Genomic DNA, 251707 nt, shown 5'->3' with positions numbered 1-251707 from the left:
AACATTTTTCAGACTTTCTTAGATATAAAATTATGAATGTAACATCAGTTCTATTAATTAGATGCATTCACAAAATACTTGGAAAATGGAAATGAGACAGAGATAATCTATTTACTGTTTTGGCTGCTTTCTAGCCTTGAAGTTCTGTGTTTCTTGATCATTGGATTATAGTTTGTTTACAGTAATTGCATCAATTCTAATGGCAACATTCTCAAATCTCCACTTTCCTCATTTTAGCACAGTCTGCTAAAGCCTGTTCCTTTGGAAAGCCTGTTTAACTATGTCATTCTGAGAATCATTTATGAAGGTGCTACCTGGAATCCACTACGTCATCCCTTTCATGATTTTATAGGCATCTAATTCCATCTAAAATGCTTTTCTGTTTAAAATAGCTAACAGAGTACAAAGGGCAGAAAAGAGAACACCAGACTTTTCATGCATGAAACTACTGTAATAGAAACCTTTGGCTGTTGCATATATATATAACTGACAGTAAACATAGACCAGATGCCTAAGTTTTGAGGAAATTATATTGGCAAAGCAGTCCCAAGTCTGTTCTATTATACAAAAGTCTATGATTATTTGACTGCAAAAGCAACCTGAAGGCCTATAAACTTGCATCGAGAAGATAGCTGCAAAAGATGTGATGAACTCCCTGCCTCCACATAAAATAAATTCTCTCCAATGCCTATCTCAAATGTGTCATGGAGCAAAATAGGCAAGGAGAAACATGCTCCAAACAGGCCAGGGAGAATAATGAACAAAGGTATTCCTCTCAGAGAAAAGAAATATATAATGTCAAATGAGCTAAACAAAACATTTATTGTCAAAACAGAGAGTTTTTATTATTCCTATCCAGCAGGAGCTTATAATTTCCAGAAATCACCAACTGTTTCCCATTCTTTCCTTTTTTGAATATGAGTTTTTATTGTACTTATCCTGTTCCTGATCCACCATCATCTAATAGGTATGTGCGAGTGAGGAGGTGTATCTAATTTGTTTATAGCTGTATAGAATGCCAGAGCACAAGAAGCCATATCTGGAAATGATGCAGAGAACTGCATATCTCCCAGAAATACTGGGCTTTGAGCTCTAAAGAATTACTAAGGAGATTTATAGTTTTGCCCTTGAGAAGGAAGAAACATGTTCTGTGTATTATAAAGAGTGGGCACACAGATTTTTGGTTACCAAAAGGAAGGACAACTATTAGCTGTCTCCCAAAATCCATTTCCTGCTTCTTACACAGTAACAAAATTTTTAGTTAGGCAAATGGGCACTGAGATAGGTTGAAGTCTAAGATTACCCACAAGACTCAACACTGCTGCATATACCCTGTATATTCTCTCCCCTTGAGTGTGGCAGGACTTGTGAATGTGATGAGATTTTACTTCTGTGATTAGATTATGTTACATGGCAAAGGTGCAGAGATTTGGTAACAACCTGAATAAGTTTGGAAATAAATTCTTCCAGTCAAGCTTCCAGATGAGAACACAGCCTGTCCAACACCTTGATTTCAGCCTGGTGAGATCCTGAGCAGAGGATCCAGTAAAATCTTGCCAAGACTCCTGATCCATAGCAATTATGAGATAATAAATGTGTGTCATGTTAGGCTGCTAAGGTTGTGATAATTTGTTATATAACTATAGAAAACAAATACAGAAACTGACCTAAACATTGTATTTTCAAGCTTCTCTTGCAGTAGGTATGGTCTATGACAAAGTTTTGATCAATCGGAGAGGAACTGAACATAGGTGGGCAAAGTCTGGATCGTTGTTACAGAGGGAAGAGATGGCCATGCTTTTAATTCTCTCTTTTTTTTTTTTTCTTTTTGAGATGGAGTCTCGCTCTGTCACCCAGGCTGGAGTGCAGCAGCAAGATCTTGGCTCACTGCAAGCTTCTTCCTAGGTTCATGCCATTCTCCTGCCTCAGCCTCCTGAATAGCTGGGACTACAGGCACCTGCCACCATACCTGGCTAATTTTTTGTATTTTTAATAGTGACGGGGTTTCACCATGTTAGCCAGGATGATCTCAATCTCCTGACCTCGTGATCCATCTGCCTTGGCCTCCCAAAGTGCTGGGATTACAGGTGTGAGCCACCATGCCCGTCCTGGCCATGCTTTTAATTCTTTTGGATATATTCCCGGAAGTAAGATAGCTGGATCATATGGCAGGTTCTATTTTTACTTTTTTGTATTAAAAAAAATAAAATAAAATTTACCATCTTAACCATTTTAAAGTGTACAGTACAGTAGTGTTAACTGTATACCTGTGAAAGCTGTCAGAATCAAAATGGAGTCACCCTGAAAAATAGAGCCGAGCAAGGCCATGAAAAGAAAGGTTCTCATGCTTGTATGCCTGATAACAAAATTATCACAAAAGACTGCAAAAACTGGCTGAGTGCAGTGGCTCGCGCCTGTAATCCCAGCACTTTGGGAGGCCAAGGCAGGCAGATCACAAGGTCAGGCGATCGAGAGCATCCTGGCTAACGTGGTGAAACCCTGTCCCTACTAAAAATACAAAAAATTAGCCGGGTGTGGTGGCCGGCGCCTGTAGTCCCGGCTACTCAGGAAGCTGAGGCAGGAGAATGGCTCGAACCCAGGAGGTGGAGCTTGCTGTGAGCCCAGATCGCACCATTGCACTCCAGCCTGGGCGACAGAGTGAGACTCTGTCTCAAAAAAAAAAAAAAAAAAAAAAAAAAAAAAAAGACGGCAAAAACTACAAACTTGCACAAAGGCCATCCCAATCTTGCACAAAAAATACTTCTGTGAAAACATCTGCCCAGCAACTGCCTGTCCAGCCTCAGAATGATGTTATTGTTACTGATGTTTGTAGCCAAAGATATTATCTCAAAACAATTATGTAATCCTCATCTTTACTTTTCTTTTCTTTTTTTTTTTTTTTTTTTTCTGAGACAGAGTCTTTCTGTGTCACCCAGGCTGGAGTGCAGTGGTGAAATCTTAGCTCACTACAGCCTCCGCCTCCCAGGTTCAAGCAATTCTTGTGTCTCGGCCATCCCAGTAGCTGGTATTCTAGGCGTGTGACACCATGCCCAGCTAAATTTTGCATTTTTAGTAGAGACAGGGTTTTGCCATGTTGGCCAGGCTGGTCTCAAACTCCTGGCCTCAAGTGATCCACCTGCCTCGGTCTCCCAAAGTGCTGAGATTACAGGTATGAGTCACTGTACCAGGCCCCTCCTCATTTTTTCTTCAAAAACCTCTGTCTTCCTTTACCTCCTTGAATATACACATAGTTTACTGTGGCATGTCTATTCTCATTGCACTGCCCTATTCCCAAATAAATATCATTTCCTTTTAGAATGTTTCTCTTTGTTATTTAGGCTGACACACCTTGTGCAACATCTCTAGAACTTTTTCATCTGCAGAACTAAAACTCTATATCCATTGAACAACTCCCCTTTTCCCCTTCTCCCAGTCCCTGGTAACCACCATTCTATTTTCTGTTTCCTTTTTTTTTTTTTTTGAGATGGAGTCTCATTTTGTCACCCAGGTTGAAGTGCAGTGGTGTGATCTTGGCTCACTGCAACCTCCACCTCCCAGGTTCAAGCGATTCTCCTACCTCAGCCTCCCGATTAGCTGGGACTACAGGTGCACACCACCACACCCAGCTAATATTTTTTCTATTCTTAGTAGAGGCAGGGTTTCACCATGTTGGCCAGGCTTGTCTTGAACTCCTGACCTTGTGATCTGCCTATCTCGGCCTCCCAGAGTGCTAGGACTACAGGCGTGAGCCACTGTGCCTGGCCTACATTGATTTTCATATGTTTAATCAGCCTTGCATTCAAGGAATAAACTCCCCTTGATTTTGAAGTGCAATCCTTTGAATGTGTTGTTAAATGTGGTTTGCTGGTATTTTGTTAAGATTTTTGCAACCATGTTCATCAGAAAATGTAGTTCACCAGGTCTGTAGTTTTCATATAGTGTCTCTGTCTGGCTTTGGTTTCAGGATAACAATGCTGGCCTCACAGAATGAGCTTGGAGGTAATCCTCTCTTCAACTATTTTGGAAGCATTTCGGAATTAGGCTAATTTTTCTTGAAATGTCCAATAGAATTTACCAGTGAAGCCATCTGATTTTGTGCTTTTCTTTCTTGGAAGGTCTTTAACAAATTATTCAGTCTCTTTACTCATTATCTACATTTTCTATTTCTTCATGATTCACTCTTGGTAGGTGCTGGGTCCAACCTGCAGACCCTTGCTGAATGATGGATAAACAAACGCACTCAGACACAGATACCCAGTGAAAGAGCAGGTTAGGGGACCAGGCCACCCACAGACACCAAGAAGGGTGCTGTAAAGAGTCAGCAACTGCAGCCCTGACAAGCCAGCACTGCAGGCATTTATTTAGTATAGATTTAATGACAAAGGCCTTGAGTCAACACACTTGTGGGCAATTCACATGGTCACCCAGCCCCCCCACCCTTACCCATGGAGAGAGTAGTCCTGTGCACGGATGACTAAAGGCCAGGTTCCGAGGCCTAAGTAAACTAACTTATCCAGTTCAGTTTCTTTACATCCCCTTGTTATCTAACCTAAGATTTCAGGCACCGGATAAGAGAATATGCCTGCCTTCAGCTAAATCCTTTTCTGAAGCTTTTGTAAAATCTTCTGGCCTTCCAAGAAGGTTTACATCTTTCTACAATTTTTCCCACCACCCTGACTGATCTCCTACATCTCCCACTTTTCTGTTTTTAGTATCAGGTTTTGTTGATTGAAGAGTACAAATGTGTGCAGCAGCAGGTTTGTCAGGCATGGTGGTCGCTGCTCGTATTCCGGCTTTGCTTCCTAGAATTGGTAAATAACATAAGACAAACATGAGTATAATCAGCAACATTCTTTTCTAATCAAGGAGTGATGCCCCCAGGAGTGGGGGTCTATCCAGGAGAGATGATCTCACACACCCTTCTATATGACTGTTTGTTGGGCATGTAGATCTATGGCGTTTAGGGATTCTGGAATTTTGGTTTTAAGTTGCTTTGTGTCTGCTGTTAAATTGTCATGAAAGGTTCCCCACAGGTGTTGTTTCACCTTATGCCAACTATGTATTGATTGATTCCATGATAGAGAAGTGACACAGATATATTTATGCTCCCAGTCGCAGTTTAATTGCTGTCAGAATGCCAGTGCATCCTGTCGCTCCTCCACATATTTCAAGGCAGTCTCAAGGGCTTTCAGATGTGCAAGAATCTTTTCATTTATACCTTGCTGTAAGAGAAGTTCATTAGACACATTTCTGGCCAAATTATCTATAAAAGTAGCTGTTTGTACTGATTCAGTAATAGATGCTACAGCCACACTAGCAGTTGCTAGGATGATTATGGCTGAGACTACAAAGGCTATAAGTGTTAACTATGAATCTTTTGTGTCTGACCTGGGTCAGGGCACATTCTAAGGTGGCAAGGGCAGAGGAACCTTGCCAATTGTGTGTTAAATTGACTGGTAGGAATGCCTTGGGTTGTCTCCTCAATACCATGACACTAGTAATATTTAAATTAGATATGTTATAATTAGAGATACAAGAGGCAAACCAAGCCTGTCCCTGCACTCGGGTCACAAATGTGGAGTTTTGGGGTGTAATAGAAACATTGGTTCCCATAAGGAAAACATATGATGACTAGTGCAAATCAAGCACTGATTAATGTGATTATGAAAAAAGGTCATAGTATAATTGTAACTGGAATTATGATATGTCCCATGCCAGGTGTTAAGGGGGGGTGCTAAGATATCCCAGGTGCCATAAAGTGTCTTGCGGTGGCAGGGACTCTACTTGGTGTCTGGGATATTCCAACTTCCTATCAGCCCAAATTATAGGCTTATGTTGTCAGAGGAAGCCACATCATCTGGGGCCGCAGTTCCTGCTGGGTCATTTCCTTCATTTCTGGTACCAGGTTGGGTCCTAGCCACACCATGGTATGGTTTGATGCATCGTGCTGGAATCTAAAGAGGACCTGAGGGGATGTGAACACAAGCATATTCTCTCCCCTACGTTAACAATTCATTTGGACCACACCATACATTACTGTTTTCATCTTTCCATAAAACTGTGGGTTTTATGTCTTGAGAGGTTTTAGCAAAGTGCTTTTCTACAGCTAATTGAAATTTATTATCTAAATTTTAAAAATTAAGGGTAAATAAGGCTTGTGCCAATAGTGTTGCAGGGTCCTTACTCATACTCCCCCTTTATTGTTTTCTGAGCGTATTTTTAAGAGTGGAATGGGTACATTCTACTATGGCCTGTCCTTGGAGGTTATATGGGATGCCTGTGGAATGTTAGATTTCCACATGTGACAAAATTGTTGAAATTGTGAGCTGGCATAAGCTGAATCATTACCATTTGTAATTTTTGTGGGCCACCCCTTAAATGCAAAAGTTAAAAGAAGATGTTTAATGACATATTGGGTGGACTCTCCAGGAAGAGTATGAGCACTAATTAAATGAAAATTGATATCAACTGATACATGTACATATCTAAGTTTCCCAAATTCAGAGATGTGTGTAACATCTGTTTGCCATAACTGATTAGGTTCTGGTCCTCTACAGTTAACACCTGTAGAAGGAGGGGATGTGCCTGTGAGCTGACAATCTGGGCATTGTAGGATAATTTGTTTAGCTAGTCTCTGGGTAAGTTGAAATTGTTTAGATAAGTTTCTCTAGTTTTGGTGTAAAAATTGATGCTATTGGGTAGCTTGGTCAAGCAGATGTCATAACCTGTAGGTCTGCTTGATCATTGCCATAAGCCAATGGGCCAGTAGTGAGCTGTGGGCCTGAATGTGTGTAATAAAAATAGGACGTGTATGTTGATCTAGCAATTGCTGAAGTCAGAGAAAAAGCGCACACAGGGTGGGCTCTAGAGTGGACTTAATGAGGGCTGTCTCAAGGTTCTGCAATAAATAGAGTAAGCAGAGTCACTAACAATATTGATGGACTAAGCAGAAAAAGTTTCAAGGCCAATATTAAGGCTCCAACCTCAGCTCTTTGAGTGCTAGTAAATTGAGAATGAGTGAGAGAATTACGTGGTCTCCACCAGACAGCCACTTTTCCAAGTTTACCAGAGCCATCAGTAAACAATGTCAAAGTGTTACGTATGGAGGATTGAACTGTTTTAGTAGGCAAAACCACAGAAGTACGAGATAAGAACTGAAGTAGTTTATCAGCAGGAAGGATATGCTCTATATGGCCTGTATAATCAGAGAGTGCTATTTGCAGGTCCACAGATGAGGGCAATTCTGCTTCAAATTCCTTTTTACTTAAAGGAATTCTGATGATATCAGGGTCATAACCTAGTAATAGATTGCATCATCTGCAGCCTGAATAGATGACTTTATTAACTAGCTGAATATAGGGAGAGAGTGTTTTAGTCTCGGTATGTGAGCAAAAAACCCATTCTAGAAAGCGTAGCTCTGGAGCCGTCTGTCCTATTAACACTGCAGGGGAGTGTTTGGTAGGAAAAACAAACAATTGAACTTAATACCATGGATTTATGGGATCTAGTTGCCTTTAAGAAATGCTGTGTGTATGCAGCACAATTTCCCTTTGTGCTGCAGGAGTTAAATACCTAGGAGAGTCTAGGGTAGCATTGCCTTTTAAGAAGAAAACAGGTTCTGTAACTTATCAGTAGATATGCCTAAGGCGGGGCAAAGCCAGTTAATATCGTCTAGTAATTTCTGATAATCATGTAAGGTGTGTAAGTTGCTAGTATTTAATTTAACCTTTTGAGGTCTTACTGACCAGGAAGGTAGTATGTACCCAAGATATTTCCAAGGAGAGGACATTTGTACTTTTTCAGACACTATGATTAAACCTCTTAACTGTGTATTCTTTACGAGAAAGGCATGTAACTTTAAAAGTGCTGGCTCCATTGGGGCTACTAGTAAAATATCATCCATAAAAATGAATAATCTTGCAATTAGAAAATTCTTTTCTACTGGGGAGCAAAGCCTGATTTATATGATACTGACACATTGTAGGACTGTTCAGCATTCCTTGAGGAAGCAATTTCCAATGAAATTGGCAAGCTGGCCTTTCATTATTGATTGCTGGTATCGTAAACGCAATTTTTTCTCTGTCCTGTTTTGCAAGGGGAATAGTATAAAAACAGTCTTTTAAGTCAATAACGATAATAGGCCAATATCAAGGAATCGCTATGGGGGAGGGGAGCCCCTGATGAAGGAGCCCCATAGGTTGCAAATTAGCATTGATAGCACATAAGTCATGCAATAGTCTCCATTTACCAGACTTTTTGAGAATAACGAAAATGGATGAATTCCAAGGGCTGTTTGACGGTTTTATATGGCCGGCTTTTAATTACTCCTCAACTAATTCATGGGGTTATTGTAATTTCTCTCCCTTTAAAGGCCACTGTTCTACCCAAAGTGGATCTTGAGAGAGCCATGTCAGGGGTAGGGGAGGGATAATAACAGTGGCCATTATTAGAAAGGGGTCTGCAGAGTGACCTGCTCCCCACCTTTGGGCTAATAGGTCCTGTCCCCAAAGATTAACAGAGATGGGCATGATTAGAGTTATATAACTGCTTCTGAATCACAACAGGTTAGGGGGTGTGTGCCCTGCTTGGCTGTGCACACTTGCCCAATGCTGACAAGTTTTTGTTTCTGAGTGACCCAAGGCCAAGTTTTTGGCCAGTTTTGGTAACTAATGATCAGAATATCTGCCTCTGTGTCCAATAAGTCAGTGACATTCTTATTTCCAATTTTTAAGGTGATCATGGGTCTCTGATCAGTGATTAATTGATTCCAATACACTCCTGTGGCTCCTATGCTTCCAAAACTTCCCTTTCCCCTTTCCTTTCCATGAGCACTGGGGACCCAATATAGTAAAAGCAGTAACTGAGTGATCTTTGATCCGGGGGAAGAATATACAGACCTTTACATTACATCATAACTAATATCTCACCTTGATAATCACTATCAGTTATGCTGGTGGGCACATTAATTCCTTTACTAGATAGGCTTGATCTCGCTAGTACTAATCCCACTGTTCCCAGAGGCAGTGGTGCCTAGATCCCAGTTGCAACCTTTTAGGGTCTTCTCCTTCTTTTAGCCCTAATTTGTTGGGTCAGAGTAAATCCAGTCCTGCACTCCCAATGGTGGCTCCTCTGAGAGAGAGAACTGTGGGCCTTCCATCTGAGTGAGGAAAGCTGCTAACATTGCCCCAGTTGGAAGCGGGCCCTGGGGTCAGCCCCTCATGAAGTTTCCTACCTGGTTACTTGTGGGGTTGCCGTTTTTATCAAATTTGGACCTGAATTAATTTGCCCAATATTTTCCCTTTTTACATCAGGGGCATATAGAAGGGGGTTCTTTTCCTGAGTTACCTTGGTCTCTATTATTGGGGCATTCCCTCTTCATATGACCCGGCTCTCTGCATAGAAAACAATTTGGGTCTCTCTCTCTTTTCTCTTTAGGAGACCTTAATGCTATAGCTAATATTCTGGCTTTGTGTGTTTCAGTCCTCACCAGTTGACATACTCATATAAGTTCCCCGACTGTGGCTGCCTTTCCTCTGATTGCATGCAATGCTTGTTGGCAATCCACATTAGCGTTTTCATATACCAATTGCAACAATAAGATATCAGCGGCCTGGGCGTGACTAAATTGTCTCTTAATTCCCTGGGTTAACTGATTGATAAACTCAACAAACGGCTCCCGAGGCCCTTGTTGAACATTTATAAAAGATCCCTGTTGAACTCCGCTTTCAGGAATTCAGTCCCAAGCCCTGAGAGCGCACAAAGACACTTGTGGATAGGCCCGAGGATCAAAATTTGTTGTACATTGGCATGGGGACCCCTCCCCTGGAGCATAGCAGCTGTTATGTCTTGCCTGGCCGCCTTATTCTGGTTGGCTTGTTTACACAACTGCTCATATTCTGCCTTCCAGAGGAGGTAATGGCTGGGCTCCAAAGTTGTTTTAGCTAGCACTGACCAGTCACATGGGGTCATACAGAAGTTGTCTGCTAAGGCTTCAATCATTCCTTTCATAAATGGGTGGAGGCTCCATTTTCTTTAATGCTTTTTCTTAGCTATCTATAAGCATTAAAAGAAATGGGTTCATGCACTTAATTGGCCTGTCAATCTTGCATTACCGGGCAGGCTAAGAGCTCCCCTTCTAATGCTGCTTGCCTAAGACAGGGTCCCATAGCTGTAGCATATCCCTTGTCTTTTTTATAATTTATTGGAGGAGGGGGCTCAGGCGAAACCTCTGTTTCCTCTTTGTTACTTTGGCCCAGTCATAGTGGGGCTGAGGGATAAGGAGGAGGTAAGGTAGGTGATGGTTCCTCTTCCCTTCCCTTCTGAGGTTCTTCTGTGTATAATAGGGCCAGAGCTGCCCTATCTAAGGCCCATAATGTTAGAGATGTTACTGGGACCTGTTGCCCTTGCACATGATGTTGTTTAAGACTTCTTCCTACTTGTTCCTAGAGCTCTACTTCTAGCATACCTTCTGAGAACCATGGGTTATGGAAAACCACTGTTTGCATTAGGTCCCTTAATTGAGCCTGTGAAACCGAGGCTCTGCTAGCTTTAAGCAGCTGTTTCAATACTTTGATATACTACTTCTATTGTGCTGATAACTGTTTTCCCATGATGAAACCCGAGCCTGAATAATTCCCTCGAACTTGGAAATCCCAAGCAGGCACCAATGACTTACCGACTGTGCAGTGTTTTCACCTTCATTTTTGAGGGTTCTATTGCGATCTGTTGCAGTGTTCCTCATACAGAGAACCACCTGCCGGTCTGACTCACAGACCCTGGCTGAACGACAGATGAACAAATGCACTGAGACACAGGTATCCAGTGAAAAAGTGGGCTGGGGACCAGGCCGCCCACAGACACCGAGAAGGGTGCTGTAAAGAGTCAGCAGCTGTGGCCCTGACAAGCTGGCTCTGCAGGCATTTATTCAGTATATATTTAATGACAAAGGCCTTGCGTCAACACACTTGTGGGCAATTCACATGGTCGCCCTCCATCCCCCCGCCCAAGAGTAGTCCTGCATGTGGATGATTAAAGACCAGGTTCCGAGGCCTAAGTAAACTAACTTATCTAGATCAGTTTCTTTACATCCCCTTGTTATCTAACCTAAGCTTTCAGGCACTGGATAAGAGAATCTGGCTGTCTTCAGCCAAATCCTTTTCCGAAGGTTTTTTAAAACCTTCCAGCTTTCCAAGAAGGTTTGCATCTTTCTACAATTTTTCCCACTACCCTAACTGATCTCCTATAGGCAGGTTGGTGTTTCTAGGAACTTATTAATTTCTTCTAGGTTACCCAATTTTTTTTTTTTTTGGGTTGGTTCACAAGTGTTCATGGTATTCTCTTATTATCCTTATTTCTTTGGCGTCACTTGTGATGTCTCTTCTTTCATCTCTGATTTTGGTTTTTGAGTCTTCTATTTTCTTAATTAATCCCTGTGCTATTGGTCTCTGGTTTTATTCCATTGTTATTGGAAAAGATACCATGTATGATGTCTATATTCTTTATTATTTTTAAGACTTGTACTGTGATCTAACATATGGTCTATCTTGGAGAACATTCCACGTGCACTTGAGAAGAACACATTCTGCTGTCATTTAGTGGAGGGTTCTATGTCTGTCTGTCAGGTCCAGTTGGTCTATACCGTTGTTCAAGTCCTCTATTTCCTTATTGACCTTCTCTCTTGCTCTATCCATTATTGAAAGTGAATTATTAAAGTGCCCTACTATTATTATGTTTCTGTCTATTTCTCCCTTCAATTCTGTCCAAGTCTGCTTCAAATATTTAGAATCTCTGAGGTTTAGTACATAAATCTTTATGATTGTTATATTTCTTGCTGAATTGACCATCTATCTTATGCAACATGCTTCTTCATCTCTTGTGACAGTTTTTGATATAAAGTCTATTTCACCTGGTACTAGTATAGGCACCCCTGTTCTCTTTTGGTTACCACTTACATTAAAAATCTTTTTGCATCTTTTCACTTTCAGACTGTGAGTGTAGACTTAAAGTGAGTCTCTTCTAGACAATATATACTTGTATCTTGTTCTTTTCATCAATTCACCCAATCAATCTATGTCTTTGATTGGTGAGTTTATTTACATATAAAATAATTACTGATAGGGAAGGACTTACCATTGCTAGTTTGTTGTTTTCTGGGTTTTGTAGCCTTTTTTTCCCCTCTTTTCCTTTTTTATTGCCTACCTTTATGTTTCATTGATATTTTTGTGGTTATATGCTTTGATGTCTTCATTTCCTTTTGTATATATATATATTTTTTTGAGACACAGTCTCCCTCTGTTGCCCAGGCTGGAGTGCAGTGGCGTGATCTCAGTTCACTGCAAGCTCTGCTTCCTGGGTTCACGTCATTCTCCTGCCTCAGTCTCCTGAGTAGCTGGGACTACAGGCACCTGCTGCCACACCCAGCTAATTTTTTGTATTTTTAGTAGAGATGGGGTTTCACCGTGTTAGCCAGGATGGTCTCGATCTCCTGACCTTGTGATCTGACCACCTCAGCCTCCCAAAGTGCTGGGTTTACAGGTGTGAGTCACCACGCCCAGCCTTGTGTATGTTTTATAGATATTTTCTTTGTGAATACCATTGCAATTACGTACAACATATTTAAATGATAGCATTCTATTTTAAATGATAATAATCTCTATCATATACAAAAATGCTACTTCTTTATATGTCCACTCCACCCCCACTTTATGTTACTGATATCACAAGTTACATCTTTATATATTGTAAACCCATTAAAATAGATTTCTAGTTCTTAACATATCTTTGTTATTTAAATTCTATGCATCAAAAATACAATAGGACAGGTTACTATATTTGTCCATATACATACCTTTATGGAGAATCTTATGTTTTCATATAGCTTTGTGTTGCTGTCTACAATCTTTTCATTTCAACTGGAAGGACTCTTGTTAGCACTTCTTGTAGAGAAGGTCTAGAGGTAATGAACTCTCTCAGTGTTTGTTTATCTGAGAAAGTCTAAATTTCTCTTTAATCTTTGAAGAACAGTGTGGCCAAATACAGTATTTCTGTTTGACAATATTTTTCCTCAACACTTTGAACATATCATCTTATACTCTTATGACTTGTAAAGTTTCTACTGGAAAATCTGATAATCTTATAGAAGCTTCTTTATGTGACAAATTGCTTTTCCTGCCTGTTTTCAAGATTCTCTCTTTGTCTTTGATTTTAGGAAGTTTGGGTATACCGTGTCTTGGGGTGATTCTCATTTAATTTATCCTAGTTGAAGTTCTTTTAGTTACTTGAATCTTAATGTTCATTGTTTCTTTTGATGTGGGAATTTTTCAGCCAATATTTCTTCAAATAATCTCCCTGCCTCTTTCTCTCTCTCTTCTCCTTCTGTAATTTCTACAATGCATATATTGGTTCACTTGATAGTGTCCCATAATTCCCTTAGGCTCTTGATATTGTTTGGATATGTGTCCCCTCTAAATCTCCTGGTGAAATTTAATTCACAGTGTCAGAGGTGGGCCTGGTGGGAGGTGTTTTGGTCATGGGGGCAGATGCCTCATGACTTGGTGCTGTCCTTGTGACAGTGAATAAGTTCTCATGAAATCTGATTGTTTGAAAGTGTAGGCACCTCCCCACTACTCTCCCTCTTGCTCTCATTTTTGTCATATGAGACACCTGCTCCCCCTTCACTTCCTGCCACAAGTAAAAGCTCCCTAAGGTCTCCCTAGAAGTGAAGAAGATGTGGACAACACGATTCCTGTACAGCCTGCAGAACTGTGAACCAATTAAACCTTTTTTACTTTATAAATTACCCAGTCTCAAATATTTCTTTATAGCAATGCAGTAACAGCCTAACACAGCTTTCTTTACTTTTCTTCCTTTTTTTCTTTTAGTTTTTCTGACTCAATGGTTTCACATGACTTGTCTTTGAGTTCACTAATTTTTTCTTCTGCCTGATCAAGCTTGCTGTTGAATTCCTTTAATGAATTTTTCAGTTCATTTGTGTTTTTCAGTTCCAGAAATTTTGTCCTTTTTAAAAATAGCTTCTATCACTTTGTTGATATTCACATTTTGTTAATGCATTCTTTTGTGATTCATCTATTGGTATTCTCTTTAAGCTCATTGGACATCTTTATTTTTAACATTTTATTTATTCATTTTTTTCGAGATGGAGTTTTGTTCTTGTTGCCCAGACTGAAGTGCAATGGTGCAATCTTGGCTCATTGCAACCTCTGCCTCTCAGGTTCAAGCAGTTCTCCTGCCTCAGCCGCCCAAGTAGCTGGGATTACAGGCATGTGCCACTACACCTGGCTAATTTTTTGTATTTAGTAGAGATGGGGTCTTACCATATTGGTCAGGCTGGTCTCGAACTCCTGACCTCAGGTGATCTGCCCATCTCAGCTTCCTAGGGTGCTCAGATTACCGGCATGAGCCAATGTGCCTGGACTCATTGAGCATCTTTGTAACAGTTATTTTAAATTCTTTTTTGGGCAGCTCATAAATCTGAATTTCTTTAGGGCTTGTTTTTGGAGTTTTATTTATTTCTTTGGTTGGGACATGTTTTACCCTTACTTTGTATGACCTATATCTTTTTTCATAGGATTTGAAAAAAACAACCACCTCTCCCAGTCTTTGTGTACTAGTTTTGTGCAAGAGAAGACGTTTACTACTCAGCTGTGCTGGAAGTTCTCTGACCTCCAAGATCTTTTCTGATCTTCTGCTTCTTTTGGTGTCTGCCTGTAGAAATGGAGCTATAATATGCTGCTCTCCTCTATTATAGGCTCCAAGCTCTGGTATCAATACCATCAGTGCTCAGAGTCTGGCAAAACCAAAACCAGTCCCTTAGGCAGCCCCAGAAAAGCCAAAACATTTTATTAAAAGTCCCCTTTTTTGCTTTCATCCACAGGAAGAAGTCCTAATAAGAAGTGAGTGTTCACCCCACCCATTCCTTCATGATATGCCATCTAGGGAAAGGACGATAAACAGGTATGCCAAATGCCATAAGTTTTTCTACCTCTTTCTCTAGAATCCTCTCTTGGTTTAACATGCTTTAACTTCTCACACAGATTTTCTTGTACTTTTTTTTTTTTTCTCTTAGACAGGGTCTCATTCTGTCACCCAGGATGGAGTGCAGTGGCTTAATCATGGCTCACTGCAGTGTTGACCTCCTGGGCTCAAGCGATCCTGCTATCACAGCCTCCCAAGTAGCTGGGACTACAGGCACACGCCAGCACACCCAGCTAATTTTTTGTATATTTTGTAGAGATGGGGTTTCACCATGTTGCCCAGGCTGGACTCAAACTCTTGGGCTTAAGTGATCCACCCATCTTAGCCTCCCAAATTCTGGGATTACAGGGGTGAGCCATTGTGCCCAGCTTGTACATTATTTTTAAGTCAACATCTGTGTGGGAAAAGAAGAGCCTGCATCTTCCTAGTCTGGCCTCTTGTTGACATCACCCTATTTTAAGTAATATTCCATTTAGGATTTCACTTGTGTTTATAGATGTTAACAAAGGAAAGGTCTATGGGAAATAGACTTCATAAAATGGATTCAGCAGCTTTCTTTTTCTGTTCCTTAATTTCGTCAAAATCTGTTAGACTTGATCCATAAAAATATTTGAGGGAGAGGTTTTTGATTATTGTTTTAACTTCTATTTTTTTTCTATTTCTTACTTAGCAAATTTTGGCATGTTTCTGTTTCAAAATATTTATTTATTTAAGATTATAAGCGTTTAGTATAAAGATGTCCATAAAATTATTCTATGATGTTCAATCTTTTAATTATATCTTCTTGGTCATTCAATGTGTTTATCATTTTCATTTTCTCTCATCTTTTCATTTTGATACATAATATTTGTACATATCTATGGGCACATGTGATATTTTGTTGCATGCATAGAATATGTAATGACCAAGTCAGAGTATTTAGGGAATCTATCACCTTATTTATTATTTCTACGTGTTGAGAACATTTCAAGTCCTCTGCTATAGCTATTTTGAAATATACTGTACATTCTTATTAACTATAGACATCATATTCATATTCTGTTATTGAATGTTAGAACTCTTTTTTTTTTTTTTTTTGAGATGAAGTCTCCTTCTATCATCCAGGCTGGAGTGCAGTGGTGCAATCTTGGCTCACTGCAACTGCCTTCCGGGTTGAAGCGATTCTCCTGCCTCAGTCTCCTGAGTAGCTGGGATTACAGGTGCCTGCCACCACATCTGACTAATCTTCGTATTTTTAGTGGAGATGGGGTTTCACCATTCTCGCCAGGCTGGTCTTGAACTCCTGATCTCAAGTGATCCACCCACCTTGTCCTCCCAAAGTGCTGAAAATTACATGACCCACTGCACCCAGTCTATAACTTATTTCTTCTATCTAACTGTATGTTTGTACTCAATAACCAACCTCTCCTCATCCTCTACACACTCTTCCTAGCCTCTGGTGTCCATCATTCTACTCTCTACTTCCATGAGATTGACTTTTTGAGCTCCCATATATGAGAGATAACACGTGATTTTGTCTTTCTGTGCCTAGCTTACTTAACATAATGACCTGTAATTCTATTTATGTTGCTGCAAATGACATGATTTCATTCTTTTTATGACAGAATAGTATTTCATTGCATATATATTTTTTCTTTATTCATTTGACCATTGATGGACATGTAGGTTGGTTCCGCATCTTTGTTACTGTGAATAGTGCTGCAAAATAAACATGGGGTGCAGGTATCTTTTTGATAACTAATTTCTTTTCCTTTGAATAAACACCCAGTAATGGGTAGTTCTATTTTTAGTTTTTTCCAGAATATTTTCCATACTGGCTGTACTAATTTACATTCCCACCAACAGAGTATAAGAGTTCCCTTTTCTCCACATCCTCACCAGCATCTGTTATTTTTTTGTCTCTTTGATAACAGTCATTCTGACTGGGATAAGGTGATATCTCATTGTGGTTTTGACTTACATTGTCCTGATAATTAGTTATGTTGAGTATTTTTTCATATACCTTTTGGCTATTCTTGTGTCTTCCTTTGAGAAACATCTGTTATGTCCTTTGCCCTTTTTTTCTTTGGGATGAAGTCTCACTCTGTCTCCCAGGCTGAAGTGCAGTGGCGTGATCTAGGCTCACTGCAAACTTGGCCTCCTGGGTTCAAGCAATTCTCCTGCCTCAGCCTCCTGAAGCTGGGATTACAGGCACCCATCACCATGCCAGCTATTTTTTTCTTTTTTCTTTTTTTTTGTATTTTTGGTAGAGACGGGTTTTTGCCATGTTGGCCAGTCTGGTCTCGAACTCCTGACCTTAGGTGGTCTGCCCACCACAGCTTCCCAAAGTGCTGGGATTACAAGCATGAGCCACCGCGCCTGGCCCTTTGCCTTTTTTTTTTTTTTTTTTTTTTTTTTTTTTTTTTTTTTGACATAGAGTCTCACTCTGTCATCCAGGCTGGAGTGCAGTGGCACTATCTTGGCTCACTGCAACCTCTGCCTCCTGGGTGCAAGCAATTCTCCTGCCTCAGCCTCCCGAGTAGCTGGAATTACAGTCACACGCAACCACACCCACCTACTTTTTGTATTTTTTAGTAGAGACGGGGTTTCACCATTTTGGCCAGGCTGGTCTCGAACTCCTGACCTCAAGTGATCTGCCCACCTCAGCCTCCCAAAGTGCTAGGATTACAGGCATGAGCCACATGCTTAGCCTGCCTATTTTTTAATGGGATTTTTTTAACTGTTCACATATTTTAGTTCATTATATATTCTAAATATTACTCCCTTGTCAGATAGTTTGCAAATATTCTCTGCCATTCAACAAGTTGTCTCTTCATTTTGTAGATTGTTTCCTTTACCGTGCAGAAGCTTTTTACTTTAATATAGTCCCATTTGTCTATTTGTATTTTTGTTACTTGTGCTTTTGAGGTTTTAACTGTAAAATCATTGCCTAAAGTCCTGAAATAGTTCCCTTATATTTTACTGTAGTTATTTTACAGCTTTGGGTGTTACATTTTAGTCTTTAATCCATCTTAAGTTAATTTGTGTATGTGGTAAGATGCGGGGGTCCAGTTTTATTCTTCTGAATATGGATATGCAATATATCTAGCACCATTTATTGAAGAAATTGCCCTTTCCCCAGTATATTTTCTTGATGTCTGTTAAATCAGTTGGCTGTAAATGCATGTATTTATTTCTGGATTCTCTCTTATGTTCCTTTGGTATGTGTGTTTGTTTTTATACCAATATGCTGCTGTTGCTATAGCTTTTAATTTATTTATATTTTGATGTCAGATAGTCTGATGCCTCCAGCTTTGTTCTTTTTGCTCGGGATTGCTTTGGCTTTTCAGGCTCTTTTTTAGTTTCATGTAAATTTTAGAATTTTTCTTCTTATTTTGTGAAAATGACACTGATATTTTGACAGACATTGAATTTGTAGATTGCTTTGGGTAGTATGGTCATTTTAACAATGTTAATTGTTCTGTTCCATGAGCATGAAATGTCTTTCCATTTGTTTGCATCTTCTTCAATTTCCTTCATCAGAGTTTTATAGTTTTTCTTGTAGAGGTCTTTCATTTCGTTGGTTAAATTTATTCCTGTTTTTCTTTTTTTTTCAGTTTTTGTAAATGGCATTGCCTTCTTGATTTCTTTTTTGGTCATTATTGATGCATAGGAATGCAAACTAATTTTGGATGTTGATTTTGTATTCTGCAACTTTATTAATTTATGAGATCTCAATTTTTTTTGGTGTAGCACCCATACATGAACTGTTGTCAGTCTGATGAGATCAACGCAATATTGAGAGTAAGTGTTTAGGAACTTTTATGAAACTTTCAAGGAGTAACATCTGTTAAATCTAATAAACAATTTGGCCTTGTATTTTGCATACTTTTTCTTCAATTTTCCTAGTGCAGTTATCCCTTAGTATCTGCAGATTATTGGTTTCAGGACTCTCAAGGATAGTAAAATCTAAGGATGCTCAAGTCCCTTATATAAAATGGCATTAATATCTACATATAACCTATGCATATTCTCCTGTATACTTTAAATCAACTCTAGATTACTTATAATATCTAATATAATGTAAACGTTATATAAATAGTTGTTACATTGTATTGTTTTCTATTTGTCTTGTTTTTTACAATTTAAAAAAAATTTTCAATCTGTGGTTGGTTGAATCTGAGGACATGAAACTCATGGGTATAGAGGGCCAACTGTGATTAATTTTTCTTATATTTTTAAAAAAGTATTGGTTGGTGATGGTTTGAAAATTAAAAACAAAACACAGTTCCTTCTTGCAGATAGTCTGAGAAAAAACAGTCCAGATTATACATTGAAAAATTAATAACTTTTAGTGAGGTCTCGAGTCAACCGTTTTTTTTTTTTTTCATTTTTCTTTTTCACTTAGAGTTCATGAATTAGAGCTCACTAATTAATTTTCAGCTGATATTCTTTGCTTGTGTTTTCACTCTGAGAAGTTACCGTTTTACCAGTCAGGTTAGAAGTAATGCAGTAAGTTCAGTGGAAAAACAAGTAATAATAGATCTAATTAGTGAGACTGTACTGTGCAACCGACTCTGTATAGAGAAAAACAACCGATTACATAGATATTTTTATTCCCATTTTAGAGATGAGAAACAACTTAACCACAGCACAGAGCAACTGTAGTGACAGAACCGGGATTCCGACGCAGGTTTGTCTGGTTCCAAAGTCTCTAAACCTTTACTACACTGTTCTTTATTAATCACTAGATAGAACCATACAAATATTGTTATATCAGGCAGAAGATTTCGAGGGTTCTATTAATACAGTGCTAGGAATGAACTGGGTGGAAGAAAGTATATGGGTCTTCCATTCAAGGGTTCATCTGTGTTCACCATACTTAGGAAGTTTAAGTCAAAGTAGCTGACAATGAGTTAGCATTTTGGAAGACAGGTAGAGATGGTGAAGAAATAAGGAAATTCTTCTATGAGTCATTATAGATATTTAAGCTTGTTAAAAAATGTTTTTGACTACCTACTCCTTTTGCCTACAGAGTACAGTTAAGATCTCTTAAAAATTATGGAAATAAAAACAATCGGTCGCTGCCTGTCCTTGCCAAACTGAAAAAAGGAACAGAACAGCTAAGCCTTTTGTGCTTAAACACATACTCATCAGTAACTACTTTAGCTCCTACAACTAAGCTAGGTTGTTCTTCTGGGGAATGTACTTGCAAGTTAATATTGCACTGCAAGTATAAGGTTTTTTTAAAGACATCAGTTGTACGTTATAAATTAAATCCAGTTTAAATCAATATGATTCTATTTATCCTAGCAAGGAAGTTTTTTTCTTTTTAAGGATCGTCTGATTTTTTTTTTTACAGTAATAATCTTTGCATAATTTTACACCCCATACATGAGATGATTGGGATTCAATCTCAATCAGAAAAATCCCTTTATGGTGTCCTTCTTACGTCCTCTGTAACAGAAAAATCCTAGCAGAAGCATTTCCTCTTTACCCAGTTCCTGTTCTCTTATCACAGTTCTATTCCTACACATTCCCTTCCTGCTAGGCACGGGAATTTGAAAGGGCATGGAAACACTGGTAAAAGTTTGTCTTCTACTTGGGTAATCCAATACCACCGCATCCAGTAGTATATAATTCTTTTTGCATGTATATCAGTTTCCTCCCCAATCCCTCTTCCATACCTCTTTCTCACTTTTCTCTCATTATCCTGTCCTCTTGTTTTCCTTGACCTCCACATTCGTGTCTCAATCATCCTCCTGGCCTCAGGTCCTTATCTCTTTCCTGATACCCTCCTGCTTAGTGTTCCCTCATTTCTCTTACACCTAGGATTATCTCCTCCTTCCCTAAGGGTCTGGTCCTTCATCCCTCCCGCTTCACCAGACCCTCTCACTCTGGGAGCCGCCACCTCCCTTTCCCCAAGACCAGAGGTCGCCCGGCCGGACACAGCTAGCACTGCGCGTCGGTGGCGACATCTGAGCGGGCGCAGTGGGGTCTTCCCGCGGCCCAGCAGCCTACGGGCGCGGTGCACTCTGGGGGAACATGGCCGCTTCCGGTCTCCCTCCCGGGCCGGCGCTGGCCTGACTGCGGCCCCTGCCCGCAGCACTCCGCCCTCTGCTTCTCCCGCCCTGTGGCCGCGAAGACCGCTTCAGCCTTTCCCTCTGCTGCCCCTGCCGCGCCATGGAGAAGAGCTCGAGCTGCGAGAGTCTTGGCTCCCAGCCGGCGGCGGCTCGGCCGCCCAGCGTGGACTCCTTGTCCAGGTAACCAGGACGCCCAGGGCCCCGCCCAGCGTCCGAAGGGGATGGAGAGGGGCCGGGGACCCACTGGATTGTTGTCCCGATTCGCTGTTTCTGGTTTCTGAAGGCTGCACCGAAATTCCTTCCCCGGGACTTGGGAACCACTTCTGCCTCCCTCTCTGGGGCGTGGAGGCTGAGGAAAAGGAGGTTAAAACTCGCTGCTTCTTTATCGATTCCTCCACCTTTCATATTCCGATCTCTTTTTCTCCCCAAAGGAGGTGGCCCCAGTTAATTACTTTCTCCTGTCTCTCATTCCCTCTCAAACCTTTTTTAAGACAGTTCCCCCCGCCCCCATTCTTTTCCCCACATTTCCTGTCTTTCTCTATCACTTTTTCCAAAACCATCCTTCAGTCAATCTTTCTTCCTCCACCCTTTCTTATGTCTTTGGGTTTTGGATTCTTGCCCAAGCCTTTTCTCTCTTTTCATGGCTTCACTTTCTTAATTTCTTTCATGCTTTTCTCTACACTCTGATTTTCTTCTCGCCTCTCCTTTTGCTTAAATATGTAAATAAAAATGTCTCCTGTGCTTCTCTTTTCTAAATCTTCCAGCTGAAAGTCAGTATCAAGGAATCTGAGTGATTTTTATCCCCAGTGATAGGTGTAAGAAAACAAAATGAGTGGTAGTTTTCTTCCTTCTTGGGCTACTGGTTCTCCAGGTTGTCATTTATCTTGTAACAGATGGGAATTTTATCCTGGAATTTTGAGGAGGACTTTATGCAGCTTTGCGGAGAGCTTTTATGAATATTAACTAGACGCGTTTTGGATGCGGTCTTTTTCTTTGATTTTTAAAATAATGATTTAAAATTTTATTAAAAAATAAGACCTGTATTTGCTTTTTATGCAGCCATGATGAAATCTGGTTCTTTTCCACTGAATAATAGTCTAATTGTTATTAGAGAGTTATTCGATAACTGCTGTGTGAAGACACAATTTTCATTTTCTCCTCGAATCAAGTGAAGTGGCTCTATTATAATTCATTTTGGATTCTGCTAAATATGGGTAGTTATTGCCTTTTTTCCTATTGGTGTTCAGTACCTCATTGGGGAACCACTGTCTGATCCCATCATTCTAAATCTCTATATGCATTCATAGCTCCCTGCCCAGTCGTTTTTCAGAGTCCTTAATAAGTACACTATAATTGTTGGCTTAAAGTGCCTTTTCTACCAGGCTATAAGCTATTGTACTTGAGGGCAATCTTAATCATCTTCGTATCTCCAGCACTTAACATAGTCTCAGCCTGTGATAGGTGCTCACTACGTTCATTTTTTTGAATTTGTAGCCTGAATTATCCACGAGAGGAGTTTTCTTTGCAGTTTGATTATATATATTGCACGTTTAAATCAAGTATTTTTTGAATTTTGTATTGCTTTGAAATGTAGAAAGCTGAGGATTAACATGTTTAGTTGTAAAATTCATTCAGAAAACAGGTTGGAAAATTCTAATTTTATGGGAAAGTTACAAATGACAACTATGCCTCAGAATAGAATAAGAGGCAACCAGTACTCTCATCCGAGGCAGAGGAGTCAGAACCACATGAAGCAGCATAGTATGTTAGAAAGAAGGAAGTACTGGAAGTTAGGAAGCTCCCATGCTGAAGTCTCTGGCTGAGCTAGCTCTTTGGTCTTTATCGTTTAACCTTTTTAGTCTACGGTTTTCTCATCTTTTAAAATAAGAAGCTTAATCTAGAAAATCTGTAAGGTCCCTTGGAACTCTAAAATTGTCATTTTTTAAATGTTAATGACAATACTAAGATAAATGCATTGGTATTAATTTTAAAGATAATTCCTTTGCAAATAACCTGTTTTGGATATTCGCAATTACGCTAAATAAGTGTCTTTTATTATCACAAACTAATATTTCTAACGGTGCCACTTTAACATATTTATTTCCTAAAAAAGAAAGCCCAGCAAATTTAAAGTTTATGAACTTCTTTATAAAAAAGTATTTACTGACATGAATTTTAGAAAATTAAGTACTCCTCGAGAGAATTGTGATTATAGATTAGTCTCATCCTCTCTGGACAAAAATATAAGTATGATTCCTGTTTTCCATGAGAGAATGCCAGCTTTCATTATTCCCCTCTGGAAGACAGAAAAGTAGTATTTACTTAATGTCTACCGTATGGAAGTTTCCCTGCTAAATTCTACGTATCTTTTATTTCATTAATCATCATACCTGTTTGTGGCACTCTCTTTAATCAACAGTATGTAACAGATACATTATAGACACTAGTTAGAAAGCTTAATTTTAAACAATCTAGGCTAACACTTCTTCGCAGTTGATTCTAATACATTGCCAGTGTGGAAAACTTAATCTAGGCTAACACTTCATCTCAGGTGATTCTAATACATTGCTAATGTGGAAAACTTAATCTAGGCTAACATTTCATCGCAGGTGATTCTAATACATTGCCAGTGTGGAAAACTTAATCTAGGCTCACACTTTATTGCAGGTGATTCTAATACATTGCCAGTGTGGAAAACTTAATCTAGGCTAACACTTTATTGCAGGTGATTCTAATACATTGCCAGTGTGGAAAACTTAATCTAGGCTAACACTTCATCGCAGGTGATTCTAATACATTGCCAGTGTGGACTGCTGTGGTCTCATAGCTGTGTTAAGTGTCTATCTAGATTGTTTTTTTGTTACATTAGCCTTCGACAAAGCAAAATTATTGCTGTTTGGCCTATATTATCTCAGGTTTTGCAGAAATGATGCCCTTAAATTGTAGTTTATTTTTATGCTTTCTGTTTTTACACAGAGGCCTAATTGGGAAACTGTCTTGGGAATTTGTTTTGATATCTCTGGCAAAATAGTAGTTAATATTGTTAAATGTGTCACAGAATGTCTTTCACCCATAGATTGACATAAATTTCTGCTGAATTTAGCTACAAGGAAAATTATTTATAGAAAAAATTATGTACGCTCCTTGTTTGTTAGTAAATGCTAACTACGTAACCGCATCTTTCTCTTTAGCTTAGTAAAACACTTTAGTCAAATTTATATCTGAAGGTGGAAATATACTCATCTCTAATTTCTTTAAGTACTTTTATTATTACATGAACTCAAGTTAAATATTATGTGTTGCATTTAAATGTATTGATTAGATGTTTTAAGCCCTTTTGGGAAGTAGGAAGAATAATACACTAATCCATGTGGTTGCCCATTGTTTTTTGAAAATGACATACTTGGCCGGGTGCCGTGGCTCATGCCTGTAATCCCAGCACTTTGGGAGGCCAAGGTGGGAGGATCACTTGAGCCCAGGGGTTTGAGACCAGCCTGGGCAACATAGTGAGACCCCGTCTCTAAAAAAGAAAAACTTGTTAAAATAAGTAAAAATATTTAAAATGAAAATGGCGTACTCCATTGAAGTTGGATGAAAGGCCATTGTGCTATATGTAGTTCACAATAAACATATAATGGGTCATACTAAGTATCTGTAGTCATTTCAGAGTTGCTCTTGTCTCCAGTTATGCCTTCTAGGTCATCATAGGCCTGATACCTTTGCCCACAAGCGGGCAATTTCATTCTTCATATGATATCCAGATAGTAGTTTCCTAACCAGCTATAGTTATGTCATCCTGCATCTTTAAAAAAAAAAAAAAAGTAATTGTCAGCTGGGTGTGGTGGCACATGCCTGTAATCCTAGCTACTTGGGAGGCTGAGGTACCAGAATTGCTTGAACCTGGAAGCCAAGGTTGCAGTGAGCCAAGAATGCGCCACTGCACTCCAGAGTGAGCAACAGAGTGAGACTCCATCTCAAAAGAAAAAAAATAAAAAATAAACAAAAAACAGTAGTTGTCTTTGGTGAGTCCTGCTTAATATTGCCATACTTCAGTAAACTGTTCAGCAACTCTTGTATATCTTGCTGTTGGCCATTCTTCATGTATGTCTAGCCTCACAGAAAGAGAGCGGGGGTTGTGGAAAAATTCACTAGCATCCTGATAATCTAGTTATGTTCTGTAATTTTATTCTTGTTGGGTGTGGTCTGATTCTTGATATAAGTATGACTTTATAGGTAAAACATATAGGTAAAATAATATACTATATAGGTAAAATAATACTGTAGGTCAGATGTGATAATAAGAGTAGTCCTGAGTCTCAGAACTGTAATGAGTTACACAGCAGAATTTGACATTATATTGGTAATAATCTGCCATCTTAGTCTGGTTTTCCATTTTTCAGTTTATACACTAGTATAAAATGCACTGCTTTAGTGGGTTTCTTTGATTAGTTTGTATTATGCATAATCAAATGGTAAGCTATCCAGTGCCAAATAGGTGCTCAGTGAACATCTAAATGAAAGAATGTTGACAGAATGTTCACCACTGGTCTTGTTTGTTGTTCCCATTCAAAGGATTAAAAAGGATTCCTTCTGTTGAATTTGGCCTGAACACTTGCAATTTCAGGTCTAAGTTGTAGTTATTTTTATGGGAGACTCTGGACATCTTGAGCTGATTTTACTGGCTGTATTATCTGTTCTGTGCCCAGTCCCATACATAATGAGGTTATTATGTCCTCTTCAACTACCTATTTATCCATCTGCTACTCTTGTTTACTTTTGCCCCTTTTGCTCTAACTTGTGTTGTTAGTCATTTTATTTAATGTGTATTCTTGTCATCCTTCATATACCCTCAGGCTTTAGTTATTCTGGGTACCATACTTGTTTATCCCAGATTATTTTGGTTTTATCAATTTCTAGTATATAATTTCATTAGCATTGATGAGCATCTTATGTTTACATTTAACTTCCATTAAAAAAATCAAAGGGGAGGTACACATACTCAAAGTAGTTCTCAACTGATTGCATTTCTAAATTGCATGCCTGCCTTCAAATTATCATTTGAAAACAGCAATTCCTGGATTTCTGTTTCCATGGATTTTTATTATACTTACAGCCTGAAGAAGTAGAAGAGTTTCCTAGATTTCTAAAACACATTTTGTTGCAAGCTCTCATCTTTAGGTTTAGCCTCAAGGTCACTTAAGAGTGATGTGTTGGAGGCCAGGTGCAGTAGCTAATGCCTATAATCCTAGCAGTTAGGGAGGCTGAGCAGTTTGGGATGGCTTGAGCCCAGGAATTCCAGACCAGCCTGGGTCACATGGCAGAAAACTGTCTCCGCAAAAAAATAAAAAGTTAGCTGGGCATGGTAGTGCATGCCTGTAGTCCCAGATACTTGGGAGGCTGGTGTGAGAGGATCACCTGCGCCTGGGAATGTTGAGGCTGCAGTGGGTTGTGATGGTGCCACTGTATTCTGACCTGGGCAAGACAGTGAGACCCTGTCTCAAGAAAAAAAGGGATGGTAGGAAAGATGCTTTTATGTTGTTTTTCTAGTAGTGGTGATAGATTTGTGTACAATCACACATTTTTACCCATTCCCTTTGTCACTCTTGGCATGTCTTCTGAGACAGCTGGCAAGATTAGAGGTAGAAATTATAGCTGTAAAACAGAATAAAGCTACCAGATTGAACCTACAACCTTGGCATTATTAGTAGCACCTTGCATCAAACATTGAGCATATCAGACTAAAAATGACTTATTTTGGATTTCATTAATTAAAAACCCTCAAAGAACTAAGTTCTCTTAGATAAGAACCAATATGGGTCTGAAATATGTAATTATGTAGCTTTTCAGAAAGGACATATTTAAAGAATGCAAGTTGATAGTGAACCTGAGGCTGGGTCCCGTATATATCTGTATTTTTCCTTTTTATGCTATTATCAATAATTTCCTATTAGTGTAGATCAGTAGTTCCCAAAGTTTGATCTCCAGGCCAGTAGCATCAGTATCTCTTTGGGATTTGTTAAAAATGCAAATTCTTGGGGCCTACCTTGGACCTAACTGAATTAAAATTTTAGGGGTGGAGCCCAGCTGTTGGTGTTTTAGCAAGGTTTCCAGGTGATCCTGATGGACGCTACAGTTTGAGAACCACTGCCTTGGATCTTTTGCCAGTTGGTGCCTTTTGTAATGCAATCAACGTTATTTAAAACTAAGTTAGGGTCTATGGTAGAGGTACTGTGAAACTATTACTTGAAAGCATTTTTGTAATAAATGTTGACTAAAGTAGTAAAAGGTAAAAGTCATCTCTGGTCGATTTATTAGATTTGATTTCTAGTAAACTTCCTAAGGCATTTTTCTTTCTCAGTCATGAGTAACACGAAACAAGAATATGTGTTTTAGGCTTTTTCTTAAAAATAGATTCTTAGTGAGAAAGATTAGTGGAAACAAGCGTTTAAAAAAGGTACAGTTGACCCTCAAACCACATGGGTGTGAACCGTTCAGATCCACTTTTATGTGGATTTTCTCCTGCCTCTGCCACTCCTGACACAGCAAGACCAACCCTTCCTCTTCCTCCTCAGCATGTGCAATGTGATGAGGATAACAAACTTTATGATGACTCACTTCCACTTAATGGGTAGTAAATATATTTTATTTTTCTTGTGATTGTCTTAATAACATTTTTTTTTTCATTGTTAGAGTTCGGTTTATTGGCGTGCAGCCTGAAATATGTTTTGATGGGCTGTTTATGTTATCAGTAAATCTTCCAGTCAACAGTAGTCTATTGGTAGTTAAGTCTAGGGAGTAGTTTGGGGAGTCAGAATTATATGCAGATTTTCAACTGCATTGAAGGTCAGCACCCCAACTCCTATGTTGTTCAAGGGTCAACTGTATTATGAAGAAATAATTCCAGGAGGCCATCACTTGAACCCATAAAGTTTGGATTATGCCCAAGGGAAGGAGACAACCTGGATACAGATGACCAGAAAGCAGTAAGTTTATTTTGGAAAGCTTCCAAGTTAATGCTATTGTATTCAAAATCACCAGAGCCAAAGATTGCATGTGATTCAGGATTTGAGTAATGGAAATTCTCCAGATTTTAGTGTGGAATATTTTTCCTTTGTAAGGAGGATGGTTTTGCATATGTAAAGTACTTGCTATCTTTGTGTCTACTGTATGATTTAGTTAAATTGGTAGATAATAATTAAACACTATTAGAGGTGATAGTCAAGGATAGGCAGTGATTTTAAAAACCGCTTTCCACAGGAAGTCAAGTTAAAAACGGAACTGTTTAAAAAGATAAGGTTGGTACTAGATTATAAAAATAAAAAGGACTAGGAAAGATGCCTTCTTGAAAATAATAACTTCAGTTCCCTTTCCTGTAGCTTTATTATGCAAAACTAGTTATACCTGTCCCTCCTAATATGTTTCTATATAGGTACCAATGTTGTCTTTAATATAAACTGTTAATAAGCAAGCTTCATAATTCTTCCCTTCCCCAAGTACATAGGACCTGTGGCCTTAATCACTGGTGAATATTCATTCTTTCAAAGATTCTTACTTTGTATGAATAACTCTTGGTCTCTTTAAATATTTTTAGTCTAGAGTAAATAAGAGCAGATGCTGTGTATTAAATATATTAAAAATTAGCTGTAAAATATATTTTAATTAAAAATTTAAACACATTTGGAAAATTCTTTTTTCTTTTTTTAAAGTTATGCTTTAGGCTTAGCAGCACATAACAGAAAATCCAAACTGACAGTAGCTTAATATAAGAGATGTTAAATTTTTTGTTTCCACATGAAAGCCTGGAGATAGTCAATACAGATCTAATATGGTGGATCTGAAGTATCAAGGACCCAGATTGTCTTACATTCCAGGGTTACCTCATGAACCAAAATTATTGTTGGAACTCTAGCTATTATATCTTCAGGAGGAAGGGAAGAAGACGACCATACTCTCTCTCTTTAAAGGATACTTTTTTGGCAGTCACATGTCTTGTTTTTAACCTTACATCCAGTTGGCTAGAACATGGTCCCATGGCCATACATAGGTAAACGAGAGGCTAGGATAGGCAGTCTCTTCTGTGAGGCCTTTGTGCTGAGCTAAATTTGGAGGTTCTGTCACTGAGGAATAGGAGAGAATGGGTATTGGAGTCATAGCAGCTTTTCCCCTTGTGTACAAATGAATCATTTAAAAGAAAGAAAGACATTTTCCACCTAAATTCTGCAATATTTCACTTATGCCAGAGACACCCTTAGAGTTGCAAATGCAGTTACCAAAATAGGAAACACACTGAAAGAGAGGAGGTAATATATTGTTGCAGACCAAAGAAGAGAACTGTGGCTTGGAGCACTCTGAACTCTTGAGTTTAGGTTTCTGTTTTTTTGTGTCTTGTCTTGGGTTAGATTTTTATAATCTTAGTCTGGAACCATAAAATGAAAGTGATGCATTTAATAATGCAAGATCATTAAGTGATGGGGAAATAGAAATCAAATGAAGAATGGGTTGATGTGCTGTTTTATATTTCACTTGAAGAGCTCAAGGAATTGCATGGTAAAGTAGTAGTGGTAATGACGTTGATAGTCTACTCTGCTTACTTCCAGTTTGACGTCCATTTCCAAGCCATGTATCCATGTATTTTATCCTATTCCTGAATGTTGCATCAGGTTCTACTTAGGTATTTTCTATCATTTTAGTTGTAAGGATGTGGTTTCCATAAGGGAAGGAAATCTGACCATTTTAGTTTATGAATGCTTTTGCCAATATTCAGTTTGTTTTTATATCCTTGACCTAAACATTTTATTAAAAATCCAGAGACATCTGTGTCTTATATATTCTTTTGTCACCTAACTTAAATATTAATATTTTAAGCATATAATTTCAAACCTAAGGAGTTTAATAATTTGGAAGTGAATAGAAGAGCATATGTATGTAAGTCTCCTAAACATTTATTCATCAGGCTCCGAGGATTTAATAGGCATTAAGTCAGAAATATATCCATTTCTCTTCTTGGCGGAATTGCTTTTACTGATAGCAGCAAATGAGCAGTTGCTGAGGTAGGGAGGAGGCCTTGTCTGGAGGTTATGCATTAGCAAAAGGGAAAATAACTGGCTGATGATGGGCTGGTGATTACAAGCCTTAATATTCTTGAGCTGAGCCAAGAAGCCCAGCAAAGCTCAACAATAAAATTTTGTATAATACAGATGTTCTCTGTTAACAATATTAGATAAAATTCTTCTATTATAAGCAAAGGCATTGCCTCAAAATAGAAATACCCAAGACAAGCCTTGCTTTCCTAGTGGTAGACAGTTATAGCAATAAATTAGTAGTATTAATATTAAACACAACAATAATAATATAAATAGCACAACATTTATTGCATGCTTACTATGCTGGGCATGGTGCTACATTTCTTCTATGCATTTTCTCATATAATCCTCATAACTGTATAAAGTAGAGAGTGTTAATGTTTCCATTTTACAGAGAAGAAAACAGAAGATTAGAGAGGGCACCTTGACATGTGAATTCAAGTCCATTTGACTTCAGGGTCTGTGCTCTAAAGAACACACATGCCTGAAGATCCAGTGCCCCAGGTGCAGACCAAAGCTTTGTAGTTAGAGGGCAGTCCCAGGGCAGGTTGATTGGGTGGTAGTGATGAGGACACAAGTTTCCTTGACCTGCTATTTTGCTGGAGAAGGATAAAGATACACTATACATTGACCAAGTGAGAGTGTTCATATTTGGAGAGAATTTTCTTTACCTTTGAATGTTTTTTTTTCCTTCTGATAGAAAATAGAATGATTTTTTTTCTTTGCCTGATGATTAAGAGGATAGTATCATTTCATTCATTACCTGATGATTAAGAGGGTAGTATCGGTAGTATCATTTCATTCAAAATAACAGTTTTACATTTTGAAGACCATATAAAGTATGAAGCAGGTAATTGCTAAAGCCTCCTCCCCACCAATCCCTGCCCTGCAGGCTTTGCACAATGATTTAGAATTCTTTAGGGTTCCTTAAATTTCTGAATTCCCCTAAGTTCCTTTGTGTTTGTTTACAGTTAATGTGTTAAGAGCCATTGACATTTGAAGATCATCAGAAGTGAAGATAAAACATCTCAAAAATTATAATGTAAGTGAATGGTAAAATGCAGATATAAAAATAGACAAAAGTTAATATTGCCAGCAATATTTCTGGATTATTTATTGTCCGAAATGAAATTTGCACATATGAGTAACCAGTAACTTTAAACTTTCCATTTCCAAGTCCCTGTCCTTAAAATTCTGTGTTCTCTTCTACTTGGGGAAAACAGTCACTAAGTTTTAGTCATCCAGTAATTTTCCATTAGAATTCTTTTGGCATCCATGTTCTGTTTTCTTCCTTTTCTTCCTTAGCACTTTGCAGTTTGACTTGAGAAGCGGATGACAAGAATTCATGTTATATGCAAAATGTTACAGATACTAAGGTCTTTGCTTTCCAGCTATTGATGAGTGTTGTGTATGTTATTCAAGTGTAATTTTACTACTGTTTTGTATGTTTCTTAGCCAAAAATATGACCAGTTAGCTAGCCGCCTGCCTTCCTCCCCTTTCCCTCTTCTTTCTTTCTTTTTTTCCCTGCCTCTTTCCCTTCCTTTCTTTCTGTAAATAATTGTTTAACATCTACTGTACCCTACACACTGTGCTAGATTCTGAATTCCAAAAAGCTTGGTGCTGAAATGAATTATATCTTTTTATACTCTTAGAGGGATTAGAGATCATCCAATTAGTGTTTTTCAGCTGTGGCTGAGGACCACCTGTATATTTCAGTCAACTGTGAACTTGGTGAACATTTAACTTCCTAGGTTTCAGTGTGGACATTCTGAATCACTGAGGTGACGTTAGGAATCGGCATTTAACTGTTGGAGAACCACCGATCCAGATGCATTTGGATGCTAGTCTAGTTTCAAAAGTTTTCAGATGTGGAAATAGATCTAGAGAACTCTAATAATTTACTCCAAAGCACAATAAATGTTAAGAGGGCCAGGAAAGGTGGTGGTTTTCCTCTGAGGTTACAGAACTATTGAGTGTCAGAGATGATCTCCTAATTCCCAGTTCTAGACTTTACCATGTAGCATCATGATTTTTTTTGCAGGGCCGTATAGCTTCACTGTGTTTCATGTCTGTAGAACCCTCTGCTTATACCATGTATAAGATTATAACCAATCCATCACTGTTCCTGAAAAAATAAGAGGACATATGGGTTATGTAAATGAAAAACGTACTGTTTCTTCATTTTTAGTCAGATTTGTGACTCATTCTGGTTTTGAAATCATTGGATGATAGACTTGAAGGAAAGAAAAACCATTTTTTTTCTATCCATGATATTATTCCTACCTGGATTTAAGTTTTATGCTTACGAAAATGAGGATCTGATTTCATTTTTTGAATGAAATAGTAGGTACAAATTTTATAGTGTTTTGCAAACAGTAGGTGCTTGATAAGCTATACTATGAGCAGTTTACTGTTAAAACTTTTCTTCCTTTGGATTCTGTGAAGTATGCTAGTTAGGAGTGATTTTATTTGCTTTGTACAGAATCTGATGCTTTATATACCAACCCAGAAACTTTAAATAATTGAAATAATTTTACTGTATTTATAATACTATATTTTATAGTTGGTATTCATAAGATCTCTGAGGGACTGAAATTTATAAAGTATTTTTGAACTATAAGAGTTTTAATTTTAGTATCGAGTATATTTTATATTGTATTGTGTATAATATATTGATAGTTACTGATTTGTCACTTTATATTAGTAAATCTCGTTTATCTTAATTTTGGAAATACTCTGTAATTCTCAAATTACTGGGAAGTTTAATGATGCAGTGCCTTTTTTTATATTTCAAGGCACATTTTAATTATATGATTTTTTAAAAAAATCATTTTAAAATAGCCTATTGATTTCTAAAAAAATTTATTATATTTTTCAATTATAAATTTTCTTTTCATTAAAAATTTTTTTGTTCTTTTCATAACCATGGAATCAAAATTGTACATATAATAGCTCTAGAAAGGAACTTTATCTGTTATGTGGTTTTCTAGTTTATGATTTCTAACAACTAATCTGGTAAATAGGGAAGAGTATTCAAAATTAGGGAGAGATGTCCTTGGCGGGCATGGATCACTGAGTAATGTCAATATTTTGATTTTTAGCTTAACCTTTCTGGACTACAAAGAGAAAGACGTTGAATGCTCTACCTTTCCTACTGAGAGTTTTAGCTTAGTAACTGGGAAAAAAAGAAAAAAACCCCACCTGTGTTAACTTCATTTATATGACTTAAAAGTTTGTGGAGAAAAGTTGTATCTCATTACATTGAAAGGATAGTGAAAGATTAATTGTATAATAATCAGTTTTGCTTGTCTTGGAAAAACAAAATATATCTATCTAGATAGCAAAAATAATGGATATGACTTAATTTAATGAATTCAGGTTTGCAAGGTGGGATGAGAAAATTACATGACAGATCATTTTTCAAGACAAATTTCCATGTTTTCTATGCTTGTCCAAGTAAAATTGTTGAGCGAGTGTTTAGGGAATACATCACCTTCTCTCTCTTAGTGTTTCTGCCTATATACTTGAGTTTGGGATGGAAGGGTTAATTTCAGAGTTCTAATAATCTGACCAGTTTTCAGTTTAGTTTGAGTCTTCTCTCAGTTAAGTGATATTTAAATAACTTTTTCCCTCTAGGCTACTTATAAATCTGTGTGTTTTCATTTGAGCTATCATCTGAATTTGAATTGGAGGTTTTTGAAGAGATTCTGAGAAGCTCCTTAAACGGGATGCTGTGGCTGTGGGATTGGTGCTGGAATTCAAGGTCCTTCCTGCCCTCCAGTCCTCACCCCTGTCTCCCAGGGACGCATTCATTTTGAGCAGAACACTTTGGCTTTCACCTCTTTATTTATTTAAATTTCCCGATAAGTTCTTTGAAGAAACAATACTCTGGAGAAAAAACAGACCTATGTAAACCGTTTTCTATAAAAACTGGTTGTTCGGACTCTGCTGCATTATGAAATCATATACCTGTGTTTTATTTTGGGAAATGTAATTGATAGACCTGGAAATAAATTGTTAACTGTGTCCAGGGTCACATGTACCTCAAAACCTTGGGATTTTCCAAACTAAGTGCCAACATGCACCAGTTGGAAGGCTGTCCCAGAGCTCAAATCCCCTTTGTTTCTCCGAAGAATACAAGTTGTCTCTCATGCCATGATGATCATTTATATAATCTTTTTTATCTTATGAATTGGTTAAGTTTAATGCAGGGTTCTGGCTTAGCATTTTTAAACATAATTAAAAATTGTAAATTAATGTGTTTTGCGGGGATTGTTTTTCTGTTTTGAGAATCCTGCAAATATTCTGACAATAAGTCTTTTGTGTCTCAAATGTTTTATACACACTGCAGGCCTTTTATTATTTTTTTTTAATAAAATCTTCAACAGAATGACTAATAGAGCATGAACAGTGCTTATGACACTATAGTGCATTGTGTAAGTATTGAGAGCAAAATTTGCATTCCTAGAAAAGCTTGTTCACGATCAGAATATAGAAGGCATTCTTTAATGTTCTTGGGCAAACATGCTGTGTATGTGCTCAGGACATTACTTACAAGAAAATAACTTTTTAAAAAGAACCTTTTCTTTCTACGGAATATTGAAGAAAAATTGAACTGGCAGCAAGAGTGAAACAGTTTAAGGCAAGTGGTTTAGATCTTATTGTAATGACTATGGTCAGTAGAAATACAGGTTCTCCTAAATCCTCTAGAGGCATTTGTTTACTAGGATATATGAAAAGATAGATGACTTGAAGTTTCCAGGTTGTTTTCACTTAAAGTATATACTGCTGTTATGTTTATCTGCATCCTTAATTTTCAGAAATGCTTTTTTAATTTTTCAAGAAATACTTTTGTTGAATTATATTAGATTCTGTTCATTACTGTGAAGTACTTTCAGGTGTTGCTGTGATTGACAATAAAGTAATGATAATTCCATTAACAGTCTGGCAAATCAGGGTGCCAGAAAGGGTCAATACTTTTCTAACAGTTACACTGAAAAATACTGGTGGTGAAATTGGTTTTGTGATTGAAGTTTTGGGTCTGTCTTCTGATTGAATATATTTAAAAAATCACATAGGTTGTGTGTGTGTGTGTGTGTTCCTATATATATATTTAAAAAAATTTCTCCCCAGTATTTATGCTTTGTATTATGTGATTCATCAGTTAACTAAAACTTGTAAGTTTAAAAGTATGTATATTTAATTTTCCTAGTGCACATGAAGACATTTTACATTACAGAGCTGAATGAAAAGTACTTTTAGGGCCTAGTGCTTTGCTTAATTTTAATTTAATTAGTGGATACCTTTTTAAAAATGGACTTCCTATTCTGTTCTTGTATTTCCACAATGCTATTTGTTGAACAGTTTCTACCAGTTCAGTATTTAACACTAAGTACTTTCTACAGATCTTGCTTTTTGATCCTTCTTTAAAGATTTTGATCCTTATTGCAATATTTTGTAACGTATCATTATCATTTTGTAAATAGAGAACTCTATCCCCAGTATTTAGTACATTGATGATATCAGTAAATGTTTGTGGAATGGAGGGGAGGTTAAAAAAAAAAAAAAAAAAAAAAAGGAGACTTAGGAAGTTCCTGCTCTGGAGAGGACAGGAGGGAAGATGGCTGAGGCCTTTAGTTGGAGGTAGAAGACCTTAGTCTCCATCCTTGCGAGGAAGCTAAGGTGGTGGTTTGAGGTGTGGCATATTTGGATGGGATAAGTGAACCCCTGCTATCTGGAGAAAGCTTTTTCTGCCTTTGCAGCATTAAAAGGGATTCTTATTATAAGTCCAGAGTTTGAGTCAAAATATACTTCTGTAGTAGGTACCAAACTTCATTTGTTTAGACATAATTTTAATTTGAAAGTTTCTTAGGAATATTTGTAACTAAAAACAAAATCTAAATGAAACAACAGCAAAAAAATAAGTGACGAGAGCTTTGTCTTATTTATTGATTTTATTTTGAAAAGCATATAGAGAGTAATTTTACCCCCTACCAATAATTAGTTTGTATAACTTTGTTCACCTAAATGCTACACTTTGAAATGGTGGAACTTTCGAGACCAAAAGGGTAGAGCATTGCTTTTAAGAATAGTGTAACAAAGGAAAAAAAAATCCTTTGTTATAATAACAGCAGAGAAAAAAATGTGTGGGAATGACTAAGAATCAGCTGATGGGATTACTGTTTTGATCTTGTGGTGGAAAGAAAACTCTCTCTGGCTGAGTTGGTGGCAGGCCTGTTAGAAAACCAAGGCAGACTAGTGCTGTATTGTATTATTCTGTTGCTATAAACCTAAGTCCTATTATTTCATAGGCATGTGTATATGTGCATATTCCAGAGTTTTGGTTATACTCTGATAAGTTTTGTTGTTTTTGAGAAAATATTTTCTTTATCACCACTTCATTAATTTCTAAGGGTTTCAGTTTCAATCTGCATATAGGTAGCCCCTTCACAGCACCATTAATTGAATAGAGTCCTTACCCCGATGCTTGCATTTGTCAACTTTGTCAAAGATCAGATGGTTGTAGGAAGGCAGCGTTATTTCAGGGCTCTCTATTCTGTTCCATTGGTCTGTGTGTCTGTTGTTTTTGTACCAGTACCATGCTGTTTTCGTTACTGTAGCCTTGTAGTATAGTTTGAAGTTGGGCAATGTGATGCCTCCAAATTTGTTCTTTTTACTTAGAATTGCTGTGGCCATTTGGACTTCTTTTTGATTCCGGATGGATTTTAGAGTAGTTTTTTTTCTAATTTTGTGAAGAATATCATTGGTAATTTGGTACGAATAGCATTGAATCTGTAAATTGCTTAGGGTAGTATAGTCATTTTAACAATATTGATTCTTCGTATCCATGAGCATGGAATGTGTTTCAATTTGATGCATCATCTTTGATTTCTTTCAGTAGTGTTTTGTAATTCTCATTGTACAGATCTTTCACTTTTCTGGTTACCTGTATTCCTAGGTATTTCATTTTTTTGTAGGTATGAATGAGATTGCATCCTTGATTTAGCACTCAGCTTGGATTTTGTGTATAGAAATATTACTGACGTTCGTACATTGATTTTGTATCCTGAAACTTTGCTGAAGCTGTTTATCAGATCTAGTAGCTTTTGGGCAGAGACTGTTGGGTTTACTAGGTATAAAATATATTATCTGCAAACAGATAGTTTGACTTTCTCACTTTTTATCTGGATGCTTTTTATTTCTTTCTCTTGCCTAATTTCTCTTGCTAGGACTTACAGTGTTATGTTGAATATGAGTGGTGAGAGGGGGCATTCTTGTCTTTTTCTTTTTCTTAAGGGGAGTGCTTCCAGCTTTTACCCATTCAGTGTGATGTTGGCTGTAGCTGTTATTATTTTGAGGTATGTTCCTTCAATGCCTAATTTGTGGAGGATTTTTAACATGAAGCGTTACTGAATTTTATCGAAAGCCTTTTCTGCATCTGTTGAGATGATCATATGGTTTTTATTTTCAGTCTATTTATTCATTGGTTTGTGCACATTGAACCAGCCTTGCATCCCAGGAAGAAAGCCTACTTGATCATTGTAGATGAGCTTTTTGATGCACTGCTTGATTCAGTTTACTAGTATTTTGTTGAGGATTTTTGCAGCTATGTTCATCAGGAATATTCGTCTGAAGTTTTCTTTTTTCATTGTCTCTCTGCCAGGCTTTTGTATCAGAGTGATACTGGCCTCAGAATGAGTTAGGGAGTCCTTCCTCCTCATTTTTTGGGGGGAAATAGTTTCCATAGGAATGGTACCAGGTCTTTATGCATCTAGTAGAGTTTGTCTGTGAATCCATCTGGTCCTGGGCTTTTTCTGGTTGATAGGCTTTTTATTACAGATTCAATTTTGGAACTTGGAATTAGATCTTCAGGTTTTCAGTTTCTTCCTGGTTCAGTCTTGGAAGGTTGTATGTTTCCAGGAATTTTCTGTTTCTTGTAGGTTTTCTAGTTTGTGTCTGTAGAGGTATTCATAGTAGTCACTGAGGGTTTTTTGTATTTCTTTGGGGTTGGTGGTAATGCCCCCTTTGTCATTTCTGATTGTGTTTATTTGAAGCTTCTCTGTTTTTCTTTATTAGTCTAGCTAATGGTCTATCTTAATTATTCTTTCGAAGACCAGCTTCCGCTTTCATTGATCTTTTGTATGTTTTTTGTGTGTCTCAATTTCATTCAGTTCAGCTCTGATTTTGGTTATTTCTTCTGCTAGCTTTGGGGTTGTTCTTGGTTCCCTAGTTCCCCTGGGTGTGATGTTAGGTTGTCAGTTTGAGTTCTTTCTCATTTTTCGATGTGAGGGTTTAGTGCTGTAAACTTAACTCTTAGCACTGCTTTAGCGATGTCCAAGAGATTCTAGTATGTTGTATCTTTGTTCTCATTAGTTTTAAATAATTTCTGGATTTCTGTCTTAATTTCATTGTTTATTCAGGAGCAAGTTGTTAAATTACCATGTAATTGTATGGTTTCAAGTGATCTTCTTAGTATTGATTTCTATTTTTGTTGCACTGTGATCCAGGAGTATGGTTGGTATGAATTTGGTTTCTTTGAATTTGTTGAGTATTGTTTTGTGGCTGATTCTGTTGTAGATGGTAGAGTATGTGCCATGTGCATATGAGAAGAATGTTGTTTTTGGGTGGAGAGTTCTGTAGATGTATGTTAGGTCTGTTTGATCAAGTGTTGAGTTTAGTTCTTGAATATCTTTGTTAGTTTCTTGCCTTAGTGATCTAATATTGTCAGTGGGGTGTTGAAGTCTCTCACTATTATTGTGTGGTTATCTAAGTCTCTTTGTAGGTCTCTAAGACCTTGTTTTATGAACCTAGGTGAGCTACTGTGTTGGATGCATATATATTTAGGGTAGCTGAGTTTTCTTGTTGAATCCTTTACCCATTTTATAATGGGTATAATAATATAATGCCCTTCTTTGTCTCATTTGATCATTGTTGGTTTTAAAGTCTGGTTTTTTTTTTGTTTTTGAGACAGATTCTCGCTCTGTTGCCTAGGCTGGAGTGCAGTGGCACTATCTCGACTCACTGCAAACTCTGCCTCCTGGGTTCAAGGGATTCTCATGCCTCAGCCTCCTGAGTAGCTAAGATTACAGGCGTGCACCACCACACCTGGCTAACTTTTGTATTTTTAGTGGAGACAGGGTTTTGCCATGTTGGCCAGGCTGGTCTCACACTCCTGGCTTCAAGTGATCCACTTGCCTCAGCCTCCTGAAGTGCTGGGATTACAGGTGGAACCACCATGCCTGGCCAAGTCTGTTTTGTCTGAAATTAGAATAGCAACCCATAGTTTTGTTTTGTTTTCCATTTGCTTGGTGGGTTTTTCTTTATCCCTTTACTTTGAGCCTATATATTATCCCCTTATTTTAGTGCAAATATATCTGGCCAACTATTTTTATTACTGTTGTTTTTAATGTAATGGATGTGTTGTAAATGCTAATCTCTAAAAGAGTTCTGATTTTAGTTTAGAAAGATTTCTTGGTAAACAAGTATTTATTGAGTCTGTGTATTTTACCAAACTAGAAAACATGAATTTGCTTGAAAACATTAGCAAAGGACCAGTTTTAAATAGCTATGAATTAAAGATGAATGTGCTGAGGGAGGCATATATCCAGGAAGAGTGGGAATAATCTAAAAAGTCTTCCTAAGAAAATCACTTTTGTTTCTTAGCCCCATACATATTTGTTTTTTGCTCTAAATTTACATCTTATGCATTTTAACAGTAACTTCATTCTCTGCATTTTAGCACTATTGTCAATTACAGGATGCTGGTCCCCTTTCCCCAACCTGCATTTTTGTTTTTAAGCAGTGGTGTGTGTGTGTGTGTGTGTGTGTGTGTGTGTGTGTGTGTGTGCAGGTGTGTGCGTGTGTAAGAATATCACACTTTAGACAGTATTTTCGCATCAGAGAACTGTGAGGACAAATGAGATCATTAAGGAGAGGAGGAGTACATAGAGAAGGTAAGTTCAAGGACTGAGTGAGTTTAGGGGCACTCCAGTATTATGAGGTTAAGGAGGTGAGAAGGAACCATTACAGGAGACCTGAGAGGACTGGCTAGGGAATAGGAGAAAAACCGTGAAGAGTATAGAGGTCTAGAAGTCAAGTGTCGAAAGTGTTTCAAGGAGGAAGGTGTGATCAACTACGTTAAATGCTGCTGATAGACGAGGAGGAAGTATTAATAGGTTTAGCAAAGTGGAGGTTATTGATGACCTTGATAAAAGCATTTTTGTTGGTGTGGTGGAGGCAAAGGCCTGACTGAAGTAGATTTAGGAGAGAATGAGAAGTGAGGAATTGGAAGCACTGCATATATATTACCGGAAAGGGGTCCTGATCCAGACCTCAAGAGAGGGTTCTTAGATCTTGCTCAAGAAAGAATTTGGGGCAAGTCCATAAAGTGAAAGCGAGTTTATTAAGAAAGTAAAGGAATAAAGAATAGCTAGCTACTCCATGGGCAGAGCAGCCCCAAGGGCTGCTGCTTGCCCATTTTTGTAGTTATTTCTTGATTATATGCTAAACAAAGGGTGGATTTTTCATGATTGCCATGGCATTTGTAAACTGTCATGGTGCTTGAGGGAGTGTAGCAGTAAGGACAACCAAAGGTCACCCCGGTCACTATCTTGGTTTTGGTGAGATTTGTCTGGCTTCTTTATTGCATGCTGTTTTATCAGCAAGGTCTTCAAGACCTGTGTCTTGTGCTGACCTCCTGTCTCATCTTGTGACCTAGAATGCCTTAACCTCCTGGGAATGCAGCCCAGCAGGTTTCAGCCTTATTTTACCCAGCCCCTATTCAAGATGGAGTTGCTCTGGTTCAAACACCTCTGACATATAGACATCTCTTTCAGTGAGTTTTGCTATAAAGAAGCTCAGAGAAATGAAGCACTATTTGGAGGGATGAAGATGAGAGAAATAATACTTTGTTTCTATGCTAATTAGTGAGATTGAGTAGAAGATTTTATGATGCAGTAACTGGAGGGAAAGAATTTGCTGGAGAGATTTTCTTGTGTAAACAAGAGAGGATAGAGTTTAATGAGGGTTTCTGTTTGTTTGTTTTTTTTGTTTTTTTTAGATGGACTCTTGCTCTGTTGCCCAGCCTGGAGTGCAGTGGTCTCAGCAAGATCAAGTGCAGTGATCTTGGCTCACTTCTACCTCTGCCTTCCAGGTTCAAGTGATTCTCCTGCCTCAGCCTCCTGAGCAGCTGGGATTACAGATGTGTGCCACCATGCCCGGCTAATTTTTTTGTATTTTTAGTAGAGACGGAGTTTCACCATGTTAGCCAGGATGGTCTCAATCTCCTGACCTTGTGATCCGCCCTCCTCGGCCTTTTAAGGTGCTGGGATTACAGGCGTGAGCCACCATGCCCGGCCTAATGAAAGGTCTTTAGATGGCAATATGGATGATTTATCCATAGTAAGAGAAGGCAAGGCAGAATATACGTGCACAGATGCACACAGGTTATAGTTGAAGAGCTTGTGGAAAATCTGTGTTTGCTTCTCTATTTTTGCGTGAAACAGGAAGTTAGAACATCTAGGAAATTCAGGGTGGAGAAGATGATAGAGGGTGAAGAAAGCAAAGAACATATGAAATAGTAATCTAGCAGAATGAGAGAGTGTATGAACTAGAGAAATGTTGTGTAATATCTAGGCAGTATTAAGGGTCTAGTTGAGGTAAGTGGCCATGAATTCAACGTGAGTCTCTGTGGTGGTGGTTTTTTTCTGTAGACTCATTCAACTGTGTGGGTACAGGACTGGAATAGTCAGAAAGTTGGCTTTAAGCAGCTTTCCGTTTGACAAGGAAGTACTATGAAGTAAGCAAGTGCAAGGGAATGATTGTAATAAGAGGCATGGAATTTTAAAAGCTGGGAAAAGGGAGATGTGAGAACATGAAATAGATACTCTGGAGTGTAGTAGGAACAGTGGAGGTTTTGGTGAAATTGAACAATTCAAGGTGTTGGTTGGGGGTACTAGAGAAAAAGAGCTGGTGGTCAGACAGTAGAGTGTTTGAAATTTAAATCAGGGAGTGATTACAGTTAATTGGTAATGCCATTCCAGAGGATATGATCATTGAGGTGAATGACAGAGGTAGAATGGAAGACAAGATCATTGCAGAAGAGGAATTCAATTAACTGAATGGCCAAGGTGTTTAAATGCTCATTTATGTGAAATTGGAATCAGTAAGAATGAGAGCAGTTGGTAGTACTGGAAAGAATAATGGTAAGCCTGAAGCTAAAGCCTTAAGGAGTGAGAGAGTGACTTAGAGACAGGCAAATGTTGTCAACAAAGAGGGTGGTACATGCTGTAGTCTGATGGCATGAGGTTGAATACTTGGGGTTTTTAGAGACAGAGAGGTAGAAGAATCTGAAAATGGCAGTGAGGGACAAGGCCCAGTTTCCAGGCCTAGTTGTGGGAGAGGAATATTGGAGAGAAAATAAAAGGGCTTATTTTTCTGTCTGAGAAGGCTGTTGGGGAACAGTGTCCTCAGGTAAAAACTAGGCTTCAGTAAGCATAAAAGGTAAAAAGACCATTTAAGAAGAGCTAGAGATAAAGGTCATTTTGGTGATGATTAACCTTAAAATTCAGAAACACAGGAATAGGGAGTGAATGGTAGGTAGAATCAGAAGGGGGATTAGAATCAGGTAGTTCTGACTATTTGTGAGAACTGTTAAAAATAGAGATAAAAGGTATAATGATGTTAACTCTTACAGTCTTTAATGTGGACAGTGGTAAGACTGTCCATGTTAAAATGCAAATGATGTTGAAGGAAGGAAAGGGTAAGGTCGTGCAAGGGACAGTTACAATCTGGGGCCTCCACTTTACTTTTGCTAATGGTATTGCAGAGGCTGACAGAGAGATGAAAGGACAGTCTTACTTCATCAGAGCACAAGCACATGGATTTCCAATGCCCTTTTTTATTATTTTTTTTTTATTAATATACTTTAAGTTCTAGGGTACATGTGCATAACGTGCAGGTTTGTTACATATGTATACTTGTGCCATGTTGGTGTGCTGCACCCATCAACTCATCAGCACCCATCAACTCGTCCTTTACATCAGGTATAACTCCCAATGCAATACCTCCCCCCCACCCATAATAGGCCCCGGTGTGTGATGTTCCCCTTCCCGAGTCCAAGTGATCTCATTGTTCAGTTCCCACCTATGAATAAGAACATGTGGTGTTTGGTTTTCTGTTCTTGCGATAGTTTGCTGAGAATGATGGTTTCCAGCTGCATCCATGTCCCTACAAAGGACACAAACTCATCCTTTTTTATGGCTGCATAGTATTCCATGGTGTATATGTGCCACATTTTCTTAATCCAGTCTGTCACTGATGGACATTTGAGTTGATTCCAAGTCTTTGCTATTGTGAATAGTGCCACAATCAACATACGTGTGCATGTGTCTTTATAACAGCATGATTTATAATCCTTTGGGTATATACCCAGTAATGGGATGGCTGGGTCATATGGTACTTCTAGTTCTAGATCCTTGAGGAATTGCCATACTGTTTTCCATAATGGTTGAACTAGTTTACAATCCCACCAACAGTGTAAAAGTGTTCCTATTTCTCCACATCCTCTCCAGCACCTGTTGTTTCCTGACTTTTTAATGATTGCCATTCTAACTGGTGTGAGATGGTATCTCATTGTGGTTTTGATTTGCATTTCTCTGATGGCCAGTGATGATGAGCATTTTTTCATGTGTCTGTTGGCTGTATGTATGTCTTCTTTTGAGAAATGTCTGTTCATATCCCTTGCCCACTTTTTGATGGGGTTGTTTGTTTTTTTCTTGTAAATTTGTTTGAGTTCTTTGTAGGTTCTGGATATTAGCCCTTTGTCAGATGAGTAGATTGCAAAAATTTTCTCCCATTCTGTAGGTTGCCTATTCACTCTGGTGGTAGTTTCTTTTGCTGTACAGAAGCTCTTCAGTTTAATTAGATCCCATTTGTCAATTTTGGCTTTTGTTGCCGTTGCTTTTGGTGTTTTAGACATGAAGTCCTTGCCCATGCCTGTGTCCTGAATGGTATTACCTAGGTTTTCTTCTGGGGTTTTTATGGTATTAGGTCTAACATTTAAATCTCTAATCCATCTTGAATTAATTTTCGTATAGGGAGTAAGGAAAGGATCCAGTTTCAGCTTTCTACTTATGGCTAGCCAATTTTCCCAGCACCATTTATTAAATAGGGAATGCTTTCCCCATTTTTTGTTTTTCTCAGGTTTGTCAAAGATCAGATGGCTGTAGATCTGTGGTATTATTTCTGAGGACTCTGTTCTGTTCCATTGGTCTATATCTCTGTTTTGGTACCAGTACCATGCTGTTTTGGTTACTGTAGCCTTGTAGTACAGTTTGAAGTCAGGTAGCGTGATGCCTCCAGCTTTGTTCTTTTGACTTAGGATTGTCTTGGCAATGCGGGCTCTTTTTTGGTTCCATATGAACTTTAAAGCAGTTTTTTCCAATTCTGTGAAGAAACTCATTGGTAGCTTGATGGGGATGGCATTGAATCTATAAATTACCTTGGGCAGTATGGCCATTTTCATGATATTGATTCTTCCTATCCATGAGCATGGTATATTCTTCCATTTGTTTGTGTCCTCTTTTATTTCACTGAGCAGTGGTTTGTAGTTCTCCTTGAAGAGGTCATTTACATCCCTTTAAGTTGGATTCCTAGGTATTTTATTCTCTTTGAAGCGATTGTGAATGGAAGTTCATTCATGATTTGGCTCTCTGTCTGTTACTGGTGTATAAGAATGCTTGTGATTTTTGCACATTAATTTTGTATCCTGAGACTTTGCTGAAGTTGCTTATCAGCTTAAGAAGATTTTGGGCTGAGATGACGGAGTTTTCTAAATATACAATGAAGCCCACAAGAGAAAGCTGGAAAGATCTAAAATTGACACTCTAACATCACAATTAAAAGAACTAGAGAAGCAAGAGCAAACACATTCAAAATCTTCCAATGCCCTTTTTAAACTCTTGCTGATGGAAGCTGGGGGATAAGGAAATGGGTTGGCCTGTCTGGAGCACGAGATGCTGAATAAATAACCAATTATATGATCATCGCCATTTTACATATAAAGAAACTGAGATTCAGAGAGGTAGAACACCCTGCCCATAGTCACGTGGCTACTAAGTAGTGGGGTAAAAGAAAATGAAGCAGTCTTAAACAGTGGATGAGGAGTCAAGGAACAGTAAGATTCTATGAGATAATATCGTATTGCCATGAACCATTATCTTTATTTACTATCTATCAGATCTTATTACATGGATTCATACTGAATTCTAAATGCGGGATTAAATTACCAATCCAGCCTTCTTATGTGCAATGAATTCCTTGTTTTTCGTTGTCCAAAAACTTTAAAAATATTTATGGGAAATAGGCTTAAAGATAGTTAGTCTCTGGTAGTTCCTTCTTAACCTGTTTCCAAATCCAGTTAAGCTTTATCTGCTCCAAGGAGCGTTCCCTTATTGGTCTCAACTGAACTTCATCCTCATGCATTGAGCTTATATAATAATAAATATTGGGTATATGTTTGTGTTATATCTCCCCAGTTAGATAATAAGCACTTTGAGGGCATTTCTCCTTTTAGTTCTGTACTCCATATCAGAAGCAATATGAGATACAGAATTGGATCTGTATAATTCTGTATCTGCTTCTCTCTCTCTCTCTCTCTCTCTCTCTGGTTGTGCCACTAATTTGAACTATATTCCAAACCATTTACTTCACTTCTCTGGGCTATACTTTATCTGTAAATAAGGGGAGGGATGGGGTTTCACTAGAATGATCTCAGAAATCCTTCACATTTTTAATATTCTGTAAGTTCCTGGTTGGCTGTGAGAATAGTTGGCTACTAATGCAATACTTGCATGTGAAAGGGACAGTTTTAAAAAATATTTGGTATAATTCTAGGTACTGTATAGCTTAGTGTCCTTGAAAGGTGTGGGCAGTAGCCAAGTGGGATCAGAGTGAGAAATAAGACTGGAGAGAGTGTGGGGCCAGATAGTCTTTGACTCGTAGTGGGTATTTGTGAATGTGGGACTGAGAAGATTAAAGATAGAAATTTGAAAATCATTTGCACAGAGGTGATAATTGAATTCCCACAGAGGTGGGAATTCATGATATTTCAGAGAGAAGAAGAGAGAACCAGAGGCAAGGTCAGAGATTTCAAGAGAATCTACATTTAGGGGACAACTGGAAGAAATAACCTAGAAAAGGAGGGAGTTAAAGCTTGTAAATTTTAATGACAAGGGAAGCTTAGAGAGCAAAGAATTCCAGGAGGGAGGTAGTGATGATAGCATCAAATAATGCACAGAGGTTAAGGAAGTTGGGAACTCAGAGAAACAAGGCCCCTGGATTTGTTCCTGAGGTCATTAATGACATCTAGAAAACAGCGTCAATAGAGTACCTCTCCCAAAGTAGACTGGATGGGGCAGAAAGATGCACATGAGAGGAAGGACTGGCTTTGAACCTGAAAAGAGAAATGTTATCTTCAATAGGAAGGAAGGGTGTGTTTGGATATAGATAAGTTTATTGAAGGAAGGGCAAGAAGTTGAGGCAGTCCATGCCTCCATACCTTAACTTTTTCATTCATGTCAAATAAGTATTTCTAAAACATTATAGAGACTGTGTTGACATTGTAATTAATTTAACATTTTATTAATCAGTCCAATGGACTTTTCTCTTATTTCCCTTGACTGCTCTGTAGTATTAGGTAGTGTTAACTACTTATTTTGAATAGTTTCATTTGCTAAGTATTAAATCTTGTTTTATATCTTGTCCCTCTGCTACATAATTCAATTTTATGGATTTGATTTAGCTGTCACCTAGCTGTAACCTCTCGATAGAATGTTAAAGCTGTATTTCTGCTTGCTTAATGAATATATCCACTTTGATATTTTGCAAGAACCTCAAGTTTGATGTTCAGTGATATCAAAATCTTTTGAATTATTTCCACATGCCGCATACTAGCCAAACCTGCTCACTCTTCTGTATTTTCTCTCTTTGTCATTATGTGGCATAGTTCCATTGTCTATTAAGTGATCTTACTGCTCTAATACAGTAACTTACTAACTGACGTAAGTTCCTCTAGAATTTTTTTCCACAGCGCATGCTCCATAACCTGAGCAGAATGTCTCTGCACATAGAACTATTTGACACTTCTACTGAGAAATGTTTGATGGCTTCCCTTTGTCCTCAGAATATAATCTGAATTTTTAGCATGGTATCGAGGTTTATTCACAGAACACAGCTTGAACCTTTCTTGCCTCCACAAAGCCCAGTCACATAGGTTTCCCCAAATGATCTATTTATTTAAGCTATTCTCTCTCAGGAATGTTTTTACTCTTCTGCTTTACCATCAAATCCTACTAACAGGTCACTGTCCAGCAAATATGACATTTTTCAAGCTTGCCTCAGCTTTCCCAGTCATATTTAGTCCTTTCCTCCTCTGTGCTCCTGTAGTTTTCTTTTTTTTTTTTAACCATTCTTGTAGCATTCATCAAAATCAGATTCATAGACAGTTAAAAAGGAGTCTGTCTCTCCCATGAGTCTATAATTTGGGAGCACATATAACATTGTATTACATATATGTCTTCATAGAACACTCATATAACCGATAAGCAGTGAATCAACATTGCCTGAATGAATGAATGAATGAACAAATATATGATCATGTAAAATCTAAAATCCTTTGGCCTTGCTACCACCTCAATCTTAAAAAATTTCAAGACAGAAATCAGCAGCTCCTCAAATGACCTGTTTCTTCTTTACTGTCTAATTTGGCACACTGACTTTTCAGTCAGCAAGACTGGGGATCATATTTTGAGTCTTCCTTCTTCCTTGTTTTTCATGTCAAGTCAGCTACTAAATTCTATTCTGTTTCCAAAATGTCCCATATGTCCACTCCTATTTTATTTTTACTGCTAGTTTAGGCTCGCGATACCTTTGACTTGAGAAGATTTCCTAATAGTCTTGTAACAGATTTTCCCTCTCTTGTAATCCATTTTTTGATTTGTTGTTAAAAGTCTTCCTAAAGTACAGAAACTTTCAGAGGTCTCTCATTGCTTACAGAAATACCAACTTCTTATTCAGCAATTTTTTACTCTGTAATCCAAACCTACCTTTTCGGGCTTATCTCTAATTGTGCCTTATAAGTACCCTGTACTCCAATAAAAGTGATGTGCCTCCTCCAGTTGCTTTAACATGTCTTGAATTTCCTACTATGTCCTTTTTCATGCTGTTCCTTTGCTTAGTGAAACTGAGAGTATTGAACCTCATTTATCTTCTGGCTAACATAAAATGCCACCTCTTTCATAAAAGCCTTTCTTGAGCCTCTAAATTAAAACTTTATATGAACTTTTCATATACAGCATTGTTAGGTGGTCTCTATCCCCAATATTGTGGATATATTTTGAAATGTAAGACATTTGAAATAGAATCAGTACTTAGCTAAATAGGTATAATTTCTGGTAAAATCACATAATATAAACAACACCCAAGGGCTTTGTTTCTCCAAACCCCCAGGGATTTGTTTCTCTTTCTCACACCCATTTATCATGTTCTGTTTGTGTTGTGTGTGTGTTTGTAGAAACAACATCTCACTGTGTTGCTGTGCTTGTGTTAAGTACACTAGTGAAAGTTCACCAAAAGCAGCAAGGGTCATATTTATCTCTGTATCTCTAGGGGTTCCTAGATGAGTATTTTCTTTCTTATTGTAGGCACTAAAAAAGGCATTGGTTAAACTGAGAAATGGGATAACCAAAATAATATGCTGCTGAAGGGAGATGATCATTTATAGAATCAGAACTAAGAAAAAAACATTTTTTTTACAAAACCAACCAGGCCATTAGTAATTATAGAAAGAACAATTTCAGGGCATCATTTGATAGTGGCAGAAGCTAGATTCCAAGAGATTAAGCAGTGAATGGGCATTGAGAAATGGAGGCAATGATGATAGACACCTAAGAATGGAATATGATCTGCAGATTTGGGAAGAGACTTGTGAACAAAAACCATATGTAGTATTTGAAAGAAAAAGGAGTTTGCTGTCAGAAATGCAAGTACCAAGTGCATTACTCCAAAGTGTTTCCATTTTTTTAGATTGGCAGAAAAGTACTCCATGTGAGTCAGGCAGGCCACTGAAGCGAGTAAGCAGCTCCAGTGTGCTGAGGTCACAAGGTTAGAGTAAGTGTGTGAATCACAGAATAAGAAGACTTGTAAACATAACCTTGTTGAACACTGGCAAGGGTGATGTCCTGGAGTCAATTGAGTTTACATTAGTCTGGTCCAGTTTAGTCTGATTAAATTATTTATTTAGAGAGAAGAGTTACTGAACCAACTGTGTATGTATTCTTAGGGGGTCTCTCTCCCCAAAATTATTGTGGATATATTTTGAAATGTAAGTCATTTGAAATAGAATCACTACTTAGCTAAATAGGTGTAGTTTCTGATAAAATCACATGATATAAACAATGAAAATATTTAAAGGAATTGTGGCTAATGTTTGATAGATGTCATTTCTATTTGTAAGTAAGGGTGTTGAATTTGCACAGTGATAGTCCAGAGCTCCTGAAATTTATGCAGTTGTTGGGTTTAGTTTCCCTTTGACTCCATTATACATAAATATTCTCTTAAAGACTTTATTGTAAGAAACACAATATTGGATTAATTCTATTTAGTCTTTGTGTCTTTATATTTAAGACTGTGATTACATAATTAAAATACTAAAAAATTTCAAATATGAAGCTGTTTTTAGCACATGTATGTGTGCATCATGTGTGTATAAAAAGTTTAATTTTTTAGTATTTATCTGCATAATGTATGGATGTTACGAAAGGTAGAATACTCATTTCAGAAGCCCTGGACCACTTTAGAACTAAAAGGGATCATCTGGGCCAAGATTCTTAACCTTTAAGTCCCTAACATTGTAAGCACTTCAGGAAATAGCTTTCATGGGATTTTCAAAGAGGTCTGTGACCACCAAAAAAGTTAAGAACCACTAACAGTCTAATTGGTACTTTTCACAGAATGACAGTACAATGGGGAGTGGGAATTAAGTGACTTGGCCAATGATACTGCTGTTAGCTAGATAGGACTAATCCTGGTTTCTCAATTCCCAGCTACTTCTTTAACCATCCCAGTGGAAATAACATAGTCAAAAACCAGCTCCCACCAGTTTTTTTTTTTTTTTTTAGATTATCATTCTTTTAATACAACCTCTTAAAATAAATGTTTGTCTCAGTATCCTAGGAAGTCTTTTGATGGGAATGGGACATGATATATGGTATACAGAATAATATGTGCACAATAACAACTCCAGAAGGAAAACTAGACTTTCATCTTCCCTACCCATGTTTTATCCCTCTCCCTCCTTTCACAGATTTCTTTTTTGTTTTATCTTCCATATTCTAGTGAGATAATTCAGTCTTCTGATCATTCTCATTCAGTCTTTCACTCCTTAACAAATATTTCCTGAGTGTCTTCTTTATACCAAGTGCTATGCTAGGTCCTAGGAATAGAATGTTGAGCAAAACCAACAGGATCCCTTCTCCTTGAAGTATGACATCTTAGGAAGCATAGTCATTAATCAAGACAGGCATGGTGTCTTGCATCTGTGATTCTAACTTCTTGGGAGCCTGAGTGGGGAGGATCACTTGAGTCCAAGAGTCTGAGGTTGCACTGAGCTATGACTGCACCATTGCACTCCAGCCTGGGTGACAGAGCAGACCCTGTCTCAAAAAAAAAAAAAAAAGACATTAAACATTTGCAAAGATACGTAAGAAGAGACTGGTGGTAAGTGAAAAGAATGAAAAGCACAAAGTGCTATGAGAGTGGCCATGGGAGCACTGGTTTTGTCTGGGGCATCTGATTGGATTTTCCCAAGGAGATGATATTTCAGTTGAGAAGAGTTTGGCAGAACCATGCTTCCTGCAGAGGGCTAGCTAATTTCAGAATCTCAAAGAAGGCTAGTGTGGTTGAACTGGGGAGAGCAAGGGGAGAGAGAGATACACAAAAGGAACTGGAGAAGGAGGCAAGGATTAGATTATGTAGCAACTTGAGGCGGTGGTAAGGTATTGATCTTTATCTTGAGAGCAGTAGGGAGCCATTGAAGGATTTTAAGCAGGGGAATGACATGGGTTGTTTCCACTTTTTGGCTATTGTGAATAATGCTGCTATGAACATTCATGTACATATTCATGTACATTCATGTGTTTTTAATATACATTTTGTTTTTCTCTGGTAAACTTTTTTCTGTGTGTGGAAAAAATTTTCATTTCTCTTGGGTTTATTTTTAAAAGTGGAATTGCTGGATCATAGGGTAATTCTGTGTTTCACCTTTTAAGGAACTACCAGAGTGTTTTCCAAAGTGGCTATACCATTTTACATTCCCACAAGCAGTGCATGAGTGTTCCGATTATTCCACATCTTTGCCAACACCTGCTATTGTGTTTTTTAAAACATTTTATAGACAGTATAGTGTGTGTGAAGTGATAACTCATTGTATTCCCCTTGCTTTTTATTAGCTAGGCTTTTAAGCCTGGTATTTAGATTTCAGCAAATTACAGCCTTTTATCTGTTTAGTTTGAAAAAACTACTTATTTATAAAATATGCCTTGTAGTTTCTCAAGCCCTTTATTTTTACTTTTTTTCCCTTTGTATGTGATTTCCAAAGCCTCGCTCTGATTCATTCACTCATTAAAGGCCCAACCTCAGTTTCTTCTGTTTCCTTCATTAGCACTTGGAGCCACCTGAAATAGTTGATATTTGGCCATCTGACCTATAAAAATAGCAATTTCAAATGGTCCAACTTAATACATTTCTTGGCTTCCTCTAGTCATAATTATTACTATTTCCTTTGGGTTTTTTTTCCTCCTGGCCCTTGTTTGTACCTCTCATGGTATTATTGATATGCTTGTGTGGTATAATGTCTTTTATTGGGCAGAAATCTGAAGTGCAGAGGCTGTTTCATAACCCAATGTTTTGTATATAGAAAGGGCATGGTAATTGTTAAAATTTTTTTCAAGGGAGAAAAGAACATGAAAATGGTTTCTTCATGAAATTATCTTGTGTAATTGGAGTGTGTGTCAGTGGGAGTAAACAGTTTTGGGAAATGTAGAAAACAGTAACAGGCAAAAGGAACATTCGATTTTTACTCATATTTTCTCAGTGAAAAGTTATTATTGGTGATGTAATTGTGTACCCTCTTCCATTGGTACTGTCTTCTTCTTTTTAGTCCTTTTTAGAACTTAAGAGCTTTCTTTATATAGAAGAAAAGTAATTTTAAGCAGTCAATTTCAAATTGGAGTTACTTTTCTTCAAATTTTCAAGAAACTCTTTTGGTAACTTTAATCTTCTATGATAGTTTCACTTTTAAACTGCATTTGCAATGCCAAGACACGTGCTTCCATAGTGGGAATAATATTTATTTTTCTAATACTTTGAACATAATGCCATTCAAGAGACGTAAGTTCTTATTTCGTAAACATTAGGCCACTAATTATAGTTCTTGCCTTAGAACTTTTGCCATTATAATTTTATTCATGTAGCTAATCTGACTTGAGGGATAATATGTGTGCAGTAATACTCAGTTGTCATAAATAATAATAGCTACATGTGCCACGTATTCTGTTTTCAATGTTTTACATATTTTATTTTGAGAAGGTTGTTTGCTCAGATTGTAGTAAAGAAAGAATCTTGAAATAGTAAATAATAATAATATGTGGTGAGAGGAGCTTTTAGGTGAGTAAATGCAATATAATGTTACAGGTATTATGATAGAAATATGTACAGTGTACAGTAAAAGAAGCAGTAGTTACGTCTACAAAATAGATGGGACACAAAGGGCATGGAAGATTATAAAGGACATTAGAGACAGAGACAATAAGATTATCAAAGGCACAGAGGCATGAAATGGCTAGAGAACTTAAGAAATCTGCAAGCCATTCCCATTGGTTCCAGATAAGTAAAAACTACAGCTGGATATGTAGAACAAGGGCCAGATTGTCGAAAACTGAGTGTTATGCTGAGGAGTTTTGGCTTGATTTGGTAGGTAGTGAGGAATCAATGAAGATTTAAGCAAGGGATTGATATGATCAGATTTGGGTTTTGGAAAGATCACTTTGGTTTTGGTTTGGGATGATATATTGGATGAGTTGGAGAAAAGAGACAAGTAATTTGCAGTAGTCCAGAAAAGTGGTGTTAGGATGATAAAAAGTAGGATAGAAGATAGACCCAAGGGATGGTACAGAAATAGACTGTACAGGACTTTGGATTGATTGGATGTGATAGCTGTGTGGGAGAAAAAGATAGTTATGGTTTAAAAAAGTCACTTGGGGAATGGGAGAATCATTGAGCACTGTGTTGGGCCTAGCTGATGTTTCTAATTATAAGTCTTAAGTGGCCCCAGTTTGAAGATTTCCTTTACTAGTAGCCAAGAAAGATGGTTATGTTGGTCCACATTTAGGGATTAGCAGGACAGTCATGGCTAATGGATATGGATATAGGGACACTGATGGTTAGGAAGGGAAGTGAAGTGGGCAAGGGAGGGCAATGAATCATGAAGGATAATAAAAAATAGAGATGTTGAGGGTCTGGGTAGCTCTACTAGGTTGAAGATGAGATGAAGGGAAAGTTAAAAAAGTTAAATATTTAGAAAGGGTCAGCATCAGGTCAAAGATTAATTTCCTCAAGTTTAAGATTATGGTGGCAGGGTAATTCCCAGAAATGATAAAGTCCAAGGTGTAATAACAAGATGTACATTACTGAAGTGGGAATGTGTATGAGGGATATAGGAATTGAGGAATTTTGAGCTAGATGGTTGATAGTTTATGGATAATAAAATTCCCATAATGATGGCAGCTTTGGAGTAGAAAGAAATGCTGGAGAAGAAAGTGAGCCAGATGAGAAAACCCTTAGTGAGTGAGGAGGATGGGTGGGTGGATGATAGTAACAAGGAGGTTGTATACTGAAAAGCCATGAACCTTAGAGGAAGAAGGCTTTTATATATGAAGATGCAAAAATAATACTAATGCAGAAGCCTGAAAGTTCAGCTGGGAAAATGCTTGTTTCATCTTTGGGCATTGTTAGATGTGGGAAAAGAAAAAAGTCTCTTATTAAAGTCTGCAGGGAAGTGGATTCCTGTGAGGGAAGGTCAGTTGAGGCAGAGGTGAAGGGGAGAATCCTGTTAAAGATGTAGGGGAGTTTATTCACTGTGGACAAAAACATTCAGATGAAGATTAGGAAGAGAGTTAGTAGTTGAAGAAGGCTTGGACAGAGAAAAGTGAGGTATAGGAAACACACAGTAATATGGTAATGAACATATGCGACAGAGTGTTGAGTAGAAGTTTTAGCACGTGGAAGAGAGGCCCAGGTTGACAAGGAAAACAGGAATGTTTGGATGGACTGAGGTGAAGTGTGTAGGCCTAGGAAATCTGAGGACCAAAATGGTATCGGTTACTTAATGAAGTTAGAGACTGCAGTTTCTGCTCCAAGTTCAAATGCCTTGCTAATTACAAGATTCTTATTCTTTGGAGTTTGTAATTTAAAAAAGAGGTGGCCATGTAACTGAAGTTCTCTAGTCTAATGTGGGAAGTGTTAAGTGCAGTTATAGATAAAGTCTATGAAAGTGTAGAAGACTGAGAGTTTAGTTCCAACTGGAAGACCTTCTTGGAAGACTCCAAGACTTCTTGGAGAAGCTAGGTTTTTAAACCAGGTCTTAGAGGGTAGGTAGGATGTTATTAAATAGATTAGGGTAAAGGAACATTCTATTTTGGAAAGCCCTGAAGCAAAGGCATGAATTTTGGGAAATACAGAGCTTGTTTGTGGAACAGTTCATAAAAAATAAACATAGAGAGCTTGACTTCAAGATGAGCAAGGGAGAAGTGGAAAAAAAGCAGTGGAAATTAGCGTGTGTTATACCGGTAGCTATGGTGACTACAAGCATGTACAGAGCCAGTATGACAGAAGAAAACAAACAACTACAGAAAAGAGAACTATGCATCCTAGTGTGCCCATGGCCACCTTCAGTCTGAGTAGCTGCTAAAGGCAGCACTTCACGTTTATACCAGAAGTTTTAACAGTTCTGCTGCGCTTGTGTGCGCCTGTGTGATTACTCGCTCTCTCACATGCTGTCTCCCTCTCGTTCTCTCTCTCCCTCTCTCCTGTGTGCTCTCTCTCCTCCCTCTCTCCCCCACTCTCTGCCTCTCTCTCTCTCTGCGCGCGCGCGTTTCTGCCATAATCACGAGAACAGTACTATGATGTATTCCCACACCGTACCCCTCCAGCCCCTCAGTATTTGCCTGGAGAGTGAAACCCTTTGTAGACTGGTTACACAGAAATATACATTAGTGCTTATTCAACTATAACACTATGGATCATAATATCTGCCTGTGTTTATGTGTCTGAAAAGAGAAGGTAATAATTAAAGGCTGTTTACCACACTTTGGCTTGAAAGACTGATTCTTTGAATCTGAGACTGCAAAGTACAAGTTCCAGTACCTGGATTTGTTATTTTCTCTCTCTTAAATTTATTTACTTTATGCTTTGGCTCTAAAGAGCCATTTGGTTGTTTTTTTTTTTTCTTTTTTTTTTTTTTTTTGGTGACAGAGTCTTGCTCTGTTGTCCAGGCTGGAGGGAAGTGGTATGATCTCAGCTCATTGCAACCTCTACCTGCCAGGTTCAAATGATTCTCATGCTTCAGCCTCCTGAGTAGCTGGAACTACAGGCATGTGCCACCACTCCTGGCTAATTTTTTATTTTTAGTAGAGAGGGGGTTTCACCATGTTGCCCAGGCTGGTCTTGAACTCCTGGGCTCAAGCGATCCATCCTCCTCGGCCTCCCAAAGTGCTGGGATTACAGGCGTGAGCCACCACACCCAACCAGAGAGCCATTTGGTTTCTTGGCGCTACATGCTACAATAGTCTTTCTGTCAGTATTATTCTTCTAGGTAATACACTTTCTATAATTTCAAGTTATATTCAATTGCCTTTAAGAGGTTTTCTGTTCTCCCAGAAGGGCATATGCATATAAAATAGCATTATACATTTGAACTTGCCATAACTAGACTTTTTGAGATGTTGATTGCTATATTGTGTTTGACTGTATAGAACAGACTCTATTGCAGAGATTTTAAACATTTTAGTTCATTTATTTTATTAAAAAGTTTTTATTTTATTTAATTTTTTGAGATGGATTCTTGGCATGTTACCCAGGCTGGTCTCAAATTCCTGGGCTCAAGTGATCCTTCTGCCTCAGTCTCTCAAGCATCTTGGACTACAGGCACACACAGCCATGCTCACCCATTTATGTTACATAACAAGAATTCCAGAGGTAGAGAGTTGTTGGCCTAGTGATGCTACAAAAACCTATGCTCATCCTATTCTTTGGCTCCCTGTCCTCAGCAGGCCAGCATCTTGCTAATGTTTATAAGATGGCTCTTGTGTTTCCAAACTTTACATTCTTATTTCAGGCAAGAGAAATGGGAAAGGATAAAGACTGCCCTGCTGTTTCTGCTCCTCTTTATTAAGAAAATAAAAGGTTTCTATAATCATTAGCAGATTTCCCGCTAAATCCCACTGACTGGAATTGACTCACATGGCTCTCCTAGCCACAAGGAAGAGAATAGCAAGCCTCTTATCTTCAGCAGGGCACAATCTACCCTGATCAAAGAGAGAAAGGGGAATTTATTTGAAGTAGGAAGCTAACAATGTCTGTCAAAGTACTGTGCTTAAAATTTGGTTATTTTACCTGTTATTTTAAGGAAAATGACATTTAATCAGAATTTATATACAAAGAAAAAGGAAAACATTCACAGCCTATCACTTTTTCTTTCCTTACATTATAAAACTATGTAATATAATTTCTTATGACTACTTTTTTGTATAATAGTATAGGTTGTTGGAAATACTATGTTGTGTTTGCACCAGAATACCACTTTTCATTCATTTAAATGAAGTGACAATTTCTTTTTGGGGGAGGTGATTTGAACATTGTATAAGTATTTTAGATATTCTTGTTATAGACAGGTTTGTAATGAATAAATGGAATTTGTTTTAAAGCTAAATGGTTCTTAATACTATCACAACTCAAAGGTGAAGTATTTCCTCAAAATCTAGTGAAAAAAATTTTGACTTCTGGTATAAGGAAGACTTTTAATATGTTTTAGAAAAATACATTTTTGAAAATCTGAACTTAAAGACTCAATTCAAGGTATTTGAGGTTTTTCTACCATTGATCTTACCTTAAATAATTTTAACTTTGTTTTACTGATAAGAGGAAATGAATCAGTTACTCAGTTTGTGGCATATTGTCACAGATTTTAAAATTTAACAAGCATAATACATATTAACAGTGTACACAGGTCCTAAAGTAGATTTTGTGGAAAATAAAAAAGAAGTATAGGCTTGAGCATGGTAGTCCATGCGTGAAATCCCGATACTTCTGGAGGCTGAGTGAGAGGATCGTTTGAGGCCAGGAGTTTGAGGAGAATAGCCTGGATAACATAGTGAGACCTCATTTCTCCCCCGTGCTCCCCCCTCCCCCCAAAAAGACATAATTTTTGTTCTTGGGGCACTAGTTGGTGAGATAAAATAAACAATGAAAGTGTGATCAGGTATCAGAAGTTTGGCCAGGCACGGTGGCTCACACCTGTAATCTCAGCACTTTGGGAGACCGAAGCAGGTGTATCACTTGAGGTCAGGACTTCAAGACCAGCCTGGCCAACATGGTGAAACCTCGTCTCTACAAAAATACAAAAATTCAAAAATTAGTCGGGTATGGGGGCAGGTGCCTGTAATCCCAGCTACTCAGGAGGCTGAGACAGGAGCATCGCTTGAACCTGTGAGGCAGAGGTTGCAGTGACCCGAGATCGCACCATTGCACTCCAGTCTGGGTGACAAGAGTGAAACTCTGTCTCAAAAAAAAAAAAAAAAGCTCTATAGGAATTTAAGAAAGTAAAAGTAACTGTCGAGTGATTACTTATAATGGAAGAAGTAGATACTTAAGGCAGGGCTGTTTGATGTGGTGGGAAGGTACAAGGTACAAAGAGCTTCTCTTTCCATCTTTATCTGTTCTTTTATCCATTCAGCCTTATTCAACTATTTGTAGTGTCTAAGATGTTCTGTAGACTTTGATACTTCTATACCTTTGCATTGCCTTTTGTTAGTTTTTGAAATTTCCTTGTTTGTCTGATGATCTCCTATCTTTCGAGACTCAGTTTGAATATCATCTCCTCTGAGACATCTTCCCTGAACTTTCTGGCCAGAATTGGCTGCTTCCTTTTCTTTTCTCCCGTAGATACTTGTATGTATGTGGGGTGTTTGTGTGTGTGTGTGTGTGTGTGTGTGTGTGTGTATGTGTTTCTATTTATAGTCATCACATTGCACCACTTATTTACTTGTCTGTGTCACAAGCTTGTGAGCTTCATGAACATGAGGATGATGTCGTATTTATTTTCAAATCACAGTGCCTGGTGTAGTGGTTTTGTACATTGGACCACTTAATGAATGTTCTTTGGATGAATGAATGGATGGGTGAATGGATAAAAAGAAGGAATTATCCTGGAGTGTCTTCATGAGTATTGGGAGTCTGTCCAGAGGGAACTTAGATCGTAAGAATACTTGACCCAGCAGGAATAGTTTGTAATTTGTTAAGATTTAGAAATAAGATTGAATAGGCAAAGCAGAACTTAGTTGGCTGTGGGAATTTTAATAAGTATTGGAGTTATATAAAATACAATGTCTGAAACTGGTCTTTGAAGCCGCCACTTTTCCAACATACTGTACTTTTGTATTTTGTAGTGCCTCCACTTCTCATTCAGAGAATTCAGTGCATACAAAATCAGCTTCTGTTGTGTCATCAGATTCCATTTCAACTTCTGCTGACAACTTTTCTCCTGATTTGAGGGTATGTATACTATTTTAAAATTAAGTACTTTCTGTTAGATATTTGTGGCTAACACTATCAGTATAACTAATTTAGCAGGAGATACTGATGGAGTATTCTCATAGACCCTGGTTTACAAAATATCACAGAATAGGCCAGCAAATTTGGAATGCTTACTTATTTGTAAAAGAAAAATGTGTAATTCATATCTGAGGTTGATCACCTCTAAGTTCTTTGCCAAAAGATGATTAATGAATTTTTTGTGGTATAAAAGATTTTTATGATTATTCTCATAATAGTAACCAATAATAGCTAACATTTATTGAATACATACTGTGTGCCAAGCATTGTTCTAAGTGCTATACATGAATTATCTCTTGTAAAACATTCACCAATTCTATCACCAGTCTATGGATGATAATAACTTGTAGAGATTAAGTAATGTGTCCAAGATCTCATAGCTAATAAATTCTGTTGCCGGTGTTCCAGCCCATGCAGTCCAGTTCGGGAGCTAAGTCACTTAAACACTGTGTGATAGTTCCTACACATCTCATTATAGTTTGTAAGTATTCCTCTATTTATTAAAGGTCTTGTTTCTATGAAATTAACCACATTAGCGATATCCTGTAGCACTCTGTACATTTCTGGATTCATCTACTTTTCTATAACTGCTTGTCTATGAATGATTGAAAAAATGAATTATATGTGTAGTGCTAACCCTTTAACCTTACTTCATAACTTTTTTTTTTCCCTAAAAAACACAAAACAATAAACATTTATTTCTCATGGTTCTGGAAGCTGGGAAGTCCAAGATCAAGGTGCTGGTAAACCCATTATCTGATGAGGGTATGTCGTCTTGTATCCTCATATGATGGATAGCATGTCAGAATCTTTTTTTTTTTTTAATTTTTATTATTATACTTTATGTTCTAGGGTACATGTGCACAATGTGCAGGTTATTCCAAACAAGTGGCTGCTTTCTTACTGGTTACACTTACACAATTTTAGCTACAACATTGTTTTCCTTAAGGAAGTCATTTGCTGTTGAGCATATGTTGAGGATACTTATATCATTTTCATCCATTTCCCAGAATTCAACAAGAAGACAACATCTGTAAAAATCTTCTGCATATTTGTCATTACCTTTTGTGAAATTTCATAAAATATTAGATTGGGAGTAGCATGATTTTAAACATCACTAAAAATTAGAAAGGCTTATCTTCGTAATCTGGATATATCTTGTGCTAATTATGAAAACGTCATGCTATCATTAGCTGTTATCTTCATACAAAGGGCAGGGTTCATTGTTAATAAGAATGGTTATAAATCCGTTGTTGCTTCTCAAGTTGTTACTATTTTAAAATATATGTATCTAACGTTTGTTTATTCATTACATTAATAAAAATCCACTAAGGGCTGATAGACTTCTTAATAATTTTGAAATGTCTTGGCCTACTTCTGGTCACATTTCATTAGTTAGAAGCATCTTTGAATAACAACTAACCTCATATTGTCACTGATAAAGAACTCATACGAGGAATGAAGGAATGTCACTTTGGCTACTTGCTTATGCCTATGTTCTACCTGCTGTTTCTTGTCTGAGACGTTTTAAACCATTTGTGTGTACTTGTGAGTATTAGTTTAAACTACTTGACATACATGTGAAGTGCAGTACACTGCAGGATGCTGAAAATGGATAGATGAAGGAGGATTCTCCACTGTCAACTTCTCTCTGCATGTAGACCTCCATCATTTCCTCAGGACAACATGAATATCATAAATAGTGAATGACTGGCTTATATTTGGACAGAATGAGGGCCATAGTGCATAATGTTAATCTCTATATAAAATATTTTAAGGTTTTCTAATTTTTCTTAAACTTTTAATTTTAGAACAGTTTTAGAGTCATAGAAAAATTGCAAAGATAATACAGAGTTCCCATCTACTTTGCATCCAGTTCCACCCATTATAACATATTAGTAAGCTACATTTGTTCCACATAATGAACCAATATTGATATGTTATTATTAAAGTCCACACTTTATTCAAATATCCTTAGTTTTTACCTAATGTTCTTTTTGTTCTAGGATCCTACCCATGCAGGATGCCACATTACATTTAGTAGTTATGTCGTCTTAGGTTTCTCTTGGCTGGGACAGTTTCTTAGACTTTTCTTGTTTTTGATGACTGTATCAGACTGTATCTTGTTTTTGATGACTTGATGGTATTTTATAGACCATATGACATTTTACTCATTATTCAACTGGGGTTATGTGTCTTGAGGAGGAAGGTCACAGAGGTAAAGTGCCATTTCATCACATTTTATTAAGGGTATGTACTATCAACATGACATCACTGCTGATGTTAACCTTGATCACTTGGTTGAGGCAGTGTTAGGTTTTTTCACTGTAATTATTCCCTGAGCCCCTCCCCTACCCACATACTGTACTTTTCGGAAAGAAGTTGTTATGCACAGCCCACACTTAAGGAGTAGGGGGTTATACTCTACCTCCTAGAGGGTGGAACATCTAACAGCATTTTTTTGAATTCTGCATGGGAGAATTGTTTCTACCATTTATTGATTTGTTTAATCTTTTATTTATCTTATGGATTCATGGATATTTATTTTATACTTTTTGTTACAATCCAGAACAACTTTATTGATTCCAGCTTCAAATCGAGAGTTCTTTCAGTCAGATCTTTTGTTCCTTTGCCATACTCTCATCATTGTGTTTTTGAACCCTTGCTTATTTTCTGGCCTGACAAGATGCTCCAGACTCATAATATATATTTCCTCTCTCAGTTCTAGAATCATCATCCAGTTTTCATAGGAGCCCTGGTTCCTTTTTTTGGAAAACAATATCTAGCCATTAGGTGTGTTTAGTTGTGATTTTTTTTACAAAAGAAAAAGTAACAAAGCCTTTTTCTTCTGAGGCAAAAGGTCATTTTGCACATGTACAATTTTGAGATAATACAATGGGTAGGGTGATTATAAATGCACATTTGTCTGGAATAGACCTCTTTATGCCTGTTGTCACTTCAGGTTTAACGTTGGACGTAAGTGTCCTGAATTACATGACTACCTTAGCACTAGGTTACAAAGGGAGTCTGTCAAATTTATACATCAGCTGTGTTTGCAGAGTTCAAATGTATCCCCGTTAGTGCCTTATAATTTAGGATCTTTCACAATTTAGGAAGACCCTCACATTATTTTTATTTGCTGAATAAGCAGATAGCTGTTAGATTAAGGAGAATATGGTTTTAGGCAACAAAGGTTAACTGTTCTTTCCCTAGGAGAGTGCCTAAAGGGGCAGAGAAAAAAGGAAAAGTACTATGTTGTTAAGCTACATGTTACCCATTTTTCTCATTTTTAAAGGTATCTTTAGTTGTTAAATATATCTTTACTTGAATTATAGTCTTCACTTGCTGGAGGGAGATGAATGAGTAACATTAAATTAAATGTTAGTATCGTTTAAAAAATCCAGCCTGATTTCAAATGTATATGTGGATTTCTCTTGCGGGGAAGGTTGGGGTGGGAGAAGGGATGTGCTTCTGATAATTAAAAAAATGTCTAGCCTGCTACTGTGGTAGATATTCATACATGACTCATCTCTTTTAACTTTCTCAACAATCCTGTGATCCAGTTGTTATTATTCCCATTTGACAAATGAAGAACCTGACAGTCAGAAAGGGTGAATGAAATCATGTGCTTAGCGGCACAGTTGGCTGTTGCCCTTATTTTGTCTCACGTCATTCATACTCTTGTAGGATACATTACTGGGAGAGACTCCTCCCACAATTTTGCTGCTAAGCTTTTTTAAATGCTAAATGAAATTTTCTTGATTAAAAAGGAATATCTTTTATACATTTTGGGGGATGAAAATAGTGGTTTCAATATTACTTTCTTAATAAATATTTGAGAAATGCTTTTCTAAGTAACCAGAAAAGGAGAGTTTTATAACAAAATTTGATTTCCTTTTTCAATTTTTTAAATTGACGATGATTGCTTTTCATGTGTATACCTTTAGCAACCATAAAGTGGTAGTGTTTTAATTACAGGCAAAACTAACTGCAGACAGTGATGTGTTGCATTTTGACTGACTATGGTTTGGCTCTTTATATGTATGATGAAGGGTTTGGTGTAGCGTTATTGAAAATTATCATTCACAGATGATTTGAAGTTGGTTAACCTCTAGGCTTCCAGTTCTTCACACAGCCTCATTGCTTATTTGTGTCCTGAGCCTTCACATTTTATAAGCTCCTTTAGTAACAGCTTTTAAATAGAAAGTGTAGAGAACATAATACATTGAAAAGCTAATCCAGTTTCATTAAAAAGATTAAATTGTGTAGGTTTTTTGCTATAGGTACTGTATGATGGCACTTTCCTGAAAGGATAGTGCCTTAGTAGATTAACAGCTAAATATGAAAGCTTTTTCTATTAAGAATTTTGTATTCAAACAAGATTTGTTGCCTCTGCATTAGTAAAGCAGAATGGAAAATGGGCTGGGGATGGAACTAGTGTAGATATATGTTGAACTTTGATTTTTCAAGTGGAATTCTATTTGTATTACTTTTTTGCCTTGTTATCCTTGTTTTTATGGAAAAAGTCTTATAGAGATGTAATCCGGTAGATGTATTTCGGAAAAATTGGGCACAAATCCAGGCTTTGTAAATGGAATTATGCTTTTCTGGTGACATAATTGTAGTGTTTTCTCTTTGCTTCAGTTGTTCTCCCTCTGGAAGTAAAACTTATTTAATTTCAGTTTTAAAACTTAAAAATGTAGTATTCTTTTATGTAGAATTTTAAGTAATGCATTTTAAAGAAATAACTCATTTGCAATTTTTAAAATTAGGCTTGTTTTTACTAGAACGTATTTCTGAAGCTGGCCACTTAGTAGAATTAAGAACCCAGGGAACTTATGTCGGGTTGTTTATTTGCTCACTGGAGAATAAATCCCATAAAATATAGGATTTTAAAATTCAAATGCATAGCTTCACTTATTTGTAAGTTATAATTTTTATAGCGCTGGGTTTTAATTAAAGTATGTGCCTCAAATGGTGGTTATTGAAAGATAAAAGTCAAGCTATGTAATAGTTCCTTTCCTTTGTGAAGCCTGTGGTTTTATACCAATGTTTGTCAACAATTCAGAATTAAATATTAAATAGAATTATGTCTTTTATGTCTTTGTTTTAGATATCTTATGTACATGTATATGATAAAGGATATATTTTGTTCATAACCATCTGTCTTGTCTTGAAGTATGTAATAGCTTAAATCAGGCAAATGTGTCTATATCTTCAAAATTTATGTTATGCATATTTCCTTTACAAACTAAAGGCCAGAAATAATTGGATTTTTTTTTTTTTTCAAGAGGGAGTCTCACTCTGTCCCCTAGGCTGGAGTGCACTGGTGCTGTCTCAGCTCACTTGCAACCTCTGCCTCCCAGGTTCAAGTGATTCTCCTGCCCTAGCCTCCCCAGTAGTTGGGATTACAGGTGCTTGCCACCATGCCTGGCTAATTTTTTGTATTTTTAGTAGAGATGGGGTTTCACCGTGTTAGCCAGGATGTCGATCTTCTGATCTCGTGATCCACCCACCTCGGCCTCCCAAAGTGCTGGGATTACAGGCGTGAGCCACTGCACCCGGCCAATTGAATTATTTTTCAGTTAGACTATGTCCGTGAATGTGATATTAACATGTACTGAAAATATGCAGATCTATTTAGAATGAGTTAAGGTGTCTCATAGAGCATATGTTAGATAGTAAATAGTGTCTATCACATAATGATTATTTTAATAGAGAAGAAATGATTGTTAGCATTTATTTATGATTAACATCACGACCTCCCTTACCAACAATATCAACTCTTAAGAATCTAGGAATTGAAAAAATCAACCTTAGCCAGATAAAGGATATCCATCAGAACTCTACAATAAGCCTCATACTTAATAATGAAATACTAGAAATATGTTCATTAAGCTTAGAAACAAGATGATTACTATCGCCACTTTTATTCAGCATTATGCTGGAAATCCTAGCCAGTAAAATAAGAAAAGAAAAATAATAAATGATACAAGAAATGAAAGGAATAAACAAAACTTTCATTATTTGTAGAGGATTGTCTGTATGGGAAATCTGAGAAAATCTATATACAAACTACCAGAACTAATTATATAGCTTACCACTGTTGCCGGATATAAAATAACATAAAAAGATCATGCTTCTGTACATTAGCAAAAATGTTTAGAAAATGTGATTTAAAGAAGATCCCAGTTACAACAGCAACAAAAGTATTTAGGAATAAGTTAAAATGAGATATGGAAGAACTAGATGAAGAAAGTTATAAAACTTTATTAAGGAAGCTAAAAGAATATTCAAATAATAGGATGAGTAAATTCAGTAGTCTGGAGATGCAAAATATTTTCAAATATATCTGTTAATTGAATATAATTTCAAAAAAATTCAAAAGTTTGTTTTGCAGAACTTGGCAAAGTTTTAGCTGACTCTAAAATTTATGCCAGGGTAAAAGGTCACGATTAACCCAGAGGAAAAATAAAGTGGGGAGATTCACCCAATCAGGCATAAAGCTAAAGTAAATCAGAATAGGAATAAAGCAGTCAAGTTTAGGAACAGACTGATGTCTGTAGGAACTCTGTATATGACAGATGTAGTATAACAAATCAGTGGGAGAAAGAATGAACTATTTGGTAATCAATGCTAGGTTGGCCATGTTTAAAAACAGAAGAGGCTGAATTTCTAACTCATGCACACCAACTGGATTCACTAGATTGAAAACCTAAAACTGAAAATAAAAACTTTAAAATTCTAGAAGAAAATATATGACAGTATCGTTATGATTTATGATATCAGGAAGAATATTTAAAGTAAGACTCTAAAGTATTAACTTTTAAAGAAAAGCTTGTTATTTTTATTGTGCTAAAATTTACTAACTTTAGTGACAAATTCCGTATGTGAAGATTATGAAAAGACAAATCACATTTTGGGATAGTAGACTTGCAAAGAGTATGTGTAACTGATAAAAGATTAGTACCCAAATATGCAAAGAGCATCTACAAATTAATAAGAGAAAATGCAATCCAACAGAAAGTTGAGAAAGTCTATGAACAAGAAATTCAAGGAAAAATATGTACATAATGTTTAACCAATATATTTTAAAATGTTAAACCTCACTATAATCAGGGAATCAGGGATATGTCATTTTTAAAGCAACTGAAAAAACCTGTTTCACATTCATCATATCAAAACAATTAACAAGTCTGATAATACCAAGGATTGTTTGAAAAGTGGGGCAGTGGGAATTCTCATACAGTGCTGAAACAGCCACAGTAGAGAGAAATATAGCAATATCTACAAATGCTCATTCTTCTTAGCAGTTCCAGTTTTACTAATGTAAAAAGTCCCACATTTATTCCAGGAGACTGGAATAAAGATCTTACTTATACATTATTTGTGTGCATGATAAATGTACATTATTTGATAATAAATTGTGGTATATTCTATGATAGAAGGTATCTAGCTGAGTAAATTTTAATACACAAAACATACTGTATATTGATTATAGACATATATGCAGTTGAGAAAATACAAGCTCCTCCTAAAACACACGAGTAATGGGTATCAAGTATCTTACAGTTTCCCTCTTGCTTCACCACATCACCAAAGGCCTGTTTACCTCAGTTCTTTTTACCTAGTACCTTGTACATGTCTGACTTACAAAAAAATTACAAGGTACACTAAAAGGCAAAATTTATATATAAGAATTATAGCTTTCTATTATAAAGTAATATAAGAGAAAGAAAAATTCTATAATAACAATTAAAAATGTAAAATATCTAGGAATAAACAAATATGCACAAACTATGTGAAGAAACTTTAAAACTGCTGAGTGGTAAAGATGAATACTTAAATAGAAAGACATACCTTGATTCGAACAGAAAAGCTCAGTATTTTTAAATTTTAATTTTTGCTTATTCTATAAATAATATAGTTAAAATTTGACAAGATAATCCTCAAGTTTGTAATGACAAGTCTAGAAACAATATAAATGCCTTTCAGTGGGGAGGATGATTTTAAGATTATTTATATGTTTACTATTGAGTATGTGCAGTCTGAAATGAATGGTGGATCTCCATTTGTTTTTCAAGATAGATTAAAAATCCAAGGACAGAAGAACATTGTGAATAATAATCTCCCATTTGTTGGCGATAGTAGGTGGAGTGATAGAAGAGGCTGTGGGTACATAAAGAGGTGATACTAGTTAAGCACAGGTAGAATGGAAAGAATGAAGACATGTTTGGAGGCTATGTGAATAATTCCAAGTAAAAGTTGCTAAAGGACATGTACTAGGATAATGACATAATGCTTGGTATAAAACAAATCTGAAAAAATTATAAGTGAGTGTAATGTACACAAAGCTACCTGAACATTGCAGATTATGGGGAGAGAGGAGTCAAAGATAATGATTCCAGGTTTCAGATCTGGTGACAATATGTGGTTCCTTTCTCATCTGCCCTCCCCTCCTCTGTGTACTTTGCTGTTCCTTCTTTTATAAGTGGGGTAATGCTAAAGTTTTCTTTATCCGTTGTTTTCCCCACTCTCTTTCTTCCACATTCTCTTTCTTCTTTGTGGTTTCAGCTGTCATCTCTTTTTGGATGACTTCCACATTTTTACCTCTTGTTCTGATCTCTTTCTCAGCCTGTGGTCCTTCATATCCCTTGCTTGCTTGGGATGTTATGTTATGATCATGGTCTTAGTGTAATCAGACATCTGTTCAATTCCGGCCGCTGTTGGGAGATATATGTCATCTTGGAAAAGTTCCTTAACTTCTATAAGGGTCAATTACCCCATTTATAAATGAGCATTATAACCTTTCAAGAGTGTTAATGGCACTGAATGAATAATGATCTTCTAAAAACAGTACATAAACTGGGCTCATTCTCCTTGGTATGAAGTGAAATGAAAGAAATTTAGATAATATATCTATCTACCTATCTTCTGTTTTTCTTGTTTTGGGCAGATAATCTATTATAAGCCATCATTTATTGGAAAGGACTGTCTGAAGTATAGCTCAGAAGGACATCAGAAGGTGTGGGGCTAGTCCTTATGGATGGAAAAGTGGGGCTACATTAGTGGTGTGGGAAATGAAAGGAAGAGACATGACAAAATGTAGAAATAGATTAAATACGAGAGTCAAGGAAGCATTAAATTATGACTTAGCTGATGTATAGAATAATGTGTTACCCTTTAGAGATACAGGAAGTTTTTACAGAAAAGTTAAGGAATTGACATTCCGTTGAATGTACCTTGTGTGGTGCATTTGTTACAACTGATGAAACGATACTGATACATTTTTATATTAATACTAAAATACATAGTTTGCATTAGGGTTCATACTTTGTGGTGTGTATTCTATGGGTTTTGACAAAAGTATGATGGCATATATTCATTGTTACTGTATCATGTAGAATAGTTTCAGTGCCCTAAAAATCCCATTTGCATCACCTCTTTCATTTTCCCCTCTCCCTGAACATCAGGCAATCACTAATCTTTTTCTTTGTCCACATTTTTGCCTTTTCCAGAATGTCATGTAGTTGGAATCATCTAGTGTGCAGTCTTTTCAGAGTGGCTTCTTTCACTTAGTAATATCCTTTTAAGATTCCTCAAGTCTTTCCATGGCTTGATAGCTAATTTCTTTTTATTACTGAATGATACTCCTATGCATGATGTACCACATTTTGTTTATCCATTCACCTACTGAAGGTCAGATTGCTTCTAAGTTTTCACAGTTATGAAAACTTTTATTTTAAGATTAAAATCTGAAAGTTTTTATTGATATTAGGCATTCGTTTCTTAGGGCTGCTATAATAACAGAGTACCACAAACTAGGTGGCTTAAAACAACAGAAATTTATTCTTTCATGGTTCTGGAGCCTAGGTATCAGAAATGAAGATGTTAGCAGGGTTGGCTCCTGCCAACCAAGAGAGCTTTGAGGGAGATTCTATTCCAAACCTTTCTCATAGCTGCTCATGAGGGTTAGCCATCTTTGATGTTCCTTGGATTGTAAATGCATCAGTCCAGTCTCTGCTTCCCTCTTCACAGGGCATTCTCCCTGTTTCTTCACATTGCTGTCTTCTTGTGAGGATACCAGTCATATTGAATTAGGGGCCCACCCTACACCAGTTTGACCTCATCTTAACTAATTATATCTGCAACAACCCTGTTTCCAAATTAGGTCACATTCTAAGGCACTGGTGGTTAGACTTCAACAACATTATTTATTGGAGGGCACAGTTCAACCCGTAGCATGAAGTGATGCTTTCTAGGCCATTCTTCTTTAGATAGTCATCGTTTTGGTTGTTGAATTATGGATGGTGATGTAACGTTTTCCAGCTTTGACTAGTTGTGGTTTCAGCTGAAAAACCAAAGTGTCCTTGACTGTGTTATTAAAAAAAAAGGGGGGGGGGTTCCCTATGCTTGATCTTGGATGTACTTTCAAATGTGTAACCAGTAAGATCTATCCCAGATGCCAGTCTGTGGCTTTACCTTGTTAGAATTTTTGTTTGCATGGTTCATTTGCCTACTTTTGTGGTTTGTCAGTCAAGTTGTAGAAAACATAGAATAAAGTATAATTGATATAAACAGTTTTCTTTAGAAGGATTATCCAACAAAAAATAAGTTACTAAGAAAATCCTTTTCCTCTCTTCTGGGTTTTAGTACAGTATGTAAAAAAGACTGTGGAGGATAGTTTATAACTGTATAGACTCATTTTTCCCTTTCAGGTGGTGATTATTTAGTGTTTTGCAGATTTCAGACAAATTCTTTCCTGTTTTTCTACCATCTAACCACTCTTAAACTTGCCAACTTCTAGATCCAGTTTATAGTAATTTCCTAATTGTGTGTGTGTAAGAGAGTGTATTTTTGTGTTTGTGTGCCTCTGTGTGTGAGAAAGAGAGGGAGAGAAGAGAAAGGGAGGGAGTGAAAAAAGAAGTTAAAGTTACATGGAAAATTACTGGACAATTTGAAAATAATTTGATAAAGTGGGCATGGAAGAAAATCAGAGCTGGGAAGGGAGGGATACCAAACTGATTATGTAGTAGGAATAAAAAAAGAATTATAAATTTTAGTCTTGTGTCTTTTGTTTTCAAGTAAGAGTTTTAATAAGATTATCAGACTTTTCTTCTTGATAATAAAATGATTGAATATTGTATTAAATGCTATCAAATAGCACATTTTATGGAATCTTACCTATTGATGTGGCCAGAGCTCCAGACACAGGCAGGGTTCTGATGCATCTGATAGAAAGCAGGTTGGCTAGCCAGTTAGTAACATTATTTTGACCCAATAAGAGAAAGTGCTTAAAGTATTCTAGAGGATTTCTCCAGTAGCGAATTTTCTTCCCTCATATCTGAGGGTTATGTAACTTATTCTCCACTAAAGATATTTACATGTGAAGGCAGAAAAACCTAATGTATTCTCCACTAAAGATATTTACATGTGAAGGCAGAAAAACCTAATGGACCAGACTGGCTTTGCTCTCTTCGTTCCTAACCCCCATTTTAACAAGATACGTTCCTGGTGTTTTTGAGTTGCCTCTCTTGTTTTGACCTCACTTCATTTATTCATTGAATCTGCTTTCTCTCTTCTTCCATTGCTGACATATCTGAGTTGCAGTTCCTGTCAAGTAAAAATCATCAAGTATTATTCATATAATTATTTCTATTTTTTTATAAGCCTAGGGTCAGATTTGATCAGTTTTCCAATGTATCATATTTCTCTTTATTTCTGTTACCATAGACTAATCCAGGATTCTGTTTCCTTTCGTAGATTATCATCATTTCATCTTCATCCTTTTCGGTTCCGTTCCTTCCTTGACCATGCCATCTGCCCCTATCAAAGGCCTACAGTGATTTTTTTTTTTTTTTTTTTTTACATGACTGGTCAAGTTTAAAGTCCTTGACTTCTCCCCAGTATTTTATTATAAAAATTTCTGAACACAAAATAAAGTTTACAAAGGACCCAGCTGTATCCACCATCAGAATTCTGCTATTAACATTTTACCCTATTTCCTTGTTTTTATCTGACATCCATCATCTGTGTATCCCTCCATCCATCTATTCATCTAACTTACTTTTTGATGCATTTCAAAGTAAATTGCAGACATCAGTACTTTTCCAACTAAACATGTCAGCATGCAAATAAATATATGTGGTTTTTCTTTTGATATAAAATTTATACCTATTGAAATACAGAAATCTTAAGTGTACATTCTGTGAGTTTAGAAAAATGCATACACCTGTACAACCCAAATCCCTGTCAAGATGTAGAACTTGTCACCCCAAATACTTTCATCATGCCCCTTTTCAGTCCACACTCTCATTCTCATCCCCATAGCAACAACTGTTTTGAATTTTTTCATACTGGAGTCTGTTGCAGAATTTCATGTAAATGGACCCATATGATATGGACTCTCTTGCTGAAGGCATCTTTGAAACCCTTTACTAGGATACCCTAAACTTTTACTCCATTTTTATTTCTCAAGCCATCTCCTTTATTCTCTCAGGTAGACATTATTCTGTTAATTTTCCTAAGTTGTGTCAGACTCTTTGGAATATTGCAGCTATCTTCAGTCCTCATAAGAAATGAAAGGGAAAAGATTTGCTGCTTTCCTTAGAACCGTTAGATGCTTACTGTTCTGTAGCTAAATCTAGAATGTAGTAGTTAGGAGTCAGGGAGAGATTGACTTATGGTTCCCTATATGACATGCTTTCTCAAATATTAATCCCTTTGATGAGTATTAGAGAAAGTGTGTCATACAGGGAATCTCTAGAGCAGAGAAAAAAGCATCATGTGAATAGGCCATTTTGGTAAAAGACAGTGAAAACTTCTGTTGATGCTTCTATTATGTGAATAATAAGTACAGATTTTCCTCGACCTGTGATGGAGTGACATCCAGATAAACCCGTTGTAAGTTGAAAATACCATAACTTGAACCATTGTAAGCCAGGGACTGTCTCTATTTTTTGTTGTTGTTGTTTTTTTCATTTTCACGGTGTTTTGCAAATCTCTTTATGGTGCAGTTATCTTGATTTCATAGTTGCTAACTTTTAAGGTGGGTATTAATATCATGTTAATAATAAGAATGGTGAAACTAAGACTAAGAGGTCAGTACGGTGGTAGTGAATGTGGAGTTTTTTTAGGAGTTCTTAGGATATGAAACGTAAGGTTTTGCGGTACACCACAAATCCCTTGTATATTTTAATTCTGATTTTCCCTTTTTAGCTGAATTATAGTTTAAGGTATTTTTTTCTTTTTTTTTTCTCTAAAAGGTATTTCTGGGTTGTATTTTCTGAGACCTGGCTATCTGAGAATGACATCCTGCTGCCATTAAACACTTTATGGGAGCATATTCCTTCACAGCTTTGATGACATTTTGTTATTGTCTTGTAGAATATGGTATTATAGATAACCTTGAAGCTAACTTGATTTTGCTTTCTTCAAAGGTAATTTTTTTTTGCCTATATTCTTATAGTTTATATTTTAATTCTTTTAGTTCAAAAAAATTTGCCAGGGTGCAACTAGATGTGTCTCTGTTCATTGATTTTGGGTGGAACATGGTAAATTCTTCTGATCAACATCAATTATGTATTGGACTTTTTGCTCCTATTGATTTTTTTTTTCATTTAGAAAATGCGATTATTTTCTTGATTATTTTCCATGATGATGTTATCTTTGTTTTTTTCCTTCAAATTCTTACAGCACTTTTCAAGTTTGCCCTCAACATTAACTCTGTTTTCTGAATAACCAATGCAATTTGTTACTAACTCCATACAGATTTTATTTCTGCTATTACATTTTTAAATGTCCTTGCAGTCATTTTCACTCATTTCTCTTGTTTCCTTGTGTCTCTCTCCTTATGGCTTTCTGTTTCTACTCTATTTCTTTTTTTCTTTTTTCTTTTTTGTTTTTTTAGAGCAGGGTCTCACTCCCATTGCCCAGGCTGGAATGCAGTGGAGTGCATCATGGCTCACTGGAGCCTTGACTTTCGGGGCTCAGGGTAATCCTCTCACCACAGCCTCCCGAGTAGCTGAGACTATAGACCCGTGATGCCATGCCTGCCCAGCTAATTTTTTTGCATTTTTAGTAGAGACAGGGTTTTGCCATGTTGTCCAGGCTGGTCTTGAATTCCTGGTTTCAAGCAGTCCACCCACCTCGGCCTCCTCGAGTGCTGGGAGCATAGGCACGAGCCACTGTGCCTGGCCTTCTCTTTCTGTTTATTAGAAAATACGACTTATTTCCTTTTGAGTGTGCAAAGTACCTTATACTTGTTTTTACAAATGCCTATAGAAAATTGTTTTCAGAAGACTGCTTTTTTTTCTTTTTTAAAGTTTCGGGTTGATACTCTCTTTTCTTTGTCTTTTTTTTTTTTTTTTCTAGGCCTTTTTTTCCCCTAGTCTCTTTTCTCTTGCTTGCTTAAGTATAGATTTGTCTAGAATCAGTGTTTGTCAACAAACACAGGATCTAGATTGCCCCATCCCTGTTCTGTTCACTTGAGTGCTAGTTGGAGTTCCTTTTCCTATCTCCAGTGTAGAATTAGTTGTTTATATACAACCTTTACATATGCCTATTGTTAAAAGTCTGTCATCTAGAGCAGCTCTGCTGGACAAAGATAGGATCTTGTATTGCTTCTTTTCATTGCCTCGCTCTTTGACATTCTGGTCAGAGAGAATATAAGAAAGCCTATGTGTGGTTCTCAAAGTGTGCTACTTGCAGGAGTTTTCCTGTCTCTTTTCTCACTTTATAAAATTTTATGAGGATTGTATCTCCCATGTTTCTGTGTGCCTTTGCCAGAACTACCCTCCTCTCTTCTATACGTAACATAAATATTTTCCGGGGTTGCTGGTCCTTTCTGAATGTAGAAATGTAGAGAAAGAGGAAGTGATGTGGAACAGTGCTGTCGCAGCCACAAGAAGGTATACATGTGCAATATGGGAACTACTGCCCAGCATTATAAGTGACATAAACGTTGTATTTCTGAGTGAGGTGGTAGACCAGGAGAAGAATAAAGCATTTTCCTTTCTATAATCTTTCAAATGGTTGATTTTTTTCAGTATACTCTGATATTTGTTTTGTATCTTTGGGTCTAATTTTGTTGCTTTCATAATTAGTAGAATTATTAGCAGATTCTGACAATCAGTTGTTTGAACTTCTATTATTATTAATGATGGACAACACTTATTACATACATCTTATGTGTTAACACTGATATAAGTGCTTTAAATGTATTAACTCAGTTAATTTTCATAACAACCTGTGTGTGGTACTATTGTTATCACTTTATAGATGGGGAAAATGAGGCATAGAGAAATTGAAAATGTTGTCTAAGAGTACCAAGTTAGTATGTGGTGCAGTCAGGATGTGAACCAAAGTCTATATTTTTGTATATGGCCAGTTTTTGCCTTTTTAACCGCATCATCATAGGCCAGTCCTCCTTTCCTCTCTTCTTTCCTTCTTCTTTTCTTTTATGACTACATAAGATTATTTAGGGACTGGCAACTAGATAGCATTTTTAAAAGATAACCTTTAAAGATGACTTTTCTGAAGTTTAGATGTGGCACATAAAAATATATATGTATGTATATACTATTTCTTTAGGTATTGCATTAAAGTTACTTTATGAAACAAATTGTTGAACTTTCAAAGAATGAATTTGTTTAGATTGCAAATTTATTGAAAATAGGTTAATTTGTTCTTTGTAGTTCTTAGTTATTGGCCGCAGGTGAGCCAGATTGCTGAAGATGAAGGAATTAATGGGACTGGAGACAAAAATTTACTGTTTGACGGTGAAAGAGGTGGGAGGAGGTGAGGAAGGCTTTTGGTAGTTAAGGGTGGATATATTTAGCATATGACAATTTGGGTGTGTCTCTGTGTTCTCTGGGTTGTAACTCTTTAGAGAACTGTTTCTGTATCCACATTCTTGGAATATAGGGCAGCATCCTTCACAAGCTAACTACCTGGTAATATTTGTTGATTATGATTTTATTTAAACTCTTTTTCAACAAGATTATTTATCAACATCATTTCTAAATTCTCTAAACATTAAATCTACATAAGAACTTAATTTTGTCTGAGTTTAAATGTACTACGGCCCTTCAGCATTGCTTTGGAATTCATTCAACTATAGTTCAAATCTATACACTGGCATTTTAACTATGTGATCTTGAACTAATTACTACTTTCGGCTGCTTTTTCCTCATCTGTGAAATGAGCATATAATACCTCTTTTATTGTTAGGCTGTCTTAGGATGCAGTGCAAAAACATGTAAAATTTTTTGTATAACAAATGTAGAGTGCTTTTGATATGATTTAAGCACTCAGTAAATGCTTTCTAGAAAAACATTAACTTCATATATTATACATGCCAACACTACAGTTTTAACAAATTTGATTTAAAATAGTGTATGTGATATGATGTTATAACTTCAAGAACAAGCATACTCAGTTGAAATATGAGTGAAAAAGTAGCCTTTGAATAAAAAAATGTTTCTTTTTTTTGTCTTTCCCACCCCAGGTCCTGAGGGAGTCTAACAAGTTAGCAGAAATGGAAGAACCACCCTTGCTTCCAGGAGAAAATATTAAAGATATGGGTCCGTAATGGTATTTTTTGCTTAATGTCCTCCGTTCTGACTGTGCAGAATGTTCAGTACTCTCAGCATACAGAGAATAAACTGGCTGTCAGAGACACCTCCTGTCTGGCAGAACTCTTTACCTGCAGCCTTCCCAGCATCTTAGTGTGTTCTACAAACGTAGGCCTAGACCCGCTGCTAGTGTTTGTGTTTGAACTCTGGGAAACATGCAAATTGAATTATACTTTGCCTCTTCTCTGGTTTTACTTTCTTTAAAAGTAGGTGGCTTTTTGCTAAAACTGTTGCTAAAGCCTGTGAAGGAAAATTTTATTATTTTGAATTACTACATTCAGATATTGAGTTGCCTAGATAAAAACATTGAATTGTCACCTTATACAAGTAATTTTTCTTAAAATACCTTCTCTTCTGTTTGCTTCCTTCATGTCTTTCTTCTCTGAATAAACTCAGGTTAATTTTTGGCTGAAATACGTCATCTCCATTGCATCTGTTTGTATGTAGATGCCCTTCTCTGCCCAGCCTAATACTTATAATATGGACTGGAAACTATGAGCTTATAAGCTGTGTTTTTTTTTTCCGTCATGCTTCTGTTTTGTTTCATCTGTGTGATAATCTACAGATATCTACTCATAAACTCTGAGAAATAAAGTAATATGTTAGAAGAATGAAGTAAATGATTTCTTAGTTAATATAACTACTTTCATTTTATTACCAATCATAATTTTTAAAAAGGATTTTAAAAATGCTTAATTTTACTTGGCTAGGTGTCATTTCTATGTGTAAAAACAAACCAAAGGGAGGACCTGAAGTCTAAATGGATTATTATTTACTAAATTTAGCTTCCTAGTCCTTAGCATGGTATTTGTCTTTTCTTGCTCTTGACTCTTGATTGAATAACCTCTCAGTCTTTTTCTTTTCACCACTCAGCCTTATGTATACACCAGGCTCTCAATCTGAACTACCTACTTACATTTTTTCAGAATTGGCTATTTTATAATAATAGTAGTTATTATTATTGAGTGCTTACTATCTCAGTCATTCTCAGAGAGTATATTCTTGAGAATAACATCAACCCCATTTTATAGATGAGGAAGGAAACTAAAGCATAGGGAGATAACCTAGCTAATAAGGTTATATCTAGCATTATGACAATTTCTTTTTTCTTATTCTGAACTTAATGCCGTAATTGCAGCTCCCATTATGAAATATGGCTTTATTAAAGACCTTCAAGTTACCAATCAGTCTCCTTTGTTGGCTCCTCTTCCTTTAATAGCAACACGCCCTAGGACTTCATCCTTGATCCATTTCCCTTTTCCCTCCTGTATACTGTTTTCGGTTGACCGTATCTAAATTTGTAACATCACTTGCCATATATTGGCTGATGACTCTAAAATTTGTACCTCCAGTGTGAAACCCCTGTCCTAATGTAAGTAAACAAATGCCTCTATCTTAAACACACATCCTTGAATATCCCATAGGAACCTTATACCCAACATCTCCAAAATGGAAATCATCACGTTTAACCCCAAACGTACTCTTTTTCTTGCATTCTCTCTCTCATTTGACATCAATACCAGTTGTCCATTTATTCAAGTCAGAAATCTGGTTGTCGTACTAGACTGCTCTTTTTTTCTTTTCTGGACTCTTAACATCCAGTCAGTTACCTGACCTGGAGGAGTCAGTGTCTAAGAATTTCTTGTATTTATCTTCTTTTCTCCATTGTCATGATCTCTTGAGGAATGATAGAGGGTACAGAACAAAGCAAAGACTAATGATGATAATAGTAACATAGGTATAAACCCTTGAATTTTTGTATTGTACTTACAACTTTAGAAGCACTTTTATGTGTATATTATCTCATGATTTTAGAATAAAGGGTAAGGTGTAACAGAAAAGCACTGGCCCGAGAATGACATTCCTGTGATGGGATATAGGATAGTAAGGCTGAGTTTTCTTACAGGAGTAAGAAAACTGACTCTGGAAGGAATCCAGAAATGTTTTTAGTAACCTTGAATAAAGCTTTCCTAGTCGAGGTAAAACTTCATAAGGGAAAAATATTATTTGTGCAAAGCAAGTTTGTGTATTTTTATATAATGATAGGTTCATTTAATTTTAAAAGCTTCCCTCTAAATGAAATGTACATTGGAAACAGTGATTTAAAAAAAGTAGTTTATACTTAAAATCTTCCTAAGGGAACTATTTTGAAGGTTAGAAATGATTGTGAAAAGATCAGTCTCATTTCAAATTCCATACAAAGCAGCCAGTCCTTCGAAGTGTTGAATGAGAAGCAAAGTCAGGAGGTTATTAAATATATTTAATGGCCCCAAGTTTTCTCAGAAGCCCATTGAAAGGGTCTTAGAAAGTTGTTGCTCCACAGAATTGTTCCTTACTTCCTTGGAATGATGAAGATACTCCTTTATCTGCTGATTTGGTGTAGTAATGACATACTAGGAATTTATGAATATTTTAAGACATTATGAACTGTGGCATTTTAAATAATATTTTGAGATACTGATTCCTAAGTTATCCTGCATAATCAGTTAATGCATATTTTACAAAACATAATGCCATGTAGATCCATCGTTTATTTAATAAAACATTATTTGTGATTATTTCTTTACAAAGTCTGGCATCAGTTGGTCAGCAGTACAATATCCTCTTCTTATACTGTTATTTTTCTAAGAAATTATATTTTAAATGTGTGCCATTTCACCTGTAAAATTTTACCCATAAGTATTAATCAGATTAGGAGTTTGTGGAATAACATATGTTTTGGACATTGCATTTTTGGAAGAATGTTGACAAACTGGACTGTGGGCAGAGGAAGATCAGGAGATTGGGGAGGTTACATAGAAACTGCAATGAGATGATGGCGACTGTACCTTGCCATGCTTATTTTTAATACCACCATTACTAGTACTCTTTCACCCGTCTCTGCTGCAGCTACCCACAACTGTTTCATCTAGCCAGGATAGTAGCCCCTTTGTTTACTTATGTTCTGTCTCATGGGATGAGAAGTCCCTCCCCCTCTTCAGTCTATCCCATTTAATTCTATGTTTCTTCCCCAGATTAGTGGAGGGATGGAAGCTTGGGTTGTAGGATTCTGAGGTCTCTGGAAATTACTGGTTCTGTTATTTTTCAGCATAAATTAGTCTAGGAATCATAACAATTTTATAAGATGAGATACCAGGTTTTAATAGCACATAATATATAGTAAACTGTGGACTTCTTGCCTTTTCAGCCAAAGATGTAACTTATATATGTCCATTCACTGGTGCTGTACGAGGAACTCTGACTGTCACGAATTATAGGTTATATTTCAAAAGCATGGAACGGGTAAGAGTCAGATTAGATTTTTGTATGTACATGAGTGTGTTGTTTGTAGCTAGTTTTGTTCATTTCTGATCATCTCTAATGAAAGCATTTCTGATTAAGATTTTGATCAGCTATATAATTGGACAGTATTAATTGCTCAGTTTTAATTATTTTTTCTTTCCTTCTTTAGGATCCCCCATTTGTTTTAGATGCTTCCCTTGGTGTGATAAGTAGAGTAGAAAAAATTGGTGGTGCTTCTAGTCGAGGTGAAAATTCTTATGGACTAGAAACTGTGTGTAAGGTAAATGTTATAATGTGTATGTGATTTTCTTTGGTTTGAAAAGCTTTGTATTAAATAGAAACCTCTGTTTTGAAATTGGTTTCCAAAATATCAAATGGATTTCCAATTAGAAATGTTATTTTAGTATGACATTGATAGAAGAAAACAAAATTTAGCAGTAATAGAAAAGGTGATTCATGAATTAGACTTAATTCTTTTGGGTCCAGTTCAGTCTACATACTTTGATATATTTAGAAATTCATAACTTATTTTTTAATAATGATCATCTTGGCTGGACACGGTGGCTCACGCCTGTAATCCCAGTACTTTCAGAGACTGAGGCAGACGGATCACTTCAGGTCAAAAGTTCGAGACCAGTCTGGCCAACATGATGAAAACCCATCTCTACTAAAAATACAAAAATTAACCGGGCGTGGTGGTGGGCACCTGTAATCTCAGCTATTGGGGAGGCTGAGGCAGCAGAATTGCTTGAATCTGGGAGGCGGAGGTTGCAGTGAGCCAAGATAGTGCCACTGTACTCCAGCCTGGGCAACAGAGCAAGACTCTGAAAAAAAAAAATTAGTAATAATGACCATCTTTAATGCACATAGTACTGATAGGATACCACATACTTCCACATTCATTATTTCACTTTGAGCCTTATAAAAATCCTGTGAGGTAGGTACAATAGACATTATTACCTTTAATTTACAAATTAGCAACATAAGGCTCTGAGCAGTTCCACTACTTTGTAGTGGAAGAACTAAATAACTAAATATGATATATTCATCATCACCTATCTTTTCTATTTCTAGTTCTCATAATTTTTCTTTTTTTTTGAGATGGAGTCTCGCTCTGTCGCCCAGGCTGGAGTGCAGTGGCGTGATCTTTGCTCACTGCAAGCTCTGCCTCCTGGGTTCACGCGATTCTCCTGCCTCAGTCTCCCGAGTAGCTGGGACCACAAGCACCCACCACCATGCCTGGCTAATTTTTTTGTGTGTATTTTTAGTAGAGATGGGGTTTCACCATGTTAGCCAGGATGGTCTCAATCTCCTGACCTTGTGATCTGCCCATCTTGGCCTCCCAGAGTGCTGGGATTACAGGTGTGAGCCACTATGCCCAGCCAATTTTTCTACTTCTGAAACAATAGTGTGGAAAAATTGATATTGTAGACTTTTCTTATGTTCTAATCTACTGGCATTCTTTAAATGCATTGATATTTGAATGAAACATAGATTGTTACATTTTTACCATTAAGTCATAGATATTTAATACTATGTACCACTTCTCCAGGTCACTGTTATTAAGGCCTAATTCACTAACAGGCATGCACATTGAGATTCTACATCACATTGTTCCTTTCTTTTGCTCTTCTGCCAGTGCCAAAAGAAACAGCATGTGTATAATTCAAGATACTTTGTTATGCTAATCTTAGAAGTTTTGTGACTCTGGTATTAAAGCTAATGACTTAGTAATTATTTTTGTAGTTTTCTTTTTTTTTCGAGACAAGAGTCTGGCTCTGTCACCCAGGCTGGAGTGCAGTGGCATGATCTCGGCTCACTGCAGCCTCTGCTTCCCAGGTTCAACTGATTCTCCTACCTCAGCCTCCTGAGTAGCTGGGATTACAGGCATATGCCACCATGCCTGGCTAATTTTTGTATTTTTGGTAGAGACAGGTTTCACCACGCTGGTCAGGCTGGTATCAAACTCCTGGCCTCAAGTGATCTGCTCACCTTGGCCTCCCAAGGTGTTGAGATTACAGGCGTGAGCCACTGTGCCTGGCCTGTGGTTTTCCATTATAGTCAGAAGGGCTCTGTAAGTGTAATTGCTGTCAACCACGTGTCAAGCACACTGTTTCCTGATCACTTTTCTGTAGTTTAATAGTAAGTAGCACATATAATATAAGAGGATGTGAAAGAAGATAATTTTGAATCTTAATCATTTTAAATATAATTTTTTTTTTCCATGGAACAGGATCGTTATCAATTAACACAAATATTTGTAGGGCCCCTGACATGGTACTTTCAGAGAACTCTGTGGTTAACAGAATGATTCTGAGTATCTCTCCTAGTTATAAAGATATTTACTAAGGGAAAACAAGATATCAGCTTAGGTTCCTGCACATGTTTATTTTAAAAGATAGTAAAGCCAGCATTCTAGTTTTGGATCAGATTTATAATATACTGTCTTACTCACATATTGTGGGTACATTGTAGTGGAGTGGCTTTGTGTGTGATTCTACAAAATGAGGCATAATAAAGCTATTTTGAATTCTGCCTAGGTAAAAACATTTAAATAAAATGATTAGTCTTAAAATTATTCTTTTCTTATAATTTTTTTTTTTTAAATTTTTCGTAGAGACAAGGTCTTGCTGTGTTGCCCAGGCTGGTCTTGAACTTGTAACAATTTATGTTTCATTCAAGTATCAATCAATGCATTTAAAGAATGATAGTAGATAAGAACATAGGAAAAGTCTACAATAACAATTTTTCCCCACCACTGTTTTAGAAGTAGAACACCTCAAGTGTCCCTCTTGCTTTGTCCACCCAAAGTGTCAGAATTAGAGGCATGAGCCACTGTGTCTGGCCCTTGAAATTATCTTAATCCCCAGTTTTTTTCTAAGTGCTATTAAGATAACAGTAAACCAGAACATGAATAACTGCATTCAGCCTGAGCATAGAAAACTGCTTAGGGACAAATGGAAGGGAACCTTGGTCTTTAGACCTTACTGTAGAACCTGGATAATATAAACTAAACTATTCAGAGGTTATGTGTCAGTAGATGGTGGAAGAATGTGGTTACAGAGTGAGGGAAGGAAGACTTTCAGGCAGGGTTTAGTTCTATCAAGTCTAGTAGCAGGGGACTTAGGAAGAGAAGGTCCAATGCAAATGAACCCTGGGAAGGGAGAGTTAGTAGGAAAATAATCACCAGATATAATGAAATGAAGGCACATATGAAATGTAATACTAATCAGGTTTTATTAATAAGGAAATTTATGAGAGAAAATGGGCTTTCACAGGGAAAGCACATATAGTTTTCAGTCATGATATTAATAGTTTGTGTCAGTCATGATATTAATCTTCAGATGTAATATCGTTAATCCTCAGTGGTTACATCAAATACTGTCGCTTTCACTGGCCTATTTTGAGTCCATAAGCATAGGTAAATTTCCTGCCCTATGAATTCTGCTTTGTAGTAGAGTACTTGTGTTTCTTTCAATTTTTCCCAGTAAACCATAATTTCCCTGTCTCCAGGAGCTGATGCCTGATTTATTTTTGTATCCTACATTCACAAATCTTAACATTTTACAAGATAGTTCCAAGTAACCTTATTGATTCATTTAAGTAAGTAGTGAACAATCATTAACTTGGTTCCTAAATCTTTTCTAGGATATTAGGAGTTTACGATTTGCTCATAAACCAGAGGGGCGGACAAGAAGATCCATATTTGAGAATCTAATGAAATATGCATTTCCTGTCTCTAATAACCTGGTAAAATGTTTCCTGTCTTTGGAAAATTTGTGCTATAATTATTGATGTAGTATAAAGAAACTTGTTTAGGCTGTCTAGAATCTCTACATTTACATCCCTGCTTTGACATTTAACCAGAGGTATAGTGTAAATATAACCTAGTATCTTGCATCAATTTCTTTAGGTATGAAATAAAGGAAGCTGGACTAGCTGATTTCTGAGGTCCAATCCAGCACTAACATTTTATGATTATATGATCTTGCTATTCAGGGTGTTTCCATGATGAAAAGTTGCCTGTTGTCTTCATTAGGATTTGAAATCTCCTTTTTAATTGGGAGCCAGTTAAGACTAGCAATTTGGGAGGTAAGGATAGGCAAACCCTGAGTTCCCACTATGTGCTATAGACAGTGTTAGACTCCCACGTTTATATCACGTCACTTCTCTGTAGCCTATGGTGGTAGATATTCTTTATCCCTGTTTAGCGATGAAAGCCACATCAGGTAAGCAGTTAACTCAAGGGCACAGTTAGTAGGAGTACTATTTGGAATCAACGTTGGTCTTATGACTCAGTTCAATTTTTTTTTTTGTTTTTGGCATCATAGTTGTTTTTAAATGTAATGTCTTTATTTGAAAGTAAACCTACAAAGGCTACCAAAGATAATCTGAAGGAAATAAAATGATATGTTAGTATTTGATAAGTTTTGTTGTCAAGTGTCTTTGCTTTTTTGTATGCTTAAAAAATATGTAAAAAAAATAGATTTTCAAAATTATAAAACAAAAACTATAATACAAAAAAGGATGCTAATACATAAACTGTTCTTGCAGATAAATAAATGAAAACTTTGGATATATGGATACATTTCTGATTCATTACCTTTGTGAATATCTTTTTTTAGCTCTTATCATTGTTTACTTTTTTGTAGCCTCTTTTTGCTTTTGAATACAAAGAAGTATTCCCTGAAAATGGATGGAAACTATATGACCCTCTTTTAGAGTATAGAAGGCAGGTATGTACTTTCTTTTCTTTCAATTTTAGTATTTTGTATTCTTTTCATTACAAAGAAAACTGGGTGAACCATGTATGAAAACCAGCATATCTCATACCACAGTAATTCACTACAGTAACAGATTAAAGCAGAATTCAATCTTGAAATCTGTTTTAGTATATCATTCTTCCTATTCTTCCTTCAGTATACCACTTTCCAAAAAGTCTCTATATTGCATTACTTAAGCCCCACCTAAAATAGTCTTTTCTTTATTTTTAACTTTCCTCCTGTCCACTATGCTTTCTTGAGAATTTAAGACATACTGATTATTTCTTGGTAATCGTTCGATTTGTTATCTAGAATATTCTAGAATTCAAATATGAAAATTCTTGAGCTTTTACTTTTGTATTTAAATTTCAAACATAGCATTTTAATTATAACATTTCTAATTAATTGTGGTTTTAGAAAACCACAATAAGTAGAGGTAAAGAACCACCACCAGAGAGCTAAAGATATCTAAATGACTTGAAGTGTGGGGCTTGTTACCACACTTACATGTGGAAAGTGAAGTTGAAATTTCCTCATTTAGTTATAAAGTTAATTGGCAAAATATGAAATAGAATACAAAATAAATGGGAATCAACCGAAAGCCAAGAGTATACAAGAAACATGTTAGGAGATTTGTGCTAACTCAAAAATCCAGTGTCAGAAGAAGATGACTAAGCAACGAAAAAGTATAGCAAGTGTCTTTAGAAATTATAAAAATGAGGACTACTCTTTGGGAGTCTGGGAACAAATTGCTGTCCCAGGAGCATTCAGTGTAGAACTTTGGAAAGCAGATGAGGTAACTGTGTTTAAATAAAAGAAATAAATTATTACTGAAAAGAAAAAATAAGTTAAAGTGTAAATGAACAACTATACCCATACAGAAAGAGAATTATGAGATTAGGAATTGTGACAGTAAGAATAGAGCATTGGCTTCTACATAAAATGGTATGGATGCTTTATGGTCTTTGACTTACTTCTCTGAATCAACTAAAAGGTCTAATGGAGTCAGGACACTAGTTAGAAGCTGTAGTTTTAAGATTTTTTTTCTTGGATATATTTTAAGTTTATTACAGAAGAAAATGAAGATGATCTCTTAAAATTAAGGACTAATGATAAAGCATCAGATTATTCATTTTCACCCCTTTAAATTTAAAAGAGGAAGTGGTAATACTTGCATTCTGTACAAAATTCAAAAGGTCCAGCAGGGTATACTGAAAGGTAGGTTTTCCTTCCAGGACAACCCTGTGTCCCCCCAGCCATTCGAGTTCCCCTCCCTTTAGGAAATGACATTATTGGTTTCCTGAGTATTTTTTTCAAAGTTTCATGTCTACAAAGCTTGTGTATGTATGTTTGGGTATTGTTTTTTTAAGCATATGGTAGCATGCCATGCACACTCTTCTCTGCTTTTCTTTTTTCATTAATATATTTTGGAGATGGTACCATCTTCAAACATACAGACCTTTCTGTTTTTTTAAATTGAGATATAACTCACATACCATAAAATTTACTATTTTAAAGTATACAGTCCACTGCTTTTTAACATATTCACGAAATTGTGCAGTTACCACCACACTGTAATTCTAGCACATTTAGAAGACTTAGTTTTGAATTTTAGCTCTAGTTCTTACTCTCACACTTAGATGTAGGCTCTTGAATGAGTCATTTATGGCACACTGCCTTCATTTTTTACTTGGTGATAGATACCACATTATGGGATGTTTGAAGGATTGGTAACATATAGAAAGGCACTTTGTAAACTGTAAAAATCTATCCAAATGATGATTATTATATTTATTGCGTTGTGAGGCTCTGAAAAACAGGTATTATGACTGGCTTTATCATGTGCTGCCACTAAAAAAATGATAGCCACATTCATTCAATAGATCTACACTTAATAGTGTTAAAAGAAATCAGACTATATCTCTTCAAAAATGAGCAAAGGCTGGGCACAGTGGCTCAAACCTGTAATCCCAGCATTTTGGGAGGCTGAGACAGGCAGATCACTTGAGCCCAGGAGTTTGAGATCAGCGTGGGCAACATAGTGAAACCCCATCTATACAAAAAAATAAAAATTAGCCAGGTGTGGCGTGCACCTGTAGTCCCAGCTACTTGGGAGGCTGAGATGGGAGGACCACCTGAGCCCAGGAGATCAAGGCTGTGGTGAGCTGTGAATATGCCACTGCACTCAAGCTTGGGCAACAGTGAGATGCCCCATGTCTCAAAAAATAAGTAAATAAAAATGGGCAAAGCTATTAATAACTGTTTAGGTTTGTCATATAGGAGAATGTTTCTTTAATTTACTCTTGAAGGACATATACAATATGTAGTGATTATACACAGGACTATGGAATTTGTGGATAAGGCCAAGAAAAATCAAGTCATCAGTCTGGGCACAGTGGCTCACAACTGTAATCCCAGCACTTTGGGAGGCCAAGGCAGGAGGACTGCTCAAGCCCAGGAGTTCGAGACAAGCCTGGGAAACATGGTGAAACCCTGTCTCTACCAAAAATACAAAAATTAGCCAGGTGTGGTGACACATGCTTGTAGTCACAGCTATCCAGGGGGATTGAGGCAGGAGGATTGATTGAGCCCTGGAGCTCGAGGCTGCAGTGAGCCATGAATGTGCCACTATACTCCAGCCTGGGTGACAGAGTGAGACCCTGTCTCAAAAAAAAAAAAAAAAAAAGGAAAAATATCAAGTCATGGGTAAAAATCTATATAAAGATAATGAGCAGCCCAGTGCGGTGGTTCACACCTGTAATCCCAGCACTTTGAGAAGCCAAGGTGGGAGGATTGCTTGAGCTCAGGAGTTCGACACCAGCCTGGGCAACATGGTGTAACCCTATCTCTACAAAAAATACAAAAATTAGCCAGGTGTGGTGGTGCATGCCAGAAGTCCTAGCTACTCTGGAGGCTGACGTGGGAGGATTGCTTGAGCCCTGGAGGTTGAGGCTACAGTGAGCTGTGATTGCACCACTGCAGTCCAGCCTGGTGAAGAGTGCAGAGACCTTATCTCAAGAAACAAACAAAAAAGGTAACGAGCATGGTCTCCTGCAGAAATACCCAACAAAAGTTACATGCATTACTTAACAAACTTGGAAAACAGTCACTTCAGTCAAGGGAAACAGAATTTATCCTTAGAACTGGAATATAAGTAACTAAGAAAGCCATAATCCTTTCAGTTTGTTTGTGTAATAACTTGACCCTGACAAGTGGATACTGAAGGGCAGTGATTTTGTTTGGAGAGTAGATATATACCAAAGATCAATAGTTGTCAGTATATTTTTAGTACTGTCTACAAAGAAAGTGTCTGAGGGCTAGCCAATTCCAGTTTTCTGCTTGAAAGGCAGTTTTTAGTGAAGATAGGCGTGTCAGCATATCTAAGAATGAGGTAGCCATGAAGGTAATTTAAGTCAGTGGTTCTCATTCCTACCCCACCCTGCTACTTACCTGAATAATGTGACATTCCCCATGAGAACAGTGGTCCTCCTGGTAGTGATTTTACAAGGATATGGGAAGTGGAGTGGGAGACGAGAGTACCTTTCTAAGTTGGGGGATGGTGCATTAGGCTCTCCGATGTATGCTTCTCAAGTGATCTGACCTTCTTAGCTCTGACTGCATGTTTTCTAAGAAAACTTTGGAAACTGATTTTGCTTCTTATGGAAACTTCCTATGGTTCACTGATTTATTCATTTATACATTTATCAAATTCATATAATACGTTCTAAATACTAGTGGCTAAAATATGAAACAAAATGATAAAGTCCAGGTTCCCAAAGAGTTTGTGTTCAATGGAGCATTCAAACAAATAGATTAACAATTACAATATAATGTAATGAATAGTCTGATAGAGCAAGTACTGTAGGGAGAGAACATGAAGCCATCTGGGAGCTGAAAGACGTTTGATATAGACTAGACCAGAGCATATGGTGGCAAGGGAGAGATCTGGAGAAAGGACTGTAGAGGGCTTTGCTAAGTCTGGTAAAGGACTTCATACTTTATATGAAAAGCAATAGGTAGCCATTGATTTTAAGCAAAGGAATGACATAATCCCTTTTGCATCTTAAAAGATTACTGTGGAGGCAGTGTAGAGAATGGATTATAGAGGGACAAGAGAGAAGTGATAATGGCCTGAATTAGGGAAGTGGTGGTAAGAATTGAAAAAAGTGAGCAAACTTCTGGTATTTCCAGAGGCAAAATCATAGAAATTGGTCATTGACTGGATGTAAGGGATAAGGGAGAGGGAGGAGTTAAAGACGATAACCAAGTTTCTTGGATGAATACCATCTCTTTAAACTTGCCAATTCACTGTACTTTTTAGTATAGCATGTGAAAATATACGTATATATAAAAAATATATACGTATATATAAAATATGAAATATATAAGTATATATTCACATGCTATACTAAAAAGTACAGTGAATTGTGTGTATATATATATTATATATAAGTTTTAAGATGGAATCTCGCTGTGTCATCCAGGCTGGAGTGCAGTGGCGTGATCTTACCTCACTGCAACCCTCACCTCCTGGGTTCAAGCAATTCTCCTGCCTCAGCTTCCCAAGTAGCTGGGATTACAGGCATGAGTCACCATTCCCGGTTAAGTTTTGTATAATAGAAATGGGGTTTCATCCATGTTGGCCAGGCTGGTCTTGAACTCCTGACCTCTAGTGATCTGCCCACCTCAGCCTCCCAAAGTGCTGGGATTACAGGCATGAGCCACCATGCCCGGCCAGCACGTGAATATTTTGTTAAAAACCTCTAATTAAGCCTTTTACTTGTGGAAATAAGTCACGGGTAAAAATCTGTATGAAGATAATGAGCAGCCTGGTGCAGGGTTTAACTTTCATCTTAAAGTTGTCCAGAATATCTGAAGTCAAGGAAATCAGGAGGGAGGGAAAGATGTAGACCATAGGGAGCAAGATGGGACCAGGCTAATTATATGGGGTAAACAGGATGTAAGGTACTAATGAAAGAACGGTTAGGGATAAATAGAAGCGCTATTGAGAGTGTTTGCTGGAAGGGAATTTTCTTTCTTAATTTTAACATCCTTCTGGGTGTTTGGCAACAGCTTGAGAAATACTTCTTTAAAGGAGAGTACATTCTGCTCTATGAGATTTTTACAACAATTTAGTGAACTAGGATAGTAAATTTTTCTTGAGGAATAATGTACTTTTATATAAAAAGGACAGATTTGGAATGGTCATGGAATTCTCTGCTACTTCCTAATGTATAGCTTTGGCCAAATTACAAACTGTGCCATAGTTTCTTTATGAAATGAAGTTAATGAAACCTGAGTACAGTAAAATACATCTGTGTTTGGGTGTAAAGAGGCTGGCAAAGTGCCTACACATAATAGATGCTCAGTAAATGTATTTTTCACTTTCAATTCTGTCTTTTTGTTTGATAAGAATTTTCAGAGATCATAAAATTTAAAAGATTTTCTTAAGTCCAATCATTTAATAGCTGAATTTTGTATACAGTGAAGGATGGAAAATTTCAGTTGTCTTATTAAGTAATCCTATAATGTGAAGTACTACACTATAAAATAGCAGATGTTGAAGAAGCACGAGAGCTCAATAGTTGATATATTTTTAAAAAATTGTTTTAAACATTTTTCTTGCTTGTTGCCTTTTATTTTGCCTTGCATGCCTCCCTTACTTTTCTAATATATTTTAGATTAGCAAAATCCATTAGTACCTGAGTGAAAAATGTACTTCACATATATAAGTGATAGCTTTGTATGTAGTACTCTGGTGGACACTTGGTGCCTGACTTCTGATGTTTCTTTGTATAGATGAATGGCAACAAAGTCAATCATCCAGTCAAACTGAATGAGACCCTGCACTTTGGGAGGCCAAGGCAGGCGGATCACCTGAGGTCAGGAGTTCACGACCAGCCTGACCAACATGGTGAAACCCTGTCTCTACTAAAAATACAAAATTAGCCAGGCGTGGTGGTGCATGCCTGTAATCCCAGCTACTGGGGAGGCTGAGGCAGGAGAATCCCTTGAACCTGGGAGGCAGAGGTTGCAGTAAGCCGAGATCACATCATTGCACTCCAGCCTAGGCAACAAGAGTGAAACTCTGTCTCCAAAAAAAAAAAAATAGGAACATTTGGCCAGGTGTGGTGGCTCACGCCTATAATCCCAGCACTTTGGGAGGCCAAGACAGGTGGATCACGAGGTTAGGAGATTGAGACCATCCTGGCCAACCCTGTCTCTACTAAAAATACAAAAATTAGCCCAGCACGGTGACGTACGCCTGTAGTCCCAGCTACTCAGGAGGCTGAGGCAGGAGAGTCACTTGAACCCGGGAGGCAGACGTTGCAATGAGCTGAGATCGCACCATTGCACTCCAGCCTGGGCAACAGAGCGATACTCTGTCTCAAAAAAAGAATAGGAACATTTGAAGTATTAATGTTTCCTCCCTCCTCCTGAATATGCTTAGCACAAGCCCACACTCAGTATTTAGTGAATTAATGTCTGTTATATTAACATCAAATTGGGAATTGGGTTCCACAAATGAATACATATCCCTATATCAGAATATCTAATCCTAAAAGCCTGGTACCACAGGCTGACAACAGCTATCCCAGCACTTTAGGAGATGGACAGTAGAGGTCAGAGAGATTGAACAGGATGACTTCTGTCCTGGTGTCGCTTAATATTTTAGTTAGATAGTAATTTGTCTTATGTTTCATTTCACATGTAGGGAATTCCAAATGAAAGCTGGAGAATAACAAAGATAAATGAACGATATGAACTTTGTGATACATACCCTGCCCTCCTGGTCGTGCCAGCAAATATTCCTGACGAAGAATTAAAGAGAGTGGGATCCTTCAGATCAAGAGGCCGTATCCCAGTAAGTAGGAAGTTTGGAGTTTGGATGAGCCTTTGCAAGTGCTTTTTTACTCAACGTAATGCTGAGATTAATGAGTAGGAGAATGGATTCAGGATATAAATAGCTACAGCAGCAGGTCTTTCGTGGGGATATTGGAGATTGATTTATTTAGTAAAGTTAAAACTAGAGGAAAGACTTAGATTAAAGAGGCTTCCGGAGAGTGTGATATGGGTATTAGATAAACTGCACAGAATTGCATGATTCTTCACTGAAAAGCAAAGTTTGCTCTGTGTATTAGTCACTATTTATCTTATTGTATATTCTTTAGTCATGGTGATAAATGTTCTTTTTTTTTTTTAAGTCCTAGAAAGAACACCTTACAAATTTATAACTGGATCTTAGAAAGATGAGCTTAAATAATTTTAGGTACAAAATTCATAGATTCTAAAGGCTTTTAGAACTGAGCAGTTTTGCTAATATATTAAGTGGGGTTTACTTAGCCCTGTTTCAAAGTATTTTTTCCAGGAGGTAACATTTCCCAGTAATCAACGACTTTCCTAAATCAGTATCTGACTAAAGAATTAGACCAAGTTTTCCACATGCCAGAATTGGCTTGAAAGAAAGGCGATAATTTTTCCTAGCAGCCCCAGATGTCCTTTCATGGCCAGGCTTTGGATCCAATTAGAAAGCAGAGATTTATTGAGTACTGTTTTTGAGAATTATAAACAGAGAAGTATGTAAAAGGTGTGTTACCTTTTTTTTCCTCATTAAGGTTTTATCATGGATTCATCCTGAAAGTCAAGCCACAGTCACTCGGTGTAGCCAGCCCATGGTTGGAGTGAGTGGAAAGCGAAGCAAAGAAGATGAAAAATACCTTCAAGCTATCATGGATTCCAATGCCCAATCTCACAAAATCTTTATATTTGATGCCCGGCCAAGTGTTAATGCTGTTGCCAACAAGGTCAGATGGTCTCTTAGTAATTATAATTATGGTTTCATGGATCAGCTGAGTTTGGCAGGGCCACAGTGTAGTAAAAAGGGCTCAAGCTCTACACTGGTAAAGATATAGGTTCTAGTCTTGGCTCTTCAACTTGATGGTGTGATTTTGAGTTATTTAACCTCTTTAGACCTCAATTTGTTTATTGGTAAAAATGAGAATAATAGTTAACAGTGTTGTTTTGGGAGCAAACATCATTTAATAAAAAATAATGCATAACCTTGTGCTTACTTACATAATAACTAGGTGTTCAGTTATTCTGAGTTTCCCACTTCTCCAAATTTGACAACTGAGTTTATGACTCACTGAAGTCCCTGTATAGTCCTGCTCTAGGAATAGCAAACTAGTGTTCTCAGTGACTAGTGGTGCCCTCTTCTGACCGTCCTCCACCTGAACAAGTTATTCAGACTGACTGACAGTCAGCTGTAGCTGATTGTTCCAGCAGAATAAATATTAGCATTATGGAAATTGAAATTTTGGTTCAGTTGACCAAATCTATAGGAGGAGGGAAGGAGAGAGAAGACATAACAACTTGACTACAGCAGCAGGTACCATTACTGAAAAGTGCTCATCTTTTCAAGTGTACATTTCAGTGCTTTTAGTATATTCACAAAGTTGTACAACCATCACCACTACCTGATTCCAGGACATTTTCATTCTATGTGTTTCTGTGACAGGTTCTGTATAGTTGTTACCGCTGCTGTCTTTCTAGAATGTTGCAACAAATTTGAATTGAAAGTTCCTCTCTTATTCCCACTCTTCAGAAGTAATCCTTGTTAACAGGTATCCATTGAAACACTGTTAATTCTATAATTGTGCCAAATGATTTCCCACTCTCAGTGTCAGAAAGGAAGCTGAACTTCTGTTCTTTCAGTAATTTGTTGCTGTTTATGAGTTCGTGGGTTCTGTTGTTTTCAAAGATGTGGGTCATATGATCACTTAATTTTATATAATTATATTTGCTGCTCCAGTATTTTCCTCATTTGTTTCTATTAGGGCTCTAAGAAGTATGATTTTACACATGAGTTAGGTAGAAGATAGAATATTTTATTCATGAAATATAAAAAGATTAAGTCCAGAAAAATTAGGTTCTTCTTTCCAGCCATAGCTTATTTTGAACACCAAATATTTTCTCATTCTATTCTGTAGATGTAGATTTCAGTCTTTGAGAACATTCATGATGATAGCATTCTGTGCTTTTATACTTGTTCTTTTTATTTAAAAAGAATTATGTGGTTAAAAAAGAAGCAGGTCATTTTGATTGCAAAGAGTTTATTTCTTAGATATGAAGATTAAAATGAGGTGAAGAGGCAGGGAGGTGAAGCAGCATAGGTAAACCAGATATGCGGTCGCAGCACCTGAAACTTACAGTCTGGTAATTTCAGTATATATGAAAGGAAGTCTTCTATAAGAACTTATGCTTGGGTAGAAGTTGAAGTATGGGCTGGGAAAATTTAGTGCTTTACAATGTTTAAATACCCTCATATGTGTTTCACATTTAATTTTAATAACGGGCCACATGAGCAAGTCAGAGTACGTATATATTCATTTGGTAAAGAAGAACATGAGGAAGCGAGTGGTTGTGCTAAATAAGTTGTCCTGAGCCATCCATTTTCCCGTGGAGTTTTCCTGGTCTCCAGTAATATGTATCATCTTTTATGCTATTGGATATTTTATGTCACTTGTCCACAGATGTGCATTCATTTATGATTTTCCATGATGTGTGCTTTTTTCCAGGCAAAGGGTGGAGGTTATGAAAGTGAAGATGCCTATCAAAATGCTGAACTAGTTTTTCTGGATATCCACAATATTCATGTTATGAGAGAATCTTTACGAAAACTTAAGGAGATTGTGTACCCCAACATTGAGGAAACTCACTGGTTGTCTAACTTAGAATCTACTCATTGGCTAGAACATATTAAGGTGGGTGTGTGTTACTGTATCCCAAACAAAGACTTTCTCTACTCCTTTGTTTATATTAGCTTTTAACAATGAAAAATGGGTAAATGCTTTGATACTTGGAATTACTACTGAATTTTAATGTTTGAATGAATTGGTTTTTTATACTGTGCATTTGGTTCTGTTGTACTTCTTTCGTTCCCCCTCGCCATCCTATCTGAATTCGAACCATCCTTCAGATTCTAGTTCATATTTCATTTCTTCGTAAAGTCTTCCCAGATTGCATCCTTTTCCATTTTCTCTGAACTCTTTACCCTGTCTTTCTATCTAGTCAGGAACTAGCCTGTACTTTGTTTGCTTTTGTGTGTCAACCAATGTATATTGCTAATTTATGAAGACCAAGACTGGATAAATCCTATATATATATTTTTGTCTTCTCAGGAGCTAGGGCAGCACTATCTGTGAATAGGTACCCAATAAATATTAGTTGCATGATATGTGAAAACCATTCTGATCAGGAAAATGAGGTGGAATGGTTGCATGAGCCACACTGAGTGCTAAGTCATTTGCAGAGCACATGTCAGTGCTAATTTACCTAACATGCTAATATAGTTATCATATTTTCAGATATGGTCTGTCAGTAACATAACTCACCAAAATATAGACTTATGTAACCACATATATAAATATTATGAGGTAATGGGAAATGCATTCTTTCATGATAAGAACGATACTTCTACTCACATTAAAATCTCTGAAGTTCAGACAATTGAAGAGAAAACCAAACTGAGTTAAGAATTTTAAATAGACCACTTTTACTATTGTTTCCGCTTTGAGAAGCTTAGAAGCTTGAAAATCACAAAGTATAAACACTACTCAGCATGTTCATGTGGCCTATTTATTAAATTATGTGATGTGTAAATATACAGTCTTACGCTTGATTTGGAACTAACATAAATCTCTGTGTTTGATTCTGAAAACTCCAAGTATTTAATTTCCAGCTACAACATGGTCTCTAAAAGGCTGGCTATAACAGAATCAAATTTCCCTGGAGGTATAAGACATATAGTTGGGCAAAACTACTTTATTCTCCCCCAATCCTTATCACACCAAGAAAATTTATTCACTCAATCACTCTCTTCTGGTCTCTGTTCAAATATCACCTGAGAGAGGCTTTTCCCCGCCTCTTTACAAAATAAGAGTTCTACCAGCACTCCCTATAACTTCTATGGAGGGTTTTCACTTATTGCCATCTGGTATACTGTATATTTCCTTGTTTATTTGTGACTGGTGGGCCTTGCCCAAATAGAATGTAAACTTCAGTAAGCAGGAACTTTGTTCTCTGCTGTATGGCCTGTGCCTAGAGCAGTATCTGCCTTCTAGTAAGGGACTCCATAAATGTTTAACGAATGAATGAACGATTACTACTTTGTATAACTCTTCCTGACCAATCGTAACTAAACCTTTGGGTTAGTGATTCTTAACTTTGTATATGCACTAGAATTATAGGTGGAATTTATTTAAAATATGGAATTAGGATCATTGGAGAATGGGGTCTAGGCACTTCAGGCTTACAAATGCCTCTGATATCCTGATGTCAAGATCGTCATAGTACCCCATTTCCAGAATATGCTAATAGCTGTGATCGAGGGAAGGTTACGATATTTCCAAGCTTAATAATCTGTTTTCTTTCATTCTCATCTGTGTAGGTAGAACTATACTGTTTTTCAGGTATAATACGATATGGCCATTGCAGGGAAGAATAGGCTGTACTGTCCTTTTTTTTTTTTTAAGATACCATACTTTTGTGTTTCTTTCTTGGTTATATCTAATTATTTTTAATAATTTAGTTTTAACTCAAGATCGATTTCAGAAAAGGTAAGTTATTTTGTAAAGGATTTCTGCATATTTAAAAAAATAAGAGCTTAAGTTATTTTAAATAACAGATTGACATATTAATCTGTGAATTTTCATGCATAGTGTTACAGAAAAGTAGCTCACTCTAAAGTTTATACTATGCTTGCTATATGCTTTGTGACATAAAAATCTTTAGTCAAAACAATACAATAAATGCTATAGAATATTTCAAAAGAGATCCAGTATTATTGCTTTCACGTACTTGTCCCAATTTGGTTTCAGTAAGCGTTGTTTCAAATCATAAAAAAACTTCAATTTCCATATCAATTATTTTTATTTAAATAGATGATGGAATATTTGATGATTCTTAGAAACAGATCTCTTTAGAACTTTTCTAAGAAGAATCTTACACCATGATTTATTTAGCACCCAAAGGTACTTTTTATTTGGCTATTTCATTGGGCAAATTAATAGGAGTCAACAATTATGAGGTTTTTCTAGTTTTAAAAGCAAAATTTATGTATCTTCTACCATTTAAAAAAATTATTCTTAGGAAGGGACAAATGTTTTTCCTCATGTTATTGAAATAGTGATCCCTCATAAGCTTTATTAGTAAATTTTGAAGAAGGAAGTATTTATTAAAAAAATTTGTTTTCCAGCTTATTCTTGCAGGGGCTCTTAGGATTGCTGACAAGGTAGAATCAGGGAAGACGTCTGTGGTAGTGCATTGCAGTGATGGCTGGGATCGCACAGCTCAGCTCACTTCCCTTGCCATGCTCATGCTGGATGGATACTATCGAACTATCCGAGGATTTGAAGTCCTTGTGGAGAAAGAATGGCTAAGTTTTGGACATCGATTTCAACTAGTAAGTAAGGAACCTTGACTTTTGATACCAAGGCATGTGAAAAAAATACGTTTTTTAAAATAAGATATTCTTCGAAATTATCATTTATCTAGTGGGGCAAACGTTTTTGCTTGCTTTGGAAAGCATTAGGATATCCCTAACATGACTAGTCTGGAGCCAGAGCTATTTGTCAAGCATCTGACCCGGTCTTTTCTGTGATCTCCACTGGGAAACATCATATATCATTCAGTGATTGTCTATGGGTGTTTCTGGGCAGGCGTTTTCCTAAATAATTGAAAAACTTTTAGAAGGGTCTTTACCCAGATGCTGTCTGTAATGTTAACCTTTAGTATCCAGTAGTTACCAGAGTATACTAGCAGTGTTTATACAGTGTCCCTTGGTATATGTGGGGGCTTGGTTCCCAGACCCCATGAATAGACCAAAATCCACACACACTGAACTTCTGAAGCTGGCCCTGCAGGGACCACGTAAAGTCGGCCCTCTGTGTATGTGGGTTCCACATCCTGCATTTGGCTGAAACAAATCTGCATATAAGTGGACCTGTGCAGTTCTAACTGTGTTGTTCAAGGGTCAACTGTAACTTGAAAGAGACATTTAAAGTTAGTCTGTTCTTTTGAACTTGAACTGTTAAATAAAATTGGGCACCTGGGTGTTTATTCAGATGGCTCACATTTTGCCGCCCTCTACACAATGTACTTATCATGAAATGGCCATTTAAAACAAACTTTTACTTCAAAGAATAAAGTTTTAGTCAGCCAAAGCTGCACATGTTCATATAAATGTGATCAAAATCAAACATTTTGGGGTGTTTGAAGTTGCTATGGATTCCTAAATTGCTAACTCTGGTTACCTACTCCCCCTCTTTTTTTTTCCTAGTTATATTCTGAAAATAGAATTTTGACAATTAAAGGGCACCCAGGCAAGAGGATTTGCTCACAAGGTTAATGTAATGATTCTCAAACTTTTTGGTTTTAGGACCCCCTTTACATTGTTAACAATTATGGATAGCTTTTTTTCCTAATTCCCCAAACTTGTCACCCAGAGAACTTTATGTGAGTTATATCTATCAATATTTGCCATATTGAAAATTAAATTTAAAAAAATTTAAAAATATTTCTTAATTTAGGAAGTAAGCCTATTATATATTAACAGAAATAATATTTAAATGGAAAAATAGTTTCCAAAACAAAAAGTTTAATGAAAAGACTGGCATCGTTTTACTTTTACAAATTTAATGAGTTTGGCTTAATAGAAGATAGCTGAATTTTATATTTATTTTTACCTTCAATCTGTTTTGTGAGTTTTAAGTATATGAAGAAAATCTAACCACATACAGATATGTAAGTGGAAAAGCAGAAAGTATTTTAATAGCTTTTTCAGGGAATTGTAGATATTCTTCTTTGATACTATGCCAGAACTTGATAAACAGTAGTTTCTTAGAGGTTAGTTGTTATATGGAATCCAAAATCAAATTAATGAATTTTTTTAATCATTAAATTCCATTGGTCTCGCTTCCATTTTGAATAGATCTTTTACCCATGTGTGGTTTTGTAACATCACATATTGGTTATTTGGAAAGTACTGGCTTATTGAGTTACACAAATCTTCCAAATGTAAATGCATTTCGTCATATAATACCATAAAATCACACTTGTTAATCACCACCATTGATTTTGTCAGAAAAGCCTTCAAGTATTTTTAAGCTCATTACGGTGGGCAAAAGTTCTCCAAAAATTGAGTTTTCACTCAAAAGCTTGAATATTTTCATTGACAACAAATACTGTCAGTTGTTTTCCTTTCAGTGATAATTCACATTGTACATTTTCAAAAAAAACTCTTTTTAAGTCTAAGCACAGTGCATATATTGATTTCTCTTTCAAGTAAAAATGATGAGAAAGTGCTGTCTCCTACCATACTACGTGCAGCAGCAAAGAGTTACACATATTTCCCGTTTTGTCACACAGGCCATTAAAAAAAAGTGTACTTAAGGGATGAGATTTAATAAAATTAGTGATTTTTACTGCCTTGTTAAGCACACTGGCATAAGAAAAATCGATTTTTTTCCTTTCTTTAACTGCGAGTGTCTGGTGGTAGAATACAGTGGGTACGAATACAGTTTTAATTACAAGCATTGCCCTGCTTGATGCCTGCAGAGGCACCAGAATTTTTATCCTTCATAACTTATGCATCATTAGTGCAAATGCCAACACACTGAAAAAGGTAAATAATGTCTTAATAAATTATGAAAATAGTTTTGACCTCACAGCCCTTGGATGTTTGTGGACCACACATTTAGAATTTCTGCTTTGGGTAAGGAGCAGGATTCTGTTTTCAGTTATCTGAGTCAAAGGTCCTCAGAGGAAATAACTGAGAAACTAGGTAGATGACTGCATGCTTGAAGGGTGGATGTCAAGCATTTTTGGCAGGTTTTCTAAGATGTGTGCTAATAGGGTTCCTCCTAATAAAGACACATCAGCGCTAAGATAGCGGGTACCCTTCACTTACTGGTCAAGGCATTAACAGAGAGTGGTGCTTTCTGAGGCCAGTGTCCATGTAACTTACTTCTCAAAGAGAGAAATTAAAATCTCTAGGACAAAAATCTGGCCTCTGAGTTCTGACTGCTTCCATCTTTTATTAGCAACCTTTTTAGCATCTGGGTTTATTAAACAGAGTAGTAATTCGTATTACAAGCACTTGTGTCAGAAAATATCTCAGCAGTTTGCACATCAAAATGTTAATAGATTTCTGCTTGGCAGGCTAGTGGGTGATTTTTTACTTACTTTGCAATGCTCTTTAAAAGACTCTGAAAAATTTTATGTATTTGAGACAGGGCCTCGCTTTGTCATCTAGGCTGGAGTGCAGTGGTGCAATCATAGTTCACTGTAGCCTTGTACTTTTGGGCTCAAGCCAGCCTCCCACCTTAGCCTCCTGAACAGCTAGGACTACAGGTGCATGCCACCATGCCTGGCTTTTAAAAATTTTTTGTAGAGATGGAGTCTTGCTATGTTGCCCAGACCCATCTCAAATTCCTGGCTTCAAGTGATCCTTCCACCACAGCCTCCCAAAGTGTTGAGATTACAGGTGTGAACCACAGAACCTGACTTTGAAAATTTTTAGACTATTGACCAATTATTATTTTTTTAAAAAATTATTTCCACCAAAACATGAAAACTCCCCCAAAGTTCATATATTTCACTTTTTGCTTCAGAGAGTTGGCCATGGAGATAAGAACCATGCAGATGCAGACAGATCGCCTGTTTTTCTTCAATTTATTGACTGTGTCTGGCAGATGACAAGACAGGTAATTTATCTGGCCTATCTATTCTTATATATCTCCTTTCAGTTTTCCTGTCAGAGTGGGGAGATTTGGTCACTGATTATCCTCTAGATCATTAAATGGAAATTCTTGTAACATCTCCATGTCCATGTGAGAGCTATTATTTATTGTCACATTATGAATCAGGTTAAAGATTAACACTTGACAATTTGATTCTATTAGCATTTCAATGAGTAGCATTGATAATAACTCCCAAGAGGTTTTATCCTTTGTTTTGAACAAATAGTGTTAAATAGGCTCACCTAGAAGCTCATATTGCTAAGAGTGGAGATAAAATAAGCTAGGTATCACAAGCAAAATCAAATCTTTTAAGTAACTTTAACTGTTAATTTTTTTAAAATTTTCCATCTGCTCGTTCTGAAAATTTGTATTTTAAGGGAAAAATGTTTATATAGGAAGCATAACAAGGGAGGCACATATTACATTCAGTTCTTTTTATTTTTTGGCATGGAGCGAGCTATTACGGCTTTTAGAACTTCTAACAAATTTGAAATATTAATATAAATGAATTTAATCTTTTGGAAAGAGCAGAGGGGACTGAGAAAACACCTGGTTTACTGTGAGATGACTTTATTAATGAGGCAAGGGGTCACTGTCTTAAAAAGATGATTTAATTCTGACTCAAGAAAAACCATCTGGAAACCCTGTTGAATGCAGCTCATTGGGAGGTAATTATTTACCTAAGGCTTTATTAGACCCCAAAACAACTGGAAGTCTGAATTGTTTGCACTTAGATTGCCATATGAATTTAAAGTAGGGCAAGTGCTGGCTCTGCTTGGCTTTGGATCATATTTATTTAGGAGCATATTTTTAGCTTCAATAAAATACTATTTCAATAAAAGAAAATGAATGGTAATCAGGTGAAATAATCAATTATATATTTAATAGTCCCTTGCCTCCATAAGCATTTCTGCATGGGTGAATTATTTAGAAACATGTTGGGTTAAATGAAGCATTTTTGTAGCTATGACTACAATATGATGAGACTAGTGTTTTAGCATATATACTGAAAAGGTGTATGCAATTCAGTTTTGGTTTATAAATCAGACCTTCAGTGTGTTGGGAGCTGGGAGGGAGAGGTGCTATATACCTAATTTAACAATGTTGAGTTCTTTCTTGGATTAGGTTTGACTTTTTCCTTTGGAATTGGCTTTGAGGCAGTGTATCAACTACCTAAGTCCCTACAATCCTTTTTTGGATATGTGACCCAAAACACTAGGACCCCACTTTTGACTATTACCATATTCAGTTTTAAATAACCTTTGACTGTTGGCAAAAATCAAATTGCCATGAAAGGAGTAGGAAAGCTCTTTGAAACCGTGGTATTGTTGATGGTTGTGTGTACTGCTTTCCAAAGTGAATACCTTGAAGGAAACGATGTGTTTGAATATCAGTTCTGATATGTTTGTTAGAAAAAAAGCACATTTACCAATTTCTTGCAAAGAAGAGTACATGATAATCTTTAGCCAACCACCCTGAATGCACCCATCTCATCTGATTTTGGAAGCTAAGCAGGGTCAGGCCTTGTGAGCACTTGGATGGGAGAAGAGTACATCATAATACATTTCTTCCTTAGTAATTTTAATTTTGTTAACTTTTTATATGCTCTATCTAAAAGTAGTTTAACTCTAATTTTGAGCATGGCACTAAATAAAAGAAAATCAGTTTAAATCTGTATTTTTGATAGAACCTAAAATACTTTATAGCTGTCTTTATTTTATACACCTAGTGTTTTTCTGTATATTTTCTTCCTGAATATAAAGCATATTAGCTAGTCGTAACGTTTGTTAGCAATTGTCAGTTTTATAAATACTTGAATACTAGTACAGAGACCTGAATAGCACATTTGTCAAAACAGAACCAACTATATTATGATAGCCAGATTCTATACCTCTCCTCCTATTTCCGTCCTCATCTCTGTCACCTCAGTCCTGAGATCAGGAAGCAGTTGTTGAAGGGCCTTTTAGATTTTAAACATGTAAATAAAACAAAATAGTTCTCTTCTGCTTAGGATTTTAAAAGCAATAGCTGCATTTAATGCCCTGCTATTTTAGTTTCTTTGTGAGGAAATGCCTACTGATTAAGCTGTCTTCTCATAACTGAGCTAATAGTTTTGCCAAGAAGATGAAAAACTAATCACAGGCTTAGATCCTTGGGATTGCTATTTAGTGATTCAGGATGCATTCATATTTGGCTATATAAAAAGGCTGTTAAGAGTGTGAACAAATACAGGAGATGGGATTTATTTTTTAAAGGAATAAATGGAATTTGAGTTTTTTACAATTAGCTTTTTGTTGTGGAAATGCTTGGTCATCTTCTGCTTGATCATCTGCTTCATTCAGCTTCACAGCCACAAAAATTATTCAAGGCCTACTAAGGGCCCTTTATTGTTAGGAAATCTGTCATGTTATCCCGTCTATACTTGCTAAAATGTAGGAAACTTCAAGGCAAAGTTGTTTTCATCCCTGTTCCATTTACATGCCGTTTATACTATTTTCCTCCACTATAAAGGAAGGGATCTAAGAAGTAAAAACTTGGAAGCAATGTGTATTTTCACAGTCTGCAATCTAAATATTTATATAATTTCTTACATACAGCCCTATAATTGGTAGAACCTTACATATAAGCTTTCAAATAATTCTGAAATATTAGATAGGATGGATTAAACGAAACCTTCTAACTTACGGGGGTTTGTAATTTTTTATTTCATTAGTCCCCTAAAATTGTGTTGTGTAAAACTAAGACATCCAGTCAAGCCCCCTGGCTTGGGTTAGAGAGTGAATTTTCTTTTTGTCAGATTCTGCTAAAATAGTGGCTTACAAGGGACTCTGGTTTGATGGGATGGATGTTCCCTGAAAAGTTTAGGTCGGTGCAAAAGTAACTGCCATTTCAGTGGCAAAAGCTGCAATTACTTTTTCAGCAACCTAAGTATTTAATAGGTTAATTAACTTGTAAATTATCTGCCTTAGATGTTTACTTTTGTGTATTGCTAACATGTTCTGGAGACATTATTGGCATTTTTTTGTGTAATCCTTAGAAAAACAACTATGTTGTTGAAAATTTAAAGAATCTTAATGTTGTTTGTGGTCATTTTTGGCAGAGAATGCCTAGAGTTGCCAGAATTGCATAAGTCAAAATTCAGCCTGCAAGTTTAGGGTTAGCAGATACAGCGGATACAGAAACATCATGGTCGTTAAAGTGATAACACGATGTTTGAAAAGAAAATCATACAAATAATGCCATAATGGTTTGGAATAATGTAGATTTGAATGTTTAACTTATTTTTAAATACTACCTCAAAGGATCTACCCATGACAGGGATGAGTATGCTTGAAGAATGTCTTAATTTATGTGTTTGTGATGTTCGATTTGCAGTTTCCTACCGCATTTGAATTCAATGAGTATTTTCTCATTACCATTTTGGACCACCTATACAGCTGCTTATTTGGAACATTCCTCTGTAATAGTGAACAACAGAGAGGAAAAGAGGTAAAATATGAAACATGACCTTACCCATACTATCTCTACTGTATACTTTTCCCTAAAAGAATGTACTCTGTGATAGATTTCAACTGAAGTCATTCTTTTGGGTCATACTTTATCTTACATGTTATAATATTGATTGCTTCCTTCCATAGATCTGGAACTGATATATTCTGAAGTATCTTTGTCACAAGGCTGAAGGTGCTAGCTATCTGTCTGCTATGAGTTCATGGGTGGGAAGTAGTTTCTGCTAAAGAGAACTGAAGTATGTGAAATCTAGGGAGCACCAGTGTACCATTTTTTTCTATGTAGAATGGAAATCCTTTACAGTAGGTGCAGACAAATTTAATTAGCAGAAAATGTATATTCAAGTGAATAGGCAGCTCAAATTCCCAAGTATATCCTATTTATGGAGACATTTTAGGTTAAGTTTTTGAGGTTTTTAAGTTGTAGAGTAATACTGTAAAAAAATTCAAACACATAAAAGATAATATGTGGAAAGTTAAAGTTTTTCGTTATCCCACTTTTCCCCAGAGGTATCACTGTTAAGTGGGGTTGGTATTAAGAAGAAATGGTGTAAGGATTACATTTCAAGTTTTACGTCTTTCTCAAAACTTGTCTATCCTATGTATCAACATCTTAGTCATCTTGATTAGTATCTCCCTCTGCATCAACTTTCATTCTAAAAAATGTGGTTATAAAGTAGTTTATGTTTTATTTAATAAAGCACAGTAGGAATAAGTACTTGCACTGAAGCTCAGTTGCTGGGTTCAAATCTTGGATCTATCACTTACTGTAACAGTTTGCTTGGGGAAGTTAATGTCTCCTTTTGTAAAATTTGAAGATTATTAAATAAGCGATACAAAATGCCACAGAACTGCTATGTAGTATTTCCTAGACTTCCTTAAAGGCAGGTATTAAATTTTTAAATTCACCTTATGTTTCAGTGTCTAGCATGCAATAAATATTTCTATGCATAGCAGGCACTCAATAACTTAAGGAATGTTCATTAGAAATAGCATAACTAAGTTTCAAAGATAGTTTTATTTTTTGAGAGCCTTGGGTAGGAATCATTGATAAAAAAAAAAACTTTTGAAATTAATACTTTTTTAAATTAATATGCATACCATGAAATTCACTTTGATAGTGTATAGTTGACTGGTTTTTAGTATATCTGAGTTGTACAGCCATCACCACATTTTCATTTCAGAACATTTCATCACCTCAGAAAACCTGTTAATAGTCACTCCCCATTCAGCCCTGCCAAACACCAATGTTTTTGTCTCTGGATTTGCCTTTTCTGGACATTTCATATAAATGGAGTCATTTAATATGTAAACCTTGTGTCTGGCTCCTTTCCTTTAATATGCTTTCAAGGTTCATACATTGTGTATCATTTCTTTTTATGGCTGAATAATATTCCATTGTGTGGATATATTTTACTTATCATCAGTTGATGGACTTTTGGGTTGTTCCCACTTCTTGACTATTAATGAATAATGCTGGTTTGAACATCTATAAAAAAGTTTTTGTACAGACATGTCTTCCGTTTATTGGATAGGTACAAGAGTGGAATTGTTGGATCATATGGTATCTGAGGAAATGCAGACTGTTTTCCAGTACCCTCTGATTTTAATATAAGTTGGTTTATCACTGAAGTCTCCAAGTCCACATCCTCTAAAGAGATTTTAATGACGACAAAGTACTTTTTTACAAATTTCATCTCAAGTGTAAATGGCTTAGGTGGTGGATAATCTTTACCTATTTTTCCTGCCTACAGAATCTTCCTAAAAGGACTGTGTCACTGTGGTCTTACATAAATAGCCAGGCGGAAGACTTCACTAATCCTCTCTATGGGAGCTATTCCAATCACGTCCTTTATCCAGTAGCCAGCATGCGCCACCTAGAGCTCTGGGTAGGATATTACATAAGGTGGAATCCACGGATGAAACCACAGGTATGTGCTGTACAATATACAATGGGAATTTTCATTCATACAATGCAACTTTGTCCCTTAAAAGCAGCTGGAAAGATTATCTGTGCATATTTGAAACTTTACTCTTTACCCATCGATAGTTACAACTGTATAGTAGAAAAAGTACTATACTGGGGCAGGGTAATCAGTATACCTGGTTCTTAGGACTGCTTGTATGACATCAGACATATCACTGCTCTCTTTTCTCGCATCTTCCCTCCTCTGTCTGGATAACCTCTAGGGGGTCTTGTTTTAATAAGCTGAAGAAAGTAGCTTTAGGAAAGTTAAAAGCTGAACAAAATTCTGGTCTACTGTGAATATGTTTATGGAATATTAACTACTTAGAACTGTTTAAGACTAAAAACCTGTAAATAATAGGGACTCTTCTGACTACTGACTTTTAATTGTGTTAATTATTTGTTGTATTTGGAAAAGTACCAGTTTCAGGAGCACCTACACAGCAGGTTATTCTCTGGAAATACTCAGGGGCACTGGGAAAGCCAGTGGAAAGATGAGCGGTGTCCATAGTCCCTATATTTAACTTCACTGATGGGTTGGAAAGGTGCCACTGGTTCCAACAGCTGAAAGAACATACACTGCAACATTTAGGGAATGATTTGACTCTTTGGTCAGGATTTCCTAGTTGAATATTTTATGTTTTGCTGTTGCAGGAACCTATTCACAACAGATACAAAGAACTTCTTGCTAAACGAGCAGAGCTTCAGAAAAAAGTAGAGGAACTACAGAGAGAGATTTCTAACCGATCAACCTCATCCTCAGAAAGAGCCAGCTCTCCTGCACAGTGTGTCACTCCTGTCCAAACTGTTGTATAAAGGACTGTAAGATCAGGGGCATCATTGCTATACACTCTTGATTACACTGGCAGCTCTATGAGTAGAAAGTCTTCCGAATTTAGAACCCATCTATGAGAGAAAGTTCAGTCACTTTATTTATTTTAAATCTCTCTAGGATGAGTTTAGAACTGTAGCAGTGCAGGTGGCTTAAGTGAAATAACTCCATATGTAATTACATGATTATGATACTAATCTTTTAAGTATCCAAGGATATTAAAATACTTCAATCCTGGATCCACAATGGGAACAAGTTTCTATTAAAAGGCAAATGCTGTTACAAATTTTTGGCATCTGGTAATATTAAAACCATTTTAGAAATATGCTCTGTGCTCACTGTGCAGAGGAATATCAGTTTTCCAACCAAAACTGAAATTCTGTGGCATCACATATATTGGGGCCTTGATGTCATGACAGATCAAAATCATTTGATATCCCTTTCTCCATTCTAGGTTTTTCTTTTTTTCAGTAATTGATTTACCTTGATCACTTTTCAACTTCCATATTCTTCGTATAGTAAAAGGCAAAGTGTTGAAGATATTATGGCATAGTAGTAGTTGAAAATTATTGCTGTCATTGTTTACATACTTAAGACATATTAGCAAGTTGAGCCAAAATGGGAGGCCTTATAGATGTGCTTGGGGAAGATGAAGGGCAGAAAGTATCCATACAGGAGTTCAAAGAATTCCATGCCCTTCAGATTAGCCCAATTACCAGAAACATCATGGGAGATATTTTAAAAACTAATTATTCACTTGTTTTGTGTGTCTGAACACACAGAAGCTAATTGGCAAGTTTTTAAGAAGTATTTAAAAATCTTACTAGGATTGACATTTTTCTGAAGTCTGTATAAATAGCTTATAGTGAGAAGTACTATGCTCAAATTTTACATTTTTCCCTTTTCAAATTCTATAATTTCCACTACCAAAGAACACACTGCATGTAAAAGATGTATTACAATCTCAAAGCCAGTAAAAGAAATCTTGCTTCACTGCTCACCTGCTACAAGTAAGAGTCTGGTGCTGGTAGAAACATTTGACTTTTATTCTATATAAGAGCCATATGTAATGTACTGTAATAAAGGAGCTTCTTGTCCCTTGGTCTTTTAATTAAAAGAAATTCCAACTGACTTTTAAACTTTGTTCTTGTCCAAAGTTGCCTTTTCTTTTTTTTTCCCAGAAATATTTGGAAATTATTGAAGGAATATGCACCCCACATGAAAATGTTCAATTTGTACCCATTTTCCCTTAACCAACACCCAAATCAAACAAAATATACAGTGTTTTTCCACTCACTAATTCACTATACAGGGAGTCTGAACCTTAGCCTCCCTCTTGGTCTTGCAATGAGGAACTATAGTTTCTATTAGTATATCCAATTTAGCAAAATTAGTACCAAAATGATTTCTTTGGTAATTGTGTGAAATACAAGCTTTTTAACAGGGCATTTAAGTGGCTAGCAAATTGGTGTTAAACATTAAGCTTTCTACTCCAAGTATTTCACAAATGCATCTGCCATTTTCCTCATTTAAACTTTGATTATCTTGGCCTGATACCACATAAAAGAATGTAGAATGGCTGAAGAGATCAAGAATTTAAAGCTTCTAGTCTTAATATACTTGCATCCACTTCAAATTCCAATCAAAAGCCAGGGGAATCTAAGTGCAACCCTACCACTTCTCTGCTGAGAACCTTCCAGTGGTTCCCCTCACCTTCTGCAGAAGTCTCCAATATGGAGTACATGCACTTGAGCATTTAAGATATACCACTGGTGTGTGTGGAAGGGAGGGAGGAGGAATACTAGCACTTTTTATATATTTACACAAGCAAAACTTTTAAATATTTGAATTGACAGTTATATGTTTCATAACTTTATATGTCTGTTGGTTGTACAGGTGTAATTTTTTCCCTTTTTGATTAGGGTTACAAAATTTAGAGACCAGTATGATTAAGTTGAAGCTCCTTAGCCTCCTTCGACCTAGTCTCTGCATACCTCAACTGTTATGTACCAGTGCTACTCTTCTGTTCAAAACTGCCTCGTAATCTGCAGATTCCTGCTTCCCCACTTTTGTTCAGTCTATCTTGTGCACCTGGAACAACTGTTCTCCCTTGTGACTAATTCCTCTTTTCTAGCGTTTAGGCATCACCTCTTCCTCTGGGAAGTTATCTGATTCACGACTGCCTTCTCTGACATCCCCACCTTCCTCTGTGCCCCCATAGCCCTGTGTATATGGCTACTACCACTGCAATTCACCACATTATATTGGAATGAACAATTCACCTGTCTACCACAAGTCTGTAAGCATACCTTATTTGAAATGAACTGCAATAAAGCTGTGTTACAACATAAGTGGATGGATGACACATTCCTCTACTGTAAACTTGCAGATAAGAAAACTGAAACAGTATTTTTTCACTTCTCACCTGAGAGTACAAAAAGCTGGAGTAGTTCAGTTTGAATCCTAGTTGAGAAATGGGGTGGGATTTAGCATCATTCAATCACCCTTCTCCTAATTAGGACTCAGAGCCACTACAATTCAAATGATGGTTATACAATTTAATGACCTGAAATTCAAACAAGGAGATAACAGCAGTTTTTAATAGCTGAAATGGTGGTTGACACATATATTTATCATGTCACCAGTGCACTGTTTCTCACTTCTCTTGTGTCTATGGGCTCACAGTTATTAATTCGATCAAGCTACAAACCTACTCATTAGAAAACTGGACACACAAGCACAAGTTTACAAGCCACAAATACCCCAAAATCTACTTCAGGATCCTAAATTAAAGGCTGTTACTGTAGTATCTTGTATCATGAGGAAATCTAATATTCTTGGGCTCTCTTTCTATGTAAGCATGAATATAGCAACTAAGTACTAGTTTTTTCTCTTCATCAATACATTGATGTCCTATTTAGAAATGCATTTTTTGAGAGTTTATCACAAAGCCTTTTACAGGCTGTTAAGGAAAGTTTCAGTGTTTCTTTTAAAAAGGTGCTTTATTGACTTTACATTTATAAAAGGTTAACATGTCTTGATCTAGTTGAAATTATGATTTATAGCAACATAACAATTATGTGTACAGTTCATATTCCACTCATACTGTACACCAGTAAAAGCAAATATTCAAAGGGTTCTCTAAGTTTCAAGATTAAAAACCATAATGCCTTGACTGAATATCATGATTACAAAACAGGTGTTAAGAACTGTGAAGGTATATGCTCACAACATATCCCTTCTCCCATTCTCACTTTATTCCAAAATCTCATTCCACTGACAATTTGTTTATACTTTCAAAAATCCTTTTATAATTTTTACAGATATAACTCAAAATGACTGCTTGAGTCTTTAAAAAAATTAACAGATTAAAAAGCAATACAAGTGCACTTAATACTGATCAAAGTCTGAAATGCCAAAAAGCAAAATAAAAATCCTCTGAAATATATATATATATTTAAATATAGGAAAACTCCACCAATAGTAGAAACAAAGTATGTTTAATGGTTGCTTTGGAAAGGGGAAGTGGGCACTTCATGCCAGGGAGATTTAAAAATGAGACTTTTCAAGCAAGCACTGCCTATGGCATAGTCTCATATTTTGAAAATGTAAACCTAGTTTTAAATATAAAGAACTATTTTTAAAAAATCACACCCACAAGTAAAAAACTGGTAATCTGTTTACAAAGTGCAATATATCAGTACAGCAAACTCATCTCAACAAAACAAGATTATGTGTGGTTTCTCAGGCTTTAAAACCCCCCTGGTTTCCATTTAAATGTTTTAACACTGAGTCATCCTGCATACATGAAAAGCCTGTGTAATGAAGCCTGGGTCCCTTAACACCTGCTATTAATTAATTCCAACATAAGTGAGTATGAGATCTGGGAAGTAAATTGTCATCATCTGATTGATGAGGTACAGATTATCTGAATAAAATTTCTGACCTGGTTATGAGTCAGTAATCCCAACACAAACTACTGCTTTGTAGTGAATTCTGTATGGTTTGCATGTCCTTCAATAACTGAAGATTTTTTCTGCCTTTTTCTCCAGGTCTGAGTTTGGTAAAATCTTTCTTATTTGTGGTCCCTGTGATTCCAGAACGGCTGCTGCTGTTTCCTTCTTCATCAAGAGTCTTTTTGGTAGCTTTTAATTCCTTCTTCTGCTTCTCTAACTTCTGTTTCTCCAGCTATACCAAATAACCAAGGCAGGAAGGAAAAGGAGAATTTAATGAAAATATTTTGTTCTGACAACAAAAAGTACAAAAGAGTACCTTTTTTTGGTTAACTCTCATGCTAACTGAAACTCAAATAATACATTCTAGGCTTTTTTAAAAAGACTTCAAAACCTACTGCACTAGTCATTTAACACTTAAATATTAATATAAATGAATATATGCTTAAATATATATAACAATATACAAACAAGTAAACCTGAGTAAACAAATTCTGGTTGTCCTAAATTAAGGCAATATTGCCAAAGTACAGAACAGGGCGAGTGAGAAACAAGGGGAGTTGAAGGAAACTCATGGAGGCGGCAAAATCAGACACACAGAAAAGAACGGGAAGGATTTTCACAAATGGGAGAAGAGGAGAAAGGCATTCTAGAAACTAGTCTGAGGAGGCAAAGAAGCAATTTCCAGATGGATGAACAGATGTAATTGGTAATGTATTAATACTATGAAAAGAATTTCATTTTTGTTCCATTATTTTAGAATAATTTAAACCAGGGGAGCTTTATTTTTACTTTAGCCAAACTGATGCTGGCTTGTTGGTGTTCCATTAGAATAAGTTTAATTAGTATAAGCAACAAATTAAACCATTACTCCTTACTCCTACAGGAATAATTTGCTTATATTTTTCATACATGAACTTTGAAAAAACATCCCAAGTTTTAGAGTTGAAAAGGCTAGTTTCATCCCAGCTCTGCCATTTCCCAGTGAGCTGATACTTGGGCAAGTTATTTAATTTCGCTGAGGATATATGCATACTTCCCAGAAAATGTGGCCTAGCATCCTCATCTATGAGAATATACCCACTTCATAAGCCATTTGTGAAAATTAGATGATATACTCAAAGCACTTGGCACTGGGTCTATCATATGGCTACCAATCAACAGCCAACAAACCTGTTCTACTCTCTGAACTTCTCAGCCTTCTCCATTTCAGTCAGTGGAATCACCATCCTGCCTAACTCCCTCTCCTTCTACATGATACCCAGCAGCAAATAACCCCAATATTTTTTTTTACTTCCAAAATACACCTCAAATCTGTTTACCTCTGCCCAAACCCAACTACTGTCTTGCTGACCACCACTGATATGTCTATAGCTGATCTCTCAGCCTCTCTGCCTTGATCCCATCACCCTACCCCTAGTCACTATAGTAATCTCTTAAATACCTGAATCATGTTTCTCTCTGGATGAAAACCCTTGAATGTGACGTCACCACTGCATCTAGTAGATACTACATTGTTGGCTGATATAAAATGATTAGTAACATAAATATATTTCACATATTTAATGTTTGACTTATTCCTTTGGAAACAGAATTTTCCAGGTGCTTTTTAAAAAAAACTTACTTGGATAAACTCAGAACTATTTAAATTCATCAAAGAAGTTAAAGCTTATTCATAAAGAATATTAAATACATTCAGTATTTGAAAGATTATCTTAGATGAATATGCTAAGTGTCTAAAATAGTGTCTTCTTTCCTAATCTACTTACCAATTCTTAATGAACAAATGTCTTCAGTAAAGAAGTATCTCCTGTAGATATTTATCTATGATACACTTAGTGTCATAATTTAATATTTGAATTAAAGTGTATTTTTTTTCTTAATCATTAGAAACTTGAGTGAAGGAAAACTGAGTTACCTGGGCTTGGTATTTTCGAACTTTAGTTATTTGGTTGGCTTTTGCTTCCATCCTTCCCACTAATGCCTCCAATTCACACTCTAACTTGTCTTTCAGTTCAACAGTTGGTGACTCCTGGATAAGTTTTGCAAGCTGCTGGTGATCACTATATACAAAGCAGAAGTAGAACGTGGTTAAGTTTTCTATGTTTCATGGCTAGGTCTATTATACCTTGCTCATTATGGGGTTACTGCCCCATGTATTTAAAAAATGACTCCATTTTTTGAATAGAGCAAGAAATTTTTTTTTGAGATGGAGTCTCACTCTGTCGCCCAGGCTGGAGTGCAGTGGCATAATCTCGGCTCACAGCAAGCTCCGCTTCCCAGGTTCATGCCATTCTCCTGCCTCAGCCTCCTGAGTAGCTGGGACTACAGGTGCCCACCACTATGCCCGGCCAATTTTTTTGTATTTTTAGTACAGATGGGGTTTCACCATGTTAGCCAGGATGGTCTCAATCTCCTGACCTCATGATCACCCGCCTCGGCCTCCCAAAGTGCTGGGATTATAGGCGTGAGCCACCGTGCCCAGACTAGATCAAGAAATTTTTAATTGAAAATATGAATTTAAAAGTTCAAGAAAGGCACTGGAGGGAAATGGAAGAGTTCTTAATTTCAAGGTTAAATCTTTATATTCATATTTTCCCCAAAAGAATACTGTATATGTAAAGGAAAGTCTAGAGATGAATTTTGTTCTTCAGACACTCATGTCCTAACTTATCAATTAAGTTTAGCTAAAATGAATATAATGTCAGGCACCAGATAATGATGCAGTACACAACAGACCACATATACAACAGTGATCCCATAAGACTTTAATATCATATTTTTACTGTATCTAGGTATGTTTATATACACAAATACTTACCATTGTGTTACAACTGCTTATAGTATTTAGTAGTAGAGTAACATGCTGTATAGGTTTGTAGCCTAGGAGCAATAGGCTATAAGATTAGCACACTCCTACGGGCATAAGGAAAAAAAAATCGCCTAATGATATATTTCTCAGAGCACATCTCTGTCATTCAGTGATGCATGACTGTATATCATAAGTTCTCAAAGAAATAAAACTTAAATATAAACCTTGGTCTTCAAAACATTTAACAGTAAGAGAGAGATTTTACCCTTATTAGTTGTATTTGTTAAAGTCCCAGTAACTTGGTTGGTGTTAAGGATTGTGCTCAGCCATACTTGCTCAACAAAGAAAGTAAGAATAATAAAGTCAACAAGTTTTTAAAAACTGAGGTTTTAAAACTAAATTGAATTAAAAAACAAACAACAAAAAACTCACAAGCTCATTTGCCCAAATTCATCCTGTAAAGTCTGTAAGACTTCTGCCAGCTCCTCATTAATACCGTTGGAGGGAGATGTTACTGACAACTTCTTACTTTTACCACCTCGTGAAGATACTTGCTTTGCCAAAGGAATACTGTTGATGACTCGATCATTGCACAAAGCTTTACTGTGTTGCTTCATCAGATGCAAGACAAGCTGAACATTGGCTACCACGGCATGGCTAGGACTTGTGGACTAAAGGAAGAAAAATGATGAAAGAAGTAACTGAAGTTATATTCTCTACACCACTTTCTATTCCCTAAGCCTAGGTAAAAAGAACTCTTCACCCTTCAAAGTACAGTATATACATCCTAAAATTATTCTGATCATGATGTTCTTCTATTTGAAATCCTCTGATATAAATCCACTAACTATAATGTTTCAGAATGGAAAATAAGGCCCTACATCATTGAGCTGCAACCTACATTTCCTAGCCTCATGTCCTATCATCCTCCACTTTTCTCCATTTTGTGAACAAACCATATTTGCAGATGACATTTTTTGGTGTGTTAGCAACATTTTTATCATTCTTTAAAACCCAGTTCAAATATATTATTTTTAAAGGCTTCCTTAAAACTGCCAGGTAATCAGTCCATTCTCAGATCACCTATAACACTTTTTACATATCTCTCATATCATTTATCATAATATATTTTAATTGCTTTTACATATCGATTTCACCTATTAAACAGTGTACATCCAGGTGGTAGAGACTTGTTCATTTCTCTATCCTGGAATAATAGGAAGCACTAAATACATGTCTATCACATGTGTAAGAAAAACCTGATAGACTTCTCAAAAATATTTTGTTTTTGTTTTAAACACTAAACCAACAATCTCAATGTACTATTCCATTTTATAAATAGATGGCTGGGCTTACTTGGCTCCATAAATATCATTAGATAGCATATTTCAAATGCAGGTTCCTAGGCAGCACTCCAAACTCACTGCAGAGTTAGAGTTTGGAAATTTGTTTTCAAGTCCTCCAGTTGATTTTGATTAGCCAGATTCGGAACCACCATGCTAAGGTAAACATATGCTTTCCTTCTTATCTTAGTTCCCATTGTTAGCTAGCAAATTGAATACAGCAGTATTATATATCACATCCAAGTGGGAGTTTATTACATCAATGCAAGGCTGGTCCACTATTCAAAAATCAATCGATGTAACCACTATTTTGCTCGTAACTTGTAATATATATTTATTATACTAATTACCTATAAGTACACTTTCAGTATGCAATAATTTAAAAAATTCTCTTGTTCCTGTTATTTTTCTGATTATATTAATATGCACTTGACCCTTGAACAATGGAGGGGTTAGGGGCACCGACCACCCATGCAGTCAAAACTCTGCCATAATGAAACTTTATTTTCCTTCAACTTTTAAGTTCTGGGGTACACGCACAGATCTGTTACACAGGTAAATGTGTGCCATGGTGGTGTGCTGCACAGATCAACCCATCACCTAGGTATGAACCCCAGCATCCATTGGGTACTCTTCCTGATACTCTCCCTCCCCGTTGACCAACTCCCCCACCAAACAGGCTCCAGGGCATGTTGTTCCCCACTATGTGTCCATGTGTTCTGATCATTCAGCTTCCACTTATGCAGCTGAGAACTATAATAAAACTTTGCCCTAAAATGTAACCAATAGCCCGCTATTGACTGGAAGCATTTATATTATGTTTTATGTATAAACTATATTCTAAAAGTAAAGTTAGAAGAAAATATTAAGAAAATCCTAAGGAAGAGAAAGTATATCTACTATTCATTAACTGGCTCACCATACAGGCCTTCATCCCCATTATTCACTGTTGAGTAGGCAGAAGAATGGGGTTGGTCTTGCTGTCTCAGCAGTGGCAGAGGCAGAAGGGGTGGAGAGGGTGGAGGGGGAGGCAGGAGAGGCTAACACATTCTGTGTAACTTTACAGAAATATACTATAATTTGTCTTGGCTTTTCTGCTTTTTCATTTCTCTAAAAATGTTTCTATATGATACCAATTATTCTTCCACCATTTGCTTTAGTTTCAGTGATGTATCATAGAAGGGTCTATGTCATAAAAGTCAAAAGCAGGTTGGGCACAGTGCTCATGCCTATAATCCCAGCACTTTGGGAGGCTGAGACGGGTGGATCACCTGAGGTCTGATTTTGAGACCAGCCTGGCCAACATGGAGAAACCCTGTCTCTACTAAAAAAATACAAAAATTAGCCAGGCATGGTGGCGCATGCCTGTTGTCCCAGGTATTTGAGAGGCTGAGGTGGGAGAATTGCTTGAACCCAGGAGACAGAGGCTGCAGTGAGCCGAGATGGAACCATTGCACTCCAGCCTGGGTGACAGAGCGAGACTCCATCTCAAAAAAAAAAAAAAAAAAAAAAAAAAAAAAGTGAAAGGCAGTCTTGAATAATTAGAACCCTTCTGCCAGACTGTCTAGTGTCAATGTGTTTTCTGACATTACTTCCACGTTGTCTTCCTCATCTTGCGGCACTGGTTTGAAAGCACTTGTATCCATCCCAGTTGTTAATTCCTCTGTCATGGTGTCTACTGACTCTTGAATTTCTCCAAGATTTGTATCCTGAAATCCTTCACCTCCAGCCTTCTTTTTTTTTTTTGCCATATCTACAATCTCTTTCATGATTGGCTCTGTCACAAATCCTGTGAAATCATGCATATCATCTGGAGAGTTTTCTCCAACAGGAATTTATTACTTCAGGCTTGATGGCTTTCATGACTTTTTCTATAAAAATGATGACATCATCTTCAACTGTGTAATCCTTCCAGACTTTCATAATGTTCTCTCTGAAGTTCTCTTCCACAGCATTACGAACTCTTTTTACAGTGTATGTAATGTGCCTTAGAGGTCCTTATGCTCCCTGATCTAAAGGCTGAATTAGACACCTTGTGTTTAGGGGCAAGTAGACTACTTCCATGCCTTTGGTGTTGAACTTTCATGTTCCTGGGTAACTAGGGGCAATGCCTAGTATTAAAAAGACTTTAAAAGGCAGTCTCTTACTGGCAAATTACTTCCTGACTTCAGGGACAAAGCATTGATGGATCAATTCTTTTTCTAAATCCAGTTTAGAAAAAGGGTTCTCAACGGGGCATTCTTGTCGTAAACCCAAAGACTGGCAGTTGGGTATATTTCCCCTTGAAGGCTCAGTAAGGAATTAGCAGCTTTATAGACAAGGGCAATCCTGATTGTAAATCTGATTGTGTTTTCACGAAACAGTAGATTTAGCCTGTCTCCTCTTTCCTTAAATCCTGGTGCTGACTTCTCTTCCTTACTTATAAATATCCTTCATGGCATCATGTTTTTCCAGAATAGGGTACTTTTGTCTGCATTAAAAGCCTGGTTCTCCTCAATGATTTTCTTAATGGCATCTTAGGACTCATCTGCTGCCTCTTGGTCAGCAGAAGCATGACTTTTGTCTGCGTCTTGGGAGCACTTCCACCATCATTAGTAGCACTTGACATGGGTCCTATGGTATTATTCAAAGTATTTACTGTATTGTGCTAAACATGATGGTAAATACGAAACTGCTAGAGAACACTTTCTACTGTGACACACAATTTGCTGGAGAGATGAACTGCTCATTTGAAGATGATTAGCATCACACAGCATTTCAAGTGAATACTCCCAACCCTTGAGCTCATCACAATGACAACAGAGGTGGCTACAAAATTATCAGTTGCATAGTATATACTACAGTTAATTTTATACAGTTATGATTTAATACTGCATCTTTATCTATTTACATTTATCTGTACTGTGAATGGTGCCATGTAGTCTGTGTGCAAATCGTTTTTGATAAATTAAAAAAACAGACGTGTACATTTTAAGGTAGTAATAAAACGCACTCGTATTGACATAGTCAATTTTATGCATCCATGACATACCAACTTTTTCTTAGCTTCTGATATTTCTAAGATACAGTTTGCAAGTTTTTTCAAATTGCCAGAAATCTCCAAAAAATTTTCCGAGATACTTACTGAAAAAAAAATCTGCCTGTAAAGTAGACCCACACAGAGTTCAGACTCATGTTGTTCAAGGGTCAACTGTACCTTTTTCAAATGCTTGTCACCACTAACGTATTATATTCCCCATGATTTCACTCCACATTTACTGGGGGTTTAAAATAAATAAATATAAACAAATATAAAATTCAAAAGAACATTTACTTCCCAAGATGCTAGAATGACAATCTAGTTGGAATCGAAACATAAAACCACCAGCAACACAGCTTATAAAGTAGTGTCAACTAGCACAGTTTTAGGCACTTCACTCAGTACTTGTTGATATATGACGATACAGCTTTACATTCAAGTGCTAAAGAAACTTAAGATTCAAGTGTACGTATGACTGCTTCTTGGAGAATTAGTCCTAGATCTGGATGTGAGGGCAAGTAGTGCTATATGCTTATTCAAATATCTACCTGTATCTAAATATAACTCAACAGGATTGATACTAAAAATCCAATGCTACAAACATATTATTTCTTATTTCCTTGACCCCTATCTGAAACGACACCTTCTTCAATTTAGGGTCTCTGCTTTTACCACTTCCTTTCCACATATACTTTATCTACTTTAAGGTATCCTCCCCATCTCTTCCTTGCTTCCCCAATCCCAAAAAACCTCCCCCCATCTCATTTTCACATCACTGTGATCCACACTGGTACAGGGACAGAAAAATGTTCATTCCATTTACAGACATACTTGCAGATGCAGGGACTTAATTCAAGGATCAACACTGTACAAAAAGAATCCAGAGTTTGACCAACTCACCTTCCCAGCTACAAATGGCATATCTCCCAAGCATAATCTATAATGTGGTTGTGCACCAAAATAGTTCCTAGAACTTTTCTGAATGAAAAGAAGAGGAAAACAATTTTATTTTATTCACATGATAATAAAAACTGACTATACATGACTAACTTGAAACTTCAGTTAACTATTGGGCTACTACTTGCCTTATCTATAGCTGGCATTATGATCACGAGCCAGCTCCTAATAGTACTTGTTAGCACGTATCCTAGCCTTGTAAAGGCTGGGGGAAAAAAAGCACTTGATAAAACAACAGTTACATTCTAAGTAGAAAATCAGTATACATATACACAAAACATTGTAAGAGCACAAGATAATGCAGTACTAATAATAATGCTAATTTTGTATGGTGTTCTGCAGTTCCAAAATCCTTATATATTTTCTCACTATCAGGATAAAAATTTAGAAGTATTACTTATCTCCACCTTCTGAATGAAGAAATAGAGAATGAAAGATTTACTCTCTCAAGGTTGTAGTACACCATACAGTTTATGGGTGTTTTGACATAAACTATACCAAGTAATCAGCATTTTGCCTGATTTGGTTCTGTCTTCACACCTTTTCTGGTGGTTTTGACTTCTTTTTTTTAATTCTTCTTGCACTGGGAACACGTGGAGTTGCCTTATCTTCAAAAGTAAGTCTATTTGTTTCTAGACCAGTCTGCAACTAGGAAAAATGAGAGCCTAAAGTTAATGCTGTAGGAATAAAACCGATGAAAGCCTGTAAAAGCCAATAGTAGTATCTAACTGAAAAACATATTATAGCTGTGTAAAGTATGTCTTGAACCAATCTATCAATGATTGTCAAATATTTTAAATAAATACCAGTCTCTCATTTTATCTTGACCTTCTTTGTTATAATCTGTCCTTTCTTCAGTGTGGAACACATTACCTTCAGTATTTGTAGCTACTCCATAAATTCTATCTAATGAGTTAAAGGCAATGTATCTAACCCCAAACCATTGCTTCAATACATTCTCTTTTCAAAAATGGCATCTACTACATTACCAGACACAAAACAGCCAAAGAGCAGAATACATTTCTTCCCCTTCTAAAAAGCCATGCACTTACTATACAAGAAAAAGGAATTGAAAACTTATGTCCAAAAAAATACCAAAAAACAAAAAACACTGGAAGCTATCAGGCAAATGTTACCAAGTCCTTTTCTCTAGAAGCTTAGTAAGTATACTAATTTAAAAATATCCTGTCTTCATGGTAGAAATTCCACAAGCACTTACTAAGAATTTCAAAAAAGGACTGCTCTTTTCACTAAGCCAACTTTCAACTTTCCTTTAAACAAACAAACAAACAAACAAAAACAAAAACAAAAAAAACCTGTCCAGAATAGTGGTTGTTTCAAATCTGCCTATATGTACCAAAACTGTCTGCAGTTTATGAGGACAATTTGGATTGCCAGGTGGCTGTCTAGACCTCATGATTTTGGCTCTTCCAGATTGGGGAAATTCATATTTTAAAGTATTTTAAAAGTTCCCCAGGAAATTATAATGGAGCTAAAACATATATTCAGGACCAGTGGATTCCATAAAAACAGATATTGAGATTATCACTATTACTTCCCACATGAGTGCAGCTTTGGGGTAAAAAAATCTATTCTGTGACAAAGGAATACAGGAAGCATCTATACACTCCCAACACATCTAACATTGCTTTATACACAGTAAATTGACTAGATATAATTCAATGAACAGGAAATTACTACTCTAGAAGACTTATGATGCCTATGAGTGTAAACAGTATACAAGAACATTATTTTGAGTATTTTAACTTCCAGTTTATTTATTCTTCCCAGCAGCTATCTTATTTCTGTGCTAGTTTTCAAACATTTTAAAGCACTTTCATTATTTTTTATTCTCATTTGATCACCCCAACACCAAGAAGATGCAAAATGCAGAACATTTTTTTTTTTTTTGAGACAGTTTGCTCTTGTTGCCCAGGATGGAGTGCAATGGTGTGATCTCAACTCACTGCAACTTCCACCTCCCAGGTTCAAGCGATCCTCCTGCCTCAGCCTCCCAAGTTGCTAGGATTACAGGCATGCACCACCACGCCCGGCCAATTTTGTATTTTTAGTAGACAGGGTTTCACCATGTTGGTCAGGCTGGTCTCAAACTCCTGACCTCAGCAGACCACTATTTAACAATGGAAAAAATCCAGGCTCTGAATAGTTACATAACTTGCCCAACACTAGACTTGGAACCATGTATCTATCCCTCATTGTTCTTTCAGTACAATAATGTTCACCAACAACTCAAAATATTTACTGGTAACATATTACCAGCAACAACTAATTTGGTCCCTATGTGTTGCCTGCTAAATTAAGGAGAAAACAGAAGTACCATAAATTATTTTAAAAATTCATTAACTAAGGAACTTACTAAATTTTGTATTTCATATATAATGTACTCAACACCACAATGCATATAAAGCACAACCCACAAGTTTGTTACAAATATGGGAATGGAAACACAGTGAAGTGGCCAACCCTAAAGAGAAAATGGGCAAAGAAAATTTGTTGGTCAAAAATTAAGCCATGTGGCTATGTAACTCAGAAAGCACACTGAGGAAAAACAACAACAGTCTACAAATTGATCAGAAGGTAAATGTTTGAGAAAGAACTGTATCTGATTTAATAGAAAATAAATTAAGTCAATAAATTTAGAGACGCACTAGAATAAACAAGGTAACAAAGATAACTTTTATATTCCTGTAATCATATATATGATGTGAGCCCAAGACACTGTAGGCATTCGGTCACAGATTGAACTGCAGAGGCTCTACCCTTTGGAATCAAGACCTGATTCTTGCGTTCATCCAAAAAAAGATACATGCATATGTCATAAAAATAAAAGACCCTGGAAGGGGCAGGGGAGTATCTGGGAGGAATTTGAGCAAATAAGCTCATAAGGAGAGTGTCTTCAGTTAAAAACATGAACATTTTATTTTACTGAGTCTATAAGTCAGACTTACTTCAGTAGTCTTGCTATGTATCTCCTGGAAACGCATTTCTGGTTGGTACATATAAACTCAATGCTTTTGTGAATCCACACTGCCTCACCTATTCTATCTGGTGGCCACTGCATGGGATAAAATCCAAAACTAGGAGAGAGGAGAGCTCATTTTCCTCATGTGGTGGCTTCTGTTAACTGCTCTGGGTCATTAGCTACTGGGGCAGCCCACTACCTCAACTTCTGTCCTGGCATCTTGAGGTCACCAAAGAAGAGAAGTACCTATAAGTAGGACACTGAAAGAGGTTTTAAGGACACTGAAAGAGCTTTTAAATATTTCTGATAGTGGCCATAAGAAGTTTTACATGGTTACATACCTTCTTATGTGTATAGTCTCTGATATTATCTAGTCTGTCATTTTTTAAAATGCTGACTGAAACTCCACAATTACAAACATGCTAAAAAACTGTACAAATTTTGCTGTCTATAAAAATACTTGTTCATAATTTTCCACATTAACCTGTATCTGAAAATTTATATGCTGCACTATTCTAAAATATAAATAATGTAAGATAACCAAATATAATTGTTTACTTGTATATAAAAAGCGGTAAGAAATATGAAGAGCCCACTTTCTCACATTTTAACTTACCTCAGCTGCCTTAGCTTGCATGCGTTTCCTTTCCTGTTCTTCTTCATGGAGTTTTGCTTCCAACTCTTGCATTTTTTTCTAGTGATAAAAATATCCAAAGGGATAAGGGTGAAAAATCTTAAGTGTCTGTAAAATTTTAATATAGCAGCATTGGAACATGTAAATTTTATCCTACTCAATATAAGGTGGTTAGATCACTGTAGTAATGGAGGCTGTGAGCTGGATGGCACCCATGATGCTCTTCTATTGTGTTCAATTATTTATCATCTGTGAGGTAGGTGGATAAAATTACAGGTAAAATCTATGGCCAAAGAACATAGCACTGCATGAATGTAAATAGGGATATGGAGGCTAAATTTGGAACTTTATTTTCAGCGGTATTAAATATCTCCCAAATGAAATAATTAAAACTAAAATTAGCTCAGAGAGCAACTTAAACCAAGTGATGCAAGCTTTAAGGATACTCAAAAACATTTACTTTTTTAACAAATATTTTAATTTAAAAAAATGCCCACCGCCGGGGGCGGTGGCTCAAGCCTGTAATCCCAGCACTTTGGGAGGCCGAGACGGGCGGATCACGAGGTCAGGAGATCGAGACCATCCTGGCTAACACGGTGAAACCCCGTCTCTATTAAAAAAATACAAAAAAACTAGCCGGGCGAGGTGGCGGCGCCTGTAGTCCCAGCTACTCGGGAGGCTGAGGCAGGAGAATGGCGGGAACCCGGGAGGCGGAGCTTGCAGTGAGCTGAGATCCGGCCACTGCACTCCAGCCTGGGCGGCAGAGCGAGACTCCGTCTCAAAAAAAAAAAAAAAAAAAAAAAAAAAATGCCCACCAAGATTGTAAAATGTGAACACTCTCTCCAAAATTATTTTTTCTTTTTAAAACTCCAATATATTTCTTCATTATAAGATCATTTTTAATGCTATAAATATCCAGTGATACAAAATAATTAACCTTAAAAAAAAAAAAAACCCTGATATATGTTAACAATAAAAAGACACATGCACTGACTTCTGCAAGGGCCTGCATTGTGGTAAGTTTGTTATACTCCTGTTCAAGTAGATCCAATTTTTCAAGTTGGCTCTGAACATGTGTTAGATCATGTTGTCGTTCTCTTTCTAGAGAAACCTGAAAAACAATATTCAATACAGCTTGATAATTTGACAATCAAAAAAGAGAAAAACACTTAACAGTGGATACTATTCTTACCTCAGTTGCCTTGGCTTATAGCTATTTATCTAATATGTAGTTTTATACAGTGACAATATCTTTATGCTCTGGGATAGCAGGGATTTATTGGACATACAGGCTTCACACACAGACAAATACTTTTAGTTTGGTCCTGTTAAGTAGTTAATCTCTTAATTAGGATAAAAATTACGGTTTTGGCATCTATCTTTTTATATTTCCTTTGAATTCTATGTATAATATCCTTTTAAACTTTTTTTTTTTTTTTGAGACGGAGTCTCGCTCTGCAGCCCAGGCTGGAGTGCAGTGGCATGATCTCGGCTCACTGCAAGCTCCGCATCCCGGGTTCACGCCATTCTCCTGCCTCAGTCTCCCGAGTAGCTGGGACTACAGGCACCCACCACCACACCCAGCTATTTTTTGTATTTTAGTAGAGGCAGGGTTTCACCGTGTTAGCCAGGATGGTCTCGCTCTCCTGACCTTGTGATCAGCTTGCCTCCGCCTCCCAAAGTGCTGAAATTACAGGTGTGAGCCACCTTACCCGGCCCTAAACTTTTTTTTTTTTTTTTTGAAGTTTAGAGTCAAAGATTTATAAAGACTGCCTCCTATATAGACTTTTTTTTTTTTTTGAGACGGGGTATTGCTCTGTCACCAAGGTTGGAGCGCAGTGGCATGATGTCAGCTCACTGCAACCTCTGCCTCCGGGTTTCAAGTAATTCTCCTGCCTCAGCCTCCTGAGTAGCTGGGACTATAGGTGCCTGCCACCACACCCGGCTAATTTATGTATTTTTAGTAGAGACAGGGTTTCACCATGTTGGCCAGGCTGCTCTCAAACCCCTGACCTCAAGTAATCCACCTATAAACCACTACACTAGGATAATTTCAAATATACTAACTCAAGGTCTATTATTGGTGAAAAGTGCCTGAACTTGTAAACTGTGTCTTCAAAATAGGGCTATAACAATAGGTACCATATTAATAGAAATTTGAATGTGACAAATTAATATAAAGCAATAATTTAGGAATTTGTGTGAACTAATTCCCTTCTAGCCACATCTTAGTGGATATTAACAGCTCCTGACATCTATTACATATGCCTAATAGTTGTCTCTGAGATATATATTAGTCAAAACATCTTAAAGTTGTCTTACTAAACTGACCCTTCTCCAGCCCATCCACAGAAATGTTAGACAAACACAGCAGACATAATAATAATATATGATTATTGATGTGGTCTAGCTCTGTGTCTTCAACCAAATCTCATCTTGAATTGTAATCCAAATTGTAATCCCCACATTTTGGGGGAGAGATCTCATGGGAGGTGATTAGATCATTGTGGTGGTTCCCCATGCTGTTCCAGTGATAGTGAATTCTCACGAGATCTGATGGTTTCATACGGGATCTCCCCTGCTTTGCTCTGCACTTCCTTCTCTTGCCACCAATGTGAAGAAGGACATGTATGCTTCCCCTTCCACCATAATTGTTAAGTTTCCCGAAGCCCCCACCAGACATACAGAACTATGAGTCAATTAAATCTCTTTCTTTTATAAATTACCCAGTCTTGGTTGCTCTTTATAGCAGCGTGAGAATGAACTAATACAATTACACAGCAATTTTGAAAGCAAGAAAGGAAAATCTTCAGATACAAAAAAAAAGAGAAAGGAACTCAAAAGCAATGAAAGGATACTGAAGTCAATATCACACAAGGCAATATTGGAGCCAGGATACATAGAATGTGCAGGAATATAAAACTTTAGGCAATGTATAATTCACAATGATCAACAATATCAAGCCAATATAGTAACATAAATCTGAATCAGAACCAGTGATTTTATTTATTGTTTGTAGAGACTTGGTCTCACTCTGTTGGCCTGGCTGGTCTTGAACTCGTGCACTCATGTGATCTGTCTGCCTTGGCCTCCTAAGTGCTGGGATTACAGGTGCGAGCCACCCTGCCCAGCCAGAACCAGTGAAAACCATCAAGCCTAACCAAAGGCAAATTCACAATGGGCCCATAAGGCTGCCCACACAACTGAGGATTTTATTGTGGAATTACCACAATAAATGAAAAAATGAGACCACCATTTAACTTTTCTTTATTAAGTTCCCATTAAAAAAAACAAGATACCATAAGGGAAAATCAATAGATAAAACCAAACAAGATTAACACTTTGAAAACATCAAATAATTTTTAAAAATTGAGATTCATAGTGTTCAAAGAGATGAAGGTATAAAAACCACAGAGTTACAATACATTAAAAGAACAAAACTAAGTGGATGGAAAAAGATCCAAATGAAAATGAAAACATATAACCACTGAAATAAACGCAATAACATAGTGAAGAGACCTACTGCACACAAGAATTAATTACTGAGACATTTTCTCAAATATTGTTGTATGATTGCTCAAATATTTAAGTCTAATTCTCTCCAACGAGAACTGAAAGCTGATTGAGGGTAGAAAGCATATATGGTAAGCCCTCTGTATCTGTGTTTTGCATCCATGGATTCGATCAACTGTGGATTGAAAATATACAAGAAAAAACAAAAAAGGATGGTTGAGTCTGTACTAAACATATACAGATTCTTATTCTTATTCTTGATATTATTCTCCAAATATAGTATAGCAACTATTTACATAACATTTACATTGTATTAGGTATTATAAGTAATCTAGAGATAATTTATAGTATATGAGATTGGGTGTAGGTTATATGCAAATACCACACCATTTTATAGGACACTTGAGCATCCATGGATTTTACTATCCACAGGGGTCTCAGAACCAATTCACTCATGGATACTGAGGGACAACTGCCTAGTATTTCTTTTTTTACACTGCAGAGCATCTAGCATAATGTTAAGCATATAAACATTCAAATTTTGCATAATAGAGTTAAGATCTCCACAAACTGTAGCACTGATAATGAATGTAAACTCCAGATTCATAACAGAAAAAGGAATAAGTTCTAAAAAATATACACAAGGCCAGGGACAGTGGCTCATCCCCGTAACCCCGGAACTTTGGGAGGCCGAGGCGGCCTGATCACTTGAGGCCAGGAGTTTGAGACCAGCCTGGCCAACATAGCGAAACCCCATCTACACATAAATACACACACCAAAAAGTTAGCTGGGCATCGTGGCACGTGCCGGTAATCCCAGCTACTCGGGAGGATGAGGCATGAGAATCACCTGAGCCTAGGAGATAGAGGTTGCAGTGAACCGAGATCATGCCACTACACTCCAGCCTGGGTGACAGAGTGAGACCCTATTTCCGATCAATTGATCAATCAATATATTTGAGACTGATGTTGCGATATCTTGTCACAAATGTGCGGGTTACCTAAATATGAAGAGCTCTGGTGTAAGAAAGCACAAAAATGTTATGCTAAATAACAATTCTGAAGAGTTTTACAAAGTAATCTACTATCTCACTTGAGTGATTAAACAAATTTCAGAGATATAGAGTTATATGGTTATTTACACTTTTTATAATGTAGACTCAAAGAAGCTAACATAACTTTAAAACATCTCACAACTGTATTTTTACTATTTAAGTTAAACTCTACCAAATACAATAATAACAACAAAAAAAGCCAATCACATTTTTCGATTTCATAACTGATGCCAAGAAATTTCAGTCCTGGGCTATAACAGCACCATTAGTCCTCACCAAAAGAAAAAAAAATCTTTATTTAATTAGATTTCCCCGTAACTAACTGTTCCTGAGTATCAATCTGTGAGGTGCTTTACTTACTTGTTTCTCTAACACAGATGTCCTCTCCATTTCTGCATGCTTTATCATATTTCGCATGTATTCCAATTGTTTTTCTAATAGATTGCATTTATTTTCTGCAGCTAACAACTGAGATGTCAGTTCTAAAAAGAATACATAAGAAAAACAGATATCAACTCACCCATAAAATAGTTTTAACAAGCTGTTAACAGGACTTGAATCTACCGTGTATACAATAAAAACACCTTCCACAGACCTAGAAACCTTTTCAGATTACCAAAATCATTCTCTTTCTACATGCTAGTAAAACTGGCCTTGCATTCACTAAATAAATACCATGTATGATAACAGCTCCTGATAATGCATTTTGATAATTTGCTCCTCAAAATGCACCTGAATACAATGCAGTTTTGTAGTACTTGAAGATACCACTACAAAACACTAATGTAGTATTTCTTTTAGAATACTTAATACTGCACAACACTTATTTTGATAGAATTTAATTTTCTTCATAAACAAACCTTGATTGTGCTTTGATTCCTCATTCTTTGAATTCTCCCTTTCTTGTATCTGTTCATCCAGTACTTTCTTATATTCAATTGTTTCTCTAGACAAGGTTTTCACACTTTCTTCTGCCTGAATCCTCTCAAGTTCCAAGCGTCGAATCTTATCTTGAAGATTCTTAAGAGCAGAAAATATGGCTGCCAAATACAAACACAAACGTGGATGCTATAACAGCATATGTGGAGAAAGTATATTAAGAAAGAATAAACTCATCTAAATAAAAGATAAAATTGATGGGTGAGTCCAGTGGAGGATCATTCTTTGGGAACAATAAAATGTTAATTATCTCATGTTTGTTTTTTAAGAAATCAATTTAAAGACACTGAGTGGGCCAGGTGCGGTGGCTCACACCTGTAATCCTAGCACTCTGGGAGGCTGAGGTGGGTGGATCAACTGAGGTCAGGATTTTGAGAGCAGTCTAACATGGTGAAACCCTGTCTCTACTAAAAACACAAAGATTAGGCGGGCGTAATGGCGGGCACCTGTAATGCCAGCTACTTGAGAGGCTGAGGCAGGAGAATCGCTTGAACCCAGGGGAGGGGTGGAGGTTGCAGTAAGCTGAGATTGCACCACTGCACTCCAGTCTGGGCAACAGCGTGAGATTGTGTCTCAGAAAAAAAAAAAAAGACAATGAGTGTTTGAAATGAGTTCAAGTAAAAGCCCCATTACTATGGTAAAAAAATTGCAAAGACTTTTAAATAAAAGTGGTAAAAAATTTAGCCATCATACAAAGTTCACATAACAGTCCTAAAGTACATTACTGTCTTATTAATATATTACTTATTAATTAAAATTATTAGTAAATATATTAGTAACTAGTAACTAATACTTAATACATTTTATTAATAGAAGCACATATAAAATCCAACTGTAGAGTTACAGTCGAGTGCAAATAAATACTATTTTTAAAATCTGCATTTTAAGTACTTTCTAAACTCCCCTTCAAGTTTCTGATTATAAATTATGTTGACTGCAGTAAATGTAGATTGAGAAAAAACACGCTGAAAAATAACCAATAATCCTATTACACAGAGATAATGACTGTCATTTGGTTCTTTAAATTTTTTTCTGTATGTGTAAAATAAATTGAGACAAAATGTATGTAGGTTTTTTCACATTAGCATTATTAAATCGTGAAAATTTCCTCATGCAATCTGTCTTAAAAGATTTTCTAATGATCAATAATTAAAAACTAAAAAGTTCAACTACTGGCTCAAAGAACATTCATAGCCATTCTAATGAGAAAAATATGCTACTTCTAGCTATTTTCCATTTCCATTATAGTATCTTTTCGTATACGTTATTGGCCCATTTTCTCCCTTTCATGAATTTCCTTTGCCTGTTTTTGTACGGGAAAAAGTTTTCTTCATTTTATTATCTGCCTTTAATTCTAGTTCTGATGTACAAATGTTTGGATTTTTCACAGAGGTATACCTAACATTCTTTCCCATCATGGCTTTTTTTTTTTTTTAATACTTTAAGTACTAAGGTACATGTGCACCACGTGCAGGTTTGTTACATATGCATACATGTGCCATGCTGGTGTGCTGCATCCATTAACTCATCATTTACATTAGGTGTATCTCCTAATGCCATCCCTCCCCCCAACCCCCACCCCACGACAGGCCCTGGTGTGTAATGTTCCCCACCCTGTGTCCACGTGTTCTCATTGTTCAATTCCCACCTATGAGTGAGAATGTGCAGTGTCTGGTTTTCTGTCCTTGTGATAGTTTGTTTAGAATCATGGTTTCCAGCTTCATCCATGTCCCTACAAAGGACATGAACTCATCCTTTTTTATGGCTGCATAGTATTCCATGGTATATATGTGCCACATTTTCTTAATCCAGTCTATCATTGATGGACATTTGGGTTGGTTCCAAGTCTTTGCTATTGTGAATAGTGCTGCAATAAACATACGTGTGCATGTGTCTTTATAGCAGCATGATTTATAATCCTTTGGGAATATACCCAGTAATGGGATGGCTGGGTCAAATGGTATTCCTAGTTCTAGATCCTTGAGGAATCGCCACACTGTCTTCCACAATGGTTGAACTAGTTTACGGTCCCACCAACAGTGTAAAAGTATTCCTATTTCTCCACATCCTCTCCAGGACCTGTTGTTTCCTGACTTTTTAATGATCACTTTAATGGCTTAGAATTGTCTTGGCAATGCGGGCTCTTTTTTGGTTCTGTATGAACTTTAAAGTAGTTTTTTCCAATTCTGTGAAGAAAGTCATCAGTAGCTTAACAGGGATGCCACTGAATCTATAAATTACCTTGGGCACTATGGCCATTTTCACAATACTGATTCTTCCTATCCATGAGCATGGAATGTTCTTCCATTTGTTTGTGTCCTCTTTTATTTCATTGAGCAGTGGCTTGTAGTTCTCTTTGAAGGGGTCCTTCACATCCGTTTTAAGTTGGATTCCTAGGTATTTCATTCTCTTTGAAGCAATTGTGAATGCCAGTTCATTCATGATTTGGCTGTTATTGGTGTAGAGGAATGCTTCTGATTTTTGCACACTGATTTTGTATCCTGAGAGTTTGCTGAAGTTGCTCATCAGCTTAAGGAAATTTTGGGCTGAGATGGGGTTTTCTAAATACACAATCATTTCATCTGCAAACAGGGACAATTTGACTTCCTCTTTTCCTAACTGAATACCCTTTATTTCTTTCTCCTGCCTGACTGCCCTGGCCAGAACTTCCAACACTATGCTGAATAGGAATGGTGAGAGAGGACAACCCTGCCTTGTGCCAGTTTTCAAAGGCAATGCTTCCAGTTTCTGCCCATTCAGTATGATATTGGCCGTCGGTCTGTCATAAATAGCTCTTATTATTTCGAGATACACCCCATCAATACCTAGTTTATTGAGAGTTTTTAGCATGAAGGGCTGTTGAATTTTGTCGAAGGCCTTTTCTGCATCTATTGAGATAATCATGTGGTTTTTGTCTTCGGTTCTGTTTATATGATGCATTACGTTTATTGATTTGCCTATGTTGAACCAGCCTTGCATCCCATGGATAAAGTCAACTTGATCATGGTGGATAAGCTTTTTGATGTGCTACTGGATTTGGTTTGCCAGTATTTTACTGAGGATTTTTGCGTTGATGTTCATCAGGGATATTGGTCTAAAATTATCTTTTTCTGTTGTCTCTGCCAGGCTTTGGTATCATGATGATGTGGGTCTCATAAAATGAGTTAGGGAGGATTCTCTCTTTTTCTATTCATTGGAATTGTTTCAGAAGGAATGGTACCAGCTCCTCTTTGTGCCTCTGGTAGAATTCAGCTGTGAATCCATCTGGTCCTGGACTTTTTTTGGTTGGTTGACTATTAATTATTGCCTCGATTTCAGAGCCTGTTATTGGTCTATTCAGGGATTCAACTTCTTCCTGGTTTAGTCTTAGGAGGGTGCATGTGTCTATGAATTTACCCATTTCTTCTAGATTTTCTAGTTTATTTGGGTAGAGGTGTTTATAGTGTTCTCTGATGGTAGTTTGCATCTCTGTGGGATTGGTGGTGATATCCCCTTTGTCATTTTTTTATTGTGTCTATTTGATTCTTCTCTCTTTTCTTCTTTATTAGTCTTGCTAGCAGTCTTATCAATTTTGTTGATCTTTTCAAAAAACCAGCTCCTGGATTCACTGATTTTTTGAAGGGTTTTTTGTGTTTCTATCTCCTTCAGTTCTGCTCTGATCTTAGTGATTTCTTGCCTTCTGCTAGCTTTTGCATGTGTTTGTTCTTGTTTCTCTAGTTCTTTTAATTGAGATGTTAGGGTGTCAATTTTAGATCTTTCCTGCTTTCTCTTGTGGGCATTTATTTAGTGCTATAAATTTCCCTCTACACACTGCTTTAAATGTGTCCCAGAGATTCTGGTATGTTGTATCTTTGTCCTCACTGGTTTCAAAGAACATCTTTATTTCTGCCTTCATTTCGTTATTTACCCAGTATTCATTCAGGAGCAGGTTTTTCAATTTCCATGTAGTTGAGTGGTTTTGAGTGAGTTTCTTAATCCTGAGTTCTAGTTTGATGGCACTGTGATCTGAGAGACAGTTTGTTTTAATTTCTGTTCTTTTACATTTGCTGAGGAGTGCTTTACTTCCAACTATGTGGTCAATTTTGGAATAAGTGTGATGTGGTGCTAAGAATGTATATTCTGTTGATTTGGGGTCGACAGTTCTGTAGATGTCTATTGGGTCCACTTCGAGCAGAGCTTAGGTAAAGTCCTGGATATCCTTGTTAACTTTGTCTCGATGTGTCTAATGTTGATAGTAGGGTGTTAAAGGCTCCCATTACTATTGTGTGGGAGTCTACGTCTCTTTATAGGTCTCTAAGGGCTTGCTTTATGAATCTGGGTGCTCCTGTATTTGGCACATATATATTTTGGATAGTTAACTCTTCTTGTTGAATTGATCCCTTTACCATTGTGTAATCGTCTTGTCTCTTTTGATCTTTGCTGGTTTAAAGTCTGCTTTATCAGAGACTAGGGTTGCAACCCCTCTTTTTTTTGTTTTCCATTTTCTTGGTAGATCTTCCTCCATCCCTTTATTTTGAGCCTATGTGTGTCTCTGCACATGAGATGGGTCTCCTGAATACAGCACACTGATGGGTCTTGACTCTTTATCCAATTTGCCAGTCTGTATCTTTTAATTGGAGCATTTAGCCCACTTGCATTTAAGGTTAATATTGTTATGTGTAAGTCTGATCCTGTCATTATGGTGTTAGCTGGTTATTTTGCTCATTAGTTGCTGCAGTTTCTTCCTAGCACCAATGGTCTTTACAATTTGGCATGTTTTTGCAGTGGCTGGTACTGGTTGTTCCTTTCCATGTTTAGGGCTTCCTTCAGGAGCTCTTTTAAGGCAGGCCTGGTGGTGACAAAATCTCTCAGCATTCCCTTGTCTGTAAAGGATTTTATTTCTCCTTCCTTAACTTATGACACTTAGTTTGGCTGGACATGAAATTCTGGATTGAAAATTCTTCTCTTTAACAATGTTGAATATTGGTCCCCACTGTCTTCTGGCTTATAGAATTTCTGCAGAGAGATCCGCTGTTAGGCTGATGGGCTTCCCTTTGTGGGTAACCTCATCTTTCTCTCTGGCTGCCCTTAATATTTTTTCCTTCATTTGAACTTTGGTGAATCTGACAATTATGTGTCTTGGAGTTGCTCTTCTCGAGAAGTATCTCTGTGGCGTTCTCTGTATTTCCTGAATTAGAATGTTGGCCTGCCTTGCTAGATTGGGGAAGTCCTCCTGGATAACATCCTGAAGAGTGTTTTCCAACTTGGTTCCATTCTCCCCGTCACTTTCAGGTACACCAATCAAGAGGTAGCTTTGGTTTTTTCACATAGTCCCATGTTTCTTGGAGGTTTTGTTCATTTCTTTTTACTCTTTTTTCTCTAAACTTCTCTTCTCGCTTCATTTCATTCATTTGATCCTCAATCACTGATACCCTTTCTTCCACTTGATCGAATCAGCTACTGAAGCTTGTGCATGCGCCACATAGTTCTCATGCCATGGTTTTCAGCTCCATCGGGTCATTTATGGTCTTCTCTATGCTGTTTATTCTAGTCAGCCATTCATCTAATCTTTTTTTAAGGTTTTTAGCTTATTTGCGAAGGGTTCAAACATCCTCCTTTAGCTTGGAGAGGCTTGTTATTACCGATTGTCTGAAGCTTTCTTCTCTTAACTCATCAAAGTCATTCTCTGTCCAGCTTTCTTCCATTGCTGGCAAGGAGTTGCTTTCCTTTGGAGGAGAAAAGGAACTCTGATTTTAGAATTTTCAGCTTTTCTGTTTTGGTTTCTCCCCATCTTTGTGGATCTACCTTTGGTCTTTGATGACGGTGACGAGCAGATGGGGTTTTGGTGTAGATGTTCTTTCTGTTTTAGTTTTCCTTCTAACAGTCAGACCCTCAGCTGCAGGTCTGTTGGAGTTTGCTGGAGGTTCACTCCAGACCGTTTGCCTGGGTATCACCAACGGAGGCTGCAGAACAGCAAATATTGCAGAACGGTAGATGTTGCTGCCTGATCCTTCTTCTGGAAGCTTCGTGTCAGAAGGGCACCCAGCCATATGAGGTGTCCGTTGGCCCCTACTGGGAGGTGTCTCCCAGTTAGGCTACTCGGGGATCAGGGACCCACTTGAGGAGGCAGTCTGTCCATTCTCAGTCTCAAACTCCATGCTGGGAGAACCACTACTCTCTTCAAAGCTGACAGGGACGTTTAAGTCTGCAGAAGTTTCTGCTGCCTTTTGTTCATCTATGGCCTACCCATAGATGAACTCCATAGAGGTGGAGTCTACAGAGGCAAGCAGGCCTCTTTGAGCTGCGTTGGGCTCCATTCAGTTCAAGTTTCCCGGCCGCTTTGTTTACCTACTCAAGCCTCAGCAATGGTGGGAGCCCCTCCCCCAGCCTCAATGCCGCCTTGCAGTTCCATGTCAGACTGCTGTGCTAGCAGTGAGTGAGGCTCCGTGGGCGTGGGACCCCCCGAGCCAGGCGCAGGATGTAATCTCTTGGTGTGCCATTTGCTAAGACCGTTGGAAAAGTGCAGTATTAGGGTGGGAGTGTCCCGATTTTCCAGGTACCAGCTGTCACGGCTTCCTTTGGCTAGGAAAGGGAATTCCCCAACCCCTTGTGCTTCCTGGGTGAGACAACGCCCCGCCCTGCTTCGGCTCACACTCCATGGACTGCACCCACTGTCCGACAAGCCCCAGTGAGATGAACCCGGTACCTCAGTTAGAAATGCAGAAATCACCCGTCTTCTGTGTCACTCACGCTGGGAGCTGGAGACTGGAGCTGTTCCTATTCGGCCATTTTGGAACCAGACTGAGTTGTTCTTTATTTCTCTATTAGTTATACCCAGCTTACTTCCAAAAAGAACTTGAAGAAAATGAACTTAAGACTAGGACTTTTTCTCAAATATCTTACAGATTACAGGATGGTTCTTTTGAACTCTGAAAAGTAAGCTGGTTTTGCTGTCACCTTTATGATTGGGTCAGAAGTCATCAGTGCTTTAACAACAGAGTCTTGGGCGTGGTGTTTCCTCCCATCATGTTTTCTTTCTTTATATACTTAGAAAGTTCTTCCCAACCACCGGATCAGATAAACTTTGTATTTTTAAAATTGTATTTACAGTTTCATATGTTTACATTTGTTAAGTCATAGAAAAAGTGTTTTTTTTTTTTTTTTTTGAGACGGAGTCTCGCTCTGTCACCCAGGCTGGAGTGCAGTGGTCGAATCTCAGCTCACTGCAAGCTCCGCCTCCCGGGTTTATGCCATTCTCCTGCCTCAGCCTCCCGAGTAGCTGGGACAACAGGCGCCCGGAAAAAGTGTTTTTGCATTTAAAGAGAAACTTGAAATGTCAAATTGATCATACACTAAATTCACACACATATATATTAGATACTGTAATTCTGTTACATACACACCCTAAGACAGTTTCAGATCTTTCTTCTATTCCGGATTCTTTAATAATATTAGGGAATTAGTGCCAGTATGTCAATTACTAAAATTTCATAAACACTGATTCTGCCAATCACCTATATTATATAAATCTTAAAATGTTTCCAGTAATCATTCAGGATCATTTTGCCAAACACTAATTTAAACTATACAATATGTAGGGAGAGCTGCCATCTTTGAAGCATTGAGTCCTCTTACTCAACCCAAAGCACTCTTGTCCATTTATTAACATAATTTATTCCTTTGCCAAATTTTTCAGTGCCTAGGATATGACAAGCCTCAAACAGGAGACTAATACATTTTATTGCAGTCAGCTTATTCTTGCTGGTATGCAATGAGACTACAATCTAACTGGAAAAAATGCAGACATGAAACAGACACATACACAGGTAGAAACTGAAAAATCAACTGAAAACACACTTAGAAATAAAAGAGAAGCAGCCTAGGTATAAGATTAATACTAAAGGGAACAATTCTTTTATATACCTGCAATAATCAGATAAATACAATAGCACAATAAAATTTTAAATGTCCTTTAATATCCATTGAGTTTTCTTAACCTCTTCTGAACCACAGGCAAATTTACTAAAGACTTTGCAATATCAAACATTTTTTGCACTCCTTCATTAAATTATACCCAACAGTACACAATTTTGCTATCATTTTATTTCTGCATTTATATTTATTATTGAAACTGGCTGGACATTTCATTTTTGTTCTTTATGTCAGCAACTGTAATATCACAGGGTTATGCTGGGGTGTGTGCTTTCCTTTTATGTATTCCTGAATGGCTTTATATCCCTGTTTAAAAGTGTAATGTTTTATTGTTTTCTTTTTTAAAAAATTACTGAATAAATGCAGAGGATAATCCAGAAAACACATGACTGAAAAGGAAAAAAAACACACCCATAATCTTACCATCTAGGTGTAGTAATTATAAACATTTTATTGAAATCCTATACATTTTTAAAATGCTTTCATATGTGAGATTGCCCTTTACTATGTCATATGTATTTATATATGAGCACACTTTAAATGCAATTTATAATATTAAGTATTTTCATTAACATTGTATAGCTCTCATTACGTATTCAAGTCTTCACATATGCACCTCAGTGAGCAGATAAAATTGGCTTGGGTTTACTTAACAGAGGTGACTTTTTTAATCCAGTCTCCTCCTGAGACCACGGGCTGCAGTGTTCCAGTTCTGCTTTGACAACTCTCATCACATTCAGCTTTTCAAAGTATTCCAGAAGTTGCCTCATGGGCGCCTAGAGCTTTGTTCTCCAGTCCCTACCCACATTTAAAATTCCATCATCTCTGCTACTGTACCCCAACACTTAAGGCTTATACCTAATGCCAAGACTCCTAATACTGTCCCTAAGGGTTTTGGCTTTAGTTCCACCCTTACTGTCCTGGCTTGAAACTCATTTTATTTCTGTACTTGGGTATTTCTCCTTCTCACTTTTAAACTAGGTATTATTTATTTTTATTATTACATGAAGCTGCTCTCTGTCTATACTATTCTGTTTGGCAATAGTACTGTCATCAATCGTTTTTATTTGTATGATAGTAAACACCTTTGTCAGCTATTTATTTTTTATGTTTCATTTTATTTCAGGTTTTACTTAAAAAGCATATATTGGCTTTTGAGTTATAGTATTTGTCATACCTAATAAATTTCAAATTTTTCATTATATTTTATATTTCCTAATTCTGTTTCCGTGAATTTTTCTTATATTTTGCTGTATGAAGTATAGCACACATCTTTGGAACTGTTTGCCTGACTTATATACCTGTTTTTCTGGGAGTTTCCCCTTACCTCAACATGGCTATACCTACAACTTTATTATCCTTTGACAAATCTAACTGATCCACAAGTGACACACACTGAAACCCAGACAATGCTTTGTCTTCTTGGGACTTTTGTCTGAAACGTCAAAGCCAGAACTGGTTCAACTTAAAACTCAGTAATTGTTAGTAATGTTTCCTGCTAGGCAAAAAAAAAAAGCTCCTTTGTAGCTAGAAAAAATGAAGCTAGTTACAAGCTGGGAAAAAAAAAAAAAAAAGATGGAAAGTGCTAGCCATGTTTGAATCCCTAATGTTCTTCAAGTCCAGCTGGGTCTATTTATTGCTTGGGACATTTCTGTCATTAACATAAAGACAGGTTTATGTTGTTGTAGATTAAGGGGGGGGGTACCCAGATCTGTAATATGCATCTTTGATTTCTCCAATATTGCTGTCTTGGTAGTTCTCCACCTTTCTAACTTTTCCTACTTTTTAGTTTACTGTTTACACACGGTGGTAGTTTCCAAAGTCCTTTTCTCCCTCTACTTTCTTTTTCTGGAGAAACCCCTCTATACTCATAGGCTTCATCCACTACTGTATCTTTGATGATGTCTGAGTTCATTAGTGTAGCGTTCTCTATTACACTTCAGACTTTATTTTCATTTGCTTAGTATTCATCTCCATCTAATTCACAGGCATCTCAAATTTGATACAGCCAAAATTATATCAATTCCTCTAAGTATGCTTTTTTCTGTCATCTGTCCTAATCATACCACTAATCATCTACACTAGAAATTTTAGACTGAAACATTTCTCCATCTTCCTCATTCCCCACAACAAAATATGCATAAATCCTTCCTTAATCAGTCTCCTGTCTCGTTGTTTCAGTTTAGACTTACTTCTGATGTAAACCTGAATCCATCAAGCATATAGACCACTATGATGTGTGAAGAACTCTGCAAGGTGTGAAGACAGTCTTTGGCCTCAAGGAGCTATCATCTAGATTGTGGAACAAATGCTGCTATCTACATTCTTCTCATATCTGATTAAAAAAAGTATTTACATGAATAAAATACTACTCTGGATGTACTCATATCCTTGATTACAGTGGTTCTCAAAATGTGGGGCATAGGCACATTGAGGGCAGGGCTCATGAGGCCTTTCTCAGGGCCTGTGAGGTCAATACTATTTTCATTATACTATTAACAGTAAGACTTCGCTTTTTTCACTGTGTTGAAGTTTGCCAACAATGATGCAAAAGCAATGTTGGGTAAAATTCCTAATTTTAGCTCAAATCAAGGTAGTAACACTCAACTATTATTTTAGGAATGTATTCTTTACTGTCATAAATTCCCAGTAAGAAAAAACTAAGCCACAACGTCCTTGATGAAGCAATAAAAATCATGTCAGGTTTGCCGGGCACAGTGGCTCACACCTGTAATCCCAGCACTTTGGGAGGCTGAGGCGGGCGGATCACAAGGTCAAGAAATCGAGACCATCCTGGCCAACATGGTGAAACCCTGTCTCCACTAAAAATACAAAAATTAGCCAGGCATGGTGGTATGTGTCTGTAATCCCAGCTACTCGGGAGGCTGAGGCAGGAGAACTGCTCGAACCTGGAAGGCGGAGGTTGTAGTGAGCCAAGATCACGCCACTGCACTCCAGCCTGGGCGAGAGAGCGAGACTGTCTCAAAAAAAAAAAAAAAAAAAAAAAATCATGTCAAGTATACAAACCTTTCACATGCTGTACTCTTACTGAACTTTTCTTCTTATAGAACCGTACTCATTCTCTAAAGCTCAGATTATCTACTATTTCGTTTTTCCTCTGAGAGGTCTTCCTCTCCTCTAACTTCCCCAACACACACTTATCCCTGTTCCCCCCAAATATCTTTTCTGAACTCTCTTGGTCTTTGTTCGTATCTCACAGCCTTTACTTTTTTCTGGGTGAGAAGGAGATGGTGATTTGTGTGTCTTTCCTTCCCATTTGGAAAGTAAGTATCACTGGATTAACACACACTATAAAAGGATAATGGATTTTAATGATTATTCTGGGACACTGCTTAAACAGTTCACACCATCATGCTCTAAAGGCATAAAAGCTTATTTACTGTCTTGAAGGTTACTTTTCATCTTGTTTAGTTCTCCTCTCCATCTCCTCCCTGCTTCTCCCACTTCTCTTTTATTCCTTAAAACCACTGATGTTGCACTCAAGCAGAATTTAGCTCTATTAGTAACACGCTGTGCTAAAATTTTTCTGATTCTCTGTGAATAAATCTGCCTTCTTTATTTTTTTATTCTTTGTTAGTAATTTGTCATTTTTTGAACTTTTTAAGTTTCTTTTCATGGGTGTAAAGATCAGAACTAGGTACAATATTGTAGTTGAAGGATTAATATCTAAATTCTTAGATTTTGTGTTCCTGTTAGAACTTTGTAAACGGATATTTTGTTTTGTGCTTATTTTTGAATAAGAAACTTCCTGAAACTGATTTTTTTTGCTCTATTGTGGGCTTCAGTTACTTTTTTTGCTTTTTAAATCTACGATGTTTGAATGTCATGCAACTTAATTTTCTTAAATTGCCAACCTGCTATACTCTGATGTATAGAACTTTATCAACTGCTTTAACCATTAATTAAAAATTTTCATTATCATCGAGACACGGTATCTTACAACAAAAAGGCTTCTAGGTTAGCGATTATAGAGTACTAAAATTCTTAAAAGACTTCACACTATTTAGTCACATTTATTTCCGCAAACACTTTTCAGTACCTATTATAGGTTAGGATTTAAACTGGTATTTGGATATCATTACCTACTTGGTATTTTACTGTACAATCAGTCCAGTTTACAGAAGAGGTTCATTCTAAGATTTTTAGGATACTTACAATACATACCCCAACTGAAACAGAAAAAGTTCCTCAACTAATTTACAAATGCCTGTTTAGCCTACGATGCCAAAAATATAACATTTCTTTTACCTAGAGAATCATCAACACATATAATTGTTGCACTATTAGTGATTAAACACAACTTTTAAAAAAAGGAAATGCCGTAGCATCCCAAATAAAGCAAAGACATTTCATTTAAACTTCACACATACACAAAGTATAATGTGGGTGTATTTTAAAAGATATAGATGAAGAAACATTGATGATTAACAAATTTAATATTAAAACCATCTTTTCATTATCTGAGTGGGTCCAATCTAATAACATGACCAGAAAATTTTCTCCAGCTGTTAGAGAAATGTAACAGCAGAACTCAGAGATTTGAAACATAAGGGACTTGGCTGGGCGCGGTGGCTCACGCCTGTAATCCCGGCACTCTGGGAGGTCGAGGCAGATGGATCACGAGGTCAAGAGATTGAGACCATCTTGGCCAACATAGTGAAACCTCGTCCCTACTAAAAATACAAAAACTAGCTGGGCGTGGTGACGCGCGCCTGTAGTCCCAGCTACTCAGGAGGCTGAGGTAGGAGAACAGACTGAACCCAGGAGGCGGAGGTTGTAGCGAGCCCAGATTGCGCCACTGCCCTCTAGCCTGGCGACAGAATGAGACTCTGTCTCAAACAAAAAAAAAAAAGAGAAACATAAGAGACCTTACCTACTGTTACTGTAGGAGACAATAAGGAAAACATAAAGGAACAAGGACAGTTTCTAGGAGCAAAGACTGTCCCCAAGTAAGAGTCTACAAGGCAACAGAATCTCAGTACTGCAATGACAAGGAACTGAATTTAGCTAGGAATCTTAAATGAGCTTGGAAGCAGATCTTCCCCAGAGCCTCTAGTAAAGAACAGAGCCCCAAGCAACACCTTGATTTCAGCCTTGTAAAGCTCTAAACAGAAGACCCAGATGAGCCTACACAGATTTCCAACCGACAGAAAACTGAGATGACAAATATTCAAAGCTAAGTTCATGGCAATTTGTTAAGGCAACAAGAAAACTAATACAGATGGCAGGTTCCAGGAACAAATGTATTTCAAAGTAGCCAGAGCAAAGGATGGGAAAGGAAAAAACGGAAGACAAGTTAGGGATGAAGTTGGTGAGGCAGATAGGGTCTAGGTTATGAAAAATTAAGATTTTATTATGTAAGCTACGAAGAGATGCTAAAACTTTAATTTTGTGGGAGAGATGATGGATAATGACAAATGACAGAAATGTTGTTAACTAGGGATGAGGAGGAGAAAACAGGCAGGGAGATTAATGAGGAATGTATTATGAACATCTGGGCTACAGATGATGAAAGCCTGAACCAAAGCAATGGGAACACAAAAAGGCAGAAAAACCAGTATGCTTTTGGTATATTTCAGAAGCAAAAAAGGTCTTCATTCTGGACTAATAGTGGGGATTACAGAGCAGTCACTGATGACTCAAAGTGTTTTAGCATCAGTAATGTGGTGGATGATGATGTTCAACAATCAACATAAGGAATACAAGGAAGCATAATATTTTGTGGTGGCTAACAACTGGAAACAAAGGGGAAATATATTTTCCTCTAATTGCAAAATAATGGAGACAAAGTTAAGAATTTTAAAGCAGCAAGAAAACATAAATAACATCTATTTCGTTAGGCTCGATTACCTCTGCTGTTGCTTTCTGGATAGGCAAGTGTAGGCTTACTTGGGGAGCGTCGTAGATCACTATTAAGGAAAGGCTTATCCGAAGGATATACTACATATGGAGATGAAGAATGCCGAACCATGCTTCCATTAGACCTTGATGGCTCAGCTAAGATGTTCTAAAAAATAAAGACACAAATTACCTTTCAAAAGTGTGAACCACAAATAGCCGATTTAAACCACAAATATTTATGACTGAGAACTAGACTGTCCATACAGACAAGAGAAAAAAATCCACTGACTAGAAACGACAGAATTCAATCAATAAAGAAATACAACTTTTAAAGTGTTTCATATTAGTCTAAATATAGCCATAAGCCAGACACTACAAAAGAAAATAATGTTCATACAACTTGAATACAAATGCTGTGCAGAAATACTTACACGATACAATGAATGTAAATACTGTAGTTAAAAATATATACTGTGAAATATACATTCAGAAAAATAAATACATTATTTTTACAGGACCAGAAATTGCTACAAATGACTGAATTACTCTATTCCCCATCAATAAACTACTACTTGAATATTTAGAGTATTCAAAACCCCAGAAAGAAAATAAGGCACTGTCCCTGCCTCAAATAATATACATTTAATTAACAAAAAAGAAAATAATTAGAAAACATTAAGGCCCATCAAACACTCAAATATAAAACTTTATTTCCACAGTACACCATTGTCATGAATGAGATTCTGTTAAATTTAGGATTCCACATAATAATTTCAACCCAGAGGATGCTAACTGTGGAGTTTTATTTGTTGTAGGCAACTTCCTATTGACAGATGGTCCCAGACTGGTGGAAGTAACTAAGAAGCTGAGGGCTAAGGTGGAAAATATGACTGCTAGCTGTTCAAAATGTTCAGACATCCACTTACCTTCCTCAAACCGCCACAGCAAACTATGTTTTTCAATTCTTACCTTTGAAAACTTAAATTTACCAGAATAATCCGTGTTCGTAAAAGTACAAGAGCACAATGAATATTTAAAACAGTAAACAATCTCCTGAAACAAAGGTTATCGAAATATCTGCACTGTATTTAAATCTTACTTAAAAATTAAAGATTTTACTTCCATGTTAAAAATCATGAAAATTTCCAGTTGATTTAAGAAAGCAAATATAAAAGATTTTCTATTTATATAAATATAAAACACACTATGGCTATGAAAATCAAAAGTGGGGACAAAGAGCTTAGGAGGGTAGGGCCAAGTCTTAAAAGTGGTACTCAAATAAGTGCTAAGTCTACTATAGTATGTTCATATATAACAAAGACTACTATTTGTCATTTTCCAAACTTAATGGCAAATTGGCATCTGGTTTTAGAGGTAAGTGGAAAACAGGATGAGTTTTCAATTCTTTATAATACGGTCAAAGGTCTTGCAAAGCATCCTGAATTACTGCATAGCTTAAAAGTCACAGAGAACCTCAGGTTTTCATTGGTTATTTACAACCCACCAGAATCCTATCATTTAATATTCAAAAATATTAAGTGACTTGCCGACCACCCTCTGCCCAGTCAGGAGAATCCCATTAATTATATGATTAACTAATAAACTAGTTCCCAAAATGGAACTACCTCTGTTCTACATTTTATATGTTACTGGGTTTGCCCTTTACTATTTTATATCACTCCTCATGACCTATACATTTTTATTATCTGTATGCCCTGTGGTATAATAAAAAATATATTTAGTCTTTTGTCCTTGGTTTCAGACAGAGATTCAAAAACTCCTAGAATTTCTTAAGTCATAGGGTGTCCTTGTTAGGCTGATGAGGGGACTCAAGGTAGGGCACCTAGATAGCTTCAGGTTTGAAGGTATCTTCTGGGAGCTGGTTACCAGTAAAACCAACCACTAGATTATAAAGAGTTACAAATTTCAGCCAGGCACACGGTGGCTCATGCCTGTAATCTCAGCACTTTAGGAGGCTGAGCTGGGTGGATCACTTGAGGTCAGGAGTTCAAGACTAACCTGGCCAACATGGTGAAACTCTGGCTCTATCTAAAATACAAAACAATGAGTCGAGTGTGGTGGCGTGCCCTGTAATCCCAATTACTCGGGAAGCCGAGGCAGGAGAATCGCTTGAACCCAGGAGGTGGATGTTGCAGTGAGCCAAGATTGGGCCACTGCACTACAGCCTGGGCAACAGAGTGAGACTCCATCTGTGTGTGTGTGTGCGTTGGGGGGAGGGAGGTGCAGTGGGTAAGAGTTACAAATTTCAGCCCTAGGCCCCGACCTCAGGGGAGGTAAGGGGCTGAGATTGAGCCCAGTGACCAGTGGATAAATTACTCAATTATGTACCTATGTAATGAAAGCTCAATGAAACCTCTTGAATAATGAGGTTTGGGGACCTTCTAGATTGTTGAACATACTGATATGCTGGGAAGGTGCTGTACCACAGAGAATACAGAAGCCCTTTCACACCTTGCCCTATGTCTCCCTCCATTTGGCTGTTCCTGAGTTGTGTCCTTTATATAACTGAAATTGCTTAAGTACAGTCCTTCCTGAATACTGTGAGCCGTTCTTGGAAAGTTGCAGGAATCCCTTAATTTGTAGTCAGCTGAGCAGAAATGCAGATGCTCTGCGAACTCTGACTTGACTTGGGGGCGGGCAGTCTTGTGAAATGGAGCCCCTTAATGTATGGGGGTCTGAGCTACATCTGGGCAGTGACAGAATTAAAATAATTTTAGGACACCCAGTTGGTGTAGCATTTTTGCTGGAGAAATTAAGTTCTAATAAAGGAGTTTTATTCTGTTCAATAAATCTGTTGAATATTAACTACACATTTCCTCCACAAACAGGAAACTGCACATCACTTATAAAAGATTAGCCTTTTCAACAAAGTTACTATAACCCTTTAAGAGATCATCAAAAGCTTTTGAGCTTCTTTATATTTAACAAATAGCACAAACATCATAGGAAGGCTGTGTAAAAAGGAGCCCAAGTCTAACTCCCAATCCACTAATCTTTCCATGACCCTAAGCACTCAGGAAAAATTATTTCAAACAAAACATGATTGTAGGAGAAACTTTCAGGATTAAAGGCAAAATGTTTAATGTGATCACTATCTTTTCCTGCAGCCTTTAGTTGTTAGGGCAAATATCTCATTTAGGAACACACAATTCAACAAATATTTACTGAACATCTTTTTATGACACTGTGTGAAGTATGAAGCATAATTTAAAAATGCATATTACTTGCTTTATAAGTGGAACAGGCAACACAGCTGCAAGACATTAGCTAGATAAAACTCAAATACAAAAGAGTAGGTGGGAACTGCTAAACTGGATGTGATAGAGACTAAGTGCAAATTAAATTCAGATGCATTCAATAGACCATTGCTTCAGATCAGTATGGTAAAGGAAGGTCTTTATTAGTGCTGAAATCGATACTGGGTCTTGTAGATTGACATGTATTCTAATAGGCAAGCTAGAAATGGGTATGAAAGGCAATTATTTCTAGGTTAATGAATACATTAGTTTAGCTGAAAAAAGAGTTTGTGTATACATGTTGAGGAAATAAAATTGGAGAAGTCAAGGTCCAATGGTGGAGAAACATGAGGTAGAGCTCTGAGCAGCGCAATCAATGCAATAGCTTCAAAGTAAAAATCAATACAATCATCAACAAATGTAAAAAAGCATTCAATAAAATTCAACATCCAGCTATTATTTTTTTAAAAACTTATTTCCTTATGATAATACAAAGTTTTACAAGAAAACATGGCAAACATACTTAATGATGGAAAACTTGAAATATTCCTTTTAAAATCAGTAATAAGACAAAGATATCTACATCAATTCTAGTCAAGATTGTATTTCATTTCCTAGTCTGCACACTAAGATTAAAAAAAAAAAGAATAACAGCTGTTAAGATTGAAAAGGAAGAATCCCAGTTTTGGATTATGACCATCTAAATAGAAAAAAACAAAAAATCTTCAATTATGAGAATTAAGTCTGGAAGGTTGCTGGGTAAAATAGATATGCAAGAGTCAGTAATTTTATATATTAGAAAATGGAACTTATGAAAATATATATCACGCAACTAAAAACTAGAAATAAATTGAAGAATATACAAGACATGAAATTATACAAGTACTGAAAAATGTAAAAGTTCTAAATAAATGGAGTAACATAACATTCAGACAGAAGGGTCAATATCCTAAACATATCAGTTACACCCAAACTAAGCTAGAAATTCAACAAAATCTCAATCAAAATTCCAATAGCAGGTTCTAGAATTTCTACTGAAGAAAAGCAAAGGACCAACAATAGCTAATGTTTCTCTTGAGTAACAAGGAGGTAAATGCCTCCCCCCACCACAGCGGGTATCTAAGTAAGAGAGACAAATAAAACAAAGGGATAAAGAGCCAGGTAACACACCCATACGCATATGGAAATGAACATATTGCAAACCATTGAAGAAAGGATGAATTTTCAACAAGTAGTGTGGGGACAATTGTGTATTTTAAGTAAAACCATTAAATTGGATCCCTATCTCACAGCATACAAATTAATTTCAAGTAAATTAAGGACATAAAAGTCTCCAACTTTAAAATATGTAGGAAAAAAATACAGAAGAATACAACCAAGGCCTTGGAGAAAGGAAGAATTTCCTAAACAGAAATCACTAATTATAAAAAGACTAACAAATTTTACACTAAAAGTAACAACTATTAATCAAAAGGTATCAAAGACAAGCCAACATGTCCTTGGAACAGTCTTAACAAACTGATAATTAACATCCACAATATGTGAAAGAATGCCTATAAATCAGTAATAACAGGCAACCCAATTGAAAAACAGGCAAAAGACACGAACAGGTATTTCACAGAAGAAAACACACACACAAGAAAGTAAAGGTACAAAAAAAATAGGGTGCATATTCACCAATGATAAGAGGCGCACAAATCAGAAAAAGAATAGGACATCATTTCACACACACAGCAAAAATTTACAAGTGGGACAATACCATCCATTTAAGAGGACACAGAATAAAGAGGGCTGTTGGTATAATCACTTGGTAAAACAATTTAGTATGACCGAGTAAAGCTGAAGACGCATGTGCTCTGTGAACCAGATAATTCGTTCAGTTATATTAGCTGAACGATTTTCTCTCCTTTCTTGAAAATGATATGAGTTGAGTCACAGTACATATTCCATGACCCACTACTGAGTTGTAATCCAGAGCCCAGCCTGAGGTCTGAAAAAAAAAAACAATCACTGCTCTAGAGTTGCCCCTTGGAAACATTTTCTCTCAGGACCCCTTTACACTCTAAAAAATTTAGTGAAAAGAATAGCACTATTTTACATTTCTGCAGATCTCTTTAATGTTTGCCTTAAAAAAAGAATGCTGGATTATCTTATCTAGTTCCACATTCACTCTGTTGGATATGTTATTTTGTTTGACATATTAAAGAAGATCTAGTCTACCACAAACGTGGTCATTACAGAAGGATCTTGTAGACTCGGAGAGGGTCTTGGAGATCTCCAAGGGTTGTGAGACCATACTTCGAGAACTGCACTCTAGAGAAACATTTGCCATGTACAGCATATAAGAATGAATACAACAGTGTTGTTTATAATATCTGGCAAACAAATGAACAACACAACTTATTAAATCCAAAGCCCATTAAGATACTGTTATTTACTAGCTAGAATTTTGACTCAACCTCTCTGTGACTCATTTTGCTCACCTGAAAAAGGAAATATTAATGCCAGTCTCAGAAGGTTAATTGTGAGGATTAAATGAGTTAACATACGAAAAGTGCTTAAAGTGCCTTTAAGGACTATGCATGCCAGATAGTCCTATATAAATACCTTACATTATAATCTTAAAATATGAGGTACTGGGTGGGCGTGGGAAGGAGAAGGAAGACACAAAGAGGTACATGAATACATGAAGGTATTCATTTTATTATTCTCAAAAAGTAAATCTTATATTTAATATTATAAAATGTATGATAGACATAAAACATTTTTAAGGGAAATTAATACGGGGCTACTGTGCAGCTTGGTCGAAGGAACTATCTAAAAAGTCAGAGAGACAAATTAAGAGATTAGTTCATTAATCACCAAGGTTACTGTGAAAACATTACAAGGCTGACATGAAAGACACTCTTGTGTGTTTCAACGCAATGCTGTCCATACTTCTATATGGAATTAATTTCATTATGCCCAATCATAGTTGCTTTCCTGCCTTTTCCACCAGTCGAGTTTATCAATTCAAGAGCACTCACTCAATAAATGTTACCTAGACCTAACTGAAACTTATCGCCCTATCCATGTTGTTCACATTTGAGATTTACAGGGTTGAGACTTCCTAAAGATGGTTATTCATTAATCTACTTGTTAAAAATCCTGGCCTGTAAAGCATCTCAATGTACTTATAAGTAGCTCCATATGGGTTTATCAATGTTGAAAACAGCTGAATATAACAGTTGTTAATCTTCACAATGGGGAAATCTGAATACGAGTTGTGTTTTCAGTTCATGGTACAGTTTTAACAAGTTTTTTTTTTTTTTTTTTTTAATGTTGCCTACTGTTAAGATCAGCTGTTTGTTAAGCTAAGTGCTTTTCCAGTGCTTTTGGAAATGGCAGCCTTATTTCTGATGGGACATCTAAGCAGGACCTTTTCTTACGCAGCAAGAAACCAACTAAATTTAGTCATTTTTGTTTTGAGAAACAGTAGCTTCCAAATTAGACATTTTGATGTAGCAGATTGAGTTATGCTTGTTATACTTTGATTTGTGGAGGATCCTAGACACTCTTAGTGTACCCTTGATATTTAGAATCCAATTAAAGCCGAGCTTAGCACAAAAAAATGTATATGCTTTCCTAATGAACGGTCTTAGAGGTTTCTGTCAAGGCTACCATATTAAGTACTAAGAGCTGACTATATCCCAGTGCCAATGCTCAGCTAGGTGTCCTTGGCATAACGCAGCTCAATTAAACGTTTATTTAATATTTTATTTTATAGAAACAGAGTCGCTCTGTCGCCCAGGCTGAAGAGCAGTGGCACTATCATAGCTCACTTCAGCCTCGAACTCATTGGGCTCAAGTGATCTTCCTGCCTCAGCCTCCCTAGTAGCTGGTATTACAGGCATGAGCCACTCACCGACTCAACTCAACATTTGTATGAGTATTCCTTTTCCTTGTTCAGTCTTCAAGTGCTTAACTTTTGAGAGCAGTGAAAAGTCCTCTTCTCCCAAGTTTAATCACTTCTCCTATAAAATCTCATCCATATGCTGACACTTCTAATAGTTTCTTTTACTTTTTTGTTTTACTGACCTAATCCTGAATAACCTTAAATTGCTGCTTTCATTACTTCTCCTTAACTTCCCCAAACCTCTCTGCAAACTTCTAATTCCCATTCTGCTGAATGCGTAGGTTGTTGAAAACCGCGGCGTTGGAAAGCTTTGATAGAAATGTTGGAGCTCTTATTTCTCCAATGTTAATACTTTTGGTCCCATTATTACAAATTCTAACAAGTCTGCGAAAGCTGAAACTGACTTCGCCAAGGTGACCAAGCTTTCCTTTTTTTTTTTTTTTTTTTTTGAGACAGAGTCTCGCTCTGTCGCCCGGGCTGGAGTGTAGTGGCGCGATCTCGGCTCACTGCAAGCTCCGCCTCCCGGGTTCACACCATTCTCCTGCCTCAGCCTCCCGAGTAGCTGGGACTACAGGCGCCCGCCACCACGCCCGGCTAGTTTTTTGTATTTTTTAGTAGAGATGGGGTTTCACCGTGTTAGCCAGGATGGTCTCGATCTCCTGACCTCGTGATCCGCCCGTCTCGGCCTCCCAAAGTGCTGAGATTACAGGCGTGAGCCACCCCGCCCGGCCCAAGATGACCAGACTTTCTTAGCGTTCTCCACTCCTTCCCCGCTTAGATTCTAGAAAATAACTTTACCCTGATACTCTTCTAGTTTCTTCCCTCACCATCCTTTTTCCACGTTTTTACCTACGTTTCCAATTCACGTCATCCAACTCTACCTCCGTATTACTACTTCTCATTCCGAACTAAAGTTTCCTGAAAGCACCACCGTCCTAGCACATACTCCAAAATTCCTGCATTGCCTTTTTCTCCCTCCTCTACTCTTGGGACAAGCAATTACAATTCCTTCGACACGCAACTAGCTCCATCTTCCCTTCTAGGAAACCTTCTCTGGCCTACCGAACCACTGTTAATCACGCCCCTCTAGATTATTCTACTAAGGTAGCACTTGCTAAACTGTATTGCGTAGTAATCACTAATTACGTGTAGTTTCTCTTCACTGCTTTGCTCCTTCAAAGCAGGGTTTCTATTCTATTCATTTGAACCCTAACAGTATGCCAGGCATCGAACATTTGCTAATGTGGAGAAATAAGAGCTCCAAAATTTACTTCCTATCAAAGCTTTCCAACGCCGCGGTTTTCAACAACGTAAGCATCCGACACTCCAATTTGACAAATACCAGTGAATATCAGTTAATAAACTGGCTGGTGACCTTTGATGAGGCAAAAACAATATTTAAAATCAATTCCCCCTATCGCCTCTCCAAAATGGCATTTCCACAGTGAAGTTCCAGTAATTCTAGGTGGCGGGAAGCGCGCGCTCCGGCTACGAGGATCACACAACGAAGTTCATGCGGACGGCAGTGGGAGACACTGCAGGGATAGTTAACAGCATAAGCAACGACTAGTAAGCGCTCGAGAGACGGCGGACTACTACTCTGCAGCTGTCTCTTAAAATCACCGGCGCGCCTACCTGCTCTGGCGAGTTTCCTAGAGGGGCCGCTGAACTCACGTGACCAAACGAGCTACGTTTTCGCAGGCCAGGGAGTGGGCAGTTATCCCAGTTGGGCCTTGAGAATGTTAGGCAACCGGGGTTGCTACGCCGAAAGGTGAATGAAGGATGGGGAACAGAGACGGCCAGTCTCCGTTCCAGTTTCACTGGAAGCCAGAGGGTGCAGTCTCGACAGAGGAACAGTGAATGGAAGCTTGGGGAGCGCGGGGCAATCTAGGCACTCCCGCCGTCCTCCGGAATTGACTCAGAAGCTGGACTGACAGAGCCCTGAAAGTGAGGAAACTCAAAGAGGCGCTTGGGACCGACGTGGGGACCACTCGCGCCAACTGCTGCTTACCGACAACTGGGAACCAGAAGCCGCAGAGACAGACGCCGCCGCCATCTTTCAGCCTGCCCAGGGGGGGTCTCCGCACCTTGGGGGCGGTCTGGGTTCTCGTGCTCTTCTCCAAGACTCGGGAGCCGCCCACCAGGGGCGACCCTGGGCTGAACCCCTGATGGAAAAGGGCAACGGTGCTGGTGCTCGCCTTGGAAACCCCTGCCACACACCCCCTCAGAGCAGCCTACGCTCACACCGTACACAGAAAAGGCAACACGTCCTAACGGACGTCTTCCCTAGCCAATCAAAACAGCAGGCGTCTTTTAGTAGCAGGAGAGAATCCGCCTCTTCCCTGGTGACGTCACAAGGTAGCGCGTAACTGGGCCTGCTGGGGGCCTACAACGCCGCGGGCTACTGGCCGGCTCTGCGGGGATTCTACGGTGGGGCGGGCCTCCTCCAGTAAGAAGCGTGGGCGAGTAGTGTTGTCGCCAGTGGCAACCGAACGGAGTAATGGAGATAAAACAAAAGCGAAGGCGAAGTTAAAGCACTCCACGAGTTCCCTCGGATTAAACGCAGGAGAGAGCGTGAGTTTGCCTCGGGGACGCCTCTCCAGGTGAAGTACTTACCTTTTGGCCAATAACAAATAGGATTAGGAGGGACTTAACGACTTAGTCCAATAGAAAGCAAGGATAAAAAAGTTGCGGCAGAGAACGAGCCTTTCGCGAACACTTGCCCAATTGGATTGGGGCGCTCTCACCCAAACCTGGGACTGGCTGTTAGAAATAGCCGCGACCGCAGACCTTTGGGCGGGGCAGGTTCAAAGCGGATTTCGCGCGCTGAGAGCTCCGGGCTCTCATTGGCCGGCGACATCCTCCCTTTGTGGGCGCTCCAGGCGTCGCGGAAGTTGGAGGTTGGGAGGAGCCACCGAGTGACGCGTGGCCTCCGCAGCCAATCAGGGATGGGGAAGGGAGGCCGAGAAGGAAGCGGATCCGCGGTCGCGCAGCTAAACAGCAACCCCTACCCGCTTCGTCTCCCTCCGCCGCTATCGGGGCCTAAGCGGGAGCGGCTGGCACGGCGTCACTGGGTGGGCTGGGGCGGAAGTGGAGGCGGAGGGAGACGGTGGCGTCGTCCGCGGGGCCCTGGGCTCTGGCGGCGAGGCCCTGGTGGGCGCGAGGCAGGGGGAGGGGGAGGAGGAGGAGCCCGCGGCCCGGGCGGCGGCGGCGGGTCTCGAGTTCTCCGTAGGGCCCCGCCTCGGAGCGGGCGGCGGCGGAGGAGGAGACTGAGGAGCAGGATGGCGGCCTCGGCCCTGTACGCCTGCACCAAGTGTACCCAACGCTATCCCTTCGAGGAGCTCTCCCAGGGCCAGCAGCTCTGCAAGGTCCGTGGCCTCCGGGAGGAGGGCGGGATGGATGTCCTCGGTCGTAGCCGGAGGGGGCCGGGTAGCCGCTGCACTGCAGCCCCTCTCTCTTTGCCGGCGCCTCGGGGGTTTGGGAGTCTGGTGTCCCCGCCTCCCCACTCGGGGACCCCTTTTTCTGGGGGCTTGAACATCAGCTGGGAACGGCCCCTGAGAGGGAGGCAGAATCGTGCCCTCTTCCAGGAGGCCCGGGCGGGTGCCGAACCCCGTCAGCGTCTGAGGGGTCTCAGAGGTGGGGTTGAGTGAGGCAGCCACCTGTCTATACCGCAGAGACCCAGGGGTGGAGATGTTTTCATCTCGGTTTTCTGCCTGGTCTGTCCTCTTCTTCCACCAGGAGGCAGGGGACGATTTTTGCACTTTCTTGCTAGGAACCCGAAGCCGCAAAGCTGATGGCATCCTCCTTCCCTGTCCAGGAAAGCGAAGCGACTGGTTTGGGAACAGAATGCTCTGATTTGGAGCTCCTCCCATCCCATTAAAGCCAGGATGCTGTCTGTGAGCAACGGTGCAAAATAATAAGTAGTTTCACATTTAACCAATCCTTGAAATCGGCCCTGACAGCTTTCTTAATTTGTCTGTAATATACCCCACGTCTACTAAAGACAAAGACACCTATGCCTTCCCTGAGGAATTATATTGTGATTGGCCACTTATATGATAAAGCATCCAGTTCCTTACGTTGGGGCCAGGTTTTATCAATATTTTAGACATTTCACTAGGTTGGGTAAACAATTTTCTACCAGAAAAGTGACATTTGGGACTTTCAGATAGATACCGACTAATGTATTGTCTTATTACAGGAATGTCGGATTGCACATCCTATTGTAAAATGTACTTACTGCAGATCAGAATTTCAACAAGAGAGGTTTGTATACTGAACAGTTTTTGACTGTTAAAGACAAGTGTTGTCTGTATGGAATATTTGGGGGTTGTAATCCCATATTTTTGTGAAAGTATTTTTAAAAAATGGTTTAGCCCCAGAAATTTTAAGTTGTAAACCTTTTATACATGGTGGGAGAGAATGTTGCCAAAAAAACCAGGGGTTGTTAATTTACCGTTACACTTTATATGAGACAGAATAAATTACTACGTGGAAAATGTACAGCCTTGCTAATGAAAATGCAAATGTAAACAGTTACTGTTACGCTAAAAAAAAAAGGTAAAGCTTTAATGGACCTGAGGAAAAGTCTGTAGTGTTACCAACTGCCGTCCAAGGGTGAAATGTAGTAATTTGTTACATGGAAGAGGAGTAGTACGTAACATTTTTAACAGTTACTTCTGCTCTGAGAGTATATACAGAAAGTAGCCTCAGAAAAGAACAAATAATTTCTTCTTAAATAGGTGTGGGCATTATAATGTTGGACAATAGCCAAGTGGAAGGTTAGGTAGGCACTGGTATTGTAATGCTGTGCATTAATAGTGGCAAGTGTGAAGATTTTGGAGCTATATAGGAAACATTATGATGTTTTGTATACAAAAAGAAATACACAATAAAAATGTATAAAAATATTTGTCTTAAGTTAATTTGGGTAAAACAACTCTGAAAAGATCCTTGTGTTTTTGAGAAAAATCTGTGGTCCATATTAGAGTAAGTTTTAAGTACTACAAATCTTTGACTCATTTTATTTTGGCATTGTGCTAATTGCTTTAGAAAGCTACATAAACATGATATATATACAATTTCTTTTTCAGCAAAACTAACACAATTTGTAAGAAGTGTGCTCAAAATGTGAAGCAATTTGGGACGGTAAGTATGTCATGTTTTCATGTCATTGTTACCAGTTAATATTTTTCACAAAGCTGGACCTTTTAAAAAGTACATACTGCTGGCCGGGCGCAGTGGCTCACGCCTGTAATCTATCACTTTGGGAGGCCAAGGCAGGCGGATCACGAGGTCAGGAGATCGAGACCATCCTGGCTAACACAGTGAAACCCCGTCTCTACTGAAAAAAAAAAAAAAAAAAAAAATTAGCCGGGCATGGTCGTGGGCGCCTGTAGTCCCAGCTACTCCAGAGGTTGAGGCAGGAGAATGGCGTGAACTCGAGAGGCGGAGTTTGCAATGAGCCGAGATCCTGCCACTGCATTCCAGCCTGGGCAACAGAGCAAGACCCCGTCTCAAAAAAAAAAAAAAAAAAAAAAGATGTACTGCTGTGCTCTTATGTATTTCAACATACCATATTTTATGAAAGAAATCTTCCATAGATATTTTGATGGAAAGGTGACAACATTTAAAAACAGTCAAATTATATGCCTGTTTTACATGTATTGAATATCAGTGTGAAATTTGTGAAGCTATTCTTTAAAGATTCAAATATAGCAAATTCTTGGTTATGGAGAGCTTATCCATGAAGTTTGCGTGATCAGACTTTAGCCCACTTCAGAACGACCTCTTCAGAACTATTTTTATAAAACAGCACAATTCATACATTTTTTCACAGAAATCATGACCCAATCCTAGTACAAATTGTCTTATATGTATACTACAGTCATTATAGGTATATTATACCAATATTATTTATTATTGTTTAAAAATGCTAACTTTAATGCTTTAAACTGTCCTGAATCATCTTTTGAATATCAAAGAAAATCAAGGTATGTTTTTATAGTTTATGTTGAATATGCTTGTCCCTATTTTTTTAAAGTTGAAAACTCACAGTATATATTCCTTACATGATTTGTACCTATATGTGATGAAAAGTTAACATTTTTTAAATAAATGATATGGTCACTAAGCTAACTAGGATATTAAATTAGTAGAAGTACATTTCCTCAAATTCTTGATTCATGAGACTTCTATACATGTGTACCTTTATTTTCATTCTTGGTAACCTTTTTGTGTGTAGTTTTTGTGTTATCTAACACTATGCAAATCACAAATCTATTTCTCATGATCTTAGAGTAATAGTTTCATGACTAGAAATAAATATTAGTTGAATGCATAGAAACACCGTAAAAGTTATTGCGTATGAAAGGGTAACAAACTTGACACAAAACAAATTTTTTACCTGAGTTTTCTTAATTCCAGAAATATGTCTAGAATACTGGATATGTGCTATGCAGCAAATATTTAATGTTTTTAAAAGTCTCAAAATATGTATGTTTTTCAGCCCAAGCCTTGTCAGTACTGTAACATAATTGCAGCATTTATTGGTACCAAGTGTCAGCGTTGCACAAATTCAGAAAAAAAGTATGGACCACCTCAGACCTGTGAACAGTGCAAACAACAATGTGCTTTTGATCGGAAGGAGGAAGGAAGAAGAAAGGTATGCTTTGTTTATGTTGTGACATCTTCTGGAAATTAAATGCCAAACAAGTTAGAAATTATGATTAATACACTGCCGAGACAGGATTTATTTTTTAGGTCCATGAAAGCAAGTAGTTAGATGAAAGTGCAGGAATAGTGAGTTTTCTCCTTGTTTGCATGATACATAGATTCATGTACTATACTTTAAAAAATATTTTATGATGGCTATTCTGTACTAGTTGGCTATCCCACATTTGGTTCAGGAGATTTAACTAATTTTTATTAAATAACTCACTTTACCCTTTTGCTGGTTACTTGACATTGCTTGTGTGAAAAAGATACCTAATGGCACATTGGCACATGAAATTCTGTTACTCTTGTGCCTTTTGATACAGGCTCATATTTGAAACTGTTGTTTGTTTTTGTCTACCTGCAGTGACTTAATGTAATAAGTGTATGTGTTCATGTGATAATTCCTTTGCCGATCAGCATTCACACAGGCCTCCTGTTGCCTATCAATTTTAGTTGATTTAGAGAATGACTACCGCTTTGAGGGGCTTCTTCAGGTCTCCCCACAGCAATGTATGTACCGCGTTGTAAGACATGTCCCACCAGCATGACTGATACATGTACATCATGAAATACTGTGAATGGAATACATGTGAACAAATAGAAGATAAAAACTTGATACTATTTTTAGAGGGTTAGTCAGTACTTTCGGAAAGTCTCCTCTTTTCTTTGACACAGGTACGATTGATCCTAATTATTTGTGGTAGGTCTTTAAAGTTCCCACAATGAATACAGTAGTACTCACCTTATCCATGGGAGATACCTTCTAAGACCAGTGGATGCCTGAAACTGGGGATAGTAGAGAACCTTACTATGTTTTCTTCTGTACGTACATGCCTACAATAAAGTCTAGTTTTTTAATTAGGTATAAGGAGATTAATAAAAATAATAAAATAGAACAATTGTATTAGCATACTCTAGTTACAGTTACATAAATGTGGTCTTTATCCCTTAGAATACTGTATCATATGTAATATTTTTAGACTAAGGTTGACCATGGGTAACTGAAACTGTAGATTGGGGGAGTACTGTATTGAAGCATTGCCCAGGAGAAATATAGGATTAAGTTCATGTCTCCAGTAATAATATGTTGGTCAGTTGATCCAATACATAACCTTATTTTGTTTGTGTTCCTGTTTTGAAGATATGTCATTTAATATATACTGTTGATTGGCTGGGCATGGTGGCTCATGCCTGTAATCCCAGCACTTTGGGAGGCCGAGGTGGGTGGATCACGAGGTTAGGAGATTGAGACCATATTGGCTAACACGGTGAAACCCCGTTTCTACTAAAAATACAAAAAATTAGCCAGGCGTGGTGGCAGGCGCCTATAGTCCCAGCTACTCAGGAGGCTGAGGCAGAGAATGGCGTGAACCCGGGAGGCAGAGCTTGCATTGAGCCGAGATCATGCCGCTGCACTCCAGTCTGGGTGACAGAGCGAGACTCCGTCTCAAAAAATAGATATATTATATACATATTTATAATGTGTATGATATATATGTTTATGTAATATATGATATATAGCACATATGTAAGATATATATCACATATGTTGCGTATATGTTTTATATATATGTACACACACAGTCGATTAATTGCATTCATGGCCAACAGCGCTAAGAGTGCCTGAATATAACTTATGTAACACATGTATTTTCTCTGTAAGACACATCACAGCCTTCGTAGCTTTCTTTTTCTATTTTTAAGTTTGGTGGTACATGTGCACTTTTATTATATAGGTAAACTTGTGTCATGGAGGTTTGTTGTACAGATTATTTTATCATCCAGGTATTAAGCCTAATATCCATTAGTTATTTTTCCTGATCCTTTCCCTCTTCTACCCTCCACCATCTGATAGGCCGTAATGTGTGTTGTTCCCCTCTGCGCGTCCACGTGTTTTCATCATTTAGCTCCTACTTGTAAGTAAGAACATGCAGGATTTGGTTTTCTGTTCTTTTGTCAGTTTGCTAAGGTTAATGACTTCCAGCTCTATCCATATTTCTGGAAAGGGCATGATCTTGTTCTTTTCCATAGCTGCATAGTATTCCATGGTGTATACGTACCACGTTTTCTTTATCCAGTCTACTAACGATGGGCATTTAGGTTGATTCTATGTCTTTGCTATTTCACATTACAACTTTCTTGAGCCTAGGAACACTATACAGCACTTTGGCATTACTCTTTGGGACGGCAAAAACTCGAAAAACATAGCACTAAATAGACTGAAAAGGATACTTGTCTGAGAGGTGAAATAAGGCAGAGCGTCACCTTGTTCCACCTCAGCTATGAATGTATGCTATTGGGTGGCACAGATTTTTGACCACTCTGTGTATGTGTGCAGTGGCCACAAAAGTGCTGCAAGTCTTGATTTTTGGGTTACAGATACATTTACTAAGTAGGCAAATACATGAATAGGAAATGCAAGAATAATGAGAGGCAACTGTGTATGTCATTTAGGTGCTTCTGTTTTTCTGTAAATTTACAATACTTACTGTAGTGAAAAATACTTTATTAGTAATTACACAGTGATTTAAGAATTCAGCCTATATGTCTTGGAAGTATATCAATTTATGCTTATTCTTCTGGAATAAGAAAAAATGTAACTTTTTCTTCAAATTAAAAATGCCTCAAAACTAATGGAAATCCGTATGTCATCCTCATCAGTTTTATAAGTATTTTCCCAAGTTTCAGAAAAGTCCAATTTTATTTCTATTTTGCAAAAAGTCCGTGAATATGTGCATACATGCATTTGCACATATTGCATGTGAAATATAGGTGGAAGTTGGGTGGTTTATCTTACCTGGTTTCATTTACAGCCAGTTTATATGGGTACATTTAATTTACCACGTGTTTTCTTAAAAGGTTGATGGAAAGTTATTATGCTGGCTCTGTACTTTATCGTACAAAAGAGTTTTACAGAAGACGAAAGAACAGAGGAAGAGCCTGGGATCTTCACATTCAAATTCATCATCTTCATCTCTAACTGAGAAAGACCAGCATCATCCAAAACATCATCACCACCATCATCACCATCACCATCGTCACAGCAGTAGCCATCACAAGTAAGTACTTCGAAATCATATTTTAAAAACTCATCCTGGCATTTTAATGCCATTTATTGGTGTTTACTTCTTGCAAATGTTCACTATGTGCTAGTCTAGTTTCTATTTTACACAGTAAGCATCTTGAGTGTCTAAGGCTGTGTCTCCATTTTATTCAGTGTATAATGTTACCTACATGGAATATGTTTAGCTGTTTACCTTAATAGAGATAAGACATTTAGGAAATTAATATATAAAACTAGAACCATATAAAGTCAAAATACAAGTACATCAGTTTTAAATAATTTATCAAAAGCCTCAGTATTCTTTTTTTGTTTAAATAATTAAGGTTTTATTTGAAAAATTATAATTTATCTTAGTCGTCAATTTGTTTTAATAAAAACAAACCAAAACAAACCAATGACTGGGTTTGGAGAACATATTTTAATACTATAGTTTGTTACTATGATAGAAGCATTTCTAATCTTTGTGGTCCCCAAAATATGAGAAATGTTTTTAACTAGTGATACTTTGTGTTTTTTCAAACATATATTTAGGAACTCTACTTAAATACAGACAACTGTAGTTTTCCCTCAATATGTTTGAGGGATTGGTTCTGGAACCCCCTCATAGACCAAAATTTGCATATACTCCAGTTCTGCAGTTGGCCCTGTGGAGTCTGCCTATAGGAAAAGTTGGTCTTCTATGTATGCAGGTTTCACATCCTCCAAATACTATATTTTTGATCTGTATTTGGTTGGAAAAAAAAAATTCCCATATAGGTGGTCCCATACAGTTCAAACCTGGGATATTCAAGGGACAACTGTACTTGATTTTTAAAGTGACCTGTGCGGGGAGTTATGTAGTAGTAGTACCTTAACCCTTGATGTGTGTGGTATAAAGGTTTTTTAAAATGCAGTTTTAGTCTTCATGGAAAAATCAAGAACATAAAAATTAAACTGATAAGCACAAATTAAAATAGAAAAAACAGGGACATATGGCATGCCCATTTTCAGAAGAATTTATTGTTTGTTCCTAAATTTTTCTGAGTCTTTAAAGTTTCAGATAGTTATTTAAAACAGAATTTACAAAAAACGGATGCCCACCTCATTTTGGAACACATGCAGTATTTTAGGGATGTAATGTAGTTCTAGCTAAATAGTAAGATTTGTTCTAAACTGTATTCAATCACCTATTAGATTATGAGGTTATGTTGAGGTTAGTGATGTTTAATTCTACCATGTTGTTGTAGTGCTGTCTAAATGTAGTGGTAGAATAAAATGCCGTGCCTTCTCTTCTGGCTGTTTTGAAGAAATCTTGTGATCTTTACGTCAGAGTATCTCAAGAAGCAAAGGAATATAAGTCTACATTGTTTTTGCTGCTTTCTTTAAGAAAAAATATGACAAAATGACTATATACCATAATAGCATACGTCAGACCTACTCCTGAGACTCCCAAAATGTCTCCTTTTCCTATTTACAGATAAATTTGTCTTAGCATTATATAAAAGGACACAATCAGATTATGTTTGTGAAGATTGAAGTATGTGACAGCAACTTAATTTTTTGAAAGAATGACAGATTTCAAAAAGAAAGGGAAAGAGAACGGTATTGAAAATGAAAGTCTTCAATTTTTTACTTTTTGTTACTTACGAAATACAAACACTTTTCTATTTGATGATTGTTGACCATTTGATGAACAGTTAGTTTGTAGGGTCCTATCTTAAGTTCAGTAGATCAGAATGAAAATAAGGAGCATTCATATTGTGATAGATGGTGATCGGCAGGGGTAGGGGATGTGATTCTAAGGTGGCACTAAGGTGGGTCTGAATCTAGGAATGGACAACCTTCAGAAAGCTAAGATGGGAATTCCGAGTGTTTCTGTCAGTCATATTAATGTGATTATTATTAACTTGAGATATGGTTAGTGCTGTTAGTTCATGTATGGCTTGTTGTGCTTATAATGAAATTTGTGAGGGGAAAAAAAAGACAACTGCCTTCCTCAGTAGGATTTCCATTCATTCACAAGTAAGAATAACTCAGTTGATGGAATTGTTGCTATTAATATTTTTTTCCCGACTTGGTACTTGTTTACAGCTGAGTCTTTAGGTCTGTTTTTTTCTTTTGCTTAAAAAACTTCTACAGCTGAACCAATAGTAAATTTTAGACACAGGTGAACATGTGTGTATATATATGTGTGTATATATATACACACACAGGTGAACATGTATATATATATGTATATGTCTATTTTGTATATGCTAGCACTGTACTAAGTGCTTTTACGTATATAACTCATTTAATGCTCATATCAGTATAAGGTATGTATTACATATGAGGGAACCAAGGCTGGGGATTTTAAGTAATTTGCATAAGGTCACAGCTCAGATCTTCTAACATCTTCTACATTGTATAAAAACACGGCATGTGGTTCATAGAAGATGCTCTCTACATGCTGAGTGAATAAGCTAGGGGTTAGTGAAGCATTGACTGATATGCAAGTTTAGGAGGAAAAAAGTGTAAGATTTATGGTGAATTATAAAGTGATTATTAGTATTATGACAAAATAGAAAAGGAGTATTACAGTATTATGAGTAAAAGTAAAATCATTTGTTACTATGAAATTTCTCAATAGTTTCAGCGTTAACTTCTCCAGATTACTAAGTAAAGAGAGATCTACGGACTTTGGAGAGGATTCTTAAGAAAACTGGGAAAGAACCAAAGAAATCAATATATTTCCCCTTTTAAATTGATACACTATTCTAAGCAACTTGAGTTACTCCAAAAGAAGAATCTTTACTTTGGATTATTAGGAAAGCCTTAACTTTAAAGATACAAATTTTGTGTCTGAAATAGTAAGGACGGGCAAAGTACAGTGATACCTAAACTTTATAATCTTAGAATCTTGTTGTGGTAGTTTTCGTGCTTGTGTAACCCACCCTTTGTATGATATTAAATTGAACTGTGGAGATCCTGATTAAAAAGAATTCTTGAAGAACTTAAGATGGTTAGTAGTCATTTGATTAAAATTTGTCTCATCAGAATGTGATTTATTCAATATATATTAGCTTAGTCTGAAAACTTAAATACCCCTTTCTCTGAACAAAATATTATAAACATAAAATGTGTATCCATCAAGAATGAATGTTAAATTTAGATGTACTAAATAAATGTCGTTATTAGATGTCATTTGTGTATTTTTCAGAATCAGCAATCTAAGTCCAGAACAAGAGCAGGGACTGTGGAAACAGAGGTAAATACATTGCTGTATTTTCTGAAGTATTTTGAAATGTATGTTTATAAATGTGATATCCCTTCAACTTTGTTACTTAAGACTTACCAAAATCAATATTTTCAGTAATATTTTAGGGGAAGATGAATAACTTATCATTTGCTTTCTCTGTCCTTTTTACTCTAACTATTCTTATTAATGTTTGGTTTCAGCCATAAATCCTCTGCAGCAATTCAGAATGAAACTCCAAAGAAAAAGCCCAAATTGGAATCTAAGCCATCTAATGGAGATAGGTAAAAATGAATTCTTTTAGTGTTGTGAAAATTCAACTTAGTTGAATAGTTATGGTTGAATGCCAGTTATTACTAGATAAAAAAAAAAAATAGAAACATGTATTTTCTACATTGACTTGAGTCACCTAGAAGAATAAACATAAATTAGTTTAAAATTTTTAGCTTAATTTTGGCAATAAGAAAGTGGCACTGAACTATGTTGTTCTATTTGGGAAATAAATTTGGGTTTTGAAGAAACAAATTTGGAGAACATTATTTTTATCTTTATTCTTCAGTGAAACACAAATCTAATTGTGATATTTTAAATTGACCTGCCTAGAAAATGTTTTTAGATTAAAAATATTATGAGCGTTACTTTGTTTTAGTTCATTAGCCAAAAGTTTGCTGATGTTACTGTACAAATTGGCTGCCTATTGCTTTACACTAGAAGTATTGACCCCCTAAAAGCTAATACTGAATTATATTTCTGCAGGTGTATGTAATGTGTGCCATTAGTAAGGTAATTTGCCAGTTGCATCCATTTCTGTCAGGTACATATTTTTTTGCATTAGCCTTAAGGATGTTTGTGGAATTGTCTAATTTATGCAATTTGAACACCTGCTAATTTTCCTTCTACTTCATTTAACTGTGTTTTACTTTTTTCTTTTTAGTAGCTCTATAAATCAGTCAGCAGATAGTGGGGGAACAGACAATTTTGTCCTTATAAGTCAACTGAAAGAAGAAGTGATGTCACTTAAGCGTCTCTTACAGCAGAGAGACCAGACCATTTTAGAAAAAGATAAAAAGGTAAGATCATGGTTCATTGAAGCCTGGTAAGAATTATGTGTTGACTGTTGCTTGATAATCACAAATTTTATTAGACTTTCTTTAATAATTTGGTAATGTTTGTTGGTTTGTTGTGCATGATTTTTATAAGACAAATTACAACACCCCCGCCGCTGAAGCCGTCTGATGAAGATAGGTAAAAGTGGTCTTTCAGAATTTTAGTTCTAAGAATTAACTGAGCTTAATTAGGATAGTAATTTCTAAACTTTAATTTTCAGTAAGCATGTAATTTAAAAATAGGTCTAATACCTAATAATTTAAAGATGAGATGTAAATGGAATATTTTTAAAACTTTTTTAAGAATGTAGTTTGAATAGTCTTTGATATTCCATTAATATATATCAATCCAAATCAAATAACTGCTGAAAAGTAATGGTATGGGAATTTCCTGTAATAGTAATCAGCAATAGATGTCTAAAAGGTCATTGTGTAGGAAATAAGTGTACTTATTGGGACTTTATCAGTTAAATCAAGAAGAATATTAAAATATGTTCATTTAGTGAAAAGAGGGATATTAACAGAATTATAGAAGGATTTAAGGTCTTGTGCTGTGAAATTAGGTTGGCATAATAGTGGGCAGGCATGGAACAGGAAACAATTTTGAAGTAATTTAGCCATGCTTAGATTCAAATCCCAGTTCTAATATTTTCTGTGTGACTTAAAGCAGAATGTGTAATTCTTTGGGCTTCAGTTTTCTCATTTAAATGAGAGCATTAATACTATCTCAAGTGATGGTTGTGATGATTAATGAAAATGCAAACTATTTATTATAGCTCCTGGTATGTATAAGTGCCCATAGGGGCTATTACTGTTTGATCATCTTTTGTACTTGTTTTATGGTGCCAGACAATGTAGTTTGACCTGTATCAAATTTATTATGCAGTGGAACACTAAAATCATTTCTTTTAAAAGAATAAGACCTTATTACGAATACATATATGAATTATATCCATCTCTGAGTCTGTGCTTGAGTCTGTGCTGAGTTGGCTTTTACTTCTGGCATTCAATAATTTTTGATACATTTTCCCACACCTTGATGGTTAGTGGGCTTAATTTGTTCTAATACATTTGTATCTTACTTTAAGCAAATTCAGTACATGAAAATTAGGAGTGCCGTATAAGATAAAAATAGAATAGTTACGGGTGTCTTTGTCTTACAGTTCTTTTTGATTGACAGCATTTTTTAAATTAATGAGCCTTTATGGAAATTTGTCCTGTGTACAAAGTTTTAGAGACAAGCCAGGTATATCTGCATTAGCCTTGAGAAAAGTTGAATAAAATGCCGAGTTTACTGCAAAATAGCAATGATTTCAAAACCAAGTAGTAATCAGTTATAGAATATTGACTGTTAGATTTTTCTTTCCTCTCTAGCATAAGAGGTACTAACTTTGTATTGTGCAGTTAATTGAAGTTTTCTGCTTTTGTTAGTGTTCCTCTTTAAAAAAACCAAAGCACTAATGGGGATTGAAATCAGCATTGTTGTAAGGAAAATCCTAATTGTAGACCTAAAATAACTATACATTTGCAGCTTTTTCTTATTAATCTAAGACGACCAAGTTATTTTCCTGAATTGATTTCACAAAGTTATTCAATGACTTCTAGAGCCAGACACTGAACTAGATCATGACGATACAAAGATGAATAAGACATAATTCTTACTTTCCAGAAAAGTTCATAGTCAGGAGGCAACTCACAGTGTGGTGAATAGAGTAATTGTCTTAGCTGATCTGGTGTAAATTGGCATTTCAGAACAGGAAATCTTTTGTGATTAGAGAAAGTTGAGAGAGAGAGAGAACTTAGTTATACTTTGAATTGGACAAAAGCAAGAGTTTTTTTTTTTTTTTTTAATAAGAATATAAGACTCCATGATTTTCTCTATTTTTGCTGTTGTATGTCTTTCAGTTTACTAGATACTGGGTAATTACAAAGGAGAATGTGTAAACCTTTAAAGCTGGCATAAAGAAAAACCTTAAAAAATAAACTGGAGTTGCTTCTGCATGGTTCTAATATGAAATTACATAATAACTTATTTAGTTGGAAGTCATGAGATATTATACTTTTACGTATGTCATTTATGAAAAAATTATCATGTAGCTTTCTTCCTCAAAGCACTGATTTTTTTCTTGTATTTGTCTAATTTAGCCCATATTTTATAGTAACCTTCTTTCTTTTCTCATTCTGTGTTGTATTTCTGTGCTGTGTTCTCTATTTTTGCCTCAGGTGTTAGGTGGTATTGTGTACATAATCCTGGACATAAATTAAAAAATAAAAACAGTGTAGCTTTTGGCTGAAAAGACTATTCCTTTTTGTATTACCCAGTGTGAAATTTCTTTCTTTAAGCATTGAAAGATTATTTTACCCTTAAGCTAGTTTAAATGTTTATTTTGTTTTTACTATTATTGAAGTACATTTTTAAATGAGGCATTTTCCCAGTTATTAGCTGTTAAGCTTTTTTTGTTGGCATACCAGTTGCCAAACTATTTCCAGTCAAGCCATGTTTAGGAAAAAAAGAAAATTCAGAAGTTTTACTGATGGTCAGGTATTAACATTAAAATTATACTATTGTAAAGCAGATAGACTTCATCATTTCATAAAACAAATTTTAGATAGCTTGTACAATTCAGGAAACAGGAGTTAACATCTTCCACTTTTGTAATGAAATGTGAGTTTATTGTGAAAGTTACTTAAATTGTGTGTATGTGTGCAAATATATACATATATGTCTTTTTTCTTTAATCTCTCAGTTAACTGAACTAAAAGCAGACTTTCAGTACCAAGAGTCAAATTTGAGAACAAAAATGAACAGTATGGAGAAAGCTCACAAAGAAACTGTGGAACAACTTCAGGTAACTACCATCATTTACGTAAAATGTTAGGCAAGGAGGGCCACACTTGAGTAATAGCATTCGTTGACTTAGATTGTTATTGGTAGCCCTATTTTGTGCATAGTTGGTGCATTTCAGTTTTGATTTTGACTTTATAATCATTTTTGATCTTGATCCCATTAGAAATTGTTGTTTGAAATTACTTAAAGTGTGATTCAGTACTTTAATCTTGAAAACTTTTGCCTCAACTTCAAGTGGAGTTTTTGGAGGAGGGTATCATTGGAGTATGTTCAATTGATTATTGGGCTTAGAGCAAAAAATTAAATATCAGATTCATGAAACTAAGGTGAAAAGCAGGTCTTCAGTAGCAATCATTCTTCGTATTAATATTTCCTTCCAGATAATGGGAAGGTAGATGGGTGTATAAAACCAATTCTTAAGGACCTCGAGTGGCAAAAATGTATGCAAAGCAAGAGAGTTTACTTAACCTGCGTACAGTGGTTTGCAAAGTGCCAAATAGGGTTCTGCTAAATGCTAACAGGTAGTGATCCACCTGAACCTCAGAGTGCTGCAAAGTAGCATTTTAAGTATACAGAACAACTCAATGGTGAAGTCAGGAGTCACCACAGTAACAATCTGATGTCTGGCATGCAGAGATGGTGAACATCCAACATGGGTATGGAATGCTAACTATATTAAGCTTGTTCTCATCTAGGTTTCATAAATTTAGAAATTGGACCACACTAAATTAATTACATGTTCTCTGTGATTTATATAGTGTCACATTTGTAGAATTAATCTTTAGTAACAAAATTTTTAAGGTGTAAGAAATTTTAAATGTTAAAAGAATAGAAGATGGCAGCACACAGATTTCAGACTTGGGAGAGTACAGCTTCAGAAGGAAGGAGTTACTACTGCCCTGTTTCATTTTGTTTTTTCACATTGTAACACCAAGAGATATTTGCTGTTCCTTTCTTTTGGTTTTGTATTGTTCATACTTCTTTGCAAGTAGCTTAAATTAGTAGGGCTTAGGAACTTGCTGAAATTCGAGGTACACATTGTCTGGTTTTAATCCCTATCATACTATTATAAGATTGTTGAAAGGGAACCTCATGTAGAACCTGGGACATAGTAGGCATTCAGATAATTTGTTGACTAAGTGGTGATTTATGGAAATGCCCATATCATATATCAGATTCTTATATATTAATGTTTTTATCCACCAGCAAGTATTATTTTTAGTTTTATGTTATTCCTATTTTTCTTATTCAGTTATAAATGCTGAATGGTTACCTGGAACAAAATCTTCCACCTGATGATCCTTGATTTAATGTAATGTAACCAAAGCTCTGAAGTAAATCCAGAATGAGATAACAGAATAACTGCAAGAGGTTCTTAGATATGTTTTAACTTAGTGCTCCCCACTGTTCAAAAGAGCAGTTTGTGTTTTGGTTTTTCTTTTTTAAAATCATAGTTGCAAATACATGGGGTCTTCTTTGACTTAGCCTAATTGATATCTTAAGCCTACCTCCTCTTGGTAACTGAAGTTTCATATAATGTAAAAGTAACTAATATTTAAATTTTGACATGATTTTACATATGCTGTCTTACTTGTTACAAAAACTGAGTTATGTGATATGCCCATTTTACAGAGGAAACTGTGATCACATAGTAAACAGTGACATAGAAATCTCCATCTTCTGACTCCAGTTTATCTTTACTTTTCCCTGTTCTACACTAGTTCCCAACACTTCAGGTTCCTCAGGTTTTCTATTTCATCCTTCCTATCAGGCCACTTCCCTGATTTTTTTGTGTTATAACTAGAGACAGTCTGTCATAGCCGAGTACCATCTTTTTACCTCACTTCCTTTGGCAACCAATGGTACTAGTAGGATTCTTTACTGAGGTGAGGAAACAGGTAATTTTTTTTTAATCTTTATGTAATAAGGAATTGAATCCTGTGACACAAGATGGATCTTGCTCTAATAGCTAGTAAAATACTTTTAACTACCAAACCTACGACAAAACACGGAACATCACATGAAAATATTATTCAAAATGTCACCCCAAAATACCCCAAATATTGAAAATACTAAGATATCAAGTAAAAACTCTTATTCACTTAATTAGGTAAGTCGTTAAGAGGAAAAGGGACCTAACATCTGAGTGCCTTCTGTGTACCAGGAACTGTGTTAGGTTAAGTGTTTTATATATTTGATAAGTTCCTTTAACTCATTTTGAGTTTGGATGGTGGAGTTACTGTGTTACAAATGAGAAAATACGCTCCAGGTTATGTAGCTGGTTAGTAAGCCAGGATTTAAAGCAGGATCTGTGTAATTCTTAATTCTGATGTTCTTTCCTTTAGACCAACATGTCTAAACTTTAAAACTTAGCTTTCTTAAGAGTCTGTAAAGAATTTCATTGATTTTCTTTTTTTTTGGCTGGCTGCAAAATGAAGTAATTTTAGGATAAAAAAATTTAAGTGTATATATATTGAAATATTGCATTATAAAATTCATTTTTAAGGTATTCAAATTAGAATAAATTTGGACTTGTACTTAACAATTGTGTTAATTTACCTTGAAGACTTCTTTTCTTATGTAATTTATTAAGAAATATCTTTATTAGTGATATAAATATATTAAAAGCAAATTGGAAATTAGCTACTAAAGCATTAAATGGAAAAATTGCTTTGAAGACTTAATGTTCAAATTACTTTATTTTGTACTTAAAATATGAAAGTTATAAACACTTTATTTCTTGATTGAGATAACTTGGAGATCACAATTTTAACTGTTTTGTATCAGTATAAACATTTTCACATAAATATAACTTACAGATCTAGTGGAGATCTTTTTGAGTCAAATTTGCAGACTCAAAATTTGAAATTGATACTGAATTTGAAATTGAAGTTTTTCATTACCACCTTAGTTATTAATAACCACTGAATAGGAAAGTCCTATTAATTATGCATCTGAACATAAAAAATGATTTAACTTGCACACATAAGATAGTACTGAGAATATTTGCATTTTGGAGGTCATGGGTGTTAATTAGCAAGAGTGATTGGAGAAGGGTGGGGAAATGGAAGAATAAAGTTTGAAAAAGGTTATTTCATGAAACCACTTTAAGATGGCATACAGAGAAGGCAGAGTGTTATCTGGCCATAAAAAGCTAAAATTAGAATAAAATATGAAGTACTGAGGTTAAAAAAGTCTTGTCTAGATAATAAAAATTCCTGAAACCTGTGAAGGAAAATGGTGTTAAAACATAAGTCAGAGGATATCTTTTTAAAATGTGTTAATTTTAGGGGAGTACTCTATTTTCATCACTTTCCCCATTTTGGTTCAAACTACAAAAATGCTTGATCATTAATGTATTTGTATATATAGGGATCCTTACTTATCTAAGTTTCCACATTTAAGAGACTGAATAAGGTGACAGAGGCAGTCAAAATGTGAAAATATTGACTGTACTTAGACATTCCTCCTCACTAAACTAGTGATGGATGGACATTTAGTAATGAAATTCAAGTCAGATGATGAAATGAAATTTTGAATCTTTGCAAAAATTCAAGCTTTCATGAAATAGGAAACAATGATGTGGAACTGTATGTCAGATGACTGTATAGTAATTAAAGTAAAAAGAATGAGTGGTTCTGATAGGTGCTTTAAAAAAAAATTGAGTATCATTGGGTGCATTTGGCAAAGTAACAAATTCAGAGTATTTTTTGCAAAAATGACCTCTTATGCTTGTTCTACAAGAGAGTAAACATAGAAGAAAGATCTTATACAGCTTGCCAGGAAATATTCCTCCCAAATCTTGATTCATTGTTTGATTTTATTAATTGTAAATTACAACTTATTTTCATAGTTTTCATGTTTTTAAGATGAAGGGCCAACACCTTTTCCCTTTTAAAATTTAGACCTTCTTTTAAGTGGATTCACTTCGTTTCCTTTTTTGTAACCAATTGTGCATCTTTGGACAACAATTATATTAATAATGACATTTACAAAGCGGGATGAACCAATCTAGAATTTTCCTTCTGCATGTTCATCCTTAAAGAGATGATTGTAAATGTATCAACTCTTTCATTTAATGTTAGTGCTTTAGTGAAACATTTATATAAATGAAAACAGTATTAAATAAGTAATATTCTTCATCATGACTTAATAATAATTCAAACATTTTTAATCTTGAATGTTTTTGTCTCCCACAGGCCAAAAACAGAGAACTACTCAAACAGGTCGCAGCATTATCAAAGGGTAAAAAATTTGACAAAAGTGGAAGCATACTAACATCTCCTTGAGAAAGTAATTTGTTTAGCATTTCTTCTTACAATGTAAATTTGGGGGAAAAAATTCTGTGAAGCCCTTAAATTCTGTGTAGTAGAAAAATATTTTTGCACACCAAATGAATTGGTGTGTTTCCTATTCACTTTTGTAATTGATATACAGCATTTTTTAAGTTGTAAAACATTGAAATAAAACTTCAACTGGTTTGAAGTAACTTTTTAATTATTTGATATCCAGGAACTTTTTTGCCAGCAATAGTATTAAACAGTTGTAAAGGAGTGCATGAGTAGTGCTCTTTATAAAACGCAACATGCAATAATAGAGTAGGTATGGTTTAAGAAGTCAGAGCAGCAGGGTTTTTTTGTTTTGTTTTTTGTTTTACACTATGCTAATTTCAGACAAACAGTTTTCAATTTAGAAATACAAAACTTTTAAACGCGAAAAATGGCGAACACTGGTTTTTTGGGAATTGTGTTTTTACTTTGCATCACATGAATTTAGGAGAAAATCATGGTGCTTTTATTAAATGAACTTTAGATATATGTAAATTTGTTTTTTAAAGTTACATCGTTAACATTAGTAACCTAGCATTTTCATTATTGGTATAGGAATTACTGTTTATTGTACAGTATCTAAGGTAAAATGTGTTTCTGTTTTGTAAAAACTACTGTAGATTTTTACTTACAAGTGCCTTTTGCCACCTAATGTTTTTATTTATAGGAATGCTGATCTTTTGTACATACAGTTTGTTTTAAAATCATGTTTAATAAATGTTTGTATATAAATGCATATGTACAGAAGCCTATTTCAAAAGGAAATCAAAGTTGCTAGTAAAATGTTTGAGATTACATTAAGAACTAACTGATAATGCATATAGATTTTAGAAAATTTTGTGATTTGTTTCTGTGTGATAAGGGAAGCTGTTGGTCTTTGAATTCATTTAATTATGTCAAAATAGTTCCCCAAAGAGTTAATTTTAAGTTGCTTCTTAAAGAGTAATTTTATTTTTTTTGTCATACGGCTTCATATTAATATTTTGTGAGTTATGTGTTTTGCTTTTTTATAAAATTTCTTTAAAATTGTAATGTTTCTACAATGATCCATATATCTGCTTTCCCTGTGTGTGGTTATCTAAGTTAATATTTATGTACACCATACTTAATTTGCAAATTTAAAGCAATCTGAAAATTAATCTTTTTAATCCAGTCTGTGATAATCTTTGAATAAATTGGAATCTACTGTAAGATTCAGGCACTATAAGTAAATTGTCCCAAAGTCTTTAAAATTGTCTATAAAAGGTTAAGGTAGGGTGGGATAGGTTATGTGAAGTTATTGACTAATTATATTCTGATCCAGCGGTTTTCAGCCTGAAATGGAATTTATCTCCTAGTTATTATCAGTTCAGAGTTTTAGTTTGATTTTAAAGTATTGCTAGATACACTGTATAGAGTGAGTTGCTTCTCTTAATAATTTATGGGCAAAGATAAATTTGCTTCATGTAAACCTGTTACTGAATTTATCAGTTTTAAAGGTTTTTATACAAGCATTGATTATGAATGTCATATCAAGATTGGCTTTCTTAAGAACGTATGATTGAAACAATTTTTTTAACATGACGTGTTTCAGTAGACTGTTCTTATAGTTGCTCATTATAAAGTGATACCAAATAATTCTTTGTCCATTTTGAAAGCATAATATAGAGTAATTTTCAAGTGATAGAAAAAGATTCAGTTAGAATCTTGTAAACTAAACCAGTTTATTTTTATGGGATCTTCATGTAATAATTTTCTTAAATTTAGTACTCTCAACCATGATAGATAATGCCTTAACATGGATTTTAACGTTTGCAGGATTTGCTAAATTGATAAGATAGTTACTACCTTTCTTTGAAATTTGTAATGTTTTATATTCTTATTTCATAGCCATTTGTCAGTCCACAGTGGTCATTATGGTTTTACTTTGTGATAATTCTTATACCTTGTTGGAGAAACTACAAAAGAAAGCTGTCCTCGTCCTTCCCCTTAGCTAACATCAAAATTAAAAATAATATTAATGTTAGCCAACATTAAAATGAAGTTTGGAAGTTTAATGTTAGCTAACATTAACAGTCTAATAATTTAGCTTTGTAAATTCCAAGGCTAAAACCCTTTCATGGGCTTCACAGTATTTAATCCTAATTAAATACCCTTCTTTATTCCATGACCTTATTTTTATAACTTAAATTTTTTGCAATTGTATAAACTAGTTATTCAGTCCCAGTCCTGGATCTCTGTAGTGTTTTGACATAATAAACTGATATTCTTTAAATGTGGACCTGTAAGGAGATACTATGGTGTGGTGTATTGTGCTTTTAGCCTGTTTTCCACTATTAATTAGCATTTACCAGTGAGAGTCATTTTGGCTTAAGTTATTTATGTATTAATAGCCTGTGAATATTGCAGTCCTTTTTAGATTATATTGGTCTAAATATGCATTCTGCAGTGAACCTGTTAAGCTGTTCACATGTATAGACTATTGAAATACTGTACTTGTACACATCTGACTGTTGACATTTTGTACTTTTTTCTAGATCCAATATTTCACAATAAAAAACTTGTCAAAGGCTTTGCATTAGTTTTCAATGGCTGCTGTAACAAATTCCCACAAACTTAGTGTCTTAATACAACAAAAATTAATTATTTTATGGTTCTGGAGGCTAGAAGTCCAAAATCAGGTTTACGGGTCTAAAGTCAAGGTATTGGCAGGATTGGTTCTTTCTGGAAGCTGTAGGGGAAAATCTGTTTTCTTGTCTTTTCCAGCTTCTATAGCTGCATTCTTTGCATTCTGTGAGCTCATTGACCTTTATCTTCAAAGCCCAAATTGTAGCATCTCAAATCTCTCTTTGCTGTTGCCATCATACCTTCTCTCTCAGAGTGTCTCCCTCTGTTCCCTCTTATAAGAACCTTATGAGAACATTATTGGCTCCACCTGCATGAACAATGTAGTTTTTCCATCTCAAGTCCTTAACCTATCACATCTACAAAGTCCCTATTTTCATATAAGGTAGTGTATTCACTGGTTCCACGGGTTAGGGCGTGGACATATTGGGGGACCATTATTGAGCCTACATAGCTTCATCTACATTTTGCCCCCTTTTCCAGTGTGAAACCCTGAAATAACAAATACATGAGAGAAGGGGTTTAGGCCAAACATTAGAAACTATTTTCCTGTCTGTCCATTCAGACCACTTCAGTGCGATAGTTATTTTTCCTGGAAGAAATAAATTTGCATCTAATTGAGCAAGCATTTCAAGCTATAGTTAAAGTTTTTGAAAACTTTGGATGACTAGTACCATGCTAGGTTGTTTGATACATTAAAAGTCGAAGGTGTGATTCTTTCATTTATAGACTAGTTGAGCAGATAAAGTACTTGGGGAAAAAATCTGGAACCTAACTTTGGTATTATAAAGTGTAGTAAAAGCTAACAGCTTTTAGCAAGGGCATTCCGAGACTTGTGGGAAAGATGTAGTCACTTGTTTCTCAAATGTTAGTATACATCAGAGTTACCTGGAGGGCATGATAAACACATGTTGCTGGACCCAGTTTTTGATTCAGTGGGTCTGGGATGAAGCCTAAGAATTTTCATTTCTAAGTCCTCAGGTAATGCTGCTTCTGGTCCAGAGCTCACATTTTGAGAACTACCATTTTAATATTTTCTGCATTTCCTATACAAACTATACCCTTGGGTAGGTAAGTAGTAGATGGGGGGTAGTTTCTCTTTAAAACATTCTAATGAAAAAGGAAGGATGGAATTGCAACATCACTATTTTGCAACCTCTCACGGAGATAAGGATTGGCCAGCAGCTGCTGACAATACACAAACACATTCTTAAGTGCTTTCTGATGGAGGAATACACTGCTACCTATAAAGTTTTACCAAAAAGAATAAAACCTAAATCTGACCAAGCATCTACCAATTAACCAAAAATAGAAAGGATGGAAGATCATATTGAGTGACACCAAAAGGATACAGTTGGCACAATTGTTCAGTAAGTTGCAAGCAGGGGAAATCAGTGGAGGGAGAACCGATAGCATAAGAGGTACTTACTATCAACCAATCACAACATGTGACCCTGATATGGATCTGGAATCAAGGAATTAAAAATTTTTAACGTGTATGAGAACCGAAAATTTGAACACTGGTTATGTAATGATTTTAAGGAATTACTACTCAACTTTTCAGATGTGATGGTGTTGCAGCTGTTTTTCTTTTAGAGTCCTGGAGACACCTACTAAAATATTTACAATGAAATGGTATGATGATTGGTATTTGCTTCAAAATAATATAGGGAGGGAGATACGAGAATATAAATGAAATAGGATTGGGTGTGAGTTGTTGCTTTTTGAAACTGGGTGATATTTATTATACTATATTTAACTTTTGTATAAGTTTTTTCATAACAAGAAGTAACACTGCCACCATCACTCCTGCCTGCCAAGTTATGCTCAATTTAAACAACACATGCTGATTGGAAAAAAAATATGCACAGTACAAAACTCAGGAGAAAAAAGAAAAGACCACTCACAGTTCTCCTAGGCGACATACTTCTTTCTGTTTTGTATGTTTTCTTGCAGTATTGTAATGGCTGTGATCATGCCACAGTGTAATTCTGGTTCCTGTTTCCATCCTTCCTTTCTCCCCCTACTTAACAAAAGCAATTTCCACACTAAAACAACAGCAATTATTTGTTGTCATTTCATAGCTGTACATGTAAGGCATTTAAGATGACTTTTTAGTGTAATGTCTGGTTTCAAATCCCACTTTGCCATTTGCTACAAGCTAGGTGTCTTGGAGGCATACTTCTTAATATCTCTGAGTTTCAGTTTCCTCATCTGTGTAATTACAGAGTTGTTAATGAACATTAAGGTAAAGTATTAATACACAAAGCACTTTACATAATATAATAGATTTATAATATATAATTGTTTTATTTATTTTAATTAAAAATAATACATAAAGGTAATGTAAAGGCTAACTGCCTTTTCAACTTTCGAGCGTGTCCCTTGATGCAGTTGATGAAAATTCTATTAGGATTGATTAATGGCTTCATAGTTTTCAGCTATGGAAACCTTTTTTTATTTTTTAATAAAATCTTATCAAGAGTCCCGATATATAAAACAAAAACTGATATACTGGTTGAAGTCGAGGCAAGGATTGGTATCCCTTTCATAGTAGGATCAAACATGGCAGATGCTGGTACTGTGTCCTTGATGGTGCTACATAATTTAAATGTCACAGTTACTTGAATTATATCTGAGTTTTTGCTAATTTTTAATTGAGAATGTCAATGAGTGGTATCTTACTGTATAGACATTTTCATTTCAGGGAGTGAATTTCCTGTTTAATTATCAGTTGAACATGTATTATGTGCTATGCATCAGTCACTATGCTAATTGCTACAAAGATACAAAGAAAAATCTTATTCCCAGGAGCTCATAATCTAAAAGAGACAACTGGGTAAATTATTGCAGAAAGTATAATAAAGTACAGATATTCACAAATGTTTACATTAGGGAGGGACTTACTAAGATGAAACCATTTTGTGTAAAGAGAAAAAATGTCCAAAGGTTCATGACTTCTAGAACATCACATTTGCCTGTTTTGTTTTTTTGTTTGTTTGTTTGTTTCCTCTTATGGAATGGTTGGAGTTGCTCAGGGCTCTTTTTTTGCTTTCTAGGTAAACTCATTAATATTACCTATAAGCCTAATGACTCCCAAACTTACAGTAACAGCCTAGCCCTCTACCCCTAATTTCCAGACTTTATATTCAGTGAAACTTGGTATCTCCATCTGGGTGTCTTACAAAGGCTCTCAAGTTTAACACATCCAAAATGATGTGCTCCTTATCTGCACTCCCCAGTTCAAACAACTACCAAGCCAGCCACTCTGCTATCTTCCCATCTCTGATAATGGCAACTCAATTTTAGTTGTTCAGGCCAAAATCCTTGATGTTATCATTGACTCTTTTCTACCACTTCATGGCTGTTCCTTGAAAAGTTCTGCCACCTCTAACTTGAAGACTTGACTTCTTTTTTTTTTTTTTTTTTTTTGGCATCTCCACTCCTGACTGGTATCTCTGTTGTCTACAGTCTGTTTCTCAACAAAGAAGTGTGATCCTATTAAAAGATGTCATATCATGTTATCCCTGTATTCCAGTGTTCTCAACTGAGGGTTATTTTTGCTCCCCTGGGGACATTTGGCAATGTCTGGAGACATTTTTGATTATCACACTGGTGGGGTTGGGGAGGGATCAAGTGAGTGGATGCCAGGGATGCTGCTAAGTATTCTACAATGCACAAAACAGCCCTGTGCAATAAAGAATTGGTTAACTGAAAATGTCAGTAGTCTCAGCCCAGGGTTGAGAACCCCTGCTTAGTTTATTGGACTGGTATAACATAACACCTTAGATTGGGTAGCTTATGAACATTAGAAATGTGTATCTCACGGTTGCAGAGCCTGGGAAGTCCAAGATCAAGGAATTGGCAGATTCTGTGTGTGATGAGAGCCCATTGCTCATAAACAGAATCTTCTTGCTGTGTCTTTACATGGTGGAAAGGGCAAGGCAGCTCTCTGGGGCCTCTTTTTTAAGGGCACTAATCCCATTCATCGGAGCAGATTTCTCATGACATAATCATCTCCAAAAGGCCTCACTTTCTAATACCATCACCTTGGTGATTAAAATAAAACATATAAATTTTGGAGGGAACACAAACATTCAGACCATACCAGCTGCTCTACTCAAAACTCTAAAATTATTCTCCACCTGTTTTCTTTAATTCTGCAAATATTAAGAGGAAATAAAATGTATTTAAAAGTTTTTACCCTTTTTTCTTAAAATTCCTACCTATTTCCACTAGGGGGAGGGCTTCACTACTAAATAATACAGTATTTTCATTCGCCACATTATAGGAGTCACTGTAATCAGAGCAAGCATTCTCATACTCTTTGTAACAGAATGTTTTATTATATATGGTAACCCATTTTCAGATGCAATTTATTTTTCACAATTCCAGTGTACATTTTTTTCAATTTGATAAAAATGAGTTTTAAAATCTAATTTTGTCTTTGAATGGATTGTTTTTGAATATGCAAATACTATTTTAAGGAGTTGCTTTAAAGATTTCCATACTGGATTTTTTGTGCACATTTCTTTCCCTCTAAATCCAGTCCTACTGATGCACTAGGTGCAACATTTATTTGGTACCTCCTTCATCTATCTGAGGAAGTTCCTGCACCCAGCATAGCCAGGGGTAACATAGTAGGTTAGGAAATCATCAATTCTAAATCAGAAACCCACTATCTCCAACTAAGCCATTGTCTCCTAGAGAGACATGACATGGGCACTGCATTATTGAGTTTTTCATTGTCAATGCAAACCTGGAGGCCTGGACTTGTACAGTGCACAACCTGTGCAGCCGTGAATCCAAGCCTGAGGCTTGAATTACCCCCGGGCTGGAAATGTTATGCTTTGAATCAAGCCATCGTATGTATTAAATACCTCCTAAATGATCATTCTTTGTAGATGTTGCTCATTTTTGCATATTCTATGTGACATGAATTTTTCTTTGAGAGGGATATTAGGCCTCCCCTATTATTATGGAACAGTGTCTACTGGGACATCAAGGGTTCATAAAGGCTGGGCCATTCACCTTCTGTTGTGACCCCCTCTTCTTATTTTATCAATGCAGCTAGAAAAACTGTATAGTTTAGAAAATACCTGAAAAGTGGCCAGGCGCGGTGGCTCAAGCCTGTAATCCCAGCACTTTGGGAGGCTGAGACCGTCGGATCACGAGGTCGGGAGATCGAGACCATCCTGGTTAACACGGTGAAACCCCGTCTCTACTAAAAGATACAAAAAATTAGCTGGGCGAGGTGGCGGGTGCCTGTAGTCCCAGCTACTAGGGAGGCTGAGGCAGGAGAATGGTGTGAACCCGGAAGGCAGAGCTTGCAGTGAGCTGAGATCCAGCCACTGCACTCCAGCCTGGGTGACAGAGCGAGACTCCGCCTCAAAAAAAAAAAAAAAAAAAGAAAGAAAGAAAATACCTGAAAAGTGATGAGTGAAACTGAAAACAATGATGAGGTGGAATAGCAGCGGGGAGGTAACCCGAGAAACCTGGAAAGTAGGTGAAAGTAACGTGGGGCATTGGGAAAAGTAGAGTTCATACAAAAACCAAACACCAGCCGGGCGTGGTGGCTCACACCTGTAATCCTAGCACTTTGGGAGGCTGAGGCAGGCGGATCACCTGAGGTCAGGAGTTTGAGACCAGCCTGACCAACATGGAAAAATTCCATCTGTACTAAAAATACAAAATTAGCTGGGCATGGTGGCACATGCCTGTAATCCTAGCTACTCGGGAGGCCTAGGCAGCAGAATCGCTTGAACCCGGGAGGCAGAGGTTGCAGTAAGCTGAGAACACACCATTGCATTCCAGCCTGGGCAACAAAAGTGAAACTCCCTCTCAAAAAAATAAAAATAAAAATAAAAAAAACACCAAGCCAGCATAATTACTGCATCCAACTTTTGTTTATATCAAAATGACTTTTAATACAAATGTGACTTAGTCTGGGGTCATGGCATAAACATTCTATAGCTAGGTGCTTTTATAGTCAAACTAATAGTCAAAACTCATAACCAGTAAATATATATATAATATGTGTTTGTGTGTATACATACGCAAAATGAAATCTGCATTCTTATTTTCAAATTGTCTTAAGTTCTTTTTGCAATATACATTTTATTAATTCAAATGGAAGGTTTAAAAATGGCTGCAGGAATTCAGAGACTTTTAGAAATCATTTCCAAGTGCCTCTCAAAAGGAATGAAATGTATTTAATATAGTGTTTTCCTCACATCACCTTCTGATTTCCTTCAGCATGGCAGCTCTGAGCAAACAGAAGCCGCAATGCAGGCCTCTGAGGTCATCAGCTGCCTACTCCTATGGTTACTAAGATGGGCCCATAATTTCTGATCATCTATGTCAATGAAGTGGCCCGTTTCCTAGGCTATAAGTATGTGAGTAGTTATATAGAGTGGAGGGATAAAAGGGCATTTGTCAGTATTTAATTTTTCCTTTGGGTAAAGAAGTAGGAGGATTTTGTAATATGACTTATTTTTAAAATAAAATACACGTTTTCTGTTACCTTAATAGCTAGGCTCTCCATATACTTATCTCAAAGTATTAGAGTAAGAAAACCTTTAGGAGCATTTGAAAAGGAACGAAAAACAAACATTTTATTTGGAAATAGGGCTGTGAATTCATCTTGGGCATACAGATCACTTATCATAGGATATGAGATTAAAATTCATGATTGAGACACCAAGGTACCAATAGATACCAAAGTGAGGTGGGCCACCCTCAGGAACTTGCAAAACGGTGGTAGCTGAAAACTCAGGACACAATTCTTATTTCCTCACCAGAATTGAGGGGTTAAAGAGGTTGAGAGTGGTACCCAGGAAAAGATTTGGAGAGAGATGAGATGTAAGTCCTTCCTGTCTATCCAAGGAGCTAGGTTCGGGGTGTTTTCCCCATCAGAAGTGAAGATTTTCAATGAATTCACTTGAAGAACTTATGTTCCCTGCCTCTAGTTGGGGACAACATGGTCTGTTGTCCAACTACCCCTGAAAATTCTAAAATCTGGCAGAGCTGGCCAGCTTTTCTGATGGTACCAACAAAGAAAATGCCACTGCATTGAGATCGTTGTCCGTCCTCAGAGATTATTGAGTCAAGGATATATGAGTATTGTTTCCAGTTGGGAATATGATATATCTGGCTTGGAGTTATTCAAAATTTTGCTGAAGATGATGGCTTTGGGTGAGTGGGAGGTGAGAAGTGAGGGAGTTCCAGCAGAAAGCCTTTATTGAATAGTTGAGATAAAACCTGAGCTTTTAGGGGAGCAGTGAGCCATAGGAAAATGTCCATGCTATGGAAAGTACAATAAAAAGTTCCCAGCGACTTGGAGGGAGATCTCAAAAGAACACATAAAAGCACCATTCCAGCTACCCATCCCATCACAAGAAAAGGAATCAGCTCCAAACATTTACCAAATTCAGAGAGTGAAGCTATATTATTATAACACCATTTAAGTAAAAACTCCCACTTCTCTTACTGCTCCAGTTTCCACCTGCTTTGGCACCAGCTGGGCCAGAAATACAAGCTGGAGGAAGAGGACAAATGCCAAGTGGAGGAACAGAATGACCAGGGTCTCTCTCCCCACCTACTGCAAATGGCTGGCATACAGCAGTCCTCAGTTAGGGAAGAGAAGACATCTTAGCTTTAAAACTTTAAAGCTTTAATTCATAGACAGATATGGTATGAATTACCAGTCCCCCCAAATTAGCCCCACGAATCATGCCTTCCAGTATTCACACCATGTGTAGTTCCCTGCTGCATTGATCTAGGATGGCCTTGCGTCTCCCTTTAACCGGTATAAAGCAAAGGAAGTGACACTGTGTCAGTTCTGTGCCTAAGCCTTGAAAGGGTCTGGCAGTTTTCGATTTTGTGCTCTTGGGAGACCTTCATATATAAAGCCCAGCTGTGCTGCTAAAAAGACCACACGGAAAGACCACATGTAAAGACCACATGGAGTGGAAAAGTCTGAGGCTACATGGAGAGGGAAAGAAGACCAGCTGTCCTACTCAAGTTGAAGGTCAATTTTATTTCATCTGTATCCACACCAAACTTCCCACAATTATCTCCAAGGAAATCCTAATCATCATATCATTTTATTCATAAGTATTTTAATATATGTTTCTAAACAAAAATATTCTTTCTAAAAACATAATCTTAATTCATTATCTGATATAATTTCTTAATATTATCAATTATGTGTTCAAACATTCTTGAGAGACCATGTTTTAGTTTGTTCAATTAAGAGCTATATAAGATCCACCAGACATTTATTATGTCATTTAAATATCTTTTCATCTCTAATTTCTCCTTCCATTTCCCCTTCCACACCCCACATCTCAGGGATAAGAATCCTTTTGTTTGTTTGTTTTTTGACAGGGGTGCCTGTCTGTCACCCAGGCTAGAGTGCAGTGGTGTAATCATGGCTTACTGCAGCCACAAACTCCTAGGCTAAAATGATCCTCCTGCCTCAGCTCCTGAGTAGCTAGAATTATAGGTGCACACCACCACACCTGGTTAATTAAAAAAAAAAAAAATCTGCAGAGATGGGATCTGGCTTTGTTGCTCAAACTGATCTTAAACTCCTGGCCTCAAACAAGTAACACAAGCACAATCACCTAAAAATGCTGATGAAGAGAAATGAGCATTTGAACGGGAAAAAACAAAAACTACTAGAAGAACTACACACATTTTGGGGGAAAAGAGACTTTCTATACCTAAAAAGAAGGACTTCTCCACCGAACATTTCAGTAAATGGAGAGAATAGTCATTGCTGAAATATATACATATATATGCTAAATAGATCCAAGAGTCCAAACATGCAAAATAATAATAATCTTAAAAGGAGTTCTAAAAGAAAACATTAAAAAGGAGTAGAAGGAGTGGAGTCATTAATTATAGTAGAAAACATCCCAAAGCTGATGAAAGGCTTGTCTGCATATTAGATGGAATCAATGTTTCTAATAGGATTGATTTTTTTAAAAAAAGATATATCCTGTATTCTAAGGCTTATGATAAAATCTGATAAGTTTCCAGAAAGAAAAAATCGGTTTCCTGTAAAAGAAAAGGAATCAGACTTCTCATCTGTAACAACAGAAGTGACAGTGAACTAATATCTCACAAACTACTTAGAGAAAAAGACCTGCCACCTCAGAATCCTACACCAGCCAAGTATCATTCTCCTGACAAGATAACTTGAATTTTTGATATGGGTATAATCAGAGAATATATCACCCAAGTTGTCTATATGAAGAAAGTAATCTAGAAAGGACTCCAAGCAAGGAAACTAGAAAAGAAAACTTCTATGTAGCGATGTAGTGGACAGGAAAAGTGGTGAACAACGAAGCTTGTAAGATATATTTATCTTTAAATCTAAACAGTGAGTATCAGACTAGGGTATTTTAAGATCAGGAAGTGTTAAATATGGAGTCTTCAAAAAGGAGGGACATATCAAAAATGTTTAGCGATCTCAGCCAAATCCGTTAGAGATAAGAGAGTGGACTAGATTATTCCATCCATGAAGTTTTGTGGCCAGGGGGAAGCAGACCCCAACAAAACCATATTTTAAAGGTTTAAACTGACTGGGATGAAGAGAAAATACAAGACTAGAACCCCTGGGGTGGGATGGTAAGATTTCTTCAAATGAAATAAGAAAACATGAATGTGGTCATGAGGGCAGGAAAGGACAGGCAGTCATTAATGAAATGAAGGGGCTAGAACATTGAAAATATTGGTGGAAAACTGGACTGGAAACTGTTTGATCAAACCAGCAAAAATCAGAAAGAGGAAACATGATTAAAAAATAATGACGGGAAGGGAGAAGTAGCAAGTAATGTAGAATGTCTGGAGAGAAATGGAAGACAAAAACAAAGACTGAAGATGGTGCTGTAAGAATCTAGCAAGAGGCCGGGTGCGGTGACTCACAGTTGTAATCCCAGCACTCTGGGAGGCCGAGGTGGGTGGATCATTCAAGACAGACTGGCTAACATATAGTGAAACCCTGTCTCTACTTAAAAAATGCAAAAATTAGCTGGGCCTGGTGGTGGGCACCTGTAATCCCAGCTACTTGGGAAGCTGAGGCAGGAGAATAGCTTGAACCCGGGAGGCAGAGGTTGCAGTGAGCAGAGATGGCGCCACTGCACTCCAGCCTGGGCAACAGAACAAGACTCTGCCTCTCAAAAAAAGAAAAAAAAAAAAAGGAATTTAGCAAGAATATAATCATATTTATACACATGTAAAAGTTAGCTAGGTGTGCATTTTTCAAAAGTACTGCTCAAGAGCTTTTTAGTTTTAAAAAAACTTCACCTTATATAAATAAAAATAATTATACAATAATAATAAACTTTAGCATGGATATAAAAAGTAAAAGTACAATAACAACTTATGCATCCTGAATTGAAGAGAAAAGAGTAATTTCCGGAAGATCATTTCTTCTGATTACTAAAGTTTAATTAAAAGTAAAAAAATTGAGACCTGACGGGTGTGGTGGCTCATGCCTGTAATCCCAGCACTTTGGGAGGCTGAGGCAGGAGGATCGCTTGAGCCCAGGAGTTTGAGACCAGCCTGGGCAACATGGTAAAACCGTGTCTCTACAAAAAAAAAAAAAAAAAAAAAATTAGCCAGGTATGGTGGTGCACACCTGTGGTCCCAGCAACTTGGGAGAGTGAGGTGGTAGGATCGCTTGAACCCAAGTGGTTGAGGCTCCAGTGATCCAAGATCGCACAATTGCACTCCAACCTGGGTGGCAGAGCAAGACCCTGTCAAAAAAAAAAAAAAAAAATTAAACCAGTTTTTGACAAAAAAAAACAAAAACAAAAAAACTCCCCCCAACAACTGCCAAAACAAATAAACAAACAAATAAAAAACCAAACTCAGAAAACTCTTTCTGGCATTTTAAGTGGTGATTGCTGAAAAGAATTTAACCTTTCCTTAACTCAGAGACAAATACCTGAGACTTAGGATAGAGTTGCATACAGAGGCCACAAAGTGTGATAGCTAAGAACTGATACTTCAAGTTAGATCCTGGTTCAAACTCAGACTTGGCCACTGTCTGGCTGTATAACACTGGGTAAGTTACTCAAGCCCTCTGAGCTTCAGTTTCCTCATTGCTAAAATGGAGGTATAGCACATGACTGATGTCAAGTTTAAATAAGGCATGCAAAATGCTGATCTCATGGCTTGGCACATAGCAAGTGTTCAGTAAATGGGCCATTATTATTTTCTATAAAAGCAAGTGTATGGGGGCTCCCCTGGGAGATGCTGTTATGCCCTGAAGGCCCCCAGGCCACAGTGGAGCACCCTGGACCTCCTAGCAAGAGAAGCCACTTGGAGGAAGCTCAGAGGGAAGGGAACACATGGCCCATGTTTGAGAATGCCAAGGGTGTCGGGAACATGGTGTTGAGGTTCCTAGGAGCCTTTTCCACCCCAGGCAGATGTCCTTGAAAGGCAACACTCTCCCTACACAGGAGGGTAAACTGAGGTGGGAAGTGGACAGGGGGAGCCTTGGAAGGAGAGTCAGATCAGATGGGTTTCTGTTCCTCACCTCTATTATGGCCTTCATGTGCCAGGGGCCCTCTATAGGACTTGGCTTCAGTGGATGGACAAGAAGCTGCTGGCCATGCTGGCCACCCAACCTGTTTGCTTCTGATGTCCAACCACCAGCAATTCTACTCTCTCCATTTCCTGACTGAGGGTCCACAAAGAGTTCCATGGAGAGCCTCGTATCAGGGTATCCAGTTGCAGCACCAGCAATGGAGCCTGGTCATGGAGAGTACAGTGGAGAATAAGTTTGGCAGCATCCTGCAGATGTACACTCTGGACATGCCGGATGAGGGCTACAGAGGGCAGGCAGAGGGGCAGCCTTCTAGTCCCCATCTGCCCCCACAGAGTGCTCTCCTCACTGACCGATTCTTCAGGTATGTCTGCTGCCCAATCAGACAGTGGCGCTGGGCAGTGGAGTCCCACTGCAAAGTGTACAGCAGCTTAGTACATGGAGGTGAACAGCAGCAAGGTGGACAATGCTGGCATAACCTACCTCACCACGCTCAAGGTGGGTGCCACTGCTGGCTAAGTGCAAGGGGTGGGTGGGCCAGAGCGACACTTCACTGAAATCTACTAGCATCAGAGAAGTTTTGGAACAGCCTATGAAAGAGATTATGGTACCAGCCAGTAGACAAAATCCTCTGCAGTGAGCAATTCTGGACATGAACTTGCTCCTGGTTCATAACATCTCTACCATGAACTGCAGTCTAAAATTAGATGCAGTTTCTCCTAAAGTAAGAATATGTGTGTCAGTCAATAAAAGTGGGAATCACCCCTGTGACTATTGTCCCCATAATCCTGCTTCTCCCTCTGCAACTTTGTGCTCTCTGAATTCCCATACTGAGTAAAGAACTCCTTGGTGAGCTTATCACCAACCTCACATATTTAACAAACGTGATTTTATCTTAAGACCCACTCTAAAATTATGCGGCAAAGTCCACTTGAATTACAGTAGATGACAAATTAAAGAATTAGGACAGGCCATTATGGAAGTTGTAGAATTAGTTGTATTTGTATCTGTGAGTTTTCCACTAGCCTATATTCATTACTTGTAAAATATGTCGTGTTTCATTCTGTCAAGTTTAAACTGACACACTTGATAATAAAAGGTGTCCCAGCCAAGGCCCGGCTAGGTGACCACTGGTGCACCACAGACTTCTGTCCCATCATCTGCAGAGATGCTGGTTTCTTCACAACAATTCTTGGGTGGCAGATGGGCAGATGTGTACCTGGGACTGTATCACTGAACTTTTCAGGGATGTAGGATGTTCTAAGCCCCAACTTCCAGTTAGTTTAGCTAACACTGTTTGAAATTCTTTGGTGTAGTTCGAAGATGGAAATAAACAGCTCTGAATGCTGGGGGGTGGGGGGGGAAGACAAACAAATGTAGGACTAAATAGGAGAGGACACTGGAACTTGCTCCAGATATCAAAAGTTCCTTGATAATCCACTTACTTTTAAATTATTTACCTCTTTCAAATAAAGAGATGGAATATCTATGCAGTTGCATGATTTCGGAGCTGAGCTTCCACTAAATTAATCACTGAATCAAAGTCTGTTGTGATGGAGAGAAATAAATAAGAGATGTGGAGTCAGAAGACCTTGAAAATACCTTCTTTTTCATTTTGTTTCCTCTTTTAATGTGTCACAGTAATTCTGCTGTAAATATCAACTCCCAGAACTGTGAGGATCCCGTAAGATTATGACAAATTGCCCTCAAATATTGTTACTGTTACAGACCATGCAGCAAATACTTCCTTGGCAGCTGAACTGACCAGAGCTCCTGCGGTACCTTAATCATGGCCCCAGTTTGAATTCTGCCATGCTCGTTGGAGCTACGGAAGTTAACAAGTTGCACGCCCTTTCAGTGACAGTCCCTCTAGATCACAAGTACTCTGTAAGGAACAGAGATATCTAAGGGGCTTCCTTCATGTCATAGAATCCTGTTGGTGCTCTTCACATAGCAGATTCTCTTCTTTGTCCAGTCACTTCTATCCTCCTGCTGTTTCTACCCCAGAATCTGTGTCAAAGTCAGCTCCACTTTGGATCTCTACCACCCGCTCTGCTTGTGAATCTCCAGCATTTGCTACTCTCTGGCTGTTCCTTTTTGCTGTTTCATTTTTCTTCCTTTCCTTGTTCTTTCTTTCTAGTACTTCTTGTTTTGTTTTGTTATTTTTGCTTCCTTGCAAGTGCTTTAAAATAATTTTTGCTACGCTAATAAGCAGCTTGAATTTCCTGGCCATGAGAGACAAATGAAAGTGGTTTTTTGTATTTTTAATACCCCAACCAACCAGCCAGTAGACCCAACCTGATAAAGGTGACAAGATGATCATGAATATGATTGAAAAATCCAGATTTGGAGAAATCTACTATGCTCAAATTATTTTGTGATTATTTTGTTGATACCATGGGACCCTATGATACCCAGTAGAGGGGAAAGGATTTACTAGAAGGAAAGGAAGATTCCCACTGTTAACCACCTGCACATATGTGGTGGACCAAGGTCGAGGAGAGGGAAGGGCTTTGTCTCCTCTCTAGAGCTCTGAGTAAGTAGGCATGGGCTCTGAAGAGTGGGTAGGCCTGGAGAAGCCCAAGGAGTAGAGCTGTACCAGTAACAAGGACAACAGGTAAGGAGAAACCAAGGAAAACAAATAATCACTCTCTCACGGGACAGGCTTGAGCAGTGGCAACAGTAAGTTCAGAGGTTACAACTTCCAGAGCAGCAGGGAGAGCCTTTGGGTCTCAAGACTCCTGTATGTATTCCACTCAGCCCAAAGCAACAAGATATAAGAAAACATCTCCAGAGAGACTAGATGTCTTGCTCATCTGATCAAGTGGAAGATTGGTTCTCATATCTTGCCAATGGGGAGATGTTTGAAAATCAAGCCGGTCAAACTCTTCATACCTGTTGTAGATTCTTCAGAAACTTCAGACTAGAGGTTTTCGTACTGTGCTCCACAGAAGCTGTAAGGGTCTGCAAGTATAATAAAAATTCATTTAAACATTTTTGACTACTTCAAAAACGAATGAGAATTAAGAAACAGGCTGGGCACAGTGACTCACACCTGTAATCACAGCACTTTAGGAGGCCAAGACAGGCGAATCACCCGAGGTCACGAGTTCGAGACTAGCCTGGCCAATATGGTGAAAACCCTGTCTCTACTAAAAACACAAAAATTAGCCAGGCGTGGTGGCGCTCACCTGTAATCCCAGCTACTCAGGAGGTTGAGACAGGAGAATCGCTTGAACCTGGGAGGCAGGGGTTGCAGTGAGCTGAGATCATGCCACTGCACTCCAGCCTGGGTGAAAGAGCAAGACTCATCTCAAAAAAAAAAAAAAAAAAAATTAAATTTAAATAAATTAAAAGGAAGAAAGAAACAGGCTCACAATACACATATATAACAAACATATAACAGAAGTATAACAAATGTTATATGTAACAAGCATTAATACATAGTAGGTTCTATACATTAGGATTACGGTTTCAAGTAATAGAAATCAACCATAAAGAGCTAAAACAAAAATGGAGATTTTTATCTGAAGGACTCCGGACTTTGTCATAGACCAAGGGCTAGAATGCAGCCAGATCTCAGGAAGCAATTGAAACCAGGTATCAAAGGACAGTAGGAATCTATTGCTCATCTTTGTGTATTTCTTCATTCTTTTATCTGAAGACTTGCTTTCTATGCTCCTCAGGCCTTGTGGCCAAAAATGTCACCATATCACACACCTTGAGTCCATATATCATCTGCAGAGACTGACTCAACTTTGAGTCCCTATTCCAAATGCTCAAGAGAGGAAATCAAATTGACTAACAAGCCAAGTATCACCTGCACAATCAATTAACTTGGCCATGGGCACTGATACACAGTATAAATACGGCTTCCAGGATCCTATCCATGTTCATGGGAGAAGAGATGTGTGGGAGCCAGCACTGGGGAATCCCTGAGATGTCTACAGTAAGGACCACAAGTTATGTGCTAACTTGTGATACCTTGTTTAACTTGCTTTTGAGTAAATTTTGGAATTTTTTTTCTTACAGATTTTGTATTTGTACTTTTGAAAAAAGCAAATGTGTTATATGGGAGGTTTGTAGGTCTACCCCAGTGTTTTTTTTTTTTTGAATTCAGATTGGTGCATGTGTTCTCTCATAAAGTTGTATTAGCAAGTGCATTGTAACAACTCACAAATGCTGGGTTCAATCAAATGTTAGATAATATTCAGATGCTTCCACTGGGTGCATGGGATTTTTGTGGAGGAATAGCCAGTGTTAAGAAATATGTGAATGGCTAACATGTTGTGATCCAATTATATTACAGATAGTTTTAGCATTTGTGAATCTGTGATGCTGTCTGACTTTTAATAAGCTGAACAAGCTCAATTTTATAATTCAATCCTTTAGTATTTTCCAGTTTATAAATGCAGATAAATGTCAAGGATAAAATTGAACCTTAAAGTTTAAAATCTACATGCAAAAACAAAGTAAATATAACCATTTGAAACCAGCCTCAGTATGGCAAAGCAATTACGAGATTCTAGATTTAAATTGCTTGAGTTTCACATGTAGCTTCTTGCCTTACTAGCTGTGAAACCTTAGACATACTACCCAACTTATCTGTGCCTCAGTTTGTTCAGCTATGAATTCAAGATAGTTTTATAGGATTGCTTTGAGCATTAAATGGGACAAAATCTAGTAAGGTGTTCAGAACATTGTTTAGCATTTAATAAGTGCTCAATAAAACTCAGTTATGATTCATTATCAACTCATGACTTTGTTGGCCATCACTATTAAGGTTAATCATCCCTCTGTCTCAGCCTCTTCAGTTCATGCTTAGAGCTGGCACTGCCTCCATTCTTCCTCATCCACTAGTGTCCCATCATCTAGTTTCTATCTTACAGAAATTTACTAATGACTTTCATATGCTGATGTCTCCCATCCATTCTCAGCTCCTATAGGAATTTCTCCCATTTTTTGCTGATTATCATTTCAGTGGGTCTTCAGAAAGATGGGAAGGGAGTGTGTGCTCCATTTACTGTCTTGAATAGAAATCATTCTGAGATTTAAAAATACATTGTTAGGTATTTCATAATGATTCCAGTTATGTACTGCTTAAAAAATTGTCCCATCAACTCACTCCAAACTGAATACTTACCAATGACAAAATGTGAACAATGTTAGATAATTGTTAGTAGGCCAAATTTGAATAAAATGTATTTCTTACATCCTTCTTTCAAGATTGGGATCAATTATATTGTAGGGTATTACAAGACTGCCAGGCAATCTGTTAAAAACATTATCGTTTGCAACAAATTTTCTCTATGAATTAGAAGTTTCTTAATACTCTGCAACCCTATAAAAATAAAGACGTAAACTAGAGACTGAGGGTGATATAATACAGCAACTACTATGTATGATTTCTGTCAACCCTGATTTTTATCCAAGCAAAACCTTCATTGCTCATTGGTGACTGTATAAATAAATATTGGCAATTTTTATTAAACTTGGTGTACTGACCACATAAGTTTATAACCATTTCAAAACCTCACTAAAACTAAAGAAAATTAAAAGGTGTAGACCCAGGAAGAAAATGAGAATACCAGAGGATGCAGGAGAGTGATAAATGACTTAGCAGGGTAGAAGAGATCATGACATGAAGAGTCTGCAAAAGAGGAAACTGACGAGCAGCAAGCTAGTCCATCCCCATGGAAACTTTGCAAGGCTCAGGTACTTGGAGGTATCGGGTACTGTGCAGGGTGGGAATGAGGGATAGGGCTGAAAACAAGAAGATTGTTTGAACATAGGCAATAAGCAAAGCAAAGCTTGAACTCAAAAATAGCAGGCATTGTGTATGGCTAGAAGGAGAGACAAGCCAGAAAGCAGGGACTGAGTGAAAGTTCACATACAGAAAACAGGACCAGCTTCCAGTCACTTGCCCTGTCCTGCTTCCAGAATGCCAGAAGCCTTGAGAGTAAATAAAACTAGGTACAAATGTACAAGGACAGAGAAAAGCGAGTAAGAGGTTGCAGCAGATATGAGATGCCCTATTTGACTTTGCCCAGCCCAGGAACTGGAGGCAGGGGTGAGGATGGACTGCATGAAGGAAGACTGATTGAAACATAGGCTGTTCGAACTCCTCTGCCTTCCTCCACAAAGCTAAGCATCTGGAGGTTTATTCACCAAGGAAATGGAATCAAGATGCTCTGGACTTAGTGATGACAGACACAACCTAGGCCCAGAGTGAGTTACTTTGTTAGAAATGAGGATTATTTTAAATTCTTCACAATGAATGGTAAGGTCTTTCAGTCCATTTCTTCAGCTGGATGCTGAAATCATGGACACTTAGCATTGTGCACTGAAGCAGGGGTTTGGGAGATCTAGCTCTCCAAGGAAATGGGCATGGCAAGAACTAGGGTATTTATTTGTTTATTTAATTATTTATTTCAACAGACTCTTGCTGTGTCACCCAGGCTGGAGTTCAGTGGCATGATCTTAGCTCACTGCCACCTCTGCCTCCTGGGTTCAAGCAATTCTTGTGCCTCAGCCTCCCAAGAAGCTTGGATTACAGGCATGTGCCACCATGCCTGGCTAATTTTCATATTTTTAGTGGAGATGGGGTTTTGCCACGTTGGCCAGGCTGGTCTTGAACTCCTGGTCTCAAGTAATCTGCCCGCCTCAGCCTCCCAAAGTGCTGGGACTACAGGTGTGAGCCACTAGGCCTGGCCTAGTGTCATTACTAATGTTGTATAGCAAACCACCACAAAATTTAGTGGCATAAAAATATAAATCATTTTATTATGCTGAAGGTTTTTATTGATCAGGATTTCAGACAGTACCCTCTCTAATAAAACTTAAGTAAGGATGATTTTTCTCTGCTTTATAACAACTAGGGTCTTTATTGGGAAGACTCAAACATCTGGAATAACTCATATGGCCAGGGACGGAATCATCTGGAAACTTTTTTAACCACGGTTATGGTGACTGGTAATATGCCATGAAGACTAAGCTTAGTTGGGACTGTCAATTGGAATGCCTGTGTATAGCCTCTTCATGTGGTCTGGGCTTCTGTTGGACTGTTCCAGCAAAAAAGATAGATGCTCCCTGATCACTCATGGCCCAGCCTTGTAAATCAATGTATCACTTCCAGTGTACTTTACTTTATTGGGTAAAGCAGTCAAAACTAATCTAGATTCAAGTAGGGTACATCTACCATTTCTTAATAGGAGGAATGTCAAATAATTTGTAGGAAGGTTTTAAAATCACCACATATAGTCGTGAAAACAACAGTCAAATTGTCAGTAGCTCTTCAGAGAAACCAAGGCAGAAACCGGAAGGAAAATCAGGCTGATCTCTGCTGATAAGGGTTATGACAACAAAAATCATTCCTGGATCCAACTGCTGATGGCTGAGGCAGCTGCCTCTCTGGCATGTTACATGCTGGCTTAGGAGATGCAAAGGAAGATTATTTAGGGCCCCAAATGGGAGAATCTGGAAAAGTCGGGATTGAGGTAACCTCTGGAGCCCTCGCAACTAAAAGTTCAGTGTGAACCTTGTTTGGATCCTGCCCCAAGAAAATAACCAGGGAAATTTGAACACTGACGATGTTGAGGATTTACTTAATATTTTGGTGTAATGATGGTATTGTTGTTACGTTAAAAACGTTAATTTCATTTTGTTTCGAAATGAAATATTCCTTAATATTTATTCCTTAATATTCCTTAATAAATAATAAATAGGATATTCCTTAATAAATTCCTTAATTTCATTTTGAAACAAATGAAAGTATTTATTAAGGAATTTTTATTTATTAAGGAATTATTAAGGAATATCCTTATTTATCAAGGAATATCCTAAACAATTTGTGGATAAAATAATGTGATGTCTTGGATTTGCTTCAACGTAACACAGTGAAGGAAAGAGGAGGAGATGGGGTTATAGGTGAACAAGATTGGATATATGTTGATATTATGAAAACTAAAGAGAGGTATGTGGGAGTTCTTTATACAATTTTATCTCCTTTTGTGTAAGTTTGAAAACTTTCACACTGAAAATTTTTTGGAAGTTTACACACACACACACACACACACACACACGGATAGGTATTAACCTCTAGAATGGATTTACCATATTTAAAAGAGTAATAAGGAACTTCCAATAAATTGTATTTGCATTTATTTAAGTCAATTGTTGTCTCTGTAGATAATAACCGTGTAGCACTTTTTATTTCGTGAAACCCTTTGACCTTCACAATAATTACACAAGGTGGCCAGGCACAGTGCCTCACACCTGTAATCCCAGCACTTTGGGACGCCAAGGCAGTCAGATCACAAGGTCAGGAGATTGAGACCATGGTGAAACCCCGTCTCTACTAAAAATACAAAAAATTAGCCAGGTGCGGTGGTGGGCGCCTGTAGTCCCATCCACTCGGGAGACTGAGGCAGGAGAATGGTGTGAACCCGGGAGGCGGAGCTTGCAGTGAGCTGAGATCGCGCCACTGCACTCCAGCCTGGGCGACAGAGCGAGACTCCATCTCAAAAAAAAAAAAAAATAATAATAATAATAATAATTCCACAAGGTAGGCAGATGATAAGTGTAAGCATAGAGGGATAAAAGGATATGCTCAAGGTCACACAACTAGGGCATGGAGGATCCAAGTCTCAAATTTGAGTCTTTTGGTTACATAACGCATTGCCATTATATGATAAGTTACTATGCAGCAGTAGTTCTTAATATATAGGCACTGTGTGACACTTTGATGACTTTGATGACCTGATCAAAGCTATGGAACATTTTCCCAGAAAAATGCATATATGCACACATCCAAAAATGTGAAGACAATTTCAGGGATGGGGAGGTTCATTTCCTCCAATACATCTGAAGCCTACTCATGGATCTCAGGTTAGGCATTACTGCTGTATAAAGAACATGCTTGTTAGTCAATTCTATTTCTCCTTTGTTCATATCTCAGCCTCCTATCATAACTCAACCTTCTAACAGAGTTCTGGCTTGCTCCCTCATCCAATTAACTACATGAAATCTGCTCTCTTATCTTCTTTCTTTGTCTCTGATAATGATCTGAGCATTAAGCATGAAGATATCCTCCCTTAGCCTTAAATCAGCAGTTTCTCACAGGCCCTACAGATAGCCATTTCATTTTGTAAAGTTTCATTCACTGCTCATCGTATCTCTTACAACAATACTAGTTTAAAACTTTCTCAATACTGAGAAACTCAGGTATATTGTGCATAATCTATTACTGAAATGGTACCTGGTCATGGGAAGCATGGAGAATTAATCTCTCTTCTGTGCTCATATAGCTCTCTAAGTATGTCTCTATCAAATGAGCTCACACTATATTATGATGATCCTGTTACATGTTTTGCTCCTTCAAGAGGTTGTGAGCTCCTTGGTGGCAGAAACCATATCAGTTCATCACTAGGGAATGGCTAGCGCAAGGCATGTGAAACAAAGTAAGAGTGAAATAAACATTTCTTGCATTAATAAATAAATGAATCCAAACATTCCATTTAATGAAATACTTAAAATAGTAAAACAAAACAAAACGTCCTTGTGACGTAAAACTGCATCAACCTCAGAGGTCAATTAGGTAGGAATTGTTTTGAATGCTTCCTTCTGCTGCTCTTCCAGATACTAGAAGAAGAGAGATATATTTTGGTTAAATGTTATTAAAGCTTCTCCAGTTCTACTAACTATCTTCCTGGAGACTTATTTTGAAGCCTCATCTGATTAAAATGTTTAGTCTCAATGACTGGCCAAGAGGAGTGATTATTGATTAGCTGTTTTCTTTTGGGTTAAACATGAAAGGCAGAACTATTGTCTCCAGAAGGCATTTGCTGAAAAGAACAGGTGTTACCTTGATAAAAAGCAATAAACCCTGAGCTAGTCTCCCCACCGCTGCTGGAGCCCATCTACATAGTGCCTGAATGGGGAGCTGGAGGCTGAACAGATGGATAATTAGGCAAGAAATTCCGCTGAGAGGTATTTTGAAAAAAAAAATAGGAGTAGAGTGTGCTACATGGGAGTCCAGAACCAAGGATGCATGTGAGGAAAAGTGGTTAGGCAGGAGATTGCTACTAAATGAAAAGGGTAGAGAAACTTTTATTATGAAAACCTTGCCAAAACGACCATCTTTGACCGTTTGTTCTTTGCTCTCCCTCAAAGTCTGTTTAATAATAAAAAGGGATTATTATGGTCTTTGAAGGAGAGGGTTGTCTTTTGTAGATTAATGTGACTTTTACTTAAATCAAAAACCATTTTTCCTAGAGTATAATAGCAATCAAACCAGTGTTTGACTTCCATAAAGTAACTGAAATTGGACTTGGCCTCCTACCAGAAACACTAGAAAATTGTACAAAAATGTATTAAACCACTGTCTTCAGACTTTGGACAACAGGTAGTACAGTGCTGTGATCCCTGAGAGAAGGTAAATCAGTAATGTGGGCCTTAAAGTGATCTCAGCTTTCTGTACTTTATGGACAGTGCATAGCAGGAGAACCCAAACAGAACTCAGTGGTCTTATTGTGTTGAAGACATAGAAACTACAGATTGAAAAGGCTGAGGTAGCTGTAATTTGTAGAATAGGAAACTGGAGAGTAGGGAGCCATGCAGAGAAAGGGCACCAGAAATTTGCAAATAGGTCCTCTTGAGTCTGTTGCTGAAAACTAAGCTTTGCATGCTAAGGATGAAAACTTTATGCCAAGCAAGGAACCACTAGGGTGCTGCAAAATAAGCAATTTCCAGAGAACATACTTGACTGAAAGTTCCTTAAGTTCCAACTGGCCAAAGTGATGAGGCCTCATTGAACATTAAATATAGACGTTGGAAGACTTATACCTTAGTAGGAAGCTAGACTAATCCTAAGATAAAAGCTACTCTAGACATTTTTAAAAGTTTAAAAACAGGCCTCAAAAAGACCTGGTTGATCCACAAGTAATTTAATTGCCTTCCAAAAGAAACTTAAACACAATCTAAAGAAAGAAAACAAAATTTAGACACTCAGCAGTGTAACAATAACAATGCCCAGCATCCAATAAAAATTTCTAGACATGTGAAGAAGCGTGTGGCCCATAACCAGGAAAAAGATAAGTCAGTAGAATCAAATTTAGAAATGACAGAAGTGGAATTAACACACACTGGATTTAAGTATTTGTTAAAATTGCTGTAACAAATATGCTCAAGAATTTTTTTAAAATGAAGTTAGTGAGGAAATAAATAAATATTTAAAAATTGAAGCACATGGAACTTCCAGAGATGAAAAATCAATAGAGAAAGTGAAAATATTGCAGGAGGGACATAACAGATTAAACACTATAGAATAAAAGGTCAGTGAAATTGAAAATGTAGCAATAGAAACTATCCACATGAAAGCAGAGAAAGGAAAAAAAAAGTAGCAAAATAAATGAACAGCGCCTCAGCAATCTTTGGAACAATTTCAAGTGCTCTACATTTATTTAATTAAAATCCATGAAGAAAAAAAAGGGGGATTTTAAAAGTATAAGATTAAATAAAGAAAAAAGAACTTCCAAATAGGATAAAAATCATAAAATATACAATCATACAAACATCAGAAAAAAATCCACCAAGGCATATATTAATCAAATGTCTGAAAACCAATGATAAAGATCCTAGAAATGACCAGAGGAAAAGAGAACTCTATACTATGTAAAAGGGAACAAAGACAAGAATGACATCAGACTTTTTTTGTCAGATATGGGACAAGCCAATACATAATAAAACAACACAGTTAAAGCACTGAAAGAAGACTAAAAAAGATATGTCAACCCAGAATTTTATATTAAGCAAAATTATCCCTCAAAAATGGAGAGGGAAAATAGTTATCTAGACAAATGTAAACCGCATATAACATGATTACAGATTTAAACCTAACTGTATTAATAATTCATAAAGTGTAAATGGCCTAAAGTCCCTAAATAAAAGTCAAAGATTGTCAGATTGGATTTTTTAATAAAGAAATACTCAACTTTCTGATACTGCAAGAAACTTAGGTTAAAAGTAAAGAATGAAAAAAAAAAAACCCTGAAAATGTCTAATTAAGACAGAGATTGCATTAACATTAAAGTAGACTCAGAACAAAAAACATTATCACAATAAATACGTTATGATTTAAGCTTCTGTTTTAAGACAATGCATATTGTACACTATAGAGCAAATAAAACTCAAAGTAAACAGATGGAAGAGAATAATACAGATAAGAACAGGAAGTAATTAAATAGAAAGTAGAAAACAGAGAAAATTAATAAAACCACAAGATGATTATTTGAAAAGATTAATACAATGAATAATCCTTTAGCCAGAGTAATTAGGAAAAAAAAGATACAAATGAAATGACCAATATCAGGAATAAAAGAGAATTCATCATTAGAGACCCTGAAGCATAAAAAGGAAAATAGAAATATTATAAACACTTTATGCCAAAAAATATAATTTAGATGAAATAAATATTTCTTGAACAGTACAAATTACCAAATCAACACAGGTAAAAATAGAATATCTGAATAGTCCCATATTGATTTTAAAAATTGTATTAAAAATTAAAAGATTTCCCACAAAACTACAAATTTTCTAGGTTGCTTCACTGGTGAATTTCATCAAATATTTGGTGAATGATACGAGTCCTATACAAACTTATTTGGAAAACATCAGCAGAAGAAACACTTCTTAACTTGCTTTATGAGGCCAACAGTCTTAGTTTGTTTTATGCTTCTGTAACAGAATACTTGAGTGTGTAATTTATAAAGAACAGAGATTTATTTCTTACAATTCTGGAGTCTGGGAAATCCAAGATCAAGGTGCTGGAAGGTTCATCATCTGGTGAGGGTCTGGTTTCTGCTTCAACGATGATGACTTGAACATTTCATCGTCCGAATAGGAAGAATGCTGTGTTCTCACACGGCAGAAGGTAGAAGGGCAAAAAGGGATGAATTTTTGATGAACAAGGCTAGGTTTGTCAATCTCTTTTATAAGGGCACCTAATCAATCACCTCCCAAAGGCCATGCATTCCATTAATGTTGCATTGGGTATTAAATTTCAACATGAATTTTGAAAGGAACCAAAAGTTAAACCATAGCATCAGACTTATCTGATAACAAAACCAGACCTCTGTGTGTGAGTGTGGTGTTGAGTTTCCTTTGAACCCAGTCTTTTCCACAAATGACTTTGCACACATTACAAAAAATATAGACCCATGTCCCTCATGAATATTGACACAAAATTACTCTATGAATTATAAGCAAATGAAATTCAGCAGTACATTAAAGAAATGATATAGAATGGAGAAGATTTATCCCAGGAATGCAAATTTGATTTACCTTAAATATCTAATTAATATCATTACCATTCACCATATCAATAAAATAAAGAAGAAAAACGATATGAACATCATTAGATGTGAAAAAGGCATTGGACAAAACACAACATATATTCATGGTAAAATATCTCAGCACATTAGGGACAGAAGGAATCTTGTCAACCTGATAAAGGGCGTCCTCAAAAAACAAACAAAATACAGCTAACATCCTACTTAATGATAAAAGATTCAATTTTAAGACTGAGAGTATAACAAGTTTGTCTGTTTTTACCACTTCTATTTAACATTGCAAGGGTCCTAGACCACGGTTCTATTTCATGCAAAAACCAAGGCAAAGAAAAAAAGGTATACACATTAGAAAGGAAGAAGTGAAACTCTCTGTATTCACATATGACACGATCATGTAGCTACAAAACTCTAAGGAATTTGAAAGACAGATACTAGAATTAACAAGTGTATTTATCAAGGTCACAGGATGCAAAGCAGTAGACAAAAAAAAAATTGTATTTGTATGTACTAGCAATGAATCACTGAAAAACGCAATAAAAGTGATTGCATTTAGCCTAGCATGAAAGATAAAGTAATTAGAGATAAATTTAACAAAAGGTATTAAGAATGTACACTATAAAACCTTAAAACTACAAAACCTTGCTTAGAGAAATGAAAGAATGCCAAATAAATAGTAAGATATATATGTTCACTGATTGGATGACTCCATATTGTTAAGATGTCAATTTCCCCTAACTTGATGTAGAGTTTTACCTCAGTTGCAGCGTGATTTTTTTTTTTAGAATTGTCAATTCCAATTAATTCAAACATTTATATGGAAATGCAAAGAAACTAGAATGACCAAAACAATTTTGAAAAAAAAAGAACAATATTGGAGGATTTATACTACTTTCTTTTAAAATTTATAAAAGCTAAAACAATGAATACAATGTAGCAGTCATGTAAGGATAGACATATAAATCAATGAACAGAAGATTGTGTGTGTGTGTGTGTTTGTGTAGAATTGCCTTTCACGCAGTATTTTCCACAAATAATGCTAGAACAACTGGGCTATCCATTAAAAAAATGAACACCACACACACCTTACTTCATACTCTTTTTACATAATAATTCGAAATGCCTTATAGGCCTAAACATAATGCTAAACCTATGAAATTTTTTTGAAGAAAAATATCAGAAAATATTTGTGACTTTGTGTTGGCATGGATGTCTTAGGCACATAGAAAGCATGGAATATGAAGAAAAAATGGAAAAATAGAACTTTACAATAATTAAAATATTCTGCTCATAAGACCATTAGCCGAGCGTGGTGGTGGCCGCCTGTAGTCCCAGCTACTCGGGAGGCTGAGGCAGGAGAAGGGCGTGAACCCGGGAGGCGGAGCTTGCAGTGAGCAGAGGTGGCACCACTGCACTCCAGCCTGGGTGACAGAGTGAAACTCGTATCAAAAACAAAACAAAAAAACGCAATGAGATACAATCACACATTCACTAGAATTACTAAAATTAAAGAGATTGACAATACCAGGTGTTTACAAAATGTGGGGCTACAGTAACTCATAAATTAGTTTTGGGAATATAAAATGATAGAACACTTTGGAAAAGAGTCTGGCATATTCTTATAAAGTTAAAATACAATTACCAAAGGACCAACAATGCTGTTTAGGAATCTACACAGGAGAAAGAAAGCATATGTCCACATAAAAAGTTTTACCTGAATATTCATAGCAGCTTTATTCATAACAGCCAAAAAAACAAAAACAAAAACAAAAACAAAAACCACACACACAGCAAACAACTCAAATGTCTATGAATAGGTTGATGAATAAACAAATTATAGTATATTCACACACTGGATTACTACTTAGCAATAAAAAAGAGCGAAGTACTGAAGCATGTAACAGCATAAATGACTCTCAGAAATATACTGAATGAAAGAAAATACACAAAAACAAATGTATGTAATTTTAGCAAAGACAAAGCTCAACTACAGTGACAGATGAGTGGTTGCCTGGGGACTAGGGTGGGGATAATTTGCTACCAAGAGGACGAGGGAAATTTTTGGGATGATGAAAATGTATTGATGACTGTGGTAGTTATACAGGTTATACATTTGTCAAATCTCATTCGCCTATAAATGTAAGAAATAGGTGCACTTTATGTGTGTAATTTATACCTTAGGTTGATTTGAAAGACCACGACAATGCATGACTCCCAGACAGGGCCGCTGATCAGCTAGCAGCAACCATTTTACTAGGCATATAAGTTTATGTTACACTGATTCACTATTTAGGTTAGGAGGAGAATATAGCTCCTTTGGTACAGCGATGGGGGCTTTGCCTGACTAGAATTTATCATGACCTCTGAGCAGTGGGAGATGTGATGAGATATCCCCAGGATGAAGAAAAGGGAAGGCAAAAGTCTGTCATGTGGTAACTAATATTCTTGACCAGACAACACTTCTATAGATCCCAGAGAAATCTAAGTAGAGGGAAAGGCCAGACAAATATGTACTATTCCTTGTCAGGATTTTAGCTCCTCATGCTGCATTTACATTGTGAGAAGAGAGTTTTAAGAGATATAAAAAGGGAACAAAGCATTAAGAAAGAACAATTTAGGCTGGGTGCAGTGGCTCACGCCTGTAATCCCAGTACTTTGAGAAGCCGAGGCAGGCAGATCACCTGAGGTCGTGAGTTCGAGACCAGCCTGTCCAACATGGTGAAACCCCCGACTCTACTAAGTAAACACAAAAATTAACTGGGCGTGGTGGCGAGTGCCTGTAATCCCAGCTATTTGGGAGGCTGAGGCAGGAGAATCGCTTGAACTCTTGAGGGGGAGGTTGCAGTGAGCTGAGATCATGCCATTGCACTGCAGCGTGGGCAACAAGAGCAAAACTCTGTCAAAAAGAAAGAAAGAAAGAGAAAGAGAAAGAGAGAGAGAGAAAGAAAGAAAGAGAGAGAGAGAGAAAGAAAGAAAGAAAGAAAGAAAGAAAGAAAGAAAGAAAGAAAGAAGGAAAGAAGGAAAAGAAAGAAAAGAAAAGAAAGAAAGAGGAAGGAAGGAAGGAAGCAAGGAAGGAAGGAAGGAAGGAAAGAGAGAGAGAGAGAAAGAAAGAAAAGAAAGAAAGAAAGAAAGGAAGGGAGGGAGGGAGGGAGGGAGGGAGGGAGGGAGGGAGGGAGGGAGGGAGAAAGAAAGAAAGAAAGAAAGAAAGAAAGAAAGAAAGAAAGAAAGAAAGAAAGAAAGAAAGAAAGAAAGAAAGAAAGAAAGAATTTACATGGGAGCACGGGTGCATAAACTCCTTAGTGTTCTACTTCCAACCTTTCAACAGTAATAGCCCAGGCTTATATTGTGTTCACTGTGTACTACACATTTCTTTCAGGGAGATATATATATATAGATGATATATGTGTCATATATATAGACACGTGCTGCATACAGATATTTGTGTGTGTGCACACACATGTATATTTTATATATATAGTTATGCATCATTTAAGGATGGAAATATCCTCTGAGAAATGGATTATTAGGTACATTTATCATTGTGTGAATATCATAGAGTATACTTACACAAACCTAGATAGTACAGCCTACTGCACATCTAGATTATATGGTGGTCTAGCCTATTGTTGCTGCTTGGCTACAAACCTTTAAAGTATGCTGCTAAACTGAATTCTGTAGGCAATTGTAACATCATGGTAAGTATTTGTGTATCTAGACATATCTAAACATAGAAAAAATACAGTAAAAATACAGCACAAGAGACAAAATAATGGTACACCTGTATAAGGCAGTTCCATTATAATCTTATGGGACCATAATTGTATATGCAGTCTAGCGTTGGCAGAAACATTGCTATGTGATGCATAGCTTCATATAATTTATTTCTATCTCATGACAACCTTGATTATCACTCCCATCTGACAGTTTGGTCATTGAGACACAGAAAGAATAACTAGCTTGCCCAAAGTCACACAGCTACTAAGAGACAGATCTAAGATTTAAACCTGTAGAGTATGGTGCTCTCCACAAATCTGCCAGTTGTGCTCTGAAGGTATCAGTACTTCAGAACTACTCCCCTCACAGGTAGAATCAAGCAAAGAGAGCCTTCACCTCCCACTTCAGATAGAGAAAAGTAAAAAAGAACCCCATCCTTTATGTATGTGCATATGTATGGTGAGTGTATTTGCTGAAGGTAACTGCCTACTATCACTTATTTGATTTTTCATTTAACAAATATTTGTTAAATGTGTGACTTCCATGTATCTGATATTATGCCAATCATTGGGGATTCAGAAACAAATACATTGTAATCCCCAGTTTCAAAGGACTGGAAATTCCTCCAGGATGACTGTGAAAGGCACATAGTGCAGATGAGAGTTAGAACACTGACCACACTAGTTATAAGCTGGGTATTTAGGCTATACAACATCCAGTTATATTCTCAAGAGACTGTTTGCACTTCATTCACTGAAGGTCACACCTGGGCATCCCTGGGGATCCTCTTATCTTTACCATTAAGCAATGTGAAGCCATAAAATGATTAGGGTTGGCAAGCTTTTAGAGGATTAATGTTCTAACAAATTGGGTGATTTTGCTCAGCTTAGCTATTGAGGATAACATATTGTGAATTTACTGAGCTCATCTGTGACCAGATTCCTCTGCAGGGTAATTGAAAGTGAGTGGAAATGGCTATTTATGTATTCTCAGCCATTAGATGTTGCTTTCATCTCTGATTTCTTTGGATGAGGAGTCAAAATATATACTGAGATCATTGCCTGCGGGTGCCACTTTGCATGTTCAATTAAGTAAGGCCTGTGCTTAGTACTGGACATTAAAAGACAGATGGTGAAGGGAAACTGGACTCAGACTTCAGAAGTGACCCACTAGCCAAATGGGGATATATTTCTGAATTGCATCTTCCTTTAGGGCTTGAGGGCCACTAGGTTGTGTGTTGCCCTCAGCTAAATTCACAGACATGTGGCAGTGTTGCCCAAAGTGTTTGTCTTGATGTTAAGAATAATTTTAAAACCTCTTACAAAAGAGCTTTTGGTGAAATACATCTGAGAGGTGCTGCATTGAACAAGGTTGAATACACTTCTTTAGTGAAGGATTTTTCAGCGTCCTGGGCAGCCTTACATGTGTTGGTACTCTCTAAGAGAGGAAGGTAATAAAATTATCAAACTTATATAAGGGAACTTATCAGGCACCTATATATTATTTGTTACATTAAATACTTTATATAGATTGCTTTATATAATCTGCATAACTGTTCTAAGACATGTCTTTACTTTTCTGGGATGATGGCACTGAGGCCTGGAGTGCTTATATAGCTTTGCCAAGTCACATTGAGCAAGTGACTTTGCTGAGATTTGAACCTAAGCACTTTGGTTATAGAATCCACACTCTTGAACACAATGCCCTATTTCTTCTTTTCATTTTTATTTTTTCCTAAGATGTTCTTGCTCAAGTGGAGACCCATAGGTTACACTTTCAGAAGAAATTCCTAGGATAAAGATATCAAGTATTGCTGGGATGTGCCCCAGCTCAGGTTACACACATGAATGGTATAGTGGAGACAGGAAACAGAGAGTCAATGTTAGACATTTTCAACTCACCCTCGCCTGATTCTATTCTCTAAAGTATCAAAGAAATTAATGACTCCTGGAGTTTTGGGATGAGAGCTGACTCTACTTTTCTTCAAGCATCGGAGTGACCTTGCCATGATCTAGCTCATTCTTCACATTTTCATTCAAGCAGCACAAGGACTCTGATAATATCACTTCATTAAAGTCACCCATTTTTGAATGCATATTATGAGCCAGGCCGGCCCTGTGCTAGCTGTTACATTCAAGAGTAGATGCAGGAATCTGACAAAGATGTAAAACTGGCTTTTTTGTTAAGGCTGATTAGAGAGTGTGGAAATAATTAACCACCACCCCTCCCCTGCCAAAAAAAAAAAAAAAAAAAAAGAAATAGGGCATTGTGTTCAAGAGTTTGGGCTTTATAACCAAAGTGCTTAGGTTCAAATCTCAGCAAAGTCACTTGCTCATTGTGATTTCGACAAAGCTATATAAGCACTCCAGGCCTGAGTGCCATCATTCCAAAAATGGCATCCTCAATGGGCCACCTAAGACTTTACTACTGGATTAGGCAGACTCATCTACCCACCCACCTCTTCTAGGCCCTAGAAGAGCAATACAACCCTTTCACTCACTCTCCAGCCCCCTCCATACATTTACCCCATGATAGTTACAGAGAATATGGGTGTTCTACAGGCAGGCCAGGTCCAAAAGGAGAGGCAGATGTGATGAGCTGAGTTATGATGGTTTCTTCTCCCACATTTTCCAATGAAGTAAGCCACTTGGACAGGAGTGAGGCAGCGCCTAGAGAGACATCACAAGCTCCTCCCATGCTTTTCTCTTCTGAGGAGGAGAATAGAAATTCCTGCTCCTCTCTGGCTGGAAACAAGCAGTGGGGAAATAAGTGTTCTCCCCGCCCAAATATTAGTGACAGGAGATAAAACTGCTAAACATATCTAACATCTCAAGGATCTCAGAGTCCAGTGGCAGAGACAGACAGACAAAAAGACAAACAGAACACTGTGAAAGAAAATGATGCATGAAAAGGGGATGAAGCAGAAGGTCCTAGGAGAAATATGGTCCCAATACTATTTTCAACCAATTCAATACAAAATAGATATTGTTTCCTTCCCTCTGTCAGGAATACATTTTCATATATTAATATTTCTCTTCCATTCATTCATCCATCAAATGTATATGTGTACTAACATGTATTAAGCCCTGAAGATAAAAAGCTGGCTAAGATGAAGCCAGAAACTCCCCTCCCTGATAAAAATTTAAAAAATTATCTTGTATTAATTAACTGTGTGTGAATTAATTATGATGAAACACTGGTTATTTGCTTATATGGAAATTCCTCAAGGTAATGCCACCTATGGTGTAAGCTTTGAGTAGCGGGGATATGCAGTGCAGGTCAGGGGACTACTTAAGCACTATCAACTAAAAGGAAAGAAAAAGAAATTTCTGTAATAAATGAGTTAAGAGCCTCCAGGCTCAGAAATGAATTGTGGAGCAGTTCTCACCCCATTTTTACTTGCTTTACAATTTTTCCCAGAGTCAGTATGTGTTTTATTAAGATAGGATTGTACCCACGGAAGTTCAAATGAGGTCCAGGGAATCAAATGAAAGTCTCACAACTGAATTGCTAAAACACAGAGAGTGGTTGCACTGTTCTGACGTCAAAGAACATGAGCTGGTAATTATTCTATTTGTGAAGGGAAGATGGAAAGATTGAGGACTTGGATATAGAGAACCTAAATTAGCCCTAATGAAATATAATGGATATAGAAACCAGGGTATCCTAATATTTAGTTCCACACAATCAGATCTGGAAATTAAAAGGGTAAAAATTGCTATGTAAAATTTCATTACTTGTTTGAATGGGAAAGAAACAAAGCCACTACTTGCCAGTTTGAAACCTTGTTTGAGGAAAACGACTGTATGCCTTCACAGAAATCTAACTCTTTGGAATGCTGACAGTTGGGAGAACACAAATAACTTTTTACTTCTCTCACCAATGCCACCGAGAACTTTTTATTATTATTATTATTATTATACTTTAAGTTCTAGGGTACATGTGCATAACGTGCAGGTTTGTTACATATGTATACTTGTGCCATGTTGCTGTGCTGCACCCATCAACTCGTCATTTACATCAGGTATAACTCACAATGCAATCCCTCCCTCCTCCCAATGATAGGCCCCGGTGTGTGATGTTCCCCTTCCCGAGTCCAAGTGATCTCATTGTTCAGTTCCCACCTATGAATGAGAACATGCAGTGTTTGGTTTTCTGTTCTTGTGATAGTTTGCTAAGAATGATGGTTTCCAGCTGCATCCATGTCCCTACAAAGGACACAAACTCATCCTTTTTTATGGCTGCATAGTATTCCATGGCGTATATCTGCCACATTTTCTTAATCCACTTCTCTCACCAATGCCGCCGACTCAGCACTCCTGGAACTGCTCCATGGCTCATCGTTTTAAGCCATAATATTTAACACTTTCTAGCACGCTGTACCATCTACTTCTTTTTTATGTTTCTTGTTCATTGTTTGTCTTCCTCACTAGAATATAAGCTCCATGAGGACAGAGATCTTCCTCCGTTCCTTGGTGCGCCCAGAGTGCTTAGAAGGGTGCCTGCGTGGCATGCTGTTGGCCTTCAACAAATATTTGTTGGAAGATAAATTCTTCACTAAATTCCTCCAAAGAGCTAAAATGGAGGTAGTTTCATGGGAAAAAAAGTAGTTTTATGAATAAAAGGATTCTCTGTGAAGAAGAGTGGGTGGATTTGCAATAGATCATTCTCAGGGTCTGAATTAGAGAGGAAAACATAGCAGCTCAACTAAAACCAGAACTGGGTGGAAAAACTGCCTCCCAGAAGGCGTTTGAATAAGAAAACTGCAGCAAGAAACTACTTATAAAACATATCTTTCCCCACCCCTTGTGTCAATTATTTTAAGGCAAAACTGTCCAGGTGATTTTCATTTTTTCTTCTGATTAGTCCGCTCTTTTGTAGGAAATCATTGGTTAGCTTGTTTAAGGGCTCCCTAGACCCAGGTGAACTCCACACATCTGGAATCCTTAGGGTTGTAAAGATGCAGTAATGCAGCTGGGTGCCATAAGTGAGTTTGATGGGTCTTCTTTCAGCTGCTGCATTTGAGATGGCATAGAAAATTGTCTGTGTTTTTCCTTCTCTAATCTTGTAATTGTTTTCTCTTCTCAAGACTGGGTTAATTATATAGTAGCTATTTTGGGGTTGCTTCTGACTACATAATGTTTGTGTTTGGTGTTTCTTCATCAGCTAAAAGGAAGGCTTATTCTTGGGTCCCAGAATAAAAAGGAAAACAACAGAAGCCAAGCATTCATGCTGTAGTGGTCACCAAATTTTACTTCATTAAATCATCACAATGGCTTCGTGGAGTGGTACCGTGACCGTAGTTGTTTTATTTCAAATGACTGGAGGCTCAGAGTCATCAAGTTGTTTGTCCAAAGATGCACAGCCAGAAAAGTACTCCAGGTGGTACTCAGACTCATGTCTTAGAACCAAAACCCTGGGCACTCTCTACTGCCCATTAAATTGTCATCGCGCTTACGTAACAATGATCTAATTGTTAGTTTTGTCGTAACATTGTGCCTAGTAAATTATAGACTTAAGAAGTATATGAACATTTGAATTTAGGAGCACAGTCTTTCTTTAGATTAAATTTTCTTTTTGTTAAAATAACTTCAGGATGTCAAATAGAAGAAAAAGAAACTTTACCTCCCAATTATATTTACTGGTTTCATGTCTCTAAAAATACATAAATCACCAAGATTAGTATCAAGATAAGATCTGAACTATTACTGTTAGTGTTTTTGTTTTTTGTTTTTTTCTATGCTGCAACTGAAATAGCCAGAAATAACATGGAAACTTCTAACCTCCTTTCTCCACTTCACTACCACTAATCTCTGTGTCGTAGGAGACCAAGAGAATAGGATTGTGGTGGGATGGAATTAAACAAGACTCCCTTTTTCAAGCTTTGCTTGAGTATTCATCTATTTTAATAAAGTTTACCATTAAGTAAATTAGTCTTTTCTTTCTTTCTTTCTTTCTTTCTCTTTCTTTCTTTCTTTCTTTCTTTCTTTCTTTCTTTCTTTCTTTCTTTCTTTCTTTCTTTCTTTTTCTTTCTTCTTTCTTTCTTCTTTCTTTCTATTTCTTTCTTTCTTTTTCTTCCCTCCCTCCCTCTTTCTCTCTCTCTCTCTCTTTCTTTCTTTCTTTCTTTCCTTCTTTCTTTCTCTCTCTCTCCCTCCCTCCCTCCTTCCTTCCTTCTTTCCTTCCCTCCTTCCTTCTTTCCTTCTCCTCCCTCCCTCCCTCCCTTCATTCCTTCCTTCCTTCCTTTTTCTCTCTCTCTCTCATTCTTTCTTTTTCTGAATCTAATAGAGGTTAAGCCATTAACCCTTCCTTATGCTAATACATGTGTTTTGAAATGTTCTGAAATAGCACCATACAGAGAATCATCTACTCTGATAGAAATTTTTGAATGTTTTTCAAATTCTGCTCTGTGGGTTTATTCTAGTTTGCCACTGTGCTGATTGCTGCCCTCAGATCTATACCTTGCTGTTCCCCTGCTTGAAGGGCTGATCCCTGTAAGCTGTTTCCCAGGCTTATGTGTCAGTTTGTTTCACACTGTGTGTGGCCAGTGGGAAGACCTGCAGCAGACTGAGCGGTGACAGAAATGAAGGTACCAGGGAATTTCTCTTCAATTATATATTTTTGGGGTTATCTCTGGCTAGGTTGTATATTTTCCATGACACTAGCTCCTGTCTGACAGGCCTGCTTGGAAACTGGCTTCTGCCGAGTAACCCTGACACCTGGACTCTAGTGACTTTGCCATCTCCCTTTATCTAGCCAGCCCAGGGAGAGGAGTGGTTCCCTGATGTTGCTAAGGGTTTCCTCTCACCGTTTCATTTGGCTTCTCAGCTCCTTTATCATCTGTGGAACCAACTTCCTGTATTATGTATCCTCTGTTGTAAATACTTAAAGTGAATTGCATTTTCCAGGCTATACCCTGACCAAAACAGGCACTGATAGAATCACTTTAAGATTGCTGAGACAAGCAGCACTGTTAAACTGTAATAAGCATTGACTTACTTGATGAGAGAATTGGCTTAAACTCTGAGTGAGTTCACATTTACTTTAGTGGACCAGTAGGAAAATGAATGGGCAGTGATTTCAACATGAATTCACTGTTATCGTTAAGGCAGAGCTATCACGACTCCTTTTTAAAAAAAAAAATAATAAATTTATCTTTTTTTAAGAGTAGTTTTAAGGTCACAGCAAAACTGAGTGGAAAGAATAGTGAGTTCTCAAATAGCTCCTGCCCCCACACATGCCCATTACTCCTTTTTGATTTTCTCAAAGGAAGAAGACTTAATAAGTAAATAGCAATCCTAGTTTTACTATTCTATTAGTGAGGGCTTGTATTAAATGGCAAAAGAAATGTAGCTTTCTAGAATTTTCTGCCAGATTATGTAGTAAATAATAACTACTTCTATGTAGTAAATGCTTCGGAAAAAAAAAACACAAAACCACAAGCCATGAATCTATTCAGCTGGAGGAATTCTGGAAATAGAGCATATGAATGCCTTCAAGGTCTGAGGAAATGGAGGAGGGGTGGGGTTTGGGTTTGAGTGCTGCTTATGGGACATGGAAAGAAGCTTGAAACTCCCTTCACAATTGGGTGATGTGTGTTTGGAGAAGGAGAAAAGGGAGACCAGATAGGCAGAAGTCAAGCAGATTAACTTCTGATGGATGAGACATTTTAGTAACTCAATGTCAAAATACGGAGGCTTTTTACACAAGAGAACACCTTGCACGTGCTGAAGAGGCACAGGTTGGAAAGGCCACAGATAGCGCACTTGGGACAAGAGTGAGCATTAAAATTCACTAGGAATGATTGGATACTAACTCTGGAGTTTTAGAGACCTGAGAAGTCCCATAGAGCTGCTATGACCTGGCATTCTGGGAGGCACCCCAGATGTTCATTGCTTCCTTGCCCCTCCCTCCTTCCTTCCTTCTTCCTTTTTTCCTTGTTTCCCTCCATTTAACAATTACTTATGACTTTCTACTTAAGTGTCAGGCACTGTTCTAGGCACTGTTGACACATTAATGAACAACACAGATTTTTTTTAAAAAAGCTTTTTCCTTCATTCTGGTGGGACAAAAAAATCAATAAATAGTAATTCATTGTTATATAGCATGCTAAAGGGTGAAGAGTGCTATGGGAAAATCTGGAAATAGTGAGAGTGCTAGGGTTGAGGTGGAGGATGGAATTGGATTGCATAGGGTAGAGCTCATTGAGAAGGTGACTTTTGGCAAAGACAAGGAAGCCAAGGAGTTATCCATGAGACACCCAGAGGAAGAACATTCCAGGTAAGGGGAACAGCAAATGCAAAGAGCAGAAGGCACAATTTCTTTATAAAGTTAAACATGCATTGAGCCCATGCCCAATAATCTCAATCCTTGGTATTTACCCAAGAGAAATAAAAACGTATGTCTACACAAAGACTTCTACACTATGTTCATAGCATCTTTGTTCACATTAGCCCCAAACGGAAAATATCCCTAATATCCATCAAGAGAAGAATGGATAAATGAACTGTAATATATTCATACCATGGAATGCTAGTCATTAATTGAAAGAAAAAAAACTACAAATGCATTCTATGACATGAACAAATCTCAAATAGATTCTGTTAAGTAAATAAAAGCTAGACATAAAATAATATATACTATTTGATTTCATTTATATTAAGTCTGAAAACAGGCAAAGAAAATCTGTGGTAACAGAAATTAAAATTGTAGTTGTGTATAAGGATGAATTGGAATTGAATGGAAAAGAACCTGAGGTGACAGAATATTGTTGTCTATCTTGATAAGGATGGTGGTTACACAGGCCTATAGAACTGTCAAAACTACAAACTTAGCACTTAAGATTTGCCCATTTTATGTGAATTATAGCTGAATTGAAAACAAACAAACAAACATGTGACTGTAGTGTTTGTTGAGGAAATCAGGGTACTTGGTTGTACTTGGTGTCGAGTGAGCAAGGAGGGATGTAGCATATGACGCAGCCAAAGATATAATAGGGAATGAAGTATATCATGTAAGGCATGTGGGCTATCATAAGGCATACATTGGTCTGACATGTGTTTTAATAAGAACACTCCAGTTGCTGCGTTGAGAAAGACTGTGGGCAGATCCATTGGAAGACCATTGGAATAATCTGGGCTAGAGCTAGTGATGTTTGACACGAGGGTGGCAGCAGTAGAGAGGGCAAGAAGAGGATACAAGTCTGAATAAAATTGATGAGATTTGTAGAAAGATTGAGCATGGGGGTAAGAGAGGAATAAAAAGTGACTTTAAATTTTGGTCTGAGCAATGAGAAAGATGGAATTACCATTAGTTGAGAGGGGAAGATGGCAGGTGCAGAAGGCTTTGTGGACATAGTAAGTTTGAGAAGCCTACTGGGCATGCAAGTAAGGATGGTGATTAGGCCATTGGGTATTGGGAGCTTTTATTATACAGATATTATCAAAGGCCACCAGATTGGGTGAGATCAACAAGGAATTGAGTGTAAATAGAAAACAAGAAGAGTTCCAAAGATATTTGGATATTAGCAACACTGAAGGAATTGCAGGCCTGCCAATGTTAAGCAGGAAAGGAGAGGACACCAATAGGAAAGAGATGGAAACCTCAGCATGGGCAGGTACAGGAGAGGAGATGTAGTCTCTTCTGCCTTTCCTTCCTTTCTGCCTCAAGTTTAGAGGAGGATAGGAAGCAGGATGGAGAGGGGTAAAGAGGAGAGAAGACCCAACCCTGTTTTCTCTCTTCACTCTCTTCTCAAGTTTTGAGAGTCATGAGTTTAGCATGTGCTGGGATGAAAAGAAAGAGGCTTTGGATCAAAGTTGAGATTGCAGCTAAATGAATAGCACTCAGTTTTAAAGATCCAAAATGTGACTATTTTAACAACTGAAAGTGACTACAAAGTTATGGAGCCAGAATGATACCTTAAGAGATCCTGCTTCCATGCCTGGAAAACAGTAAAGACTGAAGAATGGTATTGGCGGGGGGATGTGTTCAACAGAGTACAGGGGTACTTGTTATTGGGAAAAAAAACTCAAAGCTTTTACTGTTTATTTCGCTGTGAGTTGAGATAGCTTACAAAACTAGGCATGTCGGTATTTGGTGCTATGAGATCTATGAGAGTGATAGCTTTTGGCTTTAAATTGTTCGCATTAAAATAAGTAAGTTGGGCAATATGATAGGCTACAAGATCGTTTCTAAATCTCAAATTCTGTCATTTGGTTTAAAGCACTTGAGATCAGTGGTGGCACGTTGGCTGGTGCTACATCAAAATTTTGGTAAAGTTTGGTTTTTTTTTCCTATGAAACTACATTTGGAAGAACAGGATTGGACCACCTAAGTTGCAGTGAAACTAAAGAGCTTTTTAAATCAAGTAGTTCAAATCTTTTTAAGATTCTGCTTTTAAAGACAACATTACAAATAATAAGGAGCAATATAATTTCAATCTACATGCAGAACAAGCATACAAATGGAATTTCAGCTTATGCAGACTCCTGCTTTACTGGGTTTAATGAGAATCTAAAAATAAGAACTGATGTCCTATGTGGTAATAAACACTCCGACAGATTTGTTTGACACAAAGAGTTCCCAACATTGAGCAATGTGTCATTCCAACTCATGTTTTGGCCTCTTTAAGTCCTCAAACAGCAATCTTTTAGCAAACTTAATGACAGATGTGTTCCAGACATGACTCCCTACAGTTCTTCCACATTAATGTAGAAATTAGCTAAGGTCACAGAATGCAAATCAGTGATTTTGCCATACAAAATTTATTCTAATTTTCTCTTGGGAAAATCTTAGCAATTGACATGCATTGGTTTTGAGTAGATTTGGGGTCTATTTTTCAACTGCAAATGTATCAAAATTAAACCTTAAGCAGAAACTAATGGTCATAGCATCTATGTAACTACATATTTTATAAAAGAGGAAAGACCACGGCAATTGACTCTGGGAATTCATCGCTATTTTGAGCAAACTTTTTTTCAAAATTTAAAACATTAATATGAGGATAAAAAGTATGATTTTTAAGGAAGCTAGTTATGTAATTCTGATGGGGGAAAAGCTCTCAATAAAATCTTATCTGATATGCTCAGTACAGTTCTGTACCATTGGTGGTTACTAACTGGTCAGTTGATTGGTGTATTAGTCTGTTTTCACACTGTTATAAAGAACTTCCCTAAGACTGGCTAATTTATAAAGGAAAGAGGTTTAATTGACTCACATCTCCATCTGGCTGGGAGGGCCTTAGGAAACTTACAATCATGGCGGGAGGTGAAGGGGAAGCAAGTCATGTCTTACATGGCAGCAGGCAAGAGGGAAAGAAAGCATGAAATGGGAAGAGCCTCATACTTATCAACCAGATCTCATGAGAATTTACTCACAATCTCAAGAACAGCATGAGGGAAACTGCCCACATGATCCAATCACCTCATACCAGAACCCTCCCTCAACACCTGGGGATTACAATTCAAATTGCTATTCAAGATGAGATTTGGGTGAGGGTACAGAGCCAGACCGTATAGGGTTTTCATAGAGATGAAAGGACTGAATATAAAAAATTTGCATCTCACTCATTTATTCGTTTAGAACTGTGGTGAAGCTGTCAACCTTAAGCAGTAATAAAATAGTAGGCTAAGATGCTAATTTCAGTAAAATTTTAAAATGGTTAAAAGTATACATTTAATAGTTCTTATCGAGAATATTAGAATTTTTGATGATTGACTTGACTGTGTTGCATAGTTTTTTTTAACTTTTATTTCTGTATATGTACTTTAAAAATTCTGGAAATGTCATTCTCTTCAGAAACAAAGAAATATGGTTATATATATACATATATATATATGGCTACATATAGATGTAAGGGCATGTGTATACACATGCACACATATATACATATATGTCTCCTATGTTGCAGATAGCAGGGACTTTATAGCCAAGACACCTGCAGTTTGATCTTGGGTCTATCACTTTTTGTGGCATAATTTTAATTCAGATTTAGTATCTCTGAAATTATTTCATCACCTATAAAGCAGACAGTGACATAATTTTATAAAAAGACCTTAAAATATAGTCTATAAAATGTAAAGTATTAATGATAAAAATAGCTAACAAAAGAGCATTAAGAGTTTTGTCCCAGTATCTCTCTCTATAGCTACATAGAGAGAAACATATATAGAGAGAAAAAATATAAAACATACCATCTATATCCATATCTAGCTATGTCTATCTACTATGTACAAGTTCTTTACATGGTTCCTCACAGTAAATTGTGAGATCAGTAATAGCCCTACTTTACAGATGAGAAAACCGAGCTCAAAAGTCTAAGAAAAGTATTTAAGCTCACACAGCTGGTTAATTGTAGATCTATTCTTAGTCTATTTGGCTGGAAACCCATGTTCTTTTCACTCTGCTATGTTCTACCCTTTTCTGCAGACCTACTATGGAGGCAACACAAATCTACAAAGAAAATTAATGAGAAGTGATTATTTCATTTCAAATGAATCCGCTACGGAGTTTTTTTTTTTTTTTAATCAATGTTTAAATACCATCTGCCTTTATACACATTTCACTGCAACATATCAACTTTTTAGGAATGTAAGCATTACATAACATGAGACATGTCTTTTAAAATGAATGCCAATCAAAGTGTTCTGGGCTTCAAAAGATGTTTGTTGCTATTTTCCATATGTATAACTTCCTGACATCTTGACTAGTGTCAGGGTAGAATCCTTTAGTGAAAGTAGAAATGACATGGAAGGGATCACATGTTTGTGAGGCATCAGGACTGTCATAGATAGATTTGATCTGAATTCCTACATTGTGTCAGAAGGCATTCAGGAAAGGGCAGACAAATGCACAAAACAACTTCCTTACTATTAAGTACCATGGCACAGTATGGTAAAGAGGCAATACTCAGAGAACTCCATAGATAGAGAGATAGAAAGATATTAACATTTATCTACTGATATATATGGCATGTTTCCCAAGCCAACAGCATCAGAATGGCAGTCCAAATATGGTATTCCTTTGGCTTTGCCTCGTTCACACCAGACTCCTTTAAAATCTTTACGGATTACTTCTGAGTTATTCTCAGCGTATTTCACCAGAACATCCCCTCCCCCAAACACTATCATTTTACTTCTTTGCAGCCCCAGCTTTGCTGCCTAGGGTAGGGTCTACTGCCAAATATCCCAGTGCCAAAGAAACAGATGCTGCTGCCCAGGGCTCTTGCCTTTGCTCCCTCCTGCCTCCTGCCCCCTGCTTCCCCCAGTATTGAAGCAATCTTATCGTGCCAAAACCACTGATGCGGGCAGCTTTCTGCACAAATCTCATGTTGTGTTCTTTCCACTGGTGTGTGGAGAATTCCCCCTCTCTTTTGTACCATACCCCTGGTATCTGTGTAACCCATGTCCTCAGGCCTCACCAGTCTGTTGGTAGAAATGGAGTCGCATTAGCATAATGCCCAGGACTGGCTGGCTCCTTTCCTCTCATTTATAAAGCTGCAGTGATTTACCAATCCCCATCCTTGCCCGAGACTCCACACTTAAGTGGGAATCCTTAGAGAGCATCTTTGTGCATTCAGAAACAGATCTGTTACCTGTTTCTACCCAGAGTCCTCCTTTGAGCTGTCTCTTCTTTCCTCCAACATCTTCCCTTTTTCTTAGATTCCTGCAAAGAATGCTTAAAAATAGTCTTTAGTATCCTGAGTCCCAGACATATGATCCTTGTAATACATTTCCATGTTTTACTTAAGCAGGCTTAAGATAGTGTCTGTTACTTCCAAGGAAAAGAAATCTCAACCGATACAAGTGTAGCAGGAAGGGGTGGGCTATTTGTCTCTGAATATAGTCACCTTTTTATGTACGGAATCATTTCATTTCTTCAGAGTACCCAAGATTGTCCCCAAACACTTCATTACTAGTTCTATTCTACACAATGAAGCTCTTTCAGATTAATCAATGTTGAGAGCTCAGCTCATTACTCTGATGTGATTTGTTCTCCACATTGATTAAGTGAACAGATTGGTAATTTTATTCCCTCTGATATTTCAACATTTAATTCTCAATCTCGTGATTTGTTTTATATTTTATAAATATGTAAATTAAAAAAATTATTTAGATAAATCACTCATTTGCAGCTGTGCTGTTATGTTGCAGATAGCATGGACTTCACAGCCAGACCTGCAGTTTGGTCCCGGGGTCATCACGTTTTGCTTTATGGTTTCAATTCAGATCCTTAGTGTCTCTGACATTATTTTATCACCTATAAAACAGATCAATGATGTAGTGTTATGAAAAGGCATTGAAAAATATGAAGTCTATAAAATGTAGTGTATTAATAGTAAAAATAGTAAACAAAAGGACATTGTGAGTTTTGTCTCAGTTTTTCTATAGCAGGTAGGTTTGCAACATTTTTTATTTAAATTCTTTTCTTAGTAATTTTGGAAGTACTCTAAGAAAGAATTTCAAATAGCATTTAAGCTAAACTTGATAGAGAAAAAATGATGATGTAATTGAATGAATAAACAATATGGTAGAATAAAATATATATTTATAAATTTATAAATGTGATAAAATGTGGATTTCCGGCCGGGCGTGGTGGCTCAAGCCTGTAATCCCAGCACTTTGGGAGGCCGAGACGGGCGGATCACGAGGTCAGGAGATCGAGACCATCCTGGCTAACCCGGTGAAACCCCGTTGCTACTAAAAAAATACAAAAAACTAGCCGGGCGAGGTGGCGGGCGCCTGTAGTCCCAGCTACTGGGGAGGCTGAGGCCGGAGAATGGCGTGAATCCGGGAGGCGGAGCTTGCAGTGAGCTGAGATCTGGCCACTGCACTCCAGCATGGGCGACAGAGCGAGACTCCGTCTCAAAAAAAAAAAAAAAAAAAAAAAGTGTGGATTTCCATCAGTCTTCTCTGTAGTCTTTTTAGTGTTTGATACAGGTGTTTTTTTTTTTCTGAATATACTACCATTATAGAAAGCTGATTTGTAGACTCATATTATTGATAAATATCCAAATTTATTAGTGTCGAACCTAGATAAATAGTCATTAACTCAGCCAGATTTCAAGATGGAAGAAAGGGGAGATAGAGGTAATATTTAATTCTTCCTTTGCCAAGGGCTGGTGAAGTTGTTAAAACATCCATTTCTTCAGTAGGTGCTAGATAGCATCACCTGAATTAGACTAAAATTAAGATTAGACAAGCAATGTTAGCTTCCTGACTAAGCAAACACTAAACAGAGTTTGGATTTTGGACTTAAATATATTTTTATGACTTGCTGATGATGGTTCAGCCAAGGACAGCCTCTTATTTGGAATTCTAAGCATTGCTTTCTCCTTTCATTCCTATTCTAATGACATTGTCTTCAGCATTATTTTACACACAGTTATTCATTTGTCTGCTTGGGTTCAGTTACAGCAGGCTTGGTAATACTAATACAGTATAGCATCATGCATCCAGAAAGACTGTGTCTAAATTAGCCAATACATAAAAAAACTTAACAAGCATGCTTTTATATATTAAATATAATTTAACATGGGCTTGTTTCTATCAAGTTAATTAATATAATTAGAATATACCACTAAATATATTGCATTGGAGTTGCTAGCTTTTATTTTTATTCAATAGAACCATAGGGAATTCTCTCTGAATTGTCAAAAATTCTGAATTACTGGTGTACAAATTGAGATAGCATCTTGTAGATTTTAAATTTAAATGTTCTCTCTAGTTTTTTCTCTTTCTCCACAGCATATTCCCTGCTTCCAGAAATAAATTGGATGAAACTTCCTTTCACCCTCCACAAGATAAATTGAGTTTCCTTGTGTGAAAGCAAAGCAACTAGAAACACAATTTTTTCTGTCTTGGGAAGATCTGTTGAGTTATAGCATCATTGTACACAAGGCTTTTACTGATAAAGAAGTGAGGTGTGGAGAGACAAGAGCTCTTAAGAAGAGAGAGGCATATTTATAGGGAGAAGGGAAACCATACTCAACAAACTTACAGTTCGTGATCTCTCTGAGAAAAGAGAACATAGCTTGTTGGAATAGAACATGTTCTGGAATAAATAAACAGATTTGTGTGAGGTTCCAGCTAAGCCACTGAAAGTGGACATTACATGTGCTTGGCAGTTTATACAATCACATTTAATCTTCATACCAATTCTGAAGGGTGGGTATTGTTAGCTAAATTTTACTGGTGAAGAAATTGTAGCTCAAAGAATTGGTATGACAAATATGAGACAGAACATGGAATTTGATCTTGAGTCTTCTGATTCTAATGCGTTGATTCAGTCCTACCCAGCACCACCTTCCACAGAGTCTCTTTTATCATCAACAGAGCTTGTTTGCTGGCTGGGTTCAAAGGCAGCCTGTGGCTCTAAGGCCTAGCGTAAAGGATTTGGGATCAGTCTCAGGACACCACTTCAGCCTTTACAGCCATTAATCTTTATGAACTCCTCAACGTGGGTTCATTCCTTCTATTTTATGTAGTTGCTGAATGTCACCGCTTCAAATTAGACTATAAGCTCCCTGAAGGCATGGGCCAGGATCGTTTTACTCATTGCTTTATATGAAGTGCAGCTCAGCACAATGCAAAAGCATAACAGCATTTGTTCAATGTAGAAAGAATAACTTTTAAAATACACTTTTATTTTAGAACAGTTTTAGATCTCCAGAATTATTGTGAAAATAGTTCCTCTTCCATATACCCCACACTCAATTTCCCCTATTATAAGTATCTTACATTGGTATGTCACATTTTTCACAATTAATGACCAATGGTGATACATTATTACTAACTTGACTGCATACTGTATTCAGTCCTTAGTTTTGTTTTTTGATTTTCTTTCAAGACAGAGTCTCGCTCTGTTGTCCAGGCTGGAGTTCAGTGGCATGATCTCTGCTCACTGTAAGCTCCACCTCCCGGGTTCACGCCATTTTCCTGCCTCAGCCTCCCGAGTAGCTGGGAGTACAGACGCCCGCCACCACGCCCGGCTAATATTTTTTTGTATTTTTTTCAGTAGAGACAGGGTTTCACTGTGTTAGCCAAGATGGTCTCGATCTCCTGAACTCATGATCTGCTCGCCTCGGCCTCCCAAAGTGCTGGGATTACAGGCGTCAGGTACGGTGAGCCACCGTACCCTGTCAGTTTGTTTGTTTGTTTTACCTTATGTTCTTTTGTTGTTGTTGTTCCAGGATCCAATCTAGCATATCACATTATACTTAGTAGTCATGTCTTCTCTTAGCTATAACAGTTTCTCGGATTTTCCCTGTTTTCAGGACCCTCAGAGTTTTGAGGAGCACTAGTTAGATATTGCTACCATTTAAATGTCCCTTCCAAAACTCATGTTGAAATTTAATTGCCATTGTAGCAGTATTAAGAGGTGGGACCTTTAAGAGGTGATTAGGCCATGAGGGCTCCCCCATCATACGTAGGATTGGTGCCATTATAAAAGGGTCAGCCTGGCCCCCTCTTGCCCTCTCTTGACCTTCACTATTCCACCAGGGGAAGATGCAGCAAGAAGGCCCTGGCCAGATGCCAGCCCCTCGATCTGGGACTTCCTAGCCTCCAGAACTGTGAGCCAATAATTTTCTGTTCATTATAAATTACCTAGTCTCAGGCATTCTGTTGCAGCAACAAAAACGAGTAAGTCAGGTGTTGTGCTGAATATCCCACAATTTAGATTTGTCTGGGTTTTTTTCCCCGTGGTTAGACTGGGTAATGTGTTTTGGAAAGGATGACCACAGAGGTAAAATGCCATTCTCATTACATCATATCAAGGGTACACAGTATCAATATGATTTATCACTGTTGATGTTAACTTTGATCTGGCTTGGTAGTATTTGTCAGGGTTCTCCACTGGGAAGTTATTTGTTTTTGTCCTTTTCCACATTGTATTCTTGAAAGAAAGTCACTAGGTGCAGCCTACACTTAAGTAGTTGTGTATTGTGCTCCCCCTCCTTTAGGGTGGAATATCTACAAATTATTTGGAATTCTTCTTCATAGAACATTTGTTTCTTCTGTTTCATTTATTTATTCAGTCATTTATATGAGTGTGTAGTCATAAATATTTATTTCATACTTTAATTTAAAATCTAATGCTACTTTATTTATTTTGTTGCTCATATTATTCCAACTTTGGCCATTGGGAGATATTTTGGTTGCTTCTTGTATTGTTTTGACATAGCCCCATCAGTGTGGGGTTTTGTTTTGTTTTGAGCATTTTTTTTTTTTTTTTTACTTTCCGTAATTGCAAGGTGTTCCAGGCTCATCTTGCATATTTTCTGCTCAAGTTCTAGAACCAGCCATTTTGCCAAGGGGCCCTAGTTCCTTTTATTGGAGAATGGTATTAGAAACCAAGATCTGGGAATTAGCCGTGCTTGTTGCAGCTAGGGTGTAATGGCTTCTAGGCCATCTCAGATGACAAAGCAAGGAGAGAGATGTGTGTGTACTTAATGGCATATGTGAACATATCTATAAACATTTCTATATGTAACCATCTGTATCTATATTAATCTAAACATGAGTTTATACTGATATTTCAAACTCTAACCTATCACACATGGATCATTCTAGGCTCCTCCCATTGCTTATCTGTACTCTCTTACTCCAACAGTAAGAAACTTGGCACCTACCATACACCATCCATTTACTTAATTGCTGAATTCCAATATCCATATATATTGGTTTCAGAATTATTGACCCACACTCTTGAGGGAGAAAACTTTGTCAACTAGAGTACACAGAGTCCCTTTTGTCTTTGGACTTACAGACTATACTCATTTCCAAAGTTATTTAAGTCGACACCTAATCCCCAACCCCATTTAGTGAGGTTGTTTCATGCATTTAAAATATTAGAGACCTTTGTTATATCTGTATTCAATTTTGAGATCCTCTGACTTCCTAAATGATTTTTAAAACATTTGCATAATTTGCAGAGACACTTTGAGTTGTAATATTCTATCAGCTTTGAGGAATGCATGGTGTCATGTACACATCATTACAGTATAATACAAGATAGTTTCATCCCCCCAAAAATCCCACACACTTCACCTGTTCAGCCCTACTCACCCTATCTTCTGGAACATACGGCATCCACTGAACTATTTACCATCTCCATAGCTTTGCCTTTTCCAGAATGTTATATACCTGGGATTATACATTGCATAGCATTTTTAGACTTGCTGCTTTTACTTAGCAATATACACTTAGGAGTCATGCATGTTTTTGTGGCTTGATAACTCATTCCTTTTATCACTGAATAGTATTCCATTGCATGGATATAGCAAGGTTTGTTTATTCATTCATTTATTGAAGGACATCTTGATTACTTCCAGTTTTTGGCAACTGTTAATATTAATTGACTTGCTATAAACATTCACGTGCAGGTTTTTATATGGACATATGTTTTCAAATCAGTTGGGCAAATACTTAGGAGCATGATTGCTTTTAAGACTGTATTAGTTGCATAAGAAACTGCTGAACTGTCTTTAAAAGTGGCTATATCATTTTTTCATTCCCACCAGCAATGAATGAGAATTTCTGCTGCTCTGAATACTTGATAGCAGTTAGTATTAACAGAGTTTTTAGATTCTAGACATTCTAATAGGTGGTAGTGGTACACGTCTCTGTTGTTAAACGAATGAATTTTTCACAGACAAAGGTATCATTCACTCACGTTCCCTTGGAAATGTACAACTTGAAGATCATCTTTTGGACTCTAAACCCTTGTTTTACAAGTCAGTAAATTGAGGACCAGAGAAGAGCAGTAATTTCACAAAGTTCCAATAGAGTTTGGTAGAACAAGAAATCACACTGAGGCCATCAGTGTGACAATTGTTCCTTTTTCTTACCATTGTTATTTTACAATAATAGAGCAAACTTTATTGCGTAGAGTTTGAAAAACTTACATTGACAAGAGGTGTTTTTAAAAAAGTTATGAGGCTTCAGAACCAAAGTCAGGTACTGTGGGGATGAGCAGATCATTGGGGGTCCAGGCACTGTGGGACTCATAGCTCAAGTGATACAGGGCCATGTTTATAAGGCTGGGGTGGAAGTCATTCTATGTCCAGCTCTGGTAGCTTTATACTAAAAACAACCTTACTTCCTGACCATGAGATTACAAGATTTCATCTTTAAATGCTTACAATGATTAATCTATGGATCACTGGAAGAGAAAATATACCTTTTTGTTTGTTACATTTGCTGTTTGTGAAACACAGAGCTAGGATAAGAACATCTGCTGCTGATCTTTTTTGTCTAGATACCAGAATCTTGACTGCAAAATTGAGTGAAGTTTCGTCTCAGTCCATAAATCTTTTTAAATACCTGGAGGAATTCTTTAACTTTGATTTTAGTAAGAAAATAAAAGAATTAATGAACAGTCAGCGAATTTATATTATGAAATGAAAATTGTATGAGCTTTACAGCTAACTATAGAGTTAGCATGAGTAAGATAACAATAATATGTAAGAAACCTAAAATCCTATATTCTTGTATCTATTTTGACTCCTCCATCCCAAGGAACTGGTAAAATCCTCTGCCAGATGCGACCAAGGGAAATATGTCTATTTTGATTCTTTATGCAGGGTCTACTCTGCTGTACCTCACATTATTTATGTCCCAGACTCACTGTGCAGTTAGATTACTTTCTTCATGGGCTTTCATCTAATTGTAGAGAATATTCTGTATTTCTTCTTGCTAGTTCCTAAAGTTCAGATGCAACATTTTGAGCACAAAGATGTTTGTTATCTCTAGCTGTCTTTTTCATATAAACTTTCAGCTACAATCAAAGCTCCGCAAAAAAAAAATGTACTCAGCTATCTGTATCTCTGTGCCCCATGCATGCACTCATCTGTGCTGCAGTGATGGGCAGAGTATGAATTTTTTGCCTTGTAGAGGGAAGGGAGTGGTTGCCCAGCTAGGTATGACCTACGGATGTTCCCCAAAGGCACTGAATTGGTAGATTCTCTAGACTGATAGAGTAGACATTTGTGGTTTCCTGATGTGGCAGTTGAAATGGGTACTCCCATTGTCATTTTTTTTCCCGCCCAGAATTGGCCAAAGGGGGCTCTGGGCCCCAGCCCCTCTTAAGGGCAACACTTTCCATTTTAGTATATGTACTTGCTGAAGAGAGCACTGGGCAAAGTATGCCAGACCTGCTGGATCACGTTGGCATCTGTTATTTCTGTGTACTTGTCTGTGTACATGAGATAGATCTCAGAAGTTTAGCTACAATATTTTCTGATTTTGTTCTATTCCCTTTCAACAAATGGGGAACTGGGCTGGCAGCAGTCCCAAGAGTGTCTTCTCCAAAGGTTTATCTCTGCTTCAGGGTTCTCAGGTGTCTTCTCTTCAGCTCCCCTTTCTACTTTATTCCCTTAAAGATTCCTCAGAGTCAGGCAAATATTCCACTGTTACTGTCACTTACCAGCTGTGGCATGAGAACTGTCAGTAAGGTCGGTAGCATGTGCCAAGAAGAAAACTCCTGGTGGATGAGGAAGCGCTTACCTGTAAGGCATGGTTAAACAGGTTCTAAAAACGTGTTGGACTTCCTAACTCAAGTATTGCCCTTCCGGATTCTGCCAAAGTGCTTGGAATTTCCCACAGTTCCTTATCCCTTGGGTTTAGGCATTAAGGTCTCATGTAAAGTATAGATGCTGTTTAAGTATAGGAAACATGAAAAATTTAACTCAGATTAATTCATTGGTTGAGCTGCAGTAATTTAGCAGAGGAATAGGATATTCCTGAGAGAGTAAGACATGAGACGGATGAGATTTGATTTGGGAAGAGGAGTTGTTCTTATCTTTGGTGGTTATAGGCTCCTTAGAGATTATTTCAAATGCTATAACTTTCTCTCCAGAAAAACGTATTATAGTAGAGATGACCTTTTGCAGCTGGGCATGTTTAAAAGTCAAAACTAGATGAAAATTTTGTAGAGATAAAATTTTGCAGAGACAAAATTTTACTTAAAAGCCCTTAAATCACTAGCAGGGCTTGGTTGTGCATGCCTATAATCCCAGCTACTTGGGAGGCTGAGGCACGAGAATCACGAGAGCCCAGGAGGTAAAGGTTGCAGTGAGGCAAGATTGCCCACTGCACTCCAGCCTGGGTGACAGAATAAGATCCTGTCTCAAAAAAAAAAAAAAAAAAAAAAAAAAAAAAAAGCCCTTACATCACCTATGAATTAGAGTGTAAATGATTTTGTGATATTTACTATTCAGTAATTATTAAGCATATTGAAACTTGATTACCATTGATCTAGACCAAAGAAAAAAGAATGTGTATATGCTGGTGTCTGGCCCTTTACAGCATTCCGCCTTTGTAGTAACTATTAATTCTCCGGAAGAGAATGGGGAGTAGTGTCCATTCTCAAGCTTGCCTGCTGGTTATAGTCCAGTCTGGTTTTTTTCCATGGCCTTAATACATGCCAATAGATTTGTTTGTGGTTGAGGATAAAGAAAATTGGTGGCAAGACTAGGTTCTAAAATCAGAACATGAGTTACATTTGTGCAAAATGAGGCTCTACTGTAAACACAAAACTAACTCTTGATCTGGAGCATTTGTTGTTTCAGGTGGATGGGAGGATGGGAATTACAGCAGCTGGGGAGAGGGTAGGAGCTGAGGGTGATGAAAACACTGTAAAGAATAGAGAGGGAGATGGAGAGGGTTGTGTTAAAACCCCTCGGCTGACCTTCAATTCTTTCCTTAGGCCAGTCCCGGTCAGAGACCTTTCCTCTTTTTAAAATTCCCTTGCTCCCATATCTGTTCACTGCTTCCCGCCATCCTGTCTCTCTCCTATGTGCCCTAGTGCTCCTCCCTGGCCTCTTAGCATTCAGCAAGTGAGACTGAAAGGAAGTTCTCAGTTGGTTAAAAGGAAAGCATAAAGCAGCCTTATCACCACTTCCCTGATTCCTCTGGGGTTTATTGTTATTAATTTTCTTATGCAATGTTTCTATGAGGCAGCTGTATTTTCAGCTGGAGAAAACTTTGAGACCTTAAGGACAGAAAAAAAATAAAATAAAAAAGAATCTCTTAAGAGAGAGAGTGGAGAATTTTAAAAGTCAGGATTTCTTTATATAGTATCAACTGTAGCCAGTTCCCATTTTTTCTACAAAATCTTCCCTGGGTGAATAGAAGGTAGACGGCCACTCTCTCTGATCTAATGATTTCCCATTTCTTTTTTGGCACAAGGTTATGAACAAGAAAATTCCTCAGTATCTAGTGAGACCATTTATTCGCTTGTTATGTCAGCCTATAAATTTGCTAAGAAGTTAATTAGTGATTTAGGAGCTCTGACCATTACAAAAGTCATAAATCTCTCTATAGATACATAAAGGTACATCTCTACCTCTTACCCTATTTCCTCATTTGGTAGAAAATAAAAGGGGGGCATAAGATGTACTTTGTTATTTGTTTATTGCAAAGATTAAGTGAGACAATGTATGTGAAAACGCCAATCATTACTTAGCACACCAAACAGTTCAATGCATGTTATTTTCACTTTTCTTCTTTAGATTAACACTCCCACGCTCCAGATGTTTCTGTTCTTATCAGAACCTGGTGCCTATTCCTTTAGAACCCTGAGAGGTGGCAAGAAACAACAGGACGTGTGAATTTGTGCTAAAGCTATTGGATAGTTTGTAATGCCAGATGCAGAAAGGTGGGCATGGAGTGGTACACAGTTAACTTTCATATCCATTACAGCAGATTTATATCTTCAAGCTGTACTTTGCAGGTTAAAACTCTTCTGGTTTTATGGGGACAATCCCCACCTGATTAAGACAGAAGAAAACTTGTGAGATCCTGAGCAATGTTTTAAAATTTTAATTAACTTATTTTTATTTTATTTTATTTTATTGAGACAGAGTCTCACTCTGTTGCCCAGGCTACAGTGCAGTGGCATGATCTTGGCTCACTGCAACCTCTGTCTCTTGGGTTCAAGTGATTCTCCTGCCTCAGCCTCCCAAGTAGCTGGGATTACAAGCGTGTGCCACCACCCTGGCTAATTTTTTTTTTTTTTTTTTGTATTCTTTTAGTAGAGACGGGGTTTCACCATGTTGACCAGGCTGGTCTTGAATTCCTGACCTCACGTAATCCGCCCACCTCGGCCTCCCAAAGTACTAGGATTATAGTCGTGAGCCACTGCACCCGGCTGTTTTTTAATTTTTAATTTTATTTTTCTTCTACAGACCCAGGAACTTGAGTAGCAGTGTTATGTAATCTGCAAACAAAATGAATTTTGTAGTCAAAGTACCTGGGTTTTTTTTCAATTTCTTTTAAAAATATATTGATGCTAACATGCAAAACCCACAAGGACGGGAATTTTTTTTTGTTATTGTTCTTTTTATTGCAGCATCCTGGTCATTTAGAGCAGTGCCTGACACATGATATAAACCCCCACATTTTTGTTGAGTAAATGAAAGAATGAACAATCTTGTTCAAGTAGCCTAATAAAAGACAATCTATGCTCTGCCTCTCTAGTATATCTGAGAACATCTTGTAGGTATTCTCAGGAGTGCTGAGAAAAGATGTTTTTGAGAGACTTCTGTGTATCTTGCATTATGTTGGGCTCTCGGGATTTTGTGGTTAACAAGTTAGTCATGCTCCCTGCCATGAAAATGAGCATATAGTTTAGTGGGGAAAAGAAAGATTTAAAAAGGGAATATAAGAGGGATGGTTTTTATGGAAACAAAAAGGGACAGAGAGTGGAGCAATGAGAGCACTGTAGGGGACCCAGCATGTGAACAAAGGCAGCATTCTGAAAGCAAGTCTCGGAGAACATGAAAACATCTTAAAAACTAAAACATAAAAAAAATTCAAATGAAATGTACTATCAGCAAAGGCCTTGTGATTAATTAGCTGCTCTATCTCTTTCCTGGGGTACAAAGTGAGGAGGACAATTGTCTCAGTGGTTCTGACGTGTGTATGACCCTGAGATGCAGTTAAGGAATCAAGCCTGAATAGGTCAGCAAGCCACTTGTTCTAAAATTCTTCTTGGGAGGAAACATCTGTCTCTCTTTCAGGATGCCAGCCATCACATGGGTCTTTCAACATTAGCATATTTTTCAGCCATCTGCAGTGGTTGCCTCCCTCCCACACAAGCTTAGTCACTGCACACAAACACACACCTTTATCCAAACTTCAGTAGTAGGTTTTACAATGAAAAACTCTGTGACATCTCCGTGGAACCACGTTTCCCAACAGTGCTGCATAGCTATTTTACTTGCAATACATTTATCACTTTTTAGCTCATTTGAATTCATGGGAAAACACAGAAGACTGTTGTCGTAGGTGGTGGTGTTTTATGGTTGTTATTGTTTTTCCTTAAAGTCATAGGATAGAAGAAAGCTTGAAATATCATTTGGTTTCGCTTCCTACCAGGCAACTAGGTAGACCCACTCTTAAATAAAACCTCTAATTCAATATCTTCTCATTTTCAACTCAGCTACAGTGATGAAGTTCTACAGGTTCCCTATGTTAAGTTATTCTAGTGTTAATACACCTTATTTTTGAAAATTTCTTTTACTTTTAGCTAAAGTATCTTCTATTGCCTCTGGAGGTAAGTGTTAAGTTTCAGTTGTAGAACTACATCAGCTTATGATATAGTTAAGAGCAAAGGTCTTGGAATCAGGCAAATGTAAGTTCAAATTTGACCTCTGCTTCTGATGAATTGTGTGATTTGAGACAGTTATATGACATTTTGTATACCAGTTTCCTTTTCTTCATCTGTAAACTGAAGAAACTAACACCCATATCAAGAGAATAATGTCTGTGACCATGATTTTGACCCAGTTTCTCCCACGTAATAAGTATTTGATATATAGTGATTATCATTATTGCAATGTTTAAAGTATCTAATAATAATATTGGGAAGAGGAACCATTAATGTTTTGGATTTGTTCCCTTCACAGCCCTTAGTGCCATGGATATGGTAGGTACTTAGAATTTGTGTATAAATGATTAACAAAAAAGCAAGATAGTAAGAGTAGGGAGCAACCTGCATCTATTAACTAGCTTCATGCCGGGGTAAATCATTTATACTTCCTGAATCTTAGTTTCCTCATCTGTAAACTGGTAGTTTTATAAATGACCCTTTGCACTTGGACATTTATGATGAATATTTAATTTGTTCTTTCAGGACTCTGGAGAAGGAAGTTCTTTGGGCAAAATTTCTGGGTTTAAGAATTATTTCTTAATGATAATCTGATTTTTCAAAGCTTTCAGGTATTCTCAGCAAACTAACACAGGAACAGAAAACCAAACACTGCATCTTCTCACTCGTAAGTGGGAGCTGAACAATGAGAACACCTGGGCACTGAGAGGGGAACATCACACACTGGGACCTGTCAGGGAGTGGGGGGCAAGGGGACGGAGAGCATTAGAACAAATACCTAATGCATACGGGGCTTAAAACCTAGATGATGGATTGACAGGTGCAGCAAACCACCATGGCACATGTGTACCTATGTAACAAACCTGCACATTATGCACATGTATCCCAGAACTTAAAGTAAAAAAATAGTTTTTGAGAAGAGATATCAGAAACATTGTCCCATTTTCTTGATTAGAGTCTAGATAAAAAGAAGTAAATGTTGAGTTTCTGCTCCCTTTGGTATTATCTTATGGACAGCATAGTACCAGAATTGAATCCTGATGACCACATTGGAAGAAGAAGTGGAAAATGAGGTGAAGAAGCCCAATTCTAGAACAATTCAATTTCATTTGTTATTCTGGTGATTAACGTCTTCAGCTTTATCCCTGGAGTGTTTCCAAAGCTTTTCACTAGATGCTCACCTTGACTCTGCCCAATATTTTCAGACTTAGCTAAATAAGACTAGTTTTTGACAGCTAAAGAAATGGAACTTGTAAAATGTGGACATAATTCTACTTAAAGAGACAATGATAAACCCATACTTACATTCATTTAACTGTATTGATTTTTTTTCTCAGCATTTAAGTGGGTTGAGACAAAGAGGTATGTGACAGGGAGGAAGGGGAAAATCTTCTGGGGATCTTATATACGCTTTAGAGTTTCTTTCTATACCTAACTCTTCTCTGGGGTTCTGAGGGTTCCAAAATGAATATTAATTACATTGCAAAATTCTAAGATGATGAATTTTTTTTGTCAGTTTCACTAATGGCCACTTTGGATTCCCAAAGAACACAGTAAACTTTAGTTAGGTGATTAAACCATTAAGTGAAAAAGGAGTATTTCAGTATTAGAATAATCTTCTCATCTGATCCCCAATCAACAAGCCATATGGAATCAACATACCAATGTTGATTTATTATTTATTAATCAACATACCAATGTTGATTTATTATTTATTAATCAGAATATATAAGTTTAAAGAGGTAAATAAGACTACCTCTCTAGGTGTGTATGTGGACTTACAGAAACTAGTTATATGGTTGTATTATATAATGGAATTATGTCACATTCATTCATTTTTGATGGGCAGGTGGCATTCCTTAGGCTTTGGGGTAGACTAAATTGTAATGTGGGAAAATTCTTTGTCTAACTTCATTAACTGATAGCACCAATGAGAATACAAATCAGGTTGGTTGGTACAGTTTCACAGTTTTGCTCTATTAATACTGGAATCATATCTTTATATTCAGCAGTTTTACTCTGAACCAATGACATCAGCAAAATTTCATCCTAAAATAAATTTCCATATTGAATCAAATAATTGTAAGAATGTGATTTCTTCTTAACTTCCTAAATTTTATGCCAATGATTCCATTGGATATAGAGGAAAGAGTCTTTCCTTTGAGAGCTTTCTTTCCACAAACATTAAAAACATACAGTCCAGGAAATCCTTTTAGTACAAACCAGCGGAAGGTGATATAAATGAAAATAAGGGGAAATAAAATAAAAACAGTGGGTAGAATCTGACATATTTGTTTGCTAAAATAACATAGTTATGAATGGCACAATATTATTCAGATTTTACTAACATTTAATATCATTATCACATAAATAATCTTATTTGATATTTAAACTTGGGAATTAGCTCTCATTGTCTCCCCTTTCCTTGAAGACAAGGAAATGGAGCAGAGAGGTTAAACAACTGTCTGAAACAGAGAGCTAGTATGGGTGAGAACCCAAATTCAATTCCAGTTCCACTGTACTGTAGTCCGGTGGTTTTCCCAATTTTGCTGATGGTTCTAAAATTTTTTCCTCACTCAATGCACCTGATAATTTGTGTCTGTCAGTAGCACTGTGCCTCTGGAGGGGTGGGAAGGTGGGAGGTTTCCCTTAAGGGCCCATCAGAATCTATATGTGGGTGGGTATGTAGGTTTGGGAAACACACCAGAGATAATTTCATTTTCCCACCACCCACCTGGGTTGACATTCTTTGCATTATCCCACACTCTGTACCATTTTGGTTTGATTTTATTCTGTTGACTTTAGCACAGTATTTCTCCCAGCTTTCCTGTTTAATATCTCTGTGTTATATGTTTTTGCACACATTTATCAAGCAATTAGTTTCGTGGAATATTTCTCAGTCGGCACATTTCCTTTGTTCAGAAGTATATGTCAGAATATATGGGGCAAGAAACTCTTACCACAGAGTTATATTAAGTTTTAATTAGGATAAAACATCAATTCGGGGGTTACTATGTGAAGCTGGAAATCTCTCTGTCACATCTCTGTATTTCTCTTCTTGTAAGAGTACCTTGACCTTGCTTGCCTATAATGGCTTAATATTACAGGAATCATTCTGCTTGAGCTTATTCTGATACCCATGGCTCAACTGCTCCCTAATATGCTTCAGGAGGAGCATACTGAATCAAAGACCTACCCACAGGTCTTTTTGTCTTCTGACCACAGTTATCTCTAGTCTCCCTTGAGGGTCTCTACCCAGCCATTTTCAGCATCCACCACAACTCTACCCCTTTGCCTATGATACTGTGATGTCCCAACCAAGTGACATCCGCACTTAATATTCTGTTGTGTACTGGTAGCCTTAGTTTTCCTTAATGGTCCCTTCTAAGTCATAACTCGTTTTTTCTCATTAACGAAATGAGCTGGTGAGTTTTGTGATATTGAATCAGGCATGAGAAATACACAATATTAGACTATTATTTGGAGTTTAGTGAACTTAAGTACCCTTAGCCCTCTGGAAATAATAAGTATGCAGAATTATATACCTTTATGTCCAGTCTTTATGTGCCATATTGCTGCTAAAAGGGACATTTCTGCTTTCTCTGTGTTGGTAGTTTCAGTATCAATATTCTTTCAAAATCATTGGCCAATTTGGATTTTACAGAGAGCACAGGCTTTTCAGGTTTTAGCTGAGGAAAAGGAGCTGTTACTTTTCACAGAAAAGCTGCTGTCTGTTGGAAGCCAAACCATGAGAGGATTTTTCACAGCTGGCCTTGATTGTTCTAAAACTCTCTTGGAGCAGCTGAGAGCCAATATCTCTGCGTCTAACTTCAGAGGTCATGTGAAAGAAGAGAGCTACGTATTTTACATACTCACCTCAATCATTCTATTGCTTACTGTCTGCTTTGTCTGGGCTCTAACATTCGTGGAGGATGGAGTAATTGAGCCCACGAATGATGTAATTTCAGAGACAGGTGTAATTTTCAACCTTTTTCAAGATATCTGAATCTTACCCTGAGAGAGTCATTCTTTGGGGGCTTTCTTTCAATAGTCCCATAAAAAAGGGTAAATACCATTGGGAGGTATTGTATTTTAAGCCTTAGACTTTTTTTGCACTTAAAACACCTTAAGGCAATGTCAGTCCACACCTGAGGGATATTCATTGACAACTGGCTGAAAGCAGAATAATAGGGAAAGCAATGAATCTCAGAAACAGTTTGCTAAGGAATGGTGTTAAGAGAAACCAAGGACAAGCTTTGACAAATTCACACCTTTTGGTCCCTCATATGTGTGTAATAATCATTCCATTGCAAGAGGTTTTGGCATATCACATTTGTAGGATGTGTATTATGGATTACATTCAAAATTTAACAATAGTGAACATTAGTCTCTAGCAGTGGACAGGCTAATGTACAACATTAAAATGTGGAATACTTTATTTTCCAGCAACCAGTAAAAATATGATTACAAAACTGAATATGTATTTATCTCTCAAATCGATGACTGATATTTTTGCTTTTCTTAGCTAGTTAATTCATTGGAATGAGTGTGGCCCATCTCTCTCAGTGAGATCAGAAGGGCTTCCCTGGACAGAATGGGAACAACATTTACCCAGAGTCAAAAGCGTGTGGACCCAGAATATGACTGACTGTTCCACTGGGTCTGGGAACACAAGTGTCAAACCAGAGGGAGATGTCCCACTGGTTAATCAAAGCAGAAGAGGCCAGAAGTGGAAACTGGGAGAATAGTTTAGGAAAAAGCCAGAGAAGGTGAGTACAGGGAGAACAGGTTATCATAAGTGAACTGTTTGGACAAATGCTGGACATTGAAGACTGAGGCCTAAAGATGAACGTTTACATATTCCTAACATCCATTGCTTAGTCGGACTAGGTCTGTTTATGGGGTCTGGGATGGGATGGAGCTATTCTTGTCTATTCTATTTTCTTTCAACATGTGTTTATATATTGAGCCCTTCCTGTGAGCCAGCTGCCTGCTAGGCTTTGTGAATCTAAATGCTACGACCAGTTACCCTTACTACTAGGCACTGCGATAAGTGTTTTACACAAGTTACTCACTTAATCCTCACAAAAATCCATTAGGTGAATGTTATCTTGACTTTGCAGTTGAAGAAAAAAGTTCAATAATACCAAGAGCATGACTAAGGTTTCATGGGATAAAAATGGTGGAGTGGGAATTGAACTCTGTTCTCTCTTTCTATACAATTTATGATCTTAAAATTGTATGTATGTTTTTTATCTGGCTATATTCATTAACCTGTTGCTAAACATTAATGAAAACAAGAAATTCCAGAATTTCCATAATATGGCTGGGTAATTGAAATTAAGCTCAGGGTTATTAATGGTGAGGAACCTCTAGAAACAAATAAGAAAATCCCGTGCATCAGCTCTTCCCACTTTCGCCTATACTCACTCCATCAGGCCAGGCATCGCATAAGGCATGAGGGGGGATCCAGTGGTAAACAGTTGGATATGATTCCTGCCCTGAAGGAACTCACAGTATATTAAGGGAGAGAAGCAATAACCAAATCAATAAAGAAACAAACATGATGATTTTAGATTGTGGTCATTTTTATGAAGGAAATAAAGAGGGTGATATGGTAGAAAGGACACATCAAGAAGACTCTCTTGGATGAGGTCTTATTTGAGCTATGAGAAGGAACCAGCCATTTGGAGAGCAAATGTCCACTGTTTAGTGAGGCTAAAAGCAAACAGGATATGTGATTAACTGAAGTCAGAGATCTCTTATAGAGATAAGTTCCTCTCAGGAATCATGCAAAATGCAATGGGAGAAGTCATGGAGAAGAAATAATCAGATCAAGAGAAAGGCCTATTAAGTCCAAGGCCTTGTTCTTGTATGAAATGAATAAACATCAGCTATCACTACTTGCCCTCCAGGAGCTTAAAAATCTGCTGGGGATGTTACCCCCAAAGCATGTGACTTCTTAGAGAACCAGGCATGAATGAAATCATAAAACTTACAAGAGAAGTAAATAAATAAATAAATAAACATACAATTAAACAACTAGGTCGTTTAACTAATGAGTTATTGGTATTGACCACGAGTGATATGAAGCATTGTAAAGACTCAAAAGAAAGCATGCCAGGAGTGAGAAAAACATTTTTAACTAGTCCCTGAAAGATATGTGGGTTCTAGCTAAGTCATAAAGCCAAGCCAATGGAAATGGAATGAGCAAAACTGTGAGAAACAACATAGGAGATGGTGAGGAATGCAACTTGATGCAGGCTTTGTACAGAGGATTGGTGGGAGACAAAGCGCAGAAAGTAGGAGTGGGTAGAGTGTGCTGGGCTTCAAAAGTCATGGCAAAGAATTTGAATTGCTAGGAATTGTGAAGCCATTGCAGCTTTTTAAAAGAAAAGATACTCTTAAGGGACATTTTAGGAAGATAAAGAGGGGGCTGGGTAATAGGTACTGAAAGAAGGCGTGGAAGAGGAGGAATGTGCTCTGGTCACATGCTAGGCTCTTCCCTCCCTATGACTTTTCATCCTGCAGTTCTCCGGCTGGATCATACTTCTCCTTGCTCTTCAAATGGCTGGTTCCTTCTCACAGCTCAAATGAGACCTCACCTAAGAGATTCTCCTTGATGCCTCCTTTCTACCATATCACAAATGACCACAATCCAAAATTATCATGTTTATGTGTTTGTTGATTTGGTTACTGTTTCTCTCGCTTAATACAATGTGAGCTCCTTCAGGGCAGTAATCACATCCAGCTCTTTACCACTGGACAACCCTCCACCCCTCAACACCACCATGTCCTAAGCAGTGCCTGGCCTGTGTTAGACAGAAAAACAAAATAAAATAACTTATAAACAAAACTGTAATCTGGACATTATTTTTGATGGCTATTATAATATTCCAAGCAGGAGGTAATAAAACATGAAATGTAATTTATTAGGAATAGACCCAGAATGGAAAAGATAATCATGTGCTGTTTCAAAAAGTAGACACGAAAAGTAAAAGAAAGATTGATTCATTCTGTCATATGTCTAGTTAACTCATTGCTTTTTTTCTCTCTTTCTGCATAGGACTGTATGTCTTAGTGTCTGCCAGAATTAAGAAGGCCTCACGTTTCTGAGTAAGACCTTTATAGAATTTTTTAAAATAATAAGAACAGAAATTAAAAGATATGGAAGAACACACATTCATAAAAGTGTTTTAATCTTCTTTATTCCAAACAATTCAGCACCAAGTAGATGCAGCTATTGTATGGTTCCCTGCTCTCTACTTAAGGGTGGAACTTTTCTCCTGTCTAAAGAATCTTGGCTGAAAAGCTGCCATGGCTTTTTCTGCAACAGCGGGAGGTGGCAGGGGGGTTGCCCATAGAGTAGCTGAGTGTCTGAGCCTGAAGAGGCAACTATTCTTAGGGATTGAAAGTACTCCCATCACTCTCGCTGACGCTCAGCACTGAAATTGTGAAGTCCACAGTGACAGTCATTCTTATTCTTCTTGTACTTTATTTGAGGTATTGACAAGATGATCTTTAGTAGGGTATTATACTCCTAAACACATAAAATATAACAACAGGTAATACTTATTAAACCCTCGGTGCCCAGCATGGTTATATTCACTATTCATGCATCAGTTCATTTAATTCTTGCAACAACGTTGTAAAGTAAATACTATTACTATCCTCACTTTATATATGAGTGCAATATAGAATATTTTTAAAATTTGCCCATGTTCCCAGTTAGTAATGGCAAAACTGGGCTTTGAAACCTATGTGCAATTGGACTCCAGAACTGACACACTTCACCCTATCCTGCTTGTCATGGTACTTGCTACAGGCTCTCTTCCTTGATGTGCACATGTAGTCTAATTCCAGTGATGGCTGCGCAGCCCTTGGTGCTGTTGTATGCTGGAGCCAGCTTGCGTGGGCTCGCAAGAACTAAGCACAATTTTCCTCAATTCCACATTCAGTGATGTCATATTGGTAGCTTCTATTTTGCCATGGTGGAAATATTTACACCACAGAAATCAGCAAACACTAGAAGTTAGGGCTCCTGTATTCTGGACAGAGAGCTGCCTTATCAGCACCTCACCAGCACTCTACTGTCTTAGCGTACTTCGCATAAACAATGATGTCATCTGCTTTCCAGGAGGATCAAAAATGTCTATTTTCATATGATTTCAGAATTTTTGTAGGCCTGTTTCCAAAGGATCACTCATAACACTTATATGGTAGTTATGCTTACACGGTAGTTACACTCTGTCTACATTTAAGTTACGCAAATTCAAGTACATGTGCCTATTAAAAGGAAAACCCAGAGACATAACAATTTCAGTAATGTGGACAGTTCTATGAACTCTTGCAAGTGGAGAATATTTCTTTTAGAGTGAGCCTAGATTGGCAGAGCTACAAGAGCTCTGGGGCAGCATAATGTAGGGAAAAGAATGAGCTTTGGGATCCACAGGTTCAAATCCTGTTACTTACAAGCTGTTTGACTTTGGACAATACTTTAATCCCTCTCACCTCCATATTTTATTAGGTATATTATACAAGAAAACCTATGATGGTTCAGTTCCCCAACACCCTCAATAATTTTTTGTTACCTGCCCCTTTAGAGAATCACTTGGGAGGGCCAGACTTCACCCCCTTACAGTGCTTCTCCAGGGGGAGGGAAACTTGTTTAGGTCTGGGTCCTGATATGTAGTCTTGGAAAGATGTCAGTGAGGTAGTGTGAGCAGTGACATGGATCCAGAAGCGGAGGACAGACAGCAGAAGAGCCGCCTTGCAACAAACACAAGCTGATGGCGCAAACAAACAACAAAACGACTAAATGATGACATACAAATATCAGTGCAAAATCACAGCAGAAATGAACACTGACAGTGAGCCTCAGCTCCCCTAACACCCAGCCCACAAAAGTGCTAAACTCTGAAAATTGTAGCAAAGGTAAACAAGTGTGCTCATAAATTTTCAAAGGAAACTAGGTGCTCATTAGAAACATTGTTTTAAAAAGAGGAGGGAGTAAAAAGGAAATAAAGACAATTCTATTGTTTTCTGCCTGACTCCTTTTCTGTTCTCTCCATTTCTTTTCCTTTTGGGTTCCTTCTCTTGGTTCTCCTTTGCTCTGCCTCCCTGGCTTGTTCTTTCCTTCCTTCTGGTTGTCTCTTGTTCTTACTTCTATGTGTGAAAGGAGGTAAAGAAATTCTGGTGCTAGATTCTTCTGCTCTTAAATCAAGCCATGTCTGATCTTCCTGGAAGGCATCCTAGGACCAGGAGTCTGGCTGCTGAGAAGAAATCCGAAATCCCCCTTCCAAACCTTCGATATGATCCTCTCTGCCCAGCTCCAAGGCTGGTGCTTTCTTCCTCTCAATTTATTTCACAGTCCAGGATACACTTGTCCAACTGGTACTCTGAGTCTGCCTGGGTATTGGCATACTTGGAGCTGACAAAGAGGAGAAACAGTAGGGGGCGCTCTCTAACCAGGGCGGGAGCTGCCAGCAATGCCTGAGTAGGCAAGGTCAGACTGCGGCTGTATCTTTCTTAAATTCGGAATCAGGAGCTTCCCAGCCCATTAAAGGAATTGCCATACCTCAGTTCCTGTATCACTTGCCACTTTCACTTTATTTAGCTCTTTCATGATGTTTTGAGGAGTGAAGGCTGGGGAATTTATGTCATAAAGACATTATGCAAGCTTATCTTGGCAAATGAAATTGAAAATTTGATTAAGAGCTCTTGATATTCTGCTCAGATGTCAGGTAAGATGCCAGTCTTTCAGACAAAAACACCTGGCATGCCCGATGAAAGTATATTTTCTTTCCTAGCACTTAGTTTTTGCATAATATTGCTAAACTTTATGGTAAAATAAATAAATACCGTCCTTTCTTAGAAGTGTGAATTAAAGTCTATTTCTGTTTGAGAGGAACCTTGGGAATATTTAGAAGACTCAGTATAAGTGGGGCATGAGGTTGTTCTCAGTAGCGTGTCGCTATGGTAACACGTGCCCAACAGCCTGGTCCTTGGCCCAGTGCAGGGATAGCACCTGGCTCAGGGGTTGACACAGAGTATAAACTCAGGAAGTGTTGAACTGAACATCCACTCTCTCCTTATTTTATGTTCAAGGGCGTAGGATATTTTATCTTTGTTTACTTTTCCTTTACTTTTTTTTTCCCGTGAAGAATGCAGTAAAAATATTCAGGGCTAAGTGGAAACATTAGGGTCACCTAGGGCAGCCCTGTGACATTTTGTTTTTCAGAAGCAGCTGTTTCCCTGTCCTTTCCAATCTTCCCATTCCTCTGTGAATTCCATGATGTTCTCTTGCAATAATGGCCCTGAACTATTCCATTCCACCTGGATCCATTGCCTTTCCTCCCTCTCCTCTCCATTAGAATAACACTTTTCCATGCCTATGAGAAATTAATATGTCAGTTCTTCTGGTACTGTTATGAGTTCAAAAATTTTAAAAGTTCATAATTACATTTTTACTTGTCCAACCACTTGACCCAATTTTATATTTGTAAAATATGTTCACTATACTCAAGATCCCCTGGTAGTTAATCTGAAGAAATGTCCCCTCAGTGTTTGAGTAGAAAGAAGCTAATGACTAAATTCTTAATCACCCCTTTCCCTCTAATTGCACTTCAACAAAGGGAGCGAAGCATTTCAGGCACATGGTATCCTGATGAAGGAGGTGATTTGAGGGTGGGGAGGCCATTTAGTTCTGTCAAATCACAGCCTCTATGAGGAGAGTTACGTACTGCAACAAAATCTCCTAGGACACCTCTTCTGCAGCCCGGTGCCTTCCGGTATATAGTAGGGCATATTCAGATAGGAATAATCCTGCTAAAGCAACATTCTGGAAGGGCTGTTGCTAATGTTTGCTTACTCTGATCACCAGAACCTTGGTTGTGATTTTCCACTGGGCAGATCCAGTCCAGATAATTATCCATCAAGGTATTTTCTTTGTTGGGGGGTTTATATGAGGTGTTACACAAACGAAGAAGAGTAATTAAACCCACAACCAAGGAATGTACTAGGTTCAATTAAGTACTTAAAAAGCAAATAGAAACACACAGACATATACCACCACCACCCCTGCAAATAATATAAAGTCAAACAATTGCAGTACTTCCTATCTTAAGTTATTACAGAACTGATAAAAGGTTTATCCAGGGATACCTAAAGGAAATGTCTCTGCTTGGCCCATGTATAGATCTTCACTTTCCCCCCCTTTTCATCTAATTCTAGTATGTGATTTTATTATCTTTTTTTTTTTTTTTTTTTTTTTTGAGACGGAGTCTCGCTCTGTGGCCCAGGCTGGAGTGCAGTGGCCGGATCTCAGCTCACTGCAAGCTCCGCCTCCCAGGTTCACGCCATTCTCCTGGCTCAGCCTCCCGAGTAGCTGGGACTACAGGCGCCCGCCGCCACGCCCGGCTCATTTTTTGTGTTTTTAGTAGAGACGGGGTTTCACCGTGTTAGCCAGGATGGTCTCAATCTCCTGACCTCGTGATCCGCCCATCTCGGCCTCCCAAAGTGCTGGGATTACGGCTTGAGCCACCGCGCCCGGCCGATTTTATTATCTTTTATGTGACACGATTCCACGTTCCCCATCGGTCTCTATTGGAGTGGTTACTTCTTGAATCAGAGCACTTAAACTACTTGAGAAGTCTCAGGCTTTCAATCTGCAGTTGCTTCAAGTTTACGCCTTAACGTGAGTTTCTATCAGCTGTATCTCTTTAGTTCTCATTACTCTTCTTCCTAAGCACAACTACCTGGATCTGTGTCATGCTAGAACTTTTAGAGATTTTATTTTTTTCAGTCAGCTCACAGCACTGATCACCTAGGAATGACTTAACTCTTTCCTGTGTTTCACTTTATTTTTTTCTGCTCTCTCATTCAGTGGGGGCAGTGTGAGTAGTTAAATAAGTAACTGTAGCTTTTAATCAAGAAGAGAGCAAAGTGCAAGTCAATAACTACCTAAAAGTCTTTCCATTGTGAAAATGCCATTAACTTAGGCATCTTCCTCCATCTCTTTGGTGTGAATAGAATAACCATTTTTGTTTTTGCCTAAAACATGCAGTTTTGCAGTAATGCAAACCTGGGACAAGGTATTTTCTCATATTAGGGTGGGAATGAGGCCAAGAGACCAAGCAGTGCAGCCTGTGTCATTGTCTATCTGCTCAATGTTGGTAGCCCTTCTTCTAAGGAGAAGCCAACACAGAGAAAACAGGCAGTATTGCTAAAAAAAAAAAAAAAAAAAAAAAAAAAAAACCAAAAAAAAAAAACCATCTGTGAATGGTGCAGTAGGTCACAGGAAACAGAACAGCTTTTGGGGCTCCCCCACCCCCACAGAAAGAATGCAAGACTTGGGACTATTCTATAAACTTTTCAGCCCCTTAATGGGTGGTTGCTGAGGACCCTGGGAATATAATCCAGTAAGTTTTCACACTTATCCCCTCTCCACCAAATAAACAAGTTGCCCTGGTTTTCCTAAATCTCTCTCTGAAGACTTGGTTGAAATTGAAGTGGTCAGTATTATGTTGGGTCAGAGGTTAAATTCTGGACTAAATTGGGGGAACACAGAGATTTAGAAGGATTGAGGATAAGTGATAAAGTTTTTATTAAACTGTAAAATGCATTTAGGTTTTAGCATTTAAGCACCATTGTTTAGAAAATGCCATGATTCAAGTTGACATGAAAATGTGTGTGTGTGTGTGTGTGTGTGTGTGTATTCATATGGCTCCTTTCCCAGCTCTTAAAGCCTCGCCATGACTCACTGCTCTCTTTCTCCCAGTAAATAATCATCATCATGAATTGAATTAACTGGAAATGACAGATAGCAATGTTTTATTTTATTATTACTATAAATCAGTGGTAGCTAAAGGATGTTGGCTTGATAGGTCTGGACTCTTTAGTCTTTGAGTTTCCTGAAGGTCAGAGGTTTTTAAAAATCAGAAGGGTATTAAATGTGGGTCCTGAGGTTATCTTTCTGTTTGCGAGAGGGATAGACTAGAGATAATACTTTTAAAATAATTCTTTTTTTTTTTGAGACAGAGTCTCACTCTGTCACCCAGGCTGGAGTGCAGTGGCACGATCCCTGCTCACTGCAAACTCCCACTTCCCGGGTTCAAGCAATTCTCCTGCCTCAGCCTCCTGAGTAGCTGGGATTACAGGTGCATGCCACCATGCTCAGGTAATTTTGTATTTTCAGTAGAGATGGGGTTTCATCGTGTTAGCCAGGCTGGTCTCAAACTCCCTGCCTCAGGTGAGCCACCCTCCTCAGCCTCCTAACTTTCTGAGATTACAGGCGTGAGCCACTGCTCCTGGCCTAAAAGACTTATTATAACCTAGGAGAATTTAAAACATAAAACAAAGTAAAGGACTTCTTATAAAATTTTTTTTTTTTTAGTAGAGAAGTTGTTTTGCCATGTTGGTCAGGTTGGCCTTGAACCCTTGACATCAGGTGGTCCACCTGCCTCGTGGTGGCAGGTGCCTGTAATCCCAGCTACTGGGGAGGTTGAGATATGAGAATAGCTTGAACCTGGGAGGTGGAATTTGCAGTGAGCCGAGATGGCGCCATTGCACTCCAGCCTGGGCAACAGAGCGATACTCCATCTCAAAAAAAAAAAAAAAAAACCAGTTTCTCCCGGTTACTTTCTGAATGAATGACTTGAGCATTTAGGTTCTTTTTTATAGGGAAATTTTTCTTTATTGCAGTGAAAGAAGTTAAGATGCTTCAAGAACTGAGGCTGCTTTATGTAGCACTTAACACAGTAGTAAGAAAGTACTCCGGATGCATTTGTTGATTAAATGATTGAAAAGTCAGCTGCTCGACTCCTTTCTCTATTAATAAAAACAAATGTAATCCTGGCACACAAACTGTAATCTGAAAATGGGTTTTAGAAATCCACTCTACTGAATAAATGGACCATTAGAGCCCTTCATTATTGAGGTTAAGAAGGTACATTAGACTAGATGGAGGTGGGAGTGAGGAGGAGGGAGAGGTATGTTTAACTATTTCTAAATGTTGGTAGAGAAGATATTTTAGCTCCCAAGTTTTCATCTGCCTAATATTCCTACTGACAGCCTAAAAAATCATAATGTCTGGAAATTATCAGGAACTGTGAAGGGTTGAGATTTTATCCTACTTGTAAGTTAACACATTAGCCCGCTACAGTTTCATAGATACTGACAGAACTCCTGGGTTGGAAACAAAGAATTTCATTACGTAGAGTGACAGCAGTAGGCAGAGTATCAATTTTCTTGTGGCAGCTCCTTGAGCCTCAATTTCCACAGGATGATGTGAAGAAGGCCAGGTGACACCTGCACATGGGCCACATGACAAGAGAGAAACTCTGAAACCAGGGAACTGAAATCCATTACAATATGCAGTAAGCATGCCTGCCCTATTGCTGGAGGTAAATTCTGTATCTTTCAAGGCTACTTTCTATGCAGAATCCTTGAAGAGATATTTTAGAACAAAAGAAGTCAGTGCCTCAAAGGAGGTACATTCTGTATATTTCAGGGCTACACTCTATGCAGAATCCTTGAAAAGATATTCCAGAACAAAAGAAGTCAGTGTGTCTGATTGTAAGGTGTTCAGAAAGAGAGGATCCCATAGAGAAACTGTCCTCCAACAACGTTCTTGGAAGAATGTGATATCTATGCCCAATGCATGCTATTTCTTTTCCACTGCTATCATTAAGCCACCATCATAAATGTAGTGGTTTTCTCTGCCTTCAGTTTCTGCTTTCAAGTCTGGTTTGGAATTACCCTGGGTATCTTTATTTTTCTTGAGTCTTCCCCTGAAGGGTTCCCAGGAATCTTTGCAAACAAGGAAGGTGACAGCTCAGCTAGGTCTCAGGAAGGAGGAAGTAACTTTTTCTGGGGTCAATAACGACACTTGATTGACCTAGGTATGCCATAGTAACACTTGATTGATCTAGGGGAGAATTAATAGGAGGGGGAAAAATGCAGTGTGGGTTAGAATGGGCAAATAAAGGAGAAGAGAGAAAGGGAGAGAAGAACCAAATATAACTCCTCCTTCTATCAATAAAAAGGCTATGCAGTACAGTGTGAGGGATGAGAAATGAAGAGAACAGAGTTATGTGACAGAGCTTGACAACCAGTGTTTATGACAAGCAGGTTGGTGAGCAGAAAACAAAAGAGAAAGAGAAGGAGGGAAAAAAGGAGACGTGAGAAATTGATGGAGATTTGCATAGTTCAAATCTAACTGCATTAGTTAAAATTTTTCCTTGAATATTTTTATCTGCCATTTCCAGTAGAATCAGGGATGGTATTTAGCATCTATTTATGAAAAGTAACACAGTGAGTCATAGAATACTGGTAAGGCTAAAGCCCCAGAGGAAACTGTGTGGGTAGCAGAGAAATCAAGCTTTCATACATTGAAGTAGCTGCAAAAGATAAAGATTCTTTTTTTTTAAGTCCCTCTATTTAGTATAGTGAACAATTTAAAGGAAACTTGAAGAAAACATGTTATGTAAGTAAAAAGTGAATGTTTGATTTCTACAACTTACAGAGAAAGTTAAATGAATTCAGACATTTTTATAGGTGTAAGTGGGACTCCACCAGCACCACCAGACTTTGTGAATGGTGTCTGTGTCCAGAAGGCACCATCTTGCGATGAAGCTTTTTAATCTTCTCAACATCCATGAAGACTTCACTACATCTCTTTAACAGCAAAGCAAACAACATGTCCATCAATGGGACAAAAACATGAACCAGATTGCCTCACTGCAAGCCCAGATTTGGACCCACAGTGTTAAACTATAACGGAAATTAATACAGTGGAAAATCAAGAGAGAGAAAACATGCCATTTCTTCCTCTCTCTTTTTGATCAAAGTTGACCCTCCTCTCTAAGATAGTGGGAGGTGATATGGCAGGTAGTTCTTTTCACACTGACTCACAGAACTGCTCTATGCAAGAAACAACTCCCTCTTTGTGAAATCCAGGAACAGCATGGCTGAGGCAAACAGAAATGCATGAGTAAAGGGATGTGCTGTTCAAATGGGCAGAGATGAGCAGCCTACCCTTGTGATCTTTCATACAGAAGGACTTCTGTTTGTAAAAGGCAGGGAAGGAGAGCTTGCTGAAGAAGCTGCCCTCACCAACAATATTTTTGGATTCTTACATGCTGATCTTTTAAGAAGTAGCTGAATTTCCTCATGAAACACTGTGTTTTTTCTCATCTTCAAATGACTCAATCTGGTGTGCTGGAAATTTCAGTTTGTGGCCCAGCTTTCCTGCAGAATAGCTACATGGTCTTGCACAAGGTTTGCAATCCATGGAGAAGATAACATAAGATAATGGGTATAAAATGTTAAGTCCTAGATGAATGAAAATAATAATCATTATGTAAGGAGTATCCCAAATCCATTTTCCTTCCTAAGGAGAAGGATTAAATTAGTCCTGTCCAAAAAAGAAATTCTTGCTAATTTTATTTTTATCTCTAATCGCCAGCATTCCAACCACAGATCTTAACCTAGCATGGTATCCTTCCTCTTTCTTCGTTTCTTCCTGTAGAGTGTGAATACTACTTTTAATCTTATGTAGGTATTATTCGATGATTGTATTCTACTCTTTCTGTTCTCCACATATTGATCCTACAAATATTGGCTGTTTCACAGTGGAAATCTCTCCAGGGCATGGAATCATAAAAGTGAAACACAAGTAGGTGTTGACTAACACTTTGTGTTAACTTGAAGACAGGGTTCATGATGATAATGATGATCTTCTTCACAGTTTACTAAAAGTAAGGGAAGTGGCAAATTTATTCCCAAACATCCCTCAGCGAAAGAGCCTAAGATGTATGCAAAAATCATGGAGAGAGAACAAAAATAATGAAAAAATAGGAAGAATGACCTAGTCTTGCCCTTTTACATGTATAGAGAGCATTTCCACTTCTACATTTCATTATTATGTGAAATTCAACATGTCTTAAACCAAACTCTCTCTATTCTCCCTCAAAGCAGCTCTCCTGATTAGCATCCCCATTTCAGGTTTATTCTCGTAGCTTCCTAAACTCAAAACCCCTGAGTCATTTATTACTGCTGCCTCTTCCATGCATTCATACCCAATCAGTAATCAAGTTCGTTGTTTCTGCCTTCAAAATAATTTTCATATTTTTCCCCTTCAGTTGCCATGGATACCATAAAATTTCCCTTTTTGCTTCATGCCTGGACAACTGTGGCAACTTCCCTAGTCTCTCGGCTCCAATCTGCCTTGCAGACAGCTGCTGCTGGAATAATTTCTTTTGCCATGTCATACCCCTGCCCAGAACCCTGCAGTGGCTCCTCACTGTTCTTACTTAAAATCCAAATCCTTTAAAGTAATTTGCATGACCTTCCATAATCTGACCATATTTAAAGAATCCCTGCTAATTTACGCGACTTTCTGCAAAATTGAGAAGTCACCCCCTCTGGGCATAGGAAGCCTTGTGATTTAAGGCTCAGCTAAAGAATCAAGACTTTTTACATTCTAAAGGGTGGTCTTATCCTTAGGGTGTACTCTGTTGTGCTGTAGAGTACACAGGGCCCTTAGAGAGCAGAGCAAAGGCTGTTTTTCAGCCTCCAACCACTCAGAGGTCCTAGCAGTAACCCTCATGGCCATAGGCTGGCCCTGCAGCCTTCCTGTTCAACCTGATTTCTTTTTGCATGGAAGCTCAGTCCTTCTCTCCCACAACTTTGCTTTCCCTGAACAAGCTATACTTAAGTTTACCAGTGTCCCTTGACTCATGTATTTTGCATTTCTTGAAATACACTTCTGTTTCTTCATAGCTGGATAATTCCTGCTTGCCCTTCAAAATTCACCTTCAGTGTTACTCCTGTGGGAAGTCTTTTCTAACTCCATCATCTGAAAAAAACTGACCTTCTTAGTTCCTATAGCAGTGCGCATACTCAGTAGTACAGAGTAGTCAAATTTGATAACCTACAATGCAGATGGGCCAGAGTATGTACTTTTCACTTTTTGGGTGTCTGATTTTATGTGGTTCTGGAATTTCTGGCAATGTTGGAAAACCATAAGCGTTTCCATTTTAAGGGAACGCTGTCTCTTTTGGATAAATAATCAGACACTTCCAATGTTCTAACTCCCCTTTCTGGGGAGTAGATGGAGTCTGGAAGCAAGGGAAGGTTTGTGTGAATTAATGGTATCCAGGAAGCAGGGGAGAGGTGGGCAATTTATGTGCTGTCCTTCTTTGCTTGCTTCTGGGGCTCTAGTTAAGTTCATCTCACTTGGTCTTTGGGAATCAGCCTCTATTCACACTAAAGCTGCGTCTGGTTGTTGTAACTCCACTCAGGTGTATTCTTCCAGGATGGGCGAGGCATGATGATGGCTCCTGTGATATGATCACACACACACACACACACACACACACACACACACACACACACACACACACACACAGGTTTTCATCTATGGTTCCTAGCTCAGAAGCCTCATAATCTTTGTTATATTCTTTTGTCACAATGTTGGAGTACTTTAGGCCTTAGGAGCAGGCCTCAGAAAATGGAATCTCTCTCTCTGACCTTCTCCTGCCTTCTTTTCACCTGCCCAAGGCAGGACTCTCATCCGATTGTGGGTCATAAGAACCTCATTCCAGAGTGGGCTATACCCCATACTTTGCAGGAAGGAATGCTGCACAGACAGATCCAGAAAACCCTGAGCAGACAGGCCTTGCTGGGTTTATTCAAGTCATATCCTTTGTGTACAATCACATTTCAACACAGTTGTCCATGCTTCCAGACCTTCTCTATGTATCTCTTCATTTGGCTGTTTATTTGTATTCTTTAAAATATCTTTCATAACATACCAGTAAATATGTTTCTCTGAGTTCTGTGAGCTGCTCTAACAAATAAATCAAACCCAGAGATAGGGTCATGGGAACCCCAACTTGAAGCTGATTGGTGAGGAGTTCTGGAGGCCTGGACTTGAGGCTGGTGGGAGAAGAGGGCAGTCTTGTGGGACTGAACCCTCCATATGTGATATCTGGTGCTATTTCTGGGTATGTAATGTCAGAACTGATTGGAGGACACCCAGGGAAAAGCCCCCACACTTTGGTCACAGAAGTCTTCTGTGTCGATGATTGTTGTTGTGGTGTGAGGGCAGAGGAAAACATGGTTTGCATGTTTCTCCGAAACAGTTCCCAAAGTGTTTGGCCATCACCTCCTGTTGATCAGGCCCCACTTTGGCTCTTGTGGTGCTTCAGATTCCCAGTGACTCCATTCCATCTCCAGCTTGGCCCATCGTCGCCTTGAGTAAGTTCACCAGCCAGCACTCATGGTCCACAATCCTGGAGGCATTCAGGAGCTTCTGGACTCCTTCCACATCATATAAGCACCACGGAAGTCAGTTGTCCCATACCAGGCCTGTCTCTGTGGACACTTCCCTTTGTTGTTCTACCACTCCAAGGCCAGCTTGGATAGCCTGGGAAAACAGGGCACTAGCATGGAAAAAATGCTTGTGGGTTCTATCTCAATGTGCCTGGAGTTTTGTGGCAATTTCTGTGGCTGCAAAACTCTCCAGTCTCTATATATCTGGCCCCTGTGCTGGGGATAAACCCAGGGACTCATGATCATCTTCTCCCTTGCCTAGTCTTCTGTAGCTCTCTCTGATTTCTATCCCTCAAGTCAGAAGTCCTTTCCACTTTATTGTTACTCCTTGGATAGATGGCAACTCCCCTTAAATCATAATCCTTAAATTTCTCTAAAGAAAAATTTTTGTCTTTATTATCTAAGCCTTACTTGAAATTCAGACAATTTGGAGGTTTATCTTTACTCTCTAAGGTTTACTTAGATAGCAAGGGTTTACTTAGATAGTAAAGATAAAAGCTTTACAATATAATAACATAATATAATAAAATATAATGTAATAGAGTATAATACAAGCTTTACTAGCTAAAGGCTATAGTAAAGTCATATGTTTCAAATTTCAAGTTTTGCTCCATGTGGAAAGGAAAGTTATTTACGTTTGTTTGTTTTTTTTTTTTTTGAGGCGGAGTCTCGCTCTGTCGCCCAGGCTGGAGTGCAGTGGCCGGATCTCAGCTCACTGCAAGCTCTGCCTCCCGGGTTTATGCCATTCTCCTGCCTCAGCCTCCCGAGTAGCTGGAACTACAGGTGCCCGCCACCTCACACGGCTACTTTTATGTATTTTTTAGTAGAGACGGGGTTTCACCGTGTTAGCCAGGATGGTCTCGATCTCCTGACCTCGTGATCCGCCCGTCTCGGCCTCCCAAAGTGCTGGGATTACAGGCTTGAGAAAAGTTATTTACCTTTAAAAATACCTTGATTTCTGAGCAAACCGTGGCTTTCATGACCACGGCTTTGCCATGGGCCTCACGATTCTCTGTTGCAAATCAAATGCTGAATGGTGGCCTTTTCTTTGTATTCTAGTTAAAACAAAATCTTCCCAGAGGTAACAGTGTATCTGGTTTAGTAGAGGACAGCATTATTCAAAGAAGAGTGAAGAAAATCATTAATAAATTAAAATATATTATCCACTGCCATACAAACTCTTAAACTTTTATTGTAACCACAGGTTCACTGGACTGTCATTCCTTCTTAACTGAAGGTCTCCCAGGGGGCTATGTCTTACTCAATTTATGTCCTAATATAAGAAAAACAAAAGCAGGGTTTTGGGCCACCTTCTATCACCTTCTGGGTCAATGGAGAAGACAAGAGAGCATCCCAAAGGAAAATAAAGTGTTCACACCCCTAGGCAGGGAACAGCACATACAAGGTAGAGGGCATGGGTGAGCATCATTCTGGAAGCTTCTGAGTTTCTAAACAATTGAGTGCTACAGTGATTGATCAGGCAAGAATTTCCAATCCTGCAAGTGGATCTCCATAAAGGCAAGGACTAGATGTATGCTGTGTTGCTTTAGGCTGCTAAGAAGAGAAAACCATACAGCTCTTATTTTTATGGAGCTGGCTAGGAATAGTGCTCGTCCTTACGGATAATATCCTTACTTTCAAGGATTGGGATGTCCATATGTAAGAAATAATAATAGTACAATAACTATCAATTACTGAGCTCAGTTGTGCCTAAATTCAAAGTATTGCATTATAATAAAACTATAAATCTATTTTCTATTTCAGGCTTATAGTCCTCAGCGAAACTCAGAAAGAATCTGGTGAACAAAAGAAGCACAACTTGTTTCAAGTTGCAGATGCGCAAGGAGGGTCCACAAGGAAATTTCCCAAAAGGAAAATACATTCATACACAGATCATAGAAAATTCACTTTCATAATCTAAATAATTTTCAAACTTTATTTAAAGTATAACTTTTTTCCCAAATAACATATTACAAGGCAGTAAAATAGATCAAAGTGATGCTACAAAGCTTGAAATGGGGATGAGAGCTCAATCTTAAAATGCTCAACCTGCTGCACCCCCCTGAAGCATTTGACAAATTCACTGTACTCCTTCTAGTACCCTTTTTATGTATCATTCTGCAACAAATTTTAAAATTCCAAGTATGATTACAAGAAAGAGCTACTTTTCAAAATAGAGTCTGAAACTAGCTTTATATTTTATTTGAACATTCACATGTGTAAGCATTAGAATTGCTGGGAAGATAACTGCTTAATTGACCAGGTGTCACATCAATTGTTGGGAGAAAGAGAAAATACCATTGATTTAATTTTTTAAAAAAAATTTCAACTTTTATTTTAGACACAAGAGGGTACAGGTGTAGGTTTGTTACATGTAAATATTGCATGATGATAAAGTTTGGATATGGATCCCATCATCCAAGGTAGTGAGCATAGTACCCAATAGGTAGTTTTGAACTCTCCCCTCTAGTAGTTCCCAGTGTCTATTATTCATCTGTTGTTCCCATATTTATGTTCATGTGTGCTCAGTGTTTAGCTCCCACTTGTAAGTGAGAATATGCAGTGTTTTGTTTTCTGTCACTGCATTAGTTGTCTTAGTACTATAGCTTCTAACTGTATCCATGTTGTTGCACAGGACATGATTTTATTCTTTTTTATGGTTGTATAGTATTCCATGGTGCATATGTACCACATTTTCTTTATCCAATCTACCACTGATGGGCACCTGGGTTGATTCCATGCCTTTCTATTGTGAATAGTGATAGTGCAGCAATAAACATATGAGTGAACGTGTCTTTTTGGTAGAATGATGTATTTTCCTTTGGGTATACACCCAGCAGTGGGGTTGTTGAGTCAAATAGTAGCTCTGTTTTAATGTTTTAAGTCTTTGAGAAATCTCCAGACTGCTTTCCACAGTGGCTGGACTAATTTGCATTCCATCAACAGTGTTCCCTTTTCTCTGCAGCCTCGCTAGCATCTGTTGTTTTTTGACTTTTTAATAATAGCCATTCTGACTGGTGTGAGATGGTATCTCATTGTGGTTTTGATTTGCATTTTTCTGATGGTTACTGATGCTGAGCATTTTTTCATGTTTGCTGGCCACTTGTATATCTTCTTTTGAGAGTGTCTGTTTACGTCCTTTGCCAATTTTTATATTTTTTTTTAGTAGAGACGGGGTTTCACCATGTTGGCCAGACTGGTCTCAAACTCCCGATCTCAAGTGATCTGCCCCTCTCGGCCTCCCAAGTGCTGGGATTACAGAAGTGAGCCACTGTGCCTGGCCCCTTTGCCTATTTTTAATAGAACTATTCGTTTTTTGCTTGTTGAATTGTTTAAGTAGAATAGATATTTCAAGAGAGTAATAACTAAGCTAAAATTCGAAGAATGAGTTGGTAATTATGGGTAAACAAAACATGTCCAAAGGAGTGCAGATAAGAAACAGCTTGACATATTACTAAGTTGGTAAGAATTTAGTATGTCCCAAGTATGTACATAGACAGAGGGATAGTTTGTGAATTAGGCAAGTGCCATATCTTGTAAGGCATTGGATACTAAGAAAAAGAATTTGAGCTTTATCCTGAACAAATGCAGAGCTATTAAAGGAATTTAATGAAGAAAATTGCATTTTAGAAAGATTGCTCCAGGGTGGAGAATGAATTGCAGTGGGGCAAACTGAAAATAGGGCGACAATTTAGGAAATAAGAAAACAGGAAGCAATTGCCATAATCAAGTGTGAATTAGATCATGACTAAGAAAGTAACAGTAGATATGGAAGGGTGGGATGGGGACATATTCAAGAGACAGTTTGGAGGTGGAATCTATTATAATTGGGTAAGTGGATGGATTGTGGCAGAGGTTTTGAGGGGCAAAGAGGAGTATAGACAACATCTCTTTTCTTCTAGTTTGAGTGACGAAATTTGGGAGATTGATATTCATCAAGATGGCAAATACAAGAAAAGGTGTAGCTTTGGTAGGGAAAGAATGATTTAGACATATTAATTTGAAGATCTTTGAGGCTTCTAGGTGGAGATTCCCCATACGCAGTTGGATATACAGATCTGGAGTTTAGTCAAGAGGTACAAGCCAGAGAAATATGTTTGGAGTCAATAATAACATACATAGGTAAGAACTGAAGTTGCAAATGAGGGTAAAAATCTCCAGAGAGAGTACATGAAGGAGAGAAGCTAGGGTAAATAAAAGAGCCCTGGAGGACAACAAATTTGAGAGTTAACTAGAGACAGTAGTATCTACAAAGGAGATTGGGAAGAAACAGCAAAAGAGGTTAGAGAAACCAGAAGAGGTGGGTTACATAATCCAAAGGAGAAAATGTTTCATAAAGGACAAAGTAATCAGGAGCATCAAGTACCACAAAGGTCAAGTAATAGAAAACATTTAGAAAGCCCATTGGAATTGAGAACTAAAGAAAATCACTGATATTTTTGGGGAAAGTATAATCAATGAAAGAGATGAAGTAGATACTGAATGTCAAATAGTATGTCTGTAAAGGAGAAATGAGATGGTAGCTCATGGAAGAGAGGAGCTTGAGATGAAAACAAAGGATCTTTTTTTTAGTGGTGTAAAATGTCCATTTATTTTCTCACAGATCTGTATATTACTCAACTGTGTTCTCTGCTGGGGGTCTCTCAAGGCTGAAATCAGGGTGTTAGGGTGGCTCTTCTATGCAGGATCTGGGGAAGACTACATTTCCAAGTTCTTTCAGGTTGTCATAATTCAGTTCCTTATAGTTTCTCATGTTTACAGGACTGAGGTTCCTGTTTGCTGGTTGAGCCCATCCTACAGAGGCCACATTAATTCTTCATTCTGCAGACTCCTCCATCTTCAAAGCCACAGTGTGTTGAATCCCTTTTATGCTTCACATCTCTCTGACTTACTCTTTTAGCTTTAATAATTTAAAAAGCTCCAAATTGTGATTTCACATAAAATTTGCCATTTTAACCACTTTTGAGTGTACAGTTCAGAAGTGTTAAGTATATTCACATTCTTGTGCAACCAATCTCCAGAACTTTCTCATGTTGAAAACTGAACCTCTGTTACCTTTAAATAACAGTTCCTCATTTCTCTCTCCTCCCAGCCCCTGACAACCATCATTCTACTTTCTGTTTCTAGGAGTTTGACTACTCTAGGTACCTCATCTAAGTGGAATCACGCAGCATTTGTCTTTTTGTGATTTGTTTATTTCACTTAATATGACATCCTCCCGGTTCATCCATGTTGTAGCATGTGTCACAGTTTCCTGGGGAAGGGAATTTTTAAGATGGAAAATATGAAAAAACAATGGACAGAGCAGGCCACAGGAAAGGAACCAGCCCATGCGTTGAGATTAGAGAGGTCCTACTTGAAATCCTACCATCTGAGAGTCATTTATTTGATCTTCAAGATCTGTTGCCTCTTCAATCTCCCAGGTAAAAAGCAAATATATTTCCAGATGAGTAAACTTTTAACATCCAAGGGTTGACTAGGTGGCTGTTGGTTGAAATAAAGACAGATGGGTTCCTCAGAAAGGAAAATAAAGAGTGCAAGTGGTGGATGAAGAAGAGGTGAAGACTGGTGAAAGAGTCAGTAGGTCAGACTGTTGTTGGAAACAATCCTTAGGAACTCTGGATGTCATCTATCTGGTCTTAGAATGCAAGTTATCATCTCACTTAAGAATGTTTGCAACTTCATTCAGTTTGGTGTAGGTGCCTGTTCTGTTTGCATTTAAGAAGACACTGGTGACAAAGGAAGAGAGCTTATAAAGACCCCATTTAGAGGGACATCAGATGGAAACTAAGTACTTTAATGGAGAATTAATACTAAGATAGGATCAGTTAAACTACAGATTTCAAATACAGTCTTTCGTGGTTTCCCATTACGCAGTCTTTCCCAGTTTCCCATTCCAGTTTCCCAATGCGAAACTGGGAAAGACTGTGTTTGAAATCTGGGGTTGAGCTTTGCAAGGGTTGTGCCCTCAGGGGTCTTATGAGATACTCTATGTGTCTTCAGCTATGAACCCATTCTTTGACCTCTTGTACACTCGGCTTCTTGACATCTCTGTTTAGATGACTAATAGGAATCTCCAAGTCAACATTTCCAATACTTCACTCGATTTCCCATCCCTTTCCCAAATCTAGTCTCTCCTAGTCTTCCTGAGTTCAGAAAATGTCACTAGCATAACAATCCAGTCCCATTTTTTTCATGCAATTTATGAGCACATTCTGGCTGTTCTATCATGAAGGACATTTACTTCCTCCCATCTTAGTGGACTA

The 251707-nt window shown here is 37.4% G+C and overlaps 3 protein-coding genes across 18 annotated transcripts; 2 read left to right on the top strand and 1 right to left on the bottom strand.

Moving 5' to 3' along the window:
* The first annotated feature begins 20992 nt into the window (after window positions 1–20992).
* MTMR2 (myotubularin related protein 2) lies at window positions 20993–108221 on the top strand. Of its 8 annotated transcripts, none has more exons than XM_015115458.3 (17): window positions 20993–21236; window positions 31111–31181; window positions 58919–59024; window positions 59493–59565; window positions 75592–75667; window positions 78906–79000; window positions 79170–79280; window positions 82649–82750; window positions 83653–83736; window positions 90479–90628; window positions 91380–91568; window positions 93342–93527; window positions 96020–96226; window positions 99435–99527; window positions 102939–103052; window positions 104827–105003; window positions 105693–107009. In XM_015115458.3, the coding sequence occupies exons 5-17, from the start codon at window positions 75622–75624 to the stop codon at window positions 105852–105854; spliced, it is 1716 nt and encodes a 571-aa protein (XP_014970944.1). In that variant the 5' UTR covers window positions 20993–21236; window positions 31111–31181; window positions 58919–59024; window positions 59493–59565; window positions 75592–75621; the 3' UTR covers window positions 105855–107009.
* CEP57 (centrosomal protein 57) lies at window positions 106326–150875 on the bottom strand. Of its 6 annotated transcripts, none has more exons than XM_077964224.1 (12): window positions 150620–150875; window positions 140861–141017; window positions 127000–127179; window positions 126500–126621; window positions 122566–122682; window positions 121554–121631; window positions 118495–118602; window positions 117898–117975; window positions 113068–113306; window positions 111742–111886; window positions 109817–110058; window positions 106326–108436 (listed from the first exon to the last, which is right to left on the bottom strand). In XM_077964224.1, exons 2-11 carry the CDS (start codon window positions 140979–140981, stop codon window positions 109828–109830), a joined length of 1419 nt encoding a protein of 472 aa, XP_077820350.1. In that variant the 5' UTR covers window positions 140982–141017; window positions 150620–150875; the 3' UTR covers window positions 106326–108436; window positions 109817–109827. The 6 variants fall into 6 exon arrangements, with proteins under 6 accessions (XP_077820350.1, XP_014970987.2, XP_077820351.1 ...); XM_015115501.3 differs by lacking the exon at window positions 150620–150875 and adding an exon at window positions 150015–150282; XM_077964225.1 differs by lacking the exons at window positions 122566–122682; window positions 150620–150875 and adding an exon at window positions 150015–150282.
* An 84-nt stretch (window positions 150876–150959) lies between these two features.
* FAM76B (family with sequence similarity 76 member B) lies at window positions 150960–171844 on the top strand. Of its 4 annotated transcripts, none has more exons than XM_077960454.1 (11): window positions 151242–151371; window positions 151776–151899; window positions 152205–152269; window positions 153097–153151; window positions 154512–154667; window positions 157580–157779; window positions 160963–161010; window positions 161202–161282; window positions 161936–162068; window positions 164852–164953; window positions 169152–171831. In XM_077960454.1, exons 2-11 carry the CDS (start codon window positions 151891–151893, stop codon window positions 169239–169241), a joined length of 939 nt encoding a protein of 312 aa, XP_077816580.1. In that variant the 5' UTR covers window positions 151242–151371; window positions 151776–151890; the 3' UTR covers window positions 169242–171831.
* The last annotated feature ends 79863 nt before the right edge of the window (window positions 171845–251707 follow it).

Source organism: Macaca mulatta, chromosome 14, assembly GCF_049350105.2.
Source record: "Macaca mulatta isolate MMU2019108-1 chromosome 14, T2T-MMU8v2.0, whole genome shotgun sequence".
Lineage (NCBI taxonomy): Eukaryota > Metazoa > Chordata > Mammalia > Primates > Cercopithecidae > Macaca > Macaca mulatta.
The sequence above is the reverse complement of the archived record's forward strand: the minus strand, read 5'-3'. Positions and strand labels throughout refer to the sequence as shown.

Coding starts and splice junctions, on each gene's coding strand:
- CEP57 (XM_015115501.3), bottom strand. CDS start 150,059: ATGGCGGCGGCGTCTGTCTCTGCGGCTTCTGGTTCCCAGTTGTCG. Junction 122,683..126,499: donor CATCTGTGTTAGAGAAACAA/GTAAGTAAAGCA, acceptor ATTGTTTTTCAG/GTTTCTCTAGAAAGAGAACG. Junction 121,632..122,565: donor CAATGCAGGCCCTTGCAGAA/GTCAGTGCATGT, acceptor TTTTATCACTAG/AAAAAAATGCAAGAGTTGGA.
- FAM76B (XM_015115455.3), top strand. CDS start 151,285: ATGGCGGCCTCGGCCCTGTACGCCTGCACCAAGTGTACCCAACGCTAT. Junction 154,668..157,579: donor AGGAGGAAGGAAGAAGAAAG/GTATGCTTTGTT, acceptor TTTTCTTAAAAG/GTTGATGGAAAGTTATTATG. Junction 162,069..164,851: donor TTTTAGAAAAAGATAAAAAG/GTAAGATCATGG, acceptor TTAATCTCTCAG/TTAACTGAACTAAAAGCAGA.
- MTMR2 (XM_015115456.3), top strand. CDS start 75,622: ATGGAAGAACCACCCTTGCTTCCAGGAGAAAATATTAAAGATATGG. Junction 93,528..96,019: donor ATTGGCTAGAACATATTAAG/GTGGGTGTGTGT, acceptor TTTGTTTTCCAG/CTTATTCTTGCAGGGGCTCT. Junction 103,053..104,826: donor AACAACAGAGAGGAAAAGAG/GTAAAATATGAA, acceptor TCCTGCCTACAG/AATCTTCCTAAAAGGACTGT.